The sequence below is a fragment of the Cryptomeria japonica genome, chromosome 7 (assembly GCF_030272615.1).
Source record: "Cryptomeria japonica chromosome 7, Sugi_1.0, whole genome shotgun sequence".
Classification (NCBI taxonomy): Eukaryota; Viridiplantae; Streptophyta; class Pinopsida; order Cupressales; family Cupressaceae; genus Cryptomeria; species Cryptomeria japonica.
Window position 1 is genome coordinate 504,409,164 of NC_081411.1, and position 267,449 is coordinate 504,676,612.

Here is a 267,449-nt window from a genome sequence, read left to right on the forward strand (position 1 = left end):
TGGTGTAGTGGTAGATTCAATGTGAAAAAGAAGGTTAGGAGAGACTAACATACATAGAGTACCAAAAGTGTCATCACATTTATTAAACCATTTAATCTTTTCTGCATCATCCTGAGGTTCAATTTCCAGTCCCATAGTAACATGATGATATCCATATCTTTTCAGATATATTATTATCTTAGATTTCCATTTAAAGTAATTATATGGTGTTAAAAGTGGATCTGTAGATGCATTCATGATAATAGAAAATAAGATTGTAAAGAATCAAGAAAAGTGCAAGAAAGAAGACACTAGAGACACCCCCCTTTTCCACTAGTCTCAAAAATCACCCCCCCCCCCCCCCCAAATAAAATATTACAAGGTTGGTACTTTATAATTAGTGTGTTACAAGGCTTTTTATCAAATTACAATGCTTTTAAGGCTCCAATGGCCAAAAATAGAAATTTTCAATACAAATAATTTTGAAACAAGATCTTAAAAAGTTTATCCTTATATCTGGTCAATTCATCTCAATACCTTTCCAACAACTATTCACTTTTTTTAAAACAAAGTTGTGAGGTGAAAGATATGACTTGTTGAAGAGAAAAAGAAGTAGTCAATACAATCTACAATATCTCATCAAAAAAGGTATAATTTTTCAATCAAACTTACAAGAATGGAAAGTGCTTATTTCCAACTTTCCATCAAGTATTCGTTTGCAAAAATCCGACAGCGAGGCAAAAGTTATGCAACTTTTAAGAAATGTTGTTAAATTTGTCTGCTAGAAAAATGGCTTAGGCTTTATTCAAACTTGATTTCTACAAAAAGTATTAATTTTCTACGAACGCCATCAAAAACACAGAAGTGTTTCAATGCTGGAAAGAAAACCCAGAAAAAAAATTTCTTCTAAAAATGAACGGAAGTTGGAACACTAAAGCCAAAATGAAAACAACTCCAGTAAAAAGATTTTACTCTGTTTTTTTTACTGTGTCCTCCAAACTCTAATTTTGGTAAAATAAAATCACTTTTGACTTTATTAAGCCTTCTTGACACTCGGAAAATGCTAAATAAGCCTCCAATATTAGCAAAATACTACATTCACCTAGATCTCAAGGAACACATATATATAATAAACCAGATTAATCTAGAAGTTATTTTCCTTTAAACTATTTTGATTCTCCAAGTCACACAAGAATGCAGGAGAAGAGCATACTTGGTTTTTAAGGAAAATATTAGCTATCTAATAGTCTCAAATCTCTGAAATAATTCAGAAAAACAATGAGCTATACCAGGCAACACGACTCTGATACCATGTTAGATTCTATGAGAAGCAAGAACTGAGCAAGGATCTAATGTCGATCATAGATCACATGCAAATCCCCAAGCAACAGATGATCAAAGATCAAAATAGTTGAATGAAGATAATTTTGATATGAGAAAAAAAAAAATAGAGACAAGAGAATTTTGGAGAAGACTCTCACCGAGCAATCATTGAATTAGTGAGGTGAGAGTATAATGCTTATTATATAAAAAAAATAATGGCATATACATCCAAGGGGTGCATTAACTCCTATTCCCCATAAAAATTGGGAGGTTTTACCTTCTTGTTAAATTCCAAAACATGTGGCATAACCCCCTTACATGAAGATAGGAAAGGAGTTGAGAAAGTTGGCACATAAAGCCAAAAGAGGGTGAGAAACCCAACTACCCCATAACCCACTTAGGAAATGACAAAATTGTGATTATGAGAAGTGGAACAACAAGCCAAAAGAGGGTGCATAACTCAACTACCCATGTGAGGTGTTGAGTTACACAAGTAGCTGAAGTATTTCACCATGTGTCCTTATACTAACCACTCCTAATAACCTAAGCAAGCTTAATAAAATATGTGTAGGAAAAATAAATACCCCCTAACATAAGGAAAATAAAAAACATAAAAAACCTACACTAACGTTCATAAATTATATCTCAAAGCTTTCATTTTTCATTTATATTGTGTTATGGTGATGTTTTTTTGGGAAAATGCATTTCATACGTAGATCACCTAAAATAATTTGTAGATCCTAATCCTAAAAATGACAATGAGAAACCTAATACTTGTACCACCCCTAGGGTATATAATGTGAATGAAGAAAGAAATAATACTCCTATCAATGATCTCTCTAATAGAGAGAAAGCATTGAAGAGCAACATGGTTCCATCTTCTGCTAATGCACATACCCTTGCGCAAGGGGGGAAAGGTCAAAATATTGGTGTTTCTATCTCTCTAGATCCTCCTTATTCTCCTAGAGCCTATCTTAAACATCAAAACATTTGTAGAGAAGATGATGTCATGCATTTCATTCATGATCTCTCTCCCCATATAACATTAAGCAAAGATGAGGCCTTAGATAATAATGATCTTCCTTCTCAATCTACCAAAAAGGATATGCATGATGAAATAAAGCAAAATCCATCTTTACAAGATATTCCTTCTTCATCTATTAATCCTTTCATTCCTTCTAAACATCCTTACACTACAAATTTCAAAAAAAATTATTATAATGTTCCCCCGCCTTCTCAATTAAAGGATTCTTATAGGAGTGGCTTCAACATAATATCAAAACAAGATTTTAGAGGACAAGGCCTTAGAAAATTTGAACAAGGAATTTGAGTCTCTATAAACCCTCTTACACAAATCACTACAAAAGGTCTAGGAAATGATGATAAATCTCCTATGGGTAAACTCCTTAGGATTCAAGACTTTAAAAATCATCTTGCAAGACAACAAGCCATTAGTGCTCGCAAAAGAGCTTCTTCTTCAAAAACTCCTTTTTGTTCATTTCATCAAACCCATGATCACCATATCGATGATTGTCCTGAATTTCAAAATTTAATAAAAGAACATATCGATAGTGTTAAAGGTAAAATCATGGATGACAATCCTTCTTCTTCTAATAACAACTCTTGTCCTCAGTCTCAAAAGAATGAAACTACATCTATTAATGATAAAAAAATATTAGCAACTAGAATCTTTTGGAGATTGAAGTATGATAAGAATATTGATTTTCCTTTCATTAGACCTAATTACAATTATAAGCATAAGAAAGATGATTTGCATTGTCTTTTTCATACTTGTTATTCTCATTCTCTTGGAAAGTGTAAAGAATTTAAGGAATTTGTTCAAGAACAATGCGATCATGCTCGTATATGTCTTTCAGTAGATCTTGCTCTCTTTCTAGGTGAAAAGGTAGTGCCTTAGCACTCCTCTTACCTCATGTTGCTCCTTTCCCTATGACACAAGTAGTGAACTTAATTGGGGGCTCTTTGTCATTAGAGGTTGTGCTTATTCAGCATAAAATATCTTGAGGTAGCAACATGATTTCTCCTCTATCTTTCCTCTTTCTAAGGCTTCACTATTCCTATTATCACATGGAGTTGCACTTGATCCAAGCTTGAATTTCCTGCAATCTAGTGACACATTGGACTGCTCTTAGGCTGTGGGTATCCTATTATGAGTGTAGACATCCAGATTATAGGTCGGCTCCCTATTTGATCACCTAAAACTAATGACTTCTTGACTAGAAAAGAGGTAGAAGGATATGCATAAAATAAAACTATAGATAAAAAGGTGATCCAACAATGAATGAAACTGACTTGCAAATGCTTACAAACCTCACATAATACTCAAATAATGAAGCTTTGTAATCTCACAACTCAAATATGCATGCTTGCAAAAATGATTCATATGAAAGGTTTAAACTTTTATATGTTTGCAGGAGAAAAACACTGATATTTTCACAACTTCAAACATTAAAAGTAACAACACATTCACTAACTTGCACTATAACATGTTGCATATCATCATAACACTGAGGCAATAAGATGAAAAGAAGGATTCTATAAAAATCACAAAAATTCACTCTAAGAACTCACACACAATGCTTGAACAACACAAATCTGAGAAGGAAAATGGACTTCTTTATTGGTCAATAGGAGGTATCTCCATTACAAATCTCGAAAACTCATAAGAAATGAGTTATAGGAGCTTGAGTATCTTTTGCTACACATTCTTCAAACTCTAGAACTAGAGAAAAAAGAGTGAAAAACAATCACTTATACAAAAGCTTGCAAAAATTCTAAATTTGAATTTTTTGGCTCCAAGATGGATCAGTTGTCATCAATTCTAAGCCTTTCCTCAAAATCAGGGCCTTAACTGAGAGAGAAACTCATCCAAAACCATTGACTTCTTGTCATTTCATGTTGAGTTCACCTGGACTGAGTCACTCATCTGCAGAGAGTTTATAACTCGCGCACCTTCTTATAGGGTTATCGGCGTAGCGTCAAAACACTCCCGCCAATATCCGATGGCGCACTCCCAATAGCATGTTGTATCCGATGGTACACTCCCAACACACACTCTGATGACCGATGACAACTTTTTGTGCTCTGTCACGTGGCACATCCTGATTCACCTTCGGATCCAACTAGGTGTTACCTTAACCTCTACTTCATTAGTCACTATGTCGCGAGGATTAACCTTCAAGCACCTTTTCATTGTGGTATAGCAATAGCCCTCGGATATTCTGGAACCTGTTCAATTTTTAACCAACTCTTTAACCTTCAAAATGGGCCCACTTTTAAGTCATTCATCTGCAGACCATTGCCACGTGTTACAATCTAACTTGTCCATGGCCACCACCTGGGCTCGACTTAAACACCTCAACACTTTAGACCGGACCCACTTCTTCTTGGGCTCGCCTTGGTTCTTCTTCTACCCTCTGCCATGTGGCACATCCTGATTTGCCTTTGGATACAACTGGACGGCCACCTCAACTGCCACATTGCTAGTCGCTATGTCACAAGGGATAACTATCGAGCATCTTCATCTCATAGTATAGCAATGGTTGTTGGATCTTCTCAAAATTTCTCAACCCTTATCTCACCTGGGCACTCACCTTTTCTACATGTTCTTTGTCGCCAAGTCGTGGTGAGTATTTGGTGGTCATCATTCCATCGTGACATAGTGATAGTCATCAGATCTTTCTTGATCACCATTGATCTACCTTGCTCTACTCAGTCTTTAGTCTCTCAGAGTGGCTCTCTCTTATGCCACAGTGTCACCACATGTCAGCCCCTTTTTTACCACCTAATCCACCTAGGCATGACCTCAATCTTCCAGCTAGACACCACCTCACCAGTCTCTAAGTCATGAAGATTAATAGTCAAGCACTTTCACATAGTGGTATAGCAATGGTCGTCAGATATTTTGCAACCTGCTCGCCTATTAATTTGCCCTTTTACTACAAAATTTGGCCGCTCTGAGATGTGCGCGCGTGCAGGGGGGCCACCAACACTGAACTACTCCTTGTCAAAAGCCCATAAGCTTTGACACTAAAGATATATGCGGCCTTGCATATAAATGCGATTAAATTTCCTCCGCATGACCAATGTGGGATAAATGGTCTATGCCTAGGCCTTTCCATCGGGTCATCGGGATAACATGAAAACACTCCCCTGATTACTCGATGACTTCACACACCGCTTTACACTTTCCATCAAGTTGTCAGGATAACATGAAATAGCTCCTTTCGATAGCCGATGACAACATTCCATGCTCTGCACTTCTTATCAAGTCATCAGGGTAGGTCTTGCCAATAAGGCAAAAACTCAAAAACTGCAAAGAAACACCCATCTCCCTCGGCATGTTGGGCTCAACCCTCATGGGAGCCACATTTTAACCCACATGTTGTAATTAAATGAACAAAAAGTTATTTTCCCTGTGTCTGCACATGAAGAAAACAAGTTAGACAAAAACATGTATTATTTTCATACTTAGCACTTGTTTCTCCTTCTGAGGTATATTGAGCTTGTAGCAAAAATAGGTAACAATTCCCTTTATGGATTGCATTATTCATTACTTGATGCCCTTTCTTGCATGAAATTATCCTTCATGTGAGAACATGTTTATTCCATGGACGGGACCTATTCCTTGTTTGAAATGATGCATTTATTATGAATAATCTCTCCTTAGAGAACTTTTGTGAACCTTCTTCTTGCTCTTTCTTTCTCTTTGAAAATCACCCCTTCTTTTGTGTTGTGTTATTCATAAAGTGATGTTCTTTCTTGCATAGAGTTATCCTTCATGTGAGCACATATTTGTTCCTTGGTTATGATCTATTCCTTATTTGAAATGGCACGTCTCTTCTGCATAACCTCTCTTTACAAGATGTGTAATTCTTCTTCGTGTCCTCTTGCTTGGGGGGCAAGGATGGATTTTTTCCCTCTCTCTAACATATCACTATTCCCTTTAGGGGCTGCATTTTTCATGTTTTGATAGCCTTTCTTGCAATGGTGTGTCCCTTATGAATAATCCCTCCTTAGGGGAATATGTGATCTTTCTTTCTCTCTCTCTCTTTGAAGATTATCACTTCTTTTGAGATGCATTTTACATAAACTTATGTCTTTTCTTATATTGGATATTCATTCATGTAAGTATATTGTGCATTTCCTTATGCCTAACCTCTCCTTAAAATATTGTGTAATTCTTAACATTGTCCTTGCACTAAGGGGCAATTATTGATTTCTCCTCCTCTCTCTCTCCTCTTTAAGGATCTACTTTTCCTTTGTGGAGTGGTGTTTGTTCATGATTGGGTGTCATTCCTTGTGTGAAGTTATTGGTTTCTTAAGGATTCTCTCTTATACAAGAGGTGTAAGTTTTTGGCTACAACCTCTTCTCCACTTGGAAATGTATATCTATCATAAACTTACTCCTCACATTGGCTCAAAAGTATGTCATCCTTCATCTAGAATCCCTTTCACCTAGCAATAGGAGGAACGTATGCATTCTTGTTCTCCTTCCCTTCTTTTGGTAGAAGATGTTATGTTTGTTCAATATAGCTCCTCTTAGAGGTAGATGTCTTTTAAGAAAATATCTCTTCTCCTTCAAGGATCTCCTTTACACTTGTTACAAGATATCTCTTTTTCAACTATCTTATCCTTGCTTGAAGAGTATTCCCTCTCTAGATTGGATTTATGACATTGTTTCCTAAAGGATATATCCTTGGTGTTGAAGGTAAGTTATCCTTGTCTCTAGATTCCTTAAGATATCAACATAAAACTATATTGACATCTTAAGGGGGGGCATGCACATCGCTCCCCTTGTACCATATTGTACTATGTTCTTGCATATCATTTTTGCATGTCTTAAACGAGGTGTTCATTCTCAAAACTAGAGTAAAAACTCTTAGAGCAATATGCTTCACACTCAAAACCAGACGCAACATTTGATATATGTCTTAGATGGGGTTAGAAATCATCGAAAACAACAAAGTCTTAAACAGAATGGGCTTGAAAATAAGCATGTGTCTTCACCACTTGGCATTTACACATTTGCACACACACAATCACCCCTTGGAATTTTCATTTGCATTACATGTTTTAAATAGGTTGAAGCACACTAAAAAATAGAACTCTTACATGAGGTTTTATACACTTGAAACCAAACATCACTTGCACACATGCACAAGGATGGGTGGAACTAGCTAAAAACAACTAGACTATTCTTACTCTCCTCCCACATGGATCACCTAGATAGAAACATGTAGGGGTGAGTTATCCATGTCCTTTCTCACCATTGATCACCTAGATAAAAACATCTAGGGGTGAGTTGTCCATGTCCTCTCTCTCATCATTCTTCTCATGGATCACCTGGAAAAACACATCTAGAGTGTATTCATGATCTCTCTTCTTCCTCTCATGAACTCATAGTTTTTCTATTGACAGTTAATGGATGATGCTTTCTTTTCTCTTTTATGTGATCACTTGTATTTGTGAGATGGGATTTTTCAAGAATGATATTAGTTGTTGAGAAATTTTGATATCGAGGTCTCTTCAGCTAGTTGACTTGAGGTCTTGTTTTTCATCTTTAGCTTTTGGGTCTTGTATGTCTTTTTGTGTCTTTTTCCTTTGCCTGCCCTTTTGTCTTTGTTTGCCTTTTGGTTTTTGTGTTTTTTTGTGTTCCCTTGCATATGTTTTAAGTGAGTTGAGATCCTAATATTGGGGGCTTAGTTTCACTAAATTAATGATATCTTATACTCCTTGTGATTTTTCTCAGCATTCCTCATCTTCTTCTACTTTACCAAGAGTATTTGTGCAAGCTCATACTCCTACTAAAGTGGGGGCTAAATGTAGCATCCTAAAATTGTACCCCTTGCAATTTTGATCGTATTTTTGGGCCCTCACCTTACCAGTCTCATCCCCATGCTTGATTGGGACCCATTTATGCCTCTTCTATGCAGCCAAACTCCATAATTACATCTTACAACTTGCACGACTCCCTTGCCCTGTCTCAATTTGGGGTAGAAATAGGGTGCCATGCCCTGGTCCTCCCTAATTGGACCGGCCTATTTTGGCTCCTAGGTCCTATCTCAAATATGAGCAGGAAATTACATCCCCATGTCGACTTATGTCAAAAAATTAAACAATTGACGACAAGAAAGTATATAAGGAGATATTCCCCTCTCATTTGAACATAGCATGACAAAGTGGAGAAGGCAAAGAGACTACATTCAAGCAATCAATCATTCATCATTAAGAATTCTTGGAGGCTGCATATTCTTCATCCATCCATCAGAGCATAATTACATCATTCATTTGCAAGCATTTGTGTCTTAGGTTTTAGTCATGTTCATGCCATTTCATACAACATATGTGATTGCATCTAATAAAAAAAGCATCATCATCATCTATTGCAAATCTAAAGGTATACCTTTCCATCATTTATTTCAAGCATTTGTAGTATTTCATTCAAGGTTGATTCTGAACTGGGGTTTGACTTAGGCAAACCCCTATTCCCAACCCCTTTCTTCTTCTTTATGTGTGCAGGAAGCAGGTGCCCAGCTGTACATCTAGAATTAAGCTTTATTTGCAAAGACGAAAAAACCCTTTTCGACGCGCGAAAAGTTTTGAGGACCGATAGGAGGGAGACCTACTCCGGACACATGGTTCCTACAACTTTTGGTAGATTTCACAGAGCATCTTCAAATCATCTCAAACTTCTCAAATCCAGGTGCACAATGAAATCCTGAATCTATACCTCACTATTTTCGCTTGCTTTGTCTTCAATTTCAACACTTATTCAAATTACAAAAGAGGGTCAAACACATTCTAAACACAGTCAATATAATTAGTATTGTCAGGCCTTATAAAATTTAGTATTTGATCTAGTAGATTCATCCCCCTCTTTTAAATGTAAAGTCCTCCAAGCAAAAATTGAGCTTAGTGAATTCTCCTTTCCCCGTGGTGAATTTGCTAAGCCTCCAAATTTCCACTTTATAGAAGATTTTCAATTAGATGTCTCGGTTGATAATGGAATGCTTCCTTCAAGAGACATGTACATTGAGAAAAGGGAAGCACTAGAACATCAAATGAACACCCTGGATATACTTATCAAGGATATGAGAAAGGCCCAAAGGGAATGTAATGACAAAGGGAAGGGGATCATTGAAAAGATATCAACACTTCCATGTGCATTCCTTGATGAGAATCAAAAGCCTCCTTATGAAGATCAAAAAATTCAGCTTTCTAATTGGAGAAGAGGTGAACAAAGAAGTCTTCTCAATATCTTCAATTGATAAGTTAGTAGACATTCAAGTCAATCTAGATGAGTTGGCTTCTCTTCTAAAGAAGCACAAAAAGTGTTATATGAGCCTCAAATATTTTATCACTCGAGTCAAAGTCATAACAAGCCATATCAAGGGACCTATTGAAGAACAAATGAAGATTTATCTTCAAAAGTTTGAGGAATTAATGAAGCAAGATCATAATGGAGTGTTTGGTGACACTTAGTAGTTTTCATATTTCTAAAGTAATAGGTGCATTTTTGTAGTTATATTTTGACACCTCAAGTGTCATTTTGTATTCATGTTTTTGTATCTAGAATATGCACAAGTCCTAAGTCAAGTAAGACTCTTTTTTTACTTAGTCATAGTTCTCCTAGATTATATCATTTCACCTCACCTATATATATGAGGTTTCTCAATGTAATTTTGATTTTTAATCTTATGCAATGAAACTTCACCGAAGTGAAGAGCAAAGTGAAACTTTGAGTTCATATTATTATTTTGCAAATTTGATCAAATAAGAAGGAAGCTTTGGCATTTGGACTTTGTGTTGAATACATTGTGGTTTATGGTGAGAGTGTTCTTATGTCATTCTTGTTATAAAGTCTTATTTAGATCAAGTAAAAGTATTGTGGAAAGATATTATTAAAGAGTAGAACAAGTTTTATTTTGTAAACTTTGTATTACATTTTGGCACTTGTTAAATAGAATTAGCAATTAGTACAAGAGGTAGTGATTTGAAGGCTTTGAGCTTAATTTTGTTATTTTGAGAAAATATTATCAAAATTGTAATTATATATAAACACAAATACTTTGTGCTTCACTTTGTTATGTTGGTAAAATATCATAGGTTACAAAAAATATTTTTAGAAGGTAGGTAAGATTATAGTGATTGTAAGACTTTGTGCTTGAACACTATTTTCTTGTTCAAGAGAAGCAACAAAGGACTTTGCACTTTTATATAAACTTTGTTTCTCTTAATTTGTATTATTCATTAGTGTGCTTTAAGTTATATTGTAGTAACTTCAAAGTTGTATTAATCATTACTGCCCAAGTTTAGATTAGGAACCACAGTTTGTAATTTTTTTAAAATAAAAGATATTATTAAGCAAAAGGGGGAGTCTTCTCATATAATTAGGAGAGATTTAATCTCGCATACTGTGGATGAAACCATAATTTTGTGAACTTCCCCAGTTTCCAAAATTTTCGTTGAACACACAATTCACATCAAAATGTGATGCAGTATCATGGAGCATACACCAATTAGTTATTGGGTTCATATCTACCATGTTCACAGTTTGAGAAAAAATTGGATGGGCATGAGGCACTCCCCCATTATTTGGTCCAGTATTCCAAGGCCAGTTGTATGGATTCTAATTATAACTATGGTTCTAACCTTGGTTTTGATAGCCTCTCTAGTTGTTATAAGACTGGGATTGACCTTGTTAGCGGGAGGATTCACTTTCAATTGTCCTAAATTAGAAGTAACCTAGGAGATCATCATTTTCAGAGAATCTACTTCTGCTAAAAGGAGAGCAACTTGATCAGCTGAGGATGCACTAGGTATTTGGTTTGCCACTATTGCATTGGCTACACCTTATTGTTGGTCCATCCCATGAGTTAGATTATTCATGTGCAACTGTGAGCTAATGAGATTTGTGTTGTACTACGGTAGGGTTTGGGCATGGGGGTGTTCATTCATGGTCTATGGTGGTCCATGCAAAGGGACTGGGTTCATTGTAGAGGCTCCCAACATTGCATGAGGACTAAGACCCAGAAGTTCATTGTAAAGCCCATAAGTCATGCCTAGGGGAAGGTTATATCCTATCCCCCCAAGTGTTTTGTTCAGGTCCTGATTCATCTTGAGAGAGAGTGCATAGACTTTGGCTAGAGTATCTCTATTTTGTTACTCAACAATCTTATCAATAAACATGTCAATCCAAGGGTCAATAGCTCAAAAATATACTTCAATGGCTACTACTTGTGTAATCTAGTAGGGATCATGCAGCCTCTTCTATACTCTCTGAAACTTAGTATTGAAAGTGTTCAATGGTTTGTTGGGTAGTTTTCTCAAAGAAGAAAATGAATGATAGAGGGTAGCAAGGTCAACATAAACCCTAAACTGGGAGATGAAGGCTTCCTCTAGAATATCCTAGCTAGTGACGGAATTGCCCGACAATGTTAGATAGCAATTATATTTGTTCCCCCCTCAGGAATATGGGAATAGATAACACTACATATTCATATTGAATGTTATTGTAGACCACAACATCCTTGAACACTTCAATATGCTCTTTAGCAGTATTAGGTCCACCAAACTCAAACTTACTACAAAACTTGTCTGGTTTCCTTGGAAGATCATGAATCCCTCAAGGTATGTTTCCTAAAGGGGTGTGAATCTAATTGAAAAACAACATAGGAGGTGGTGGTGGCAAGATTTGGTTCATAAATTGTGTTGCAACAGGTTGGGGATTTGGTGTGATTTGAGCTTCTTGCCCAGTAGGAGTTTGTTGCAATGGAGAGTAGGTTGACGGATCTCCATTATCATTGTTCTTCTTCCTCCTAGTGGTAGGTCCTAACTCTATGAACTCTTCTTAATGAGATCTTCTAAAAATTCTTTGGAACCTTTCTAGAGAAAAAGAAGATATATGCTCCAACTTGCTCAGGCCCTCCTAGCGCTAGTTCCTATTGATGGGCCTTTTGACACACCTAACAAAAGCCAAGAAAAATTAAGCTTCTCCTGAAAAAGGTAAGGGAGGTGAGACTCCCTACCTTCCATGATCTCTATTGTTGGGTCACAATGATACAAGGGTAACTCAGTGTTCACATGACTTGCCTCTAGCAAGGGGTTTGTTGGTCGTAAGCTGGAGCTCTCAATATTAACTTCTACTCAAATAAATAAAGTAAAAATACAATCGTTGCAAGAAAAGGTAATTGAAATAAAAAAGAAAACTATGTACTATGAAACAAATTATTCATGTAACTTGACATTATCAATAACATTTCAAGATAGAAATAAGTGCAACTTCCCATTATCATGCAAGATTTTCAATTTACATGTAAATAGAGCTAGATTCTTAAAGATAAACTTTTCACAATATTATTCAATCCTCATACACCATTAATATGCACAATATGGTTCATTAAATAATGATGCCTCAAACAATTAGATGCTATCCAAATGAGAGAAGATATCAAATCACAAGAAGAGTACTGATTTCAGAGAACATAGCTCATGAAACATGTGATCCATGAATATATTGCATTAATTTAGAAAAGAAGCACCAGCAATCACTGATATTATAGATGCTCAACCATCTACAAAGAACGTAAAACATAAAAGTTACATATAAAAAGAATTACTAAAGGAAGACAAAATTAACATGCAATTCACTGTGCTTCGGCCTAAGTTAAAAAAAACTTAAAGAGGTCGAGCTGATAGCTACACTCATCCTTTGGTGTAGTTTCCTCCTTCTGAGGTGTCATGGGGCTTTACATGTCAAAACCCTCTTCTTAAACGTGTTGTTCAAAGTTGCAATTTACTAAGGTAATGTTGCATTGCAACTTCTCCTTTTCTACTTCAAGATAGCTAGAGTGTACATGCAATTCTTTATTTTACACACATTCTTCCTTTTGAAGCTTTATTAGTTCTCCAGATAACATTCAATTAAGGACTAAGGTGGATCTGGAATGTACTGAATTTGGAACTTGGAGACTTTAATTCTTTCTCTTAACTCTTACATCTTGTCTACCAAGTTATCTACCACTTGAGTTGCTTGATAAGACTATAAGATGAGATACATGTATCTTTCCATTAATGTGGTCTAGAACTAAATTTATGGAGAGAACTTTTCTACCACATATATATACAATTATTTTAGCACTGACTCTTGATTGAGAAAACCATCATGTGTAGTTGTAATCACACACTCCCCTAACATCGTGACAACATATTTCTCAAATATTTCAATAGTTCCAAGAAAGAGGGATGCCCTTTTAACACTTCAACTCTATATTGATCAATAATGTCCTTTTTAAACTCCAACCTGTAGATGTAATCTTGTAGAGTATTTAGATCTTTGACTACCAATAGGTCTTCTTATTTTATTACATCTTCTCCCAAGTCCTTGACTTTCTTTAACACCTTGACTTGTTTTACAAACTTGTGGGGCTGGGCTTCCCATTGAGTTAAGAGGAAAATCATACCCTTTTTAAGAAAACAAGCATCCTTGTATATGTCCATGGTCTCTTGTAAGAAAAAATTTACCTTCCTTAATTGATCACTTGCACATGTATCCAGAGCTATCAACTTTTCCTTTATAGTATGTAGGAACTTGGCTTCTTGCTAAGAGAATGTTGTTGAGGAGGGTTGTGAGTCTGTTGTCCTAGAGTTGAGTGGGAGTGACAAGTCCATGAGCACCTTCTTATATTATTCCAACTGAGCCTTGATTTCTTGCTTAGACTTGTGTTATTTTTCTATCCTTGTCTTTATACTGGTAGTGGCAATATATAATGTTTCAATCTCTCCCCATTTGGTTTGTTTGCCTAAATTTACTTGAGAAACTTGATAGCCAGTTTGAGTTGGCTCTTCACCTTTCTTGCTTGGCATTGGGGTGGCTATGCTTGACAAGACTTTGCCTAATTCACTCCTTCTAAAATGATGCAGGCTTTTTTCCCTTTTGCTTTTCCTTGGAGTCTCAACCATAGCATCATGTAGGGTCACTTTGGACAACACAATATTTCTCTTCCTTTCAAAATTATAACTTAGCCATTGAGGCACATTGGAGTCTTGTTTTCCACCTTGGGGAGTAATTTGATCACTCATTGCATAACTTTGTGTTACTTGCTCTTGCTCCTGCTCTTCTTCTTTTTCTTGTTCTTCTACTTCCTCATGGTGTTGTTAGTGGTTGCTCCCTAGGTTTAATGTTTTGCATTGGAAGTTTTTGCTAATTCTCTTCTTCTAATTGTTGTTCTTTTACAAGATCCTCAAGTTTCTCTCCCACCCCATGCTCAAATGTTTACTTTTCTCTTTTCTCCTTCTCTTCCCTTTCACCTTCCTTAGCTTGTTTGAGAAGCTCTTTTTGGTCTTGTGGAGTGAGTTCCAAGCGACTATTCTGATCATCTATCTCTATATGTTCCTCTTGTTGCTCAAGTTCTTTATGTTGGGTTATATCAATGATTTGATCCTTTCCTTGTGTAAGTACTAGTGATTGAGGAGGTTGCCCATCATGGGAGATGACCGATACTTGAGACAATACAAATTATCTAAAGTCATGACTCAAATGAGCTTGTTTCTAACTAGAAACTTTTTTATTTTTATGAGATATTACTTGAAGAAGTTGAATAAATACAACTTTTGAGATCCCAAGAGCACCTACAAGCAAAATACTTGTCACAAGAGAAGATTGGAGACAGAAACACAATAATGGCTTTGAAGAAAAAGATTATCATTCAGAGAGGGAATAGAATAGAAAATTATAATACAATCCTTGTGAAAGGAGAATAAGAAACCCTAAAGATGTGCAACCCTAAAGAAACCCTGAAGGGATAATGTGTATTTAATAATTTGAATAATTATTAAATACCTACAATATTATTAAATGCCTAAGTTTAGCTTAAGCATAGAGTATAATAGACTAATAATTAAATAAATAATTATTAGCTAATACAAGATAACTCTAACACCCCCCCCTTAAGATGAACTTAGGGAGTAGCTAAAAAACTAAATGCAGGAAAGCAAAATGCAACTACATGAAGAAGGCAAATATGGGTACCGGCAACAAGGCCTGATGAGGTACCCAATCACAACCAAATCTCTATGAACCGGAGAAATAGAGAAAACCACATGGGAAATAACTCTACTCCAAAAAGAGATGGGAAAAGCATGCCAAAAAAAAACATGAAGGAAGGAAGGCCTCAATGAGACCCCCCAAGGACAACTTCCTTCACCCCAAGCATAGAGCGCAACTGAAGGTAGCGCAGAGATGCAAAAGGTTTAGTGACGATATCAGCAACCTGCTCCTCTATAGGAATGTACTCAAAGATGCGAAAGCCATCCTAAATCAACTGTCTGATGAAGTGCATGTGAATCTCAATGTGTTTAGTCCTCGGGTGCTCCACTAGGTTGCGGGAAATGTGAATGGCATGTTGATTGTCACACCAAAGAATAGTGGGGCTATCATGAGGGAACCCAAACTCATTCATCAACTGTCAAAGCCATAAAACCTTCTGACTAGCTAACACCATTTCTCAGTACTCAGCCTTTGTAGATGATAATGCAATAGCATACTACTTCTTGCAAGACCATGTGATAGGACCAGAACCAAGGCAAAAAACAAAGCTAGAAGTAGACTTCTGATCATGAGCATCACCAGCCCAATTTGAGTCAGTGAAGCCAACAATGTGAGGGGATCCTGAAGTATAGTGAATGCCAAAGTGTGTAGTGCCTCGAATGTACCTCAAAATACGTTTGGCTGCTTGCCAATGACTCTCATGAGGATCATGGGAGAACCGAGAGACAAGACCAACTGCAAAAGAAAGATCTGGGTGCGTATGTGTCAGGTACAACAAACTGCCAACCAACTGCTTATATAAGGTAGGATCCACAGAAGGTGTAGAACAAGAGGCAGACAAAACAACCCCTAACTGAAATGGTATGGGTGCAGGCTTGCAAGTAAGCATGTCAAATCTGTGAATCATATCAAGAGCATACTTCTACTGAAGTATGGAAATCCCATTGAAAGACTAAATAACCTATAGGCCCAAAATAGTGCAGAAGGCCAAGATTTGTCATCTCAAAATACTCCATCAAGGCTCTCTGAATATCCTGAATCAAGGAGGATGAGCTACCGCTAATGATAATATCATCAACATAGAGCACAAGGATAACTATATCATCCCCCTAACGCTGAATATAAACTGTATGACATGCCTACCCAAAAGTCTTCTAATGTTGGCTCAAGCCCCTAATATGAATTAGGCATCAGACCCTTGAGCTTTCCAAAGGGATCAAAGCATTCACGGGCATAGTCAAACTCCTTAATGTTCATGGACTATTGTTTTGGTAGTTTGTAAATTATGGCACTTGTAATATTCTAGAGTGGAGGGAAACCCACTCCTATTTTGTGCTTTATTGTCATTAAGGCCTGCACTTGTATAATTTTTCTAGAAAATTCAAGGACCACAACCTTATAACTGTAGTAGCAAGGAAGGAAAAAAGGATTTCCTGTGAACCCACTTAGCCTAATGTATGTTGATCTTGGGTTCTGGATGAACTAGGTTCCCCAAGTTTCTATCAATGTCATGGCTTCTTGAGATAGTTAGTATCCAACATCACCAGTAAAACTACATATGACAGCTTAGTTAAAAGCATCCTTCACCCTTTTTAAGTGATCATCAACTGCACTGAATGATAATTGAGTGTAGTATTCCCATACACTATTGTACTCAGGACCTTCTCCAAATTTGTCTTGTGTATTTAAGCTTGGATAGATTCCACTCTTGGCTAGCATCCAAACCACATATGATGTCATAAAAAACTTTTCAGTTTTTAAAACACTGTAAGTTTGATCATGAATATTGTCTGAAATAATTTGATCCCAATCAAAACAGTGCCTTCCTTTAAGGATAGTGAACATGTAGCGATACATCCATAGACGATAATGTTTAGATTCTTCTTTCCCCAAAAGCCCTATTTAGCGTAATGATCAAATCACAAGGAGCATCTTTGAATTCAGTTGTATGGATGTTTTTTGTGGCCTTCAAACCTATTTTTCGAGGCTCCCTAAGCCAAGTGGTTAGATAATATTTATTGTCATCCACATTTCTATTAAATTCTCTTACAACTTCTTCTTTTGTGGTTTGCAAAACTTCCTCAAACTGAGGAATCATAAATGTTAAAGCCAACATCTTTGGAGACAAGTCAACTACAACATTTCTCTTGGTATCCCTGCATTTTCTTGCAATCCTTTTCATATTGTTGTGCAATGGCTAAAATCAACTCAGGTGTCTACATAGCCTAAGGGAGTACAGTGCTTTGAACCAAACCTGGCCTTCATATTCTTCCCTAGGAACTGTTACTGATTATTACCCTATAATTCTCTTTTGATTACTTCCAACTTAATATGGCCTATTTCAATGCCTATAATCTATTAGATTTGATTCTCAAACTTTGATGTAGTTATTTGGCCCTAATATTAGTACTTAATTGTGACCAGGATCTTTTCAAGCTTGGCCTCAAATTTTGTCTTCCTCCTCGAGATCCCTAGGACATCTAACGCTTCCATAAGATCTCTTGTATCTACAAAAGAAATTTACTTGATTATCATTTCTCAATAAATATATTTTACCCTTTCTTAAGTTTTCAATGAAACACTGGACTCTAAAAACCCAAGGTTCCAAGGTTCCAGGATCGAAATGGCTTATAAATGGAACACTCTTGGGGTTCTAGGGTTTTAGGTTGGGAAAGCATGAAATTCTAATAAAGTTGGGACTCTGAGATCTTGAGGCTTGAAGAATGCAAAAGGGGTCATATGTCAAAATCCAGAATCTCAAGATTCTGAGATTTCAAGCTCAAGAGTTCAATAGTAAGGCATTTATTTTGGGATTTTGGGGTTTTGAGATTTTGAAGTAATGAAAAGGGATAATTACTAGAACTCTGAGATTTTGACGTTCTGAACTTGGAAGCTCAATCTAAAAAGTGAAGCTTAGGATTCCGAAGATTCGAGGTCCAAAGGAAAATAAAAACTTACACTTTGGAACTCAAGGATTTCGAGGTTTCGAAGCCAAGCAAAGACAAACTTATTGAAAACATTCTAATGCCCCAGGGTTCCAAGGTGAACTTGAAGAGGACCTCGAGATTTTGAAACTCTAAAATTATGCAACTACAAAGGGAGAATCTAACATAGAGTATGGATAGTTAACTAGGGCAACATAAAATTGAGCTGAAATCCCTAGAATTCATTGAAGGATCACTGACATCGATCGAAAAGCAATCGAGAGACAAAAAAATATTGATTTTTGGAAGGAAATCCAATTTATTACTACAAAACCTAAAACCCTAACCTAACAAGCATGCAAAATAGAACAACCAAAATAAAAAATGATAAATAAATAAAAGACACAAAACAAGTGAAACGGAGCGAGGGAGGAAAAAAAGACATACCTCAACATGAGATGCAAAGAACACAATGAGAAATCAACACTAGGAACTCCATGGTATCAAGCTCACTAATCGATCACCAAGAGAAAAAGAGTTCAACAGAAAAATATCAAGAGTGAAAAATGAGGAAAATGAAGCACCCTAGGAGTATTTATACCCCCCATAAAGTCACAGGAATCAACGCACTAAATGACAAAACTTGAGATTTCACAATCCTGGAGTCCCAAGTTTGTAACAACTTAAAGGTCACCACGAACTTGAGGACTTGAGATTCTGGGGTTTCAAAAAGAGCAAACAAAACAAGGAAAACTCGAGATCCTAGGACTTCAAGATTTCGAGGTTCTGAACAAACAAAGAACAACAAACTCGAGAACCCAGAATTTTTGGGTTTTGAGGACTAAAATAAAAGAAACAAAGAAACCAAGGCCTCAGGATTCTAGGATCCTACGGTTCTAAGGTTTCAAAACTTGAAGGTAATTGAACAATTGGAAACCCAGAGGTCCAAAATTCTAAAAACAAAAGGAAAAACAATAAAGAAAACCCGAGAATTTGGGATCCAAAAAACACGAGAAAGAACAATGAAACAAAACAAAAAGAAACCCTTTAAACCAAGGTTTTGGGGTCAGAAGGAGAAAAACCTCTTGGATATGAAAACTAACAAATAAAGTGAAACAAGAATGAAAGGAAAAGGGAAACAAAAGGGGACCTAAATTTTACCAAGTGAAAATGTAGGGGTTGTTGGAATCAAGGGAACACTGAGAGGGGGAGGGAATTAGTGTTCAGCAAATTCAACTTTAATGACCAAATCTTACAACCATTTTATGCAAATGAAGAAAAGTAAGTGCAGAAACACAAAGCCAAAATCAGTAACACCATAACACCAAGATTTTTACATGGAAACCCAGTTAAGGGAAAAACCACAGTGAGGTTGAGACCCACAATATTATAATACAATGATTAGGAGTATAATAATATTACAAGGGGAATGCACATGCATTCAGACACGCTGCTTAGAGCTCACTACTTAATTACAAAGAGATGTTTACAACCCCTGAGGACTCACTGTCGTACAAAAGATTACAAATGATAACTCATTGAATGAACTGATGGATAGCATCTACAAATGCTAAAATGTAGTTCAGGTTATGCACAAATAGTCCTCTACCACTGTTCTAATACACTTATTTGTTCTGCTCTGCTCTATCACATACCAAAGCACAAATCTCTCAATTGCGCACATCAAACTGTGCACAATTTCTCATACACACTTCCTACCTCTCCATCAACATGCCAAATGATCATATCAATTGGAATAATATATATGCACCATCAAATTAGATCAATTCCATGTCGGCCTAAATATCGCATAACATGCAACATGAAATGTGTTACCTAAGTCGACTTAATCTGAACCAAAAACAACTAATCAGACCAAAATAAGATGTCCACATGCTTCCCATATGTTTTCTCATCAACCTTGAACACAAAAACAACCATCAAAATTACTCTGCATGATCTGCATAATGAATCTTCACACGCTACTGAACCAAAACACTGTTCTACCAAAAAAACCATCTACCGAATCTTCCAACCAACACCAAAATTAACATCAGAGGCCACAAACCTGGAATAAGGTAAACTGCATATCAACAATACGTCTCCCAGATCTGCAAAGCAAAATAATTCATTGACTACCAAACTGTACACTCTGTCAGATACACTGTTCTTCTTACCAGACCTCACTGGACCTCAATCAATCTTTTAGAATGAATGAATCATGAACTGTGAATTGGATATCTGACTCAAGTTTCCATCAATGACAACATTTTATCATCGATGCAGTGTCTCATGCCAACAATCTCCCCACTTTGGCATTGATGGCAACACTTAGTGAAAAATGACTAAGTGTCGAACCAAAACCAAAATCAAAGTGTCAGACCCAAAAGAATCAAAGAATCAAGAATCTCCCCCTAAGATCAACATTTTTCATTCATCTATTCTCCCCCTTTGATATCAATGACAAAGGTAGAGTTCCAAAAAATAAAAAATACTATTTACACATATGCACAAACAACCCTTATACATTCACAAAAATTTGAAGATATCAGCATAAGAATTCTTTAATGAGTCCAAGTGGTTGTCCTAGCCTTTCTATAGATTCCCTAATATGGTTATGAAACCACTAAGCAAATAAGCTTGTGCCTCTATTGTCTTTATATCATTCGGATCACCACTAGCTAGAGCATCTTGAGCATCTTTGAAGGCAATCTGCATAATGTCTAGCTTAGGAGTAATAAGACTCCTAACTTCACTAACTCTCCCAATTATTTTATCTCGATCATGGTTCAAGTTCTAATTTTCTCAAGTAGAGATATTACTTGATTCTCATGACCACTCAATGATGTTGTCAAGGAATCAACTAACTGAGATATGCATTCAAGCTCATTCTCAAATTGTTTGTCTATAGAATAAACAAAACTCTTTAATTTTTCAGATGGGGTATCTGAAGTATCCTTTTGAAATGAGGGTATCAACTTTTCAAAAACATTGGTTGCCATGTTTAGCAACATACTATCCTCAATATGGAACTTTAAAATATCTTCACTAGCTTTGGCATGTGTAAACGATGCAAGTTGAAGCTTTTGATTGGGGACAAAAAGATGATATTGATTAGACCTTGAATGAATTTTGGATCATTAATGACTATTTTTCCTTTTACTTTCTCTGCAGTGTATGTTGCTTATGTCTTGACTTCAACCTTGACCTCCACTTTTTCTTTTTTTGCATTCTTCTCAGGAATCAGAGAGTCAACTGCAATAGTCAAAGGATTCTCAACCTTGTCCTTTCCTTCCTCTATTTTCCCTGTGTCCTCTTCTCCAACTTCTTCTTGCACACTGACCTCTACATGCTCACTTGTCCGGACTTCTGGAATAGAAGTGTCATCCACTATCTGCTTGACTTTCAGAATGACTTGTGATGTTATTTCATGTTCTTTCGGATGAAGTTCTTCTTGCCCTTGTGACTTATTTACCTCATACCGATTATTTAACAAAACTTTTCTCAAAATATTTTCAAGCTCCTTGACAACTTCATCTATCTTCCCTGACACGATTTTGTTTACCCTGTATTTACTCTTGAATTTGTTCTTTGTTAGTTTAAGCAATCTGTCTATCTCCTCTATAGTAATGCATAAACATAAGTTGACCAACACATATTCCTTCATTCTCTCATCTTCCTTACTAGTTGTTTGTCTTCTAGCATCCAAAATATCATACAAGCTCTTGGGTATGACTGACATTAGTTAAATCAATGCTTTACTATACACATTAAGGTATTCTACAGTAGCCTCTTCTAGTGTTCTCTTAAAGTATTCATCAAAATTGTCATACCACTCAGATAGTGTGATAGGGAGGTAGTGCAAGTGGGTTGCCCAATAGGCTTGTATGTTACTAGGTGATAGGTCCTTGCTGGTTTCAAAGTGGAATCACCAAAAATCAAAGTGAAAGAGGTTTAATAACAACCAAGCAACTCTCCTTGATCCACCTCCCTAAGTCCAACTCTTCTTGGTTGCTCAAGGGCTTCAAATCCATTGTTTTTGTCTCCCTCCCTAGTGCTACAAAACCAACTTATGCAGTCTACCACACCAAATATGTTAAATGTATGCAAGGACAACTTGTCTCAACTGGACTTGATGGGTTTTAGGCTTTACATTCCCCATTTGTGTACCCGATTTGTCAAAAACCCAATTTTAGGCCTAAATCGGGCTACTAGGAATTAGCCCTCCTTTTGGGGTTTTGTGCTCACCTTGCTCTAGCGATGGACTTCCAAACAAAAAAAAGTTTATTTTCGGACACCCTTTGGGGAGTTCTTGAATATTTTCCAAGTTTAGAGGTCCCTAAGGCCTTCTCCGTGACTATCCCAAAAATGGGCATAAAAAGAGGGTTTTGGTAGGGTTTGTTGGCAAAATCAAATTTTAAGCTTCAGACCCTCCATATGATGCAAGAACACTTAGTTCTACCATGCTACTGACTAACTAGGCCACAATCAAGAATATTTAAATCTCAAAGGATGGAGAATAAGATTTTTACAAAAATGCATATAAGGAAAGTGCAACATTTGATAACTTTTCATTCTTGCCTTCTACAAACACAACTTTTGCATGAATACCAATTACAATTTGAAGCATGTGAACATGACCATAATTAGTGACAAGAAGGAATCATATTAGCCTTGCACAAAAGGCATTAGGAAATTACAAAACAATAAGTAGTTCACTGTCAAGTTAATTATGACTGCATTTTGCCCTCTCACTGCCTCTTCAGTTTGGACCTGCACTTCACACTGTTAGAACTCCTTTCCAAGGTTTGTTTTGTTCTTTCTTAACAATTATCTACCTTTTGATGCTTTGTGTCCTTCATACCTGCCATTTTGAAGAGGGAGATTACATATAAAACCTCAAAACAAATGTAAAAATCAGTCCTAGATGACTGTGACAACCTGCTAGGCGTTTACCATTTTTCCTAAAGAGATCATTGATTGATCTTGGCATTCACAATACCCATGGGTACGGTTTACACCACTCCTTGTTCTTGTTTTCAAACAAACAAAGATTATACAAGGTTTACACACACCAATAAATGGTGGAGAGCAAACAAAAGAAGGAAGAACTACTACCAAACAGTGACTCACTATTTTGGTTTACAATTCATAAAACTGAAACATGTAACCCTCCTTATCATGGCTTAGAAAGCCTCTTTGCTTGCACATATCACTTGGACATCAAGGCAGGTCTGTCCACCAAATGAATGCAATTGCTATGGAAGAGAAAAGCATCAAACTTCTACAAGACCCTAGCCAAATGGCACACTTGCCTAGGGCTCCATGGCCACAAAACTCCTTGCACCTGCACTCTTGAAACCAAAACATGTATTTACATCATTTACAAATTGACCAACTGGTTCTTGAGAAGCCATGAACATTTTAGGACTTCAAGAAGCCAAGCTGGTCAAGCATCCTTGCCAAATTCCTAGACAAGGCAGTGAAACTGTCAAATCAAACTAATTTTGCTACAAACTCAAAACTTGATGAAATTGAATGCCACTAAAGGGAGAAGTTTAAGAGAACATAGTAGAAACTAAAAAATGCAAGAATAGTACGTCCAAGTACAGCAAGTGTACAGACTGTTGTTCACATGAAGTTAGAAACTAGGGAAAAACAAGGTAAAATGAGTGCAAACTTTCAAAATGATTAATAACTCCAATTGATCAACCCTTATAATAGTTAAAACAAGAGAATAAATACCACTCCAGGTTGGTTAGCCTCTTGTACGGACAGGTACATGTCCAAGAACACTAAATTTGACATTTTGATGCCTAAATGACAACTTTTGATGCCTAGAAGGTGTAAGGTTGATCTTAAAGCCTACAAAACACCTAAGAACACTACTCACACCTACAAACCAAACACAAAACATGTCTAGACATTGTCAAAACAAAAACACATTAAAAACTCACTTTTTACAACATTTTGCTAGGCAACTCCAAAACTGGCAATTTTGAGCAAAAGAATGAAAATAGGAAACCAAAACCACACAATGAGTTCAAAACTCACCCAAACAACTTAAAACAACACAAAAACAACTTAATCAACCTTTCCAACTCAAAGCTAATAAAAATCAAACTTACTCTCAAACCTGTGTTGAAAATGAGGCCTAGGTGCTCCTGCACCATAGTGGTTTCAACTTACCATTCTTAACAACTTTATTAACAATCTTCTCTAATGTTATAAGAGGAACAACAGTAAATTTTCCTTGTTTCAAAGCTTCATCAAACTCAAATGCCTTAGATTTCTTACCAGATATTGTTCTACCAGTAGGCTTCTCCTTTGAGATCTTGGTGACTTTTGGAGTTTGGGCCTTCACTTCCTTCACAGATTCATTAGATTCAGCCTCTTCTTCATCCACAGTCATAAATAGGATTGTCTTCCTCTTCTTTTTAGCACTGGATGGCTTGATTGAAGATTTAGGTTTTCTTATAGACTTTGCAGGACCGGAGGAGGGAGTTGTGCTTCTGACTTTCCTTGGCTTAGGTTTAGGAACTTTTGATTTTGCTTCCTTCTTCATAGACTGCTCCTCAAAGAGAATATTTTATTCTCTAGCTTTTTAGACACCTTCCTTTGTTATTCCCATACTTTCTACAAAAGCCTCTACTTCTTTCCGAACCTTCTTTTGAATCACCAGTTTCTTAAATTGTTAATGAAGTCTTAAAATTTTCTCCTTGTATGTTTTGAATCTTTCCTCATTGGGGTCCACCGGTTTGCTCAACATATGTTGTGCATACAGTTCCAAAATTTGTTCTATGACCTCATAGCCCATAGGCATGATCCATACGGCCCGGGGCTCTACAACTTCCATCAAACACTAATCAGTATCTACCATGAAGCAAATGGAGTCCTAATATTTCTCTACAATAGACTTAGGTATCCTCTCCCTATCATGCATTTCCTTTTGGAAGTTCTTGAAATAAGCCCATAGATTCTTGCTTTGGACCTTCAAATTCCTCCAAAAATCCATCATAAATATGTGCAATCATCATGTATACCTTTTTAACCTACCATAATCAAGCTCATATCTTCAGACAGGGGGCTTGAAAGATTTTCATGAAAGCTTCTCCCAAAGTCGGATGCCTTAGCTAACTTGCTGGATGAGGTTCCAGCACCGGAATCAAGTGTGAACCCATTTCCTGCCTCAAAATCACTCCTTTTGACACATTTCTTCTTGTATTGCTCTGTGATTTCTTCAACCTTTACTTTTCCCTTATCATCAAATTTGTTCTTGCCTATCCGAGCATTCTTCACATTCTTGCTTCTACAAAATTTAGCAATGTGACCGGGTTTGTTGCAAGCATACCAAATAATGTTGTTTCTCTGATTAGTCCTGGAATTACTTTGATTTCCCTTTGATCTACATTTGTTATCAATATGTCCAAACCTTCCACAAGCATAGCATCTTATATTTCTCCTATTTACCATACTTCTGCATTCAGTTGACTTATGACCATATTTATTGCAATTAAAACATTGACCGAAGAATGATGAATTAATTCTGATTTGCTTTGTTTATGCATTGACTTGCCATATGACCAAATTTATTTCAAACAAAGAATTTCCATTGAATTTATAAGCACTAGGTTGTCTTACTAGAGGCCTCTTGTTCTTCTAATGATTTTCTTTCCCATATCTGAAGCTTTCTCCTTTTTCAAATCCAAGTCCTCCCATATCCCCTTTATTCTTTTGACTTTGTAGCATTTCATGCAGCTTAGTTGAGCTAGCATTGAATTTTTATTTGTACTCATTACCAATGGTAAGTTCATCTCTTACAATTATGATCTATCTTTCGAGATCTCGCTCATTATTTTTGGATTGTATCAATTCAAGCTTCAACGAGTCATTTTCATGATTTAGTTTGCAACATTCATTAGATCTATCCTTTAGTGACCGAGTCAGGATTTCCTCATTCTTCTTCTTGTCTTCAATCTCCTTTGTCAATTTCATCACAATGACTTCCATCTCATTCTTCTGAAGTGCATTAACTCTAGCAATTCCGTAACACTCTTTTGTCTTTTCTTTTAGAGCTTCTTCATCAATGCTTTTGAATTTCTTTCTCTTGAAGTTGATCAACAAGCTCCTTTCTCTTTTCCTTGGACTTATTCAGTTGATCCTTTAATGTTTGAATGAAATTTTTAGCATCCTTGAGATTTGTTTTTGTGTTGACTTGAGTTGTATCCTCAGAATGCTACCTGCAACAAGTTAGTTTCACAAAATACCAACAGAAATGCTACATGAAATCCAAACTCAACCAATGAAACTGCATGAAATATATATGAAATAAAAATACTATTATTACCTTCATGATTTATGTCTCATTGTGTCCTAACTCCACTGTTCTTGGTTGCAAATGGTGTGCTCTCAGATAATGCACCAATAGCTTCCAAGATGGCATATGAAGAATGGATTGATAACTGATAGTTAACTGTATATGGTGAAAATGGATAACAATAATAACAATATTGAAAGGCTAAATAGATTCAACCACAAAACCCTAGCCTAACAACAACAAAGATCCACCATAACATATGAAGATTACCTAAGACAATGCAAATCAAATTAAATCACAAAGATTATACCATCACATGTCCAATAGGGTTTTGATCTCCATTCTTCCTATCTCCATTGATCTTGCTTGATATATTTGCTCTCAGATTTTATATGCACAAGAGCTCAACAAAGAACGGAATGTGGTTGCAAGTAGGATCGTAGTGTAGTCAATTGCATAAAAGATGATTAGCATGAATGATTAGGATGAATGATTAGAATGCATAGAACGAATAGGATGATTGATTAGGATGAATGATTAGGGTTTGATAATGAAGGAAGCATCTCCTTATATAGAAGACACTATATGAAATGGAGGGATAAGATTGAGAGGTGTAAAAGGAGGTCGGCTATGATTAGAGGGTAGGTAAAAGAAATAATAAAATAATGAGAGGGGTAGGTAGTGTATGAATTAAGAGATGAATGACATGTGTCATAGGTAGAAAAGGTTAATGAATTAATTAAATAAATAAAGATTTATTTAATTAATAGAAGAAGTGGGATAATTAAATAAATAAGAATATTTATTTAATTTAGGAAAAGGATAATTTAAATAAATAAATGTATTTATTTAAATGAGAAATAAGGCTAGAAGAGGATAAATGAATTAATTAAATAAATAAGGATTTATTTAATTAATAGAAGAATTAGGCTTAGATAATTAAATAAATAAAATATTTATTTAATTAGACATGACAATTTTAGGTGTCTACATTAACAAATGCTATGATATGCAATACTACATGATTATACTAAAATGATTATGCTAAATGATTATGCTATTGTTCTTCAAGATTACAACTCACTAATGCATAAGTTTTACAAATGATTTGCTTGAAAGTGCACTTGGAGTCTAACTCTCTCTCAACTGAAGCTCTTAATTGTATAGACCTTGAGAGGATGAGATGATGTGGCTTAGATCAACGGTCATGATCAAATCTGCAAATTTGGATAGTTGTGAGAAAAGGTGAAGGTTGAGAGAAAGGGGGAAGGAGAAGACAAGTGTCACTCATCTCACCTTGACTGGGTTGCTGATTAATGGAATCTAGGGATGGTTCGAGAAGATTTAGGCATGAGAGGACAAGTAGACTCAAGTCCTTCCTAAGATGTAGGGGGTGTTGGAGAGAATATAGAAGATGGTTATGAAATATGTGTACGTACACAATATTCGTTGAATTAATGATCGTTAATGAAATGATAATGCAAATATAAATGATGATACACTACATGATTAATGAAATGCACTTAATCGAATGCAAATTAATGCAATTGATAAAATGAAACTAAATGATTTGAAATGATTCTAAGGATGAATGCACCTAAAATGATCAAATGCAAATTGTTTTTGTTTGTCCAAGTATACTCAATCTTTATTTATGACCGTTGATCTGTTAATGAAATGATATTCTTATAATGCAACTGACAATGAATGCTTATAACGCAGATGAATAATGAGCTAATCCAAAATCATCTAACTAAAAATTATACTACCATTCTTCATATGTTATCTTGTAACAGTGCTTGATTTCATCATTGACCTTTAAAATGTTGTAAGAAAATACAAGCAACTTGACATAAATATTCAAGATGACCTGAGTATTTCTTACATGGATTTTTATATAGCAAGTTAATACAAGCAACTTGATATAATGAGTCAAGTTGACCTAAGCATTGCTTGCAGAATAGACAAGGATTATCTCCTTTCATGCATGACTTGGAACGTCCTCCTTGATCTTTTGTTGATCATATCCTGAGACAAGTACATACTGTAGTAAGAGATAAACCACAGACAACAATCAAAGAAAACTAACCATTCCCCATCATAGCTTCTCTAGTCATGGACATCCTTGAGCCGCATAGAGTACATGATTAGCAATAAAATTGAGATATAAACATTGAATCTTGTATGTCATTCACATGTTCTTATGGTCATTAACTGATATAATCATCTTGATGAATTATCTTTGATAATCCTTTATTACTTGCAGATCGATTCTATGGTTTCTGAGTTTCATGATTCAGTTGTTGATGAAATGCCTTGATTTTTGTTGCTTTGTTGCTCATTATCTGTGTCAAAACCCTACGTGTTTTGGTTTTTATAATTTTTTTGAATGTTTTGGATTTTTAAAGATTCAGAATATCACCTTAGCAAAAGGAATTAGGATTTTGCCCGCGGCGGAACAAAAATTTATTATGGATGTATGGATTGATCAAGATCCAAACCATGGAGGGATACAAATGCAGATTGATTGATTCTGATAAAATCTAAGACAATGACTACGACAAGTATGTCAAAGACTGATAATTGCTGGTAAGCTGCATATTTCTTACTAAATGGTTCAGAGCAATGGATGCAAATGATAGAATGGATAAGCTAAGATAGATGGAAGCGATAGATGTGATACGATGGAATGGATAGTGTAGACACCTAAAATTGTCATGTCTAATTAAATAAATATTTTATTTATTTAATTATCTAAGCCTAATTCTTCTATTAATTAAATAAATCTTTATTTATTTAATTAATTCATTTATCCTCTTCTAGCCTTATTTCTCATTTAAATAAATACATTTATTTATTTAAATTATCCCTTTCCTAAATTAAATAAATATTTTATTTATTTAATTGTCCTACTTCTTCTATTAATTAAATAAATCTTTATTTATTTAAGTAATTCATTATCTTTTTCTACACATGACACATGTCATTCATCTCTTATTTCCTACACTACCTACCCCTTTCATTATTTGGTATTTCTTATACCTACCCTCTAATCCTAGCCGACCTCTCTTTTTACACCTCTCAATCTTAACCCTCCATTTCATATTGTGTCTTCTATTTAAGGAGATGCTTTCTTCATTGTCAAACCCTAATCACTCATGCTAATGATCTTTCATGCAACTTGCTACACTTGCAACCACATTCCGTTCTTTATTGAGCTCTTGTGCATACAAAAATCTGAGAGCAAGCATATTAAACAAGATCAATGGAGATAGGAAGAATGGAGATCAAAACCCTATTGGACATGTGATGGTATAATCTTTGTGATTTTGAGTTATTTTGCATTGTCTTAGGTTATCTTCATATGTTATGGTGGATCTTTGTTCATTGTTAGGCTAGGGTTTGGTGGTTGAATCCATTTTAGTCTTTCAATATTGTTATTATTGTTATCCATTTTCACCATATACATTTTGGCACGCCCGGTGGGACTCTTGTCCCTTTGCATTTAACATTTTGTTGCAGATTTTGCATTTTTGAAGTTGCAGATCGGACGATTTCGGCGACATTTTAGGTTTTTTTCGCGTCTGCGAGTGTTCGGATCGCATTTTTGTGTTTCAGAAGCATCTGTGATATCGTTAATCGCGCCTGTGTTTTTGCCAGATTTTTATTTTTGCAGGTTTCTGGAATCGCGTCTGAGAATTTTAATCGCGTCTGTGACTGATATTATCGCGTCTGCGTCCGGAAGTCGCGTCTGTGACCTTTGATCGCGTCTGTGAACTACAGAACCGCATCTGTGTAGTTCAGACGCGTCTGTGTCTGGTATAAACGCGTCTGTGCTTTCTGTTTTGCAAATTTTTCAAGTTTCTTTGATTCGGGTTTTCGGATTTTGTACTTAGGGTTTCAGATCTGGTTTATTTTCGGCTAACCTTTGCAGATCTAGCTAACCTGGTTTGTGCAGCTTGCTTTGGAGGCAAATACGTTTTTGTTGAAGGCCCCTTTTCACAAAGTCTTTTTGGGTTTTCTAAAATTTACCTAACTTGTGTGCTTGCAGGAAGGGGTTATCATTTGAAACAACCCAAACTACTAACAATTTTGTTGTAGGGCCTTAGCTAGGGTTTTGTAATTTTTATTGTGTGCCTTGTTTTCATAGCTTAGCAAACACTTCAATTGGTGCACTAAAATTGAATCATTGTCTTTTGTGTCTTGAGCAATAGGCTCTTTTTTTGTTTACTCTTTAGAGGGCCTGTCTTCCCGTGTGGTCATTAGGACTACTAGTGAGAAGAGAACGACCCAAGTGGTAGCGAGGAAAACCCACCTCATCCAAACCACTATAATCAAATGTATTCATGGTGAAAACTATGAATAACGTGTGCTGATTAGTTCATACCGACACTATGTCTCCCCATAAACCCGTTTGATCAAATTTATTTGATCATTTGTAGGGCGTAACCCCTACCGGCTGGGAGCCTTCTGTATTTACAGAGCTGAAAGTGCCGCATGTATGGCCACACGAGCGGATGCCCTTACTAGCACCATTTTGTTTTAGAGGCCCAAATCCTTCTAGTTGTTGGGGCAGGAGGTCGGACCTCTGGTAGCGGCCCACACACATACGGTTCTTAGTAGAGATACAAAGTTCACCATGGGGAGTTTTCATGGGGACTGATGCTTGGCTGACCCGAGAAGTGAGTGCCGAGGGTGGAGCCAGTGAGGTCAAGCATCTAAGTATCCGCTCTGAATAGCATAGCCTCGGGGGTAAAACCCCATGTGGGATCAACAACTATTGTCTTGGCCAGCCATAAGAATTGTGCTTGACTTATGATAAACATTCAAACACTCAAAAACAAAACAGCAAAACATTGTGTCTTTTGTGTCTTCAAGTGTATGCAAAAAATTTTTACATCAAACAACACACTTTTTGGAGTCTAAACAGTCTGCAAACATTGGGTCATCAACACTGTGTCCTCTTGTCACGAAAAACAGTCGAAAAATCAGATTTGGTCACAGCAAAACAAATTCACAGATAGGAAAGATTGCACTAAGGTTACAGAAACGCGTCTGTGTCTGTTCAAACCGCATCTGTGTCGGATAAACACGTCTGTGAAGGGCAGAATAGCGTCTGTGTTTTTATCAGCGTCTGTGTCGAACAGAGACACATCTGTGTCTGGGAATCGCGTCTGTGAAGTATACAGGCGCGTCTGTGTCCACAATTGCAAAAACTATTACAGTCCCGGCAAACATCAACAGGAAAATCTCAAAGCCACGTCTGCGTTAAACAGAGTAGCGTCTGTGTCTTAAAACCGCGTCTGTGAAGTATACAGAGGCGTTTGTGTCAGGATTTGAAAATTTTAACAGTCAAGCAAACAAAGAAAATCAGTTTCGGCATACTTGAGCTTCCTAGGTTGTCTCTTCAGGTTTCATCTAGCATTCAGCCTGTTCTAGGGTCTTACACAGTCCATCATTGCTTCATACTTCATTTTACATTCATACTTGTCTAAACTTGAGTCAAAAGGTCACTTGCTTGTCCTCATCATACGTGGTCAACACACTACATACTACTACACTTTGCTAAGTGGTCCCTCATCAAGGTTTCTTACCTTTGGGTCTCATTTGGTCTTACTTAGAGTCAAGGTCAGCTTACCTCATCAAGAGAAACTATCCTCTCTTTGGAAGTCACACCTACTCTACTACTTACATACTTGGTCTTACACTTTGGACATTGCAAGTAAACTTCAGATTCATTTACATTCCATACAACTCTTGGTCTTCCATACTCTTTCCATTTTTCATCTAAGTCTCTCACATCTGGGTCTAATACCTAGTTCATGGTTGAAACCCGTCTTCAAAAATCTAGGAGAAAAGCTAAAGAAGCTCAAAAATCCGTAAACATGAGTTCTTATGAGTATGACAATGATGTATTCTACAATCCTGAGCACACTACATTACCAGACATGAATGTTTATAGACACAATCCAAATGTGGAAAGCGCAAACGCTATAAACAACAATACCACACACAATGACAATGTGGACAATTCTTCAATACTATCAGCAGACATACAAGAATCTATAATGGATCCTCAATTCAATAGATTGGTTGAAGAGATAATGAGGAGAGACCGTCAATACTTTCTAAACATGATGGCACAAAGTGGAGCCAAAATACCGCATGATTTTGACTTATCTCAACTTATGGAAAGTAGACCCTCACAACAAACTCAATCCAACATGGATCAAAGGAGACCAAATAGTGGAGGAAATAGAGGACCGAATATGATGCCTGAGTCACCATCAGTTTTGCTTCAAAAACCAGAGATCCCACATACACAAGCTCAAACATATGATACTTACATTCAAAGACCATCATGGAGGCCTTATGCTCAAACACATGCTCAAGATATGAGTCAATTAAGACAAGTGGATACTCAAGGACATCCTCAAAATTTTGACACAAGGAGACCTCATGTCAAAATTGGGGGCAACACAATGGAAAATGAAAGGCCTATTGAATATGGTTTATATACGCAAAACAGATATGGGGTCCCCCAACAAGAAATTATGCCAAGTGCTCCATATATGTCGCAACAATATAGACCTCCATATGGACATGTCTACGATCAGTATCATCCATATATGCAACAAGTTCCTCCTCAAATGGGTGTTTCAAACATGGGACATGCTACAAGAAATCCATCTCCTCCCAAAAATAATTTGGAGCACCAAATTAGAGATCTACAAAAGAAAGTGGAAGACATGGGCACATCAAAACCCACATATACTATGAGAGATATATGCCCTTATCCCTTTGATAAGAGCATTCCAATGCCTCCGTTTCCTCCGCACTTTGCAATGCCGAAATTTGACAAATATAGAGGGAGAGGAGACCCCAAGGCACATATAAGACAATTCTTCACAGCTTGCATTGAGGTAGCCGCAGAAGAAACATACTTAATGAGGTTGTTCCCACAAAGCTTAGGAGATCAAGCTATGGAATGGTTTTCTCAATTACCTCCCGGTATTAAGTCATGGGGTGACTTAGCAGAGGCATTCATTCAGCATTTCTCCTACAACATAGAAACAGATGTCTCAGTTACTACCTTGTGCAATACTAAACAAAAGGAAGGAGAATCTTTTGCGTCATTTTTACAAAGATGGAGAAACTTAGCTAGCAGATGCTCTTGTGAAATTCCGCAAAAACAAATGGTGGAGATGTTCACACAAAACGTTAATAAAGCTATTGGCTATGATCTCAGAAAAGCTTGTTTGTCTACATTCAAGGATGTCATTGAAAAGGGCCTAGCAACAGAAAAGGTCTTAATTGAACAAGGAGTTATCAAACTATTCAAAGAAAACAAAGAGGACTTTAAGGGAAAGGACAAACCAAAGTTTTGGAACAAGAACAAGAACACAGTTAATGATGGTGTTGTTGATGCCAACACAGTGAGACCAAAGTTCGTCTTTTCTGGATCAAGTTCTATCAACAATCAAGTGAACAATCAAACGGCTGCTAAACCACGAAGGAAATATACTCCATTGGGAGAACCACTTGAATCAGTATTCAAAAATCTTGTAGCAAACAAAGTGATCACGGTCCCAGATTTTCCTCCATATGAACCAAAGGTAAAACCAAATTGGTGGAATGATGATGAATTTTGCGAATTTCATAAGAGCAAGGGTCATAAGACAAGTAATTGCCATCGATTGAAAAACACTGTACAAGATCTCATTGATAGAGGCGATATTGAGATTGAGGGACATTCATCTAACCAAGAGCATGAGGTGTTTAAGGAACCATTCCCAAAACATGACAAGGGAAAAGGCAAAGTCACAAATGATCAAGCCAATTACACTAGAGCATCTTACAATTATGATTCCACTATTAATCACATCTCAATGGACAATCATATTTCTACCATTACTATCAAAAACAAAAATCCTGAGAATCCTTCTCAAAGACCCAAAATTGTCCTAAAAGGTGTGGGATCTTCGTCCGCATCTACCTCTGAATGTCATGTTACAACCCGTCGAGGTAAGATCACATTGCCAGGTGCCTCTACCAAGAATACCAATCTTCCATCAACTAAGCCTGAGTACGACCTTGTAGAGCAATTAGGGAAAACACCCGCACTCATCTCTATTCTTGAGCTTTTACGTATATCTCCTGCACATAAAGCTATCCTTGATAAAACCTTGAGAGATACTGCTGTCCCTACTGATCTGAACGTGGACCAGTTTCAAGCCATGGTGGGATACCTATCCGTTCCACACTCCCTCACATTCACAGAAGCCGATGACGCCTCCATAAGTCAGCCTCACAATGCACCTCTACACATTGAAGCCTTCATACATAAACACCGAATAAAACGAGTCCTGATAGATGGAGGAGCAGGTCTTAATATTTGTACATTGAGCACCATCAGACAATTGGGATATTCTGACAAAGCTGTGAATTCTACAAACCAAATCACTATTAAGGCTTATGATGATGAAGAGCGTTCGTCCAAGGGCACGATCATCTTACCACTAAGAATAGGGCCAGTCACAAAGGACGTGGTTTGTCAAGTCCTGGATTTAGACCTCACGTATAACATATTGCTAGGATGTCCATGGATTCATGAAATGAGGGCAGTCCCATCAACATACCACCAATGCATTAAGTTTCCTCATAATGGAGTCGAGGTAACGGTCAATGGTGATCCAAATCCATTCATATATTGCAATAACTTGAGATCACATACTGAGACTATCATTCCCAGCAATCGTGAGGCTACTCCTTCTTCAGCATATATTGATCCTGAGTCATTAAAGCCCTCGACATCCAAACAAGGTGAACTTTGAGCCAAGTTTCAAGACAAAGGCATGGGAGAATACACTCTGAATCAAACAATGTTCTTACGACAAGTCATGAACTCCCCCAAGGAATATGGGAGGCCACATCCTAATAAGCAAATCTCCATCATGCTACTCAAATGGGATCCTACCGTCTTTCAAAAATGGGGTGAACTAGAGGAAGAAAATTTATATAAAATGCTATATAAGGATGCTGAAGAGGATACACATGATCAAATTATAATACCCTGTGAAGACTATGGCAAAGGTTTCAAAATTCTGCAAAGATTCAGGTATGATGGAAAAAGTCCTCTCGGACTACGCAAAGAAGGTGTCATGGAGCCTTTACAACCTAAGCTAACTACAAGAAGGGAACGCTCCAAGGGGCTTGGTTTTCTAAATCCCAAGATTCAAAATAAAAGAACAAAACAGATATGGCGAGTCAAAGTGGCTGAAGTTCAACAAGAAGATGACTATTCTACAGATTCCAACGAATGGGAATGGGGTTCAGACAAATCCTCCAGCGACTATGAGCTCAACGAGACATTTAGAGAGCCAGAGGAACCTACAGAGGAGGAGGAGTTTTACAAGAAATTCAGAGTTGGCCAAGAACCGACCCACGAGGATCCCACACAGTCGTCGTTTCAAGGCCCTAGGTCAAGATCACATAGGATGAGAACACCTGTCCCTGAGGGTGCTACTAGTAATGATAATTTGGACTCACTCACGATCGAAACTGATGAGGAGAGTGCCATTGACAACCTCGATGACTATCTGGACATACCTGAATATAACCACATCTTCACTATTAGCCTTGCGGACTCTAAAAACACTAAAGACCTTCCCCTCGTTCACCCCCAACTCATTGACTAGGATCAGGATGGACCAGCACAGCTTGATACATTTCAAAATGACGAAGCTATTGTCGATTATCTTGGCATTCGCGATGATCTTCCTCTTGGAGACCATAAAGCAGGATACGCCATAGAGCTTAATAACATGGCATACTTTGGTGAGGGTGTCGGGCCTTCTAGTCGCAAAAATGTGAAAATAAAAACAAAACAAGGGTCTTATGGTGAAAACCACACTGTGGCGCTATCTGACTCCAAAAAAGTAAAAAGAAAGGACGTATCTGAGGGTGAAAACCTCTCTAAGGCGCCCGAAGATGGAAGGCTCGACATTCTCCCAGCATCATACGAGGAAAAATCATCCATGTTGGTAGAGGAGACTATAAAGACAAACATTGGTACAGCAGAGGTTCCACACAACATATTTTTGGCTCAATCATTGACAGAGGCCGAGAGAGCAAAATTCATAAGCTTCTTTAAGGGACGACAAGTCAACTTCGCATGGTCTTATGCTGATATGCCTGGACTAGACCCCAACTTAGTAATGCATCATTTAACAGTCAAACCGGGGGCAAAACCAGTGAAGCAGAAATTAAGGAAAATGCATCCACAGGTGGCATTGCTAGTCAAGGCAGAGCTGGAGAAATTATTGGATGTCAGATTCATATGCCCAATTGATTATCCTGAATGGATTTCCAATTTAGTACCTATCAGCAAACCAGATTGCAGCATCCGAATATGTACAGACTTCAAGGATATCAACAAGGCTTGTCCGAAGGACGATTTCCCATTACCAAACATTGATTTAATTGTTGATCTCACAGCAGGCCATGAGATGTTATCTTTAATGGACGGATTCTCTGGATATAATCAGATCAAGATTGCACCTGAAGATCAACATAAAACATCATTCACTTGTCCATGGGGAACCTTCTGTTGGAATGTCATGCCCTTTGGGCTGAAAAATGCAGGTGCCACGTATCAACGAGCTATGACTACTATCTTCCATGATCTCATGCATGTAACGGTGGAAGATTATGTGGACGACCTTTTGGTTAAATCAATAGATAGGAATACACACTTGGACATACTTTCAGTTGCTTTTGATCGGTTGGAAAAATACAAGGTAAGATTAAACCCAAAGAAATGTGTCTTTGGAGTAACCTCCGAGAAGCTCCTAGGATTCATTGTGTCTAAAAGAGGAATAGAAGCTGATCTAGCAAAGGTCAAGGCTATCTTGGACATGCCGCCACCCAAGAATATCAGTCAACTTCGGTCTTTACAAGGGAGACTCCAGTCCATACAAAGATTCATAGCACAACTTGCAGATAAGTGTAGCCCTTTCCAGCACCTGCTACACAAAAACATCAAGTTCAAATGGGATGAGAACTGTCAACAGGCTTTTCAAGCACTCAAAGACTATCTTTTGAACCCGCCAGTTTTGATGCCACCAATTCCAGATCAACCATTGCTACTTTACATATCAGCTACTCCGACAGCACTGGGGGCACTCCTAGCACAGCAAATACCTGACGGCAAGGAAAAAGCAGTCTACTATATCAGTCGCACATTGGTGGGATATGAGCTAAACTACACACCAATCGAGCGTGCATGTCTCGCTGTGGTCTTCGCTTCACAAAAATTATGACATTATATGCTCACTCACAAGACTAAGTTGATTGCCAGAATCGATCCACTAAAGTATCTTCTCAACAAAGCTACACTTACTGGGGGGCTGGCCAAGTGGGTAATGATTTTGAGTGAATTCGACATTGAATATGTGGACAGAAAAGCAATCAAAGGACAAGCCATTGCAGACCAATTGGCAGATGCTCCCATGATAGATGATGCTCCTCTACAGTCAGAATTTCCAGATGAGTCCATTCTAACAATATCACCTGCAAAGCCATGGCAATTATATTTTGACGGCTCATACACACAGCATGGGGCAGGAGCGGGTATACTCTTTATAACTCCCCAAGGTGATTCTATACCAAAGTCATACCACTTATCATTTCCTTGCACCAACAATATAGCGGAATATGAGGCATTAACAACGGGGCTAAGAATTGCAGTTCAGTGGAAGATCCAGGAACTTCGTGTTTTTGGCGATTCTCAACTTGTCATCCGTCAAGCAACTGATGATTATCAAACAAAAGATGAAAAGCTAATGCCTTACAAACAACTGGTAGATGATCTGAAACAGCACTTTGCAAAAATAGAGTTTGAGCAGATACCAAGAGAACAGAATCGCGCTGCTGATGCCATGGCTACAATTGCTTCGCTCATTGATCTACCGCAAAATGAGACTCGCTATGAGTTCCTGGTTGACAACCTGCTGATTCCGTCATATGAGATCACTCCTACGGAAATGATATGTGTTGTTGGTCCTGAATCCCAGTTATATCGTTCCATATTCACATACCTTCGCGACAATATCTTACCTCCCGATCTATCGAACAACCAACGCCGCACTTTCATTCGCCAATCCTCCCGATACGTTATCCTAGCTGATATCCTATACCGACGAGGTCTAGATGGCACCCTCCTTAGATGTTTAGAGAGTGATGAAGCTCAAATTGCGTTACGAGAAGTACACGAAGGGATATGTGGTCCGCATACTAGTGGTCCTACCTTGGCCAAGAAACTCATCAGGACTGGATACTACTGGCCTACTATGGAAAAAGATGCATATCAGTTTGTCAAGAAGTGTAAGCAGTGTCAAATTCATGGAGACCTTATACATGCACCAGCACAGGAACTACAGCGACTTGCATCTCCTTGGCCCTTTTGTCAGTGGGGACTCGATCTCATAGGCAAGATTCACCCTCCTTCTTCCAATGGACATAAATTCATTATCACAGCCACAGAGTATTTCACAAAGTGGATTGAAGCCATGCCTCTCACACAAGTTACTGGGAAACAAATCGCTACTTTCATCCTGAACTACATCATTTGCCGATACGGGATTCCTACTTCCATTATCACTGACAACGGGCGTCCTTTCAAGAACCAGGATGTTTGTGAACTCTGTGAGCGCTTCCATATCTCTCATCGTTTCTCCACACCATATTACCCCCAAGGTAATGGCCAAGCTGAGGCGTCTAACAAAACAATTCTTAAAATCCTTAAAAAGACAGTCGACGACGCTGGCCGTAACTGGCATGTCCAACTCAATCCTGCACTTTGGGCCTACCGAACAAGTGTCCGCACGCCTACAGGAGCTACACCCTACTCACTTGTCTACGGCGCTGAAGCCATCTTGCCTATTGAGGTCGAGTTACCTTCTTTACGGGTCTCCTTGAGAAACATAATCAACGATGAAGACTACAGGGTCTCTCGCTTACAAGAACTAGAACTGCTGGAGGAACGACGACACATTGCTTTTAATCATCTCAAGGCTTACCAACAACGAATGAGTCACAGTTACAATCACAAGGTCAAGCCTCACACATTTGAGGTAGGTGACTTAGTCCTCAGAGAGAACCCCAAAAATCAGCAAGATAGAGAGAAGAAGGGCAAGTTTGAACCAAATTGTCTTGGTCCTTACATCATCACAGCAGCATATGGATCTGGGGCATATCAGCTCTCAACTACAGAAGGTGAACCCTTGGAGGATCCTATCAATAGCATGCACCTTCGCAGGTTCTACACATAAGCTCTTTTGGAATATCCTAATTCAAAAATACAAAAAAAATCAAAAACATTGCAAAAATACAAAAAAAAAAATTATAAAACAAAAAAATCGTTACTTGGTGAAAACCTGGCAAACAGGCGCCTTGTGACAACAAAAAAATTGAAAAATCCAAAAACAAAAAAAAAAAGTAAAGAGAAATAATTTCGTCCAACGGTGAAAACCACTTCGGTGGCGCCCTAGGCAAGTACCATGGTGAAAACTGGGTCACCAGCACCATGCGTAGGGACTTTGCTCCTCCCTCCTTCAGGATTCTCTTTCATCATGGCTTGTTATTGATCTACCTAAGATTGGTTAGCCATCCATAACCCTCCCTTTTCACTCACGACCAATTCATCCATAATAAACTTACCCATTTCCATCATGGCTTGTTATTGATCTACCTAAGATTGGTTAGCCATCCATAACCCTCCCTTTTCACTCCCTTTCCATCCATAATAAATCAGATCCTATCTATGACTACGGCCAATTCCTACGTCTAGTGATGGGTGTGAAACTAAGAACATCACATGTTTCGAGGAGTACAGTTTCTTCCAGCTTCCTTCAGTCTATTCGCGCACAATCCGCAATAAAGCAACATTTGCATCACAGATCTGCAATAAAGTTTCATCTTCTCCGCAATAAAGTATCAGTTTCATGGATTCAGTCAGTTTCGGATGAGACACAGCAGCAACAATGGGCTTCAACCAAATCAAATCTTTCAACAGACTCAGACAACATATGGTTCAGTGCTATCTATCCTTTTTGTGAAAGTAAACATTGTGACCACAATCGAACATGACTTAAACAAGTGACAAGAGACACTAAACTTGAGGACTACAGTGGATGTTGGTGTCGAGTCTTGGTTTTCTTTTGATTTTATCTTTTTGGTGACATGTCTTTTAGCTTTTCCAGGATGTCTTTGACTAGAGATGCTATCTCCAGGATGTCTTTGACTAGAAAGGCGAGGATGGGGTATCGTCACCTATTTTGTTTGCTGTCTGTGGATTGTCTTGTTAGTAATGCTATGACTTGTCCAAGGATATGAGGACACTGTGAGTCTAGTGTGAACTGGGGCATTCCTTGTTTGTGACTGTCTTATCTCCATGCAAACGGGTACAATGACTTTCTGGGTCGAACATATGCCTTGATTGTCATAACCTATTTTTGCCATAATAAAGCTCAATGATGATAACGCACAAGAAGCTCTTTCACGTTCATATCTTCTGTCTTCCATCCCCCTTTCTTGATTGACTTCCATTGTCCTTCTCGAGTCCGCATAGCCTGCTATCACATGACTGAGTATGATGACACACCAAAAACATTTGCATTTCATATAGTTACACCTACATCACCACATATAAGCATTTCATACATACATATAGATATCACAATTGCATCACATCCTGCATATAACACATGTTAGCACATTTCACATTTTCATTATGTAAATAATCATTTGCATTATCATATTCATTTTCATTACATACATTCACATTTGCATCATGCATCTCATATAAAACATAAAAGAACAAAGATATATTGCATTGCATCATATAAGCATCCATATCATAAAACATGCATCACATAAGAAGCATTTCATCACATAAGGTACACATGCATATAGCTGCCGCAAAAATGGTGACTCATCTCATATATAATCAAAAGTGTCATGATACAATGATGTCAAAAGAATCATATGGCTACAAAAGAATCACCCGCAGGTGTCTACAATACAACAATGGTACATATACTGATACAATGGGAGCCCACTATAGCTATGAGGAACTCCCTCCCTCGGAGCCGCCTCGCCTCGACGGAGTTTGAGCTATAGATGGCCCCGCTCCAGGATCCCCCTGTCTCTCTGGTGGTGGTGGAGGCCCCATGACCCCACCGCTGGATGCCTGTCTCCTGCGACTCCCTCCCGTAGCCGTCGCTGTGCGCGACGATCTATGGAAGCTCCTAGCCCGCTGATCTGCTGGCACGGCTGCATAGTATAGATCCCTCCAGTAGGTGATCTCCTCTCCGGCTCGCAAGACATATGCGTAGCCTGCCCCTGCATCCTCTGCTGCCCGCCTCCCTGCCCTCAGAGCTGTCTCGGCCTCTGTGTATCTCTGGATGGCCTGATCCCTCTCCCGCTCTGTGTCTCAGACCCTGATCCTGAGGTGGTCTTTCTCCCGCACCAAATCCTCAATCTCATCTGCCTGGCCCTGGCAGATCTCCCGCAGCCTCAACACCTCATCCTCCTCAGAGTCTCCGCTCTCCGCCTCTGCCTGTGGCTCCTCCCCTATAGGTGCCTGTCCCTCAACCTCTGCCTGCACCTGTGGCTGTACCTGTCTCTGTCCCTCTGCCTGTACCTGTCTCGGTCCCTGTCTAGGACCCTGTGCTGCTGGCACCTGTAGGGGCTGTCCACCCCGTCCTCTCACCACTGGAGCTGCTCTCTCCTGCCCTCCCTCCCTCCGAGGTGCTACCCGCCTCTCTCCCACCACTCCCCTCCGCCTCCGCCGGCCCCTACCTCCATCCCCTCCTCCATCATCATCATCTCCTCCACCCTCTCCATCCAGTGGCTCTGCCGGATCTGTCAATCTGGGAAATGGATGCTCTGCCCAATACGCAGAGTACTCTGCGTCCATCCCTGCATCGTCTACCTCTGGCCACATGTCCCATGGCATCGGCATCATCTCCGCTAGCTGCGTCACCGCCTGATCATATGATAGCAGTGGGCCAAACTGCACCTGATCTCTGACCGTACCGGCATACATGCCCGAGCCTCGTGGCATCCGCTGGATCCGCCCAAACTGCCTGCACACCCTGTCAACAAGCTACCTCTCCAGAATATAGGGCGTCCGCCCAATCAGATACCTACTCCTGAACACATAGGGTAGCTCCAGCGCGTCGTCCTCCCACTCCTCGCACCCCAGGTACGGCCTCCAGATGACCATGTCTATATCATCAATGACTCGCCTCCAATGCTCCAATCTCCCAATCCGAGGCTGGGATGTGATCATGTCATATAGGTGCACGAAACTTCGTCCCTGTCCTCTGCCTCTGAAATGAATGGGTCGTGTGATGGGAAGGTGCTCATAAGCCCACACCTGCAAGAGAGTCACGCCGCAGCCCAAACCCACTGACCCGTGGTACACAAACTGATGCAGCTCATAATACAAATGTGCCAAGACACATGGCCCCCATGCATACCTAGTGTGCTCTGCCATCAGCGTCTCCAATGCCCCTCCCCAACCCACTGCCAATCCTCGTGTGGCCCTGTCTGGACACAAATACCCACTGATGACTCCCCCAACAACTGCCGGCAATGCTAAACCTGTGGCAGTCATGGTATCCCAGGCTACATGACCTGCTCGCATCTCCAAACCAGGATCCTGAAACACCCGTCTCAATGCCTCCCTGTCACCGTCACGGTCATAGGGAATCAACTCTCCATCAATAGGGACATGTAGTATCCTGTACACATCCTCCAATGTCACTGTCATCTCACCCATCGCCAGGTGAAACGTGCACGTCTCCGAGTGCCATCTCTCGGCCAACGCAGTCAGCAACCCCATGTTTGCCCGAAACTCAGGCACATAGAGCATATGTGTGAGACCCATCTCCTCAATGGAAATCATGTCCTGGATCGACAACTCTGGTCGCAGTCTCTGAGTCGACGGGAATCTCTCTCGTGACTCTAACATCGGCAAATACTCCTGCAGTCATACAATCAATCTTGTCAGTTATCGTGGCATTCACTGTTTATCACAAAATGCTACTTGCTACCTAAATGCATCTGGTTATCTATCCTAGTGACACTCACTGTTCATCACAAAGTGTTGCTATCTACCCTAAGTAGTGCTCCCTGTTCATCACAAAGTACTACGTGTGTGACATTCCCTGTTCATCACAAAGTGTCACTCACATTCGCACTCCCTGTTCATCACAAAGTGCTGCCTATCCCGGTGCTCCCTGTTCATCACAAAGTGCCTTGATCTATTCTAGTCTTCCTAGAGGACCTGCTTGAGTGTATCCTCTTAGCAGCTTATCCAATCGACAGCGTATGTTCATCACAGAACTGCCGATTTGACCTAAAAGACTAAAACCATGCATTTAAACACACAAACGCACTTTTACAACACAAACGCGCTTTTAACTCCTAAACGCGCTTATAGACTTCATAAACGCGCTTCTGAAACACAGACGCGTTTTCTGAACACAAACGTGCCTATGCCAGACACAAACGCGACCAGGGAACACAGACGTCCCTACATTCCATAAACGCTTTTATAAAGCACAGACGCTGCTACATTTCACAAACGCGTCCGCATTCAACACAAACGCGGTTCCAGGCACAGACGCGCCTGGACCCGACACAGACGCGCCTGTTGGACACAGACGCGCCTGGCGCTGACACAGACGCGGTTGCGCGTTTTTGCACTTTTAAACTATCTTATTCCTAGCGCATTTATTGCTCCTAAACATGCATTTATGACAAAACTCGAAATGCATGAAAGTACGAGGAGGTTTTCGGGTACTTACCGGCTCTCCTGCATCGGCTGGTCGCTGGAATCGGCGGACACGGTCGAATCTATGAATGAATGCCATCGCTGCTGACTGCTGCTACTCTTTTCTCGCTCTGCACTGTGATCTTCTAAGGGTGTGGATGACAATGAGGATGTCTTTTGCCCGTGGTCTATCTTATAGCCTACCCTAGCCCTGGCCTTCATTTCCCGAGTCAGTCTTTCTCATCCCGTGACTTTGTCACTTTATCCTGCCATTCCATTCTAGCCTTTCTTTCTTATCGAGAGATTGTCTGCACTCTTTCCAGACTTTTTCATCCAATCTCTCGAGGGGGCATATAATTCCCATACTGGGGCAACTTTATATCAGTTCATCTTATCTTCTTTGAAACAACGCGACAAGCCGCATTGTCTCAAAGAGGGGCAAAATGCAGACACCTAAAATTGTCATGTCTAATTAAATAAATATTTTATTTATTTAATTATCTAAGCCTAATTCTTCTATTAATTAAATAAATCTTTATTTATTTAATTAATTCATTTATCCTCTTCTAGCCTTATTTCTCATTTAAATAAATACATTTATTTATTTAAATTATCCCTTTCCTAAATTAAATAAATATTTTATTTATTTAATTGTCCTACTTCTTCTATTAATTAAATAAATCTTTATTTATTTAATTAATTCATTATCTTTTTCTACACATGACACATGTCATTCATCTCTTATTTCCTACACTACCTACCCCTTTCATTATTTTGGTATTTCTTATACCTACCCTTTAATCCTAGCCGACCTCTCTTTTTACACCTCTCAATCTTAACCCTCCATTTCATATTGTGTCTTCTATTTAAGGAGATGCTTTCTTCATTGTCAAACCCTAATCACTCATGCTAATGATATTTCATGCAACTTGCTACACTTGCAACCACATTCCGTTCTTTATTGAGCTCTTGTGCATACAAAAATCTGAGAGCAAGCATATTAAACAAGATCAATGGAGATAGGAAGAATGGAGATCAAAACCCTATTGGACATGTGATGGTATAATCTTTGTGATTTTGAGTTATTTTGCATTGTCTTAGGTTATCTTCATATGTTATGGTGGATCTTTGTTCATTGTTAGGCTAGGGTTTGGTGGTTGAATCCATTTTAGTCTTTCAATATTGTTATTATTGTTATCCATTTTCACCATATACAGATAGGTGTGCAAAGCGATCCCATAGATGGAAGAACTTGCTTTGTAAATAGCGCATGTTTACCAGGTTTCCACCATCTAAATTTATTGCATTTTTTTCATATTTTGATTTTTAGGGATTTTTTTGCTTTTTGGATGTTTACTGATTTTTTTTTCAGGACTTTATATGGTTTTTATTGATTTTTTCAGGACTTTATATCTCAAGCATAGAATTTTTTAAGATGGATAGAATTGATAGGTTCATCAAACCAATCACCTTCAGGGGTAGATAACTTGTATGCTCCTGATCCATATGCAGCTAGTATGACAAAAGGTCCTAGCCAATTTGGTTCAAATTTTCCCTTCTTGTCTTGGTCTTGCTGATTTCTTGGATTCTCCCTTAGAACTATATCGCCAATCTGAAAAATGTGCGGCTTGACCCTGTGGTTATAACTTCTTGCCATTCTTTGTTGATATACTTTTAAATGATCTATTGTATTTTGGCGACATTCCTGAATCAGTTCAAGTTCCTGGAGTCAAGAGACTCATTGTTCTTCTTCTAGTATAAGACCTTGCAAGGATACTCGTAGAGAAGGTATCTCTACTTCTATAGGTAATATGGCTTCTAATCCATAGACCAAACAATATGGAGTTGCCCCTTTTGGAGTGTGGATGCTACTTTGGTATGCCCAAAGAGCAGGATTTAGCTGAATGTGTCAGTCTTTTCCAACTTCATTGATTGTTTTCTTCAAGATTTTCAAGATAGTTTTATTTGATGCCTCAGTTTGACCATTTCCCTATGGATAATATGGAGTAGAAAACCTATGTTGGATATGAAATTGTTCACATAGCTCCTTCACATCTTGATTTTTGAAAGGTCTTCCATTATCAGTGATAATGGTCATAGGAACGTCATAGTGACAGATTATATAATTCAAAATAAATGATGATATTTGTTTTCCTGTCACTGTTGTTAAAGGCACTACTTCAATCCATTTAGTAAAATATTCAGTAGCAATCAGAATAAACTTATGTCCATCAGAAAATGAGGGATTTATCTTTCCTACGAAATCAAGGCCCCATTGAGAAAATGACCATGATCATGTCATAGGATATAACTCTTGTGCTACTGCATGAATGAGATTCCTATGGATCTGACATTGTTTGTATTTTCTAGCATATGTGAATGAATCTCTCTCCATAGTAGGTCAATAGTAACCCATTCGAAGAAGTTTCTTAGCCAATGTTAAACCACTTGAGTGTGTGCCACAAATACCTGCATGAACGTCGTTAAGAACTTTCTTAGATTCTTCTTGTTTAAGACATCTCAACAAAGTACCATCTAGACCATGCCTATATAGGATATCAGCAATAATAGTATAGTGAGAGGATTGACGGATAAAATTCCTTCTCTAATTGTGAGATAAGTCAAGAGGAAGGATATTTTCTTTTAAATATTGATAAGTTTGACCGTATGAGGATTGAATGGTTCCTGATATATGGCAAATTCGATAGGTATGCTAGGATTGAATGGTAGGGGTTAAGATATCTTCCACGATAAATTTGTAACGTTGTTGATTCTCCTTATTTTGCAAGAGAGATGCTATTGTAGCCATTGCATCTGTTGCTTTATTCTCATTTCTTGGAATCTAAGTGAATGATATTTCTTTAAAGTGTTCTTTAAACTCCTCTACCAGTTGTTTGTATGGCATGAGTTTATCATCCTTAGTTTGATATTCATCATTTATTTGATTGATGATAAGTTGTGAATCACCATAGACATGTAGTTCTTTGACATTCCATTCAATGGCCATTTTAAGCCCAATAGCCAATGCTTCACACTCTGTAGTATTATTGGTGCATGGAAACCGTAGTCTATATGATTTCGGAATTGTGTGTCCTTGAGGTGTGATGAAAAAATTCCTGCGCTTGATCCATATTGTGTATAAGAACCATCAAAGTACAATTTCCAAAAGTTTGTACTTACTGTCAAGATATCTGCATCAGGAAATTCGATGAGCAAAGGCATGTCATTTTGTAAAGGTGCATTAGCCAATTGATCAGTGATGACTTGTCCCTTGATAGCTTTTCGATCAACATATTCTATATCAAATTCACTCAGTATCATAACCCATTTGGCTAGTCTCCCTGTCAAGGTTGACTTTCTCAACAATTTTTTGAGGGGATCTATCTTTGCTATTAGTTTTACAGAATGAATCAACATATAATGTCATGGCTTCTGAGTTGAAAATACAACTGCTAGACATGTCTTTTCTGTTGAGGAATAATTTAATTCATAACCAACAAGCGTTCTACTGATATAATATACTTCTCTTTCTTTTCCTTATTCATCATGTTGAGCTAGGAGAGCTCCTAATGATACATTTGTTGCTGAAATATAGAGCAGCAATGGTTTCCCTTTGGTTGGTGATACCAGTACTGGAGGACTCATAAGATACTCTTTTATGTGCAAAAAAGCTTCTTCACATTTTAGATCCCATTTAAATGGAATATTTTTATGTAGAAGATGGGTGAATGGAAGACATCTATCTGGTAACTGGGAAACAAATCTCCTGATTGATTGCAATCTTCCTTGTAAAGATCACAATTGACTTATGTTCCTAGGTGACTCCATCTCCATGATAGCTTTGACCTTTTCAGGATCTACTTCAATTCCATGAGTTGATATAATGTACCCAAGGAGTTTTCTAGAGGTTACCCCAAATGCACATTTCTTTGGATTTAATCTCAATTGATATCTTTCCAGCCTGTCAAAAATATTGCTTAAGACGTTCAAATGTTCTTGTCTTGTATGAGATTTTGCAAGTATGTCATCGACATAATCTTCCATGAATGTATGCATCATATCATGGAAAATTATCGTCATAGCCTTTTGATAAGTTGCTCCTACATTCTTAATCCCAAATGGCATAACATTCCAGCAATATGTTCCCCATGCATAGGTGAAAGCTAACTTTTCTTGATCTTCAGGTGCGATTCTTATTTGGTTATATCCTGAGAAGCCATCCATTAATGAAAACATCTCATGCCCTGCTAACAAGTCCACTATTATATCAATGTTTGGTAGTGGGAAATCATCTTTTGGACATGATTTATTCAAATCTCTGAAATCTGTACAAACTCTTATTCTTTTATTTGGTTTTGACACTAGTACAATACTTGAAACCCATTCTGGATAAGCAACAGGTTTTATAAAACCCACTTCTGATAGTTTCTTCAGCTTGGTTTTTACAAGAAGAGCAATGTGTGGATGCATCTTTCTTAGCTTCTACTTAACTGGTTTTTCTTTTAAATTCACATTAAGATGATGCATGATAAGATCTAGATGAAGTCTTGGCATATCTACATAGGACCAAGCAAAATATATTTGTCTTTGCTTAAAGAATTCCATATATTCTTTCCTCTCTTCTTCTGATAATGAGGCAGCATAATGAAGTATTTTAGGATCCTTTGATGTACCAATGTTTACTGCTTCTGTTGGTTCTATCAGGATAGCAGATCTCTCTTGAAAATATGCAAGAAGAATGTCAAACTTTCCATCTTCTGGCACCTCAAAGAGGTTCTCACCATCAGATATGTCCTTTATTTTCTCTTTTGATTGATCTAGTGTTGCCATGAAATGGTTTTCAACAATAGGTCTCTTTCCTTGTTTTATTTTGCTTTTGCGACTGGAGAGTTTGGCATTCTCTTGACTACGAGAAACATTACTTGATTATGCAATGGAAGATATCTTAGGTGTGATGAGTTCAACAACATTAAGGTACACATCTAAGTCATGATCATTGGAAAAGATATTCAGTTCAATGTTGTCTAAATTATCCCAATCAATTAGTTCAAGATGAAGAAGGGGTAAATCATAATCACTGTCATCATTAGGTGTTTCAACATTCATGACATAATGATCATAATTTGGCATAGAATAGGTATTGTCATAGATTAAATTTTTTTGATAATTGTCTTTCCCAAGCGTCTCCCAATTAGTTCTAACAAAATCAATATTAGTATTTTGTAGTTCACACTCAAGTGGTTCTTCAACTGACGTGTGTCCCTTAAATGAATGGATTATATCAACACACACATCTTTAATACTGCAAATCCTTTCTTGATTGACCTCATTTGCATTTTGGAGTTGACATACTTGTGTACATGATAAAGAGAATTCTTTTGCTAGATTTGTCTCCTTTCAAAATCAACTTCTTCTGGACTAATAGTCAATCCAACTTGACTATCTCTTAATTCTTCTATGGTTCTGCCACATCTAGATACATCTTGTTCCTCTTTTGATGAAAAACTTATATTTTCAGATGTTTGATCTATCCATGTTTGTACTTCTTGTGGCATTACTTCTTTGTCTTTGTCATTCCCTTTCATTTTTGCATACGCCTCTTTTCTCTGAATTCTGAGTTTTTCTTGCCTTCTTTCTAACTCCATCTTTTGTTTTGTAATAGACAAGTCTTCTTTCATGATAGCTACTTGGTCTTCATTGTGTTCCTTACTTGATGTAGTAGATAAGACATTTGGACCCCATTCATACTCATTTGAATCTGTCTCTGAATCATGATCTAGGACTACTCCACTATACCATACAAGAATGTTGTATGGTGCAAAAAGTGCTCTAATTTCTGCCATCTCTATTTTCACTGCTTCTGGAATATCTTGTTCAAATTTTGCATTTGTTTGTATGTTTAGATCTTGTTGACAAATTTATTTTTTACCTTTGATGGTAATCTCCTCTTCTTTCTTTTCATGTTCTTCTTGCTTCTTTTGTTTATTGATTACTATTTTTATCGCTTGATGTAGCTTTTCTTGCCATTGTTCTTCTTTAGAGACTTATTTCTTTCTCCACTTTTGTTGTCGATGATTATGTTGCTTTTGATTGGATTTTAGATATCCAAGCTTGGATTTATCTTCTTTGGATTGCGAGTGTGGACAAATAGGTTCTGAAATACCTTGATGTTGCTTACCAATTGGTCCTTTCCCTTCATATCCCATTTTTTTGTATGATTTCATAACATTTGCCATATTGTTTCATGGGAATATTGACTTTTGCCGCTATTGCTATAGTTTTATCTTCATCCTTGTACAACCAACCAAGAATGTCTTTGTCTTCATTTTCTTCTTCAAGAGTTCCAGCACTAACAAATGTTCCTTTAAACATATGTTTTGATCTTTCTGACGTCTTTGATTGAATATTTGTAGGCTTTCCATATGACTTAGGGGAAAGTGGAAAATTATGCAAAGAATATTTTCCCATTCCTTCATCATTTAATTTGAGCTTTTCCTCAAAGGTTTCCCATAACTTTGCTTGAATTTCTTTGGTAGGATATATCGATTCTCTATTATGTGGAACTCTTGTATCTTGTGTTGGCTTCAAATTATTGCAATATTGATTAGAATCTGCAACTACAGTGATCTCTTGTCCTTCATGAGGAAATTTTACACATTGGTGATATGTAGAAGGAACTGCTTGCATCTTGTGAATCCATGGTCTTCCTAGAAGAATGTTGTAAGAGAGGTTCAAATCTAAAACCTAACACAATGTATTCATTTCCACAGGCCCTATTTTGATTGGTAGCACAACAGTTCCTTTAGAAGAATGTTCTACTTCGTCATAAGACTTGATGGTTATTTTGTTTTTTGGGTCTACTACATTTTCTGAATATCCCAAAGCTTTTATCAAACTTAAAGCACAAATGTTTAAGCCAACTCCTCCATCTATGAGTACACGTTTGACATGAGTTTTATTGATGGTGACTTCAACATGTAAGGCAGCATTGTGAGGATGTTGCAATGATGTGTCATCATTTGATAAGCAATGAGGAGATATAAGGTGTCCTACCATGTTTTGGAACTGATCTATATCCAAATCTTTTGAAATTGTTGTTTCCACTAAGGCTTTCTCCAAAATTTCCTTATGCATAGGTGAAACTTTCAAAAGTTCCAGAATTGATGTTTGAGCTAGTATTCTTTGTAATTGCTCTACTAAATTTTATTGTTGTGAAGTGGATGTTGGGTCTTTTGCTATACCTAGAAAGGTAACCTTCGCTTTGCTTCTCATAATAACATTGATTGGCTCTAAAGATGGATTATCTTTAACAATGATAACATTTACCACATCATCATAGGTATAAGTGTAATTCACTTTGGTTTTTCCTTTGTCATCTTTTAATTGGGATGGTTCACCTTTGTCATAATTTGGAAGTGGAGTTTTGAAAGCTAGGTGTGATTCATTTGTCTTATGGCTATCCACTGTGATGGTTTTATTATCGATTAGATCTTGGATAAGGTATTTCAATCTCTGACAATCATTTGTTTGGTGTCCTTTATTTCGATGGTAATTGCAAAAATGATTGTCATTCCACCAATTTGGCTTGACTGGTGGTTCATAACTTCTTGCTTCTGGTAAAACAATCAATTCGTTGGCAAGCAGAGTTTTTAGAGCTGATTCCAAAGGTTCTCTAATGTTTGTGAATTTCCTCTGAGGATTAGAGAAGAAGGACTTGGCTTTATTGCTTTCTGGATTGTTATTGCTTGGGATTTGACTTGATAGATTAAAAATTGGTTGTTGTTGTTTTGTAGCACTATTATCATCATTTCCTTCATTGCTGACATTCCTATTCTTTGACCAAAACTTGGGTTTGTCATTGTTGTTTTTGTTGTTGTTGTAGGAATTATTGTAAAGTTTTAGCTCTCCTTTCTTTACCATCGCGTTCTCTATTTTCAGACCATTCTCGTTCATTTTGGCAAAAGAGGGAGGGCATTGCATTCTTAGTTGATAACTCATTTCACTGATAAGATTATCAATGAGTATGTCCATTTTTTCTTGATCAGGTACATCTCGGGGATACCTATTAAACATGCGTTTTCATCATTGTAAAAAGATCATAAAAGATTCACCATTCTTTTGTTTAACATTGCAGGGATCCAGCGTTGTTATCTCATTCCTTATATTGTAGGAGTATTGTGAAATAAATATATTCACAAGTTCTTCAAAAGATTTGATTCTGGATTGTAATCTTGAAAACCACTCCATTGATTGTCCATTTAAACTCCTAGGAAAAAGATGCATAAGGTAAGTTTCATCGTGAGAAAATTCCATGCTCATAGTACAAAACTCCCTAATGTGATCCTGAGGATCGGATTTTCCATCGTATTTGTCATATTTAGGAATCTCACAATGTTGCGGAAATGGTATCATATTCAAATTCTTATCGAATGGATATGGGCATATATCTTCTAATGAATACTTCTTGGAGCTTGTTCCATTTTGCATGTCTTGTATTTGTTATTTTAGAGGTTGCATTTGTTGAGTAAGGTTTAACAATGGATTATCCACATAGTTTCTCCTTCTTTCTTCATGAGTTCTTTTATCACTATGCTCTTTTCTTGAGTCATCCCTTTCTTTCCTTGTTTCTTCATGACTTTCTTTGTTCAAATCTTCGTTATTTAGATCATCTGTGTTTTGGATGTTACTTGCCTCCACATCTTGTTTCAAGCTTTCAATGTTAAAGTCTTGTGGTAGTTTAGCTCTAGATTTTGCCAACATCAAGAGATATTTCTCTTTTTGCTTTGCCAACAATTTTTCCATTAGCCTATTAAATTTGAAATCTTTCTCGAGGTCTCTAATGGTGCTATTGACTGCTTCTTCATCAACAATAGTAAACCCAAAAGTTTGGAATATAGGATTATCTTCTTCCTCCATTTGTTGTTGTTTTCTAAGTTGTTTGTATTGATCTCTAGTCCAAACTGGCATGTGATTATTTTAAAATTGTTGAAATTTCCAAAGGACAAACTCAATAGGTGATTATTGGTTTAAGAAGATATGCTTTGTTGATTTTACCGCTATTGTTTGTTCGTTGTGATAACGCCTCTCTTTGTTGAAAAGCACGTCTTTGCAAAATTTCTCCATCAAACTCTGTACCACAACCATGTAAGTAGTGACAAAAATGGTGTACGAATGTCCTATGTTTTAATAAGTTCTTGTGATTGATATACAAGAATCTTATTCTTTTCTGAGTAGCTTTATAACTGGGTTTTCCTTTCTTAAGGTGATACTTAAAAGTCATATAAGCATTTGACAATTTACAAGTTTGTTTGTTTGATTCCAATGTTGGTGTGATTCTGATTTTGATATAACATAGGTTCAAAATAGGAAAGATGTATCCAAGATTATGAACCTATTATAGATTGATCAAGCTTTGTGATAGAGGATTTGATTATCCTGATGAGAGACTTGACAATGATGTTGATTTTTTTTTTTTTGCACTTCAGATGTTTGAATCAATAGCTTGTTGAATGTTTATGTTTATAGAAACCTCTTGGGAATAACCTGTTGGATTAGTGACCCGGTTGTTGGGCTAGTTTGAAAATACGTGATGGTTTAGAGACAAATCTACTTCAAGAATTATTTCGATACTGATGTTTTGACACTGTAGTTTTGATCTGGTGTTTCAAATGTTAGAAAGCTTTTGTATTACCCTTTTGATCAATTTTTTTTCAGCAATTTGTTGGATTTTTTGCTCACTCGTAGATGATAATTTTCTTCAATTTTTGATGATTTGGAACATGTAACAGACATAGAAGACACAATGTTTAATAAACAAAATGCACAAGCAAGTACAAATCTTATGGCAGGCTGAAACAATAGTTGTTGAATCTCACATGGGGTTTCCTCCGGGGCTATGCTATTCAAAGTGGATATTTAGATACTTGACCCCACTGGCTCCACCCTCAGTACTCACTTCTTTGGGGCAGCCAAGCACCAGTTTCCATGAAAACTCCCCATGGAAAACTTCATATCTCTACTAAAAACCGTATGTATGTGAGCTGCTTAAAAGGTCCGACCTCCTACACCAACAACTAGAAGGATTTTGGCAACTAGTACAAGTGGTTTTTAGTAAAGGCTTATGGTCATGTGGCCATACATACAGAACTTTCAACTCTGTAAATACAGAAGGTTCCCAGCCTATAGAGGTTACGTTCCATAGAGTTTATGGGGAAACATAGTGTCGGTATGAACTTATCAGCACATGTTGTTTGGGACTTTCGTCACAAACACGATTTATTTAGAGTGGATTGGAAGGACTTGGCATTAGTCTGTTTCCACTTTAGGTCATTCCCCTCTCACTGGCCCCCTCAAGGTAGCTTGGGAATGCAGGCCCTCTAAAGGATTTAATTGCTTGAAAGTAAAGAAAGCATAAAAGAGTGGGTTTGGCTTTTTGGTCACCCAATTAAGGGGAAAGCATATACCTACCACTTTCGAGACATGGAATATAAGTGTTCTTTTTAACTTTCCATAGCAATGTGATCTATCCTCTATTTGGAGATGTTGCTCCAACAAGCATGGTGTTTATTTTAGCCTTTTTAAAATTCTATGTGCAACTATTTTAGAGAAGTTACTAAAAATGCAAGTTGCATGCTGTCAATTTATCCTCTTAGTTAGACTAAATGAGCAAGACATGATATATTACTTCCCAAAATAAGGCTTTTAATTAACTAGGTGAGAAAATGCATGAAATTTGCATCAAACACCATCCTGTACATGCATGTTAGTAGTTCAAAAAAATTTAATTTCTTGGACATTCGTGCCTGCAAGAAAATTTTGTTAGTTGCAAGCAAAAGCGTTATTCTAACATATGCGCTATCTTTCCCCTCAAAAGCGCTAATCTTCAGAGCAAAAGCGCTAACCTGTACTACAAAAGCGTTGCTTTGTGGACAAAAAAGCGTGATTTCTTTAATAAATGCGCTAACCTAGAGGACAAAAGCATTAACATGTAATGCAAATGCGCAGATTTTCAGAAAAAAAAATCGCTAACCTGCATGACATATGCGTTAACCTAAGATGAAAATGCGCTAACCTAAGATGGAAATGCGCTAACCTGTAGAACAAAAGCGCTGTCAGAATTCACACATGCATGAATCTGCATTACAAATGTGTTAATTTCACCTTTTGCGAGATTTTTAAAGGTATATGCGAGCTCCATGAGCCCCACGATGGGCGCCAAAATGTGTCGACTTGAATTTCATCCTCAGAATGCTACCTGCAACAAGTTAGTTTCACAAAATACCAATGGAAATGCTACATGAAATCCAAACTCAACCAATGAAACTACATGAAATACATAAGAAATAAAAATACTATTATTACCTTCATGGTTTATGTCTCATTGTGTCCTAACTCCACTGTTCCTGGTTGCAGATGGTGTGCTCTCAAACAATGCACTAATAGCTTGCAAGATGGCATATGAAGACTAGACTAATAACTGATAGTTAACAAATGTTATGATATGCAATACTACATGATTATACTAAAATGATTATGCTAAATGATTATGCTATTTGGCTTAAAGATTAAAACTCACAGATGCATAAGTTTTACAAATGATTTGCTTGAAAATGCACTTGAAGTCTAACTCTCTCTCAACTGAAGCTCTTGATTTTATAGACCTTGAGAGGATGAGATGATGTGGCTTAGATCAACGGTCATGATTAGATCTGCAGATTTGGATGGTTGTGAGAAAAGGTGAAGGTTGAGAGAAAGGGGGAAGGAGAAGACAAGTGTCACTCATCTCACCTTGACTAGGTTGCTGACTGAGGGAATCTAGGGATGGTTGGAGAAGATTTAGGCATGAGAGGACAAGTGGACTCAAGTCCTTCCTAAGATGTAGGGGGTGTTGGAGAGAATGTAGAAGATGGTTATGAAATATATGAACGTACACAATATTCATTGAATTTGGAGGTTGAAGATAAATGAATTAATATTTAAGAAATATTAATTTCCTTAGTCACATGATGGATGAGTTGGCAAAGGGAAGATGAAGTGGAGATGGAAGGTGAGTTGGATAAGAAAGATTAAATAATTTAGGAAATCATTTAATATTTGAGACTATAGGATAGGAGAATAACCATTAAATATTAGATATTTAATTGATTGAGGGAGATAATTAAATATTAGATATTTAATTAACTTGGTTAGAGGAATAATTAAATATTAGATATTTAATTATTTTAGAGGAATAGAATAGATGAATTAATTAATAAATTATTAATTAATAGAAAGACCCGAAATGAATTAAATAAATTAATCTTTTCAAATTAACTATTTAATAGAAGAATAATTATTAAATAAATATAAAATATTTATTTAATTTCTCATAGCCATTTTTATGTGTATACAGTTTTCAATTCCCGAACTTTGGCTTTGGATTGATCAAGATCATCAAGTGCAACAACTAGTTGTTGTCTAAGACTACTGGAATCCATTAAGACACCTTCTCGGATCTCCCTCAAGTTGTTAAGCTCCTTTCGAGGAACAAGGATCTGATACCAATTGTTGGAATCAAGGGAACACTGAGTAGGGGGGGGCGGGAATCAGTGTTCAGCAAATTTAACTTTAATGACCAAATCTTACAACCACTTTATGCAATTGAAGAAAAGTAAGTGCAGAAACACAAAGTCAAAATTAGCAACACCATAACACCAGGATATTTATGTGGAAACCCGATTAAGGGAAAACCACGTTGGGGTTGAGACCCACAATATTATAATACTATGATCAGGAGTATAATAGCATTATAAGAGGAATGTGCATGCATTTAGGCACGCTACCTAGAGTTCACTCCTTAATTACAAAGAGAGGGCTGATGAATACTAAGAGGGGGGGTGAATTAATATACCAAAAAAAACTACTTTCAAACACTTAAATAGTCTAGAGATAAACCGGTAAAATAGTTTAACAGACAAACCGATTAACACACATGCAAACCAAAATGCAAATAAGACATTCACCCATAAAAGCAATACCACCATAACACAAGATATTTGACGTGGAAACCTAAATGGGAAAAACCATGGTGAGATGAAACTCACAAGTCACTATCTACAAAATAGGAACCAGACCGGTTAAGGTCAGACTGGTTAAGGTCTTACAATGTTCTTCACCAGAACAGATCATGTTAGGAATCTCAATCTCTGTTAGGAGATAAGTCCGATCAAGGACTACCTTGCTAGAGGATTTTAGATTCGCAGAGGTGAATCACCTTGTTAGAGGCTTTTACAAAGGCTACTCTGAGCCTACCCGGTTAAGGGCTTTAGACTTGTCAAAGATGTGAGTAATCAACAAGTATATGATCTAGCAGATAGCACAGATTGCTTGGTTAGATCCAGTATAACTCATAGCTAATGCATTCCAGCATTACTTCAGTCTTCAGTAACTCATTCTTTTACACCTCACAAACTTGATCTTCTTAGATAAGATCACTCTCACAAAAACTCATCTACCACCTTAAACCCTAGCAATAACATAAAACCTTATAACAACATCAACAACCTAAAACCCTAGACATGATGTCCTTATAAAGGAATCTGATTTCATGTCAGTCCAATAGGATTACAATACAATTTCCTAGGTTCAATGAACTTGGACATACTCGCTAACACGACACAAAAAGCACCGCCAGAGTGTCGACACCATCAAATAATCAGTGGATGGTAACTCATCACAAAGTGTTGGTTGGTAACTCATCATAGAGTATTACCGTTTCATACAAAATACCGGTTGTCGGTTTGACAAAAATGAAGACTGGGAAGTATGTGTTATGCCGCTTTGATCCTTCGTGCCGCTTGAGATCCACGAACCACTTGGGGTCGACATGCCGCTTCAAACCGGTAAACACATTCTACAAAATACCAATAGTCTAAAGACTATAATACAACATATCGGTTGAGCTTAAGCTCATACATATAAAGGGTATCTCAATGTGTTCATCAATGACAATCACAACATGAACAACAAAAATGCCAACAAGGGCTACAACCCTTGGAGGACTCATTGTTCTACAAAATATTACAAATTGTAACTGATTGAATGAATTGATGGATGGCATCTAAAAATGCCAAAATGCAATTTCAGTTAAGCACAAATAGTCCTTTGCCACTATTCTAACACATTGCTCTATTGTGCTCTACTCTGTCACATATCGGAGCACAAATCTCTCAACTGTGCACGTGAAACTGTGCATAATTGCTCATGCATGCTTCCTACCTCTCCATCAACATGCCAAATGATCATACCAATTCAACTAATATATCTGCACCATCAAATTAGATCAATTCCATGTCGACCTAAATACCGCATAACACACAACATGAAACGTGTTACCCAAGTCAACTTAATTTGAACCAAAAACAACTAAGTGGACCAAAACAAGATGTCCACATGCTTCCCATATGTCATCTCATCGACCTCGAACATACAAACAACCATCAAAATTACTCTGCATGATCCGCACAATGAATCTTCATACACTACTGCACCAAAACACTATTCTACCAGAAAAACCATCTACCAGATCTTCCAACCAACAACAAACTTAGCAACGGAGGCCACAAACCTAGAATAAGATAAATTGCATATCCATAATACATCTCCCAGATCCACAAATCAAAATAATCGACCAAAATAATCCGCTAACCACTAAAATGTACACTCTGTCAGCTACAATATTCTTCTTATCAAAGCTCACTGGACCTCAATCAATCTTCGGAATGAATGAATCATGAACTCCGAATTGGATATTTGAATCAAGTTGCCATCAATGACAACATCATCTCATCAATGCAATATCTCATGCCAACAAGGGTGAGTATGCAAGGCATGACAATACTATTGATAGTAATCTCTATTTTAAAGTTGTGAAAAATTATATCTTGATTGTAGTTGTTCATGTGGATGATATAATCTTTGGAGGAAATGATCTTATGTGCAAAAATTTATCTGATGAGATGCAAAAAGAATTTTAAATGTCTATGATTGGGTAAATGAATTTCTTTCTTGGTTTACAAGTTAGTCAAAAGGGTGATGGTATATTTATTTCACAATCTAAGTATGTTAAAGAAATATTGAAGAAATTTGGAATGGAAAATGCTAAACTTGTATGTACTCCTATGGATACTAGTTGTTACTTGAGCAAAGATGTTGAATCTCTGAAGACTGATGACAGAAAATATAAATCAATAACCAAAGGATTATTAAACCTGACTACTACTAGACTGGATATCATGCATGTTGTTTGTCTTCTGGATAGATTCCAGCAAGATCCCAGAGAAACACATGTTGCTGCTATGAAAAGAATTTTTAGATACTTAAAAGGAACATAAGACTATGGTTTATGGTATCCAAGAAGATCTAACTTCACTCTTATTGCTTAATAAACACAAATTGAGTTGGTTGTGTGGATGAAAGGAAAAGTACAGGTGGGGGTGCAGTTTTCTTTTGACCTCAATTGGTTGTTTGGTCAAGTAAAAAGCACGATTTAGTATCTTTATCTATTGCTAAAGTTGAATATGTTGTCATTGCAACTTATTGTACATGATTATTATGGATGAAACAAACTCTGAAGGGCATTGGAGTATTGTTTGATGAACTAATTTCTATCTTATGCGCAATACCAATAAAATAAATATTTATAATAATCTGGTATCACTTCTTGAGGGAGAAAGTTTTGGAGAACGAGGTAAAGCTTGATTATGTACTTACAAAAGAACATATTGTTGATATCTTCACTAAAGCACTCGCTAAGAATACTTTTGAATATCTCTAAGAGGAATTGGGGGTTATTTCCCCTCCTTTTTTTGAAATAAATGCATATAGAGGTGCATTAGTCCAATGAACTTGATGAATATTATTATTCTGCACTAATAATTGGGGCTTCCTCTTAGGGGGAGCTTAGTGCAGTTGTGAGTTTTTTTTTAGGAATTGAACAAAATGAGCTAATAGTTTTTATGTTTGTGCCTTTGTCCTTGATGGCAAAGGGGGGGATAATGAGAATTTGGGGAGAGAATGAGAAGATTGAAAAAATGGGAAAGCAAATGTGAGTAACAAAGTAATTGAAAAAAGGGGAAGAATAGTGTATTGAAAAGCATTGAAATTTTCATATGAAAGTTGTTGATATTGTTGATGTCATTGATGTGTTGTCATCAATTACAAAAGAGGAGATTGTTGCAAGTTTGGTCAGAATGAGTTGTTGATGTGCTTTCATTGATGTCAACACAAATTGGTATAGTTGATATTGAGTTTCTTATGCAATTGTGCTAAGAGATTTCCTCTACATATCTTTTATATTGTACATCTATTCATGTGATCTTGATATGTTGTTAAGAAGTATTTAGAGATGTTATATTTAGGATTTGGTGCTCCGGGTTGCAGTGCTAAGGAAGTTGCATTCACTAGTGTGTGACAGTGTTTTCCATGTGAAATTCATGCTTCACATTTCTTCACGTTATGTTTTCAAGTGTTGTAGTTTTGGAGATAAAGTGATAATGTCCTTAGCTTCATTCTATTCATTTCACATGTTTTCTTGGGCTTCAGAAGCATGGTTTCAAAGTTTGATGGTGTTTACTTTAGGTTTGATTGACCTTAGGTGTCTACACTTCACATTATTACTCTGATGGCTATGGATAATTGTATAGTGGGTTTGATGCTTATTTTGATCTTAGTTAAGATGCATTGTGGTCCACTATACATTCTTTTCCATCACAAGAATGTTTAGTGTTGACCTAATTTGAATTGTGTTTGGTTAAGATGCTTAGCCAGCCTTGGGAGTTTTTACATATGTGAGGATGATATAAATAAAGGATAATTTGTTGAGGATGATATGGATGGATGATGTGTATGTGTGTTGTGAAATAAAGTTAAATACGATGAAGGTGTGTGAAAGAGGATCTATCTCCCTGATCATTTGTTGAGTGTTGTTTGAGTTGGTGAAAAGTGTTGAGTAGTGTGGACTTTCATGTGTTATCTATCAAAAGAAATAAGCCGAAGGTACCTACAAATCTTATGATTGTAGAGGTACATCAGTGGTGCATTCTTTCTCTTTTATTCTTCTTCATCTAGGCAATGAGCCCTTCTTGAGTGAGCCTTTCTTTTTTTCCTTTGGACAGTGAGCCTTTCTTTATAAAAATCACCTTAACTGATGTCATCCTAACAAGTATTTATATATTGAGAATAACGTTCTCCGTGTTTTTTCCCCTAACAGGGTTTTCCACGTAAAATTTGGTGTTTCCTTGTGAATGGTGTGTTTTTCTTTTCATGTTCTTTCATTCTCATATCTTTCTGTGAATTAAGTAGTAAAGTTAAGTTATTGTGGACCTTATTTTAGGAGAAGAGTTTGAGATATTTTTTTACAATTGATTCACCACCCTCTCAGTTGTCTTGTGCGTAAGAATATTCCAAAGTTTTTAGTACAATTATGATAATTGTTGTGATTATTGTTGTCAATCAGATTATCTGATTATTGCTTGGTATGCATGGTCTAAAAATGAGTGTTCATGTGTTGTTATGATGTCTAGTGAGGATATTGAGTGAGTATGTGATGTTTCTAGAAGGTGGTAGTATTGGAAGATTGAAATGTGCAAGAAAGATTATTTAAATTATGTATGGGAGAATGCTCCACATTTCTCTTCTTTTGAAGATGACTAATTGTGGTTCTAAATTAAATAATTATGTTTTATAAATGTTACACTATTATGTTTTTAGGTCCTCAAAAATTTAGGTGTTAAAGTTGGTTGTTGCAATTTGTTGATAATAAGGTTAACTATCAGGACTGGTTCAGAGAATGCTTTGCATTTCTCTGTAGTGTTGAATCAATTGTTGTGACTTCGAGGACATGTTCATATTGCTTGTGCAGTGTTCCAATTCAGAATTCAAGTCTTGGTTTTCTCAACAAGTGAATTTATGACGTTCCATTGTTCGATATTGTCTGTTGTGTTGGTCTCTAGCTGACTTAGTTGGTTTATGTTATTTGGATTATACTCTTTTGGTTTGGATATGCATTCGAAGTTGAGTAGAGGTGTTGTTATAATTATTATCATGGCATGTGAAGATCCACATAAAGTTATTTGTATTGGACAACGTTTTGGGGTGGATTGGTAAGTGTGCTTTATTGTTTATCTACACGTTACATTTGATGTCAACTTTGGAGAATGTGTTGGTGTGTGCAGTTCATTGGAATTGACTTAGTAAAGCATGTTGTGATGTATTTGGGTTCCATTTATCTCATGGAGTAGATCACATTTAGCATAGTTGCTCATGGTGGCTGACTTTGTGTAATTTATGTTTATTTTGCCTGTGGTTGACATAGTTGATTGTTTCAATGAATAAGTTGATATAAATAGATGTGAAAATATCTTAATTATGGTGTGGATTGATTGGGGATGATGCAAACATATATGCGTAGAAGAAAAAGTGTGAATATCAGTTTGTGGTGTGTTTATTATTAGGAGATCATATTCAATTCAATTCATTTTTCTATATGCCTATTGGAAGATAGTGATTCCTTTTGGCAACTTGTGCATATTTGTATCTTGCCTGTAAATCACGCATCTTAGTAATGCAAGTCCATTGTATACTTCCATAGGGTTGTGCACCTTATCCTACACGTCCAAACCAAGAGTAGTGAGCTTCCTTAGCCTTGTGCTTAAAACATTGTAATCAATTATTCACATTGTGTGTGTAATTCTCACCGTGGTTTTTCCCACATTGGGTTTTCCATGTAAAATTCATGTGTTCATTTGTTTGATGTTTGATGTTCTATCTTTCATTGGTGTTTATTTGGTTAATGATGATTGATAAGTGTTTGTAATTGAAGAAATTTGAGGATTTGGTCAAGATTGATTCACCACCCTCTCAATATTGTGGTGTGTTCAACAGTTTCTTCATGAATATTGCTTCTATTATTTAGTATATGGAATATACTATGTATTGTATTTGATGACTGGATTTTTCTTTGTCATCTCATAATGACTATCCTCAAGATTTGAATAATACTCCCATTTGATGTTGTAGATTTCCTTTTATGGACCCTATGACTCATGTAAACCTTCACAAAGTTACAAATATATCAATGATTTCCCAAGGACTATTATTATGACTTTACCATTGAGTCAGGTGTTTAGAACCTTACGTTACCATCAAACCTACTTCTTTAGGTCTTATGAAGTCTTATTGAGCTAAATGCCAATAACATGTGATTGACCTTTACGATTGTCTCATTGAATGCTTATAGCACTGTTATTTATTCTTATAGTCATCAACATAGCTTACATATCTTGTGATTATTATTTGATCTTGAAGAACTGACTTCTTTATCTTATTCACATTGAGCCTTGGAACATTCAACTATGAATTACCTATAAATATCTTCATAAGGCCTTTTCGCTTCCTTTGTTTATGTAGGCTTGACCTTGCTTGTTTGCTCTCAAATATGCTCATGTAAATCTCCTTATAATTATATCTCATTCCTTGAAGCTATTGCCCTTCTCATTCCTTGAAGCTATTGCCCTTCTCATTCCTTGAAGCTATTTCCCTTCTCTAGAATAATTAATTTAGCACTATCTCCTATGCCCACCTTTCCAATCCTCCCATAGACTATGTATTCCCCTTTTTGACACAACTACCACTAAATCTTCTACATTATCACTCTTCCTTCTATCACTAATAAGCCTACCTTTCAATTGTTGTAGCTATATTTTCCTATGTGATACACTTCTTCACTATCTTTTCTCTTGTGCATGCAACTTAATCTTTCATTTATGTTTCTCCCTTCAAGTGTTATAAAAGACCATTTTCTAGCTTGACTCCTTATAAATATTATCATCACTACCATGGTGTTTATATCTACTCTCTTTGTAGAGATAAACTTAAATAATCCTATTACTATCTATCAATACACAAGGCACAAACTCTTCAAAACCCAAGATAATAGACATATATCTTCATTTTGAACACACATAGTTTAACAAAACTTTTATGTATATATTTCTTCAACTAATTTAATGGTTTGACAACTCTAAAAATTGTTCCATATTAATGATTATGAATGACTCCTCGTGATAATAAGAGGGGGTTTTTAGTACAAAAAGAGCTACAAACCTTAAATTTGATGGACTACACGTGCACGTGAGGAACATAGATTGAGACATCACATCCTTTAGACTCCTTCAATCCTTATGATGAACCCATAGCTAATCAACTACCTCATCAAATCCCTTTGTAAAAACCTGAGCACCATTATAGCTCAAAACAACTGCAAAAATGAAGCTTAAGGAAATGTAGGGTTTCCTTAATGGATAAAGAGCTAACCCAAGTTGTCTATTACTTAACCAAAATAGATCTCACATTAGCAACCAGGATAACAAAGCTTGTCTAAACAAAATAATTTTCCTCCAAAAGCTCCATGCCCCTTTGTCAAACTCAAGACTAAGTAAACTTAGAGCTTTTCTCCTATACCCATGAGTTCCATAATGAATAGATGAAATGTGGATAATGGTTAATGAGGCTAAGGTAAAATTTTATTTTAAAACTTGACCATGATTATATGATGTGCAAGGAAAAAATCTAAAGAACACAAGGTATTAACCTATGATTAAAACCTCAAGCACATTAATCAAATATATTACAATGATGCAACTTACCAATGTTGCTCATAAAAATGAGCAACATTCTTGGTGACCTTTTCTTGAATTTCTCCTCTTGAAACTTAGAGGACCAGCTACCTTAATGAAATCTATTGGGCTATAGAGTTAAAAAGTTCAGAAGCAACTCAAAACTAGATGAAAACATTTTTTTATACCTCAAAAGATAACTAAACACCTAAACTAACTAGCCAACTAACGTGCCTTATCACTTGGAGACAAAAACAAGACTCAAATTTTTACAACACAACTTATTGGAATGGAAAACTAAACTAACATAGACTAACCAACAATAAAAAATTCTCAAATGAAACCATTGACCTATTTTGTGATGTAGTTGCCCCTTTTTTATCAATGTGCAATGATTCATATGGATTTGAACAACTAGAGAAAGATGAATCATGGATAGAAAACCAATAAACAAGTCCTATAAATCTTGATGAACGTATACAAGTTCACTTACCTCCTCATAAAGAGCATATACACTATTATTTTGACATCGACAAGTGAGTTAGCTTTAATACTTTTTGGTATAAATTTCATTCTTAGGTGCAAGCATGAGAGGTAATTGTTTTCAAGTTTAAACCTTTGCTACATGTTTGATAAGAAATCCTCTTGAAACAATAAATTTAGAGCCTCTCACTAGTCTCTTAACTATGAATTGCTTCTTCAACTTCACTTTTCTAGTTAGAATGGGTTATCTTATGTGATTCAAGTACAAAAATGACTACCTTTTTCCATTTGGTTATGTTGTTCATATTTTTTATTTCGAAAGTAATGTCATCGTCATCAAGTTTTGAGCAAAAAATCTCTATGATATTGGAAAACATGTCTTCGTTATGTTCCTCACTAGTGGTGTCATACATTTAACATGTCTATTTCAAATTCATGAACCTTTGCTTGGAGATTTGAATTAATATCAAAACCCATACCTTGGAAAAGATAGTATTGTTTTTAATCTTGTCCAACTTGATGAATAACTTCATGTATATCAACATTTTCACCTCTCGAGATAAGGATCTCCTCATTTTCTTCTTAATGTACTAGCACCTCGTCCAAGTGGCTTTTATATTCCTATTATTTAAAACTTGCTAATGGTGTTAGTACGAGCATGCTTTCTTCATCCATATCAACAAAACTAGGGAGCTCATTAAATGAATCGATTAGAATCTCATTCTTATCATCTATTTATTATTCATATTCACTCTATTTAAAAAAAAAAGAAAAAAGAAGCTCATCCAAAAAATTGCTAGCATCTCATGTTCAATACTTATTTCATGCTCATTACCTTACTCCCCCAATTAGTTTTGCTCACAATTAATTTGCAACAAGTCTGATAATTTAGTTTTCTCATCACGTGCAAGTGAAAATCAAACAAACGACTCTTCATTTACCTCACAAACCTCCTTAGTTTTCTTACTAGACTAGCTTTCTTAGTAAATAATAAGTCCACCCAAATACAGATTAATATTAAGAGGACAATGGGGATAACTCGGTACATTATTTTTGGAAGTTTGAGGAGTTTCCTAAGGTAGGAAATGGTTTGAGGAGGCTATTCTTTAGGAGTGGTGGGCTGATTTTGTTTAAGTGAAGTTTCTTGCAAAGGGTGAAAACTCCTTAAACTTGGAATGTCAAATTTAATGGGCTTATTTGAGGATTCAAAAGTCTCACCTAGAAACTTGTACTTGTGAAGCTCTTCTTCAACAAAAATGGATTTGGAAAGGAAGGAGCTAATTGGGATTCTAGCTTTTGTACTTGGACAAGAAAAAGTCGCATCCACTCCTCTTTTGTAGCCACTCCCTTGCACTATCCTCTTTTTATTGCCTCCTTTGTGTCTCCAAATCCTACTCATGAAGATAGGCCTGGTAAGCCAACTCTTCCTACCATAAATCAAACTCTTTCTATCACTTGATGTCATCTAGCTACTCTATGAATTTTAACAATATTTTCTTTATGTAACTAATCTCCAACTCATTAGCATTTTTGGGCTGATTGGAAAAGTGAAAATATTGGTTTGACATAAAAGGGGCTTCTTGAGGCCTATTGAAAAAAAGGATAGGATACCATAAAGATTGAGTAGGGGTGGGAGGGTGGTAAATATTTTGGACATAATGACTATTTTTAGGGATGAAGGTGTTTGGATAAAACTCAACTACATGCTCAGTATGATATGAATGGTAAGAGGGTATCAGAGCAACATTTTCATGATATGAGGGTGATAGGATGTATATATATGAAATTAAGACATATTTATTCATTCATATAAGTTTAAAATTTATATAAATTTCTTCTAAAGCAACAATAATCAGGTCTAATTTTTGCAAAAATCAATACATACCGACCCCTTGTTCGTTGGATACTAGCATATTATCTTCCAGAGTCACCAAGTGTGTTCTTTTCATGCTTCCAAAGGTAGAAATTACTAATATACACACCAAATATTAGCAATATATGGAAGAGTTGTGGATTGAAACAATCAACACTATCCCACTAGGTGTGCCAAAAAATGTTATCATAAAAGCTTCCACCCTTTACAGAGTTGTTAAAAACCTTGTGACACATTGGACAGTCTCATAGAGTGTGGACTTTGATGCTTGAGACCAACCTCTATAGAGGGTTTTTTTCCTTGGAGATCACTTAAAACTATGTTACTTACTGGGAAAAGGGAAGAGGAAAAACATAAGATTAAATATATACTCCTATGGTGATGCACCAAAAGAGTTTCAAGACTTATACTTGTTGTTTGACACACAATGGTTTTAATAATTTAGTTGTTTGGTCACACAACTCAAATTTTTTTACATGTTTATGAATCAATAATTCAGAAGAATTTTGAATTGTAGTTTTGATGGAAAATAAGCTTTCCACAAATAGAAGTTGATTACATTCATTACACAACTCATAACTTGCGATGATCATGCATTTTTTGCTTAAAGGTGCTAAAATGAGAACTAATTAGAGGATTTGAACAAAATATCAAAATATATATCAATCATAAAATTGCAGACAAGATTACAACCTCTGAGATAGTAAAATAATTAAACTTTATAGAGAAAAGATACTTAAAAAAATCGTACAAATCTAAAAATTGGTATCTTTACATAATTAGACTAAAAGGACCTTGTTTCATGTTACAATGCATGCATGAATGGGAAGAACTAGCTTAAAATTGGAACTAAGTGTTGTGTTTTATAGAGTTCACAATCATGTCAACATGGGAGAGAAACTAAGGCTCACTAAAAGCAAAATTTAAATTCTTAGTAGCTCAGTCAACCCACTTTGTACCTAGCTAGCGTGTTCATTGATGAGTCTTCAATTAACTTGACTTGGTGAAGCTTTTTTCACTTGATGAAATTCTGCTTTGGTTGCTATATGTTTGGATTATGCTTCTAACCACCTTAATTATTGGATAGACTTCAAACTTTGTAAAAACTACCCCAAACTACCCTCTATCTTCTCTTCATCTCCTATATTATTGTTCCACTTTGTCAAACAACCTTACTATCTTTCTAAAGAAGTAGAGAAATTGACCTTTTTCATGTTTTGTTGAGTAGATATTGCCTTGGGTCGGATGAAATAATAAATGGCCATTAAAAACCTTCCTAATTGTCCCAAACTGATTGATAAATGCTCAAAACTACTCCTTAAACATGTTCCTATCTACAAGTGATCTTTATGAAAATGAAAAAACTATCTAAGAGTCATAATTACTCATTTTTACTTGGTGAGATTAATATTTTATCTTTAGCTGCCCAAATTCACTATTTGATTCATACACATTGCCTTATATCATGCCCTATTGTTATGCTTCATGAATATACCCTCTTTGATCATCTTCTTATCTAGCTCATGACCTTCATTTCTTGTATTTTGAATTAGAAGTCAAATCTGCTATTTAATTTCATTGTGTATGCATTTTTTAGAAAACTATCTTGTAGTAGACCTTTGAATTGTCTCTTCATGGTAACTAGTTGTCCTTAATTTTGAGAAGACTATCTTGTAGTAGACCTTTGAATACTTGTAATAGAAGAGTGCAACTTGGCAATACTATCAATAGTCATAATACTATCATGTTGGCGTCCAAAAGTATATTTCTATTTTTTAAATCACCATGAAAAATTTGCAAAGGACAATCATGATGTAAACCTTTTATGCCATGGGCTACCTCTATAATAGTACTCAAGGAATCACTCAAACTTAATTTAAAAGGTTCTTATCATCTCTATCAAAGTACAAATTTTTTAACTCCCTATGAAAGTAAGTGAGCCACATGTTGACTTCAACCTTATTATGAGTTTGTTGACTTTCTCTAGGCTTGAAACCCTAACAAAGTTTTGAGGCAAATTATTCATTATTACTCTTAAAGGCTTGTCATTTTGCTAGGATTTTCATGGCTTTAGTTACCTTGTTGTCCATGGTGATTTGCATCTTCTTTTCGATGAGTATCATGCCAATGAGGGCTCCTTTTTTGTGGATGTCCCATACTTTCTCCCTTCTATGAATCTTGACTATCTACTAATCTCATGTACTTTTAGGCAAACTTCATTAGTGACTATCACATTCTTTCTCACTGATGTTCATTGTCTAAGAATCTTCCAACTACTCTTTTGATGTTCACTAGAGTGGATATTATACATTTTCAAATGATATTTTTTTTCTTTATATCTTCTATTTTTTTTACTTCACATGATCGTCTTTTAGACTAGCAATTCTCTATTATTTCAACTGTTGAAATGTGGTGACTGATCAGCAAAGTACTGTACACTCAGCACGTATTAATTTAATCCTATCAACATAATTAATTAACTTAATTGTGTTATCCTTATTCTTCTCAGTGTTAATTAAATCTAATTTAATTAATCCTGTCACTATTGTCCAATAATTAATTTATCAAATAAATTAATTATTCCCCTATTCTTCTAAAGTCCCCTCCAATAATTATTTCCTCTAAACCCACTCAGTTAATTAATTCTAATTAATTAACCTACCATGTGATTCCTACAAATCACTTTTCCTAATCTCATTAGCCTAATTAATCCTTCTAGAATCTCTCATAATCATGCTTATCATTATCCCTCAATTTTTAATTCCCACTCATGTCACATCAACATTGAGTCTCTCAAAGAAATTCAAATTTCTTTGAATCCCTCAATGCATCCTTATTTTGGAATTTTTAATTCCTCATATTTGAAATTCAGATTTCTCCCCCCTTTTTCCAAGGAATTTTATATTCCTGTTTATTTTCCCAAGGCACCCTTGATCCATGCCTTCTATCTAAAATCAATCTCAACCCTTCATGATCAAATCAATCTTGGCCCTCCACTGGCCTTCTCCAATCTATAAATTGGAGCCTATTCTCCTCACATATCATCCACTTCTCATGCATTGTCATGCTGCCTATTTCTTCTCTCATCGTCTCATAATCCTTTATCAAATCCATGCATCCTTAATCTTTCAATCCAAATCCAATCCAATAATCCACTTACCTTGTTGAGCATTTGGAGAGCATTCCACATCCGTCAAGAAGGAGCCCATCCAATCAAGTTGAAGAGAGGCGCTATTCAACTTCACGGAAGGCTCAATCCGAGGGAGAGGTAAAATAGCAAAGGTAAAAAATGATATTTTGATGTTTTATGGTTTTCTTGTTTATTTCGTTGTCATTTTGATCATTTGACCTCTCATTTCATTTTCCCCTCTTCAATATTTATTGATGGATCCTTCTCACCTTTTTATTCAAGTGTTTTGTAAAAAAAAAATCATCACTTAATATGATTAACTCTTAACACTAGGAGTCAACATCTTTTGGACTATAGAACATCATAGTTATAAACACTATTTTAAGCTCCTCTCTTATCACTTATTCACAAGGAAAATGACATAGTGACATCTCTATCTCCTCATCCTCTCTAACTATCATTTATATGTGTGTTCAAAGGCTACAATATCATTCACTTTACATCATCACATGTCCATATACCTAAAGAGCTTTTGGAACTATCCTATATGTCTTTATAAGTCTCAATCATAAGGTACCAAAATCATTTCCCTTCTAATCAATTATACTTAATCTTTTGGTCTTCTTCCTTGGCATTTCTTTGATTTAGGAGTATCCCATTTTCTCTCTTATATTCATATCTCATGATTGTACATCTTCATTATATACCTTCCTCAACATTTTCACTATGGAGCCTTCTTTTCTAAGATCTACTATCATATGGTTCTAGGAAAGGCATATGAAAATCAAGACTATGCTTAAATTGAACTTCTAAATGATATCTTTGTAGGGTTTCTTCATGAAAATTACATCTACTCTTGAGTATATGGACTAGATTGTGTATTGTCTTTGATGACTAGCTTTTACTATTTCGTCTCATAATGAGCATCCTCAAGCTTTGGAGAACACTTTTATTTGATGTTGTAGATTTCCTTTTTTGGACCCTATGACTCATGTAAACATTCAAAATATCACTAATATCTTAGTGCTTTCCCAAATCCATTCATTATTATGTCTTTACCATTAAATGAAGTTTTTATAACCTTCCTCCACTATACCTTGCCATCAAACCTAATACTTCAAGACTTATGAAGTCTTATTAAGCTAAATGCTACTAACATATCATTTACATCTATTGTTGCCCCATTTAATTTTTATAGAAATTTCATTTCTTCCAACAATCATCATCATTGTAGACACCTAAAAATGGTCAACGCTTGCGGAGTCATACTTTAACATTGGCGCATTGCCTTATTTTAGGTTTTTGCATCGCATTAACATTTCTTCTATGTTGCGTACTTGGTCTTTATCATTTGCAAGCATCGAGTCCTTCTTCTGCATTCCTCATTTTTATCTCTTTTGAATTAGGGTTTTGTCCTCTTATCAATCTTGTCATTTTGTGATTGATTTGTCATCGATCCTTGTCCTTGTCAATCTCGTCAATTTTGCGATCGATTTGTCATCGATCCTTGTCCTCTTCAATCATGTCAATTGGCACATATCAAATTGGTCTCTTTATCAACATTGGTCAATTTCTCAACCAATTTCAATTTTTTATCAATCAAATCATTTATCAAGTCAGAATCATGATTAAATCGAATCTACATCAAATCAATCTTACATCAAGACCTAATTGTCGTTCTTGCATTTCTAATTTATCTTCTAGGGTTTCATGATTTTACTCATTTAACCCTGTTTGACATTTCTCCTTCTAGGATTAATAAATTATTTATTTATCCTAAGTCTTCGAGTCACAATTAAATATTTATTTAATTGGCTAACTAATTATTCCTCTTTTTGTGAATTAATTAATAAATGACAAATTATTAATTAATTTACCTAATTTCTTCTCATTCCTAATTTCCTAATTTTTCATCAATTTCTAATTCCTAATTTCCTAATTTCTATTTCATCTATTTTTCAATTCTCTCCTATTTTCCTCCTAATTTCATGGGAATGACATTTCAATTTGTCATAATTTGTCATAATTGACAATCAATCAATTTTGACATAGAAAGTTGTCATAATTTTGTCATGAATTATCAATCAATCAATTTTGCATAGAAAGTGCAAATTTATCATAATTTCTCATATTGATTTGCAATTTCCATTTGAATCTTTTCATGCTAATCTCATCATCTCTCCAATTTGTCTATAAATTGGATGATTTTCTTCAATCCTAGACTAATCACTTTGTCGAATCAATCACGCTTCGAGTATTCTTGAGCAATCATCTTGTCTACTTGCTTTCATATCACGATCATGCACTAGTAGGTGAGATCCACAACAAAGCTATTTGAAGGAGAAAGAAGGACAATGGAGCCACATGAAGGAGATATTCAGATCTGCATTTGGTTTGCTTAGTTTTTAATCTTGAATATCTTGTTTTCATTTCTCTATTGGATGTAATTAGGATTGATCATTGCATTTGAGCTTTTGTGATTGAGCTATGACTAATATTGAATTTCTTGTGATGATTTCCGATTTCCTAGCTACAATCATATCTTCCATATCTTATGATTTTCATTTGAGCTTGGAGAACTAACATCTTTATCTTATACACATTGAGACTTCAAACATTCAACTATGAAACACCTTTTAAAATTGTCATATAGCCTTTTCATGTCCTTTATATTTATAAGCTTGATCATGCTTGTTCACTCTTAAATATGTTGATGGGTATCTCCTTATAATAATGAAATTCATAGAGTGTCCTTTGGAGTTTGATAAGAGATCACAAAACTAACTACTACAAGTCATGGATTGTTCCTTTAAGATATTGTACTTCTCTAGAATACTAATTTTAGCATGATCTCCTATACCCACTTTTTTTATCCTGCCATAGATCATGTATTCCCCTTTTGACACAACTACCAGTAAATATCCTCCATTTTCACTCTACCTTCTATCATTGAGAAACCTACCTTTCAACCATTGCCATTGTATTGAACTATGTGTTGTACTTCTTCACTTTCTTTTCTCTTGCACATGCAACTTACTCTTTCATTTATTCAAGTGTTATCAAATGTCATTGTGTAGCTTGACTCTTTAGTAATCTTATCATGACTACCATGGTTTTTATCTCTACTATCATTGTAGAGATAATCTTAAAGAGCCATGTCATTGTCTACCAACATACAAGGCGCAAACCCTTCAGAACCATGGCTATTAGACTTCTATCTTCATTTTAAATACACAGACTTCAACAAAACTTTTGTGCATACATTACTTTAACTAATGCAAGGGTTTGACGTCTCTACAAATATTCCATATTAATGATTATGAATAACTCATGATAATGAGAGCGGTTTTAGCAGAAATAAAAATCTATAGACCTTACATTTGGTGGAATCCATGTGTATGATAGGTACATGGACTAAGACAACACATCCTTAAAACTCCTTCAATCCTTCCTATGAACTCATAGCTACTCAACTACCTTATCAAATTCCTCTATAAAAATAAGGCCCCCATTATCGCTAAAAAAACTACAAAAATGCAGCTTAAGGAAATGTAGGGTTTCCTTCATGTGAAAAATCAACCCTTTATGGACAAAGAGCTAACCTAAGTTAGCTATTCCTTAATCAAAACTAACCTTAAGTGATTAATCATGGTAACAAATATTGTTTCAACAAAATACTCTCCAAAAGCTCAACATTCCCCTTTGCCAAACTTAAAAACTAAGCAAATACAAATTTACTCCTATACCCACAAGTGCCATAATGAATGGATGCAATGTGGATAATGGTTTATGAGACTAAGGTGAAATTTTCTTTTGAAGCTTGACCATGATCATATGATGCCTAAGGAAAAAAAAATGAGTAACAATATCTTAAGTGTCATTCTTGACATTTTACAATTTGGTCTCTATTTTTTATCAACGACCATTTTATGTCAACTTTTTATCATTATTAACCTTGTCAATCATATATAAGCTACTATATTTCCTTATTTGAAAGAAGAATCTATATGATAAGGAAAATTTGCCAAAATTTGTGTCTGCGAGTCTACAAATTTGAAGGATAATCAAGAACATCAAGTCTTCATTAATTATCAGTCATCATGATAGAATCTTCAAGGGATGTTGGAGGATGGTAGGGAATTACTAACTGATGATTACCTTGTACGTCTCCTCAAGGGTTTGGTATGATCTCATTTCATTCATCTATTTTTGTGTTTTAGCTTGAGATCTATTCTTTATGGTGTATTCATTATCATCTATGTGATTCAAGAGTCCTTGAGTTGGTTTGTACACCATATTGTGATTGGCTCATCTATGGTTCACTCTATTACACTTGAGTATGGTTTTTGTTTATATTTATGCACTTCATTGCTTGTCACAATATTAGGTACACATAAGGTTCAAAATGAAAAATTTTATCTCGAATCCAACTTGGCTATTTGTGGAGGTGGAAACACAAAATTGAGAGTTTGACTAAGGAAAGCCCCTATATTGATACAACCATTTTTTTCTCCCTTTGTGCTTGTCTAGATTTAGATACAAGATTTTGCATGACATTAGCAGTTATAGGAGGACTGAGACAACTGAGATAGAGACTAACATAGAATTTTTGGGAGAAAAGGCTTGGTCTATGGTTCCTAGTGCCATAGCCTTGTATGTTTGATCCACAATTTGTAGGAATAGTAGTTTTGAGTGTTATGATATTAGATTTGGGCAATTTTTGATAGTTGGACACTTTTTGGGGTAAGGTAGCTAGCTCACTTGATTGGCACCTTCAGGTTCCATTTCTTGTCATGAGTGCACTTCTGTATCCTAGTTTCATTTTTGTACTTGTCTATAGCTTTATGAATGTCTATCAAGCTATTTTATCAGTTTATGTTATTATTTATACATGCTTTAAGACCTAACATATAAGTCAATCAATCAATAAATCTTCTATACAACAAAGGGATAGAACCCAAGTTGCTTGACTCTCTTTAGTTAGAGTTATTCAAGCATAAAACCTTTGGCTTTTTATATTCCAATGTTTTATGGAAGAGAGTTTGATTCTTGTTAAGTTACTAGCTATATTTGTCGATCTCTTTTCCATATTAGATAGTGAACAAAATTAAATACATGACTATGTTCATGTATTCAACCAAATCCATTTGATGGGCATTCTCATTTTTTTTCTTCATAATTTTGTATAATCCAATTTTCTTGGGATTTAATTATGTAGGAAAATTGGGGATAACTTTTCTTGTGCAAATTAACCATGATCATCTCTCCTTGAAATATCTTTCTTCTTCAATTAAAAACAAAATTCTTATACCGCTTATTCATGGACTACAATTTGAGCCTAACTTGTCAATGTACCTCTCACATATTTTCTACAAAAGTAATAGCATCTTGGATTAAATGTGATTTTACTAGAAGATAGCTAAGTCTATAGTTCCTTTAGGATTTGTGTTATGAACAATCTTAAATGTAAACTTACCTATAAACCAATATATGTTGGAATTATAAGCAAACTCAACTTGGGATAGTACCATATTCCATTATCTATGATTGTCCCCAACTAAACATCTTAATATGTTTCCAAGACTCCTATGCATCACCTTGATTTGACCATTGATTTGTGGGTGATATGTTAAACTAAATTTCTACCCATTGTTCAACTTTTTTCATAGGACTCACCAAAAGTGGCTTACGAATTTGGTGTCCCTATCAGTAGTTATATTTTTTCTTATACCATGTAAACTCAAAATTTTCATAAAGAAAAAATGTGCCACTTGACTTGGATCATTTATCTTCTTATAAGGTATAAAAATGGCCCATTTCAAAAAATCGATCCATCACCACAAACACCAAATCATGATTTTTTTGGGTCTATGGAGAACCCATGATAAAATCCATTGAAATATCAATCCATTATTCCCTTGGTAAGGTAAGGGAATTGTTATCACCGAGGTTTGTACACCTAGCGAAGCCTAGACTGAACTAACCTATGACACATGGGACTAGTTTCAAGTTGTGGGTATCTTGTGAAAGTAGACCTCCAGAGAGGGTTGGTTCCCTTTGAAATTTCCTAAAAATACTTATTTTTTATGAGGAAAAGGGTAAAAGGATTCTTTGAAAATGAAAACCTACACTAACTTGTGGTGATGCACCAAGATATTTTTTTTATTTTGAAATGACTTATTACAACTTAATCAACTAAGAAAACAACTATGTTCGCAACCTATTTATGCTTATGTGGACCATAAACATTTCATATAAAGGTAACTTGTTCTAGTTTGCATAGAGATGACATGAACTCATGCAATATTGTTTGTTGGATTGAAGTTTTGACACAACATACAATCTGATCAACACACAAACTACTTGCCAAATAACATGATATAAATGAAATGAAACTAAAGAAAATAAACTTTCACAATCAATTTCACAAATCCATATAAATATCATGAATTTGACAAAATAATAAGTAGGAACAACAACTTTCTCATTAATATTAAAGAATCATCTGGTTACAATGCTTGAAACTATTGAAGAAAAATCAAAAGAATTGAGTTACAAGACTGATCTCGCAGTTGTGCATATAGAGAAAAGCAAGAACTAACTTTGAAATTGAATTGAAGTTGCCTTTTATTGAAGTTGCTCCTACAATTTTAATTTTAATTTTTGGCTCCTTTTAGTCTTTGTGATTGAGCTGACTTGTAGGGTGTGCTGGTTGTTCCTTATCCTAAAAATCAGGTATCAACTGTTGTTGATTTTGAAATCATGGTCTTGCTAGGCAAGCAGACCTGAAAAGCCTATAAAATGGGGCTAGAACTGTAGTGTATAAATTGTTTGTGCTTCCAAAACTTCTCTTGGTTGATGAATCACCCTTGGGGCCTTCAAAACAAAGATTGAACTGCTGATCCTATTTCAAAATCCCCCTAAAAATATGGGATTTTCATCTTGGATGACCCTTTTGACTTAAATTTGAAATTTGAACTTGAACTTGCAATAATGAAATCAAGTCTTTTTAAGTTACTTGATTGTTTTACACTTGTCATAGACTTAAGGGTCTTGTCATCAATAGAGCTACTACTCTTTGACAATTTACTGCACTAATCTCATGAATTCATGTATGCACCCTTTGAATGTTCTTTATTCTATGCCTATGACTTCTTTTCTATTGATCAAAGATTTGTTCCTTGTTTGATTTTGGCAATGAACATAAATATTGTTCATTATTTAGCTATCCTTTCTCTTTGGGTCTCTTTGCAACACCAATCATGAATGGTCTTGGGACTGCCATTATTGTTTTTCTATTGAAGCTCAAGGTTTCTCATGACATATATTATATTTCTTTACTAGCACCCTTTGTGCCTAGAATCTCTTTATTTAGTATAATAGTCCCTTTCTTGATTGTATTTTAGTCTTCTACTGGTTGTCTTGGCATTGAGAAGGCTCCTCTGTCCTTATGACTGTCATAGTAGGGTCTCTTCATCTTCATGAATCATAGGTCATCACTGTTTACTGACAATATCATCCTAAGATTGTTTGTATTGTAAATACAAACCCTTGGCATCATTCCTTATAGCTCTAAGTTGTGACAGTGATTGTTCTTTGATCATTACATCCAGTGTTTTGAGAACTATAACTATCAAGCGAAAAATGAAGAAATTGTTGCTACATGCTTTCTTGAAGATTGTTGTTTTGACTATCTTCCTATTTTTCATGAATGTCATTCTGAGGACTCTAATCTTTTGATTGTTATCTTTGATAGTTTGCTAAAGTCTGATCTTCATTGATGGACTTTGACTGTGACTAAATCTGGGGTTTTGAAGCTTTGAAGCTTATCTTCTAAGCTTTCTTACCACTTCTCTTCAATCACTTTTATCAACAATCTTTGATCTCATTGTTCTAAAATCTACCATTGGGATTTCTTTAAGAATCTTCTCTATTCCATGAACGCTATCCACCGTCTTAGGATTGATCTCATAGGAATAGAGATAAGGTTGCCTTCAATGCCCTAGGTGACTTTTGTAGCTCTATTTTGTTGATTATTTAACCTTGCAAGCTTTAGGAATGACCTGTGATACCGTGAAGGTCTAATAGAGGGGCATCTATTATAGCTTTTGAGATTACCTTTTACATATTGACCCCTCTTGGCATTCATAAGATTACTCTTCACTGACTATCAATGTTGTGCCTTCATGGGTTGTGGCTTTTATGTAATACTACACTTTTCTTGCTTGAGATTGGTGCTCATTAACCTTTCTTTTACTGCTATCTTAACATATTGCAGCTCTAAATAGTCACATGATTGTTTTCCATGGTGGCCCTTCACTTGTGTTGATCATGTGACTATATTTCCCTTGATGGTAATGAGGTTATTACTGCTCATTGTCCTTGGCACTGCTCCAACTTTTACTTGAATATACTATCACAAAACCCTTGGGAGACTGTCATATGATCTCTTGGTCTGTAACACTACCCTTTGATTGTCTCTAGCATGAATAGATTGTGCTCTGACCCTACATTTTGTGTTATGATGCCTCATGTACTATTGTTGGACTGTGACAATATTTTCCTATATGAGTTGTGACTGTTCATGGCTGCCATGTCCATGATTCCTTTACTCGTGACTGCAAACTTTTTTAGAACAAAGCCTTCTATCGAAAAAAAATCAACAAAGAATGATGGCAAGGATGGAGCCTCTTAAATGGGTTGTTATAGTCTAACTAAAATCTAAAAAGAATGAGAATATACATTCGCATATAGAATACAAAGAATGCATTGAAATAAATCAACAAAGAATGATGGCAAGGATGGAGCCTCTTAAATGGGTTGTTATAGTCTAACTAAAATCTTTAAAAAATGAGAATATGCATTCGCATATAGAATACAAAGAATGCATTGAAATATTATAAGTCTTATAGGTTTCACTAAGCTTCAAAACCCTACCTTATACTAGAATCTTGGCTTGAAATATAAGGGGACTACTCCTTTCTTCTTATCAAACTTCTACTGAAACCATTCATTCTTTGGGAGATATGAATAACCATATTCATGGAATTAAGGTAGTCAACTCTATGTAATCCGCTTTCCAACTGAGACCTAACTCAAGGATCTTCTTTTACCATGACCTATTTCTAAGTTTGAGGTTCTCTCCAAAACATTTTGTGAACAAAATAAAAGATTTTCATCTGTTCTTTTAGGCCACGTGAATTTACAAAATATGAAGCATTCTAAAAATAAAAAAATAAATCAGTCCAACTCACTTTTAAATATTTTCAAATAATATGGGACCTTCTTTTAATATATCCATGACAAACTAGCACTTTAAAAAGCATCTCATTACTTCAAGACCTATTTTGAGATTTTTCACAACATTCTTGTAAAAGTGAAGACTTTGGATAAATTTTAATGCTTTCTTTCAACTTGACTCACAAAACACCCTAAATATGTGACCCAAAAAAGAAGTTTAAAATTATATGTACAAATCTAATATGTGCAATTGACACAAAGGTGCAAATTAGACAACAAGAATATGTAGACCCATATTTTGATGTCCTCATTTTTCTATCTAGCACACTTTGCAAGTAGAAAAAACTTGTCTATATCTCTCCTTATGTTAGGAATAAATAAGTTGTCACTCACTAATCCATATATCTTATCCATTCCAAAGCTTCCACCCAACCCACTTGAGTGCATCTCTCTCACAATATTTTCTCTTTTTGATCCAATTATAACACAAAGTTGAAATCCTTTAAATACAAAATCAAATAATAAGAAGCCTTCAAGTGGATACATACATATATGGTCTTGACTACTTAGAATTGCATATATGCTACTAGAATATGGATCATTTTCATATTCAACCTTCATTTCTTCAAATACAACTAACCCATGACTTATTACAACCAATAAATGATGCCTTCTACTTAAGGCATTAGCCACTCCTTTTTTTTTCCACTCTTGTTGCACAACAAATGTGTAAAACTGCAAGAATCAAGCCCATTTGACATGTTTGTGAGATAGTTTACCCTATGAATTTATGTATTTAAGACTTGAGTGTTGATCAACAAAATGAACTCTTTTTGTAGAAGATAGTGCCTCTGATATTTCAATGTTTGTACCATAGAATATAATTATTTATCATATGTAACTTCTTTTCATCTTCATTTAATTTCTCATTGAAAAAACCATAGGTTTTCCATCTTGTCTTAACACTCCCCTTATAGCTACTCTTGAAGCATCACACTCAACTCTAAAAATTATTAAAGTCAAGAAAAAAAAAATAGGTTCTTTAGTAACCTTCCTCTTGAGTTATTTAAAGTTCATATTAGTTATCTTTATCGAATTAAAGAACCTTTTATTTTATGAAATCAATCAATGGTGCACTTATTTCACTAAATGAATCTCTTACAAAAATTCAGCAACCCATGAAATTTCTTCATCTTAATAATTCTTTGAGGAGTAGCCTTCTTTAGAGTAGACTTTTTTTTTGGATAGATGTTCAATCTATTTATTGAAATAACACTACAAAAAATACCAACTTATTATTGTGAATTCACTCTTTTTAGGGTTAATAAACAATCTCTCTACTTTGAGTATGTCAAGAACCTCTCTCAAATGTTCTATATAATCCATATTTTTAATAAGAATTAAGATCTCATCAAGATGAAATATGACAAATATTCCAATATAAAATTTAATTACATGGTCCATTATTCACATGAAGCAACTAGGGCAATGGACAATTTGAAGGGCATCACCACCACTCAAATAATCCATCCTTGGGTTTGAAGGCAATCTTTCACTCATTACCTCATAAATCTAAATTTGATTGTATCCCCATCTAAGTTCAATCTCAGATTGTACCTTCACAATTGACAATCAATCTAATAGATCTTTCATTATAGGTAGTAGATATTGGTACTTAATAATGATTTTTTATATGGTTGTAGATTCCATGCATAATCTTCATTTTCCTCATTTCTTAGGGAAGAGTAGAGTGAGTGTGGCACATGGACTCATTACCTCTCTTATAACTTCCTTTTTATAATAATTTAATAATTTTCCTCCTCATTTCCTTATTTTCTAGATGAGTCATCTCATAAGCAACCTAATTTGGGGGGTTGACACCTAGAATTAGATCATTTTGATGAGTAATGTTTCTAGGAGGAGGTAAACTAGTTGGCATATTAGTTGGCATCAACTCAAAAAAAAATTGCAATAATGTATTCACCTCTAATGGTATTTTGTATTGAGATAATTTATCCTCTTCCAAAGGGTAGAAAAGATAACAAACCTCTTCCTTAGATGCTCTAAAATAAATTCTAACCCACAGTAAATAAATACAATTATCATTTTAGTCCTTCCTTATCCTTTAAAAGGTTTCAAGATATGATTTTTACCCTCATGTTATACCTTAGAGGTTCTTTCTCTACCATAGTGAGTCACATTTCTATTGTAAGGCAATGCCTCCCATATAACAAGTGAAAATCATCCATTGACGCTATATTATATAACAACTTGTCTTTATACAAACCAGTTTTAAAGTGAACCAGACAAAATTGGTTCACAAGCATACTATGGTCTTTTTTCAACCAAAAAATTTTATAATATTCGATTTTAGAATACAACAAGCCATATTTTTTGTACTTACCAAGTTATTAATAGACTTGTTACCTACTGTAGCATCGTAAATTGTAACCTTGTACAATTAACACCTCATATTTGTGCTCCTGCTTTAGTGTGTCTTATCTTCATTCCCCCTAGGCTTGATTTTGTAGGCAACAACGTAGCAAACTGAGGGGGGGGGGGGAGTGAGTCAATTTGCACACAAAATTACTGCAAATTAAACCATAAATCAGATCTGATAATTAACAGTTTAAAGCATGAAACAACACCACATCAATAACACACATAACGCCAATATTTTTGACATGGAAAACCCGTTTAAGGGAAAAACCACGATGGGAACCTACCCACAATGAGATAATACCCTGCTAGGAGTAAGTGAAATGTTACAATGGGGAATGCACGTGCATTCAAGCACACTGCCTAGAGTTCACTGCTCAAATACAAGAAGGGATACAACCTTGAGGAAGGTTCACTGCCTTACAAGATTCAGACAACAATTCAAATTACATGAACTGATGAAACAACATCTCCCAATGCCTGATTACAATTCTGGTTAAGCACGCATACTCAAATTCTGCTCTTCACACTTATGCACACTCTTTCGCACTTCTTCATTTTTCTCCTTTGTCACTGAAAGATCAAAAAAAAATTCACACACGCAGATACATCTCTCAAATGAATATTACATGTATTTATACAATTCATCAACCTACATTTCAAGGTCGGCTAAACCCTCAACAGAAATTACAAAATAATAACCTCACCCACTACAACAATACATGCAGACCAAAACAATGTCGGCTAAGACATGGTCTGGACCCAAATCACCACCACAATCGTGAAACACCTCCAAGAATTATGCCTCGATCATTCTCAACACGCTACAATCACTATAAATGTCGCATAACATGAAGAACACCATCAGATCATGAAAATGATCAATACCACACACAACGATCAATGCAAACCAACAACACGAATATAACATGATCTAGAAACATTCACAAGCAACGTGAATTGCACCACAACTATAACAACAACTCGGATTACTAGAATCATCATAATCTCTCTATCGAAGCTCAAGAACACCAACATAATTGACTTTCAACCTGAAAGATTCACTTGGAGATTTCTAAATCACACACCAGTTGAATTGAGGACATACATCAATGTCCATAATACATCCCACACATCCACAACTAAAGATATAGCAATTCAGATCAATGCGGAACACAAACTAGAATACTGAATAACACAAACAACTAAATAACAACCATAATACCGGATCACACAACTCGATCAAAACATCATGTGGATCACTAAAACTTTTGTTAAATCAACTAGAGATAAGCATCTCAAAACCCATTAAACTGCAACACACTAACTAAACCAACTCATTTAATTTGACTGCAACACTAGAATAGATAGAAGAATATCTTGATATCAATGACAAAACACCATTCCAGCAAACTTCTCAACAATATCCAATATATTTTGCCCCTTTTTTGATGACATCTGATTGCACAACTGAGTGGACCCCATCTTGGGGTTATTCCTCCTTATTTGTTGGGTTGTTTGTCCTATTTTTGGAGCACAAGGGTGTTGGGGCTCCCTTGTTTGGGTTAGGGCGCCCCCATTACCCTGGTCCTCCTTAAACAAGACCCATTTCAAATATGGGCGAGCATTTCCCCTCCCTAATGGATTTTGGTCCCCTTGACTCTACATGATCATTAGAGGTCAACCTAATTGGTAATTTACCTAGGGAACACTATATAAGGGCATCCTATCAATTCATTTTGACATCCACACTCTATGACACTCATACCCCACCATTTGTTCATCTATCAAGCATTAATAATCACGAATTATCAAGCACTTAAGGCAGTATTTCATCCCACCATATTCTTGAAGCAGCATGGAGAAAAGTCACATCAATCTTCATGCAATTATGTATGCTTCATTAGGTCATTCATGTGTTTGTCATGTTATTGTATTCAACATTTGGGTTCACATCTAAAGAGAATTGCATCATCAATCTTCTACCAACCATTGTAGATCTGAGGTATATCTTCCAACATTTGCTTCATTATTTATATTTCCTATTCAATTACAAGGGTAATTCCTAAATTGGGGTTTGACCCAAGGCAAACCCCTATCCACAACCCTTTTATCTCTTTTTATATGTAGGAAATTCATTCAGGTGTTGCAATTGAATATTTCAACATAATAGACAATGAAAAATAGGTTCATTTTAATGAGTGTAAAAAGTAGAGGACTAGGTAGCTCCCACCATCCTAATCTTGATAATTTATCTTGATCTTCTAATAGTGAACTTTGTGCATCTTCTTGATTTGAGAAATATCCTGCTTGTCTGGCTAAAAGCTACAAGACCAAGGCACCCTACCCTCCTGGTCCCAACAATTTGGCTTGAATTTTCAGCTACAGCTTCTATTCCACTTTCTCTTCTTATATATTTATCTATGGCTCTATATGAAGTCTATAACACTCTACTATTACTAATTTGGTTTAACTCTATTGTTTTTCCCTAGAACCTGTACAACTTCAAATCCAATTTCAACTCAACTCAAGGAGGAACACCAATCTAATGTGGATTCAATCTCTTAGACAGTTGGATCAATTAGATTCATCTTTTCTCCCTAATGTTGGTGTGGATCTCAGTGGCCTTATCAATCCTCTAGGTGGTAAAGCCCTAATATTTCACCACTAAACATTTTGGTGAACCTAACATGCCTTACACTTACTTTAAATTTTCATATTTAGATCTCATTTGTATGCATTGCATTGATTGATATTTGCAATCATTTTTGAAATATATAGCTTATGCACTAATAAATACATTCATTTGATAGCTAGTTCACTAAACATTTTGGTGAATCCGACGCTTCTTACATTTTACATATTTCTCATTTGGTGTTTTTAGATCCAATTATTTCATTGCATACATTGATAGAACATTTCTTTGGTTATTGCATATCATAAGTATATTTGCTAAATGGAGTTTTTATATTGTTTTGTTAGTTTAATTTCAAATTTAATTCAATATCTCCAAAATGTTCCCTTTTGTGCATATGATGATAGCTCATGTTTTTTTCTCATCCATAGCAATGATTTACCCTCTCCCCAGGATCCTCTTACCCTTGAAGAACTTTAGTGGAAAAAGAGATTATTAAAACTTCTTTTAAAACTCCCTCTCCTAAGAATGAAGTTTTGATGAATTATGTTGATCTTCCTCCTAAGATGTCCTCTCTCATAAGAATTGATGAGTCCTAGTTTTCATCTTTTATTGTAGACATTTTATGGTGTTTAAGACTTTCATATATTTACTCTTAGGGTTATATGTTATGCTTTAATGTCCCTTTTTGAGCCTATATGTCGAATATATTGCCCTTACTCCAAGACCTTTGTTGTGATGATACAATAAGATTTATGAATGAAATATAGAAATAATTTTATCTTAAAATAATGATAAATGTGTTGCATTGTATAATCATGAATGTGCTAGATGTCTTTGTACTAACCTTGGTGATGCAGTCGCATGTAAGGAATCCTACATTGAATCAGGACTTAAATACCATCAACAACGTGGCAACATTCTGAATAGGACTGGACAATGTGGTAGCATTCTGAATAGGATTGGACAACGAGGCAGGAAAAGGTCAAAAATTGTTACAACTTGGGTACCAACTATTCGAGTTATTGAAGATTCTTCAAGACCAATCACGAAATATTAATGTCTCTTATTAATAATCATGATTGACGTTACATCAAATTTAGGAAAAGATGCAAAGTATTCAAGTTCATAATAGAGTCATGTTCTTTTCAGCTTTATTAGACTATGTTTCAAATAAAATCCTCCTCCTATATACTAGGAGTGGAGCGGTTGTTTTGGTAAACTGTTAGGAGGGCAATTCTTATATAATCCTCCTCAGGTTTCTCAAATAAAGTTAGTTGTCCAAGGGATTGAGCTTAGTTGGTTAAAGCATTGAGTTCTCAATGTGGAGACCCAAGTTCAACTCCCATGAGGGACACCTTTGTGTAGAATTCTAAGTTGTGACTCTTGGTCTTCCATTGGTTGTTTAAAGTGGATTTCTAAGTTGTGGCCCTTGGTCTTTCAATTGATTGTTGTTTCTAGTTTGGTGCTCGAAAGGAGCTAGTATGTAATAAGTTTGTAACGTGGATGCACGAATGAGCAAAAAAATGAACTTTGTGATTCTATGATACTTTACAAAAAAAAATAAAGTTAGTTAGTTATTATTATGGTAAGTGTTGTTGTACTATTAAGACAATTCTGATAATAAAGAAGCAGATTTTCCATTTTGAGCAATATATGGTGTTATTATGATTGTGAGAGCTTTGAAATTAACCTTTGTTGTAGCTTGTAGTCCAAGAGACTCACTCAAGGGGGGCCACTTATTGAGGATTTTGTATATTTTCTATATGCACTTTTATTTATTAGAGTTATTTTAATTTTATTTTGGTAAACTACTCATTGTCTGCTCATGTAGCCATCGAACTGTAATTTTGTGATTGTTCCTGCAACCACAAAAAAAACATAGCAGTTGTTTTTATGAAGTTAGGAGCCTTCATTTTGATAGTAAAAGTTGGTAGAATTTCCCCATGTTACAATATAGAGGAGTTATTTCTTTATGTAAATTTATACAACATTTCATTTATCTAAGCTTAGAATATGATTGTCTTCTATACCTCTTAGTCTATATATTGTGTTGTCCCATTTCAAGTTGTACACCCTCAAGTTAATAAATTAAATGAACCGAATTGATGGTGTCAATGGCTACTTAGTTAGGAAATCATATCTTTGTGTTTGGGTATAGTGCCTACTTAATCACCCATTGTTTTGGACCAACAAGAATATCCTAGAGGAAGAGGATGATATCATAAACACCTTCCTTAATGTCACTTTGCCTTCGATACATGGTATTCCTCCTAAAGATGAATCATCAATGAGTTCTTGTACCCCTCCTAAATTACTTTTTATTCTTGAAGAAAGAGTCAATACTCCTATCAATGATCTCTTCTAATGGACAAAAATCATTGAAGAGAAACATGACACAATCCTCTTCTCATAAAGGTACTTTAGTGTAAGTGGGGTAAGTTAAGCATGTTTGTATATCAATCTCTCTAGATCCTTCTTATTCTCCTAGGTCTTATCTTGATCATCAACATATTAATAAGCAATATGATGTTATGTACTTTATTCATGACCTATCTCTTAACATAACATTGAGCAAAGATGAGCCCTTAGATGATGAAAATCCTCCTTCCCAATTTCCCAAAGGGTACATAAACAATTATGATAAAAAGGATCATTTCTCTACAAAGGATATCCCTTCTACATCTAATTATCCTTTTGACCCTTCAACTTGTCCTTACATAACAAATTTTGAATAAATTCATAATGAAATCCCTTCTCCTTCACAATTGAGAACATCCTATGAAGTTGGATATGATATAATTTTAAAACAAGTCTATAAAGGACAAGATCTTGGAAAACATGAACAAGGAATTACGATCCCTGTAGACCCTCCCACATAATTTAATAAATCCATGTTTAGCTGAGAAATTGTCATCCTAACAAACCCATGTTCATCTAATCAGGGCTCAAAACTCTGTGAAATGTCCACAACAACATGTTTAATATATGAAATTCTCTTCTACATGTCTATAGTGGCCTTCAACTAAGATAGATAGACTCTAAAAGTCTCAATAGCATGTTCAATGCTGGCAACCAAAGAAGATATCTTTTATTTCAAATGAAAATGAGATTTAGTACATTTAGCTTGTAAAGGTTGCAACCTTTTAGACAAAAATTTCTTCTCAACTGAGTTAGAGAAACTTGTTTCAAAGTCTTTATCACATGCTTTTATCTTTTCAAAGACACTTCTCATCTGATCTTCATCATTCCAAGTTTTAACTTTGACTCCTGAAAGTTTCATGAAGAAACTTTAGCATATCATCAACTAAACCTCTTGAAACATAGCTCTTCTTCCTATCTTCCAACAATAAGGAATTTCCAAGCAATACTATTTTTGGGGGGGATAACAAATTGACGTCCAACTTACCTTATGACATAGGAACTTGCAACAATTCAAATGAAATATCAGAAACAACAATAGAAGGAACAACTAGAGTCTTTTCAAACTCAACTCTTTTTATATCTCCTTCGAGCTTAACTTCATCATCTGCCTTAACATTGTCCCCTTCAAATGCACTCCCATAGGATTGTAACAATGAATCTAAGGAATTACCATCTTGTAGATCTTACTAATTCTCAAATACATTTTCAGGTTCTTGCTCAGTTTCCTTTAATTTTGCCTTTTCAGTCTCGGTATTAGACACATCAACCAAACCGAAACTAGTTTTGGATCAATTTTATGCACATCTACTTTGGATACTAAAGCAACATGACTTCCACTTGATTCACCTAAATCTATTTGCATAGAAACTTGTTCCAAAGATGACAACGAGATAACAACCCACACTACAACGTCTTATGCAATGTCCTCTGTTTGTTTCCTTATCCTTTTTATATCATCAGGATCACCAACTATTGTGAGGTTGACTCTCTCCTTGGTTCAAAAATGAGCGTTCAGAGCTTCCTGAACTTTCAAATGAGCTCCCTACTCAAAGGTTTACAAACTTTGTCCACAACAAAAATCCTAAAGTTTGACTCTTTGTTCATTGCATCCTATCTCTTATCAACTATGATCTCATAAAGTTTATCTGGTATATCTTCTTTGATCCCATTTAGGGGTTTATCAAACAAAATCATGTATCTAATTACAATAATTTGCATAATATCCTTATTTATATATTCAGACTCATCATAATTTTCAAGAATATAATTCAAGGATTTGCTATCAACAATGGCATGAAGCAAAATTTCTAAATTCAAAACTTCTACCTTAGGACTTTCTTCTTTAGCAATAAATTTCCCTTTCTCTTCATTGGAGGATGAATCCTTCTTCTCCTTTTTGATTGGAGGTTTCTTCATAGGTGCTTCTTTAGGATTTGGCTTTCTAAAGCTCATAATAAACACTTCTTTTTCAACTTCTTCATAACTACTCTCATCATGTTCTTCTTCTTTCCTCTAGGCTCTCATCTTTCTCTTGGGCTTCCTCTTCTTTTCAATAGAAACAACTTCACTCTACACACTTCTAGATACTTCTGACACACTCAGTTTTATCAAAGAAGGTAGTGGCACATACTTAGATGTCCAGGATGCATATTTTACGTACACTCTATTAGTCCCATCTTGGTGAATATTTCAAACATTCTCTTGTGCAAAGTCTTTGCAAACTTCTCCCTTCTTTCACTTTCTTCAATTTCCTCTACTATCCCAAAACATTCCTCATCTGGATCAATAGCCAAATTCTTTACCTGCTCAATCTATGCAACTGCATCCACATCACACACCTCATAAGGTAATTTTTAAATCCACCCAACACGTGTTTCCACCATAAATATGTAATACTTATGATTGCTAATGACGAAAGTGAATGTATCTTTGTAGAAGTTCACTAGGTATGATGAAAACCTATACCTTTTCTACATTGAAGATTGAAATTATTTGAACAACCAAAGAAATCCCTTTGATATTTCTTGGTATCCATCCTGTAACTTATGAAATAATTGCCTATTTGCAGTCCAATAGGAGATGACTTCTCCCAAACAACATTATCCTTACTAGGAAGTTGATTCAAAAGTATAAATGCTAAACAAATTATCGAAGACCCAAATTTGAACAGATATTTGCTCTTCTTCTTTTTTCTTTTTTTTTTCATATTCTCCATCAATTCAGTCAAAATAAGTTCACATAGATCAAAAGACTCATTACATACCATAATCCTGAAGGTTGTATAGATAACAATCGTTGGGGTTGTATTTTCATAGTTCTAGAAATAAATTTGGTAAGCTATATTTCATTGCAAGCTTCACCCCAACATCATTGATACTTTCTAAAGTCATTGCTTTACCGTCACACTTGGATCATGTCAAGGTAATAACTATGTCATTCTTAACAGATCGCTTTGTCAAAATTTCTCCCCTTTAACAAAGATCAATTAGGGTTTGAAGGGCATCTTTTGTGATTCGATAGGGTTTATTAAGATACATAGTATCTCCATGAATTCGACTTAAAATTATTCTAATCCATTCAACTTCATCAAAAAAATTAAGGAAAAATATCCAAATGTCCAAACCTGAATCTCTAAGATTTTTAAATTCTTTTTTAGGATTGCATTGTCTTTCTCAGTCACTTAATCCCAAAGATAATTGAATTTCAAATGGCTTGCCTCTTCCATCTTAGCATGAATATAAGCATGCATGTCTTCAAATTATAAACAAAGAGAAGGCACCCTTGAAAATGCTCCTTTATCAGTCAACATTGCGACGAAAGGATACGACTTTAATACAAGTTGAGGTTTCAAGGCGGGATCAACAACAACTGGAATTGACATACCACAAATTAAGGCTTCTTCGCACAACACACTGACCTCCTTTACACTGTAAATATTCAATCTTTCATCTTCGCAAGTGATTGAAATAATTAAAAGACTTCCCAATATATTTTCTTTCAAGCGGATTGACATTAATGACAAGCGTACTTTCCAAAACAACTTTCCCTTTTACCGGCTATTCCGGTAATATCCACAATCATTCTTAAAGCACCAAAAAACTATCTCCTAACCTACTACATCAACTTTGAGGGAGTAAATTTTTTTTCTCTTTCAGCTCTCCCCCTTAATACAACATGCAAATTTTATTTCCAGGAGAAACAACACCATCAACTCGTGTTGGTACATTCTTTGCATTTTTCTAAGTTAATTCATCAAATTTCTTTACCCACATCTTCTTCATCTTTTCTTTCTCAAGATTAATATCCAGTTTCTTTGTTGATCTAGAAGACATATTAGATCTGCTCATACAATCTCTTGCCAAATGTCTTACTTTGCTGCAACTATAGCAAACCAGACTCCTTTGCTGATAATTCCCATGTCTTTCGGTATTTCTAGACCAGTTAGATGATTTGCACTCAAAAGCTTTATGCCCATATCTATTGTAGGAATAACACACTCCATGAAATGATTATCCAACATTTACATCCCTGTATCCATTCCAAGTTATCCTGGTTCTACACACATTTTCTTTATGCCCAATCTTGTTGCATGAATAACATCTTATTACATTTGTCTGATTCCTTACTTGAATTCTACACTCATTAGCTCTATGTCCATATTTATTTCAAGTAAAACAATTACCCTTAAAAGTGTACTTGTTAGAAACTAGATGAGACTTTCAAACATTCTGAACCAAAGGATCATTGATCTTCTCTTTTCCTTTAAATCATTCTTCTTCTTCATATCCCAAGCCTTCTTTGTCTTTGTTTTGATTATAAGCACTAAGTACAAAATCAAGAACTTCACTTCCACCTTTCAGCTTTAAGCCTTTCTCAATCTGTTCCTTTGCTTCCTTCAATTCCTTTCTCAAATTATGCACTTCTTTCTCAAGCTTGGTACAGTCCTCTGTTTTGTTGTTCAATTTTGTGTCAAGATCATCCATCCGCTTTCTTTCCCCATCCAACAATATTTTTAGGTGAGAAACCTTATCCTTAGCCTTATTCAATTTAAATCTCCTTTCATCTAGATCTGCAAGAGCGAATATTAGTTCTCCTTCCATGTCAACCACACCTTCACTTTCATAGTCATTATGTTCCATGGCATCCATATCATTTAGTTCTTCTTCAAACATAGTGTTCAAGACTCTAGATCTACCTCAAGCGGTTAATCTTACTCAAGAGGAACCAAGCTCCAAAAACCAATTGTTGAACACACACCAAATGTTCAGAGGGGGGTGAATCAACATAAACAAAAATTTCAGATAGAAAATATACAAAACCACATTACTTCAAATATGCAAATAAAAGAGTTTTAATCATAAATCAACCACAAAAGAACACCAAAGATTTTTATACGTGGAAAACCCGAACTGGGAAAAAACATAGTGGGAATTAACCTACAAGATAATCCACTATATATGAAATGATTACAAAAGGGAGCTAATTGCTCTAGATTTGCGTACCAAGGCTAACTGCTCATGGGGCAAGATACAAAAAGGAACTTGCAAACTTGAAGCTAATTGCACTTAGGGCAAGATACAAAATTGCAATATTAGAAAAGGAACTGTATATATAGAAGCATCTCATAATGTTGATTATAGTCACTGTAGACGTATAAAAATGACCATATTCCTAAATGAATATTTTATGTTCATTTCTCTATTTAATTAAATCAAATTTAATTAAATCACCCACATTCCTCTATTTAAATTAAGTAAATTACTTAATTTATTTAAATTAAATTCACTAGGCCTCTTTTGCCATTTAATGAATAAATCATTTTATTCAATTAAATCCCTTCTATCCACTTTTAATTAAATTCAAATTTAATTAAATAGTCTACCCTAAATTAAATAAATCTAATTTATTTGATTTCCCCAAGTTGCAACCAAAATTGAATTAAATTCATTTTATTCAATTAAATCCTATTATCCCTTTATCCACTTGCAAAATCCTACACCTCCCACTTGCCTCCTAAACCCTATTCCTAACCCCCCCTTCTAGACTCTTCTAAACACTTCTAATTAGCCTAACCCATTTCCTAAACTTTGTCACATCCCTAAACAAAGGGAAGTCACTTCTCAAACCCTCAAAGTCTTTGAAAACCCTTAAAGGCTTCAACCACTTAACTTTGAAAGTCTCCCAAACCATTAAATGGTTAGCTCAACCCTCTAGCATGATTAAAGAATTTCCCTAAACTCAACCTCCATGTAACCCAAGGGTCTCATCAAGCATTTATTGCTTTGACCATGGTTATCCTTAATCTTTTGCACAAGAGTTTATCCTTTGGGTAAAAACTTTATCCAATGGGTAATCCTAACTTAACCATAACCCTTACCCCCTAGGATAACCATGAAGTCTTCTCAAGCATTTAATGTTTCCTACCTCTCTTCTCAACCCAGTCTTATGTTGACATTTGTCACCATTTCATTGGTACAAATTGCAAACATGGATTCCCAACTTTCAAACTCAACCCTTGATTAACTCTTTCAATCCTGACCATCCATTGCCCTATTTTTGCTATAAATAGAGCTCTCATTCCTCCATTTTTCATATCCAAGTCTTTAGCATCATACCTATACTCAAATCCATACAAGCTTTAATATCTCATTTATGCTCATCATTTAGCCTCTCTTTTCAATGGGAATTAATCTAAATATGCATGTTTAGAGTATTTTCCTTATCATTTAGCTTAATCATAGACTAATATAGCATGCTAGGATAATTTTGTTACTAATCTTGTCATCTTATAACTAGTTTATTGCATTTATAAGATCATGTATAACTTAGGATGCATTTCATCTTAAAATCAACCAAAGCATCCCTCATTCTTGCATTTGTCATCCCTAAACCATTTTGCTCAGTGATCTGAGAGCAAAAACATTGGTTTGAGGGACCTTGTAAGATAGAGAACCATGGAACCATCCTTGGGAAGTTGAGTCATCCTTCATGACTCCATAACTTGCACCAAGAAATCATATGGGTGTGTGAGCAAGGCTCCCTAAAACTCCATTTTTCACATTTCAAGTTCTATTGACCCGCTTTTCCCGTATACATTTCTGGCACCCACCATGGGGCCTGGCCCCATATATCAAATCAATGTTTGAATTTAACCACTTTTGCAGGTACGCAAGAAACAGGAATCAGTGCGTGGGAAACATTCTATAGCACTTCTGGTTAATAGTATAGCACATCAAGTTTACTGTTTAGCGCGTGCAATCTATCATATAGCACGTGAAGCCTTTAAATTAGTGCATCATCCCACTAATATTTTTCTTGTAGGTCTTGGTGCGGGAGAAAAATAGCACGGCGCATCCAAAAACCAGTTTAGCACTTTTGGAAAACAGCTTAGCGCATCGGGTCTATTTGATAGCGCACATCGCCCATTCTATAGCGCGTATAGTTTGTTCTGTAGCGCATCACCGACAGAAAATAAAATAAAATAAAATTGTAACCGAACTTAAAAGTTAGACTTGTAGAAGTCCACCAGATCCAAAATCTTTCTAACTATTTTGAGTTGATGTTTTGCAGGATTTCTAACATCTTATTGCAGGGATGAGCTTAGTTATTTTTAGAGTTATACATAGTTTAGATTTTTACTAACTTAGTTAAGTTAGTTAAAAAAAAAATTTAAAAATTTAACTTTTGTTAAATAAAATCGAACTCACCTTATTTGGGCTGTAAAACAAACCACAACAACAATTTTTCTTGCTTTTCTAGGAGAGAAAATTCTCAATTTGGATTATAAAAAGAACAAAACAATCTTTCTTTTTGCAAAGATAGCTTTAAAAAGAACTTCACCATCCTTTGGTGCATAAAAGGATTCACTTCATTTTTGCAAAGTAAAAGAATCACACTTGTCTTGTTTTGTTCAAAATAAAGAGGGAAGTTCTTCCCCTTTTCCAATTTTCTTTTGTTGAACACATCGAAGTTTTGCTTTGTTGACCAAGTTCTTTTGCTAGATTAGATAATCATTGCTTTGAGGAAATAAAAGGAACACCATGCTTGTTGGAGCAACATCTCCAAGTAGAAGTTAGCAAATCATTAACTTGAAAGGTAAAAAGAACTTTGTTTGCCTTGTCTCGAAAGTGGAAGGTATATGCTATCCCCTTAACTAGGTGACCAAAAAGCCAAACCACTCTTACGCTTTCAGTATTTCAAGCAATAAATCCTTTAGCAGGCCTGCTTTTCCGAGGAGTTGAAATCAACTCTTAAAGCCATTTATGGCCAGTGTGAAGGGAATGACCTAAGTGGGAAACGACTTTGACGCCATGTGTTCCAACCCACTATAATCAAAAGTGGAAAGTGACGAAAGTCCTTTTCAACGGTTGCGTGCAGCGATTAGCCTTCCCCCAGTATCCTTGAGATACGTAAAGCTTTTGTTCTAAAGGTTGGGAAGCCTCCTGAGGGAGTTTATCACTGACGACCGAATAGGAAGCCTGATTATGAACCATAGAAATAGAAACCTTGAGCCAAGTCAGTAACTAGACATTTGTAATATCATAGTGCAAGGGTGGGGAAGAATCTGCCCCCAAGATCGCTCACCATATATCTCCCAAGATAACTACTCAATTGTGAAGCAATTCACTTTGAGTTAATTTCTGGCAAAAGACAAAAAACCGAACGCCCCCTAGGGGGTGACACAGCTATTTGAGCTAACGGAGTATCAAGACTAGTGGGCTATGATATTACTTATGACCTTTGAATAAAGAGTCTTCTTGAAGTGTATTATTTGTATCCAAACCTGTTAAAACATTGGGGATTTGAACACATCCTCGCAGAACATACACTTTTTGTTAGATTAAGCAAAATGGTTGTCTCTTTGGTGTTATGTTTGCATTTATTACTTTAGAAAATCATCCATCAAAACTGAAAAAACTCATAACAAAAATAAAAAAATTGCAAAAAAACCAACCAAAGGAAAATATCAGGACAGTCTAGCGCGTGAGAGCAACCTCTTAGCGTGTGTGGTACATTTTTTAGCGCATCAGAACATCAAGTTAGCGCATCCAGTTGAAACAATAACGCTCTACCAAAATTTCAAAACAACATTAAACAGTTAGCGCATCCGAAAAATAGCCTAGCGCATTGAAACATCAGCTTAGCGCGTAGGAGTCAAACAATAGCACGTAAGGTTTAACAGTTAGTACATAGCAGGCCCATATTAGTGCATAACTTTTTGAGCAAAACAAAAAACTAGATAAGCAATCTAAAACAGTTAGCGCGTAGTCGGGGGCAGCTTAGCATGTGTGGTCTTTCCCTTAGCGCGTTAAAAACTTTCTGTAGCACATCCCATCTCTGTTTTAGCGCGTGACCAAACCCAAAAAAACAGGGGGCAAAATAGTGAAGAATTTTGAAAACTTAGAAGACATTTTTGGAAACCTCTTTTCATTAGCATCGTTTTTCATCAAATCAGAGTATCGAAAATAGAGCTTTAAAAACTATTTCTTGAACAAAATTTGTGTCTAACAAAAGTTGTAAAAATCCAAAACTGGTTGCATAATAAAACATATCTATCCTATCAAAATCAAGAAACATCATCACAAGTGACAAATAGGTCCTTTATCATCTCGCAGATTTTATCTCAAAAACACTTTGTTTAAAACCTTAGGTTGTCAAATCAAGTTTCCATGTTGGGAGACTTTATCCATATCATTTGACACGCTTTGTCATAAGGGGGCATCTAAACCTTCACTTTGATAAAGTAAAACTTGAGTTTTCAAAGCAAGATCAACTGAATCCAAAACAATTCAAAGGAAACCATTGATCATTTATGCATGACTAATCCCCATATTCTGAGAAGAAAGAATATTTATCGTAACACCACGTTTCCAAATTTGTCAAAAGAAATAAATTTTTATATATCAATCGTCAACTCTTCAAATCTCATCGAACATTCTTTCATCATGTCAAACTGTATATCCAAAGCAAATCCAACAAATTTGACAAAGAGCCTTTGAAGACTAGGGCATATTGTCAAAAATTCGCATTCAGTCAAATCATAAACCGTGGAGGAAAGATCAATCCCGCATTCTTTCCCGACGAGTGCATCACTTACAACACACCCCGATTTGAACCACCAACCCCGGAGCAACATATCGAAGAGGATTTTGTCCCCTTTGTCACAAAAAGCTTCTACTAAAATGTTTGTTACTCGCTCTCAACAAAACAAACAGAGCGAGGCACAAGCAGAATCCAGTATGAATCAGAGGTTATCAAATCCTTTTGAAGGTCCACATCTAGAGGATACTGAAATTTTTGAAGAACTTCTTCAGGAATGCCAAGAAAGTGCTTCATTTCAAAAACTTGTGGAAAGGCTCATGGAAAATGACAAGGAAAAATACTTGCTCATGCTCACAAGCAAAGGGGTCAAACTTCCTGAAGACTTTGACACAGACATGTTTAGAACGAGATCTCAACATTACGAATATCAAGAACGACAACGAGAAGGGGAAGCACGCGACCCAGAACAAGATATTCCTAAACAAAACATACCAGAACAACATACACCAGGGCAAAACATCCCTGAGCAACACATCCCCGAGCAAAACTTACCGTTCCATACACCATTTCAACCCAGGATTAATGCAAGGGAAGAACTCTTCCCTCGGCAAAACAATACACCTTTGGTTGCCCTTACTCAGTAAATGCAAATGTTACAAAGACAAATGCAAGAAATGCAACAAGGGACGACAGTACGGTACTCATTAAATGAAATTTGTCCTTATCACTTTGACAGAAGATTGCACATGATCCCTTTTCCTCCAAACTCATATGTTCCTAAATTTGACAAGTACGATGGAAAAAGCAATCCCCGTGATCATGTCAGAGAATTTTGCACCATGAGTCTTGAATTTGCTCATGATGACACCTATCTGATGAGGTTGTTCCCAAGAAGCTTGGGAGGACAAACAATGGAATGGTTATTCAAAATCACACCTCCTATCAGATCATTTGATGAATTGGTCAATAAATTCATAGTACAATATTCCTATAACATTCAACATGCTATAACCATGCTAGACGTCTGCAACACCAAACAGAAAAACAATGAAACATTCATGGTATTCCTTCAACGTTGGCGATGTATGGTTTCACGATATCCTCGAGATATTCCTGAAAAGGAGAAAATGGAAATTTTCATCGACAACTTGAATGGTGAGATGAGTTAAAGGCTCAAACTCCAATGCATACCGTCTTTCGCTAAATTGATTGAAAACAACATCCAAGTAGAAGAAGCATGTGTCAAAAAGGGAATGCTCAAATTCTTCAAAGAAGGAACAAGTTCATCAAACTACAGTAACCAAAACAACAACAACTTAGACAAATCTAGATTCTGGACTCGAAACAAAAATGAAGGTGACAATGAATCACATGATCCAAAATCTAAACAACCAGTGCTCGCATTATCAAAAAATCCTCAAGCTACAAAGAATCCTAAAGGTGCTAACCCATACACTAACACATACGCACCGAATACCAATCAAGGTCAACCCAACACAAACAACACCAAAGATACTCAAAACAAAACCACAAATTGATGACCTAATAACAATTCACGAGATGACACCAACAATTTCAAAAAACATGTCTTCAGACCACTGGGACAATCATTGGAGTTAGCATTCAGAGAACTCCTGGAAAACAAGATTATCTCTTTGCCCACAATCAACAACTATGAACCCCAAATCAAACCACCATGGTGGAACGAGTCACACTTTTGTGATTTTCATCGCAACAAAGGTCATCGAACGAACGATTGCATGAGATTGAAAAACATTTTTCAAGACATGATTGATCGAGGTGATTTAATGGTGGATGGTCTCAAAACAAATGGTGACCATGGGGCTTTTAAAAATCCTCTTCCAAACTACAACAAAGATGGAGCTTTAACCTCGAATGATACACATGGAGCTCGTATCAATCACATCTACAATAACACCATCAATCACATATCACCTGAAGACAATCATGTAAATGTCATCACAATCCGAGACCAGCATAATCATGAATCTGTCAATGTAACAACCAGAGCTCAGAAATATGTCTTGAAGGGCCACACAACAACAACGAATACTACACCAAAAATCCAATATGATTTAGTCAGCCAACCTCGCAAAACTCTTGCTCAAATATCTATACTAGAATTGCTGAAACTATCGCCAAAACACAAAGACATATTGGAACAAGCACTGTTGGAAACCAATGTACCTCAAGGTCTGGATGTTGACAAATTCAAAGCCATGGTCGCTCATATGACAGGGCCTCATAATCTCACCTTCTCAGAGCATGATAATACTTCCTTAAGTCATCCACATAACACTCCCCTCCATATTGAAGTCATCGTCTATAAACACCGGGTAAAACGAGTATTAATAGATGGAGGAGCTGGACTTAATATATGTACCTTAAAACTTATCCATGCATTAGGCTTCTTAGAAGAGTCTATTGATCCACACAAGAAAATTACTATAAAGGCATATGATGATGAGGAAAGATCCTCTAAAGGAACTGTATTGTTACCAATACAGGTTGGTCCCATACAAAAAGATACTCTATGTCAGGTCTTAGACATTGACCTTACATACAATATCTTATTAGGTCGACCCTAGATACATGAAATGCAAGCAGTGCCTTCTACATATCACCAGTGTGTCAAATTTCCTTATAACAGACAAGAGGTCTCTATATCTGCTGATCACAGTCCATTTCAACATTGTAATGCAATGGGGGCAGCCTAGGACATTTTGGTTCCCCATAATAGGGAAAAACAAAAATTCTCCACATCAGATCTACAACAGGCAAAGTTTGAATCATTACCTGGGGATTTCAAATAGAAAATGCAAATCAAAGAACAAGGCATGGGGGAATACTCTTTGGAACCCATGTGTTTGGCTAATTTGCCAACATCACGCAGATCTCATGGATTACCTACAACATCAACACATCAGGTAACTCAGCCCATCACCAAATTTGACGGTACCTTCATCCAACTCAGCACTCTAGCACATGAATCAGAAGAAAAGGACATCCTTAGCTAGTTATACAAAGATGAGGAAGAAGATAACCGAGCAGCTACTCTGGACATAGTTCTACCAACACACTTGTATGGAAAGGGCTACTTAATCATGCAACAAATGGGATATAATGGTAAAGGACCTATTGGAAAAAGCAAAGAAGGAGTCACTGAACCAATAAACCTTCCTTCACAGCTCAGTAGAGACAAAACATGATTGGGCTGTAAACTCACTTTCCTCTTGAGAAAGATACCACGCATAAATCCAAAACCTCAATGGAAAGCAAAGAAGAAGTACAAAGAATAATCCTGGCAGGAAGCACTATTTGAGTTAGCAGCAACAATCCGCAAGGACCGTAAACGTAAAGAACAGAAGCAACATCAGGAGAAACTTCTCAATCACAAGAAGGTCATATCTGCAGCAGTAGCTCATATTCAAACACCAATATCTAAAAAGGTAGAACTACCTCCTAATATTATTATTCCTCCCCAAGAAGGAACAGTATATGAGCAAATACAAAAGGTGGAAACAGGATCCGATACAGAATCAGCGAAGACTATCAAACTGGTATCAATCATTGAAGATCTATTTTCACCATACAACATACCTGTTTACAGCACTGAAAAGATCTGGGATAATACCTTTGAGACTGATTCCAATGAATATGAATGGGGTAGCTGCTCAAACGCTACTGGAGATACCATTGACAATACTAGCTCCATATCCCTTTCCAAAGAAGAGCATAATGCAGAAGATGGACTACCTGAATTTGGACCACAGAATATCTATGACGCTAAGGAAAGCGAGTAGAAACATTATGAACAAGTCTATACGGAGGATGATACCATCAAAGACCTCGACGGAATCCTAAACTTTTTTAGCACCCAAACCAATCACGATGAAACCTCTGTCTTGACACTTACATTAGCAGAACTTGATCCACCAAACGATTCCTTACCACTCATCTTTCCTGACCTCATCGACTGGGACGAACCCAAAATACATGATATACCAATTTTCCCAGATGATGAATCTATTATCCACTACCTATGTACCGTTAACTTGGAAATAGGCTCTACCAGTAAACAAAGTAACGATGTCTGCAAACTAGGGAGTGCCAAGTCTCTCAGTCGCAAAAATGAACCAAATAAAAGATTTATGGCTGAAAACCAGTCAATGGCAGCCATAGATCACAAAAAAGTAAAAATAAAGGATGCATCTGAGGGTGAAAACCTTTTTAAGGCACCTAAAGATGGGAGACTTAACACTCTTCTTGAACATTTTCATGAGCGATCACCCATATTGATTAAGCCCACTCAATCAATCAAAATTGGTACTACAGAAGCAATCAAAAACATACACCTGGCAGAATCTCTGACAGAGGAAGAAAGATCAGCTTTTATCACCTTTTTTAAAGAAAAGCAAATCAACTTTTCTTGGTCATATGCAAATATGCCCGGAATTGATCCACATTTGATCATGCATCACTTGTCCATCTCTCCAGGAGTTAAGCCAATCAAGCAAAAACTATGCAAGATGAATCCGCAGGTGGCACTTATGGTCAAAGATGAATTAAAGAAACTATTAGATGTCGGATTCATTCGACCCATCGACTATGCAGAATGGATTTCCAACATAGTACCAGTATCAAAACCAGATGGCAGTATCAGAATCTGCACTGATTTCAGAGATGTCAACAAAGCGTGTCCAAAGGACGACTTTCCTTTGCCCAATATCGACATAATTTTAGACCTCATAGGAGGCCATGCAATGCTCTCACTAATGGATGGTTTTTTTAGGCTATAATCAAATAAAAATAGCCCTCGAAGATCAAGATAGAACAACGTTCACCTGTCCTTAGGGAATGTACTGTTGGAATGTTATGCCTTTTGGCTTAAAGAATGCAGGGGCTACTTATCAAAGAGCAATGACAACAATCTTTCATGACATGATGCATACCTTCATGGAAGACTATGTGGATGATTTACTAGCTAAATCCTTCACCAGAGCAGAACACCTGGACATCCTAACAAAGATCTTTGATCGATTGGAGAAATTCCAAGTCAGGCTTAACCCTAAGAAGTGTGTCTTCGGGGTTACATCAGGCAAGTTACTAGGCTACGTAGTCTTAGCTAAAGGTATTTAAGTAGATCTAGCAAAGGTACAAGCTATTATGGAGATGCCATCACCAAAGAATATCAGTTAGCTCAGATCTCTACAAGGCCGACTTCAATCAATCAGGCGATTCATCACTCAACTAGCCGATAAAAGTCTACCATTCAATCACTTGCTACATAAGAATGTACCTTTCAGATGGGAATCCAAGTGTGCAGAATCTTTTTATCAAATCAAATAGTATCTAATAAACCCACCAATTCTAGTACCACCAATAGTAGGAAAGCCACTCATTCTATACATTTCAACAACAGATATATCACTGGGGGCACTATTAGTACAAGAAGATCAACAAGGAAAGGAATGAGCCATATACTACATCAGCGGGACATTGAATGGCTATGAACTCAACTATACATTCATTGAGAAGGCTTGTCTAATAGTAGTCTTCGCTTCTCAAAAGTTCTAACATTATATGCTAGCACACACAATTAAGCTAGTGGCAAAAATTGATCCTCTCAAATATCTACTCAGCAAGGCAGCTCTTATAGGCCAATTGGCTAAATGGGTCATGATTCTCAGTGAATTTGATATATGTTTACCCTCTCGGGTGAATAACTTAAAGCACACAGATAAAACACGTAATGCAGAATAATAATGCCATAGATATCAAATGCAATATATCAAGATGTTATTCCATTCATAAGTGTCGTACACAAGTTACATTCAGAAGTATATAAAGATGTCGAGCAGGTGTGAGCTCCAACCATCGCACCGCAACTACCACCCCTCGGTTGCCAACTAACCAACACAATTACAACTTAATTAACTAGTTTTATTTCCGTGTACAATATTGCCACCAACATCATCCCCCCCAAAAGAAAAGAAGTCATCTCCAGATGACTTAATACAAAATAGAAATGACATTAAACAGAACTGTTGACGCCAGTCGAGCCTGGAACCCACACACCTGCAACGTCCTCCCTTGAAAACCCTTTGCTGCTACCATCCGATGCTCAAGTGCCTCTTTGACAACACAGTTCTCCTGTGCCTAAACCAAACTTGTTTGCAAAACATGCTTTTCAGTCTCAACCTCCACCAACTGCTACTCAAATGATACTGTCTCCCTAGCCAATTTGTCCTCGATAGCCACTTGCGCTGCCCTCTCGGCATCCAACTCCTGGGTACGCTTAGCTAAGTCTCATGCTACTCCTACCTCCAACCTGGTGGTCAGCTCCTCCCGAGCCCTCTGTGCATCCACCAAGGCAACCGCACGTCCAGCCGAGACATACTCCAAGTTCCTCAAAGCGTACCATTCCTGCCTGGAGGTGGCCACAACCCGCTGGCACAAAGGCTACGAGCTGATAACTAAACTGAATAACTCTCTGGTGTCGTATGACTTCGCATTCTTGCAATGCCTTCTATAATGTCCCCGATGGTGGTTCCACCGCCGGTGGTCACACCGATGGTGTTGCCACTGCACGGTGTTGCCACCGCACGGTGGTGCTACCGTACGGTCGCTCCACCATGGCTTTCTCTTTTTTCTTTTTCTTTTTCTTTTTTCTTTTTTTTGTACGGTCGTCATACGAACCACATGATTATATATATCCCAGCCGTACGGTCAACTATCGTATGAACCTATACGACCATACATTTTTTTTTTTTCCAATTTCCTAGTTTAGTTGTCTAGGGAGTCGTCGGCTCGGGTCCCCTATCTCTGGGATCGCCCTTCATCCTTCTCGGTTTTCCTCACCCAAGAGTCTCCTGCATTGATCCCGTGCCTCTCAAGTCGCTTGCCCGGCCTCTCGAGTCCCCTTCCATCCTATCGGGTCCCCCTCCGAACTCTCCGATGTCCTTCCGGCCTCTTGGGTCCCCTGCGTGCTTCTTGTGGTAGGGTTTCAATTTGGACCCATTGGTGGCAAGTCTATTTTCGATGGCCATCCGAAGACCTGGAACCACAAATTCTACAGGGACCACAGTCTCCTTCCCATACATAAGAAGAAGAAGAAGAAGAAAGATTTTGAAGGTTGCGGCCTTCCACATAGGGTTCCAATCGTTGCCGACACAATTGATCTTCAGATTATCTATGTCACTGAGGTTTGGGGCATCTCCTTCCAATATTTTATGTATTCTGGCAGGTACACCTCCTCTGTTACTTGCTCTGGTTCCTCTACTTTGAGCCTATAGCTCTAGAACATTTCATAATCCTCCATCTGCCAATGGAAGAGCCTGTTCAATGACCACGTCTCATCCTCGGAGCACTCTCCTAGTTTGAGAATCCCTTCATCGTTGGGCTCCCTGCAGCCCCGTCCTTCGTCCCTCGAGTCACCTTTCCCTTCATCCTCTGATTCCGAAGATAATGCTAGTTCCTCGTCAACAACCTGGGTCCTTAGATCAATGGTGTACTTCTGCCCCCCTTTCTCCATAGAAAGGGTGTTCTTTTTCCAGTCATGGTTCACCTTTGTTGTAACCAGCCACCCTCTACTAAGATGGCATCGTACCCCTTCTTCTTGAGTGGGATTACCACAAAATCTAGTATGAAAGGTTGCGTGCCGATGGTGACCGGCTGGGCCATCAGGGTGTCGAGTGGCTTGATGTCATGTTGGTTTGCACCTACCAAGTTGAACGTGGGTGGCCATAGTGTTGGCTTCCCCAGCTTCTTCCACGTATCCTCTAGCATTACATTCACCCCCGAACCTCCGTCCACGATGGTGTCTTTGAGGATAGCCCTGAGAATTCCCATCTCTACTATAGCAGGATGCCGACCACTATTTAAGGCCAACAACATTGGGTCAGGCGAGGGGTTGACCAAAACTTTCGCCCATGTGGCACGCAAAGGTGCCTGCGCAGTGGTTTGTACGGAACTAAAAATTGCAGTTCTTAACTGTGGCATTGTTTCTAGAAGGTCCTTTACCCTTATAGGTACTTCCATCTGCAATACTTGCCCAATGATGTTATTTTTCGCTTCTGTACGGGATGATGTACTGGCCACCTCGTTGTCCCATCGTTCGGCCGTCATCTCACGTTCAATATTGGCCTTTGCCTCTCGTAATCTCTCCTTCTCCGTACGGGGGTCAGGATAAGTGGCTTTTTTTGTCTGGGCGTGGGTGATCGCCAGTACTTCTTTCTCACCATTCTTCTCAGCCTTCTCAATGTTGAGGAGATTAACCCCTGCCTATGGGCAATTTGCATCCTCATGGTCGCCTGGCCCACACCATCTGTAGAGGTACTGAGGGGTGGCTTCCTTCGTGCAATCACGGGCGAACTGCCCCCACTGATTATAGGCCCTACATTGGATAATTGGCCAACCCTTGGCGTCATACTGGATATGGCTTTCGTTATTGTTATTGTTGCTATTCCTTCTGCCGCCACGTTTGTTGTCCCGGTAACCTCCAGATGATGTCGTTGTGTTGGTTTGCTAGGCCGTACCCGCTAGTGCGAATGTTGTGGCCTACTCTGTGAACAACACTTGGCTCATTTGTGTACTTCGGGTTTTCATGTTGTATGGGCACTCCTTGGTGGAGTGTCCCATCACTTGGTAAATCTCGCAGAATGCCTTCTTCGGGCAAGTACCCTTTGTGTGCCCCTCCTCTTTGCACTCAGTGCACCATATGTCCCCTTCGGTCCGACTGGTGCTTCTCATTATTTTGAATTCCCTCCTCATTCGCTCCATGTCTTTCTGGAGCGCTTGCACCCATTTGGCAGCCTCGTTGTCGTTGCTGCTTTCTTGTGATGAGTCATCCTCCTCGGACAATCTATCCTTCTTCTTCTTTTTCTTCGATGTCTTGGTCTCGCTCTCGAGATCCATCGCTCTATTGTATGCATCTTCGTATGATGTAGGTGGAACGATTTTCATATTCTTTCAGAGGGAATGCTTTAGTCCCTCCACGAACCATCACTTTTTCAACCCATCTGCTGGTTGACTCTCCATTTTTCCCAATAGTTCCTTTAGTTGTCGACTATAGGCTCGAACAGTCTTGTTCTTGCTTTGCTTCGTTCCATAGATCTCAGTGACTATTTCGTTGTCATCTCTCAAGAGGCAGAACTCTATCCCAAACTCCTTCTTCAGGTCAGGCCATGTGCCAACTTTGGCCTTATCCATGTCTGAGTACTATTCTATGGCCACTCCCCTTAAAGTTGATGGGAACTGTGTTACCCATTCGTTTTGGTCAGTAACACCGTTTGCTGACCATATGGTTTCGCACGTTCGACAATGGCGGACGGGATCTTCCTTCCCGTCACCATTGAACTTCGACAGTTTCTGTTTACTCCCCGTCGATGGGGGTCGTCTTCCTGGAGGTGGCTGTGGTTGTGGCTATGTTTGTGCCCCTGCGCTACTCCCTCCGGTCCCTCCAGTGTCGGTGGTGTGTCCTGCGTGGGTGACTGGAGGTATGGTGTTTTGCCTACCGAGTGTGGCACCTATCGTATGGTTATCCTCCCCTTCATTGTCACCCACGCCCACTCCTAGCTCCCTTTGGTGATCCTCACTTTGTGGTGTAAGGGATAAGTTTCTGAACCGATCCCAGGTCTCTTCGACTAGATCTCTCCTTAACCTTGTTTCCTTCAGAAACTCTTCGTGGCTCCGCACCCTACGGTGTTCTGGCGATGCTTAGAAATTTCCATCAACTTCTGCACCCTCCGTGAAACCTCCTTGGTTCCCCTCAAGCCACCCTTCGGCAGGTCGTCCTTCAGCAAGTTGCCTCGGCCTCCATCTACGTTCTACTTGTTGCTCCAGAATCAAGGCCCTCTACGCGGCCTCCCACTTGTCCGTTTCTGCTTTTTTTATTTCTATCTTTATTTAATATATTGGGCATAAATCACTTCCATACATAGCAAGCACACACCATGTACAAATTTATTTATTTTTATTATTTTTCCTTTTGGCCACAATTTATCTCAACATTGTGTCGGGATTATTACAGGGTTCAATTTCCCCTTCGCCTCTTGCCATCACGCTCTGCGTCCCACGATGATTGTTTCGTTTGCACGTCGTCGGCCTCTGGGTTAATCTCACCGACGGGTAGGCCCATCATGTCTGTGCGCCATCTGTGTTTTTCGTTCCCGAGTACGTCTAGGCAACGACGCCAAATGTTTACCCTCTCGGGTGAATAACTTAAAGCGCACAGATAAAACACATAATGCAGAATAATAATGCCATAGATATCAGATGCAATATATCAGATGTTATTCCATTCATAAGTGTCGTACACAAGTTACATTCGGAAGTATATAAAGATGCCGAGGGGGTGCGAGCTCCAACTGTCGCATCGCAACTACCACCCCTCGGTTGCCAACTAACCAACACAATTACAACTTAATTAACTAGTTTTATTTCCATGTAAAATATTTCCGCCAACAATATCCACTACATAGAATGAAGAGCTATCAAAGGACAAGCAATTGCAGACCAACTAGCTGAAGCACTACTACCAGGAAAACAAACTATGGAGATTGAATTTTCGGACAGGGACATTCTTACTATTTCTACCAAACAATGGACCCTATACTTTGATGGATCCTACACACAACATGGTTCAGGTGTTGGCATTCTATTCATCACTCCTGAAGGGCATATTATACCAATATCATATCGGCTTATGTTCCCATGCACAAATAATGTGGCTGAATATGAGGCATTGGTTATAGGCATCAAAATGGCCATAGAATGGAAAATCACGAAGTTAAAGGTCTACAGAGACTCACAACTAGTCGTCAATCAAATCAACAACAACTATCAGACAAAAGATGACAAGCTACTACCCTACAAACAAATGGTGGATGATTTCAAACAATATTTTGTACACATCACCTTTGAGTAAGTACCAAGGTTAAACAACAAAGCAGCCGATGCAATGGCTACTATCGCTTCATTACTACAAATTTCAGAGCAACAGAGTCGTTATGAGTTCCTGGTAGAGCAACTGTTCTCCCCAGCCTATGACCACTCTGAATCCCATGTTATCTATGCCTTGACTGGTTCGGATTCTCCTTTATATGGACCAATATATGATTATCTAAAGAACAATATCCTCCCCATTAACCAATCCCGTAACCAAAAACGTAATTTTATCCGACAAGCCGCCCATTATACTCTTACTACTGATACTTTCTACCATTGAGGTCTAGATGGTACTCTTCTTCGTTGCCTTGATCGTAATGAATCTAACTCCACTTTACATGAGCTTCACGAAGGTATTTGTGGTACGCATTCAAGTGGTACAACTCTTGCTAAAAATCTTCTCAGAATGGGATATTACTGGCCGACAATGGAAAAAGATTCTTATCATTTTGCCAAAAAGTGTCCTAAATGTCAGATCCATGGCAATCTGATACATGCACTAGCACAGGAACTGCAGCCATTTACAACATCTTGGCCCTTTTGTCAGTGGGGACTAGACTTGGTCGGCAAAATTCATACTTCATCTTCAAATGGACACGAGTTCATTATAACCGCAACAAAATACTTTATCAAGTGGATAGAAGCAATCCCCTTGACCACAGTGACTGGAAAAAAAATTGCCTCTTTTATCCTAAACTATCTGATCTGCAGATATGGTATTCCAAGCTCCATCATTACCGATAATGGACGACCGTTCAAAAACCAAGATGTCCGAGAACTATGTGAACAATTCAAAATACAACATCGGTTCTCTACACCATACTACCCCCAGGGGAATGGTCAGGTAGAAGCATCCAACAAGACAATACTGAAAATCCTAAAGAAAATAGTAAATGATGCAGGCAAAGATTGGCATATCCAACTCAATCCAACACTTTGGGCATACAGAAATAGCATCCATACACCTATATGAGCGACACCATTCTCATTGGTATATGGATCATAAGCTATTTTACCCCTAGAGGTAGAAATTCCATCTCTCAGAGTCTCTCTAAAAGGCTTAATCCCAGATGAAGAGTATCGAGTCAACAGATTGCACGAACTGGAACTATTAGATGAGAGACATCAACATGCTTATACTCATCTCAAAGCATATTAGCAACGCATGTGCCGAAGCTACAATCACAAGGTCATTCCCAAAAAATTTAAAATTGGTGACCTAGTCTTCAAAGAAAATCCGAGAAATCAGCAAGATCGAGAAAAGAAAGGGAAATTTGAACCTAACTGGTTAGGTCCCTATGTCATCATATCAGTCTATGGATCAGGTGCTTATCAGCTAACAACTTCAGAAGGAGATGTGCTCGATGAACCAACTAACAACATTCATCTGAAGAAATACTACACTTGAGTAGTCTAATGCACGGAAAAAGTCAAAAACAATAAAAAAATTTAAAAAAATCAAGAAAAAGCAAATAAAAAGGTACAATAAAAGCAACTGGTGAAAACTTGGTAATAGGCGCTATTGTGAAAGGGCAGCTCCTCTATCTATCTCCATATCCATATCTCCGCAGTCCAACACTATCGGCCATCGCCCAACACTATATCACAAATATCCATTAAGGACATACTTAACGTAGTCACTATCCTGATTTATCCATATATCATTTCCCTGCATTTCAACATGGCTTGGTAATCACTGTACATATCCACATCGAGAGACACACTTAGCTAGGGGCAATAATCGTCAAAACTTGCAACATGTTCAAACCATCCAGACTATTTGCAAAACTCAGAACACCACATCCAGCAACCAAAAACTTACTCAATCACAGAGCAAAACATTGAATTGCTAAAACAAGAATCACAAAAACAATACGATGGATGATTTTTTGAAGTACCAAATGTTACATTTTGCATGAAGTCTTGACTATTTTTGCATTTGAACTTTTTAGATTATTGGATTCTCTACATTTTCTCAACAATGCTTCCAAGCTAGAGATCATCGGGAAACTCCAATATTTTCTTAATCTTCTGTCTAGGAGGCGATCACTTGTACTGTGTAAATACTTGTCTCAAGACGTGATTCACAGCATATCACTGAAGACATGATTCCACTTTACGCATACACATGGTTTAATCTTGTCTGTTTATACGCAAACCGCACTCTGGTCGTCCTGGTTCAATTATACCTTGACGCTTATGCTATCTTGCAAAATCAAACATCATGTAAATTTTTCTCAGGTTATCATGGTTCAATTATACCATTATGCTTGTATAAATTTTCAATATATCCGAAGATCAATCCATGCTCAATGATGATACTTATATCGAAAGCAAATAACATATGGTTATTTCGGGATGACAAATGCAGAATGAGGATGCTCCAAAAACAAGTAGTTGCATATCATTTTACAAGTAGTTGCATATCATTTTACAAGTATTTGCATTTCATTTTACAATTAGTTGCATATCAAATCATACATCTCATTTTCAAGATACATCTTACAGCATATCAAATCATACATCTCATTTTCAAGATACATCTCACATCTCATAAACATCATACATTTACATCATTACATTTCACTTCACATACATCTATCTAAGCATTGCATCATCATAAAATACACAAAAGCATATAGAAAGCATCATCCATAACACATTGCATAATAAAAAACAATGGTGTCGTATATATATATCAAAACTGATCAAAATGTACAATATATGTCATGTCTGTGCCCTATACAATAAAAACAATGATCCAAAATACAATAGAGACATTGTCTCTCAAGTATGACTATTTCCTGAGGGGGATGGTCTCGCCGCTGATGTCCCAGCCCCTCGATCTCCAGGAGGATCCTGTCTTGAAGGCCTCGTCATGCCTCAGCTCTCGGACCACGACCAATCTCTCGAGATCAACTCGATCTCGACTGCATGAAGCTCTGCACTCTGCGCTCCCTAGGCACCGCATCCTCATAGTGGCGTCGATAGTACTCCACCTCCTTGACTCTCAAGGACAACTCTCTCATGATATCTCTCAAAGGGCCACCTGTTGTCGCTCTCTGCAAGCTCCCTACTAGCTCCTCCGCTCGACCTCGCCGCTCTATCTTAGTATCATGCTCTAGGGTCAGTTGGGTAATCTAACGCTGTTGCGTCAATAGCTGTGCCTATAGCTGCTGTACTGTCAACTGTAGGGTCCTAATCTGGGCGTCCTCCACATGCGTCGGGATTTGGACCCGTAGGGGCACCTATGAGGGGGTACCCCCTGTCCCTCTAATTGTCCTCGGTGTTGGTGGAGGTAACTCATCAGTCCTCCTCCTCTGCGCTGGCCGTCTCCACTCATCAGTCTCTCCCACCGCTGCTATCATCTCTCCCACTCTCCCCTCCTCCTCTGCTCCAATCGCCAAACCTCCTCTCCCTCTATCCATCATAGCTCGTCGAACTGCTCTCTCCACCCGCACTCCCCTATCACCCCCATCTCTACCTCTGTCTCCTCTCCTCCCCCAATATCCTCTCCCTCGTCGTCCTCCTCCACCTCCATCATCTCCCTCATCACCATCTCCCCCTACCTCATCCTTGTCATCATCGAAAGCATGCCGCATCTCCTCAGGATCTGATATCATAGCCACGACGAGCTGTGAACAAACCAGCAAACTCATGTGTCATCCTAGCATCTAATATCTCAAGAGCGTAGTCCCATATCTAGCCCGCTAAGCTGGCAAACTCCTCTACAACCGCTCTACTATCAATAGTCAGACCCCAATCCGGTATATCCCGCCTCTGACACGCATACAAACAGGTCCCCTGTGGTATCCCCTGTTGCCGACCATACTACTGCAAAACTCTGGCAACCTGAAATCTCTCGATCACAAAGGGCGTCTGCCCTATCAAAAACTAGCTCATAAAAACATATGGCATCTCCAGCCCATCCTCGGCCCATACCTCACAATCTGTATACAGTCGCTAGATGACCGTATTGATGTCATCCAATACCCTCCTCCAGTGCTCAAGTTTGCCCAGCTTCCGCTGGACAACTAACCCCTTGTATCCATATGCATATGCCCGCCCAACAGGCCTATCTCTATCCACCAATGGCCTAGCTGCTGGAATGTGCTCCCAACACCATACCTGTAGAAGTGTCATGCCAGCTGACAAACTGTCATAACCCAGGTATACCACATCATGTAAGTCCTTGTAGAAATGGGCTAGCATAGCCGATCCCCTTGTGAACCTGCGGCCCTATGTCACCATCTCCTCTAGCACCAATCCCCAACCTATAGAAAATCCCTTTGACCTACGATCAGGACATAGGAATCCACCTATAAAACCTGCTAGTACTGATGGAAGAGGCGCATAGTCTAAATCCAAGAACTCCTGCCAAGGGATCTCATATCCACAAACTGTCTCATCATGAAATATGCGATGCAGTGCCTCTGTCCCACCCTCCTCTGTCTGCTCATAAGGCAACAATGCACCTGCTACGGGAATCCGCAATATCCTATAACAGTCCTCAGGAGTCATCGTCATCTCACCTGTGGCAAAGTGGAAGGTGTTCGTATCACTATGCCATCTCTCTGCGAGCACTGTAAGTAAACCCCGGTTCACAGTAAATCGAGGCATATCTAATAAAGATGATAGGCCACATCTCTCAATAATATCTAAATCAGCCTGTGCCAACCGTGGTATTAATGCCCATGGTCTAGGGAAACACTCGCATGACTGAACCACTCCCAATCGCTCCTATCAAAAAGCAAAACAAGTCCAATATCAGTTTCATCATCAAAACGAAGATATCAAAATCAAAATCACATCAAAAACTTGAAACACTTTGCAAATCTAATCAAGTTCCACATCATATCATTCCATATCAACTTGTAACACAACTCAAGTTTTCAAAAGCCATATCAAACTTGTAATACAACTCAAGTCTCCACATCACATAAACTTGTAAAACAATTCAAGTTTCCCACCCATATCAACTTGTAAAACAACTCAAGTTTCCAACCCATATCAACTTGTAACACAACTCAAGTTCCACAATCATATCAGCTTGTAACACAATTCAAGCTCCACATATTTTAACTTGAAACAATGCAAATCAAATCAAGTTTAGATCACAAACACATTAATATCTACATAAATAACTTGAAAATTCGCAAATCAAACCAAGTTATATCAGTACTCATATTGGACAAACTATCAAAAACATGACAGCCGACACAACAAATGGCAAAAATCCACCTCTCCAGGCAAAACTGACCTTATCCTATGTAATTTTCTGCATTCACAAATCATCCTATCTTGTAAAACCTACTGCATGCGCTAATTCAATTTGGCTACGCGCTAAACCATATTCATGCGCTACCTGTTTTCTCCACGCGCTATCCTATCTACCCTATGTGCTAGACTAACTCTATGCGCTACCCTTTTTTCTCCATGCACCAACTAATCTACCCTAAGCGCTAAACCCAATCCATGCGCTAACCTATCCCGCATCTGCGCTACCTATTTAACCTTATGCGCTAGGTCTAACCTGCATGCTACTTACCCCTGCCCATGTGACCCCCTGTGCACCCTATGCACTAGGTTTACCCGATGCGCTACCCTTTTAACCCTAAGCGCTACCCTGTGTCCCTCATGCGCTAATCTAAGACCATGCGCTAACCTAGAAACTCCATGCGCTACCGTAAACATTTTCGGACACTATCCTAAATTAAAACCCTATGCGCTACGGGCTTTTTCGTATGTGCTAGCGTACAACCTCTATGCGCCAAAACGTGAAAACCGCATTTCAAAATTCAAAAACTGACCAAAAACGACCAAATTAAAAATAAAAAAGGGGTCAAAAAGGTTGACTTACCAGTGGTCCATATGCGACAGGCCTCCAATACCTCCGTACGTGCTCGAATCGATGCGTAGAATATGGAATAGGCATTTTGTCTTCTCTCCAAAAAGTCTCTTTCTCCAAAGTCAACAAGCACAAATGAGACAAAACAATGCACTTTTCCCCCTTTATAGGGTAAAATAAAATTAGGGTTAGGGGAATAAGCATGTAATTCACTCGTGGTCTTCCTCGTACCCTCGCACACGTCAATTATCATGAGATGAATCAATTTAAACATTCCACCTAGCCAAAATTTTGCAAAGCAACACACAATTATCAAATTAAATCAAATTTTCCAAAATTTTGATTCATCTCTCGAGGGGGCATTATCACCATTGATTATCAAATCTGGGGCATCACACATCAAATCTAGGGCACGACATGAAAATCCATAAAAACAACATTGATCATAAAATCGCAACGACACATCATTTTCTTTGAAATAACATGTGCACACACGTCACTTCAAAGAGGGACAAAATGTAGACGTATAAAAATGACCATATTCCTAAATGAATATTTTATGTTCATTTCTCTATTTAATTAAATCCAATTTAATTAAATCACCCACATTCCTCTATTTAAATTAAGTAAATTACTCAATTTATTTAAATTAAATTCACTACGCCTCTTTTGCCATTTAATGGATAAATCATTTTATTCAATTAAATCCCTTCTATCCACTTTTAATTAAATTCAAATTTAATTAAATAGTCTACCCTAAATTAAATAAATCCAATTTATTTGATTTCCCCAAATTGCAACCAAAATTGAATTAAATTCATTTTATTCAATTAAATCCTATTATCCCTTTATCCACTTGCAAAATCCTACACCTCCCACTTGCCTCCTAAACCCTATTCCTAACCCCCCCTTCTAGACTCTTCTAAACACTTCTAATTAGCCTAACCCATTTCCTAAACTTTGTCACATCCCTAAACAAAGGGAAGTCACTTCTCAAACCCTCAAAGTCTTTGAAAACCCTTAAAGGCTTCAACCACTTAACTTTGAAAGTCTCCCAAACCATTAAATGGTTAACTCAACCCTCTAGCATGATTAAAGAATTTCCCTAAACTCAACCTCCATGTAACCCAAGGGTCTCATCAAGCATTTATTGCTTTGACCATGGTTATCCTTAATCTTTTGCACAAGAGTTTATCCTTTGGGTAAAACCTTTATCCAATGGGTAATCCTAACTTAACCATAACCCTTACCCCCTAGGACAACCATGAGGTCTTCTCAAGAATTTAATGCTTCCTACCTCTCTTCTCAACCCAGTCTTATGTTGACATTTGTCACCATTTCATTGGTGCAAATTGCAAACACGGATTCCCAACTTTCAAACTCAACCCTTGATTAACTCTTTCAATCCTGACCATCCATTGCCCTATTTTTGCTATAAATAGAGCTCTCATTCCTCCATTTTTCATATCCAAGTCTTTAGCATCATACCTATACTCAAATCCATACAAGCTTTAATATCTCATTTATGCTCATCATTTAGCCTCTCTTTTCAATAGGAATTAATCTAAATATGCATGTTTAGAGTATTTTCCTTATCATTTAGCTTAATCATAGACTAATATAGCATGCTAGGATAGTCTTGTTACTAATATTGTCATCTTATAGCTAGTTTATTGCATTTATAGGATCATGTATAACTTAGGATGCATTTCATCTTAAAATCAACCAAAGCATCCCTCGTTCTTGCATTTGTCATTCCTAAACCATTTTGCTTAGTGATCTGAGACCAAAAACATTGGTTTGAGGGACCTTGTAAGATAGAGAACCATGGAACCATCCTTGGGAAGTTGAGTCATCCTTCATAACTCCATAACTTGCACTAAGAAGTCCTATGGGTGTGCGAGCAAGGCTCCCTAGAACTCCATTTTTCACATTTCAAGTTCTATCGACCCACTTTTCCCGCATACAGTCACTGTTAAAGCACAAAAACTCTGATCTTACTAAAATACCTAGATCTACAAAAACCTCCAGATTATTGCTTCTTCGTCCACTGTAAACTCTGCACTTCAATTTCTTTTCATAGACTTACCATACCCTTGTTCATAATCGCTTTATCATATTTCTATCACACACACACACACACACACACACACACACACACACACACACACACACACACACACACACACACACACACACACACACACACACACACACACACACACACACACACACACACACACACACATGTATTCCTTTCAACAAATCATTATATATATCGAACCGAAACAAAAACATCACACCATGTCGGCCATAGGAAGATTATATCAACTATACATGCTCCTAACCCAAAAATGAACAACTGGTCCCAAAAAATATGAAATGTGTTTAGCTTAATCCAATCCAAAAAAGGGCTCTGGACCAAAAGTAGAAAACAAGACCGATGACCGATACATGAAAAAGCCTTTCGGTAAATGCTAATGATGTAAACAAAACATACAGTACTTCTGGAACATCACACAAGCATTTTGTACACAACTTTTGGACCCATACCACCGCTTCACCCAAAATACTACATTTGATAAACTTTCAGATTTCAGACTACTTCCAAAACAAAAGGGGTTGGCATCAACGACAAGATAAAGGCATATGTGCAACAAAAGTTGCCCGATGTATAGTTGAAGATTGGATCACATCATCTTAGGTGTGAGATCGAGAGATAGACTATACTTAAGGGAGATTGGGAAGAGAAAACTTGCATATTGGCAACCTTCTAAGCTATTTGAGGAAGCAAAGATTAACAAGACAACTAGCTTCTTGGTCAAGATCCATAGTAGGAGATTCAACATCAAAAAGATTTCTAGGGATGTGCTTCTAGACCCCTTAAACTGCTTAGTCTTCCAAGTGCCAAAAAAAATCTTTTATTTCATTCCATATGAACGAACAAATTTTTAATGTCCACGAGGCTAAAAATAGCCCATGGGACAACTAGCATTGCCATATTTGTCTTCTACATATAAATCATTTTTCTATTCAAGAAGATGACGAACATCCCCAACTTCTCAACAATCCCCTTGTTGAATAAAGAATACCAATAAACAACTGACATGATATTGACATGCTTGTCCTTAATGTCCTCGAAGGCATCACATTCCATAATAATGCATTTTTTCTAATTCCATTGCCCTAGTATTGAAAAAAATATACCCCCTTTCTTCCCATGCTTCTTTAGGTCATTTCAATTGCCTTATTTCACATTGGAGCTGATGGGAGTTAATTCTTAGCTGAGCAATCAAAATTTTGGTTCTCCATGGAATACTAGCCACAATGTACACTTTTTGCTGATGGTTATATGTGGAGTTGAATTCCTCAGGATTTGATTTCTTCTTTCTTCCTTACACTTTACCTTATATTTGCTTGTGAGATTTATCCATAACAAAAACCTTTATCCCGTTTTTATTTGTGGAGCATGCATTTAGGTAAATATTCCATTATCTTATCCATTTGATGTTTTTTTTCATCCAAGTCTTCTCTCTTTCGCTCTAAGTGTCATTGAAAACAACCTAAGGTCATCTTCATGTTTCCATTTATTCAATTCTTATTAAATACCTTATGAGATGCACCATAATGATTCCTTTAATATGATTAACTTAGCATAATTTCATAAGGAACTCAACCTTTTATTTTTGGACTTACTTGTGGTCAAGAGCTTTTGAGTTTTCTCACTTTGTTTCCACTTTAACTTTGAGGTGCTCATAACCCATAATTCACACCTATAGAGCACCATTAGAAGAGCTAATTTAAGCTAGAAAAGAATTTGAGTACTTTTACAATCCCATAACTTTGCCTCTCTACGTCTAGTTTGAAGAGCATAAAGAGCTTTCCAACCTCACAAAGTTCTCTTCTTTCTACAATCCTCCCAACTAAGCTTGTTGTTAAAGTCAATCCCAAGGTATTTGTACTCAGTGTCTACTTTGAGAGAGTTACCTTCAAAGTAAAATTTCTGTTCATTTTGCTTTCTATTTTAGAAAAAATCACAATTTTTGTCTTATGGTATTAACTTGCATCCCCATTGCTCTACAAATATACTCAAGGGTATCTAAGTGCTCTTGTAATTTGTGAACCAAATTAGCATTCAAAATAAGATCATGACATATAAAAGAAACCTAATTACGGTCCATTTGTTAAGATACCTAAAGAATACTCAAAATATGGAAAAACACCGTTGGCCTAAGATGATTTTGGAGGAAAGACTAGATAGAAGGAAGAACACATGGGTGAAATGAAATGACAGGTGGATGAAGAAATGAGACGTGAATATACATGAGTGCGCATGTACTAATGAAAAAATAAAAAAGTTTGTGAGGGGAAAATTCAAAAAACCACATATGGTCAAAACAAAATGGACATAATTTTTTTTATTATATCAAATAATTCAATCTCACAACTGATATGAGGAAAAATGCTACATAGGAGCAAATATTAGATGGAAAGCAAAAATGCTAATAGCTCAATTGAGAACTAGCTCTCATCACCTGAAGTGTGAAACATGTAGCTGGATGATACCTAAAGAAGAGAGAGAAAAAATAATAGCCTATTTTGCAACACGGAAGTTGTAAATATAAAGTGACATTTTGTTATGAAGTGCTCGACGTAAAATGACATTTAAATCAGTTATAAAGACATTTTAAAAACAAATAATTCAAACACTTTATTCGAAAAAACAAAGCTAGACAAAACGACAAACCTATTGTTCAAAATCCCCTATTTAAAATCCTTCCATTCATTCATTCAACAAATATCTCCACCTTGCAAATTTAGGCATTCTTCATAAAGGACGCATAGCTTAAGCTCTCCTTTTCTCTTGGTGGAAGCTGTGACCCGTATTAACTCGATAACCTCCGCGTGGCGGGCGGGCGTGGGTGCCCCGTGGTATTATGCAGGCGAACTGTGGGATAGTCTGATTAACAGATTTGCGTCGGACGTGGCATCTTCAAAGCCCAGGGTTCAAATTATGGTTCCTACAGGTATAGCCCACAAATCCAGGGGCAGTTGGGGTGGCGGCGGGGGTGGCGCTGTGTGTAGGACAAGGAAATGAGCGGAGGAGTGGGGATTCTCCCCTGACGATAGCACGGCACCACACACTACGCACACCATTTTGGCTCTGGATTTAGGTATTTGATTCTTTTACCCGCTTTGTAATCCCAATGAGCATTCTTTGCAAATGTTTCACTTTTACCTCGCTACCTCTCTGAGAATGCGAATAGATCGAGGTTTCAATCTGAGATTGTGGTCACCTAGCTCTAGCACTTAGGTAACAGTTTTAAAATCCTCTTCGTATGTGCAGATTTAATTCGTTTAATATGACGCTGCTGAAATTGACGTTTTCAATTTACTAGTCATATTCCAAAGGGGGCAAGTCAAGCTCAAGTCGCGTTTTGAACTTCGTTAACTTCTTACGCGCATAGTTTTAGTTTCTTGCATCCTTCCATTTGACTTAAATTTTGATTCCTATTCCAACCTTATGCATCTACTATTCTCAGCATGATCATCCTATCCTATGTCTATTATGTTAGGATCATTATCGGCAATGAAGTCGCAGAGGATTTAGTTTTGACGTATATCCTGACTAAAATCTAATTTATTGACTGCTCTCTTAAATATTAGCAGCAATATCTCTCTCTAGATGGGGAGGATGTTAACACATCAACCTAGATACTTGCACATGAAAGCCCGCGTCACGAGTGGCAGGGCTTTTTTGGTTTGGGTACTGCCTTAGTTATCTCTTTTCCGATATTGTTACCTATCTTGAACTGTTCACACTACACACCCCCAAAGCACACGCAAAATTAGAGTGGGAATATTTGTGTGGAGTAAAATCTCTCATGCACACATCTACATATATCTGATGCGCAACAATATCCTAAACTCTCTTACGTGTTATTGTGGAATGAAATCCTAAAACACAAGTATTTGATGTGAAAGGAAACCTTAACGCAAACAATTTGAATGCAGAATGGCACTGCAAATATATCTTGTCAAATATTTCAGAACTCACATTAGTTTTTTATCTACTTGGAGTCAACCGAAAAACATACCTTAAACATAAGTAAGAAAACCCATAAAATACCATTCTCTAAGGGTAGAGGTACTAGGTAAAATCTGTTGATAAATTGAAATTCTATAGTATTTATCTTAAATTATACAAAGCTAGAATTAAAACTCAAACGAGAGTTCATTGTACGATCAATTGCCTATGCATTCTCCAACAAGGTAGACTGGTCAATCCTTCTAATTCCGGCCATAACAGCAACGATAGGTCAAGGCATTAGTTCTTAGTTCCTTTTTTATAATTCCATAGGTGCTTTTACATTACAGCTGCTTGCTGGTTACCTGCAAATCCTCTTTTAATATTGCCTAGTGGAATGTACAGGTAGCAGCACGCGTTTCCAATTCCCATCAACATCATTACGAAAGGTTCATTATAGTTTGCAATAACAATCCAAACAGTTATTACTGAAGACAGAAATCTCATTTATGGGTCATAGAGTGCTTTGGTTTTGTAAAACACTTTGGCTTTAGAATAGTGTAAAATTTAGAGAGAAGTCTTTGATGTATGAAATCTGGTGCGAGGCGTGGATGAAGTTCACCCAATTGACGAGGCACTTATTTAGATCATATGATTACGATTCTAGTATCTGACAAGAGCATCCTTATTAGCATATCTAATCTTGGGCACGCACAAAAAACATTGCAATATTGTATTCATGAAGAGATAGGAATCAAGAAAGCTAATGTCATCTACAATTTCAGAAAGAACAGAATTGGTCTCACATTTGGCATTTATTTTAAAATTTCAGTTTAAAGAGAATCAAAATTGAATGGTAGTCTCTAGCAATCTTACAAGTTAGGAGAGGAAAGTATTTGTTAAGCAATACAATGCTAATTATTGCGAGTTCAACTTATACTCGAGGTGATTTTTCCAGCATATATTTCCATTCGTTGCGTCAAAATTATTGCATAAGCCATAGAGAAGTTGTTTAACCAGACACTTAAAAGATATACTGTGGGAAGGTGTTCAATCCAAAGAGCAATCTGGGGGACAATACACTGAATACAGGACTCAGCATATTATGCCAGAAGCAAACCATAAACAGAAGGGACATTTTTACTCTTACATTGGAAAAAGATGAAGAATTGAATCCGAATTTTATAATTTGAAGTTCTATACGTTTAATATCAGAGAAAAGATGTATGGTTCAAATACAAACACACATCATTATATAAAAAGTACAGAAGATGAGAGAAAGTCATGGAAAATGAAACAGTTTGCCTTTAAGGTGTGGTGCTTGTGGGATCTAGCATTAGCACCATTGGGTGCCAGCATGGTTGCTAGAACTGGAGTTGCTTTGCTGACTAAGATATTTTATCCGATGTTGATAATGACCATAGAATTTGAATCACTTCTTGGATTCAAGGGGTGAAGTTGTGAAAACGAAGTGTTGTGTGTGTTGTAAGGTGTTTAAAGGCTTATGCTGTTTTCTTGGTTCCTTCTCTTTGGTGATTCTAGGCTAACATTAAAAACACTAGGTGATTGTACATAGGGTAAAAAATAAGTTGATTGAATATTCTTTGGAATAATGCTATTAACATAAATTTCTAGTGTTATTATAGTTTTAGGAAGAATATGGTTTGAAAATGCATTACAAATTAAGATTTTAGCCATATCCTTCCTCATATGTGACAAGGATGAATGTGAGCATCTTATTTTGATTGTCAATCACCATTAATATGTGGTCATTTTGTTTAATGATTTTGGGCTGATAAGTCACAAAATTAGAATGCACCAATAAATTGGGTTTGGGACAAATAGTGACCACAAGGAGTTTTGTGCCACATAGTAAGGTTTTAAGGGGCTCAGGACACCTTGAAGTAGCTGTAGGGGGGTTCTTGGAGGTAGGGGTCAAATTTATGGAAATGCAAGTTGGACCGTTTGACTTAAGTCCAACCCCATGAGTTGTCATTAGGGAACCTATGGTAGGTGTCAAACATATGGCAATGTGTGTACTTCCTATAATCAATTTCAGACCTTTTCTGACCCTCGTGTTCTTTTGAGATCTTCCATAAAGTTTATTTGATGCATTTTATTCTAGTAGGTTATAGTTTAGTGACAATGTAAAGCGATCATTGTTGGTCAAGTTAAAACCCTCTTGGGCTTGCTGACCATGTTAAAGTTGTGTCAATATGAGCCTCTCTTGGATGAGGTTGTGTGCATGTCCCATGCAAATTTGGTATTGTGCAAGTCAAATTGTTATCTAAGATGGATTGTATACACCTTATGCATTTAGAGAGAGAGGTGAATGAGTGATACAAGTTTCAATTTATTGAGCAAAAAACTTATTATACAGTATGGCCTTTTTCATATTTAGTATAATTTTACCAATAAACATGTTATCATTCAATCATAAAAGTTTTGTTGGTTCTTGATCTATACTTTACTATGAAATTGTGCTTTGTGAATTACAAGCCACTAGTATACATTTCTTCTCTGTTTTAGAATTATTGTTAAGCTTTGAAAGCAATGTGATTAAGATAGTTTCAACTTAGAAAAAACATTCATATATTGAAACACACTAGAAACCACGTTTTACCTTGGAAAACCTCCACTAATGGAGGAAAATTAAACTTGGTAGGTGCCAATAACATGTATACTGGTTTTTTTTTGCTTTGAAAACAACTACAAAAAGGGGTGTTCATAGTTGATGAGTTTATTTTTACTCTTGGTCTAGTTCTTTAGAATTGTTTTCCTTGTGCCTCAATCTTGTCAAAACATTTCTCCAAACTTCTACGAGTCTCTAATGGACATTTGACCCTCCTTTTCAATCTGTGGTGTGGTCCTCCCATGTATAAGAAGCCTCCTAGATAAAAAATGAAGTGTCAAAAGCTATAATTGTTCGTGTCCTCAACTATTTCTTGTGTCACAACAAGTTCATTGCTTCGTCAATAATTCATTCACTGTGGTATTTGATGTTTTGGTTGCTTTTGCCAAGTGGCGATTTCATCTATCAGAATATGATAGGTACTTCCACATTTCCAAATTTGGAAAAAAAAACATCATTTATTGTTCTGTAGTTCATCTAGACCCTTTTTTGGATCACACATCCTTCATAGAGAGCCTTTGGTCCCACAAAATCCAATTGAGAAATTTAGTGAGGAAACATTTCCTCACTTTCTTCTCAGGGTACCATCAAACTTTATTGATCATCTATCCTTTGAGTCCCACTTGCCAAGCCTCTTGGTCTCCCCTCTTAGTCTCCTCATTGTTTTGGCTGTAGCACCATATCCTCGGGAAGTATCACTTGCTTGTCATAGACCATGTTTTCTAACAAGGGTAGTGCTAAATCCTCTTCTTCTTCATCCAGCATGGATGGTTCATATCGTTGGAGATATTCACAGTTGATCACTGAGTGGAGTTTCATGGAGGTAGGTTCAACTTGAATGCATACTCTCCAATCACCTCTAAGGTGGTGAAAGAGCCGTACCTTTGAGGTTTTGTCTCCTTGGCTTGTCTTTGTATCCGCACTCTTTTCCTAGGAACAGCTATACATTGTCTCCCACCTTGAGACTAAGCTACACACAATGCTGATCATGTCTCTCTTTGTATTTCAATTGAGTCATCTCTAGTTTTGTGTTCTCACCTTGAGTTGGATTTAAAGAATCCTCGCAATGTATTTTGTTGTTTTTGCCACCCTTTAAATCCAATCCTTCTTGTATATTCTGCTGTTAAAGTGCAATGTTAAGGGGACCAATAGGCACATAACCCAAACATCCTTCAAAAGGTGACTATCCTACAAAGGAATGGATTGCTTTGTTGTATGAGTGCTATATGTGAGGCAAAGATTCGTCTCAAGCCTTTGGAAATGTGCTGTTGTAGACTCTTGTGAGCTGTACTAGGGTCTTGTTTATCACCTCTGCTTTTCTGTCCATTTGGGGATAGAATGTGGTACTCTTTTGGAACTTGGTGTCCATTTTTTTGGACAAAGTGGATCTAAATTTACCAACAAACTGTGTATCTCTATATAAAACAATTAATAATGCATCCACACATTAGCAAAAAATAAGTCTCTTTTTAGCAATTGTTTTCTTACATAGGGTTAGAGTACACATCTTGCTGAACCTATCAACAACAACAAAGAGATTGTCATTTCTGTGCTTGCTTATTGGCAAACCACCCACGAAGTCCATGGAAATGCTTTCTCGTGATCTAGTAGGCACTAGAAGAGGATTGTACTATCCTTCCTTTCACATCTTGGATTTGCAAGCACAGCACAACTTGCATCATTTATTAAATTTCACTACTTCTACTTGCATTCTAGGCCAATACACATACCTTTAAAAATGGTCGTTGTTTTTCCAACACTGAAATGACCTGCCACTTTGTAGTTTTGTGCCTCACTCATGAGTAGAAGTTAATGTGCCTTTGGCAGACACAATTTGCCCAACCTATGAAGCAGCCTTACTCAAGGTAGAAGTTTTTTATCATTCTTGGCAACTTCTTGTACTTGGAGGTTGTACTTTATCTCAAATCTAAGTCTTGCTTGTATTTTTTTTTCCATAGACTTATTCTGTGAAAGGCTCTAACTGCAAATTGTAGCAAGAGCTGAAATAAGCTTTGAAAATGGTGGCCTAGATAACATATCTGCCACTGCATTTGTACTTTCCTTTTTATAATTGATCACTAAAATGGAACTGTTGTAGAAACCTCTTCCACTTATAGTGTCAAGCATGAAGCAACTTCTTTGGAGCTGCAAACATTGCAAATGTTTATGGTTCATGTCCGTTATAGTTTATCTCCCAAATAGTTAGCGTCTCCATTTCTTAACAGCCCGAACTCGTGCATAGAGCTCCTTTTCATGCACTAGATATCACCTTACCACATAAGTGAAGACCTTTGAATGATAGCAAATGGGTTTGCCACCTTGCAACAAAATGTCACCCATAGCACACTCACTGGCATCTGTCTCAACCTCAAAGGGCGAGTGCAACTGCAAATTAGGCAAGTCTAATACTGGACATTACAAATCTTGTTCTTCAAATTATCAAAAGCATCATCATGTATCACACCCCCAATGAGAATTCTTACCCACTGCTACAATTGAGTGTAGATGAGCATCTATAGAAGAGAAAGCTTGAATGAACTTACACATATATTGAGTGGCATATACAAAGCTCTTTGTCACTGTGGCACTCCTTGGCATGGGACAATTCTTGATAGCCTCTACTTTGTGGGATCCACTCTCATCTCACCTTCTCTAAACACATGACCTGAATATGTTAAAGATTCATTGGTAAACTCATGCTTATTCAAATTACACAAGAGTTGTTTTTCCTTCAAGACTTTGAAAGACTGATATAAGTGAACTAAATGTTCTTTCCATGTTGCTCTACAATTAAGAATTTCTTTTAAAGACACTATGACATGTATCTATGAACTCTCTTACATATTACATAAACCAATAGGAAGAACTAACCTTTTGTAGAGCTCTTGCTTGGTTTTGAAATTGTTTCTCCATGTATTCTCCTCCTCCATTCTTACTTGATGGTAGCGTGATTTTAGATCCAATTTGATTAAATATTTCACATGTTGTAATTGGCCTAGCAAGTCAACTATTAGAGAATAGCGGTTTTGCATGGTGGTTTTATTGAAGACTTAGTGATCAACGTAGATCCTCTAGGAGCCATTCTTCTTTCTTATCATCACAACAAGCAAACTATATGGTGAAGTACTTGGATGTATCGCACCTCATTTGAAGAACTTGTGGAGCTGTTTTTCTAATCTTGTTACTCTCAATTAGTGATTGTGTATACGATCCTATGTTGGGTAGGGGAGATTTATGAAGCAAGCGAATCTCAAGTTCTATCTCTCTTTAGGAGCTAGCTACTTAGGGTAATGATAAACTTCCTCAAGTATGCCTACAAGTCATCTATATCCTTGGTCTTCTTGCTGGTATGAGACATAGAAGAAATCCCATATTCAGGCTCCAAAAGCAATAAACAAAACTGAATGATCTCTTGAATTAACTTGAGTGCTTGATTTGAACTTACCATGGCAGTCCCTACTTTGCTTTGGTTTCCCTTGACAATGTATTTGACTCCATCATTGACCCATCTGTTCTTGTTAACCCTTCTCATAAATATGGCATCTGTTTCGTGCAAGTATGGATTCCCAAACATAATATCAAATGCATCAAGTGAAATCACACCTGCCTCACTTCATCTACATATTCAGCGTCGATAGCAAACTGAAGCCTACACCTCTTATTTATTTGAATCTCAACACCCTTCTTGGCCCAACCCAAAGGGTAAGGTAGAGGATGATTGTAAATCTTAGAACAAGCTTTCTAACTATTTCAGCTGAAATTGAATTTAATTGGGAGCTGGGATTTACAAGTGCTCTTACCTTGTTTTCTTCTCATGAAGTTTAGACTTTAGAGTGAATAGTTGGTTCATTGCCTTAAGTTCTACTTCTCGTTCACTCATTACGATCCTTCTAGCTATACATCCTAATTTCTCATCAATGTCCAAGCTGTTCCTATTTCCAACTCTTCATGAATGATATGGAATTTTTGGAGTCCTCCTTGGGCTTATTTTTTGGGTGAAAGTTGGGATACAACCTCTGTGATGTCCCCAAACAAGACTCTGTCAAATTACAAAGGATGATTACAAGTTTGCTTAGTATGGGAACTTAGACAAGTTTGCAGATTGCCAAAGCCGATTACTTTTATTGTAAGCAGTGAATTTGTTTGACAAAGTAGAGATTACATAAGACAGCAATCTGTTGACTAAATCAAATCCTCATAAAGCTATTCAAGGCAGATGCTTTGTTAAGAATAGGCAAGGCATGAATTAGAGAAACCATAAGCAGCGTATGAAGTTAGGTTTGGAGACAAAACTGAATTTAAGAGTAAAACATAACAAAGAATTGTTAACAATGACTTGATGCTAGTTGAATTATTAATCCAAAGACAGTGACCATTCTAAGTGCTGACTGAATTATCCTAAGGAAATATTTAAGGAGGTTTTGGATGACGGAGTAAAGGACACACGATTAGTTTCATTGCTGGAGAAAAATATCAAGAAGAGTTCGAGGACAGGCTAAATGCTATGATTATTTTGTGGAGGCAACAGCAGAAACATAGAAAGGATAAGCATGGATACATCTCGAGCTGTCTACCCAAATGGTGGTTTACTCTGCAGCAATCTTATTTAAATAAACAATACTGTTGACTCCACAAGAACCATTGATAAGGCAACAATTACCCAGAAGGTTTGACGTCAAAGATGATTAAAGACAGTTGAGAAGGCAGCGATTACCCAGTATTGAATAAAGAAGGCAGCGATTAGTCATTGATATAGCAATTCATGTATACACAGCAATCAAAGTCAAAGCCAAGGAACGGTAGCCAGACTGTGTATGACAGCAATCGGATCTGTTAAGGTAATAGGAAAAATAAAGAAATAAATTGTGCAACGAGTGGCTCGTGGGCTATGGATTCTTTGATTAAATTTTGTTGCATTGACAAGCAAACAAGTGACTAATAATTACATTAATAAAGGTTGCGATTACATTAATCAAAGTGGTAAGGAATCAAAGGGTGCGGTCTCAATTAGTTACAATGTGTATAAAGTGTGCAAACAAATAACAATCATTCAGAAAGAGGTGCAAGTTAATAATGAAATGACGTGACACATTCAATTTAATTGTGTTAAGGGGGATGGTGTTATTAAGCCCGATCTAATAAACTGAAGGCAAAAGTCTATTTCATGAAAGGATGCGATTAGAAGACTACCCTAAAAGGTGCGATTTGAAATAAGGTGACTAATAATTACATTAATAAAGGTTGCGATTACATTAATCAAAGTGGTAAGGAATCAAAGGGTGCGGTCTCAATTAGTTACAATGTGTATAAAGTGTGCAAACAAATAACAATCATTCAGAAAGAGGTGCAAGTTAATAATGAAATGACGTGACACATTCAATTTAATTGTGTTAAGGGGGATGGTGTTATTAAGCCCGATCTAATAAACTGAAGGCAAAAGTCTATTTCATGAAAGGATGCGATTAGAAGACTACCCTAAAAGGTGCGATTTGAAATAAGGTTAGTTTATGTTGGAATAAAAAATATGTGGAAAGAGAGGTTAATGAATAGTCAAGGCACATCTCCTTCACCCTTTGTAAAGTTTTTTCTCTTGGAAATATAATGGGTACTGCCCCCTTGGCAGAACTTGCTTCAAAAAAAAAAACAAAAAAATGAATAGTCAAGGCAGCGATTTGTTTAGAGACTAGTAAATAAAGTTTGATTTGTTTTAAGGGGTGATTCTTTGGAAAGAACTTACACCTCTTATGAGAGGGTATGAGAAAGATATAAATAAAGTATGAAAATCATTTGTGAAAGAGGGCGGTGTGTGTGGGATATGTGTGAATAAAGAAAAGACAGATCAAGCACAGTAGAAGGAGAGTTACATGAAGATCATTTTAGATTTGAGAAGATAGGAAGGAGATTATGAGGAAATTCAGAAAAGAGTTTATAAGGAGATTGAAGAATTTATGAGACTTGTGAGAAGTTTGTAATCTGATTTGTGACAGATTTAGGGATGAAATAAAGAGCTCCATTATAGCAAATTTAAGGAGAAAGTTTTGTTGCAGACCTACACATGTTTTGTAGAGCAACTTGAAGAGGAAAATTGATAGCATTGATTGTGAAGATAAGTTCTATCTTCCGAACTTTTCTTAGAATTTTGAAATTAAATATTATAATGAAATATCTTCAGGATTGTTAAAATTATATTTATAAATGTATTACAATTCTCACCATAAGTTGGAATTGTTGTCTCAAGTCTAAATTAAGGTAAATCCCAAAGGGGGACATTACAACCTCCAATGCTTGTTTTTGTATGGCCATCAATATTGCAATGGGACAACCATTTTTGGGTTCCTTGTATTGGTGAACAGCAGCATTGGGATTTTCACCTCTCCATTTCGTGAAGGGTTTGCACTTTGCAGTTCTTTTCCTTTGGCTGGTCTTTATTTTGTTGTTCCTTTTTAGAAGACTCTTCTTCACACTTCTTTTCCACCTCTACGTAATATGCCCATACAACAAGCCTCACCTAAATCAGCTGGCTTAGTGGTGATGGCTCTCCTCCTAAAATTTAAATGCAACCCACCAAGGTATTTGGTGAGGATATCTTTCTCTTCTAAGTCCATGCAAAGAAACAGTAGAGCCACTTAATCTTTTGATTGGTTTCATGGACAATTGGATAGAAATTCTTCCATAGCAATTCATTGAAAATGTACCAACTATAGACTGTTGGTTTCTTTCTCTTTTCATATGAAGTAACATAGCTTTCCCATCATACAAGAGCATGGCTAGTCATTTTCATGCAAGCAAAAGAAATCTTGTGAGCTTCACTAACATTATAGAACTTCACTAACATAATGGACACTGAAATACATCTCCATTTATTTCATTCAAGTGTCTAAAGTTTCAGCATAACTCGACCTTAAAAGTTTTGATGTCTACCTTGTTTTCAACTTTAACTGGAGTTCTCAATTTCATCTTGACTTCTATTTCTTCCCAATTGTCTTGTGGTCACCTTTCACTTCTTCTCCATCATCCCTAATACTAATTTTCTTGGCTAGAGTCTGCACTCAAGCATTGCTTGATAATTGTTGTTGAGTCATTTGAGCCTTTTGTCTGGCTATATGTTCCTGTTATTGAGTAATCCACTGCTGGTGCTTCATCATGTGTTCCATGTGATTCTCCAAGGCTGGAACTCTTGCATTCATATCATTCTCTGTAGTATTCAATGTTTTCACTACTTTTGCTAGGCAGCAATTGTCTGTCATAAAATGAGTGCATGACATTTCCAAATCTAGAAGGAAAAAACATCATTTATTGTTTTTTTAGTTCACCTAGATCCTTTTCAAATCATTTCTTATGTTACTACCAATCAAATTGGAAAGCACTTGATGTAGAGTTTTAGTTAACCACATCATGGATTAGTAGTGGATAGTTAAGCCATTGTATAACATCCTCTATCAAATTAATGGAAAGCCAATACACCTTACACAAATACCAATATTGTTTGTTGGAGGTACTTCCTATTTTTAAGTACCTTTACTTTTGTCTTTAAAGTTGTTTTATGAAGTAAATCACAAATACTATTAACACTTGACTATCGCATCTATTGCAGAAGTGCAAATGGATGTGTTGTCTTGGGAAGAAATGCCTAATATGTATAGTTTTGTGTCTTTTGTACTATAGACAATGGCTAGGATGCTTGGGGTCTTTAGTATGCTTGAGAACATACTTGATGCATCTAGTATATCTCGTCAAGTCCTACATGCCTACCTAACACAATATTTCCTGCAAAAAAATCCAATTAGAAAAAGTCTCATCAAAAAAATGAAGGGATCTCCCAAAAATTTTGAAATCTTATTTAAATTTTCTACTTCCTAATACTTTTGATGCAGTAGTCTTTTTCATTAAAATCTTTATTGGTTTCCCTAGGTATTCTTCTTGAGTTAAATTTTAATGTTTTTTCCATAGTCGGCTAACTTGGATTTGACAGACCCTAAATTAAAAATCCTAGTGAAAACCTAAGAAAAACTTCACAAAAAGATGGTGTTTTCAGTTTATAATCACATTTTTCAGCATTTTAGGACATGTTTCCAAAGTTTATAGGCATTTTTGGGCACATGTTTTAGTATACCTTACAGTCGCATTTTTAGTCAACAATCATGTTTTAAGCCAAATTTTTTCATTTTTTAGACATTTTTAGTACACCCTTTCAGTATATTTGCATTTTTAGTCTACAGTCACATTTTAGGGCACACTTTTAGTATACACACATTTTTAGGGCATGTGATGGGGACAAAAAAAATACTAGTTTTAATAGTGTTCTTTCAGTACTTTTGGGCATTTTAAAACTTTTTTCCTGCATTATGGTGAGCTATCAGCTAACTCAGCAAAAACTCAGCCATTAAAAAAGACACAAGTACTTGGCCACTTGCTGAGTACTCAACAAGTTTGCAAACTATGGTGTTTTCAACTATGGAAAGGTTAGAACTATTAATAGTTTGACGGCTCTTGTGTACATTCTATATGACCATTAACCCCCACCAGTCATGTTAGTTTATCTCAAATATTAAAAAGTAACCTTGGTTTGGACCATTTGAATTTGATATCTTGGACATCTATGGTCAGCATAAATTCTTGTTTCTTGCTCAAGGAATGCCAAATTTTGTTTAAGTTCTTGACTATCAAAACTATGGAACGATTGTGGCTGCCAACAAGCTTCATGATGTACACAAGTTCTTGATATTCTAGAGCTTATTTCAAAATTGGTTAGGGATTTTTAAATCGTTGAACTTCAAAGAAATCTTTGGCCCCTTTGTACATCTACATGTTTATTCCAACTAGATATCTTTGATCAGGTTCCTTGTACCTTGTCAGACCTTGATGGCCAACATGTACATCCAAGTGTTAAAAATATCGAGATTTATTTATCCTTGTATTCCTAGGGTATCTGTATAAATATTGCAAGTTCTTGACATCCCCATAAAGCAATGCCAAATTTTGTTAAGGCAAGTATAATGTGGGTCCCTATGTTTCTTCCATGCTCTTGCACATCCATAAACACCACACATCCGTGCTTCTTGGATTCTCTTCATCTAATTGTCACATTTAATGCACCATCCACATAATTCCCTATAAATATTAACTAATTGTGTTACTGTTTAGTTTTAAATCTCCCTTCATCCTTGTTAAAGCCTCTTTGCTTGCAAGTTCATCCTCTTCCTAAATTTCGGATAAATGCCAAAATCATTGCAATTTTTCCATATAATTCTAAAATTCCTTTCTGTTTCTTTTCTTTGTGTTACTTCTCAGTCTCTTTGCTATTCTGTCCCTCATGAGTTGTAAAGGTTTTGGTATCAATCTCAAAAGGTCTTTGATGGAGGTAGAAGAAATCAAGAATGCTATCTTTGGGCATGTTGTTTCTTGAGGATTTGTATGGCTTTCTAAATCATCAAGAGCTTAGCAAATCCTATTCAAATTTGTGTAATACAACTTTAGTTGAAGCAGCTGCTCTTCCTCATCTATCTAGAGCTCTCAATTGGTGTTTCTCTTCACAGTCCACTACATCCCTACCACACAATGTTCTTTTGTTCTTTGGAGAGGTCTTTGTGCACTCGGATACTGATTCCTTGTTAATATTGCTTTGATTTCTCCAGTAGATGCTTATAGAGTTAATTATTCAATGCACAAAAGTTTTGGGATGAAAATTGTGAAGCCTTGATGAATCACATCATGGCTTCAGAGAAATCTTGAAGTATGAAAAGAATCCCAAAACCTTTGCTAAGGGCATATTTCTATTAATTTGTTGGAGGCATGATTATTTTGGTAAGTAGAGTTGCTTGGAGCAGAGGAGCTAGCACTGCCCATTCTTGGATGTACACTTAAATTGCAATCATCTGTGACTCAATTCACTGTCAAATTCTGCATGTACATGAAACTAGTCGATTCTATATGACTTCAGACCTTGTACATGCATTCGCAAAGGAACAAATATTTTCAAGTTTAGAAAAGGAGGGAGCTTGTCTGCAGGGTAATCATTATATGGTTTCTATTGCCAGTTATAGGGTTAAAAAAGAAAGAAGCACTTTAGGCATGTTGTAGACACCTTTAACTTCAATTTAATTGGGGAATTGGATAGGGAACGTAATGGTCATTTGTCTGAGGCTGCTAGAATAGGAAGAAGTGAATGGTCTGATTGGTTTCTCCAATTTGCCACCTCCATTTACTCGTGTCAGTGGTTTTAGTGGAAGGCCATATATGCTTTCAAGATATGTAACTGATTATGTAATTTTAACATATGTGAGGCAGCTAACTGAGGTGCATTGCTATCAAAATAGCTTTTATTTTTCAAAGATACTTCCTTTGCAAACAATTAGTTTTGTGATTTATGAAGTCTAACATAGGGATGAAAGGGGAAAGACAGTCCCTTAGACAATTCCCATTGTTGGAGGATTAATTGGCTGTCGATAATGATTTTATTACAGAATGAGCAGGATGACTGTAGATGGAATTGCAGTGTGTACAAAGCACTAACGGTTTCTCCAAGACTTCTTGAAGATGATGAACCTGTGGAATCTATTACCTGCTTAATCAGCAAATATATTCTCAACCTCTCTCAGAGATTGATTACTTAAATGGAGAGGAGACCTCAATTGAGGGAAAATAAAAATTGTGTTGCTTTGTACTGGAAGCCGGAAGGTGTATAAAGAAGAAAACAAAAGGATACAGAAAAATGGCTATGGGTTCCTCTGGCTCCAGTGAACATGCTTGGTTGAAGAACTCATCTCTGAAAGGAGATTTGCGAAAGGAAATGTTTTTAAATCAATACCTGTTGTTAATTTTTTGGGGGTGACAGGTGATGTTGATGGAGATCCTAACAAGAGAAAGGCTTCAAATTCACTCAGCAATGCTGATTCAGGAAAAAACATTAAGAATCACCCCTTCAAAATATCCAAAAAAAATGAAGGAAATCCTCCTGACAAGGATGTTCAAATATCAACCGAAAGTACTTTTGACATCATGTATTTTAATTTAAAATTTTAAAGGTGATATGCAACAATATATGTCACACACTAGTTTGAATGATATCAAAAAGAAATCTTCGTAGGCACAACGTTCTTCACATAATGTAGTTTCTGACATGACAAATACCCTTGTTTAACCATATTATTTTTTTCTACAATATCCAAAGTCACATGTCTTAACTCTCTCGTATCAACACACCAGACATTGCCGTTTTCATCAAAAGTTCAAGCAACCTCCTTTACAGATGTCTCTATTTATGATACCAAATTAAATTATGCTCTTATAAGAGGGCCCACCTCAGTTAATGGACAGCAGTGGGTTGAACAGATTTGAAAGAAAAGGAAGGCACTTGTTGTAAAGGTGACATTTTCTAATATTGATGCTATCCTACCCTTGTGAAGAAGCAACTAACAAAAGACATTTAAACTTAAATCCCAAAATTTCTTCATGGTGGATGATTTGGGTCAGACACATTTTTAGAACATTACCACTATGGTTTTAAAAAATAAATAAGATATGAATGTGATCAATTATATTGTTCAAGATATGGTAACCCTATATCAAACAGGGTGCATGTTATGTGCAAGCTTATTATGCTGAAGCTGATTGAAAAGATAGCATTTGTAAGGCCTATTTGAAAGATCAAGCCAATTACTGAGGCAAGTACATTGAAGATGTTGTGAGCACTAGTACGATTTCCATCTAATCTCTTATACATTTTAATGAATGCAAACACCTTTCCGCAGGTTGGAGAAGTTTATTAGTATGGTTGTGTGGTTAAGGAGTTGGTTGAAGGTATTGTATCCGGGAGCTGAGTGTTATTGAAGAATCTATAAATATTTTCATAAACTTGAACCAAGCTACCAAAAGATGTAGATGGTTTTGAAAAACTCTATTAAATGAAGCTGAGCTATGGTGATAAATGTGCCCAGATAAGGTTAAAATGTCCAAAATTGCTCCTAAAGAGCTTTTGTCAGGTAATATTTATGCTCTGCAAATGATGATAATTTTTGATGAATGCATTTTGAAGATTGAGCTTCAAGTTGAAGAGTTAGATAAGGCAAGCGGTGAACTCACTAAAGACATTGATGCATGAGTTGTAGTAGTGTATTCATACTCATAGATGATTTAACAGGATTTACTGTTCCTTCTTTGCTGAAGATTTGAGCTAATGTGCAATAAATGCTAAATTTAGAGTTTCAGAAACATGTCAAAAAAAATTGTCTAATGTTCTCGACCTCATTTTTTTTTTATCTTGAAACTCTTAGAGATTTAGCATTTACATTTGACCGCTGAATCTTTTGAGAAAAGAAAGCAAGCTAGGCCACTTGAACTCAGACATTTCAAAGAGCTGTTCGGATGGGAAACCAGAACTTAGGATCAGATATTTCATAGAGCTGTACAACTGGGAGATGTGAAACAATGCTATTTCTACCCAAATGTTTGTTAAGGCAATGGAGAAATTCAGAAATTAGGAGCTCATGGAGATTACAATTTTAATGGAGCCTACTGGATTTAGATGCAAGGATGCTGGTGGGTCCCAACTTGATAAAGTTTGAGGAGAGAAGATGTCTAGTAAGTGCTTAAGTGGATGTGGTTCTGCAATTGAAAAACATTTTATTTAAATATTTGTAATATTTTATTAGGGCTACTTACAGCAATTTTTAACATCATCATGACTCTCAAATATTAGATATAGATCCTCAGGTGAAAACAATAGGATTTTTAACCCTTTTGAAGAAAATACAAATTACATGAACTTTTTGTCTCAAATATAAGCTATCTTTGTTCTCTTGTTAGTATTTTTCTAGTTTTGAACCAATTTGGATGTCAGATATCTTTTCAATTTTATGTTTTGCATGATTGATCAATTTTTTACGTTTAGTTTGAAAGACACAGAATTTCTTTCTTTTATTTAAATTTTAAGTAGAATATTTCAAATTGTCAATTTCCCCTTGTAATTTATGTAATTTGTGAATGTTGTAAACTTTTTCCTTTTTGCTGTATATATTGAATGAAGAGAAACCTCCCATAGATGGAAGGGGATAGATTTGTTTTTACATGTCCCAAAAACACCTGCCAACCTTGACAAATTTATTTGCTAAAAAAGGAAAGCTTTAAACACTCTGTTTTAGTCTAAATATGAGCCGTGATGTTCATTTAGTCTTATGCTGTAGTGAACCTGAACCTGAAAATGTTAGCTGCATACAAGACACAAATATGGACCACAACATATAACTGAAATATAAAACTGCAAATATTTTTTTATTTATGAGAGTACTTGTAAAAAGAATAGAAACAAAATCTGTTATAGTATCACCAAGACATAGAACAACCCAACTTCTTCAGTGAAACACCTTCATGCGGGGAAGCCACCAACTCTTCCCTTACAATTCTAGCCGAAAATTTCTCCATTCCAAAAGATCGTTCAGAAATAATTATACAACTTCTTATTTTGGGGAGGGTAGGAATAGAAGAGGAAGTTTGCTGGTTGTAATCTTCGCTGACTGAGCAATCACCTTCAATCTATGACTGACTGATTAGTCATCCTTAATCTGTATATTTAATGCTGTGCAACAAATCCTAACTATATGTCTAACTAGGTGCTAACTGTCCTTTATTTTAGGAACTCCTAACTATGTGCTAACTGTCCCTTTATTTTAAGTATTCAACCTGTTTATTCACCTGTATGCACAGATCCTAACCGAACTTCTAATTCAGTAGAAACTGTCCTTGAATTCAGGGAAACGAAGCTGATTAACTGTTGATTGGCTTTGACTGACTGTTGGTTCATTGCAAGTCCATCTCTTTGAATTTGATTGGTCCCTAATCATATACTGTAATATGTGTGCTTCAAAATATTAGGCCTTTTCCATGAGGTTTCCTCAGTGAGCATATCCTTCCACAGCATTAAGTGTTCAATAACATCTTTGTTCTGCATACACTTATCTTGCATGGCAAGGATCTGGTCAGGAATTAATATTATTTTGCCTTCATCATTGAATTTGGGTAAGGTTGGAGAACTTGTAGTCTCTGTCCAATCACCTTCTTCAGCTTGGAGACATGGAATGTATTATGAATTTTGGCTGATGGTTTCAACTGGAGTTTGTAGGCTATCTTACTGACTTTAGAAAGAATTTGTGAAGGGTTCATAGTATTTGGGTGACAATTTTTGAAAAGCTTTTGTCTTGATAGAAGTCTGTTTGTATGGTTGAGGTTTGAGGAAGACTTGATCTCCCACCTTGAATTCTCTCTCAGAATGGTACCAATTGGCTTGAATCTTCATTCAATCTTGCGCTGTTTATAAATTTTCCTGGGTAGCCTGTAAACTCTGCTGGCTCTCTAAAGATGAAATTTCATACTGCTGGTGCCTTGGTTTGTTGTAGGTCTCAATTAATCAAGGAAGGTGGGACATAACTGTAGAGTGCCTTGAATGGAGTTGTGCCTATGGATATTTGTTTGGTGGTGTTTTATGAATTTTCTACTATGTGCAGCCATCTGAGCCAGGAACTTTGCAATTCAACTACATATTTACAAAGATAACCCTTAATAGTCTTATTGACAATCTTTGTCTGATCATCAGTTTGAGGTTGGTATTTGCTGCTAAAGGATAAGGTGGTACTGGTGAGCTCAAATAATTTCCTCCAAAATCGCTAGTTAACTTTGAGTCACTATCACTAACAATAACTATTGGTAATCCTTGCAGTTTGTAAATGTTCTACATGAAAATAACTGCTAATTGACATGCCTTGTAAGTAGAATCAATGGCAATGAATTGAGAGTATTTGGTTAGCAAACATAAGTACAACCCTTTCTTTTGACTTTTGGTAAACCAGTAATGAAATCCATACTGACGGACTCCCATTTTTCACTTGTAATAGTATGGGACCGAAACAGTCCAGGGTTATGTACAGTTGCATCTTTTTTCTGTTGGCACTGTTCAATGATGACATGAACTGTCATACAACACATTATAAATGTATGTCATTTTGACACTTGCATAGGTTTTGTGTAATCCCATCCGTCCTGCTGATGGTGTAGAGTAGTTTTCAGCCATGACTTTAGATTTGAATTTTGAGGTGGAGCTAAGGACTACTCTATCATCATAGAAGATCAGTCCATTTCAGAAGGAATACTGGCTGTCCTTGTTGTATGCTGCCAGTGGATTAAATAATGCAGTCAATTCATCATCCACCACATACTCTGCTTCAACAATGCCAATAAGGTAAGACAATGAAGATAGCATTAAGGCCTTGAATTTGGGAAATGGCATCAGCTAGAACATTCTTTTGGCCTTTGGGAAATGGCATCAGCTTCACTCCAGGCAAATCACTCTTTGTCAAATCTGTAAAAGCAGCAGCTGAGTGTGTAAACCCCTTGGTGATCCTCCTATAATAGTTTCACAGTCCAAGAAAACTTTGTAGGTTTGTTAGATTATTTGGTTCTAGCCAGTCCTGTATGGCTTGGATCTTTGTATTATCAAGCTTGACTCCCTCTTTGTTGATGATATCCCCAAGATATGGTAATTCATGAGCTGTCAAGGTGCATTTGCTCTCTTGTACTTGAGACACTGTAAGTGCTAAATGTATTCTTGTAGACTTCTGCTGTAAACCAAATTGTCATTGAAAAAACCACAATTCTATGTAAGGTTGGAATACCACATTCTTTGAGGGTCGGAAAGTGCAGGGTTTTTCATCAAGCTAAATGGCACGGCCAAGAAATGATTATGATGTGTCTAAAAGGTGGCCTTACATGTACCTTATGCTCGCATGTGAATTTGATGGTATCCTGACCTTAAATCAATTTAGAGAAGATAACTGCACCACACAGCTCATCAATGTCAACTTGGGGAATTGAGAATCGATTCTTAATTGTGTACTTATTAAGAGCATGATAGCTGAGCAACATGAGGATTGGTCCATCTTTCTCGCAGACTAACACCACGGGAGCAGCAAATGCGCTTGTACTCGGCCTGATATGTCCCATTTGTAAAAGCTCTCGAACCACTTTTTCAATTTCATCCTTGAATACTTTTTGGGTGTTGGAAGAGGTGGGTCATGATTGACTGGGTGCCCTGCTCCATATCTATGATGTGCTCATGATGCACATTTGGTGGTAGAAGTTTTGGAAACTATCCAGAAAAACCTGAAAACTGCTACAATAAGTCATGTACATGTTGTGTGCACTTAGATTTTTCTGATTTGTTGGATTGGTGTAGCCCCTCAAGGGAACTGCATTGGCCCACATAACCAGGGGTTTTCCTTTTTGGCTCTTTCTTCATTTTATGTGCCAAAATCAACTTACTTTATGGAGGCTCGAACCTGTGAAATTTGTGTTGTTTTTAATCCTACATAAACTTCACGGATAGCTCCTGGAAATTCATGTTAATTGTTGTCATGAAGGATTGTGCCCAATTGCTCAAGCTCTGATGCTAAGCAATCCCGTGCAACATGGAAACACCTTCGAGCCTGTGGGTTGCTCATAACGAAGGTGAATCTCCAGATTATGGGCTGGTTCTCTTTAGATACCTCCTATAACTATTGAAACTTGCTAACTATTGAAACTTGCTTGGGAGAAGGGTAGAAAGATTGCTTGAAATGAAACTCTATGCCACTAGGAGGTGATGCACCTAAAATTGATAATATTTTGCCATCTTAAACTCACAATCAGATTCAATGGAAGAAGTTTCCTTTGTTCACAACTCAAATTCACTCATGAAAATGCAAAAGTTTTATAAGAAGGTCTTGTTTTCAGTGCTTGCGTAAAGGAAAACTGAGTTTTCACAATTTCAAGCCACCTTAACCAGCTTAACACAACTCATAACCCACATTAACATAAAATTCCCTGCTTTGACATGTGCATAAATGAGACACATTTAGAGGTTTTGAAGAGAAAAACACAGTAAACATGCCAAATCATTCATACACAATATTAAAAAGCAGAAATATTTGAGAAAGAATGCTGTTTCTTTATTATATTTTAAAGGAATTGCTGATACAATCTGAAAAAATGCTCTGAAAACTGAAAATTTCTGAGTTACAATGCTAATTTGCCTTGCTGGATGTTGCAAGCAAAAAGAAAGAACTAGAAGAGAAATGAAGTAGATAGAAGAATATATAGAAAAGGCTTCTTTCCTGACTGAAAGACAAAGAAGAGACTGAGATGAACTCCAACTTGGGACTGCTTGATGAACTTTGAACTGGTACTCTTCATCCTCGAAAACTCCTCCATCTTGCATGATGAAACTCTCTTGGGTCGAACTTGAAGAAAAGGCATGCAAAAAGGGAGTTAGAAGTGAAGAACTGCCTCCAACTGAAAGTGAACTGCTCCAAAAGTTGTCTTGACTAGTACCTAACCCATGAGGAGTCCTTAACTGGTGCATAACCGCTGTATTTGCTCAAAATTCCACCTCTTTAAGGCCTTAACCGGTAGCATGAGTTCCAAGTCCACCTCTTGCTTCTCAAACTGATATTTGAACTGTTTGGAACTAGGGCTTATTTCTCTTTAAAGATCTGCAGCAATGCCTTTGAATGCTCGTGACCTTTTGAATTGTTTCTTCTTTATCTGCAAATACTCTGTGTTGTCAAGAGATGACTGTGTTCTTTGTGACTGCTCTGCAAAACCCTTTGGTGACTGTACATTTTGTGGTGACTGTCCCATTCCCTTCACTGTTTTGATGTATATTGAAGCTTATTGTGCCCTAGCTGTCATTCTTGTTTGATGACAACCAATGTGAATGACTGCCATAAATACCTATCCTCTGTCTTTTGATTGAAACAAATATCATGAAAGATTTTGATTGTGGCAGTGCTGGAGGTATTTAGCAATCTTTTGGCCTATTTTATGGACTTTGATGACTGTTCTCTTGCTTATTTGATAGTGAATACCTCTGTCTTTCACTGTTTGTTTTTGATAGCTATGACTGCTATATTGTTGAACATCTCTGATCAAGAAATCTTCAAATGTCTTGCCATTGTTCTTTTCACTACTACGACTGTGAAATAAGGGCTGTCCTAAGACTCATATTGTCCTTCCTCTGCTCTGTCTCTTGATAATGAACTGAACACTGCAACCTTTGCCTTTTAGCTTCTCACTGATCATGGTGTCCTTCATCTAAGATGATGATATGACTGTCTTTTAGTTTCAGCAGCTTTGAAAATAGGTAAGCTTATGTCCTTGACTCACAAACTTGTATAGACAACCCAAATGGCATTGGAACAGTTTGCAACAGCATTGCTCTGAACAAAGATAAACAATCTCTCATACTGGACTGTCATCCTTTGACCTCTGTATACTGTTTGCTCTCTTGTTCAAAAAAAAAATTTCTTGAAGCACTTAGTGACTGTCTTCTCCTATTTGTTGCTCATGAATGCTTTATACCATACAGTTTTTTCAATTATCATCTTGGCTGCTGCTCTGATCTGATATCATTCTGGCCAAAATATCTATGGACTGCTCATTATAGATGCTGCTCACTTGTGGCTACAAACATCAAGAATGGAGCTGCTTTTATTACTTTTCATGGACTGTGGATGATCCCTTCATTGAAAGCTCTATGGTTGCTGCTCTTTCATTCACCATTCTTAACCTTTCTTAAGCCCTTGAGGATCTTTATGAGGCTTTCATTGTCATATATTCATTTTGACTGTTATTTATGAGAGTTGATGACTTTGACCTCCTTGAATGTGACCATGCCCTGTATTTCTCTGTCTTTGGTTTTCAAGAGGTGTTCTTCACTGTAGCTTATGAGAGTGAACAAACACTTTTGATCTTCCATTGTTTCTTTTATTGCTACTCTAAACACTGTCCCTTGTGTGAATCCTTTTGGACCTGAATCCAATTCTATCTGTGCAACTTTGATCACTGTCCTCTTGCAACTCAAAACTATTCTTGATTGTCCTAAATGACTGTAGCATGACCTTGAAGGTTTTTCTTGATTGGGTTTTGTTGACGTGGCTAAAATCCACGGAACTACGACTTCATCCGGCAAACGCAAAATATAATGCTAAGTATCCTATCCTCTCTTGAGATAAGGAAATCCCTAATGCTGTTTTAAATTGATCAATGGGGGATGACCTCAAGGTTTTGGTTGTCAGGTCTTGACTGTAGGATAGCTCAGTAGTTGTTTTTTTTGCTGGAAACACAAAGGGGACTTACGATTAGACGGAATTGGTTTCGCATAGGTTCTCTAAAATCTTACAGTCTTATTTCATTTGATTTGCTTTTAACATGATGCTACTTCAGCTTGACTTGCAGGGTTTTTTTTAAAAAAAAGGGAAAAAAGGGGGATAAGGATCGGGAGTAATAAGAACAGCTAGCTAACTTAACTATGACAACATATTCAAACATATAGACGGAAATCTTAAAATAACCAGAAATTACTTTGCCAGCTAACTAGCACAACTAGGTAAAAACCAGTGCAATCATCTAGGAACTTTGAATTTTCAAGCTGCTGAATACAATGCCGGACTTCGACACCCATTCATTCAAATTTAACAACCGAACTTAGCATAAAATTGGGCTCAGGCTAACCATGCAGAGGGAATAATAATCAATTATTTCCTAATGGTATGAACCAAAATTTCCTTCAAATACATGCATAAACAAACTATTTGAAAATTAAATACAGTTGCAAAAATTTAAAAGAGGTGGAGAAGAGGACCATGCACTCACAGTAAAAAAAAGACACAACTTTAACATCCATTAAAATCTGTATATATTTTGCCAGAGTTTTTGCAACAATCTTTAACTTTTTGCCTGAAATAAAGGAGAAACTAACTCCTTTATATAGAGTTCTCAAAATGGATGGATGGCCAAGATTAAACTTAGACAAGTGGGCCAGATTAATCCCCTAAACAAAGCTGCCCATACCCATAAATGGGAAGCAAAATATCAACACCAACCATAAAGTAAATAATAACTACCAAACATAAAGCTGCTCCAAAAAGTGCATTTGCACGGAGCTCGAACTTTACAATAACTTTGGCAGCTGGGAAAGAAACTTTATGTTTGAAAATGTGCACTTAAATTTGAAAAGAAACATATGTTTTTAGGAAAGCACTTTTTCCTTCCCCTTGATGGACTTTTTCTACACAAATTCGTCTTCTTCATGCAGGTAACCTTCCCAAATGTCCCGGTGTGCTGCACGTTTCTCCCGAACGTACTCTTGGAATTTTATATAGATGGGAAACAATTCCTCATTAGGGGGAAAAGGAGGATTGCACATTTTGAACTTTGTTCCTTCAAGATTAGAGTCGACTATCCTTAGTCGCCCGCGCCAATCCGATTGCTGATCCTCGAAGCACAATATGTTTGAATGCAGCTTGCTGATGCACTCTATGTCCTCCACAGAGTATGAAGTTTTATCGGGCCTCAACCTGGCATCCCATCGTGACAATACATCCTCATCCTTCATGGCATCCGTCCAGCCAATGACCAATGCCTTATGAACATCTTCACCACCATTTTCAATATGGGATAGGTCCATCTCACATTCCTCCTGAATCCTCTTAACAGTACCCGCCATGTCCATCTTCATGCAAACAATCCAATACCACTCCTTGAAAGTATCGATATTATGGGGATTTAGGATAGACTGGATTGCTGGAATCCGAGTGTGAGTCCAGAAAAGGGCCCTCATGATTGGTTGAGCTAAGGCAACCACCTCTTGGATTTTGGCGTACTCCTTTTGCACCTCCAACATTTTGATCCGTGCTGCTTGTATTCCGATTGCTACTTTGAATACATCACTAATAATCTACTTTCCTTTCCTTTTAATGCTCTGGACCCATTGCCTAACGACCATGGCAGTGGCACGCACTCCTTCAAATTCAGTTGTAGTCTTTTGTGCCAGTGCCAATGGGGGAACATGGGATTTGGAGGCATGCTGCAGCGGTTTCAACAGGTGATCAATGTACCCTTTGGCTTGCTTAGCATGAGCTCGGTACATATCTCTCTCAGCGGTCATTTTGTCGAGCTGTCTGAGCATATTCTGCACGACATCTTTGAATTCTTCCCTCTCCTGCTCTTTGGTGGCCCGCCCTATTGGGATGGTCACAACATTGGAATCAACCAATGCAATCTGATCTGCTGGTTTGTCTACAGGTGGGGTGGCAATATGAATCATGCGGTTCCTTTGCTCATCTTTAGTGATCCTGGAGTAAGTCTTTGGCTTTTTCTTGCCTTTGGATTTTATTTCTCCTATTCGAGAGAAGATATCCTCCAGGTTAATTGGTGGCTTGACAACTGCTTTCCGCTATGCACGAGCAATTAGCCAGTCTTGAGGGATGGTCTGTCCAGATGTAATTGCTAGATTCCCACTCTGTTCTTTGGAGGCTTCAGCCGACTCACTGCCTACCTGTAATTGATCGGTCATAGAAGGAACGGATGCAGTATCCAATCCCTTACTCATGGCTGAGTTCTCTCCTACCTCGCCGAACAATTGTCGGGTATCCTCTTGTAATGGTTGCTCTTCAGTTTTGTTGGGTTCTTGAGTCTCATCCCCTTTCTGTTCTCCCTCAACAGTGGTGTCATCCTTGTTGGCGCTATTCAGTTGCAACTCACGCCTACTTTCTTGCGTGAGCTCATGCTTATTAGTCCCCTGTTCAGGTGCAATCTCTCCCTCTTCAACTTGATTTCTAGGTTCATCCAAGCCAACGACCCTTACCTCTGCTTCTTGCTCATTTTGTGTTTGAGGATTATTTGCCTCGAATGCCGCAAGATCACATTGTGAAGGTGGAGTGGGTATGTAGTCAAGTTCAACCACGTCATCCTCTGAACTGGGGTCCCTGGATGACGAAGTAACCTCTAGCCTCCTGATGGGGATTTTTTCTCTCCTTGTTCTTTTTGATGTTCGAGTCCCTCTATTGGCCCTTGCTTTCTTTCTCTTCTTTTCAGGTTTCTCAACCTCTTCCTTTGGCGCGCTTGAGGTTCCTTCATCCTCCGAAGACTGGGAATCAAGACTACCCATTAGATTGTATCTGAATTGGGTCCCTTCATGGGCCAGTCTCTCAATTTGTTGGGATAACCAGCTATCGGTGTACCTTCTTGGAGCTTCCATAACTACCTCGAAATCTGTGATTGGGTCCTGAGTCCAATCAATGCCTGGCAAGAGGTTCTTGACTGCTTCAAATTCTCGGACTTGCAAGCAATTTCCATAGTCTGTCACCTGATTTGGGACCTGGCAGTACTCATAAAGCTGCATTTGCTGAACACTCAGCCTAGAATATTCACGCCGACGAACTTCAAAGTCATCAAAATAGTTGCTCCAATAGTCCTCTATCGACGCCTTGGCCTTGTAGTGCTTGCCATAGGCTCTTTTTGCCAAATTATCATGATCAAAGCATTTCCTAGGGAAATTTTCCTATAAGCCATAGGATGCCAATTCAGCAAATGACTCTTCAGCTTGCACCGAATTTTTGAAGTGCGCATCAAGAGTACCCAAAATCATGGGGAAGGTGAACCCGGATTGCTTCTTATCTCTGAGTAGATTGCTTGCTGGGTGTGCCTGTCTTGCTACCTCCATGAAGACTATTTTATTTGATGGATAGCGCGGAAGCCGAAATGCTATTCCCTCAAAGTCTGCTATTCTAATGTAAGTGAACCTGGGAAACTGGATGAATCACGCACCGTACCTCCAGATCAGAGTGATAGCTTGCTTTGAGAGCCTTATATGGAATCCTCCTTGCATTAATCTAACCAGGCGCATTGTAAAGGCATCATTAACACGCTCATACTGACCAATTGCGTATGCAATGCTATTCTTTTCTCTTTGGGCAATGTCATAATAATGCAGCTGAGGGTAGCATTCGTACACCTTCACTTGATTCGGCCCATTCTCAATCTCACTTTTCTTAATTAACCCCGTGTTGTGATGTATTCACACATCGCCCCATTGCAAATGGGGACCCCTACTTTTTTGCTTTCTGGGGTTTGTTTCTAGGTCTTTTAGGGTTTGTCTATTAGCCTTTGCATGCTGAGTGTTGCCAGAGGGATCACTAAGAGAGCAGGCTCTGTTCTAGCTAAAGGTGACTCAGTGGATGCTCCGGGTTAGGGTCATCTTTGAAAGTCTTCCTGAGGACAAACTTTTGCTCTTGTTGCTAATTGTGTGTTGTTTGAGTTTGAGGAGGTCAATGAAGCTTGGTGAGTGAATATCATCTTTGAAGGTCTGAGTTAAGTCAAATTGGTGAGTGATGAAGTCTGGAATGTCATCCTGATCCTCAGATGTCTTGAAATTTGGCTAAGTCTGGAATGTCATCTTGATCCTGAAATTTGACTAAGTCTGGCAAATTGAAGAATCCACCAAAAACTAGATTTTGCATTATAACTCCTGGAGGTCCGAATACCACTCTCAAACATCCTGACAATATATATGGAATATAACTTCTCTTATACTTAAATGTTATATTCCATATATGAATCCTGACGGAGACTCCAAAATGTCAAATTTCGCTCCTGACCCTTCCAAAGGGTCCAGAGCGAATTCCTCTATAGGACGTTCTACTTTGATCCAAACTTAGAACTAACTCATTCCCAGGCATTATTGAAGGCAAAACACTTGTTTGGATGAAGAAATGTGAGAAATGAAGTCAAGATTTGAGCCAAAATGTTAATTTCGCTCCTGACCCTTCCAAAGTCTATTTTGCTCTTTAACTTGACCAAGTTTGGAACTTCTAAGGCATGGTTTGGAGGACTTGAACGCATATTTGCCTTGGAGAGGAGGTTTGAGGCGATGAAATGATGGAAATCAACCTGGAAGGAGAATTTCGCTCCTGACCCTTCCAAAGGGTCCAGAGTGAAATCCTCAATTTGACCTTCTTTTTTGCCTTAAGCCCTAGGTTGACCTTGTCTTGAGCTAGTTTGATCGTGGATTGCCTTGATTATGGTGAAAGGAGCTTGAAATTGATCAAGTTTGAGGGAGAATTGGATGAATGAAGTGGAAAATCAACCAAGAATGAGGATTTCGCTCCTGTCCCTTCCAAAGGGTCCAGAGCAAAAATCCCCATAGCTCTCATTTTCTTCCTTGTTTTGGCCAAGTTTTTTGATTTCTAAGGCATGTTGGAAGGTGGATTGGTATGTTCTTGCCTTGGGAAGTGATTGAAAGCATTAAAAGGTGAAGATTTTGCCTAGAATATGAATTTCGCTCCTGACCCTCCCAAAGGGTCCAGAGTGAAATTCTTCATAAACCTCATTTACTTCCTTGCTTAGGCTACAAACCTTGTTCCTTGGGCGAAGAGTGATGTATTTTTGCCTTGCAAAGAAGATTGGAGCTGAAAAGATGAAGAGTCAAGCCTAGAATGTGGATTTCACTCCTGACCCTTCCAAAGGGTCCAGAGCGAAATTCCACAAAACCACTCTTTTCTCCCAGTTTTGTTCCAAGTCAAGTGTGAGTTAGGGTGAGATAGGATTGGATATGTCCTTAGGGATGTGTTTGAGTTGCTAGTGATCAATAAATTTGAAGGAATTGAGCAAAAACTAGGATTTCGCTCCTGACCCTTCCAAAGGGTCTAGAGCGAAATTCCTAAGATCACCTATTTCCCTTGCAAATCAAGTCAAACTTTTGGTTTTTATGGCTTAGGGAAGAATGGAGCAACGTTTCCTTGACCTTTGAGGTGAGTTGAAGTGAGAGACGTGATAGAATTTGTCCTAAAATGCAAATTTCGCTCCTGACCCTTCTGAAGGGTCCTTTGCGAAATTCCAAGAAGACACCCATTTCTTCCTTGTTTGGACCAAGATCTTAGGCCCTTGGGCATATTTGGAAGTAAATCAACATGTTTTTTGCCTTAGGAAGTGAATGAGGGCGAAGGGAATGAAGAATCAAGCCTAAATCTTGAATTTCGCTCCTGACCCTTCCAAAGGGTCCAAAGCGAAATTCTTGCAAACACCTATTTTTCCCTTGGAGAAGGTGAAATCCTTGGTTTTTATGGAGTGGATGGAAGTGAGATGATGTGTCCCTGCCTTTTGAGGTGGATTGGGGTTGAAAAAATGAAGAAATGTGCTCAAAACTAGAATTTCGCTCCTGACCCTTCCAAAGGGTCCAAAGCGAAATTCCCAAAATCCCTCTTTTCCTTCCATTTTTGTGTCAAGCTAAGTGTGGATCAAGGTAGATTGAGCTTGGAAGGACCTCTAGTTTGAATTGATTGTGGCCACTAATGATCAAGATTTTGAGCTTAAACTAGGATTTCGCTCTTGACCCTTCCAAAGGGTCCAGGGCGAAAGCCTAAATAGGTCCTGTCCCTAGCCAGGATTCTTAGCGAAATTCTCCTTTCTAGCCATTTTGAGGGTCAAGCAAGTTTTGTCATGTTGAGAGAGGGATCCAAGAATGAAAGTCCAGGTATGAAAAGTGAAAAGAGTAGACTTAGGTGAAGGAAAACAAGCAAGTCAAGAATTTCGCTCTTGACCCTTCCAAAGGGTCCATAGGCGAAATTCTCAATTTCACCTAATTTGCTCATGATGAAGGTCAAGAGATGGATTCCCAGGCCTTGGTGGAGAGAAGACTAGTGTATGCTTGCCTTGGAAGACATTTTGGAGTGGAGAAGTGATAAAACTTGAGCCTAAACAAGAATTTCGCTCCTGACCCTTCCAGAGGGTCCAGAGCGAAATTCCTAAGTGGTCTAATATTTTGCCTAGGTCCTTGAACAAAACCTATTCCTTGGCAATTTTGGAGGTGAATGACTTGATCTTGGTGAAGTAATGTTGAAAATGAGGTCTGATTGAGCAACTTTGTCAAAATTCGCTCCTGACCCTTCCAAAGGGTCCAGAGTGAAATTTTTATAGGGCCTGTCCCTGGATTGGATATTGAACGGAATTCCATTTTGATGTCTTCTCATTAATGATTTAAGGTGGAAAATGCTATGTTGAAATGAATATGTCATATGTGCTTAATCATCCTTTGGTTTATTTTGCAGATGGGAGGAGACCAAGCCAGGACGAGGACAACCTATTCCAGTCCATCCTCATCAACGACATTCCAAAGGCACAAAGATGGACTCAAGGTGTTTTGAAACGTTGGAAAACTACTGGTGTTCAAGAAGTTGCCAAAACCTTCACTTCGCCACGCTAAGGGACCACATGATGACAAAGAAAGGCTTTGCCAGCACTTCAAGGCGAGATATGCTACTGGAGAAGGAAGACTTGACAATAAGGAAGCCTCATCAAGCAAAGGAAGTACATCATTCATCACGTCAGAGACAAAAAAGAATCAACCAAGACGCAGACGCCAGACAAGGTGGCATCCCTGTCATTGCTCCTCCAGTCGGATTGGTCCACTTCAGCATGTCCAGATTCAATGTACCTGACTCATCAGAGGCGGCACAAACTTCGGTGTACCTACCCCTGCTTCCTATTGGTCCTCACTCCTGGAATGTAATTTTCTCATTGGCTAAGGAAGTTTGTTATAACAAACCCTAATTAGGGTTTCTATCCTTTAATCCTAGCCATTGATTCTAAGTCAATCAGAGACATCAATTTGTAAAGGGCTCTCTATATAAAGCCCTGGCTCCTCATTTGTAAGGGTTAATAGTGAATAGTTAGAGAATAGTTAATAGTTAGAGAATAGTTAATAGTCAAAGAATAGGGAATAGTTAGAGAGAATAGTCAATAATTCGTAGCATTTTAGAGTAGAGTAGAAAGAGAAGGCAAAGATTGTTGCCAAGATATTGTTGCAAAAGACTTGTAAACTTCATTGAAGAAATGGTGAATTCTATGGGTTGATCCAACAATTTGCATGGTCTCTATACTTCTCAAATTTGATTTCATGTTATTAGGTGAATGGAAGAAATTTGTATGATCAATGGTGAAATTTGTATATCCATACTATTAGCGGTTTGTTGATTGCAGACTTGCCTTGCATAGTCAACTGGAATCATTCAACTTAAGCTTAACTTCAATTATCGCTTCTTCATTGATATGCATTAACCTGACGGTGCCCATGCTTGTAGCGGTGATCTAAACATCATAAAGCTTTCCTCAGAAGATCGCACTAATCTTGTGGAGATGATCCTAGGATGTCAAAGCAAGACTTAGTTAGAATTTCATCAAAGGTCGTTCATTACTCTTACGTTCTTAGTGTTAGAAATAGATCCCATTCCAACCCTTATTTTTCTTTTTTTTCAAAATCAAGGGCCAGTGAAATTCCACGTTCTAGTAATATCTGAAGCAAATCAGACGTTCAGGTCATCGAAAGTAAGTCCCCTTGTGATTCCAGCAAAATCACATCGTACCGCAAAGAGCTTATCCACACGTAGAGAACCTACATATCAGAACCTTGGAGTTACTCCGACGAGATCTTCAGCAGTCGGGAAACTTTGTTCAAGAGAGGATAAGGTACCTTTAGGTATTTTATTCTATGTTTGGTCGTGTACAAAAGACACATCAACACCCCGTCAGTGACTGGTGTCGGGCAAACATGGAGACCAAGTAGGAAGTCATGGCAAAGTACTTTTTTTCTTCAAGCTCAACCAGCCGTGTGTGGATATTGTCGCTGATGATCTGAGCCCAGTCGAACTTAGACTTCCCAATGAAGACCTGCTCAGTGAAGTAGAACATCCATTCCTCAAAAAGATTAGATTTGAGGAAGTCCCATGACCCGGCTGAGTAAGGTAACCATATCACCATACTCGTTGTGAAAATCGCTTTTGGGGGTCTTTTTATTGATTCTTATGCTTGGGGGCCTTCTTTCTTTGTACCATTATTCGTTTATCAATGTTTTGCACTTAGCAGGATTCATGTCATAAGCGACCTGCGCCTCATCGATTGTTGTATCAATGGGATTACCTGGAAATGGGATATCAAATGCTTCCCCAAGGGCTTCAGGCGTGAAGTTAGCTAGTACCATCCCTTCTAGCACCACTAATCTGGTTTCCGGCTATTAATGTTTAGCAGCCTCAACCACTAATTCATAATTCTGCACGACCGGAGGGAAACCAGCTGCCTGAGGAATACCACTCTCTATCATCCGTCTAGGCCTGCCATAGGCGTTTGGAGAGTACACCTTGTTCTTGAAATCCTGGATATCTATATGGCCCAAGTCTGCGTCTCCTATGTTCTCCCATACACTCTGGACCTTCGACTCCCTAACTCCTCCCCCTTGGTACTGGTACTTCATCTTTTCGACCTTGCAGGGAATGTCAGCTTTGGAAATCCGGGGCGTTCCAGTTACGCCAGGTGCCTTTGAGGACTCAGCCGCCGATTTAGGCATCTATCCTGCGCAACTGAACACGGATTACGAGATGAGATAAAGAAACAAAAACGGGTTAGCCAAAATAGAGGACGACGTTAGCATTTAAAATTGACGAGCAACGGGGAAATTGGAATTTGAACATATTGCTAAAAGCATGACATTTCAATAAATAAAGCCTGATCATCCGGAAACTAGATGCTATTCGAAGCTGAAAGTCAGGTTGATTTTGTTGAACTATTGCTGCTTGGAATGGGTAGAATGTTACTTCCGATCAATAATGGCAGAAAGTTGCAAACGTTCTGGCTTGCGACTCAGTGCTTGAATGTTTTGATAACTGCTGATCTTTTCGAAAATGTACTTGGAAAAGAATGTTTTGTGTTTTAGTTTAGACTTGAATTTTCCAAAATTTCTCTAAGTCGGAAATTCTAGTCTAAAGGCAGATTTCCCTAGTTGGTTGTTGTTACATGTTATGCTGATGTTTTCTTAAATCATAACCCACTAAGTTTTCACTCTTTCACCTACATTCCAACGCTAGTCTAACTATCATGACCATTTTGCACAATTTTAATGACTTAAAGGAGAAACTCGAACTTACCTGGTGAAAAAGCCTCGCCCAATGCAAAATGTTTTCGGCCAAATGCTGATGTTTGTTCAATTTTGGGAATTTTGGACGCTTTGGTGAATAAAGGGTTAACCCCGTGATCTCTTCAAACCTCGGCCTGGAAAAGGTGTTTGCAGATTTGATCCCCTCCCTTCTGCAATCTGAACACCCTCTATCTTGCAAAAACTCGGGCCTAAAGAAGGTTTTCAGGAGAACTCGCGTGACTATGGAGATTTCGGCCAAGAATGACTCTCTGCAAATTCCGTAGTTAAAACGCCCCCTCTCTTGTGCGATTTCTTCAAACTTCGAACTGAAAGGCTATTTTTGCAAAGCCTTTATAGTTTAAACACCTCTCTTTCTTTAGCGTTTTCGGCCTTTGATGGGTTTTTGCAAACTTCGAACACGCCTTTCTCTCGAACTTGCATTTCATGTTTTTGCCCCTTTCTTGGGTTTTCGGCCGAAAAGGCCTTTTGCAAATTTGAGTGATTTGCCTTTCTCTTAACATGCACGATATCGTTTTCGGCCTTTGAGGCCTTTTTGCAAATGCTTAAAGTTAATCGCCTTCTCCACGCGATTTCGTGTTTTTGGCACAAAGGGGGTTTTCGCAAACTTGAACTTAAACGCCTTTCTCTTTTATTTTGCGTTTTTGGCTAGGAATGCCCTTTTGCAAGCTTTAGTATTAATGAAAACGCCCTTTTTACTTGTGTCACGTTTTCAGCGTGAAAGGCCTTTTTGCAAAGATTTTTTTAAGTTAATGAAAACGCCTCTTTTCACTTGTGACGCGATTTTGTTTTTCGGTCTTTGAGGCCTTTTTGCAAGGTTGAGTTAAAACGCCCTCTCTCTTCATATGGGATTTCGGCCTTTGAGGCCCTTTTGCAAATGCTTAAAGTTTATTTCGTTTATAAAAACGCCCTTTTCCGCCTCACTTGCGTTTTCGGCCTAGAAAGGTTTTTTCGCAATTTTATGAAAATGCCTTGAACGCGATTTTTGGCACAAAAGAGTATTTTTGCAATTCTATGAAAACGCCCTGAACGCGATTTATAACATTTTGGCCAAAAGGGCCTATTTTGCAAGTTATAAAAAAAACCACCTTAAACGAGACTTATAACATTTCGGCCAAAAGGGCCTATTTTGCAAGTTATAAATGATTGACATTTTTGTCCTCTTAGCCGATTTTGCAAACTGGGGAATTTAGGCGATTTTCAAATTTACATCTCTTTTCGCAATTCGGCCAACTTAGCTGAAATAGTCTCCTTTGTGAGAATTTTGAACATTAAAATATGAGACTTTCTGACATTTTCTCCTTCTTTGCATTCACCCTTCGCCTTGCAATTTAAATAAAAAAACTCCGTATCTCTTCATACAGTTCATGATTCATCTTTCTCTTCATGAACGGGATCATGCTTGATATTTGACACGAACTCCTCAGGACTTAAGGAAGTGGGTGGGCTCACTCTCCTGTAGGATCATCTCCTCACATTTCTAGCTGCTGCATCTCCCTTGCGAATAAAATAAAAAATTCCCCACACCGGGGGCAAGACGAAAACCTAATAAAGGGGGACCCTGTCGGCGACGGGGAGTGTGTGCAAAGCACAATAGGTTTCCTCACTTTTTTGTGTTCTTTACAGCTGCTATCATTTGAACTTGGTGATAATACAGACCTTTTACAGTTATCTTTTCCCATGATTTTGGTCTTTCTCTTTACACCATGACCTATGTCAATCTTATGACAGTTGTATAGGCTGTGATCTTGTTGCTAGTACAAACACTATTCAGTTCTTACTGAGATTGTCATAGGCTTTTCTCTCATGCTTTATGTGACTGCACTAAAGTCTTTGTTTTGACCCTACGAGTTTATCTCCCTCTGAGTTTGGCTTTGAAGGCTGTCTTTGTTTTGCATTCCTCTATTGACTGTGTTTGTGACAAAGTTTTCCCCCTGAAGCATATTACCTTATTTGCTCTTTATGGTCTACGTGTTTTCTTATGTCAACAGTAAGGGGACTGTCCTATTGCATGTCTTAGCACTCTAATGAAGAAGAAACATATTATCATTATATCATTGTCAAAATAACCTCACATGATCTCTGTCATGGATCATTGCTGCACTAGGAATGTTGGTTATCATGTGAAGATTGCTGCTAGTAGTGAATGTAGGGTTGTGAATCTTACTTATGACTGTCTATCATGATGACTATTGACAATGCATTACATTCATCTTATGCTCACGCACTGTGTAGGCTTATCTGACTTTGTCTCAGATCTGCAGTATCATCTTTTTTGAGAATGGCTATCTTTTAGTTTGTATAGACTGTGATCTTGAAGTTTTGCCATTGATCTCTTGTGCTTATGACTGCACAAATCTCTTTGTTGTCATTCTTAATCACCGCATCCTCTGCCAAAACAAAACTGCTCTTCATTGTTCATGAAATATTTTGTCCCTTCATCCTGAATCAGTATTTAAATTTTTATGAGACATGAAACCATATAAAACATAGAGAGAGCAAACATAAAGATGCAAACACCGGATTTCACGTGGAAAATCCTTTTAGGTAAAAAACCATGGCACGCAATAGCTTTCATTAACAAAATGGGCACCAACCCAAATGCAAAAGTGAGCACCAACTCACCGAAAGCACCTACTCCCCTTGAAAGCACCAACTTCAATTAGCTGAAGCACCTACTCTAGTTTTTTTCATACTCAAAAATTATTGAAACTTTTGAAAGATCTTCACATTTTACATTAAAAAAAAAAACTCTATCACACATATGCAGCTCCATCAAGTATCTCTCAAACATTAGCTCCTCATTCTGAAAATAATGCCAGACTTCTTACAAACTATGCTCGATACTTCTCTGTATTGCACTCAACACGATCATATCCTATGCACCTTTTTCTTCACTTGATTGTGTTAGTTTTATGATCAGAATTCAGTTAAGCAGAGATAAAGCAATAATGAACAATAAGACACAGTCAATACCCTGGGAAAACCCTCCTTGAGGGAGAAAAAACCCAGCAATGATTATATCTCTTATATATATTGAACAAGGCAGAAAATCTGCTATACAACTTGGCCAATCACAAGGCCAATTTACTGAATGAGTGAAGGCACCTCTCCTAGGTGCGAATACACAAAATATATAATATCTCCTTGAAACAAATTGATCCGAAGCAGAAATGATAATATGCTGAAGATACCGAACTCCTCCCTCAAGCGCTAGTTCTTCTTCCACTTGCCCGATCCCAAATGAAGAAGGATCGCATGATTATAAATATAAATCGAGGTGCCTTTTCAAGAGAAGACGATTTCAAGAGAGACGTCTTTTCAAGCACAAAATGGAAAGACTTTTCATTAAGTCGGTGAACATGAAATAGTTAATTCTTAAATAAATGGATGCGACTCACACTTGTGACGACCTCATACAAAACATTTAATTATTTGCATTTGATAGGAGAAAGAATCTCTCGCCGCTACAGTAATATTCAACACTCCCTCTTAGCTAGGGAGATATCTTTCCAGATAGCCATGTCATGGAGTCTCTCAACATGACACTCACAATGGCTACACCCATTTGTGGAAGAAAGTTCATCACGAAGTCACTCAACGTGATATCGTCATGAACACACTCAACATGAGGTCCACCATGGCTACTCCCATGTGTGGAAAGGAATATGTGCACAAGTGCCCCTTCACGGAGTCACTCAACGTGATGTCGTCATGGACTCACTCAACATGACGTCCACCATGGCTACTCCCATGTGTGTAAAAACACAAGTACAAAGGATTCATCATGGAGTCTCTCAACGTGATGTTGTCATGGAGTCTCTCAACATGACATCCACCATGGCCACCCCCAGAGGGTGGAAAGAACCACATTTCCGTCTCAGAGATGGATAAGGGCTTTCACCTCAAGTTTCTCCGTCTCAGAGAAAAAATGCATTAACAAGGGCTTTCACCTTAAATTTCTCCGTCTTAGAGAAAAATGCATTGACAAGGACTTTCACCTCAAATTTCTCCGTCTCAGAGAAAAATGCATTAACAAATGATAATGCGACTCCCTTTGAAGCTCCAAGTTCTTGCATCAACCTCCCGACCTCCTCGTCCAAGGTTGCCTCTGTTGGTTTGTCAGACTCCCTCTGAATGTTAATTCCTCCTCTTTGAAGAAACTGATTGCAATCTGTATAGGCTCTTCCTCTTTGAGAGATGTCTCAACTCAGTCCCATGAATTCCTTAAGCATCTCTCATCATCCTTTTGCTCCTTGATCCGTTCAAAACTAAAGTTGTACCCTTGATACAACACCTCCAGTACCTTGTAAACTGACAGCTATAACTGTGATCAGGTCTGCTATATACTTCTGAGCATGAAATAGCTTTGTAAAAGGATGACACCCCCAATGCACCCTCTAGCCTTACCTAGGACCACCATAAGGAGATGCACTTTTCAGGTCTGAAATGAAATGCAATGTTAGTTGCAGGTCTGCTGTCATAAATTGTAAGACCTGACAGCCATGGAAGGACCCTCATATGTCTAGACCATTCCATGAAAACACTGTCCAGTAATAACCATCATCAACTATTAGCCTATCACTTTAATTTAACCTCATAAAAAAAAACAAGAAGGAATCAATTTCCAGAGCTGATTGATTCTCGGGAGGTACAACACTGCATGCTCCCATACATTCCTGGCATGATTTATAAATTTGTGTTTCATCTCCACCTCGGCATAGCGAAGCCACATGGTGGGATTCCTGTAATCCACCTTGAGGACCCTTTCCCACACAAACCTTGCCCGTGTGAAATCTTTTTGGCTTTCCTCCCATTGTGCATACTTCACCCAAACATTCGTGTTCCATCAAACTTTGCAAATTAAGTCCTCAAATTCTTTTCTCTTGTGGAGACGGTAATTTGCTAATTCACTATCATCTCCACCTCGGCATAGCGAAGCCACAGGGTGGGATTCTTGTAATCCACCTCGAGGGCCCTTTCCCACACAGACCTTGCCTGTGCGAAATCTTTTTGGCTTTCCTCCCATTGTACATACTTCACCCAAAAATTTGTGTTCCATCAGACTCTGCGAATTAAGTCCTCAAATTCTTTTCTCTTGTGGAGACTGTAATCTGCTAATTCACTATCATCTGTAATTTTGCTTTGGGGCGGATTTCTACCTCTTGGTGCTCCCTTGCCTCTCTTAAGATTTGCTCGGCGGTGATCTATATCGGCGCGGGGGTTTTGTTTTTCACTCGAGTGGGCCAAGGCAGTTGACCTCTGTTTCCTCTTCCATTAGAAACCCTAGCGAAAGGTCTGCTTCTTTCGATGCCATGGCCGAAACAGAGTTAGAATTCTAAAATTTCCTACTCTCATTGCGTTTCTCTCTTTACACAAATCTTGCTTCAGGAGATAAGCGCCCTCCTTGGGCAATGTCCCTTACAACAATTTCAATTTCTTTTCTTTCAACACCCCAAGTCAAGAACCAATGAACATAATGTTAAAGTGTTGGATTTTCGTACTTTGTTTTCAATCTTTATGCTTAGTTCCATAACCAATCTGGATGTTCACACTGACAATGAATGCTGATATAAAATAGAAGAAGCTTCCGTTGGAAGTTGCAGGGCACAACCAATAATAAATTCCCTTGCACAGAAAGAGGTTTGCATCAGAAAGTCGCACTAGTCCAGAACTGTGGCAAACAATTGATTCATTTTTGTGCTATTCACAGGTGAGTTATTCCAGTAAACATCGAACAAACCCATGATATGCAGAAGAATTTAAGACGCACCCTTCAAAAACTTTCACAGGCCAGGCTTGGAATTTTCCAAGAACTTGTGCCAATCAGTTATCAAGGATTTCCCATGTCCGGCTCCACCTAGAAAACCATGCCAACAACAAACCATTCACAGCCGAGTCACTCAGCCACAAGGATCACAATGAAAAAATAAGTTCAAATGATTTCAAACCCCTCATCACAGTGTATGACACGCTCCTCTAGAATGCTTAAACAAATTTGGTGGGATTTGTACCCGCTATGATACCATGTTAGTTTTATGATCAGAATTCAATTAAGCAGAGATAAAGGAATAATGAACAATAAGACACGGTCAATACCCTAGGAAAACCCTCCTTCTTGAGGGAGAAAAAACCCAGCAATAATTATACCTCTTATATATATTGAACAAGGCCGAAAATCTGCTATACAACTTGGCCAATCACAAGGCCAATTTACTGAATGAGTGAAGGCACCTCTCCTAGGTGCGAATACACAAAAGATATAATATCTCCTTGAAGTAAATTAATCTGAAGCAAAAATGATAATATGCTGAAGATACCGAACTCCTCTCTCGAGCGCTAGTTCTTCTTCCAATTGTCCGATCCCAAATGAGGAAGGTTCGCATGATTATAAATATAAATCGAGGTGCCTTTTCAAGAGAAGACGATCTCAAGAGAGACGTCTTTTCAAGCACGAAATGGAAAGACTTTTCATTAAATCGGCGAACATGAAACAATTAATTTTTATATAAATGGAGGCGACTCACACTTGTGTCGGCCTCATACAAAACATTTAATTATTTTCTTTTGATAGGAGAAGGAATCTCCCGCTGCTACAGTAATCATCAACAGATTGTATACTACTTATATTCACAGTTCGCATGATGCATGTATATCATACAGCATGAGCATATCCAACTCAAAAAATAATGCAAAAAAAGAAACCACGAAGATTGTAGTGACAAAACACTCACAACCCACAACACTAATGAAAGAAAATCTTGATGACATGTTTCTTTTAGCTAATAAAGATTGGTATTTTATAAAGCGCTCAAAAAGAATCACTACTTTTTGAAGCACAAACCATAATCCGCTCAACACAAAAATATGTAACCAAAAGGAAACAATGCTGTTGCACCTAATATAGAGAATAAATTAATGAAACCACAACCGTTAGGCTTTGATTTTTGAGACCATTCAGTAAACAAGAATATATGGACTGAAGGCATATTATATTTGGTTGCCATATCTCAAAGACAATTGCTGCCCATAAATAAGGTAATTGTGCCAATTTTAACCAACTTGCCTTGAAGAATCCACCTTCAACCGTTGACATGGCAAATGATCTGACGTGGCAAGAGAAATTGATAGCAAGAAAGTGACTTGGACAAGCAGCCAGCTCAAGCTGACAACCACATAGCTTGAGATGTCTTGGTTTTCATCTCATTCTCCTCTTGTAGCAGCAACTTTAAGTTCTGATTTTTCTTTCTAAGTCTCTTCATTTCACTTAGTGCACTTATAAGCTCTTCTTCAAAATCAATTTCTCCTTCTTCTAAATCAAAATGATCTTCATCTTCTTGATTTTCAGCATGCACCTCTTCTATGACCATGGACAATATTTCTTTACTTAAAGACTCTTCATCACTAACATCGGATGAACAACTTTCTTCTTTTGAATAGAGACTCTTTTTGAATTTCAGAGACTTGTTCTCTTTTCCCTTATACTTATTGTTGAATTTGGGCTTCTTTTCATAGTTGCTGTCCTCACTTTTTGCATATGGACATTTAGTTGCAAAATGTTCTACCATACCACAGCTAAAGCATTTGAAAGACAACTTGCCTTTATATTTACTAGAACCTTTCTTCAACTTCCTCATAAAATGTGTTTCTTTAGAATCAGATTCTTCATCATAACTTTCACTAGATACATACTCTTTGTTTTTTCCTTTCTTCGAAGCTTTGAAGGTTGCCTCCCTTTTGGATGAAAACTTAGAGTTTGTTCTCATCTCATAGGCTGTTAGAATACTATGAAGCTTAATAATAGTCAACTTATCAAATTTTGTCATCTCTTCAATCGTTGAAACCTTTGCATCAGCTCATAAAGGAAGAGACCTTAAAGTTTTCTAAACTACAGTGGACTCTCCAACTTTTTCTCCTAAACCCTTAATAGAGTTGACAACTTTATCTACTCATAGAAAGTAAGCAGCAACATTTTCTTCTTCTTGCATCTTGAGACTTTAAAAAATTCTTCTATGAGTCTGAAGTTTTGCTTTCTTAACCTTGTCATCTCCTTCATATGTTTTCTGAAGTTTCTCCCAAATGTTATGAGCTGTATCACGATGCATGACTTTCACAAATTTTGTCTCTGACAGACCACATAAGATTGCATTCATGGCTTTTGCATTGTTTTCAAAAGCTTTCTAGGAATTGTATAGCTAGACACTACACTTTGCCAAACATCAAAGCCAAGAGACATTAGATAAGTACGCATTCAAACACTCCAGAATGCATAGTTGGAGCTCTCTATATTGCACTTAGCACAATTATATCCTATGCACCTTTTTCCTCACTTGATTGCATACTACTTATATTCACGGTTCACATGATGCATGTATATCATACAACGTGAGCATACCCAACTTAAGAAATAATGCCAAAAAGAGAAACCAGGAAGACTGATGTGATAGAAGTCTCATAGCCCACAACGCTAATGAAAGGAAATCCCAATGACATGTTTCTTTTATCTAATAAAGTTTTGTGTTTTATAAAATGCTTAGAAAGAATCACGACTCCTTTTTGAAACACAACCCATAATTAGCTCAACACAAAAAAGATGTTATCAAAGGAAATGGAGCCACCACACATAATATAGAGAATAAATTAATGAAACCACAACCGCTAGGCTTTGATTTCTGACAACATTCAAAAAACGAGAATAAATGGAATGAAGGCATATTAAATCTAGCCGCCGTATGCCAAAGACAATTCCTGCCCATAAATAAGGTAATCATGACTATTTTAACCGACTTGCCTTGAAGAATCCACCTTCAACCGATGACATGGCAAATGATGTGACTTGGCAAGAGAAACTGACAACAAGGTGACTTGGACAAGCAGCTAGCTCAAGCTGACAACCACATAGCTCAAACACACAACTAGGTAGCTCAACCAAACAACCAAGTAGCTCAACCAAATAATTGTTAGACAACCTTGATCATCAACCTTTGACATCAATGACAACATACTTAACAAAAATTACGCTTTTAATTCATGCAACCATGCTTCTGGAAGAATTTGTAGTGTAACACAAAAATTTGGAACTTCAGTCTTTGGTGTGTAGTGTTGTGGACCTATCTTCGTGTAGTCTTGTCAACTTATATCATTTCTCATTGCCCTTGTAGGGATTAAATTCATACTCTGCATGAAAGTATGCATTCATTGGCAATATAGACCCCTCCAAAGTCGTCTGATGTGATACTCGTTGAAATTCCAATCTTCCCATTGAGTGTTCTCACATGGCTAAGTTGCTAATACACACACACACATGTGCACAGACACATGCATACGCACAAACACAGACACAAACACAGACACAAACACACACACACACACACACACACATAGACAGACACACACATTCAAACATAAAAATTATAGAATATAACTATAACTATATAACTATAAGAAGATTTATACTCATAAATCCATAATTGCCAATAAATAAATTTTTCAAATACCTCAATATCGTATTCATAATTATTAAAATATTGTAATGTTTTTCTAATTGTCATCTTAGTTAGTTTAGGTAGTTTCTAATTCTGGCTTTTGTTTACATTTGTTTCGTTTATAAGCATCGTAATCTAATTGCCTCTATATGTAAACTCCGTTTTCATTATTGAATATACAATTACCATAACATGGTATCAGAGCGTGTCGATGGGATTTTATAAAGTTTGGCAAATATAAAAAAAAAAAATTGTGGCCTCTTGCCTAGAATTTTTTCTAAAACAATTTTTTAGGGTTTTCGTGTGTTTGCTAGTTGAAAGAATTGTAGAAGGTTTTTTTTTTTCGCAAGTTCACATCAGAGGAAAATCATGAGTTTTTTTGTAGGTTTATTGTTTTGCCAAATTGTGGGAATACATTGCAGACTCGTGGAGTGTTTTCTTCTACATCGTGGATTGTTTTCTTTTGAAATCACGTGTTAGAATTGCGTGGGTTTTTTAACAAGTGCATGACCTGTTTTAAGTACTATGACGTGATTTTTTTGGGGTTTCTTGCTGCTTACATGGTTCGTTTTTTTTCCACAACGGGACTCCTGTAAAAATTGCATGGGTTTAATCTAAGGATTGCATGCCTTTTTTCTCATCTTTTTTGAGGTGGTTTTTTGAAAGAAGTAGGTCTCTTTTTTTGAAAAATGCGGTTTCTTGTCTTGCAAAATTGTGGATGTGTTTTTTTGTGGGTTTTGTTATGAAGTCAAGGGTATTTTTTGCGGGTTTTGGAGCAATTTTTCTTCTGCATTTTTTGTGGAAGATATGGGTGACATTTTTCTTTGCAGAAGGATCTCTGTCATCAGCATGCCTAGGGTTTTTTCGCGGGATTTGGAGCAATTTTTCTTCTGCATTTTTTATCCAAGATATCGGCAACGTTTTTCTTTGCAGAAGGATCTCTGTCATCCGCATGCCTAGGGTTTTCTGCAGATTTTTTGCACGATTTTTGGTTAGAATTGTCGGTCCTGTTTCAAAGCTCGTGATTTGGATGGGTTCTCTTATCGTTGGGTTTTATAATTTTTTCCTTAAAAAAATATTTTGCGTATTATAATTTTTTCCTTAGAAAATTAATTTGGGTTTTATCATTTTTTTTTCCTTAAAAAAAATATTCTGGGTTTTATATTTTTTTCCTTAAAAAAATATTTTGGGTCTTATAATTTTTTTCATTAAAAAGTTATTTTGGGTTTTGTAATTTTGTCCTTGAAAAATTATTTTGGTTTTTATAATCTTTTTTCCTTAAAAAATTATTTGAGGTTTTATAATTGTTTCCTAAAAAATTGTTGGGTTTTATATTTTTTTCCTAAAAAATTATTGTTTGGGTTTGGCAAATTTTTCCACAAAAATCGTGGCTTCTTGCAGCTGTTTTGGAACACACCTAGGGTTGCTAGGGCAAATGGTTTGCACAAGGTTTTGCCAAATTTTCCTCAAAATCATGGTTTCGGTTTGAGCAATGGATCTTCATGTGTCTTGATAAAGGGAGGGACAATTTTGCTACCCAACATCAGGATTGTGGTTATCTTGGTTGTCTCTAGAAGTTTTGTAGATTCAGGGAGGGTCTTTGTAGCAGGCTCATGTCGCAAAGCGTTCTGAATAGAAGGGGGCAGCCTTCTTTGCATGTGACCAAAAGACCTATAGATTCTATCATGTCTTTTGTTGGGAAGTTAGTTCGATGACCATTAAAAGAGGGTATTAAAATATTGTAATATTTCTCTAATGGTCATCTTAGTTAGTTTAGGTAGTTTCTAATTCTGGTTTCTGTTTGCGTGTGTTTCGTTTAGAAACATCATAATGTAATTGCCTATATATGTAAACTCCATTTTCATTATTGAATATACAATTACCATTACAATAATTTGCAAAAATGATAATATTCGCGTCTCAAAATGTAATTACACAATGAAAATTCAAATTACAATACATATTTAATATCCATATTCATCTTCATCAGAAGCATCAAGGTCAACATTCTGGTTAAACTTCATTTGAACTACAATCCATTAGATTGCCACTCCCACTAGCTACGTTTGTGTCATGCGCAAGAGCTGCCTCATGTCTCATCTATAATGACTTGGGCAAAATGTGCAACTGTAGCATCTAAATCAGCACAATGAAGGGCTAGATCTCAATTCCTTGTCATACCCTCATTGTATTTAGGTTTCTTATGTGACGATAGATGAAGGTTGGAGTATATGTAGACCAAATACTCTTCTTTTTTTGCACCCAAATGATTGTGCTTGACCAAGTGGATGAAGGAGTATGTACTCCAATTCCGCTCAGTTGAAGAAGTTGCAACCTATTGAGTTTGTGCACAACATTTAGTATTTAATTTTATAATTCAAGAATCAAAACTTAAAACATAAATTATAAAATAAAAATATTTCAATATAATAGCATAAAATGAAAAACAATAAAAATAAAAATAAAAAGATACTTGAGAGAATTTTACTTGCAAGAGGCTGCAAGAAAATGGAGCCTTGACCATGTACATACCATCACTCATCAACACTAATCCTATATTTGAAGAGCAGTAGTATCATGATTTTTTGTAGATATGAATTGGCCAAACTTGCTCAAGACAATATTTCAAACTTCATCTGAATATATCTTTTTAAATGCAGCCTTATAGCTAGTAGCAATCTCCAGAGGGTGCCACCCTCCTTAGTAATGCAAGCACCTCTTTGCTATAATACTTTGGGGACAAAGCAAATGCTAAGAGATGTAAGGGGGTGGTTATCTTGTTCCAACGATCAACAATAATTTGTTGAACAAGTTTGAAAATGTTTCCGTTGGGTCATGTTCCTTGGCCTCTATTATTGTTTATGTTTTTCCACTATGGAGTCAATGCCATCATAAATTTCACCCAAACATGGGTGATTAGTATCAACATACCTAATCATGCCCATAATGAGCTTGGTGAACCTCAAAACATATTCCACAAGATCCCACCATTCATCATCAAGGATCCATGCTCTTACTTTTTGGGCTCTTTCTGTGTCTGACTGCCTCCATATACTCCACAAGGTGTTGATAGCCATAGCACTCAAGGCATCTCGCACCTTCACAAGTTGTCTTAAGATGATTGTGTGAGATGCAAATTGTGTTTTGGCAACCTAACATGGCATAAAAAATACATGTCATATATCAACTATAAAAAATGAAATATAAAAAATTAAAAAAACAAAATATATTACCTTCAACAACTCCAACTTGGAGGTCCTGAATATGGCTTGTGACATGTGATGATTAGTCACAAACATTTGAATCACCTCGGCCTCCATGTAAACTCGTTTGACATAGTCAATTTGCGTGTCAATCTTTTGGAATATTAAATTGAGTGAGTGGATTGCACATGGTGTCCAAAAAATGTGATTATATGTAGCCTCCACCATAGACACAACCATCCTACAATTTTTAGCATTGTCCATTATGACCTGGACAACATTTTTAGGCCCCAGTATCTCAACGGATTCTATGAGGATATTGGCAATGAAACTTGCATCTTTTACTTGCCCCTCAAAATCCAGTACCTTCAAAACCATCAGCCCTTTAGGGGACACTGCTATAACATTGATCAATGGCCTAGTTTTGCAATCGTTCCATCCATCAAAAATGATGGACACACCTATTTCCAAGAATGTATCTTTGATCACTCTCAATGATGTCTCTACTAAATCTTTCTCCTTGGCCAATAAGGTGGTGGCTCACACCTTTTCATATCTGGGACTAACATAATTAGGAGGTGTATTGCAAAGGGTATTCACCATTTGTGGTGACATTGGCATGAAGGGATGTGGGCTAGCCGGTTGTGTCAAACCAATAGGAGTTTTCCATGATCTTTTCTGGGCAAGAGGATGACCAATCTTTGATTTGTTGCTCTTCATGTCATCTTCCTCTTGTTCTTTAATATAATCCATAATTAGCTCTAGTGGCAGCCCTTTGCCATTTGCCCCCGACAAGCTTTTATTCTGTGTCCAAGGATGGCACATAAGTGACCTTTCACTTGATAATATGAGCTTGTATACTCTATGTTGCAATGATTACACCGCCAAAGAAACCTCCCATCACTATACATTTGCTTAATAATTGTTGTATGATGCTAAAGTGGCAAAGCTGCATCAATTTTAAAAGGGCTCTCTTCCATTCGGCCCCAGGTAACTGAACTAGAACTTCCACTTCCAGCCATTATGTATGAATGATGAACCTAAAATGGAAAACATTATCGGAAAAAATTTGGCATTATAACCCCTTATTGTACATAAGAAGTTTAGAAAAAAATTCAAAACTACTTTAAAAAAAAAACTTGGAATTTTTTTGAAAAAATTATTAAAAACTTGAAGAAAATGAAGATTTACTCACCTTTTATGGCTAAATCTTCCTTCTCCAATGATTCTTAAGCCTTTGGTGTGTGTCTTACTCCTCCATAGTCTTCACCTTTGCAGAAAAATGTAGCAACCTTCAAATCCAACTTGATGAAAAAATGGTGAGAATGCAAATTTTGTGTGAAGAAATGAGGTGAAATGACCAAAATAAGCAAAAGTAGTGGAAAATTAGGGTTGGGGAGGCTTTTTTGAAGTTTTAAAATGTTTTTTTCTTTTTTATTGTGGGGCCCATCTTTGGACGCCCACGGTGCTTGCTTTGCTTAGGGTTCTGCTTGGGCACTCGAGCTGAACCTAGGGTTGAACCCAGTTCCAGACCGAACCCAAACTTATTTTTAGGCCTATATGCATGATTCTGGTAACTTAGCCATGTGGTGGAGGAGATGCATCATGGGCTGGCTTTTGCAGATTTTGGTAAGGGGATGGATGAGATATGGGATAAAACCTATGACGTGATTCAGCTCCATGAGAAATGTGATTGCGTACTGTAAGCAACTCTTGAATTGCTTGCTACATCTCCCTTACACTCTCCACCATTGGTTCAATGCCTTACACTTTCAGCAAATAGTTGTTTTGCCATTGCTTGCTCCTGATCTTCTGCATTGTGTGATCGGGTGAATTCGTGTTAGCGAGATTGGTGCTCTAGTATCATTGTTGTGAGCCTGAACCTGAAAATTTTAACTACAACCAATACACAAATATGGTCCATAATATAGAACTGAAATATAAATATGCAAATGTTTTCTCCTTATGTGGGTACTTGTTAAAACATCAGAAATGAAATCTGTTCTAGTATTACCAATATTTAGAACAGACCACGCTCTTCAGTGAGCTGCCTTCTCTAGAGAAGTGACCAACTCCTCCCTTACAGTTCCAGGGGAAAACATCTTCATTCCAGAAAACCCTTTAGAAATTATTATACAGCTTTTTATAATGGGGAAGTGTAGGGGATAAAAGAGGAAGCCCACTGACAGTAATCTTCCCTGTCCAAGCAATCACTCTCAACCTATGGCCGACTGTTCAACATCCTCATTCTATTTAGTTAGCACTGTGAAACATATCTGAAGATTCTGAATTATACTTCTAATTAGGTGCTAACTGTCATTTATTTAAGGATCTCCTAACTATGTGCTAATTGTTCCTTTATTGTAGGAATCCAATCTTTTTAGTTCAGTATGTGCACAGATCCTAATGTAGCTTATAATTCATTGCAAACTCTCCTTGATTATAGGGAAATGAAGCTTATTTTCTGTTGAATGACTGCTCGTTCATTACATATTCTTACTTTTATGCTGGTTGAATTGATGTCAATATAATTTATATTATACAGTCTGCTTCATTTTAATGTCATTTATATATTCCACTAGTTTATAATTCATGTTCATTTGTTTCATCTATATGATTAAAAGTACTAACATTTATTATTTGTTTCTGCTCAGTTGCCCAATAGAATACTTGGTTTCATGGATGCTAATAAATATTTTCATCTGTTCATTCCTTTTATCATTTAGAGTTGTGAGGAAGACCGATGTTATTTTGTTCTATGTGTCAACTTCAATTTTGCAAAGAATCAATTTTTTAGAAGCTAAATATTATATCCTATATCCATACACTGTGACAGCTGTGATTAGCCACACATTCATCTTCTAGCTTTGTAAACCCACCAAAAACATGGCCCATTTATGCTGTTGATGTTTGAAATCTCCATCGATAGATAGGTATCAATTACGATTTTGAAGTCATCTCCTTAAAATCATGCTTTCAAGACATTATGACATTACTTGCAACCTATGATCCACCAAGTTTCTGGGACAGGGGGTGGGGGCATGTTTCTGGGACAGATTTGTTTGAGGCTATTTGAGGAGATGGCAAGGGACAACAAAGGGTATGGCTATATCAAAAACATGGGAAATTTTGAAATATCCTTATGATGACATTGATAAGACATTCATCATATACATTATAGAATCCTTAATATACAACATTAGAGTTGAATTAGGAGTTCACATGAGAGTTGAACAAGTCAATAAATGTCAAAACTCAAAATTTAATTGCTTCTGTGATTTATTGTCAATTTGCATATGATATAAAATTAAAAGATGAAACAATGCCCAAAAGCTACGAGTTTGAATTACAAAATGACAAAGTCACACACAAACATAGTGATAGAAAATATGAGGCTGCCCCTAATTGACATCTACCAACACTACATCAAAATCAGAGTTTGATTTTAAGCCACTACCACTACGAGGGACTACCACATTCAATGGAACTCCAACGTATTCCTCTTGTGTTTCTTCCTTATCAATTTGGGCGGCGTCTTTTGGGTCAACATCCCACCATAAAGGTTGAGTCTGTCAATTCTCTAAAGTTTGACAATCGTGAAGTTGTAAAGCACTATGCACGATAACCAACTTCTTTGTTCATCTAGAGGGAAGCCTATTTCTCTTGCTTGGATGAAGTTGTATGTGGACCGATTCCCGTTTGCAACTAAGGAATTGACAACTTGTGAAAGAAGGCAAATAACGAGCATCCTCAATTGTGTTGTATTCTTGCAGTGCCATGTTCACCATCCAAGAAGATCAGTTTGGGCTAATGTAACTCTATCTATCTTGCCTCTAGTTCATTAAATGTTAGACCATGAAAACTAGTAAAAGCATGCCATTTTATTAAGTACAGTAGACTTCTCACTTGAATACTTCTTTCAAAGGAGCTTCATTAACCCTTCTTTAATCTCTTTGTCATCACAAGGAGGCAAGTTCTTAAGCTTTGGTGGATGCTATTTGGGATTTAGAGCAAAGGCTACCATATGAAGTGGTGTGTTCATAATGTTTCATCATTGCATCATAATGGGTTTTATATGTTGCTCATTTTATTCCTAATTAGGATACTTGTTAGAAATTGCTTGCTTCATTTGGACTAGGAGAGTCCATATTAGGATACCTAATGACATTTACGACAAGTGGGATGAAGGAGCAAACATATCTACAAACAAAAATTTTCAAGAAAGACAAGGTAGATAATTGGAATTAGAAATTTAATAATAAAGTTAACAAATTAATTTATTAATAAAATAAACAATTTATTAAATATCAACAATTTCTTATTTAACAATGGACCACCAATCATCATCAAGGATCTTTTGTTTGATATTGTTTCTTTCAACAATGTTTACAATAGGCCATTTAGTCCACGTAGAATTAACCACCATCAATTATAGAGCCTCCTACATCTTAGGTGTCCTCTCTAACAAAATGGAATAATTGACATACCTAGTCTCCATAGGTTTGAGGAATTATTTCTTTGAAAAGGTTTTGAAGAGAGCAAATGAGGTGTGATGGTTGCATATGAACATCTGAATAGCTTTACCTCTTGCCGCCACTTGTTGCACCCAATCTATATTTTCTGTCTTTCAATGAATTGTTCAATTCATAAACACATAGGGTCCAAAAGATGTACTTGAAAGAACCCTTCATCATCATGCAAGCTAATTTGCACACGTGCCAAATCAGTGACCACTTGTACTAGATGGTTGATTGGGTCAACTATATGAGAGATGGTTACATTATAATGATCGATCTGTTTAAGAATTATCAATGATCAGCAAAATCATTAAGGAAAACAAGATTCTGATTTGTTAAGTAACCGATCAAAGTATAACCAAAAGGTGCGATTTAGGATAAATTAAGAATACGTGTCTATTCAAACATCGTTTCCCATCATATATTAAGACCATCGAATTCACCCGAGACGGGGAGAATTAGGCCAGGAGAAGGTCGGGCTATATGACAATTGATTTAGGTTAAGATCATATTCATGATAAGAAGATCATAAATTGGTCTTCAATGGGAAGATTTCTGAGTATAGGAAAGTCAATATTTATTAAAGGAGGAGACAGTGAAGAGTTTTATGAAGACATATAGGGAGCGTTAGACTTTGGAAAGAGGCTATTATAGTTATTACAATAAAGCAAGATAAGTTCTATATTTCACATTATTCTTAAGATTTTGAGTTAAATATTATAATAAAATATATTCAGTTTTGATAAGATTATACTTATTAATATACTACAGTATAATTTAAAATTAAAATTATTGTTCAGGACTAAAAATAAGGAAAATATCAAACAGGGACATTACAGTGGTATCGGAGCTTTGATCCTGCCATCCTGCAGGGTAAACATGAATTAATGAATCCATGTCTTAAAATTACACAACTATGAAGTGTATAAGTAATCCATGATGAAAATATTGAGCAAACTACTATGATAGTAATATAAGGAAGTACAAGGAGGGAGAACAGTGATGAGGTCCTCCTCTAGGTAGCCCACCTCATGGTAGTTTACAAGTGGTCCCATGAGGCCAAGGGGGTGTAAGACGGAGTCACCGCTCTTGGACTTCGAGGGGAAGGACATTCAGGACACCCTATTGTATCTTTCCAATTTCTATCATAATTGATTATTAACAAGGAGATTAAGATGGAAGTGATGAAGAGGAACTTTGATAGGATACCTCACTATGTTGATTTTAAAATCTCAGATTAACAGTAAGAACAAAAATCAGAATTGTATCTTTGATAATGTTAATTTCCAGCTTATATTAACCTGTAGGTTAAATGATTAATAATGAACATTTAAACAAACATAGTAGAAGTTGAATGCATGAAACAACATAGACACATAACACAAGTTACCCTGGGAAACCTCCCTCTTGGAGGAAAATCCCAGCATGAAGTGATCCTCAGATCTGATTATAAATTAGATGTAACATTCTGAGTACAACACTTATCTCTTAGGGCTGATGAAGATGATCAAATAACAATCTGTTTTATGCTCCTATGATGACTAGGTCTGCACACAAGATAGTCTTAGATTTGCACTTTTGTCCGCACCAGATCTGCACTTTTGGTGCACTTTACTGCCCTTCATCCTTGCATCTGCACTGCACTCTCTGTGCATTGATTTGCATTGCACCAGCCCGCATCAAGGTGTGCATCAAGTGCACATCCATCTGCACTTCTTCACACCTGGGCTGCTCCAAGTGCATACACAGTTCGCACCTTTGGAAGATGAGATTTGTGCTCCAAGTGCACACACAATTCACACCTTAGAACGATAATTTCGCACCTTTTCTGGATAACTTTGCACCTACTAGCTGAGATAATTCACACATATGACTGAAGAAGTTCGCATAGAGCAGAGAGGTATTTCACCTTGATGAATATTGTAAATGACTTGCAATTGTTGCTTGTATATATATGCAAGATGTGAGACCCATCTTTTGGGTCGGCTCAATAACTTTTGGCGCCAAACAATATTTTAGTTTACACGCCACATATGGGTCCTATCTTTGGCGCCTAAGTTACATGCTAAATGATATGACTTTGGGTCCATACGTTTGACTAGGTGTGGCCTTTAGTTTTGGACATAATACAATAAGGATAGGGTCCAACCCTATAAAGATTCACATAATATTGGAATAGGGCCCAACCCTATTTATAATGAATTCTAATGTTGCCTTTGGCAATTAGAATTCACCTTTTATTTTGCTTCCTAGTTACAAAAAAATCAACACTCCCTCTTAACTAGGGAGAAAAATAATCTTACAACCAAGTTACGTGGTTAGTGCCCAACCCTAAGTAATACATTCAATGTTCAATTTGTAATCCGAACTTAGCTATCAACTTCAATACTCCTTAGAGAGGATCACAATAAGTAGCTTGTAATAACATCACATAATAATAGCCCATAGTATCCATCTTGCATTCCCTGTAGAGGATGAATCCAAACTTTAACATGCACGCCTGCAAGTCTTGAATTCATATATAAGTATATTCATGCACATCGTGGACTCTTTCCATGATATCCATCATTCATTGCCTGCTAAGGATGAAGGAGAACTTTCAATTTTAATCCTCTCTCAGAGAAGATTGCAACACCATCTTTATTTCCATTTTGCAGATAAGTATCCTCCTTAATCTTCTCCCAGAGAAGAATGCAATATCTTTACCTCAATCTTCTCCCAGAGAAGAATGTAACATCATGATCTTCCATCTTGCACACAAGCATAGAATGGATCCATAATAAACATAATCTTCCATCTTGCACACAAGCAAAGAATGGAATAAACATAATCTCCATCTTGCACACAAGCAAAGAATAAAATAAACATAATCCTCCATCTTGCACACAAGCAAGAAATGGAATAGACATAATCAAAATATTGTAGTCTTTCATCTTGCACACATGCATACAATGGAACTACATAATATAATCTTCCAGCTCGCACACGAGGATAGACTCGATCCACCTTACATTGCCCGCAGAGGGTGGAGAGGATCTTTTCTACCATCTTACATTGCCCGCAGAGGATGGTTAACAATTACTCTTCTCCCTGAGAAGATTACAATACCATCTTACATTGCCCGCAGAGGATGGTTAACAATTACTCTTCTCCCTGAGAAGATTACAATACCACCTTACATTGCCCGCAGAGGGTGGTTTGATACAACACAATGTATCACTGAGGTTGAGACTCCCTCTCAACCAAGGCGGTGTTCTCCACAACTCCAAGTCTATCTCAAGCTTCAAGAGACTTGGTGAGAACATTTGTAACACAAGATTGTCTTGCCATAAAACACTGAATTGTTAGATATTTATATACAATTTTGATAATAAATCAAAACAACTTTAACAAGAATCTTGAGAAGCCACACTGCTTCTCTTGAGGCAACACTTGCAATAGTGAATTAGCTTCAACAATACTCAATGCAACTGAGGACTGTTCACTGTAGGCCCAATGGATCATAGAGTATCCAAGTTGAAGGAAATGCTTGAACTGTCTTCCTTATTTGTAGCATTTCTTGTTCAATTAGAACCTGAGATAATCTTCTAAGGTGATTACAGCTTCAACTCACAATCATCTGTGCTTTGAAAAGTATTTCGAGGTATGCTGAGCAACAATCATGCTTAGCCTTGTTCATGAAGCACTCTCCAATCAACTGCCTGTCTTCAGATGAATCTGCAAAATCAGATTTAGCTACAAACATCCTCAACTTCTTCAAGTTAGTTTCCATATAAGTTTACAATCTATCATTCTAAGTCTCAAGATATCAAGAGTATAATTGACTTAGAATAATTTTGTTGGATCCTTGACATAATTCCAACTTATATCCAATGTTTAGACTGTTGACATCAGTTAGAGTACACTCATCCATGTATGAAATCAGAATTATCATTTCAAATACTTTAGAGAAAAATGTTAGAACTTTACAAAACCCTAGGCTTGTCAAATGATTGCCAATTCTTTCATACCAAGTAATCATTATAGGACTCCCTCTTAATCCTTAACATTTGACAATCAAATATAAGAATCAATAAAGAAAGCATTCATCCTATAAATTTGAAGATTCTAAATTTTCATTTCCCTTATTTTCACTTTCTGTGAAAGGTCCCTATGACTTACCTTTAGTCATCTTTTCAGTAAGGAGATGAGCTGAAGGTTTGTATAGGATTTCATACCTATTTCAAGCTCCCTCTAAAACTTGAATCAAATATTAACTTGAAGAGAACAATCAAAATTAAAATCAAATATAATTAATCATAAAAGAAAGCTTATCTCTTTCATTGGCTGGTAATCCTCCAACATCCTTAAGCTATTCAAGCCCAAGACTCTCTGAAGGCTGAGAGGCCAACCTTACCCTTCACCTTTGACCCTGAGAGTTAAATGAGAGGCTGATGTACAAACTAGTCAACATCTGAATAGCCATGCCTGAAAGGAACCTTATACTGATCAGAAGAACAAATGTCAGTTTTAGGCAAGCGATGTACATGACCAAGTTATTTGAACAACTGAAATTGATAAACCTTAGTGACTCAATCACAATATATAGTTGACCACATACATATGATTGATAAATATCAAATGGAACGGAATCTTCATACTTAGCTGAACAAGATCCTAATTATTCAGCTTTGATGGAAGTAGAATAAACTAACAAGTGAAATGCTTACCTCAACCTGTAGTAACCTCAATGCTAATCACAGGAGGAAGCCACTGTCTTATTGAATCATTCATCTTTCACTCTTCCTACATATGCTATTTACTGCAGCACATACTAACCTCTACCATGTAGGACAGAGCATCAAAGCATCATCATAACCAATTAACAATGATATGTTGTTCTTATAAGTGTATAAACGCATTGATATATCACTGTCTAGAGAAGCCCTATGAAGACATAGATCCAATCATCCAACAATAAGAGACATACCTTGCCAGGGTGATGGAATGATCACAGCCAATTGGAAGAGGTCCTTTTTGTGCCATCAAGTAACACAAAACAACAACAATGGGACAAGGGAAGATTGGCATTTCATGCCTAACAACACCACCTAGGTCCAATAATAGAGTGTTGCATGTCTAGTAGCAAAATAAATCTAGCATTCAATAAAAAAACTTCAATTATCATTAATATTGGATCAGATCACATCAAGGGTTAAGAATCATGAAATATATATCAATCTAGGGTTTAGACCAAAATACTTGACACAAAGAAATTTAAATAATTACAAAACCTAGAAAATATGCAAACCCTCGATAATACTCTTGATGTGATAGAAAATAAGTTAGAACATCCTTAGCTTTTAGATAAGACCCCAACTAGGGTTATAATAGCAAGGTACACCGATGCAAATGCTCAAGAGAAGTGAACCCTTCTTGAGAGCAGGGGAATGAAGACACTTATTTGATTGAATCCTTCATACCTTTGATGTGGACCCGTCAATGCCCTTATTCTTCAATCTGATTCCCAAACATTTAGTAAGTCATTCCCCTCAAAGGGTACAAACTTTCCAGGAGGCAAAATTGAGTGCCCCATCAAGTCTATCCTCTATCTTCAACCCTGTCATTATCTTAATCTGAAAAACGAACAACAACCAAAAGTAAAAGCTTACTGAAATCTGAATGTTAGTATAACCTTAGCTCTGATACCATGTTGATTTTAAAATCTCAGATTAACAGTAAGAACAAAAATCAGAATTGTATCTTTGATAATGTTAATTTCCAGCTTATATTAACCTGTAGGTTAAATGATTAATAGTGAACATTTAAACAAACATAGTAGAAGTTGAATGCATGAAACAACATAGAGACATAACACAAGTTACCCTGGGAAACCTCCCTCTTGGAGGAAAAACCCAGCATGAAGTGATCCTCAGATCTGATTATAAATTAGATGTAACATTCTGAGTACAACACTTATCTCATAGGGCTGATGAAGATGATCAAACAACAATCTGTTTTATGCTCCTATGATGGCTAGGTCCGCACACAAGATAGTCTTAGATTTGCACTTTTATCCGCACCAGATCTGCACTTTAGTCGCACCTTAAGTCTGCACCAAGTTGCGCACCAAGTGCGCACCGATCTGCCCTTCATCCTTGCATCCGCACTTGCTTGCACTGCACTCTTTGTGCACTGATTTGCATTGCACCAGCCCGCACCAAGGTGTGCATCAAGTTCACATCCATCTGCACTTCTTCACACTTGGGCTGCTCCAAGTGCATACACAGTTCGCACCTTTGGAAGATGAGATTTGTGCTCCGAGTGCACACACAGTTCACACCCTTAGAAGGATAATCTCGCACCTTTTTTGGATAACTTTGCACCTACTAGCTGAGATAATTCGCACATATAACTGAAGAAGTTCGCATAGAGCAGAGAGGTATTTCACCTTGATGAATAGTGTAAATGACTTGCAATTGCTGCTTGTATATATATGCAAGATGTGAGATCCATCTTTTGGGTCAGCTCAATAACTTTTGGCGCCAAACAATATTTTAGTCTACATGCCACATATGGGTCCTCCTATCTTTGGCGCCTAAGTTACATGCTAAATGATATGACTTTGGGTCCATACGTTTGACTAGGTGTGGCCTTTAGTTTTGGACATAATACAATAAGGATAGGGTCCAACCCTATAAAGATTCACATAATATTGGAATAGGGCCCAACCCTATTTATAATGAATTCTAATGTTGCCTTTGGCAATTAGAATTCACCTTTTATTTTGCTTCCTAGTTACAAAAAAATCAACAACTAGGTGGCCACCTCATGGTATGACCGGTGGTCCCATGAGGCCAAGGGGGCTCTGGCTTTCACTCCACCCTTGGGCCTAGGGTAGAGGGTCTCTTGGACACCTCATCATTCCTCTTACTCCCATTTTCTTATGATTGAGCTCCTATAGGGAGTTGAACCAGAACCCTAGTTAAGTTAATTTATGCTTAATTAGCTTACTTAAGAGATTTACATTATTAGTTTCAATGGTTTCCTAGCATATTGCAGGATTTCAAACAAGGTTTGACAACAGGTGTATTTGTTTGTATACTCCGTGCTTGCCTATATTCATACATATTTTTTAAGTTAGTGTGTATACTCCGTGCTTGCCTATATTGATACATATTTTTTAAGTTAGTGTGTATACTCCGTGTATTCATGTGTATACCTTGTGTTTTCATGTGTATGCTCTGTGTTTGATTCATATAAGATGCATATATGTATATTTTTTAATGTATTGTTTAAATCTGATTGCAGATCCCATAATCAAGATTATATTGCTTGAGGACAAGCAAATTCAAGGAGGGGAGACTGTGATGTCCCCGTCTAAACATGATAGAATTTAATGATAAATAATAATACAAATTGAAATATAAAATATATAGATATAATCAAATAAAATGAACTAAATAAAATCTTAATAATAATAATGAACAAGATTTAATATAAATTATATATTTATTAAATATTAATATTAATTTCATAGTTATCAAATAATAATATAAATTTTACAATAATATTTCTGTTTTTAATCTTTGAATTGATATTTACATTTGGAGCCTTTGCCAAGTCCTTGTGGGTCCCACTCCTCCCTTCTCAATGGCTGGTGGCTGAAGATAATAAAAAGATCCAAGAAAACAGAATTTTTTTTTTTTATCAATTCACCAGTTTGAGTGCTGCTGCTAATTTTAAGTGTCCAGCATATCACTTGGTAATCTTTTTGGCAGACCAGATCTAACACATGTCAGAATGTTCTCCCTTGCAACAGTATAAACTCCTTCCAGACTCTTCTAAAAGTGAAATACGAACCACCCATTGAGGCACATCACCTTTTGTCTCCATTCACAGGCATATCATTTCCTGTGCTGCCAATATAATAATCTTCAGAAATATAGTGGGTAACGTGGCTCATGGCAATATTATTAAGGCATAGCATAGAGTTGACTAAAGCAGTGATAAGTATATGCTTGAAAGCAATTAACTTATGAAGTGATATGCAGCGATTATATCTTATGGAGATAATATTGTCAATCACTAGATGTCAGCGGTAATGTCTTGAGAGCAATGCCTAGTGGCTACTCCACTTGGCAGCATGATTTGGTAAGGATCTTTAACAGCAACATCATTAAAGAAAATTGATTATATTGATTGATATGTTCACACGCAATATCAAGAGTCAATGTCTATTAAAGAAGAATGTTAATAAAACAACCCGATTATGAGCAGCAATCAGATTAAGAAATGTATTTAATAAACTTACGTCTATTGAGAACAAAGATAAAACAAGTCAAATTTACTTATTATCAAGATGGTTGATTGGGTCAACTATATGAGAGATGGTTACATTATAATGATCGATCTGTTTAAGAATTATCAATGATCAGCAAAATCATTAAGGAAAACAAGATTCTGATTTGTTAAGTAACCAATCAAAGTATAACCAAAAGGTGCGATTTAGGATAAATGAAGAATACATGTCTATTCAAACATCGTTTCCCATCATATATTAAGATCATTGAATTCACCCAAGATGGGGGGGATTAGGCCGGGAGAAGATCGGGCTATATGACAATTGATTTAGGTTAAGATCATATTCATGATAAGAAGATCATAAATTGGTCTTCAATGGGAAGATTTCTGAGTATAGGAAAGTCAATATTTATTAAAGAAGGAGACAGTGAAGAGTTTTATAAAGACATATAGGGAGCGTTAGGCTTTGGAAAGAGGCTATTATAGTTATTACAATAAAGCAAGATAAGTTCTATATTTCACATTATTCTTAAGGTTTTGAGTTAAAGATTATAATAAAATATATTCAGTTTCGATAAGATTATACTTATTAATATATTATAGATATAATTTAAAATTAAAATTATTGTTTCAGGACTAAAAATAAGGAAAATATTATCGGCAATTCGTAAATGTGTAAAAAACTCGAAGAAATACTTAGCAGCAGATCAATACTAGCATCAGATGAAGAAGGCAACTTATTCTGGTGTGCAGCAAAGTCAGGGGAGTACAGTGTTAAGTTGGGCTGTGAAGTCCAAAGGCATAAAGCTTTCAATCCGAACTGGCCTAGTAAGTTGTGCTGGAACAGGTGGGTGTTACCCAAGGCAGGGGCATTCCTATGGATAGCACTGAACGGGAGGATACTCACTGGTGACAGGCTGAAAACCATAGGTATACAAGGGCCAAGCTAGTGCGTGTTATGCAACATTGGGGAAGAAACAATGGGTCATTTACTCTTCAATTGTAGGTTTGCTCGCAGGTGTTGGGACTGGTTCCTTGGAATGGTTAGTCTATATACAGCTAGAAGTATGACTCTAAAAGAATTCCTTGTTGCATGGCCACGATCCAGTCAGTCAAAATGGGGTGTCTTATGGTTGATTGGCTCAACAATGATTGTTTGGTCTATCTGGAAAGAGAGAAATAAGTGGATATTCAAAGAATCGGCCAAGCCAGTGGAATTAGTCACAGACAATCTTAAGGCAGGCATAGAAGAAGTCATTTGTGGTAAGTCACGAAATGTCAGAAAATTCAAATTCAATGATTGGGACATGGATATGGATAGGAATTGGTCCTTCAAAAATGCTTTATTTCATTATCCCAAGAGAAGAATCAATAGGAAGGAAGTTAGATGGGAGAAGCCTCATAACAATTGGGTAAAACTCAACTTTGATGGGGCCTGCTGAGGCAATCTGGGATAGGTTGGCTTTGGAGCAATCATTCGAAATGAGGATGGGAATATGGTGTTTGGTACGTATGGAAATATTGGCTGCACTACAAACAATGAAGCAGAAATAAGAGCCCTTGAGGCCGGGCTTTTACTCTGCAAAGAGAATGGTTTAACCAATGTACAGATTGAAGGTGATTCTCAGATAATTATAAACGGGGTGACTACTGGTAGATTAATTAATTGGAAACTAGCTAAATGGCTGCCTCGCATTTGGTCCTTACTTCAAGCAATTAAGCCATATGAAATATCACATATACACAGGGAGGGAAATCGAGTAGCAGACCTGTTAGCTAATCTAGGAGTCAATTCACATACTGCAGAAGTGTCAGTAGATCCCAAGGCATTGAGTTCAGAGATTACGGACTTGTGCAGAAAAGACTTATTGATAAGAAAAAGCGACGGAGTGGGATGATGGCCCTTGCACTAGGCTTGCGGAGGTAGGATAGATGGTAGAAGTCTTGTGCACCTCAAACAAGCTGATTCATCGAAAGATGTAGTGATGATAGTTCGAGTTACAGAGGATAGGCAGAAGTGACGAAATGGCAGATTCTAGCAGACTGCGGGATCTAGGTTGATTAGGCAGGAGGAATCTTCTAGAACTTTGTAGGCCTTTTATTGGTCTTCTGCAAAGTCGGAATGCATGAAGAGTAAGGAGCTCTGAGGGATTTCACATATCGCATAGTGCAAGAGCTGGATTGCGACCAATCCATGGCCTACTTTGGCAAGATTGGATGCATGAACTGTGAAGAGACACTGGATGCACAACTTTGCAGCTTGTTTGTCACAGAGGAATATGTTTATGATGCTATAAAAGGGCTTGTAGGGATCACACTTAACTTTGATCGCCACTGCTGTGATGCCACGGTTTATGAAGCCGTTCTTATGCCCTTGGTCGACATCATTGAGTGCAGGGAAAGAGCGGTGGAGATCCTGAGTGGCTTTGTCAAGCCAGTCAACAGTAACAACATCGCAGACTCCATCTTAAGTCTGCTGGAGAACGAATGGATTAGCATTCTCAAGACTTACTTCCAGCTGAGTTACTTTCTGCCATCAGACTCTGAAGAGGAAGAAGAGGAGAGTGAAAATGATGGGAGCAATAAATCAGATGACAGTGAAAAAAGCCGGGCAGAGCGTAGACGCATTGAAAGGGAAGAGTTAAAGGAGATGATGAGAACATTTGGGGAAAACACGTGGGAAGTGTTTAGGTGCGCTGTGCAGAATGGGAACATGGCCCCTTTTCGCAAAGTAACTAACTCAGAAACATGGTGGTTCGCGGCTGGAGCTACTGCCAATGTAATCAGCATCGGGGAATTTGCTGGGGTTATCATGCAGACCCTCAATGGGGATCACTAATATGCATAACCAAGTATGCCACTGTCAGTATCTGTTGTTCAATAGGGTGGGTAGGTAATAGTAATCACTGCAGATAGCAGTTTTTGTATATGGACCTGCTTGTAGGCAGTGAAGATGCCTGTAATATTTTCTTTTTAAGCAATACAAGGGCGCTATCCCCATACTGATAGCTCTTATTATTAAAAAAAAAAATAAGGAAAATATCAAACAGGGACATTACAACACTCTTAGGCTTTGCTTCTGTCTCTAGATGCAATCTGTGAACCTCCACCTTCTCATCCTTATTTATATCTGGACACATTTTTATGCCATGTCTTGTAAGGCCCAAGAGATGAGAATATACTCTTTGTACTGCCCTAAAAAATCTGTTTTGCAAATGTGATACAACCACACTGTCCCATCTCCCAAATTTTTCTTTCTATCTCTATCTAGAGCTGTCGTAAATTGAAGATCTTTTTTGGAATTAGCCCTTTGCATAAGGTTTAAAAATGGTGGAAGGGCACTCATATGGATTTTGTGGTTGTTCCCTTTCATCCACAAGACTCCCACACCTTGATGAACCCCCAACTAAGCTTGAAACTCTCACATATTGATCTTCCATCTCATGTTCACTACTCTCACTACTGCTGCTCATGTTGTTTTGTGAAACAATAATGCAAGTGCAAATTGAAAATAGAAAAAAAACATCATACGTTTCCCTAAAAATTTTGAAAAGAACAGAAGAAAATATGAAAGAACTTCTTACCTCTTCCACTTCTCTTGCTACCTCACTTTGCAATGCTCACTAATGCTGATTTATCCAGTTGCACCTTCAAACCCTCCACAAAATGATTTTTTTTTGCAGCAACTTGGCTGCAATTTTTTTTGGCATGTAAAAATGAGTTAGAATGAGATAGGGATGCTTTTTTTTTGTTGATTTAGGGCTAAGTGTGGCGTGGGGCCCCACAAAAAATAGGAATAAAGCAATCATTTTTTAATTTAGGACCTTTTTGAAAAAAAATCAAGTGCATAGTTGTGTGGATGCCAGCCATCCCCTTGCTGTTTGGCTAGGGCAAAAACAAATGGAGATGGCTAGGGACTGTCCTTGTGTCCTTGGAGTGACTGAAAAATCCCCAAGGGTGCGTTTCTGTGGAACATAGATTGCAACTAACAGCTCTTGATGAAGATAGAATTGTGTTCATTTTTTGATTTCTATTAGGCAACATATATATCCATTGTGTGATTAAATCAGTCATATTGTCATATCACTTGCACTGATATACATAACAAAGCCCTTTACATGGATCAAGTAGGGTCAATTTTGATCTCATTTCCCACTCTCCATTGCATTCTTATTGCAAATCAGAACATTTTTTAGGAGCAGTTCACAGATATTTGGAGCTTTAGTAAGACTAAAAAGTATCATCCAAATTTTCAAGGCTTCATCTTTCGTAATGAAGTTTATCTCTCCATATCTTCTTTTGCAATCCCCACTAAAGAACATTTTACTTGTCTTGGAAAATGTAATTACAGCATTAATGACTATAACACTTATTGCATTTTCTTGCGAATCAAGAGGTTACTAAATTAGTGTTTAGAAGAAATAGCACAAACCTTTTCGTTTTGTTGTTTTGAACCTCTGGGTATTCAATTGTTTGTACCTACAAACATTAAATAATTTCTCTACTATTTTTAGACATTGCAATGAATAGAAAATATCTTGCTTTTCTTACCATTAGAGGGAGCACCAAGTCAATGGGAGCACCAAGTCAATCTGTTGAGATTGTTTGAATTACTATAGAAACAATCCCATGGCAAAGTTTAATGCTATGGATTTTCTAATGTTGAGCTGATAATCTAAAATTAATTGGAATTGCAGGTATGGAGAATGGAGGCAATTTGGCAGTCTACTTGTTCTGAGAAGTACAAGATAATTGGATATGAATATGACACTTGATATTCTCTTGGTCATATTATCATATTATGGAGCATGCGTTTGGATCAAGATACTCTGATTCTGTTCAAATGCCAGTAAAGGAGGATGAAGGTTTTACTAGAAAGTTGACCAATGATGGGGGCCTCAGTAAATTTCTTGTAACCAGTCAACAAGAAAATCACATTCCGACTTCTCAGGTTGAATATTGCTATTCATCAGATGCTGGAGGTGTCATTAGTTGGCCAACAAATGACTTACCAGAAGCAATTTCATTGTTAAAGTCGCACACAGCTGACAATGTTAATGTTGCAGCCAATCTGCAGACATCTGTTGGTAAGAATTTACAGACAGCAGAAGCAAAAGCCAAGGTAAAGGAACTCTGTTATACAGATACATGTTTTCCTCACCCCTTCGTGTCTGAACCAGAATTCAGTGCTGGAATTACACCTTTGGCAAGCTTAAGTTCTGGGGATTTGCTTGAGGTATGCACTTCGGAGAAATATATAAAACCATCTATTAGTCATTTAAATAGGCAAAATGAGGGTTTAAATGCTAGGAAAAATAAGGAATCAAAAATATACTATGATGAACCATCTATTGATCGTGTTAACCAAAGTCATGTCAGATTTCGACAAAATAGTTTAGGACCCTGGAATCATCTATATCATCTGGCAGCTTCTGCAGGAAGCTTTAGAGTGCACAATGAGAACTCTATGGAAAAAGCAGGTCATAGTTCTCAACTATCATCCTTTCGAGGTTGTAATTTCAATCTCCAAGAGGATGTAGAAAATGAGCAGAATGATCTTGACCAATGTGCCAGAATGAGACAAGACAGCTCTGGAACACCAAATCAGCTGAAACTAAAAGTTGGGCTTCCACAAAACTCATCTAACAGCAAACATTTGCCACAGAACTCTCATGCAAATGCTCATGTTTCAAGTTGCAACAACAGCTACAGTGGGCCATCATTGGCAAGCAAATCAGTGACACAAATATCAGAAGGAATTCGAACAAAAATTCTATCTTCTTCTTGCTCTTATCAATTTTTGGTTAAAGACTCTCTAAATGACAATAGAAGTGCAGCAGCTAGACAGGTTACAGTTCATTCTGATATCTCAATGTCTGAGGCGAGAAACTGGAAGTCAGAAAGAGAATTGTATGGGCGTCATGGAGAAGGGAACTGTCAACTGTCTGGCACTTCAAGCGCACATACCTCAAAATTAAGTCTGCATGGTACCATGGAAATGAACAATGGAAGCACACAGAATGGCCTTATCTTGAGGCAATGGCTCAACCAGACATCACGGAAAGTCAATAGACTTGAGAATCTGCATTTTTTCAAACAAATAATAGAACTAGTAGTACATGCACACTCACAGGGAATGGTTTTACGGAATATCCGCCCTTCATGTTTTATGATTTCCTCATTAAACCGAATTATATATCTTGAGTCTCCATGTCAATCAAGATTTGAATTTTTCAAAAATCAAGAGTACAGTTCATATAGTCCTGTAATTCACTCACCAGAGCTCCATCAAAATAGAAAACGGTCTAGGCAGAGCTTGACAACAGATTTTGTTGATGGGCAGGGCCATGGTGGCACATTTCAGATACCAAACCAGAAGCTGAATAAATCTGGCACAGACAGTCAACAGAGTGGGCATCCTCATGTTGGAGCTGATACTAGTTTTCGAAATCAAGGATCAGGATCCTTTGTTAAATCTAACTCTTTTGATATGTTTATTGGTAATGCCTATGAATCTTTCTCTTTAGATCATACAACAGGAGGTATTGTGGATGGAAATTTGCTTTCAACAAATGTTCAGAGTCCCAGACACAAGCTCAGTGAAGGCCAGCAGCAGCTCATAGAACAAACTGGGAGGCAATACCAAAGTAGGTTAGGAGCATTTGACAGCAAAGACTTTTTGCTGCTGGAGAAGAACTGGTATACCACTACTGAAGAGCTTAATGGTGGAACACAGACATTTTCGTCTGATATCTATGCTTTAGGGGTTCTATTATTTGAGGTATGTGTAATTGGCAATTTTAACTTGAGCTTTTTCTTGCATTTTGTTATGTTTTTAAAATTGATTACTTATCATACATCTTACTCATGTATTGTGCTTTAGGGGACTAGTATAGTTGTTTTTGATATACTTCTATGATTCATGTTAGCTTTTAAAAATTTTTAAACCTATTTGGCAGTTAAATTTCTTTTTGTTTTGGCTACATTTCTGTTGTGTTTTATTTTAAGAAATTCTATTTTTTTTTTTCTTAATACTGATTCTTTTAATTTAATCAATTTTCTGTTTCATGATGTGATTTGCTTCACTGCATAGGGTACATTGAACATATGAGACACTATTGTATCTTTCTGTTAGATACCCTATGAGCAAAGTACATGTTTTCTGGATGGGGTATTTTTTTTCGTCCATTGAGCTACAAGAAACATTTGATAATATGGGCAGTGCCTTTCCTTTCAGTTTCACAGAAGCTTTTCCTACACGGTCTATGCAACTTTGCCCTCTTACTCTTTCCTGTATGTTCAGTTTGTATGCTTACAGTTTAACCTTTAAATGAAGTCTTATGCCCATTATATAGAAATCCGATAACTAATCTAACATGTTCATCTTATGTCAGTGATTCTAATTAATTTCTGTGTTTAGTATATTCAATTTTGTTCTCTTTCTTCTACCATTATCTTCAGCTTGTATGCTCAAACCTTAAATCAGGTCTAATACCTAATATATAAAGCTCTGACGAACATTTTAATATGTACTCCTATTTCAGAAGCTACTAAATTTTTGAACTTCTGTGTATGGATTATAGATTTTTACATTCTTTCATTATTTGGTTGCCCTCCTATATGTTGCCTTGACAATATATTGAAAAAGAGAGGACCAGGATAACCCTTTAAAATCTTTTATAAAAGCTTTGTCATTAGTGTAAACTGAATTTGTTATGTTTTGTTAGCATGTATGTGGCTGACTATTTTGTTAATTACTTTTTGGCTTGTGGGTAGTTGCTAGGAAATAGTTGTAACTTGTAAGTGATTACCAACAGTTGTGGTCTAACTGGCAACCGTTGAGCACTTTAAATACAATTTTTGTAGTCAAGGAAGGCAGTCTGATTTGTGCACAGTACTCTCTGTTCAACATGATTGCTCAAACACAAATTAAGCAATTACTGTTATTTGTTTCCTATCAATTGGTATTTGCTGTTATGTTATATTTATATAATGCAATTGATAATTTAATAATTTAGCAGTAAACAAGCACTGCTTCTGATGCCTGAAAGAGGAAGCACAAAGAAACATAGTATATACTATATATAGATCTTTGCTCTTGGACCTTCCTGAAGCTTGTTTGAAATGTAGAACTAGTGATATAGTGAGATATGACAAACTAAGAAAGCCATCGGTCAGATTTGACAAACTAAGAAAGCCATTGGCCCGGATGCCAACTGTATAAAAAATTATGCAAGCAAGGTTGATTAGCTGAATGCAACCATTTATCAGAAACTGCTGTTTTAACTGGGAAAAAATGATTAATCTCATGTTTATTAAACCAAAAAATGATTAAAACAGAGATTTGGGATGCTACACTCTTGGTTGTGCCTTACAGCAGTATAGTGTGCCCCAAAATGCAATGAGTAAAAGCAAAGAGTGACCATGGGATTTCACTGTGTCTCCTTTCCTCTTGTGCCTAGTTTTATAGTAGTTCATTACGGTTAGTTACACATTCTGTTTGATGCCTGTAATGCGAGTTGCAGTTTCTCATTGCTTTCTATTAACAATTCAACACCTATTTTGTCTGTACAAAGAGATTTTACTGGTTGGACTCTCATATGAGAATGTCTTTTATTCTATATGAGATACTGTGCAGAGCATGAGATTATTTATATAGGGGTCTGCCTATTAACTTTCTGGTTCTTGGAACATCTCAAGGGGCACTTTCCTCAGGACCTTGCCAAGATAGCAGAACTAAGAACCTATTTGTAGGAGTTAGTGATTTGCATTGACTGTTAAAACCTGAATTCCTTCTGTTAATAATAAATCTAGTCTATTGTAGAACCTCTTACACATGTTTTAAAGTAATGAATTGCTTATATTAACTTATTTTAATTGAGAAATTTGTGTGGACAAAGCAGATTGTGCCATTTCTTAAAATGGTAAAGATAGGGTTGAAAGTCTTACTAGCAAAGAAGTTGAAGAAAATTGACATTTTCATTTTAGTATGAAGAAGATTAAGTCAGTTGATTATGAATGCAATTAGTTAGAATGTTAGGGGCTTGAAGATCCTTATATAACTTCATTCTTCCCATGAAATGGAATTTCTCTTTTGTCTCTATGAGAGCATAACTAAGTTTTCATGAAATTATCTTTTGAGGATTGCTTTGTAAACATATCTGGTTTTGGCGTTTGGCAGCTGTTTTGTGCATTTACTTCATGGGAGGAACAATTGAGAACTATGACAGAGCTCCGCCATCGCATTCTTCCTCCTCGTTTTTTATCAGAATATCCAAGGGAAGCTGGCTTTTGTCTTTGGTTGCTACACCCTGATCCTGCTTCAAGACCGAAGGCTAAGTATGATATTTGTTTTGTTATTTTAGGAAGGAAAACTAACACTCATATGCATTCAAGAAACTTGTCTCTAGGAATAGTGATAAAATTTGAAAATGATAAAAAATCCTTCTGAGAATGATGTGCACTTCTGCTTTATCAACATATGATCGAAAACAAAAATTCATTTGCACCTATAAGTTAAAGGAAGAGAATATGTGGTGTGTGTGATGTGTACTTCTGTTTTAGCAGCATATGATGGAAAACAAAAATTTATAATTTTATATGCACCCATAAGCTTAAGGAAGAAAATATGTCTTTTGTATGGTGTGCACTTCTGTTTTCACATTGTATTGCAAACAGCACCATATTGCGTTGTTGCATGTTGAAAGTGGCAGCACATTGCATTCACTATTGTCAAGCACTCAAAGTTGGTTATGTAGCATTTATTAGTGCTTTCAACTTTCAAGGTGTGATGAGGGGCCAAGATGAGTGCTTGCAATAAAAAGTTGTGTTGTAACTATGGAGTGTGGTTAAGATTCATGCTGGCTTTGATCATAAGGAACAATTCTCTTTCACAAAGAAGAGTTTATTAACCAATTTTCTGTTTGAATTGTAAAAGATGCACAAATGGTAGTAGAAAAAGCAAATATATTAACTCTAGTTTCTTTTCAGTCCAAGAATTGAGTCTTCTTGAATGAACCCGTGTTAGAATATTTTTAGCTTTAGTCTTGCTATACTACAAGGTTTATACACAGCATTTAATGTTGGTGCCAATCAACATTTCATGAAGGCATGCTTACAATAATGGTGAGAAGTAGGTGAATTATTTTGCTTCATATTCTGCTTGTCAGCACTTGACGACTGACAAAGCTTTTCATGACATGTCTTGATATGGATGATCATTCCTCTTTAGTTATTAAACTATTGTAAGAATAGTATCCAGTACTCCATTTTACATGGACATCTTTGTTTGCTTTTGATTCTTAAATAGAATTGAGAAAAGTTCCAAATCAACATTGCACTTTTATGCAATTTCTCTTTGTTCTGCCCTTCATCTTCTTATGGCATATAATACTCTCATTGATGTGATTTGACATGGATGGTAGCTATCACTTCATCTTCTTTGTCACTCCTGTCATTCCCTTTTAAGTATCAAATGCATGTAATTATTGATTATCCAGTACTCAATATTTAACATAAAGAGCTTTGTTTTTTCCTAGTTATTGCTTAGAATTCAATGATAGCATTAGTCTTCTGTACTTTTAGTTTGATTAACCTACTTTGATAATTCAGGTACATTAAGAATGGTATTTTCTTTCTTTATTATGAATGGGCTTACATGGAGAAAATTTCTTAGGGAAGACTTATCATCATATGATAGAACATTTAGGAAGTTGTTTTCTTGAAGGCAATATACTAAAATAATTAGAATCCTAGACCTATAATTTCAGTAGGAGTGCATGTTAAAGAGTTCTTTTATCATCATTGTTAGATAAAAGTGAATATTTATTAATGTGGCATATTATACTCTTTGTTTAGCTATGAGTTTCCTGATATTTGCTTTGGGGAAAATTTATTTAACCATATACTTATAACATGTGATGTTGGTCATAAGGGAGGGAACTTGGTTGGAATTTAAAATTTAGGATAATTCTAGAGTTGTTAGTGTTAAAAGGAAACTTTAAACGAAAAGGGAAGAATAATCCTGCACGAGTTTTCTGTTTGGAAGTGATCCCAATGCTCTTTTCTGTTTGCTAATATCATTGTTGTGCTTGACAGAGAGATAATTCAGTCTGAATTCCTCAACGAGGCTCAGGATGCATTAACTGAGAGACAAGCTGCTGTCAGAGTTGATGAAGAAGATGCAGAGTCAGAATTGCTGTTGGATTTTCTATTGTCTTTGCAAAAGCAGAAGGAGGAAAAGGCCCGTAAACTAGCTCAAGCTGTTACCTGTCTTACATCAGATATAGAGGAGGTCAATAAAAGACGCTCCTTGGCATGTAGTGTTCCTGTTGCTAAAATACAGAGTGACTCAGCTATCTCTTGTAAGAATGACATAATTGGAGAGATGATAAACAAGTCACATAACTGTTTTTATGAAGATGAGGAAAAATTGAATTCTGATAACAAATTGATGTATCAACAGTCATTTAGAGGTGGAACAGAAGATGAGGGTCCATATTTAGAGGCAAATCCTAGTAGGTCACATGCAATGAATTCTAAAGGTGCAAAGTTGATAAAGAATTTGAAGCATTTAGAGCAAGTTTATTTTTCGGTGCGAGGTAAAATTGAGCCTGCTGAGTTAGACTCTACTAATTCTTGTTTGCATGGGCAAAGTATTCCAAATAAAAGCTCTAGTATCAATACTCTGAGTAGAGATGCTACCATACTAAAAGGTGGTGAATATGATTGTGTGGATCGTCTTGGATGTTTCTTTGATACTGTATGTAAGTATGCTCGTTATAGTCGATTTGAAGTGCGGGCAACTTTACGACATGGAGACCTGCTTAATACAGCAAATGTGGTGTGTTCTGTGGGCTTTGATCGTGATCAGGAGTTCTTTGCAACTGCTGGGGTGTCAAAGAAGATCAAAATCTTTGGCTGTGATGCAGTTTTGAATGAAAATGTAGATATCCATTATCCTGCTGTTGAGATGACAAGCAAATCGAAGCTTAGTAGTGTCTGCTGGAATAGTTACATAAAAAGCCATATCTCATCAACTGATTATGATGGTGTGGTGCAGGTTTGTGTTTCAGAACCCCCTTCAAATCCCATGCTGAGTCTACTAGGTGGGTTGGACCAATAATTTAAGTCTAAATGTTGCATTCTAATTTGCAGAAAATGTTTTGTACATCCTAGTATGTTCTGGCTAATATAGTCAGCGGATCTTAAGTAATATTTTTTGTGTTTGTCTGTAGCATTATAGCTGAGTGGTTGGTGTGGAAGTTCCAAAAATGTGTAGATTGATTTTTGTGACAAATAATGCTGTCACCAACCCATGCCATTAACCCAACTATGATCAAATTTATTATTAACTACATAGTTGAAAAACTCAGTCTTGGCAATAACTGGGCAGGCCCAAAATTTTTAAAAACTCAGGACTTGGCAAAAACTTGTGGAAAAACTCGGCAAATTTATTAACATTGAAAATAAATAATATCTTAAAATATTCTTCAAAAACACACATATACACTGAATTTGTAGAACATATTACTGATTTCCATCATATATAAATCAAAGTTTGAGTTTAATACTTATCATAGACCAAAAATCAAGTGCAACCTTTAAAGGATCCTAATTTTGATTTATGCATTCAAATTTTATGTTATTTTCAATTTTTTGTAATGGAAGCGGTCAATATTCACAATGCTTAAGACTTTCCACCAAATCCTTTAAATTCAAGTCATTGCTCACAATATACTTCAAAATAAAAATCAACTTATCACTTTCAAAATACTTCAATAATAAAAGAAGTCAAGTCATCACCCTTCAAAGATTAAAATTGGTACATTTGAATTACAATTTGGAAAAAAAGGAAATTTTTTAATTTTTTAAAAATAAATTATATTGAATTCTAATAAAATAATGAGTTATAAATAATATGGAGAATTAAATATTAATTAGAATAAAATAAGTATTAGCATATAAAATATCTTTATAAAAATGACAATGATAATATGCATAGACAAGTTGTTAGCATAAAACAAATATATCTCTATAAGGATGACAAAGACAATATGTGCACATCTGTCTGCAATTATTATGCAATCTTTGTCATGATATTAACAATATGCATATCTTTCTCATTTATAATAGACTAATTGATTTGAAATTGATTGATTTACATTTTATTTTACTCCATTTAGTAGACGAGCTCTTTGTTTATCTTTAACTTTATTTGTAATTAAAAAACAATGAGAGAAATGCCAAAGAGGTTTACATAAAATCAGATTTTAAATAAGAAGTAAATAATTTTTTTTATATATGATAATCATGTAGTTTTGAACAGCTAAAGAATGGAAAGCATAATTTTGTAGGAATGTACAAAACACCCTAACACAAGTTGTGTTCTGTTGCCTTGTCCTCCATCACTCCTTCATGTTGCATTAAAAATCATAAAAAACCCTTAAAAATGTTTGGACTCTTTAAATTAATACGTTGGGACAATTTTCTGGCGAGGTGGGGGCATAAAATCACATAAATTTGCGCATTTTTGCGGGAAAATGTGCCACGAGTATGCCAAAAACTCATTCCTGAGTATTTCTGTGAGTTACTCAGTACGCCATTTGCTTTGTGAATACTCGCAGAGTGCTTCATCTATGATTAGCTACATGAGATTGTTGTTAAAATTAAAAATACTTTACTTTTTCATGGAAGAAAGCTTTGTTGCCTGCTGATTTGGGTGTAGCAGCATTTAAGTACTTGGCAGTTATGTGCCATCAGAGCAGCTTTTGTCAAATGTAAATCTATAACTGGAATTTCCAACTATTTAATGTTTTGATCTAGTTCTATACTATACACAATTTTAAGATGACTTATAAATGTAAGCTTCTTAGTCTCAGTTCAACCTGCTCCATTTATTCTAAATTTGTATTGCCATTGAGAGTTCCAATAACGGCCTTCAATATTAGGTGAATTCCTCTATGAATTTTTTCTTCGGTTTATAAATTGTGTATATCAACTGTAAATATGGACATTATGTTTTTTTGCATGAACCCAATAAAAGGGGTGCAGGGTCGGACAAAACTCCACCCAATACCTTGGAGAGATCTTATAACTTAAGCCCCATAATTAATTAGGGTAAGATGAGTGTTGGCCGGAAAACATTGTACAGATATAGATTCGAAGAAGCTGCCATATCTTACTAGAAAGAAGACTCCAAAATATTAGCTTCGGAGTGTAGAATGTAGTCTAGGGATGTTACCTAAGGGCCACGTTCCCTATTGTGAATAAAGTATATAGTGAGATCTATTAAAAACTAATAGGAGATAGTAAGGTGAGTGTAACGATGAATCAGATGAGGTATACTTATAAGGAATGCAATGCATGGTTGAATATAATGAATACAAAATATTTCTGAATTCTGATCTGTTATGTCGTGTATGGTATAATTATTTTGATTCACAACTAATCTAAGGTCCATATAGATTTCCTTGTTACCTCAATAGGACTGAGTACGTGGTAGAAGACAACATAAAAAATCCTTAGGGTACAGAATTCCGATTGCATCCCTCAGATTTCTTGGTAACATTGGTTCCATTGCGGGACCTTCATTGTTGCATAAGGAGGGAGATCATTCCAAAGAAGAAATTAGTGTTGAAAATTTGAGAAGTGGAAATTTTTGAGATTTAAGATAGAAAATGAGGGTTTAATGGAAGAATTAATTAAAGGTAAAATAATAATTTAGACCTAGAAGAAGGGATGAAACTGTTTAGAGGGGATAATTATAAATATTTAATTGAAAACAGTATTCTAGAAAAAGAACTTGACAAAGTTAAAAAAGAAAAATAGTTTACAAAAGATCAAATATCAAATTTGAAAGAACAAAAGGATAAGTTAGATCAATTGCTTACAACATGTCAAAAAGAAAATCAATTGCTAGGTATAAGCCTACACTACGTAATGCCTCATGTGATACAAATGATTTGTGTTATTCATTTGATGAATCATCTAGTAAATGTGATATAACTCAAGCTTCTTTTGAAAAGTGTAAGGTTAGAGATGATGATGATTTTGAATCTACAAGTATTGATAGTTGGGATGATAATTTTAAAGGATGTTCTCCAAAGAATGTCTGTTTTAGAGAATGGGAAGAATAGGATTTATAAGAGCAGTTTTTAAAGTGGGTACTAAATCAAGTGTGAGGGAAAATAACCTAAAAATGTAAAAGAAGATAATGTTACAAGTAAAACAAGTCCTAACAAATCTAGTCAAGAAATGCAATGTTCTTATTCTCACAGGAAAGGACATAGGAAATAAATGTGTTGGGATCTTCATCCTTGTAGCATTTGTGACTAAAGGATCCTTCTAAAAAAATGTGTTGGAATAAAAAGTGGAAGAAACAATGTATACAAATGAATTGTGGATGGATTGATGGATCTTATTGGAAAATGATAACATATATGTTTAAGAGGTTGTACAGGCATACATATTCATATGTAAAAAATGATAGCAATAAAGAAAATTGAGTAGAGACAGAGCACACAAGGGTGGGTGCTGCTAAGCATGCCAAGGGGGTTGCTCTTGAAAGGAAGTAAAAAATAAGGGAAAAGACTACAATGGAAACATGCCACAAAAACATAAAAAGGTTTCTATTAAGGAATAACCATGGAAAGAAGGGTAATCATGAAGCGCACAAGGTGTTTCACTAAGTTGTCTTGAGGACAAGACAATGTTTTAGGCGTGGGGAGAATGTTGGTAGGATATAGAGGGTTGTGAGGCACCGCATATGTCATTTGGGTCATTTATAGACCCATATATCCATTATATACTCCCTAAATAACCTTTAAACACCTCTAATATGATTAAATAAGCTATAAAATAGTAAAATATTATAGAATAAAAGGCAAATTCGTGGGAGTAAGATATTTGAGTTATTATGAAAGGGTGTGATGGAAAGGCATTATGTAAGGCATAAAGAGGCTATATAAAAAGTGAAAAGTGAGAGGTAATAATGTGGAAACATGTGTGGAATGATATAAACTAAATATATGTGAGAATAAGGAAGTGTGAAATATATATGTGATATATGTACATATGGATGAAGTATGATGAATGAATTATAAGACATGTGTAAGACATATATATATATATATATAATTTAATTTATTATAAATTGGTTTCTACTTATTGCAATGTACCAAGGTTGACTACACAACAAAATATTAAACCTTCACTTTGGTCAAAGTTTTTCTGTGAACATTGGTTTCATTGCTGGCACCCTGGTTAGGTTCTGTTGAGGTTTACGAGGAAATTTTCAAACTCTAAATGTTACACAAGATCAAGAACTTAAAAGGTTGGACAGCCCTAATAGAGAAGAGAGAAGACAAAGACAGGTTATGGAAAGAGAGGAGAGACACCGCAGAAGAATGGAGATGACAACAAAATCAAGGTTAGAGTGTGCCATTGGGGGTGTTGCTGAGTGTGTCGATGTGGGTGCTACTAGAAAGAGAGGAAAATGAAGTAGAAAGGAGGAGGAGAAGACCTTGGAGAAAATGAGCCTATTATTGAAAGGAACTGGAAGGCTATCAAGCAGATTTGAAACAATCATAATTAATCAAGAACTTAAAAGCTTGCCAATAGAGGAAAGTTGTAGCATAGAGACTCCTACTTTGTTGTAACCTTCTAAGAACCTTAAGTATAAGCCAGATATAGTTCACACAACAATTGAGTTAGATGACACGTATAAAGAGTTCCTAAAAACTCCAGATAAGGTCCTACCTTTGAATGATGATTAATTAGAGAGTATGGTTAATATGAGTATAAGTAAATAAAGGGAAGAAGAAGAGGAGAAGGAAGTTAATTCAAACCTGGGTGAAGAAATTAGGCCATTAACTAATCAAATGTTGTTTACAAACTAAAAGATAAAGAGATATTATGAGTCATGGCCCTTGGACTAGGACACATCCTTGTTAAGGTCTAAAAGTAGAAGAGTGGTTGCAGAAACATTACCAAAGCAAAGAGAAGACAAGAAGGAAGAGAAGCAAGATTTAAAAGAAGAGAGAAAAGATCAGGATACCCCTTGGAATGAAATATTAGGAGAAGAATTTTTTGATATAAAACTTGAGAGAGATAAAGGCAGAGAGACCAAGCCTAAGATTAGCCTAAAGGAGACGAAGCATAATACACCTAAACCGGAAAAGAAATTGGAACAAAAGCTCAGGACGACACAAAACATCAAAATGAGACAAAAATCAAACATAATGGAGACAACAGTTAAGATTCTCGTTTTTGGAATAGATGCCACAAAAGCTTTGGAACATGTATTCCTTTTGGAAGCAGTATGGGAAAGATTGGGAAAAGATGTAGATAAGGACAAATTACTGGATTTTGTTAGATCATTGAGAAAAGAGGAACTTGAATGGTATATGAAAAATCACCCTCAGCATGCAGCTACCTGGGATGAAGTGAGGAAGAATTTCTAGCTAATTTTGCAACTTCGGAAATCCCAACTGAAAGTGTAAGCTAGATGAGAAACCTAGGACAAGGAGAAACTGAATTTGTAAAGAGTTATGATAAAAGCTTCAAAGAGATTTGTAGAAAACTGGAAGAACCCCTAATGCGGAAACAAAAGATAGAATGGTTCTTTTCCGGATTACATAAAGACATTAGAGTAGGATTGGTTGATAGAGTCTTTGATAAATACATTGATTTAATAGCCATGGCATGCTGGATCGAAGCTCAACCATGGAGAAGATTGGAGAAAGATATAAGTGCAAAAGCACTTGAAGATCTACAATTGAAAGTGCAGAAACTAGTGCTACAATAGGAGATTAGGGCCAATGTGCCTAGAAAGACTAAGGAGATTTGGTGCACATATTGCAATAGAAAAGGGCACATCCGGAATGAATGCCCTAAGGACCGAGCAGAGAAACAGTAGCTACAATCAAATTGGTGAAACCTAATTCTATGTATTGCACAATCTGCAAAGAATGGGATATTCATTTGACAGAAGACTGTCCGGATAACAAACCTCCCATCCGGAATGGAGAACACCAAGGAAATCAATGCTGCCAGAGTCATAATTGTAGTACAAAATGTGAAGAATGATGCTGGACACCGTATGCCATCTCACCAGGACAACAGGAATGCATGTGCAATGCACAATAATCAACAAGAAGGATATCAAGAAGATAATAGGCAATCAAATTATAGAGGAGGTAGAGGAAGAGGCAGCAATAACAAGAGAAGAAATGATGTCAACTGTTTTAATTGTGGGAAAGTGGGACATTATGCCTAAAAATGTTGGGCAAGAAAGAAACAAAAATGTGAATTTTGTGGCCAAAATACTAATGATCTTTTCAAGTCTGAGAATGCAAGAATATTTTATTAGAATGTTAGTCAACCATCTCAGAGTGTTGAGCTACAAAGAGAAGCAAGGGTAAACTAGAGGGTACCACAACAAGGAATAAGAGGTTGTCATCAAATGGATGTGTGGTCCTTGGATACTTCAACTAAAGAACATTTCGGAGAAAAGCTAGTGATTGAAAATAAGACGAAAAATAAATTTGGAAGAAAGAAGAAATCAAATGTAGTAACTAGACAAGGAACTTACTGATAAAAACAAAAAGAAACAGTTGGTAGAAGAAGGATATGAGGAAGAATATAGCCTGAAGGAACAAAAAGAAGAACTGAAATACTTTCGGCCTAACATAAACCAGCATGAGAAAGTTGTTGAGCAAGCAAAGAAAACAATCATACAGCAACACAAAGAAGTGGGATGTTTCACAAAGAAGGAAGTCAAAAATGTTGGAAGACCTAGCATCCCTTGTAAGACAAAAGGATTAAGTGGTTAAATTGAAACAATGGGGAAAAAATGGAACAAACAGAAGCAAGTTAACCAACTGTTAGAAGACTGGAACAAGAACGGACCTTTGTTGATAATTGTCCATTTGAATGATCAAAAAGTCAAATATGTTATGTTTGACCTTGGTGCAAATTTTAATATCATTCCATCAACTACTTGGGAGAAATTGGGGAAGCCTAGACTGGCTAAGACAGTGATGTACATAAGTCTTGCAGATGGTTCTAGAATGGAGACTCTAAGAACATGGAAGAATGTAGAAGTAAATGTAAAATGAATAAAATTATAAAACAATGTGTTAATTTTGAGGTGGTTGAAATGAAGGAACCATTTAATACTTTCAGGGCATTACTTGGATTGAGAGGGTTCATAAATTCTAATTGTGTTATAGATTCCAGAATTGAAGAAATTTCTTTTGCAAATGACAAACACATAGTGCACATACCACTTAGCATTGAAGACAAATCTTATGTTGAGTCGATACAAAGTAACCTGACCCAACCCCTATGCACAGTATCAAAGACTCCTCGCCCTACACCGGTTAGAGCAATACAATATTACCAAAGCGTAGATAGGCATTAAGGAGTCAATGGTCTATATATTTGGTAGTCCTTTAGAGCAATACAATATTATCTATGTAAGAACAAGGACATTCACATGGGAAGATTTAACTTTTTGTTTTTTTCTTAAATCTCATTGTTATTATAGGGGTATTGGCAAAGTGGTGCAACAATTGACCAACTATTCTCAAGCTTATTAAACCGAGATAGACAATGCATGCAAGTGATCTGAAATCCCTACTTTTCTATCTCCATATATTGGGTTTCTTGCATTTCTTATTGATTTTCTTGTAAATATTCAAAATAATAGAAACACATTTCATAATTATTTTATGTTGTGCCTTTTTTGTATCATGAATGTTTTGCAAATAGAATATTTTTTCTTTTCTTTTGTTTGTTGTTTGTAACTATGGTAATACATGGCTTTGTCATTCATTGCTTCATAGTTCGTTGATTTCCAATCTAGAAAGTTATGGGTGTGTAATATCTCATTAAAAGGCAAAGAAGTGTAAATGAGAAATCTTCAAATTTGAAAGAATCTAGGACATAGTAGTCAGGTATTTTTTCTCTCTAAAATCTGTTCAGCTACATTGTATATTGAGGGGCTAGCAAGAAGCACCCATTAACCAAGAACCCTTATAGAAGTCTCTACTTTTTTTTAACTTAAAACACCTTAAAACTAGTTATTTGGAGCCATCTTTTGTGCTTCTGAATTTCTATTGATTTGGTAGTCCTTAGGAGCAAAACAAGCCACCTGTGTAGGAAACCACCATACAGATGCCTTTCGTACAACAGGCTCTTTAATCTTTTATGCTAGTGTATATTCTCTTTGCTATATATAAAAATTGGAAGTCAAGGACTAAGATTCCTGCATATTTTGAGTTAGCTTCTGTCTATCTATTGGACTTTGGATTTTGTTTTTATTTATCTGGTTCCAAATCTGAAAAGAAAAGAAGTTTGAGGACATACTGTTTGAGGATGAAAGAAGGAAAGAGATAGATAGGAAGTACTTATAGTGAAGATAATGGAAACTGCTAAACTTGATTTAAGAGGAAGAAGTCCAAGACTTGATTTCAAACAATAAAATAAACAATGATTTCTAAGGCACTTCATGGTTATATTGCGAGACTTGTGAAAGGAGTGGAGACGAGATATTCAGTGTGGCATGTAAAGGGAGACTTCCAACTAAAATTAAAAAAAAATATTTTTTTATTCTGTGGGGAATCATTGATATAAATAAAAGGTCATATAGTTGATATCCATGCTTCCTTCAAAGTAACACTAGTTAGATATGTCTGCAAATTTTTTCTGCCTGTTACAAAAACTGTTATATAGAGAAAGTTGGATTTGAATCATATTTGTTCAATGAACATCAATTAACATATCATTCTATTCCATATTTTGATATTGAAGAACTGGAAATTAATTGATTCCAAACTAGTGTCTACAAATTTTTACTGCCTGTTACAAAAACTGTTATACAGAGAAAGTTGGATTTGAATCATACTTGTTCAATGAACATGAATTAACATATCATTCTATTCCATATTTTAATATTGAAGGACTGGAAATTAATTGATTCCAAAAACCTCTTTTAAAAATGTTGGCAGTTTATGATTGTTTAGCTCCTTTAATTACATAAATTCATTTTCATTGCACTGAATGCTTTATTCACACAAATGGCAATTCAAAATGAAATGTCTGTTCTGAAATAAAACAAATAAATGTGGACACTGCCTGTTAGAAAAACTGTTATATACAGAAAGTTGGATTTGAATCTTATTTGTTCAATAAATGTTAATCAACACATGGTACCATTCCATATTTAATATTAAAGAGCTGGAAATCAATGGATTCCAAAAACTTTTTTCAAACATTGGCAGTATGTGATTGTTTAGCTCCTTTAATTTCTTCAATTTATTTTCATTGTATTGAATGCCTTCTTCACATAAATGGCAATTTAAAATGAAATGTCTGTGCTGAAATAAAACAAATAGTTGCGGACACAGATATTGTTTCTCTTTGTTCTCAACATTGAGATACAGTTGTCATTCTCAGTAATCTATTTATTGTATTATTTATAAACTAGTAATGTTTTGATATGTTGAAAGGGTACCACATTTTCTGTCTATTCCATCAAGAAAATAAGTGAACTTAACAATAGTTTGGATGAGACAATATATGTTATGATGGTGTGAGCATGTAAAATATTTGAAAGGATATATTATTCAGGAAAATAATGCTCGTGCTAAGGACATTATCTAGTACCTAATTATGCTCTACATTGCCAATTTATTGCAGCTCTGGGATGCCAGTATTGGTCAATCAATTGCACAGTATAAGGAACATCAGAAGCGTGCATGGTCTGTAGATTTTTCTCATGCAGACCCAACAAAGCTAGCAAGTGGAAGTGACGACTGTTCTGTGAAACTTTGGAGCATTAATCAGGCAGGGTTTGCTTCCATTTGTGGAAATTTTACATATTTGAAAGTGCCATTTCAATGTCCTGGTTTGTAGTTGTTTTGGTTTTCTTCTGCAGATTCCTTTACGGTATGCAAAGTTTTTATTTACAGTTTTGTAGTTGTTTGCAGGAAACCAGTATTGCTACAATCAAGACAGTTGCAAATGTCTGTTGTGTTCAATTTCCACCTGATTCTGGCAATATGATTACATTTGGCTCTGCTGATTACAAGGTCTATTGCTATGATTTGCGCAATACTAAAGTTCCATGGTGCACTTTAACAAGCCATGGAAAGGCAGTTAGTTATGTAAAGTTTATAGATTCCAGCACAATTGTTTCTGCATCTACAGATAATACCCTTAAATTGTGGGATCTTTCAAAAGCCAAGTCTAGTGGAGGATCCAACAGTGCTTGCACTCTGACATTTACTGGCCATACCAATGAAAAGGTGTGTTCTACAGAAATAAATTTGATTAACTTTTGCCCCATTTGTTACTCAAAAAGCATGTTAACATTCTGTTGACTTGAAAGCTATTTAGATGAATTTTATCTTGCAACCCTTTTTAATGAATGCAATCTGAGTATGGGAATTATATCTTTAAATACTGAAGTTGAAGTTTACCTGTTACTGTTCCTTTTCAGAATTTTGTAGGCCTTTCTGTCGCTGATGGATACATTGCATGTGGTTCAGAGACAAATTCGGTAAGCTGAAACTCTGTATTGTATACTGTAAATTAGTATTTATACATGTGAGGGAAAGAGCAAGGAGAGATGGAGGGAAAATAAATATGTTGCTAACATTCATGACGCAATAACATGCCGTACCTGAAGCATATGAATTCTTTGTTATTTAGTATTTATTAGCAAGTATTATGGGAGAGAATAGGTGTCATCCCAAAGCTCTTCTATTTATTTGCTTTTTTGCCTTGCAAAGTTTGTTGTATTAGGAGCACATTTTTTCTTCAAGTTTTGCATTACTTCGCATATTACTAACTTATCCCATTCCCTGAGGTGATATTAAAAATTCAATTTTCTTTGGAAATGCACTTATTTTTTCACTTCTTTCAGGTTTCAGGCCAGGCACTTTCCTCAAGATTCTTGCTAGATACTTTCATTAGGATTCACAATCTTTCGTCCCATTTGTAGTGTCCCAAGTTTTATATCAACACATTAGCAAAAAATGAATGGACCAACATATTTTTCGTGTTATAATTGCAACATACATGTCATGCCCCCATCCTGAAAGAAGAATGAAAAGGGAATCAATACTCAGAAAATTGTCTTATTAATAAGACTTCATGGTTTTCTGTAGAAAATAGACTTCATAAAGCAGCAACAGGAAGACAATGATCCGGAAGGCCAGAGATAGAGCGATCCATATACAAAGATAAATATGCAGCAAATGGTTCAATACGCACTTTAATACGGTCTATTAATCCATGATTAGAGGTGATATCGACAGCAGTTAATTACCATGATTAGAGGCGATAACAACAGCATCCAGCTAATTAGTCAAAAGGCAATACATTGTACTAAAGGTTGCCACCCTTGCAAGGAAGATGACCGTTTGGGAGAGACATAACCTTCCGTACACAATAAGGAGATATATATGCAACACATCATCCATTCAAGGAGGCATAGAAGAAGAAGATAACAAAATCAGATACAAGTACAACAATCAAAGGCAGATCGATATTTGTAAGAAAGGGATCCGTTCATAAATCAGCCTAAGGAGTCATCCAAAGACCAACAAATCAATAGCATCGAAGAGAAGGAAAGCAGACCAGAATACATTTGGAGCAGACATAAATATATCATTACAGCAGATATAAACATAGCACTACAAAGAACTTTCATGTACACTTGAACTTTCTTGCCAAACTATGCTCTTCATGTTTACTTGTTACTTTAAGTCACCATTGAGGAAGGTGCTCTTCATGTCCATTTGAACTTTCTAGCCAAACTATGCTGCCATGGCCAGAACTAGAACTATGGTGCTCATCTTTTCTATAGGACCAAAGGTCTCCTCATAATCAATACCTTTCCTTTGTAACAATCCTTTAGCACCAGTCGTTCTTTGTACTTGTCAAGTGAACCATCAACTTTGTACTTGACTTTGTACACCCATTTGCAGCCAATGGGTTTCTTCCTCGGTGGAAGATTTGAAAGAACCTAAGTCTTATTTTTCATAAGACTTTGATGTTCGGTTTCTATGGCCTTTTCTCATTCCAGTTTATCTTTGGTATCTATAAAATCTTGTGGCCCATAAACACCCTGAAAGTTAGCCATAAGATCCAAGTGTGTTCTACTTGTTCTTTCCTTTGGATGATTTGCCCTCAATCATTTCGTCATCCCGAACATCACCAACAAGTTTTTCCCATGACTTAGGTCTCTTTGCAGAAACCCCTTCATCCAAATTTGTGTGGCCATCATGACTTGGGTTGCCTGGTACTATATCATCTGGATGTTGAACTAGGTTCTCATGAAGAAACTCTTCTGGTACAGGTACTAGTACTTGCTTGGGAGATTCCACATGTTCAATATCATCAGAGCTTCCCCCTTTAGGTGTAGCTAATGGAAGTTGGACACCTAAGTCTTTAACCTTTAGAGGCTGATTTTTTGTACTCTTGATGGCAGAAGAGAGCTGAAAAGGCCCAACTTCTTCATCAATCACCACATCTCTACTGAATGTCAAGCGATAAGTGTCCACATCAATCGACCTGTAGGCTTTATGATTGTCATTGTACCTTATGAGCATTAACTTCTGACTCTTGGATTCTAGTTTGGTTCTCTTGGCATCTACAATCCATATGTACATAGTAGAATCGAAAACCTTAAGATGGCTCACTCTTGGTTTCTTTCAAAATTACTGCCTGTGTCGGAGACCAGTTGAGAATGTGCACTAAATTGTAAAATTCCTTAGCGCAAAACTTCTTGGGAACACTGGTTCTCTAACATACATCGAGCCATCTCCATATAGTAGGGTTCCTCCTCTCAACTACTCCATTTCGGTAAGGAGTATAGGGCATTGTGAATTGGCATTTGATACCTTGTTTAGCACAAAAGTCCATGAATTCGTTTGAACAAAATCCACCCTCATTATCAGACCTAAGAGTTATGATTGCACTTCCTAACACTTTTTCTACCAATGACTTGAACTTCTAAAATTCTTTAAACATTTCTGATTTTTCTTTTAGGAAAAACACCCCGATTTTCCTATTAAAATCATCTACAAACAAGAGAAAATTCTTGGCATGGTGATTGATGTTGTATCCATTGGTCCACATACATTTGCATGAACTGGCTAAGGACCTTTTGTGCTCTCCAAGGCCATCCTTCTGAAAAGGAGTTCTATGCAGCTTCCTTGTTTGACAAGCTCCACAAACATCCTATATCTGTTGTTGGATCTTAGCCTCTAAGAGAGATAAGAAAGGTTGAAATGTCCATTATGTTGATGCCAAAGAGTATTGATAGCAAATGAACTCTTTGCATCTAGTGAATGCTCCTGAACCTCCCTAGTGTCAACAAGCCGATGCAAACCATGATTCTCTATGCCAAGTGTGATAGTTTTCTTGGAATCCTTGTCAACGATATGACACTTGTGTGTGCTAAATGATGTGCAACTTGGGACAGTGGCACATAATATGACCCACTAAAAGAAAATTGAGCTCCATTCTTGGAACATAGTAGACATTGAAGAAAATAAGAGATTTCCCTCAGTTATGTAAACATTACCTTTGTTGATAATTGTGTACTCACCACCACCCACCACAGATCATTGAATCTGAGTAAGCTGTATACTCTATGAACCAATCCTTCTTGTGTGTAAAATGTCTAGATGCTTTAGAATCAATATACAACACAAAAGACATGAAGTGATCGGTTGGTTGCTTGCTATAATAGTGTAGAAGGTTGATTCTTGCTCATAATATTCAATGACATGAGCCTTTTGTGGAAACCCTTCTTGGTTGGATTTTCAATTTGCCAACCTCTTTCTGTAGTGCTTCTTCATGTGACTATGTTTACCACAATAATGATATGTGATAGTCTTTATAATCTTCGAAGTATCTTCTTTCTAGACTTGACCTTTCTTTTGAGGCCTCTTGCCTTTGCCCTTGTCCTTGGTTGTAAAGGCTTGTTTCACACTTAGTAAAATCATTGTTGCCACCAAATTGCTTCTTTTGCTTGTCCTACTACAAGAGTTTGTTGCACAAATCCTTGAATTTTAGGTCAACATCGGTAGACATGATGCTAGGTGTTTTTATGAATTGCTCATATGATTGTGGTAAGGTTTTCAGTGTTATAACCACCATGCCTTCTTCCATCATGTAACCAATAACAACTAATCGATCGCAAATGTCTTTGATCTTTATCAAATGATCTTGCAAAGGCATCTTGTCGTCCATCATGATCAAGAACAACATATTTTTAAGAAAGAAGGCCTTGCCTTTGGCTAACGTCTTGTGCAGATCTCGTAGGTGTTTTGACATTTCCATAGAAGATTTTCCTAAAGATATTTTTGGAATCATTTTATTTGTGATTGATAATTTAATGAGTTAATGGCTTCTCGATTACACTCATTGAACTTGTTTTGGTCTTTACTTGTAACTTGTGGCCGGGTGTCAGTTTCGAGGATAATTTGATCAAGGCACTGATATTTGAAGATAGCGATCTTCCTCTATTTCTAGGTGTTCTAATTTTTGCTAATGAACCTTTGGCTGACTTACAACATGATGTTGGTCAATGAAGCCATCCCTCTTGCAATATGAAATCACAAAAAACGAAGAAACTTGTTGCTGATAGACTTGTAGGTCAAACCCCAGTTAACACCACAACCATTAAAAACTCCAATTAGGCAACAAAACCATGATTTTATTTAAAAAATGGGCAAAAACCTGCAAAACAATTCTAATTTTTTTTGTAAATTGCAGATAAAACCCTAGACATCCAACTAAAAAAAATCTTGTTGTGTTTGGTATTGGTTGTTGCATGAATCATCAAAACATTGAAAAAATGCAACCAAAACTTCGCAATCTTGTCGACTGCCCAAAAAATACAGTTATGAATTTTTTAAAGAAAAAAATGCCACAATTTTTGTAAAAAACTAGTCATGAATCTTCGAGAAAAGAAAAACTTGCGACTTCACAAAATGATGCTATTTGGTAGACAATCTGGTTGCATTTGTTAGAAATAAAATGCCATTATTTCAACGGATAAGTCAACGCGATTTCACAAAAAATCTTTGCAGGAATTTCAAATAGCTAAATTTGCAATTTTCCAAACCACAAATTGACGATTTATTAAAAAAATCATTCTAAACTAATAGAAAACCCATGTGTATTCTGATGATTTTTTTTGCCAATTTTTGCAAAAAATAATCCTAAATGAATTTATTGAAAAAATTCACTAAAAACTCTTGTACAAATTTGTGCATCTCTCTTTGGCATGTTCCTCTATGTGTCTTGCGTGTAATTCATCAGTATGACAGTTTGTGGAATTGACACACTCACCAATCTGGAGAAAATTTTCAAAACTCGAGCTTTGATACCATATTACGTAAAGTAATGACATAGAGAATGATTACCAGGATATTCAATATTAACAAAGGAGCGAGAGTCTCCTTAAATAAGAGTTAACAAACGATTTATTTGATAAGATCAACAACTAAGAAAATTAGATGACAACTAAAGAAATAAAGAATATTCCTAAAGTCTATCCTAACGATATAATTGACCATTATAACTAAATATTACAATATTATTTTAATATCCTTGTCAGCGATAGAGTGCACACTTTCATCCTTGACACCATGAAGGAAAGGAATGGGAAGTACTAAAGATCACCCCTCTTCCATCCAAGCTTACATGCAACATCCTAAAGACCAAATACACAACATTCAGACACATTTTGACTTGCAATGAGTGGCTCGTCACAAGGGAGATTTGATAACATGCCTAGGACTCATGAGAGACCAACCAAGCACACTTAGGAACACAGGCACTTCAAACCAAGTTGATGGGAAGGACAAGTAGGCCATAAGCTAGAGATTTCCTTGAGAAAACTTTTTTGGAAAATACTTGCAATTGTCCACTATTTCGGGATCACGAAAATGATAATTTGATGTTGTAATTAAGTAAGGAGAGGAATACTCCTTATATAGAAAATTACAAGTCGATCTTTCCATAATGGAAATGTTTGAGAATAGAAACATGAAAGACAAAAAGGAAACTTCCTAAAACTAACTAAAGATGAAAGACAAGTGAAAGTTTCTAAAAGCTAACTAAATGACTAAAATGACCATTATATCAATATTACAATATTATTTTAATACCCTCCCTTAATGGTCATCATACTAACTACCCTACAGAAGATGTGACATAACCTACAGGTCATTTTACCACGAATGCATAGAAGGCTGCCTCCTTCTCCTTAGAACGCTTTGTGACTCGAGCCTACTGTTGAGACCCTCCCTAGTTTTGCAGAACTTTTCAAAATGACCAAGTTTACCATAGTCCTTCCAACATGATGTTGCATAACAAAGCTATGCCTCCCGCCATCTGGAGACATGGAAACCAAGATCAGCGTCTCAAAAGGCTTAATAGTTTTGAAAGAACATGATTTTGTCCAAAAAACTGTCAATTTTTTTTTCAGAACACCATTTGCGCAAAAAACCCTTGGTGCGACCCAAAAACAAGCTGCAAGAAACCATGATTTTGTGGAAAAAATCATCAAACCCTTGATGCGACATGAAATCACACGATTTTTTGTGAAAAAATTGGCAATTACCTTTGTTTTGTAAAAAACAGTAAAACCCCATCACCACAATTTTTAGGAAGCTCCCTAATTTTTATGGAAAAAATCATGCAAAACCTTTCCATGATTTTTTGTGGAGAAAAAAAATCAGAAAACCCCAAAAATAGCAATGCTCTTCATGATTTCTTGTGGAAAAAAATCAGAAAACTCTTTGGTAGAGGAAGAACCTACGAACATAAAGACAACCAAAAAACCCTTCATTGCGTGCTAAACACACCCACGTTTTTACTCACAAAAACTCTTAAAGAAATGCCTTCAAAAATCTTCAATAAAACCCTCAATTTGCTTTTTAGAAAAAAATTGATCAAAAACCCTTCTAAAAATTTCTCACAAAAAATTCAGGAAAAAACCACAGTTTAATTTAACAATATCGTCAAAACTTCTTCAAAAACTTTTTAGGTAACAACTAAAAAATCGTATAAATGTGGAAATAAATTTCAGGTAAATACCCATGATTTTTTTTTTCAAGAAAATTTGTTAAAAAACTTAATCCGCTTTGATACCATGAAATGATAATTTGATGTTGTAAATAATTAAGGAGAAGAATACTCCTTATATAGAAAATTACAAGATGATCATTCCATAACGGAAACGATCGAGAATAGAAACACGAAAGACCAAAAGGAAATTTCCTAAAACTAACCAAAGATCAAAGACAACGGAAGTCTATAAACTAACTAAATGACTAAGATGATCATTATATCAATATTACAACATTATTTTAATAAACACCATTTTTGAGCAGAATTACCCCATTTACTTGTGAAAACCGTCCTTGGCTATCTTGGAATTTGTGATAACCCCTACGGTATCACGAGATATAAAATCACTTGTGCAGATTAATTAAATAAGGTTATTGTAAATAAATAATTAAAATAATAATCTAAGTAATCTATGAAAGAATAAGGAAATATATTTAACTGTTTTAATAAAGGAAACATTATTTAAATGATTAATATCTATTTAAATGGAAAGATATTTAAATATATTTTTGACATGTAATATTTAATATATTTCAATGAAATGTTATATTTAATATATTTAAAAGGAAATAATATTAAATATTTAATATAGTTAAATGAAATGTATTTAATATTTAATATATTTAAAAAGGGAAACAATATATTTAATATATTGTAAAGGCATGGCTTAAACAATTAAAATAAGCCTGGTTACTCCTGCACGAAGTAGTGCGTGGGTAACCACAGCCTAGGCTGCGATTACCCCCGCACCCCTTCATGCGGAAGGGGCCTGTGGAGGGGCACAACCCCTCACGGGCTATATAAGAGAAGCAGCGGCAAAGAAGAAAGAAAGAAGGAGAGGGGAGCGAGGTGGAGAGAAGCTTCTGCTGCAGACGAAAGGTAAGAATGCTCGTATTAATGCTCATTATTATTAATTAATATGTAATGTTCATTATTAATTAATTAGTATTCAGTATTATTAATTAATAGGTAATGTTCATTAACATTAGTTAATGGGTAATGTGGAATGCTTGTAAATATGTGATGTTAATTATTGTCCAAGTGAATATATATATATATTAATTGATGTATAATATTCAGTGGTCATTAAATATAGGTAAAGGATATAATCATGTTAATTATTGTATTCAAAAGTTTACACATTAGGAAGGATTGTGTAATACAAAGGTATTTAATGAAACTTAATGCATACGTTAAAAATGGTAAAGTACATTGATATATATATGTTAAAGAATACATTAGGAATCCATGTTAACACAAAGGGATAGGTTATGAACTGAAACTGATATGCATATGTATGGCTTGGTTGACTAAAACTCAACCAAGAAGAGAAGGATCTGGTCGATCCTCTTTGAGGACTTGGATGATGGAGGCATCACCCAAGACAAGGAATAGACAAGGGTCTTCCTTGGCTGGCTTGGGTATAAGAGGTTACACCCAAGACAAGACTCGACGGATCTGGTTGATCCCCTCTGAGGACTTGGGTGATGGAGGCATCACCCAAGGCAAGGAATAGACAAGGGTCTTCCTTGGATGGCTTGGGTGTAAGAGGTTACACCCAAGACAAGATTCGAACTCATCTTCGATTTCTTGGAGGGATTGGGACCAAGGGGTTCCAAGAGGGCGAGCCTCACGGCCGCCTAAGGACATACTTTCGTATGGCATTGTATCCTTTTTATTAGATGAAAATTATGATTATGTTAATTAAGCAATAAAGTTAGATTGCAATTTAGAGTACTTATATATATATATATATATATATATATATATATATATATATATATATATATATATATATATATATATATATATATATATATATATATATATATATATATATATATATATATATATATATATGTTTGTTGTGTTCTAACAATCTGTTTTGCAGGTTAATGATCTCTAACTAGTAGGGACATTACAGTGGTATCAGAGCATAATCCTGCCATCTTGTGGGAAAGATTCTTAGTTTATGATCACATATCAGAGGAAGAAAGGAGCAAAAGCAATGGCTGATCAATTAGCCAAACAGTTCCAGACTTTCATGGAGCAAACCAATGAGAAATTCGAAAGAATGAGCTAGTTAATCCTCCAAAGTACCAACAACAACAATAGAGATATGTCAAACCCTAGAAGAGAGACACACTCTAATCACGTTGACAACGAACGATTGCCTCAGAGCTCCAGGCAAACAATTCCCGAATTTCTCCCTAGAGAAGAACATGTGAGGGAGGAGGAGGAACCAGCCACACTCGGGGTGGAAGAAATCGCCCAAATTTATGCTAGATTGGAACCAGAAGTTCAGAGGGTGGTGTCCTTCAGGGACTTCTGTGAGTCCAAGACTAATGAGAGTAGGAGGAGGAAACCTATGGGTAACGACCTCAAGTCTAAAGTCAACAAAATGTCCCTACCTTGTTTTGATGGGGCAGGGAAGGATGTCGCCCAAGCTTGGGTACAAAAATTAGACATCTACCTTTCATACAGCCCAATGACCGAAGGAGATGCTATAAAATTTGCCATACTACATTTAACCGGAAATGCCCATAATTGGTGGCATAACGGTCTCATTACCCTAGTACACAAAAACGTCTCCACCTACAATGAGTTTACCCAAAGGCTCATCAGCCGATTCGACTAGAAAGACTCAGAATGGTACTTCCAAGAGCTAACACACCTTAAGCAAGGAGGAACCATTGAAGATTATATAGATCAATTCCAAAACTTGTCAGTAATGGTCCCCGACCTATCCCAGAAAAGACTTACCTACATGTTCTTAGAAGGTCTGAAGGACCCCATTAAGAACTTTGTTAAACCCCTGGAACCACAAAACTTAGGGGAAGCCATTAAGAAAACTAGGATGGTCGAATTTAATGCCCCCAAGAATACCCCCACCAAAACTCCACACAAGAATGAGGGACACCAAAGGGACGGCCGGGAAAAGCCTTGCCACTTGTGCAAAAAACCTTGGAGCTTTAGTCACCAGTGCAAGGAAAGAGACGAGCTCATGGAGAAAGGGTTATGCATCAAATGCAAGGCCCGATGGGTGAGAGGCCATGAATGTAAAAGAGGACAGTTGAATAACACAGAAGAAATACAGGATGAGGAAAGACCTTATAAAAGAACCAGATTTGAAAACAATGCACCGAGTACCTTGGCAGTCATCACTCAAGGAAGTGAGAATAGATGTTTCAAACTCAAAGGGACTATCAAGGGGCAGAAAGTAATTGCATTAGTGGACACCAAGGCTTCACATGACTTCATTAGCAAACATCTAGCAGCAAAGAGACGATTAAAAACCCAAGAATTTGGAGGATTTGAAGTGATCATGGGCAACGAAATCTTAGACAGGTGCACTAAAATTTTACCCCAATTGGAAGTCACCTTGGGAGGACATACCATTACAAGGAACTTCTTTGTGGTAAACCTAGAGAATGATATCATTTTGGGAATGCCATGGATAAATTCATTGGGACGATTTACCATGGATAGCCCAAATCGGGAGATATGCTTCCAACATGAAGGAAGAGAGATAACATCGAAGGGAATTCCCGACGGCTCTTCAAATATAGTATCATGCAACAAAATGGAGAAAATCCTTAGACACGATCAAGGAGAGTGGGTCGCCCAATGTATGATCTTGGATAAATCTCCAACTGAAGACCAAGTCATTCAAGGGGATATACAACCTATCCTTAGAAGACACAAAAAGGTCTTCGAGGACACTCCCTTGGGTTTACCCCCAAAAAGGGGATTTGAGCATTCCATTGAATTAGAGGAAGGAGCAAAACCTGTCATTACCACTCCTTACCGCCACCCCCACAAGTTCAAAGAGGAGATTGAAAAAACCATAAAAGAATTATTAGAAATGGGGCACATCCAACCAAACAACAGCCCTTTTGCTTCATCAGTAGTATTGGTTAAGAAGAAAGACGGAACTTACCGGGCCTTGAATAAAAAGACTATAAAAAACAAATACCCTATCCCAAGAATTGATGAACTAATGGATGAACTTCATGGAGCAAAATACTTCTCCAAAATCGATCTAAGGTCAGGATATCATCAAATTAGGATGAGGGAAGAGGATATTCCCAAAATAGCATTCAGATGTCACTATGGACATTTCGAGTTTTTGGTCATGCCATTTGGTCTCACTAACGCCCCGGCCACCTTTCAGTCATGTATGAATCATACATTCAGGCAACAGTTGAAGAAATTTCTTCTAATATTCTTTGATGATATACTCATTTACAGCAAGACATGGGAAGAACATCTCCTGCACATCGAAGAGGTATTAAACATTTTGGAGTCTAAATCATTATATGCTAAAGCTTCCAAGTGTGAATTTGGGATGAGAGAAATCATTTACCTAGGACACAAAATTAGTGAAGCAGGAGTAAGTGTGGATGAAGAGAAGATCAAAGCCATCAAGGAATGGATCACCCCTAGAACCTTAACCCAATTAAGGGGATTTGTGGGACTATGCAGCTACTATAGACGCTTGTAAAAGGGTTCTCCAAAATTGCAGCACCCCTTACCGATCTAACTAAGAAAGGGGCTTTCGCATGGAATGACCAGGCCCAATAGGCCTTTGAACAACTTAAAATAACCATGAGCACTTGTCTAGTATTAGCCATCCCTGACTTCTCTATACCGTTCGAACTACAATGTGATGCATCAGGGGAGGGAATTGGGGCCGTACTCATGCAAAAGAAACACCCCATAGCTTTTGAGAGCCGTAAACTTACCGTAGCAGAAAGACACTATTCTATCTATGACAAAGAAATGCTAGCCATAATGCACGCCTTGGCCAAATTTCGCCAATACATTGTTTGTGGGAGGTTTGGTGTGAAAACTGATCATAACAGTCTACGCTTCTTGAGCCAAAAGGACCTTAATGATAGGCAACAAAAATGGGTGAGCAAAATACAAGCCTACAACTTTGATATAGAATATGTAAAAGGGGTGAACAATGGGGCAGCAGATGCACTATCCCGAAGGGCTCATCTTAATATCATCACCAGTATCTCAAAAAACTGGAAGGAAGAAATCCTTAACGAATATGACCAAGATCCACAAACAAAGGAAATCTTGGTGGGAAATCTTCCAAACGAAGATTTTAAAGTTAAAGGAAATCTCATCTTGTATAAAGGAAGGATATATTTGGGCCCTCAGACCAGATTCAAAGGCAAAATTCTCAAAGAAGTTCATGATAACCCCTTAGCAGGACACCCGGGGTACTACAAAACTTATAAACACATTAGGGAACGATATGCATGGAAAGACCAAAAAAGAGATATCCAAAAATATGTACAAGAATGCTTAACATGTCAGTGCAATAAAGCTGAACTTACCCACCCTGCTGGGTTGCTTCAGCCACTACCTATTCCTAATCAAAAGCGGGAGAGTATTTCTATGGATTTCATAACTGGGTTGCCAAGGACACAAGGGAAGGATAGCATTTTTGTGGTGGTAGACAGACTCACGAAGTATGCCCATTTCCTTGCAGTCTCCACTGAATACAAAGCCTACCAAATAGCAAATCTATTCTTCAGGGAAATTTTCAGACTCCATGGACTCCCTCTAAATATTGTTAGTGACAGAGATAGCAAGTTTATTAGCCAATTTTGGAAGGAACTCTTCAGAATGGTAGGAACAGACTTGACCCCTAGTACCAGTTACCATCCTCACACCGATGCGCAAACTGAAATAGTAAACAAATGGATAGAGGGCTACCTAAGGAATTATGTTACAGGGCAACAAATTGCTTGGGTTAAGTGGCTATACTTAGGAGAACATTGCTACAACACGACACACCACATGTCAATAGGGATGAGTCCTTTCCAAGCCTTGTACGGCTATGAGGTCATAGGTTTTGGGGAATTAATAACACAAGAGAGCAGAGTACCAAAAGCACAAGATTTTGTGCAACAGAGTAGGGACATCATGAAGACCTTGAAGGAGAATTTATAGCAAGCTCAAAACCAACAAAAGATCTATGACGACAAGAAGCGTATAGAACATTCATTTGAGGTCGGAGATCTGGTGTTTCTAAGATTGCAACCCTATAAGTAATCATCCCTCAAAAAGAATGGGACGGAAAAATTGAAACCCTGATTCTGTGGACCCTACAAGATAATTCGGAGGATTGGAGAAGTAGCTTATGAGATTGAACTTCCCAAGAGCAGTAAAATACATAATGTGTTCCATGTTTCCCGACTTAAGAAGGTTCTAGGACAACACTTGGTTCCTTGCAGCGAACTACCCCCTCTAGATGATGAAGGGAAACTCACATTGTACCCAGAGATCATTTTGGATACACGGAAAAGAGAACTCAGGAACCGGACCATTACCGAACACCTGATAAAATGGAGGAATCTCCCAGATGAGGATGCTACTTGGGAGAGGGAGGAAGATCTAAAGATGCTTGAGGACAAGCAAAATTGAGACGGAGGGACTATGATAACCCCTACGGAATCACGAGATATAAAATCACTTGTGCAGATTAATTAAATAAGGTTATTGTAAATAAATAATTAAAATAATAATCTAAGTAATCTATGAACGAATAAAGGAAATATATTTAATTGTTTTAATAAAGGAAACATTATTTAAATAATTAATATCTATTTAAATGGAAAGATATTTAAATATATTTTTGACATGTAATATTTAATATATTTCAATGAAATGTTATATTTAATATATTTAAAAGGAAATTATATTAAATATTTAATATAGTTAAATGAAATGTATTTAATATTTAATATATTTAAAAAAGGGAAACAATATATTTAATATATTGTAAAGGCATGGCTTAAACCAAAGAAGCTTTAATCATTTGGGGAATTAATCGGCAAAACAAAAGTATAAGGTTTTTTGAAAAAATCGGGAATTAATCGAGAAAAATCAGCAAAAAATCGGATATAGTATAAAAAATAAATATATTTTTAAAATTAAATATAGTATAAATTAAATATATATTAATTATATATTAAAAATGATATAATATACATTATAAATTTAAAATAAATATTATTATATTTACATTTATTAATGGTCTATGGTCTATAAAGATACGAATTTATAATTTATAATTTTTAAATTATTTATATTTCTAATTTACAATTTTATTAAATTATATAATTATTCTATATAGTTTAATAAATGACACACTAATGTAATATATAATAATTTTAATTTACAAATTATTTTATATATATTAAAAATTAAATAATATACATTATAAATTAAAAATAAATATTATTATATTTGCATTTATTAATGGTCTATAAAGATGCGAAGTTTTAATAAATAATTTTTAAATTATTTATATTTCTAATTTACAATTTTATTAAATTATATAATTATTATATATAGTTTAATAAATTACACACTAATATAATATATAATAACTTTAATTTATAAATTATTTTATATATATTAATTATATATTAAAAATTAAATAATATACATTATAAATTAAAAATAAATATTATTATATTTACATTTATTAATGGTCTATAAAGATGCGAAGTTTTAATTTATAATTTTTAAATTATTTATATTTCTAATTTACAATTTTATTAAATTATATAATTATTCTATATAGTTTAATAAATTACACACTAATATAATATATAATAATTTTAATTTATAAATTATTTTATATATATTAATTATATATTAAAAATTAAATAATATATATTATAAATTAAAAATAAATATTATTATATTCACATTTATTAATGGTCTATAAAGACGAATTTTTAATTTTTAATTTTTAAATTATTTATATTTCTAATTTACAATTTTATTAAATTATGTAATTATTCTATATATTTTAATAAATGACACTAATATAATGTATAATAATTTTAATTTATAAATTATTTTTCAATTATATATTAAACATATAGTAAACAATAATATAAATGAATGTAAGGATTGTCGCTTATATTTTTTTTTATAAATACCTATATAAAGTTTATAATCCCCCAAATTAGATGTCATAGTTTTTAATTTAGAGTTCAGATTTTAATTTAAAGTTCTCAATAATATAAAGTTACCAAAAATAAGGAAACGGCGGAAAGCTTATTCTCGTATTTCTCAAGCTTTATCAGTTGCAGAAACGTTATTTCCGATTTTTTTTTTTTAATTCCCAGGTGAAACAACGAGACAAGGTGAGGCTCTTATTCAAAATGCAAACAAAAATATTTAAGGTTTCAATTTTCAGCGATACAGAAAGTCATTAAGGTTTTGCAGAGGTCAAAACGTCTGGCAAAAAATTAAGGACAAAAATTTCAAACCCTAATTGATTCCATGCAAACTATACCCAGAAATGGTCTATTTTCACAGGTGATTTTTAGGGTTTGTCATTTTTTTAGCCGAGCAGATATTTCGCAATTTTTAAACACGATTTAAATACGATTTTGCAGAGTTCTACCTGCAATTAATCGGCTAAAGTCGTTGACTGATAGTCAACAATTTTTTGGCCCGACTTTGGGGTAAAAATCGGCATTTCTAACGATTCGCGATTATTCACGATTAATTGCGACTCAATGCCGACTTTTGCTTCTTTGGCTTAAACAATTAAAATAAGCCTGGTTACTCCCGCACGAAGTGGTGCGTGGGTAACTGCAGCCTAGGCTGCGATTACCCCCGCACCCCTTCATGCAGAAGGGGCCCGTGGAGGGGCACAACCCCTCACGGGCTATATAAGAGAAGCAGCGATAGAGAAGAAAGAAAGGAGGAGAGGGGAGCGAGGTGGAGAGAAGCTTCCGCTGCAAACAAAAGGTAAGAATGCTCGTATTAATGTTCATTATTATTAATTAATATGTAATGTTCATTATTAATTAATTAGTATTCAGTATTATTAATTAATAGGTAATGTTCATTAACATTAGTTAATGGGTAATGTGGAATGCTTGTAAATATGTGATGTTAATTATTGTCCAAGTGAATATATATATATTAATTGATGTATAATATTCAGTGGTCATTAAATATAGGTAAAGGATATAATCATGTTAATTATTGTATTCACAAGTTTACACATTAGGAAGGATTGTGTAATACAAAGGTATTTAATGAAACTTAATGCATATGTTAAAAATGGTAAAGTACATTGATATATATATATGTTAAAGAATACATTAGGAATCCATGTTAACACAAAGGGATAGGTTATGAACTGAAATTGATATGCATATGTATGGCTTGGTTGACTAAAACTCAACCAAGAAGAGAAGGATCTGGTCGATCCCCTTTGAGGACATGGATGATGGAGGCATCACCCAAGACAAGGAATAGACAAGGGTCTTCCTTGGCTGGCTTGGGTATAAGAGGTTACACCCAAGACAGGACTCGACGGATCTGGTCGATCCCCTCTGAGGACTTGGGTGATGGAGGCATCACTCAAGGCAAAGAATAGACAAGGGTCTTCCTTGGATGGCTTGGGTGTAAGAGGTTACACCCAAGACAGGATTCGAACTCATCTTCGATTTCCTGGAGGGCTTGGGACCAAGGGGTTCCAAGAAGGCGAGCCTCACGACCGCCTAAGGACATACTTTCGTATGGCATTGTATCCGTTTTATTAGATGAAAATTATGATTATGTTAATTAAGCAATAAAGTTAGATTGCAATTTAGAGTACTTATATATATATATATGTTTGTTGTGTTTTAACAATCTGTTTTGCAGGTTAATGATCTCTAACTAGTAGGACATTACAGAATTGCCCTTTCATCAACATAATCAACCTTGGTAAAACGAGGAATTCTGAACAATGCACACAATCTATGTTGAATAGCGGTCCCTCAGGAGATATTAAATTCAACACTAATGATGGCATAGGGATCCCCAACAAGGCTAACAATGAAAATCACACTTAAAACTAATATTTAATTCACAAGACTAAACAAGAGTATTGCCAAGCAAGCCTAAAACAAATTAACACTAAACAACCCATAAATTTCTTAGTTAAGTGTTGTAAACAAATGGTTTGAAAATTTAAATTACAATTAATCACCATATGCAATGATTAAAGCTCACAAAAGCTGAATATTCAATTTCATCCAAAATGCTACTATTCACAAGCAAATAACCAATACTGAAAATGTGACAATGGAAACCTACAATCAAGTCAAAATCTGAGCTACAAGAGCTAAGTGCACACATATATTATCGTTGATTCACAAGGCATCATAATCAAGCATAATTAGGGTTACTGGGAGAGACATCTTTGGATCTTTGGGGCACATCTTTGGCGTCGGAGACGTCTTCGGAGATTGTTGGGGTGCTCAATACTCTAACTTTGGAGTCTCCCAATGACTCCTAGTCTCTCATGCACTTTTTTCACGTCTCCCATACTAAACTAGGTCAAAATGTGTGTTAAAGACAAAAAATCAGCAAAAAATGTGGCTTAGGAAAAATAAGTCTCATACGCAATCTTCCAAACCTGGAAAATATCATTTGAACGAACGTGGGGCAGAAAAGAGAACGAAGTCTCCCAGACTCCCACGCCAAGAGAATACATATGCCATTAATGATATTTTGGATTGGAAAATGGAAATAATAAAAAATAATCTGCTAGTCATTTTGAACATTAGCCATAGTAATTAAGAGAGCAAAAATTGATAGTCCAAAGGACAAATAAATAATAACATAAGGTAGAGCACTATGAAGGAAATATCAGACACAAATCCAATGGGTAGATTGTATAGTTGCGTAAATAATCGATTAGTACAATTATTTATAGTTGCATCTCATAAGAAGGGTAAGGATTTTTCATTTTTCTCAATTCACAAGCTTAGAGATAATTACATAAAATATGAAAAAAGTGACTGGGGTTCATAAGCAAAAGATATAGAAGCATTAGTCAAGTTTATGTACTAGTTGAGCTAAATGATTGAAGGATAGAGGTATGATTCTAAAGGCCGTAAGAATCTATCATTAGCATCTCCAATTCACTCAAATCTCCAAAAGTAAATCAAGTTTTAACAGTCTAAAAGCATCTTTCATTAGCAAACTCCATTATGACTTCCAAACTCAAAAAATAATTTTGCTAGGGGATAGTTGTTCTACAACTAATGAGAAAACTTAAAGATACTTTCATTTTTGTACGCATAGAAGTTAGAACTGATAAAATTCTAGATTTAGCTAAAAGCCTTGTAAAAATAAATTATAATATGCAAGAATTATCTTTAATTTGCAAACAATTAGTGCAAAAATTATAATATGCTAGCATGAGTATTGAGAATGGGGTTAGCGGAACTGTTGCTAATATATTTTAAATTTTTATTTTTTCATGTAGAATGTTTTGTCGAGGAAGACAAGCCTTGTACACCTTGTGGAAGTATGTTCTGCTAATATATTTAAATTTTTATTTTTTCATGTAGAATGTCTTGTCGAGGAAGACAAGCCTTGTACACCTTGTGGAAGTATGTTGATCATGTTCTATGGGAAAAAGGTACAGGTGGAACAGCCACGATCAAATGTAAGCTTTATCCAATGGAATTGCAAGGTACTTAACACGAGGGTGAAGGCTCATTTCCTTCACATACTTGGAAAAGGTGTTGGCTTTTCCAAATGAATCAGAGCAATATGAGGCTTTGAGGGATCAAGAAAGGGCTGATGGGAAGGTCTATAATATGAGCACCTCTCATGTTTCAACAACGGAGGCAACTACTGCAACTCCTAATTAGAATAGAGAGATAGAGGCAAATGTGTCTTCTAGAGATATAGCAACAAAATAGTCTCACAAGAGACCACATACTAGCAGCTCAAACCCCATTGGAAGGCTATTTGATTTGCAAGGTCAAGAAGCAATTGATGCAGCATTTGCACTCTTCTTTTATGCAAATGGAATGCCATCCAATGCTGCTTGCTCACCTTTCTATGGAGAGATGGTCCAAGCTATCAATAATGGACCATCTGGGTATAAACCACTTGGGTCTGAAAAGCTTGGCACAAAACTAATTGATAGAGAAATTTTTTTATTCAAGCAACAAACTGCACCAATGAAAAGAGTGTGGGCTACAAAAAGATGTAATATTGTGATGGATGGGTGGATAGATGTTAGAAATCGTCCACTATTTAATGTCATGGTAACATGCAACAAAGGGCCTTATTTTTTGAAGGCAATAGATTTTACAAGGAAAGAAAAAAATGCAGATTTTCTTCATAACCAGCTATGTGACAACATTGAGTAGGTGGGAGCATCACATGTAGTCCAAGTTGTTACGATGTTGGCCTTGTTTGTAAAGCAACAGGTATGATGGTGCAAAAATTAGTACAAGCATATATTTTGGACACCATATTGTGTGCTTCCATTGAATAATGCACTCAAAGATATTAGCAAGTTCTAGTGGATTTCATATCTCATAGAAAAGGGTAGGAAAGTATAAATGTTTATATGTAACCTTCACCACACACAAGCCGTTTATCGAAAATTTGCCAAGGTGGAACTTCTCAAACCTATTGATACACGGTTTGCTTCTTACTTTATTTTTTTTGACCGCCTATGTGAAGTCAAAGTAGCTTTGTGTTCCATAGTTGTTAGTGATGCATGGGGAACTTGGAGATAATCTACATTAGATACTGCAGTTGAGGTGAGAGGTTTGGTTCTTGATGACCGTTTTTGGGCTGATGTGAGATTTGTTGTGCACTTTATTAGGCCCATATGTGAGGTGATTAAATTTGTAGACTCATACAAGCCATGTTTGCGAAAAGTTTATGAAGAATTAGATTGCATGTGTGAAAGAGTCAAGAAAATAATAGATGCAAAATATCTTTCTCTATATCCTTTGATAGAAGAAAAGTTACGTGGAAGATGGAACACACTTAATACACCCCTTCATTGTGCTGCCTATGCCTTAAATCCTAAATGGTATAATACACAAGAGACGAATAGGAGGGCTCCACATGAGGATAGAGAGGTAATGAAGGGATTTTGGGCTGCAATAAAAAATATTAATGATTGAGGTGAGGATGCCTCAATTATAAGGAGTCAATGAAATAAGTTTCCATGTGGCTAAGGCTATTTTGCTTTAGTTGAAGCTTTATATGGTATGCGAGCAAAGAAGGACCCTTAGAGTGGTGGTGGAACCATGGAGGTGAATTCCCTAAATTGCAATCACTTGCAATCAGATTGCTCTCACAAGTAGCTAGCTCTTCATCTTGTGAGGGAAATTGGAGTCCTTACGGTTTTATTCATTCACTGAAGAGGATTTGATCAGGGTCAAAGAAAGCAGAGAACTTCGTCTTCTCTCTCGTATTGATCTTGGATACATGGAGGCTCCTTCAGCAAAATGGAACCAAATTGCACTTGATGGAGAAGTTGCAGCCATGGTGGATGAAGCGGTTGACCCAAATGGCCTTAATGAATTGCCCCCAATTCTAATACCATTTGAGGAACCCGAGTTAGAGAGTGGCGAGTATTCAAAGAGCATCCTAGTTGAGGGCTTTGATATTATGGATGATCAAAACATAGAAGAGTAGACGTTAGATTTCTAATTTTTTGTTTTTTTGTTTGTGTATCAGCATCAAACTATCAACATTTTTGGATTTCAATATGTAATGATAATCTAATATGAAATATGTAGTGTGAGTTTTGAACTTTGACTCTTTGGCACAATGACATTTGACATTTGTGTATTTAAATTGTAAGTTTTAAGTTAGGAAATTATTAAATTATATTTTAAAAAAATGGCATATCCAAGTACCCCCGTCTCTTGGTAATCTTGAGCATAATATATTCATTAAGTCACATTTCAATTATGAATGAAATCTAGGTTTGAACACATCTAGTTAGGACTTGCATTACAAGAGGTTTGCAACATAAACATGATTGTAAAGTCAATACGCTATCCATTTAACATATTTACAAGATGATATAAACCAGTTCAAATTTATGCTTAGTGTTTTTAGTGAGATATTTGCATCCCTAAACATGGATGGGTTATAAATTTATAATCAATTATAAAATTGTGCGGTTACAACTTAATTCAAAATTACAATTATCGCAATATACATCGAGTTACAATTCATCAAATTACAACAAAAGAAAGTGAAATGAGGTCCAAGCTTGATCTTTAAAATGTGTTGCCATGATCTAGGCATGCAAACCAAGAGTGATCAACACCACCCAACCATGTGGGCCTTGAGGTGCTCTCCTCTAGATTAGGAGATTGATGAAATGGTTATCACAGACTGACACAACACACAAGATTGACCTCAAACACACTTAACAAGCAATGCGGTTTCTCATCATGTAATTGGAGATAATCAATCCAGCTGATCTAGAGAAAGGTAGCAAAGAGTTGAAGTGCTTTTCCCCTTGGTTCTCCAAGGCCAAGATAGAAAGTTAAGTAGGTCAAGTATGTCTTGTAGTGAGCTGTAAGATCCTGTTGACGTGTATTTTGTACACAGCCTAACACAGAATAAAATACCTAAGGGTATCTTATCCTCTCTTGAGAAAAAGTCTCTAACTGCTGAAGATTCGCATAAAGGATCAGTTAGGATGACTCCAAGGTTCCTTTTAGTAGGGTCTCTACATGTGGATAAGCTCGCCGTGGTGTGATGTGATTTGCTGGGATCACAAGCTCTGACTAACTTGGAATTGAAAAATGGAAAAAAGGATAAGGGCGAAGAGAAGATCTAATCCTAATACTAAGAATGTAGGAGTAATGATTTAATTTTTTGATGAAACTCTAACTAGATCTTGCTTTGACATCAATGGAACATCTACACAAGGCTAGTGCGATCTTCTAGGGAAGCTTTATGATGTTCAAATCATCACCACAGGCATAGACACCATCAAGTTGATGCATATCAATGAAGAAGTGACAAATTGAAATTGAGCTTAGGCTGAATGATTCCAGTTGACTACGCAAGGCAAGTCTGCAATCAACAAACTGCTAGTAGTATGGATGTACGAATTCCACCATTAATCAATCGCATTTCCTCCATTCATCTAATCATCTACCATCTAGGATTGAAGACTCAACAAGAAACCATGCAAATTGCAAGAAACGACACACTTCACCATTACTTCAATGAAAATGGAGTTTGTTTACAATCAATGGCAACAATTTCTTGCCTTGTCCTCCTATTCTACTCTAATTGCTATTCTATTTCTATCTTCTAACTATTCCAACTATCTCCTAACTCTCTAGCTATTGCTAATTAGCCTTTACAAAATGAAAATGCCTGGGCTTATATAGTGCCCACAATACAATTTGATGGCTTAGATCAATTCAAGATCAATGGCCAAGATTTTACAATGAAAACCCTAATTAGGGTTTGTTACAACCATTACATAACATTTAATGCTTGACCAATGATAAAATTGTATTGCTTGGACACATGTCCCTTCTAGAAAAATCGACCAATGGATGGCTGGGGTAGGTACATCGGAGTTTGTGCCACCTTCCATGAGTTAAATACATTGAATCTGGACATGCTGAGGTGGACCACACTGACTGGAGGAGTGATGACTGGGATGCCACCTCATCTGACACTTGTAGCTTGCTAGATATTCAATTTGATGTCGTTGAGAGGCTATCTTTAATTAATTCATCTGGAATTATTTGCTTCTTCAACGAGCCCTTGTTCTAACTCCTTGTGTCCTTGATGTGCAGGAAGATGATGTACCTCGCCTTGGAACGCTGGATTGAAAAAGGTCGCCCTTGTCCTTACTTGATCGTCCTGGCGAAGACCGTCCTGGCGAAGACCGTCCTGGATCCGGCTTGATTTTCCTTGAAGAGACCTCCATTTGATGCCTCTCTTGAGAGCCCAACTCTAAAATGCAAAACAAGGAATTTGCCTAGGCAAAATTAAAACTTGAAGCCTTTGACTTGATCTTGAAGGATAATGAACGTCCTCTTTATTAATTCGCCACCCTTGGGGATATCTTTGATGTGTTCTTCAATGTCCTTGGCAAGTTCGCCTAACTTGAGACTAAGCTCGCACTCCTTTGATGATGTCTGCGCCCTCCTCTTGAATGACAATTTCGCACCTCCTTTGTATTCTCTAAATCGCATGCTAATGAAGGATGTTAAATGATGATTTGAAATGAATAAACCACCTTCCCTTTATAGGCGCTTACCTTCATATTGATCTTAGGCCGACTTTGGTAAATAAGACAAATTTAAAATAAACTTAAAAGGCCGACCCTTGTAAAATGAAACAAATTTTAAATCAAGCGCCCCATTTGATTTTTTTATTAATTAATAATTAATTATTAAATGCCTTTATTATTTAAATTAATAAATTTCGATTTTTATAAAGGCAAAAATAATTAATAAATATCAAGCGCAAATTTTAAATGCCATTTTTAATTAAATTTGCAGTCCATCAATTTTAGCATTTAAAATAAATTTAAAGAAATGTGTTCGAGCGCCAAATTTTTGAAAATGAAATAATACGTACCTCATCGCCCTGGTCCCTGACTGAGGGACAGGAGCGATCCATCAATTTGGTCTTGATCCTTGCATTTTTGACGTCCAAAATCTTGATCCTTACGTTCAAATCGGCATTTTAGCTGGGTCCTTCAAGTTTGATTGACTCCAAATTTATCTTCAACGGTCTCGTAATGTCCTCTTTCATTCATCCATGCCTTGAAATTCATTGTAACTTGGCGAGAAATTTGTCTAAGACAAAAATCGCTCTGGTCCCTGCCTGAGGGACAGGAGCGAACTTGGGCATTTGGGTCCCTTGTTGACGTTTGATAATCTTCAATTTGTCTTCAATGGGTTCAATTCATCTCCTTTCTTACCTTCAAACATAAAACTTGCTTGATCTTTGCCCAGATCGTACCTTATGAAGAATTTCGCTCTGGTCCTTCAGTGAGGGACAGGAGCGAATTTGACCCTCTAGGCAAAAACTTCATCATTTCGTTGTTTTTGATCAAGTCTGGATGCTCTATCATGCTCATTTCGTCCTTCACCATGCCTTTGATGTCTCGATTCGTCCAAACAAGGTCAGGAATGGCTCAACTAAGCATTTTCGCTCTGGTCCCTTGGTGAGGGACACGAGCGATTCGCCTTGGTCCCTTGGAGAGGGACAGGAGCGCTTTTCGCTCTGGACCCTTGGAGAAGGACACGAGCGAAATTTGACTTTTCGCACTCTCTATCAGGATAATTTTTATGGAATATAACATTTAAGTATAAGTCTTATACTTTAAGTTATATTCCATATATACTTTCAGGATGTTTGAGAGTGGTTTCAGACCTCCAGGAGTTATATTGCAAAATCTAGTTTTTTGAGGTTTTTTCAGTTTCCAGACTTAGTCAAATTCAGGATCAGGGCATTCCAGACTTAGCCAAATTTCAGGATCAGGACATCACTCAAGCCGGACTTGCTATCCTATGTGATCCCCTGGGCGACGTTCAAAATGCAAAGGCTAGCTAACAAAACCCTAAAAAACCAAGAAAACAAACCCTAAAAAGCAAAAAAAACATGGGTCCCCATTTGCAATGGGGCGATGTGTGAAAACGTCACAACAGATCCCTAATCTATTTTTCAAGATAATATGCATTCCTTTCCATAGGTATTTAGTCAAACAGTTTGTATGCAGTTCTTGAAAGGAAAGATTTTGTCTAATTCAGAATTTTTGCTTTCACTGTATGTTGTTGAAGGGTTTGTATGAAGTATGGAGTTAGTGCTTAAAAGCAACAATACTTTAATAAAAGGACAAACTACACTCAATATCATACAGTAGAGTTATCTGGAATGAATTACATCTCTGACCTTTATTGTAGAGATTTGCTAGTTCTTACAGTCTGGAATTATCCTGTATACAGAAGCAGCAGCAACTGATCATTCTTGCCACTCAAAAATGGGTTCTGGAACAATCGGTAGCTTTCTGGAAGTGAATGCAATGATCAACAATAGGTATATGATAGTGACAAGTTCAATTTCAGTTCCCACACCTCAGCTGTACCAAGCCGCCCTCCTCAAGTTGAAGATTACAATATGAAGTAATAAACAAGATCCTTAAAACCTCCTAATAAATCCCATTAATGCTCAACGACCTAGGAGAATGAGTCATGCCCCAAGGAAAAATGCCTTTGATGATATGCAAATGCTCTAGTCAAATAGCTGCTCCCTTCCATCTCAAGTAGAATGATTGCGCTTATAGAAGAGACCCATGTTGATGAAAAGGCTCACACACATCAATAGGAGAACCCATGCAAGGAAAACTGGAGCTCACGTAAAGAAAAGAGGGGGCACATTTGGCAATACATCAGTGTAATAGGAAAGCTACCATTAGAACACCTGAGCACCTATAATATTCAACCATTCTCCATAAATCATCATTCAGCATGAACAAGAACCAGCCCAAGTTGGCACTTTGTGGCTATCAATTTCTGAGATATGAACTGACAATTTTTGAGGTGCAAACTCTACATGGGATTGCCATGCACTGCCTGACAGGAATGAATCTAACTCCCATGTAAGCCAAATGCCTTCCAGATGTCACGCGATCAGTCTCAGAACATGATTATATTCACCCATCTGGTAATTATAGATGTCCTCGAAGGTTTCTGAACCAATACATTCTACTCAAGTCATGACACCTGTGCAATATGCTTAACTGCGGAAGCTTACAAAGTTGTCTCCAGAAAATCATGTTTATTTAGTTTGGCACTGAGTACTACACATTGCAATACCATTATTAATTTGACTTCCAAATCCTTTTTTTCTTTTCTATGTGTTGTTCTGACTGAAACAACCAACTCCTGTAATGCTATAGTCCTGTCTGCATCGAATAATATAAACTGCAATCTCCATATAAAATAGATCACAGGAATTCGAACACAACAACCAGCATTATTACTGAATGTTGTTATGGCAGAAAACCCCTATATTTTGATATTCTAAACAAGCACCAGGAAATCATATGAATAACAACATACCATCCATATTCTGCAATACTGAAATTGGTCTTCTATGAAGACCTCACTAATTTCTGTATAACGATCATTAATCCAACTGGGAAATCTGATTCATTTCTCCAAGATCACCTAGGACAAATCTCGTACTGTCTAATGTGGTGATTCCCAGGTTCCAGTCCCGAGAATAGGAATTTGACAAACTCTCAAATCAACACTGAAGAGAAATTAATAAATTATTAATCATTCCATGCCCTTCACCAATCCCGAAGACATTAATATAATATTAATTTTTGGTTCCTTCAGTTCTGGCATAGTTATAATTAGTGACTATTAATGTTTTGTCTAAAGTTACTAATATTAATTATTTAATATTACCTTTAATTTAGCTTTTAGGTAATAGTAATAACTAATTAATTTTAATTCCCTTTTTTGATATAGTTTATCTTTTGGAATTAAATAATATTTAATTTCTCAATTCTATCAAAAATGGGACATTACATAACCTCCCAATTAATGTATGCTTTTCATTATGTGGAACTTGTTAAGTAGTTGTGTTTGTGCTGAGTACTTTTTTAGTGCTTGCATGATCACTATCCCTTATTATGTAAAATCAAAATGCTTATTCAGAATTTACTTTCATTATTCATGATAGAGTTAAGGTGAATTAATCCAATCATAAACCTCATATTGGTATCTTCAATTCCTAAACAATCTAGGAGTCCATTACCGCTGATAATTCGAATTTATAAACACACACCCAATTACCACTGATACAATTTTACTACCCCACACTTAGTTGTTACTCTATAAAATAAAACATACAAGAAGATTCAAATCTCAAAATTGCACTTTTCATGTTTTCAAAAAGCCCAAGCAATAACCAGGGTTGCCATGCGTGAACCTTAAAATTTTTCTTCAAAATTAAAACTCAATTATTCACAACTTCAGAATTGTCCTTTTTATCTAAATCTACCCACCTTCACAATTATGCATTCACAACAACATAAAATGAAACCTATGAGACTAGCAATTGCAAAACACAATGAATTCTACTTCTTAAGTACAATCAAACATACACACACACAAAGCCATTTGTATCACCAAATTAAATGGGAGAATGGCCATAGAAATATCTTAATAGCAATCCCAATTTTTCTCATATGCATTAATAATGACCATACAAATATCTTAATAACAATCCCAATTTCGCCTCATATACATTAGTAAAAACATACTAATCTCTCCCTAGATCTGTAACAAAATCATAAGGAATACCTTTATATACACAATGAATTTCTTTTAGAGAGTTATAGATCTTTCCCACACCAAGAAGCAATCAACAAGCAATCAAATCTTCCTCCAAGCAAGCTTTCACCCAAAATACTAAGTACAAAACCTATTGTTTTAATACCAAACCTTTCTTTTCTTTCTAATTTTCCACAAATTAAAAGAAATAAAGGATAGAAGAGACGATAGATTGAAATGGACTCCCTTTTTGCTTATAAGATAAAACATAAAATGAAAACCATTTTTAATTTTTCACACTAAACTCACTATTATTTAGTATCTTTCTAAAAGAGACGTTTTCAGTTTCAGAATGCAATATTTCTAAACTCACTTTATCATGTCCAATATAATCAGTTTTGCTTTTATATAAACTAAAAACATTCCTAAGGTATATACATGTTATATACCAAAGAAACAAGACTCGGACTTGGCGAGGCCGACTCGACTTGGGACTCGAACTCGGCAAAAAAAACTCGGCTCAGACTCAGCTGTACTCAACAAAGTGAAAAACTCAAGAAATCTAGAGATTTTTAAAGGTTTAAACTTGTTTCACGCACCCTTTATTAAATACACCTTGAAGACACAATAACATCATCAAATAGAAGCTAGCTTGATTACATACACAAGTATACATCAATCACATAAGCATAAACACAAATTGTAGCTAAGGAAATAACAAACATAGATATATAAATATTGTCAAATGTATACAATATTACAAAACTCATGGAATAAAAAATCCGTGTCATCATATGATCAAATGTTCCATACAAATATCAAAAGTAAAAACAACTACAAGCCTATGGCTCAGAGGAGCCTGCATCCCCCCTAAGAAGGCATCTAAGGTAGGTCTTGGATGATTCGGCAGCCATAGCCTCTCCCCGTGACACCATGCCACTCTCACCAACATTAGGTATATGAATATCTGTGTCACTGTCTGCCTCTGGCTCTGCTGTCTTTGCTTGTGCTCTCTGCTCCTCCTCTGCCATGGCTATAGCCTCAGCCTCTATATCTGCCTGGTCGACCCAATCAATGTCGTCGTCACTAAAGATAGGTTCTGTCTCAGTGGTCCACTCGGCTTTAGGATCAACCTCCTCTAGAATGATAGGGGAGATGTCATTTTGTGCACTCCTTTTCTGTTTGAGGCGGAGTTTGTAGTGAACAAAGACAAGATCGTTCAACTTCTCCACAAATAATCTACTGTGCCTCTTGGAGTGTATGTGGTCACCGTCAAACATACTCCAATTGCGCTCACAACCAGATGCGCTGCATGGTTGGCTCAAAATGCGAATGGCCAACTTCTGAATATTTGGTGTTTTTGGGCCAAAAAAGTTCCATTAATTATTTGAATTTGAAATGAGAAAAATAAAAAAAATCAGTCTCACTCTCGACTCTCATTTAACAATATATAATAAAATTAAAATTATGCCTTAGAATGTATTTTTACCTGGCATCATAGTTGTCCTACTTTCTTTGCAGATGGGACGAGAGAAGTTCTCCCCTTGAGCATTAGAAAACAAATGTATCTCTTGCATAAGTTCAGTAGTAGTACAACTAGCAGGTGCTATCCGCTCTATGACTGAGTACAACCCACTAAGAACCTCCTCATTTGCCTTGAAAGTAGGGCTGAAATGGAATGCCATATTAAGATAATATGCTGTTGCATGGATGGGCCTGTGAAGCTGGTTATGCCATCTCTTATTAGTGGTATCCCAAATGGGACGATACCTACTCTAATCTCCTCCATACACGGATTTGATGGCCTCCTTGGTCCTATCCATGCCTTGATATATGTAGCCCATTGCAGGCTTTTCCCCATCCACAACTCGCAGGAGAACTACTAAGGGCTTAACAAACTACAAAATTACAAATATTGTGTAATTTATAAAAATGAGAAAATAAGAGAAAATGATGAATACATTATAAAATAGAAACTTAAATTGTAGAATTTATAAAAAATTTACCTTCACAATCTCAGCACAAGGGGTCCAAAAGCCTCCCTCATCAAAAATGCAATTTGCCATATCTATCTTTGCAGTGGTAGCAGCATAGGATGAGGAAGCCCACTCCTCACCAACAATCATACGACTCAAAGCCGCCTTACACCGAAGCATGGACTATAATGTAATGAAGTTAGTGGCAAATCTAGTGATTCCAAGACGAGCTAACTCCCTCTGCCCCGTGTATTGCCTCATAAGAGCTAACACCCATGAATGATTATATACAAATTTGCAAACATTTCTTGCCCTTTCTACATGTCTCTTAATCCATGGGAGTTTCCCAATATCCTCCAACATGAGGTCAATGCAATGGACGACACATGGAGTCCAAACTATAGATGGGTGCCTCTCCATCAAAAGTCTACCTGTAGCAACATAATTTGCTGCATTATCGATGACTGCCTGCACCACGTTCTCCTCACCCACGTCATGTATCACCTCCTCTATTTTCTCACATAGGAATGTGGCGTTTTTGCAGTGTGGAGAGGCATCAATGGACTTGATGAAAACAATGCCCCCTGAAATTAAAAATAAAGCAAGATCAATGATCATTCAATAAATCATTAAATAAAAATTCAAAAAAAATTAATGACTAAATGAAATTAAAGTTAATCAATCACTTGCGGAAGAAACAAGAATACTGAGAGTTCTACTTCTCCTATCTGTCCAACCATCAGTCATGATGGTGCGACCTGTCCTACTCCATATCTGGCGTTGATCCTCAAATTCACCCTTCACATCACGCACTAAATCTGACAAAATTTGTCTCCTTAAATCAGATTCAGAAGGGGCTTTGAACCCTGCCCTGCATATGGTAACGACATCAACCGTTTCCTGCCAATAAGGAGACCTGTCACAAATAAATTAAATGAGTTAATTATGTACTATGTACAACAAAAAATCAAACTATAAATATTAAAACAATCAAACAAAAAATATTCACCTGACTGCAAAGAATGGAACAGTGCGGTAGACCCAAAACCTGTCGACTGCCAATTTAGCGGCCTCATGGACCTCCTTGTTCCAACCCATGCTCTCAAGCGACGGTTGGGAGCCAAGAGTAGTGCGAGGCTCAAAGTAGGAATCCACCTAGATTTACGAATTCTAGGACCAATGCTAACACTCCCACTACCATTAGCAGTGCCAAGACTATCAGCACTAGCAGAAGCAGAGCCAGAAGCACTAGCATTGGGACGATATGGAGGCATGGAAGAAGGCCCTCCAACACAACCAATGGCTGCCAAATCCTCCTTTTGCTTCTTTGCCATTTCCTTCTTTCCTTCAAGTGCTTCAACTGCCACATAGCACTCATGTGTAGCCTCAACAGTTGCTAATGTGCATGGTTCGGCATCATGGCCACGTACGCCGGCAAGATGGTATTTTAATCTATATATGCCTCCATGGAATATTGTTTTGCAATATTTACACTTTGTCTATCCCCTTTTTTGCTCGGGAAAATCTTCATGATATTTCCAAGCGGGGTCCTTTCTAACTGGGGGTCTAGAAGTAGACATTGTATGATTGTAATGTGAAAATTGAGGCAAATAAAAAAGTCAAGGTTGCTGCAATAAGACATTATTATAAAAAAAAATGTACATTTTTTTCAAAAAACTAATGTAGGTACTAAGGTAGGGTTTGTAAATTTTTTTAAAAAGAAAAGTATGGTTTGATCAAAATTTCAAACCTTGCTTTTTTTTTTAAAGAAATTTACAAACCCTACCTACATTAGATTTTGGAAGAAAATGTAAAACTTCTAAATGAAATGAATAGAAAATGAAATTTTTGTTTACAAGAAACAAAAAAAAAACTCAAAAAATCCATCTTACCTCTTACAACAAGCTTGAAATGAGATGCAAACTCTTCCTTTCCAACTCTTGATGCACCAAATGAAAGTATAATGCACAGCCCCAATGTGATTTATGGATGAAATCTTGAGCTTCCTCCTTGCTGGTTTTCCTTCAATGAACCCTTGTTTCTCTTCACAACTCACCTTTCTCTTCCTATTTTGCCAAATGAATGAAATGAAGTTCACTTTTAGGTTCAAAGCATAATATAAACAAAAAAAAATCAATTCAAAACATATTAGAAGTTGTGTTTTTTTTAACTTAAAATTACATACCGCTGAACGAGTTTGGGAGTAGGGATTCGCCATACTCGGTCAAAATCTCCGAGTCGGAGTTTGGGTGATTTTGGGCCCCAGACTCGGCCGAGTCCGAGTTAGAGTCCAAGTCCCCTGGACTCTTGGAGGCTGACTCAACTCGGAAATCGCCCAAACTGGGCGATTTCTGGTAATTCCCATTATACTCAAATTTGTTTTGTATTGTTTCAAGTTTATCAACTAAAGACCTCATCTACTTACCCTTAATATGTTTCAAGATCTTGTTTACATTGCATTGTCTTGTTGCTTCATTTTTGCCCTTGTTGGATCATAGATTTGAGCACTTGGAGAAATGAATGTGCTTCAATGAAGAAATGTAAGGTTTCTGAATTGGATTTGGGAACAAAGGCCTACCTATATAGAAGAATAGTGACTCACCAAAGCAGAGAAGTTAATGTATTTAGGCAACACCTAAAATTTGAGGAATGTACCAATGCAAAGGTGTGTGAACTAGTCTTGAAAGTGCGGAAAACATATTACAGGTACATGTCGTACAACAAAACATAGAATTTTTGAAAATTCAAAATCTATTGTGTAAGTGCACCTTAAATGATTGGGACATGCCTCTACAAAATATTAGCAAAGATGCATGCAAGATAGGTAAGACATGCTAGCTAAAAGGAGGAAAAATGTTTAACAATGTTCGAGCATGCACTATAGTAAAGAATGAATATTTTCAAAATTTTGTTACAGCATTAGCATGCACTAAAGAGGAGTGGTGTGCTTCGAGAAAGATCAACATAAGCTTTTAACCTGATTAGATAGTGACACACACCAATATAAGTGAATTAGATTTTAGTTTGTGGGAGGTTGAATTCGCTGCATAGATGGGAGATCAGAAGTCACCAGTACAGGGAAGACTGTTCATTTTATCTTATACATTAATTAGGTGTGTACTGAAGTAGAAGTGCATACTTATACACAATGCTTTAATCTTTGGATTTTTTTTAATTTAGTTCATAGGTGTGTGCCTGAGCAAAGGGTTGAAAGTTTTGTTTGTACAAAAGATGCATGAGGTTGAAAATGGGGTGCTTGACATTATACCCATGCCTGTTCAAAAGCAAAGGCAGGGATTTCATTCATCTCATAACAGACTTTAAAAAAAAATCACAAAGAAAAATACCTTTGATCAGATATGCTGGCTAAAACATGTATACCTATTTGCAAAGACCTCCTTAAATGCATGCTTTTAAAGGAGAAAGTCATGCCTGTTAAGAGTGGTAACAATAGTTGTAGAACAAAAAAAAGGAACTCTTCCTGTTTGGCCAACACAGCTAATCTAGGTGCCTGCTTTGAAGGAATATGCCTTAAGAATAGTCTTTGAACAGCTATTTTTTATAGAAGATATCATTCAAATTTTAGAAAAAAAGGAAACTATTTAAGGACAAAGTCAGCACCACTTATCAATAGCAGAAATAGACTTTCAATTATTATTTAAAGTGTTTTGTTTTGTCATTTTTTTTGAACAGCATGGTTTTTGGAGCAAGGTTTTGGCAGCAGAAACATCATTCAAGAACAATATTTTTGCAGAATCCGATAGCAAAACAGCAGCATTCCATTCAGCAACAGCATGTACAATAGGTACAGAAGGATTATAATGGCAGAATTATGTTTTTGCACACTTTTATCACTATGAAAAGCAGCTGTAGGAGGTCATTTCTGAAGAAAAATCATCATAACATGCCAAAAAAGCATTTGTACTTCAAATTCTTCCAAATTCCCTCTTGAAATTTGCAGAATTCAAGCGAAACAAGGAAAACATTATCTTAATCAGCAGCATAAAGTGTCCAAGAGTTGAATTGATAATTCCACATTCACAAGGTGCAATATTCAGTTCCTACTTTGGATGCGCCCTTGGCCCTCGTCCATGAATATTCTCAAGTATGGGAAACTGACTTATGCCATGTTTGCCTAGAGGGATTTAACTTCGAAGAGAATATCAAAGAAGGAAGCAAAGTTGCAAAGAAATTGATGGATTGTGGTCTTGTTCAACTGGGATTGTTTCCAATTGCTGCACAATGCTGAGAATTTGTTCTAGCTCCTGTGAAGTATATGATCTTGAGAAGATAAATATGGTCTGTTGATGGTTGTGTTTTGTGCAGTCTCAAGTTAGATGACATAAAGCTAACCTTCTCCGTACCCCTGTATGAGGAATTACTTGAAGTGGATTTAGAGGAGTGCGAAAGGGCTTGAGAGGTTCATTTGATGACATGTCAAAAGCAAGTTGCACATGCTGGCAAAAGGAAAAGAAATCAGTTTTGCCCAAGAATGTTGGATGAGGAGAGTGTAGAGACATGTTTGAGATCATCATCACCCTTCAACTTAATCATAGGCCAAGAAGAAGCTTGCAGTTTCAAGTCATGGATGTTTTATCTCATAAGCACTATATGTCATGACAATGAACATTTTGAACAGACTTCTTTGATTAATGATTGCTTGCCTAAGCAGTTGATGAAATTTCAATAGGCTTGTGAGTTTCTGATGATAATCATACCTAGTATACTGTATATTTGATGACTCATCATGGCATGTTCACAAGATTGAACATTATTGGGTCACATCAACGCACTTGCATGTATAGGCATTTCCCACAGTTGGAGTATTTTGAGTCTCTGAAGTATTATATAAGAGTGGACAAGACTTTCCTTATGGACTTGGTGTGATGTAGAATCAAAGACATGCAATTTTTTTAGAAAGCGAGAGTTGTCATATCTGACTGGGTGGATTGGTATATTCAATTCCCATAAATTACCTACATTCATGTGTTTGGATTCATGTCCTACTCTTACATGATATCAAGGTACCCAAGTGACAATCATTTCATGTAGATTCTTTGCAAAATCTTCAAAATACACTCTCTTGAGAGGAAGGCATGAGCCTAGAATTGATTTCTTGATTCAATAGGGAATCTACAAGTGTAAAATGACAATGGATTTTAAGTTCAACATTGAGGAAATGGCCATATTTAACTTCAATTTCCTCCGAAAATGCACTAGCGACACAAAGGGCATCATGCAATCAAGGTAGGGGAACAAGTATATGCATATTCCACAGATTGAATACTTGGGCCAATTGTGCAAATGAGTTTGAGGTTCTTAGAAGGGATTTCAACGACTTGACAGTCCTTTAGTTTGCTGATTTTCTACTAGAGGATGTGGAGGGCATTTTAGATGATGAAGATGATGTCTTATCAGCATAGTTTTTAAAGAATAAGATAGAGCAACAATCCTTTCCCTTGGTTGATTGGTCAAAAAAAGAGATTTTCAATTCAGGATACGGCTAATATTGTTCTCGAGCGTAATAGGTTACTCATGAGCTAAAATATGACGAGAAAAATGCTGGCTCCAAAGGAAAGACACTAGTTGCAAAGCCACCACCCAAAACAACATTTCCTCCTTCGAAACTAGTGATAAAAATAAAAAGGAATGGAAATGATGTAAAGGGAAAGAAGAAGAAACTTGAAAGTTTTTGAAGAAAATTCAAAAGAAGAGGATTGTAATGGCCATGTGGATTCAACTCTATTCCAAGCGGAGCTTTACTTGAATTTGCAATCCAAAATAAAATCCTATATTAAGATCAATTAAAAATTAAAATGTGGCTGGTTAGAGAATTTTCTCCCAAGGATGTTGTATTCACACCAAGACAATCAGAGCCTAGGATGTTGTCTCCAATGCAAGATATTTCTGCACCCCAAGGTCTTCTAGAAATTGGTGAAGTAGAGGTTCAAGAGGAACTTACTACATGGGTACAAGAGGTTGTGGTGGGAAAGAGGAAAGTGCCTACATATCAAATTGATTTTTGACACTCTTGATAAAGTGGTTGGAGAACCAGTTGCAAAGAAACCCCAATGCCAAGTTAGGATGACGAAGATTCCAGAGGAAAATTCTATTGTTGAAATGGCTATTCCTCTTGAAGATAAGTCCATGCAAGTTGCAGAGCCTGCCAATTTTCAGATTGTTCAGAGCTATTTGGGGCTAGGTTCTTTGTATAGTGATATCAACATGCTGGAATTCATCATGGATAACATAAAGGAAAGAGTGATCAAAGACAAAGAATACAAGATAGCCTTAAAGGTTGAGGCTAAGCAACTTAGAGAACACATTTCTCATATTTTACAATTCACTTTGGAGCCTATTGTTTTCATACTCTAGATTCTAGACTTCCCCAAAGAGCAAATACAACTAAATTAGCTAGTTGTATATGGGAAGAATTTGGAAAAGTGGCTTGAAGACATTTGTGATTGAGTTATCAAAATGTTGGAAAAGTTATACCAATTTAAAACAAATGTGAAGGTGGTCATCCAAGGGATTAGAGACATTGAAAAATACATGATTGAGACATTTGCATCATATGAGAAGATCGTTGAAAAAATTAAACAGGCAGAGGTGCAAAAAATGATTGAAGGACAAGGTATTACACGGAAAGAGCAATAGTCATTACTCATGAGAATTTTAGATGAAGCTTCTTTTACTTTTATTGAACAGAATTTGTTTATTGATTTGTGTCACAAATTCCATGTGAATATAGTGATGGTGAAGGAGTCATCTGCAACTTAGATGAAATTCAAGGAGTTGTATGTTTTGAAATTCTCCATGTATTTCAGTTGCTTTTTTATTTGCTCCTTGTTTTCTTTTCTGTTTGGTGTTTTGCATTCTACAAGGTTTTTTTGTTCTCTAAAATTTTTCTTTTAAGGGTTACATCAAAAGTTTATCTTTATACATGTTCTTTGTGCTTTGTGTGAATCTTGATTGTTAACTTGAAGTCATTTTCAAGGGATAAATCCCTGCTTCAGAAAAGAATAATTATAATTTTCCCTTGTTTTAATTCTTTGATGCTTGTTATTTGTCTTTACTAAACATTTTATATTATCTGCATTCTATATTAAAATTCCACCTTGCTTATATTTCACACATTTTCAAATTTTTGGACATCCAAAAAGATGAAACAAAATTTACAGCATATTCAAATACCATACTTTTGCTTGGCTATAATGTTTTTTGATAAGGCGAAGGTCACCTTCGTTGAAGTGTTCTAAGGTTTATTTCTGGATTTAGTGCCTAACTGTAACTTTATTGTAAAATCTTTCTGTGGGATCTTTCTCTTGTACCTTTATATTCTCCTTGAATTTATCTTGAGTCCTAATATTCTAGGAAGTTGTTGGACCTCCTCTCATCATTCATCACCAAGAATCAAAGTTTCAGCTTCTTGGCTTTTAATTTGGTAGATTGCTTCTAGAGTCCAAACAACCCAAACATAATTCATTACCACGCTACTCAAGGCTGAATTGACTTGCATGAGTCACCTCAATATGATTGTGTGAAGCAAATCTTGTCTCAATAACCTGTACAATTGAAAAACAAAATTTATACTTGGAAGTTTCAAAATAAGGATTAGTTATTAAATTAAAAAAAAAAATTGAAAAAGTTTTAAAATTTAAAATAAATTTAGAGGACATACTTTAGCTCTATTCACACTAGCCTCTAGATATATCATGTTATTAATGATCTTTTTGGTCTCCTTTATATATTTGCTTAATCCACTCACTCTTGCCTAACTTGACGAGCATCAACTTGAGTGAATATCTACACAAGGCATCCAAAAAATGTGGTTGTATCCACTATGACCAACTGTCCCACTTCAAATTTTTAGCATTTTCTGTGATGACATGGACAATATCCTGCAAAACCATGGAATCAATCGCCTTGACAAGGATGTTGCCAATGAACTCTATGTTTTTGACTCTTAAAAAGTAACAGCCCAAAAGCTCCTATGCGAGACATTGCAATAATATCTATCAATGGTATGATTTTGCTATATTTCAATCCATCATAAATGATGGAAATCCATTTTTCTTTCCATGAATCTTGTAATAGGTTGTAAGTCCTTGCCTACATTTCCCTTCTCTATTGCCAATAGTGTGGTCCTAATTATTACATAAACTTTCGGGGCTTCCTTAATGGGCCTCATCATCTTTGAAATTGGTGATCTCTCAAATTGAAAGGAGATCTCATTAACATAAATGTGTTATTTCATGAACTCTCTTTGTTTTCTCACGTTTTTTTTCTTTGACTTTTTGAAATGGGCACATAAGAATGGTATGAATCTTGTGATATGTAAAAACAAGTTAATTCTAATTAACTTGTTTTTACATATCAACCTCAAATTAAATTTTTTCCTGGGTCAAATTTCTTGTGGCTCAAGATTTTTATATTCTTTATGTGCACCACTATTAGATAGCCAACAAAAGATGCTTTTTCTCTCCTGCTTTTCTGTTTATATTCCTGCCACTGTTCATGCACTTCTTTATGTACTTTGTAGACATTTGTGCTTCTGCAACTTAGCTTTATTTGTACTAGCTTCAGTGATTGGCCTACTTGGATCATTCCTCACCTGTACACATGCATGCACACACACTTGCACACCCTTATATATATACACACACACACACACACACATATGGACCTCTACACACACGTACACAATTATTTACAAATTATTAATATATATATACACACACACACACACACATATGAACCTCTACACACACGTACACAATTATTTACAAATTATTAAAATATTCATTAATCACACTTTGCTAATGGTTCAAATGTCATAGAAGAGGCCGGTATCATGACTGTTGAAAAAGGGTACTAAACATGGACAAGGGTACATGTGTAAAACACACACACACTCTCTACATGTACACAAAATAGATCAGAATCATAATTATTTTGTAAGTTTCAGAATGTTTCCATGTTAATACATAACCCCAGGATGTGGCAGCATTGAGAAACTTTAGTAATAGCCAAAACTGAAACATGTTAATTCTTGAGTCTAATGGTGAGATCTTTAAAATTAAGTGTGATTTTTCTATTTGGAATCCAATGTCACCATACTGCAATTGTTATCTCACTCTATCCAGATGAAAATAATGGGTGAAAAATATTGAAGCAGACGGCAAGGTAGTATTTATGGCAGGAGCATTATGGTTCCTACTTGTGGAGATTTGCTCTAGTTGCATCCTTTTGCTATATCATTCTTGTGGTTCTAGTTCCCTTAGAAAACAGTCTACGACTGCTTTGTGATTCCATTAGCCTTTCCACTATGCAGACTTTTATAATACAATGATTATGGGATGCATGCTGTGATTTAGGGTAAAGTTCTTATTCTGCCTTGAGGTTCGATTGTTATTTTTTCTCTTGCCATGTGCAATTCTGTTGTCTATGAGCTGTAGTGTGTAAATGTGTGGTATTTACATTATCTAACCTTTTTAAGGTCCACGCAAATCTTAGTTGATGTTTTATAGTAATCTTTTTGTTTTATATTTCAGAAATTTAGTGAAATGCATTTGAATGTAACTATACTCTTCTGTACTCTAACCATTAAAACCTTATTGAAGCATACGAGTTTGTTGTAGTTTCTGGGTACCATCAATATATCATTTTCTTCCCGTACATGTTACACATTAATTTTGATTCTAATATTTATCCTCGTGTATCTATGTTTCAGTTTGTTTTTAATTTATCAGGATTGGAACTGATAATTTGTTTCTATTGATGGCAGATTTTCTCATACTACAAGTCTTTGCCAATGCCGATGGTATCACATAAGTTTGGATGTGTAGACCCTATATCCGGCCAAGAGACAGAAGATGATAGTGGCCTATTTGTTTCAAGTGTGTGTTGGAGAGGAAAATCACAAATGCTAGTTGCTGCAAATTCAACTGGAAATATAAAGTTGTTGGAGATGGTGTAAGATCAAAAAATCATGCTTACCGTTTGAAACATGAGGACGGTGCCAAAATTATTTCTTTGCATTTCCTCAGGAAGTTGTGCTTGAGCATTTGGGCACTCATGGGCAGGAAAAGAAAGTATCTTGTCAAGATCTGGAAATTTTAAGGTATGCTAAACGTGGCACATTGACTAATGTGAGATCCAGTGAAGAGGTTCCCTGGCTTAGATGGAACTAATTTATGGTGGGGAGGGGGTTGGTTAGTGGTGGTGGGGGTGTTTGCATGCAAGTTTGTGAGCAAATCTTCGGGAGAGTAGTCTGAATCAGGAAAAGTTCTTCATACACTATCAATATGGGCTAACATTGCGGCTGACTGTAAAAATTGAGAAAGACCTTTCAGAATAATTTTTGTAATAGAAGAAATCAACTTGTGTAATAGTGACAAACAAGAGAAATTGCTTGAATCCCTGTACACTACTTGATGCTCCTTACATGCTTTCAGTTCAAATAGTAAAAACTTTAACTGGAAACCAGAAAACCCAGACAGTTAAGTCGATTGAAGGGTGAAGTTGCTGTCAAAAGAGGATATACAAAACTACCATACCATCATTAACATTGATGGGTTATATTGTTACTGATTCATCACTTGCATATAATTGTACAGATTATTGTTATTTCCATTGTCCAGCGTCAAATGCTATGAAACAATTACAGAAATTTAGTTAGTTCAAAGCGCATTAAATTCATTCGATTGAAAGCCCAAGGATGGAAATATGAGAGGAATAGACGTAATGAAGCCTCAAGGACTGGTTAAAAAGAAGAAATCAAGCATGGAAAAACCATGTGTATTTTTGTGTTTCATCTGCGTATTGGATAGAAGTCTATGGACAGTATTTATTTTTGTTTTTGCAACCACTCAAAACTCAAGTATGGAAAGTTCTTTAATCGACTGGGCTTCCTCATTTACTTGTTCTGAGCAATTTCTTTTTTTTTGGCAGGTTGAAATTTACACCTTAGCAGAGTGCATGGCTGCTTCCTAAAAACATTTGTGTGTGTTAAAAAATACTTCAAACGTTATAGACACTATGATTATCTATAAGCATCGTCTCTTTTTGTTCTTATACAGTGAGCATTTAGCCTCCCTGGCATTGGTGACAATAAATTTCTTCTTATGGCATAAAGGACGAGAAGAGAAAAATATCCACATCAATCTCTTTGTTAAGTTCTAGATGGAATTGTGGAGAGCAGCATTTTGAAATAAACTAGGTATAGGTATTATAGTAGGAAAATAGAAGATGATTAAGAGAAACACAAATAATCATAATTTGTTTGCAAAGATCATTGTTACTCAAAACATCAGAAATGCTATATTCTGCCAATCACTAGGAATTTGTCCGAGAAAAAGCATATCTGGAGGGTTCTACAAACATTGAATAGGGAAATTTTACAACTTTTTTCTCTAGTAAATCTTGCATCTAAACCCAAGTTAGCTGTAAATGGGTTTCAGGTTTGTGTGCAATTTTATATATACTGGTAAAGCTCCGAATGACTTTTAGGTTTACATGTAATTGTGAAATTACCATGCCCATGCCATTTCCCATCTAGTTTCATTGCCACCTTTATTTGGATGTCCTAATGCACGAACATGGCAACAGTTGTTACTCTCTTGTTCTAAGTTTGGTTCATGGCGCAATCTGTATCCATCTTTGTTCCATCTCCAGTGCAGTTATTCCCATGTATTTGCTATCTATTTTATCCTTATTTCATCACCGTTAGCTTTATTTCTTTACATTTGCCCCTTACTTGAAGATCACCAGCTGATTCCTGCAGGTAATTTTCCTGTGGGTTACGATTGATCCAAGCCAATCTTGAGGGGCATGAAGTGACATTTAAAATTCAAATTTCAGCTAGATAGTAGAGTAAGGAACAACTAGGAATCAAGAATTAAGTATACAAAGAACAATTATAGCACACTTCGATTTTTAAAAGAACAAAAGAATTAGAGGGTGAAGGCGAGCAACTTTTTCAAGTGCACATTTGTCAAATCATTCTTGTTAGACATAGATCAATCCCACATGAAAGATCAACATTGCAGCAACTACCAACATTGCAGCAACTAGGATTGAACTCATGGGATGGATTGGGCCATAAGGTTTTCTAAGACTTACTATTTATATTAAACATGATGGTTAAATTTTGGACAATAGTGAATTTGTTCAACATGGTATTAACTACTTTTATGTATAATTGATCTTAAAAGTAAGCATCCACTCAATTATGATATATGCTTCATTTTAATTATTAGCCAAGCTCTTTAATCTAGGTTAATAGTTGCTTATCTGGTTATAATCATTTAATTGGCCTAGATAATTTATTTAATACAGTTATTTTACCTTTGTATTTATTGGCGAACCCTTCTATTTGTACACTGCTCCCATGTTTAGGATTGGGGTTTACCTTCTAAATTATGATTTATCCTATATTCAAGTTTGATTAATGTTGACTTCTTATTCCCATTTATGCTTCATCACCTTGCTTTTACCTACAGCATTTGAGATACATTTCTTCACTTTGCATTCATGTGCCCTAACCACCCTTGATTGCATTCATGTGCCCTAACCACCCTTGATTTGGCTTATGAGGTTTCATTTTCAGGTTTGATTTTGATTATACCATTCTATTTCATATTTCAGAGGGTTTGGATCTACCTTCGTTGCATATGCTTAACATATTTTGATTAGGGTTTCATCCAACATAGTAATGCTACTATTTAATTCCCCAACCAATCCTTGGATAATCTATCATCATGGCTTCTCATAGGGCATTTTGCATAGTTGATATACATGCATACATTTTTTTTATGTTGACATGTTCCTATCTTTTGTGCCACATGATCCTTCATTTTCACTCTAATATGAGGTGGTGTTTTCTATGGCGGTTTTATTCCATCATGTACTTGCTTTACCCCTTCCTTTTTCTGGCTACACTTTCTTTATTTTTAGGCATATTCACTTCATCTATCCATGAGTTTATACTTCTCCTATTTGTTTTGTGGCTGGTTATAATGATAAGCATATACTTAGCGACGACTCACCTTATATTAGATACTCCTAGGGTAATGTGCATTACGGGGATAGCATTTTCATCATCAATCCACGACATTGTTAGACCTTTTCATGATACCTCTCTTATACGTTATGATAGCTCTGTCCATAAATTAATATGCCTTCACTGACTTTCTTTTACACATGATGATTTCCTTTCATGATGTTAGCCCTACGGATGTTCATCATAGTCTTTTCACATGGTTGGTGGCACTTTACATGATGGTTGTATACACCTTGATGCTAATTCATTAGCTTCCCATGTACACAGATACTATTAATACTTAATTGTCTTCTCATTGTAGCTCTTAGTTAGAAATTATATCATGATTATTATAATACTACATATGCTTCTTTACATGTTAAATCTTTTTTGGTTGCTAACTATGAATATTTAGGTGATGATTCTTATTGATAAGCGAGTTTAGAATTTATAAGTAATTTATATTATAAAGCTATGATTCAGCTTGCTTACTCTACGATTCATTTATGCATCTAACACATGACATGAGAATGGTATGAACAATGTGATATCTTTGCCTACTATGAACATGGCTTATGCATGTATTGAACCTATTTCTCATGCTATGCTATCCTCTCCTATAGATAACCTACCTTTCAAACTAAGGATATTTCACAAGATTACATTGTAGTTGGACATACTTTATAAAAGGATGACTAGAGGTCAAGATGTTTACATTTTACAACTTTTACAACTTGTATTATATCTGTTGTATGTAATATTCCTTCTAAATTTGCACTTATTATGAAGACCTCAAAATAATTTGATATCATTTAATGGACAAGGGTTACAAAATTCTGTACTTCCGAATCTATTTGATGCTAAAAAATTCACCAAAATTTTGAAGATCAATATTAACTTCTCAAATCTTCTTGGGAAATGAAATATGATATTTGTTTGCAAAAAATAATGTAGCAACACTATAGTGACATTTTAGCAAATTGAAATATATCAAGACTCGCCACAAATCAACACAATTGTGATTCTTGGGTGAAATCGCCTAAGATTGGAATCTAAGGTTTTCATCCTTGGTCCCAATTGTAAGATTCTAGAAGGTTTTCATCCTTATCCCAAATGTAAAATTTTAGAAGGTTTTCATCTTTTCAAACAAATCAAGAGTTTTCATCCCTCGATGCCCTACATTGAACAAACTACTCAAATCTAAGAATTGGATGCAAAGAATTACTTGAATGATGATGAAATGATAAAAAACACTACTTGAATGATGATGAAATGATAAAAAACACTCCTTTTGTAGCTGTTTTTCTTGAGGGTTCTATTTATTTATTATTATTAATATTTTATTTTCCCTCCAACTATTTAAGTACTTTTTATATTTATGTTCTAAAAACACTATTTAAATTTTATTAAAATAGTATTATTTAAGTTGCCCAAAAATAAAAGTGATCAAGTTTGACTTAAATTAATATTAAATTGATTTCCCTTGTACAATCTTTAAGCTTTTAGAAAATGGAGAAATGCTAGAAGTCTTCTCCATGATGCTAATTTGGAAAATGGGAAATCACAATCTACCTTCCTTGAAATTGCGTGCCTACAAGCAATTGCAAACTTAGATGCCCAAGTATCAATGTGTCAATCTAATGAATTGTGTTGTAATGTTCATAAAGTTTAGATCTTGTAATTGTCCAATGCAACAACTTTTGTCAAAAAAAATCATGTGCACTTGGATGTCCAAAAACCATTATGCCAACATTAATAAATCATTCTACAACATTTAAATCCTGCTTTTTTCAAGTGGAATAACGAGCCAACAAGTAGAAAATCTACCAAATCCATTATCCAAAATGATTGTATGCAACCTTTGCAACTTAGGAAACACTTCAACCAACAAGTGTACATAATCTACAACACAAAACTCTAAAAATTTAGTGATAGTGCTAGACACGGAACTCAACTCAATTTCAAGATGATTCTTTTTGATTTGATGATGCATGAAAATATCCATAAACTCTCATAAGACCAAAGGATACCACATGTGCTCACCCCATGTTTTTATTGCACCATTTGGCTTCTATGTCATGAAAAATTCAAAACACTTATTAAGGATTCAAAATCAAAACCTTGAGTTCTAATGGACCCTTCAATGATGTGGCAAGTTATACCTTCCAAGATATGGTGTTGTAACGTCTCTTTTTACTTGACCTAGAAATATAATTAAATAATAAAAATTATATTTTAATCAATAAGATAATTAATTCTTAATTTTTTAGTGACAATTTTTATATCAATATGAAATTATAAATGGGCCATTATATTTTTCCCAGAGAAATTTTTAATTTTTTTTTTAAAAGAAGAGAATATGGAAAGAGAGAGAGTTGAAAAGGAGAATTCAAAGAGCTTTTCAAAAGGATATAAAAAAGCGGTGAAAGATTCCTTTGAGTTTATTCTCTTCTTTTGTGATAGAGTTTGGATCAATCCAGTTCAATCTCTTGAGGATGCGAATCCTATTAGGAAGATCAGTTTCAATAACCATCCTAGCTGATAATTGGCGGAGTCACCCAGATTTCACATTGGAGTTAAGTATTGGTTCAAAAATTGGTGAAGCCTCCCTCGAAGAACAGTATCGAAATTATTTCATTTAATTCAAAATAAAAGTTGGCAAATTGCAGAATTAAAGAGGTTTATTGATACTCGTGTACAAAATCCTTCGAATATTCAATTCAAAACTGAAGCTTCATTTTTTATTGAAACTGAAAGCCTTAAAAGACTGGTGCTTTGGCGCAATCAAAGCCTGTTCATGGTGATTTGGTGTGAGATCTAACTCGTCGATTTGTTGTTCTGATACCAAATACTGTTTTGAAGATAACTTGGCGTGGGATTTCTTCACAATTGGTGGCACGCCATCCTTAGCTGCTTGGTTGTTGTTGATGGTATATCCTTGGAACTGGGGTGGGTGGGAGGACAAAAGGAAGAATTTCATGTTAGTGTGGAGGTCTTTGGGTATTGGCCTTGGTCGCTTTATATCTGTTGTCATCATGAAGCCTTTTTTTCATGAATGTGCAGGTTTGCTGGGCAAAGAGGCTGATTCCTATCACACTAGAGACCAAAGTATGTAGCCTATTCCATGTTGTATAAGACACCCATGTGTGGGACTATTGTCTCCTCGAGCAGAGTCTCTACTGAAGTGAGGCATGGAGAACTTTGAGTTTGAATCCTCCTTTCTTCTGTTGAAGTCCGTCTAAGACATGGATTAGCTTCTTCCTTTCTATTGGTGTGGATTTTGTTCAATACAATTCTCATGGTCCTTGCTGAGAGTTCACCTTACCATGAATGTGTCAGAGGTATCCTTCATTGGCGTGAGGGAAATTGTTGAAGGCGTGATATCCTCCATAGGTGTGGGAGAATATTTCTGAATGTGAATTACTACTAATATTTGGTAGTAGAAAGACACGGTCTTGTTTAAGAGATTGAGATGAGTAGTATTGCTTGCTGAAGGGACTCTACCTTCCTTTGGAATGGGGAATTATTGTTAAAATTCTCTGCATATGTGAAGGTCAGTGAATATTATTTCATGGTGGTGTTGAATAGAAGTAGCACATATCAAACCAATTCACTCTGGTGATTGCCGAAGGTTAGTCCTCCTATTTGATCAAGTTTTAAACCATGATCGCCATCATAAAGAAATGATATTTTAAAATAATGGTATGGTTGTTTGATTCTTGCATATATTAGTTAATAAATAACACTTAAATGTATGACAAGTTTTACTTCCTACAAAGAAATATTATAGTATCCAACCAGTATGAAATTGGCATCATCTAGTAAAAATTCATAATCTGAACCAAATCATGAAAGTACCACATAACATAATGAACTCGTATTAAATCAATAACTTCAAAAATTAATATTGAAAATTTGAAAAAAAAATCTAAAAATTCAAAATACTTAGAATTGAATTTTCAAAACAATCTACAAATTCAGAATACTAAAAATTAGAAATCACAACCTAAAAATCAAACAAATTTCAACACAATAGTTATTTCTACATAAAAATGGGATGAGGTTTTTTTGTTCCCAAACTGATCTTTGTTGCACAATAGTAATCTCCTAAATATGATTAATCTAAAAATTAGGAGGGTATTCTCTTCAAAACATTAAGATTTTAAAGGGTTTTCCTCTTCGAAACTTTTAAATTTTGAAAATGTTTTCATCCTAGAGAAAGAACTCACTTACATTTGGAGGTAGAGGCAAGATACTTTCCTCCAAATTCAATAGCTTTCTTTAATAGACTGCCATTATGAGATAAAGTCATTTTGCTATTTTCAATGTGCTTAGCCAATTTCTCTCCATAGTCCTTCCCATGGCTCTTCTCAGTAGATATTTGAGCAACATCTTCAAGCGATTTGATTTGATCAGATGCATCTGCAACTAACTGACCAAGTTTGCTGATAGGAGTAGGAAGATGTGCGACAGAGGTTTCCAGTAGTAATCTAGACAAAATTTCTACAACATTCTGGATTGTCTCTGCCTCAATTCTTTGCTCTTTCAACCTCTTCTTGTGTGCACAAGATTGCATAACATTAGCAATCTTCATCATTTCAGATGCACTCAAGGTATTCATGTCAATAGGTCTTGAAATACTTAAAGAGTCTTCATCATCATCATCAAGTAGTTCTAGCTTTGCCGATTCAGGGGGTGTACTCTTAATGATGGCTCTTTCTGTGTTCTTCTCTATTGTATCTTCTGTTTGTTGAGTAATAACTTCCTCAGTGGACTCCTTTTGAGTATTCTCAATGACCGGTGGAGATTGCGGTTTCTCTAGTTGTTCAGTTGCTAGTTCACTGACCTCTTTTAGTTGATTACCTGGTTGATCACCTGATGTAACCTGTACTTCTGTGATTGTAGGAGGATCCATATCTGGTGCAGTAATGTCTCCAGATAGGTCTATTGTGTCCTGAATATATTTATCAATAAGAATAATGGAATCATCCTTCTTCTTGGTTGGATAGACAACGTCAGCTTGAACAATTTCCTCTTCATCCATTTCCAGTCGAGGAACATCTTTTGTGGTAGCATCCTTACTGCTTGAGTGGATGACATCTTCCCTCTTTTTGATTATACAGGTTAGTTGATGTGTCTCAGACTCAACAACTGACCTTTTTCCATTTAGAAGCTTCAGTCTTCTTACTTTAAAATCAAAATATGCTTTGTATTCCTCAGTTAAAGCACTAATTCCATTTGATGATAGATTGGGAAAATACTGTACATATACTTCATCAAAAATCTTCTTTTCGAATTGAATGGCTTCTTCCCATTTATCTAACAAAGTATTATACAAAGAGACTGAAATATCTTTCTCCAATTCATGTGGAAATCTACTGTAATGACCCAAGTAGGTTAGTACCTGTTGAAGTACTTGCTTCTGCTCATCTTCAGTAAAAGAATCGTAATGTTCTTTGACATTGTCAAACCTGTTTTTTCCCAATGACTTCATTGTTCTTTCAAATGTTGTATCATGTTTGTAGGTGGCAATGTCTAATGGTGTAGTTGCCTTTGGCACTACCTTTACCTTCTTAGGTGTTCTGTCGGTTGCCTTTTCCTTTTTAGGTTCTTCTTCAGAATCTATACCCTCAGACTCTGGTTGCAAAATCAGTTTCCTGTTCCTCTTCTTTGGTACACTCTCCTTCTTCTCAAAAATTTTAGGTGCTGGTTCCTTCTTGGTTAGGACACTCCGAGTCACCCTTGTAGTCTTCCTCATAGGAGATTTTTCATTACATTTCTTTTGCTTTTGCTACAGGTGCAATACCTATTTCAGTTGGTGCAGCTTGGACTGCTAAGATGTCCAATTTTGCCTTCTTTTTGTCTTTGGGCGATGCTAATAGAGTATTAGCATAGCCAACTAGTAAGTCATGATTGACCTCGTAGCTCATATCTTCCATCTCTTCCTCCCTTGGTTCAATTTCTTGCATCAAGCAAAAGTCAGTGGTAACCGTGAAGATTATGTCTTTTTCAAATTATTTTACCACATCTTCAGGTAACCTCATTCTCAAGCTCATCTTCTTCTGGAATTCATTAAAGTACCTGTTTGTGGCGGCTGAAAAGGTATTCTTCACAGCCTTAATGTTGTTTTTGATCTGTGCATTGACTGGTTGTTCTTTGGACCATTCAATGTCACCTATAATAGGTAGAAATATCTGAAAGTAGAAAAATAACCCAGCTAACAGCTGACCAAATTTGAACTTCTGAGTATTGTCCTTCTGAATGGATTTCAAATTTTGAAATAGCTGGAGTCTGATAGCTTCACAAATATCATAGTCTGCATTATCAATTATCATACTATGTGCTATATGAATTGCTGTGGATGGAACATTGTTAAGTCTACTGGAGTAGAACACTCAGTAGCCTATCACCATTGCTGCAAGTTTCACCGCAGGGTCCCTAATATTGTTGATAGAAAAAGAACGCCTGTCGGATGTAGAACCGGTTAAATTGAAGACAGTATCTTTTGAAATTCTCCTCAACTCAGGAACTTTACCGGTTGAGCAATAACGCGTTACAGCCCTAATAGCCTCCTTGGCTATTGTGTGAGTCCTCTCTAGATACATATTTTCACCGTGGACTCGACTCAAAATTATTCTTATGTGTTCATCCTCAAAGTCTTCAAGAAAGTAGGTGGCATTATGAAACCCTTTTTCAAAAACCCTAGCATATTTAGCTTCAATCTTTCCATCCTTATTACAGAGTGATTTCAGCTGAGTTTAGATGTGAAGAGTTCCCAAATCTTCAATTTTGCAATCTATATAGCTGGACAAATCACCTTTGACCATAACACCACTCGGGACTTGCGATAATGCATTATAAGACATAACTTCATCTGCCTTTAGAGCTTCCTCAGGCTCAGCAATGATCATCAACCTCCCTACGGACTTAGAAGTAGATGCCATTCTAGATAAACAAGTTTCGAGGTGGTATACAAAGAAATACCTAGAATCTTGCACGTCGCTCCGTTTCCCGGTTGGACTGATCAAATGCACTCCCATTCGCTTCTCTGCAGCTTCCGATTCAACTTGATTTCTCTTAATCACAAAGCAATTTGCTAATTCGCACCAAGACAATCTTGCTCTGTTATGCAATCGCTTCAATTTCTTTTTCCAAAACAGTTAGGGTAAAAAAATGATAAGGTAAAACTTGTCTTTATCCCCTTTTTTTTACCAACCGCAATAAATGCTCATACTTTTAGGTTACAAACCCTAATTTCATCGCTTAAGTGAAATGCCGGTTAATAACATGTGAACAAAAATCACCAAAATTCAAATTTCAAAAAAACAATTCCCGCTTATTTTACAAAAAGGGTTTCGGAAATGTTTTACCATTACACCCCCCTTAGCCGTATTAGATAGGCTTAAGTCATCGGTGCTGGATTCTATTCACTAGGTGAAGGAATGATTTCCTCTATAGGCAATTCTTCGCTTTTCTTCTTCCAAGTCCAGTTCATATCTTTTCTTGTTTCCTCAACATCAATTTCTTGTTTGCCTTTCTGATCTTTGAAAGAGTTGACCAGTTTATTGTTCCTTGATTTGCAAAACTTTGCTAGGTGCCCCGGTTTGTTGCAGTGGTAATAGACCATACCAGATGATCTCCAGGGTCCTGCATTTCCTCTTCCTGTTCTTTTTCTGCAGTTTATAGCCACATGGCCAAGGTAATTACAAAAGGTACAAACAACATTTGTTCCCTTTTCCATTTCAAATGGACTAAACCGGTTGCCATATGATCTTTGCCAGTTCCTGTTTATCCGGTTATCAAAATTCCTTGTTCGGTCACCATATGGTCTAGGATGCATGTGTGGTATAGGATTGTTTGATCCATATCTGCACTCAATATGTTTATGCCCATACATTCCACAAGTGTAGCAATGTCCTTCAAACTTTCTAGACATATACCTAGCATTAATATTGTAACTTGCATTCTTGTTAGGTTTGTTCCTACAAACATTTGCAGTATGACTAGGCTTATGGAAAACAAAGTAGACAGGTTTGAAAGCCTTCTTACCAGTAGTCTATTCACTTTAGAAGTAGTTTTGTTCTTTGGATTGTTGCTCTTTGTGCCAGAGGATTCACCTTTTTCAGTTGTATGAAAACCAAGTCTAGAGATATCACCCTTCATTCTCTGTGATTGAATTTGTTCTTCTAGCATGACATAACTTTTAACGAACTTCTCTAATTTCTCATTGGCTTCAATAAGCTTTTTGACAAGATCTTCATTATGCTTAGACAAGTTCTCTTGCAGAGACAATGCCAACTCAAGATCTAGCTTTAGGTTTTCCTTTTCTTCTGTTTCAGCTATTAAGTCCTCATGCATAGTATCTTTTTCCCATTTGATGTTTATGATTTCCTGATCTCTTACCTTAATAAGATCTTCAACAACTCTTCTAGCTTCCAGTTCTTGACTCATGCAAATAGTGAGACCTTCTAGCTCTCTTCTTAAATTCAGTTTCTCACCTTGCAACTTTTCAACTTCTTTTGATAAAGCATCAATATTAGCTTCGTCTGAAGAACTTTTGTCAGATATTTCAAATAGTTTTTCATATAGCTATCTCCTCTTGGCTTGAGAAGCTTTCAGTTTGCCCCTAAGGGATTCAACTTCATTTCTACTAGCTTTTAGCTCTCTAGCCATCTCGATGTAGTTTTTGTCCCCCATGGTAGTTTCAAGATTCCCTTCTAAGCGGTTAGGCTTCAAAGAAGTTAGGCTCTGATACCAATTGATGGACTTGAAAAGCACTGAGAGGGGGGTGGGGAGGGGGGTGAATCAGTGACACCAAAACACACACTACTTTAAACACTAATCGATAGATGAACTTAACCAAGCAGTTAAACAAAATAAATGTTATCCAAAATGAAATAACAACATCTACATAAAGTAGAACATCCACCATAACACAAGTGTTTATACGTGGAAAACCCAAATAGGTAAAAACCATGGTGAGATGGAACTCACAAGTTAACTATCTGCAGTAATAGAAAACTGACCGGTTAAGGTCTTACAAAGAGCTCTGCTAGGAGCGAATCTTGTTAGAGATCCCAAGCTTTATTAGAAGCTTATACCCTGTTAAGAGTACTAACCTGTTAAGAGTAACCTTGTTGAAGGATTTTAGAATCCAAACTAATGGATCACCTTGTTAGAGGATTTGTACAATGAAGCTTGTTAGAGCTTACCTGGTTAGGGGATTTAGTTCTGTTGTAATGATTAGAAAACAACAAGAAATATTTGATATGCTCCGAGTAGCACAAACTTGCTTGATCAGATCATTCTAAGTACATTCAACACTACTCTTCCATCTAAACACTTATCGCTCTTCAGCAAAAGTATTCACATAGATCACCTCTACTATATCTGTTCTCTCTTTTTCATCTCTTTTTGAATGCTTCACTAAAATGTCTTTAAATAGGCATTCAAACCTTATGTCGGCCATAGGAACACAATTTCCTAGGTGCAATGTATTTAGACATTTAAACATAACTCATCACAAAAATGACCGCCAAACAAACGGTGCTAGTAACACATCACAAAATTAGATACCGGTTAGAGCAGTCAATACTAGTTGGCATAAAACTAGTGAATCGTTGTCCAGGAATCTTCCATTTGATCTTCACCTTCAACTTTATCTTCACTTTGATGCCGACTTAGTGTTACCACAGGTTATCTCTTAGGCACATACCGGTTGACACATAGTACCGGTTAGAGATAGACCTTGAACATACTGGTTGGTAGTAAAAACCAACTGAAGTTATACCGATAGTCAATGTAATCATATATGTGTGTGAGAGTGTTTCATCAATGACAATAAGTGATGAACACATTACAATTATCATCAAGCCAACAATAATGACATACACATGTCCTACAAACAAAATTAATTTTATTAATTTCTTAAATTTTACCAATTTTTAAATTATATAAAAAAAGAAATTAATTAAACATGTTCATCAAAATAATTAAATTACCTTTTTGTACAAGGTTTGAAACATGATCATAATCATTTGATGCAAATAATTGATCATTATCTTCAATTGTTGTGTCAATCTGATCGTGTGTTTGAGTAGGTGTCAACGATCTTTGATTCCACGCCTCAAGCCATTTAGTATTCTCACATACATCAGAGTCACCTAAAATACAAAACTAACAAAAACATGCAAGATCCCTTGTTCATATAGTCCATGTGCTTGCATTTGAGCTCTTAAGTGAATGCCATTTTTTTGATCCATTAATTTTCTCACAATCAAGTCTAGGCACAATGTTCTATTCTTCAACTAACCAAAAGAATTGCTAAATTGTAGAGTTCACACTTGATCTAGTAGATAAAGGTGTATTGCACCAATCCACAATTGCATGTGCATCTTTAAATTTTACATTATCCTCAAATTTGATTTCTCTCTAGCAAGAATTATTTTAACACAGGCATCGACTCCATCATGTTCTCCTTTACCAGGTCTAGCTTCAAAAAAACTCCATATATGTTGGATATTGTATTCCTTGTGAGCCCTACTTAATCAATAAAACATTTGAGCATTCTTGAATTGTCTTGTACAATTATCTGACCATATAAGATATTATGTCATATGGATTCCTCTTTCTCTTTTAAACCTCTTTCTCTTAAATTGGTTTAAAATATGTTGAAACAATATTGAACAAACTCTGATGAGTGCATCCAATTATCACTCACATAGAAATAGTACTCCCTTAAAAAATTTCTATCATCCTGTGTACTATCATTTGCATGTCTATAAACAATATGAACAAAAATAACAACTTGAGTGGAATTGTAGTGCTCAGATTGAATTTCTTCTTGTGGCATAAGAATATAGTTTTTTGCAAATTCCACCACTAATAGCTTACTTACAACTAGAAATGAATTTCTAAATGTGCAAAATTGAGCATCAAGCCATCTAACATGTTGAGGGCGTGTCACATATTTTGGTACAATCTTACTTTGAAATTATAACATGAATGCATGTACACTAACTTTTTTTGTGATTAAATAGACACACTTTCTTGTTTTCCCATCCTTTAAGGGATACTCAATATTCTTAAATATTCTAACATCCACTAACTGTTGTCCAAAATCATTTTCACTACTCTCATGCATACATTGTACTAATAATGGAAAATTGCCACACCTAGAACATTGTCCAAAGATACATAAATTTAAATTAAATAATTTCCCATTAGATCTTTAACAAAATAAACTTTCTACAAATTCCTTGATTGTTTTAGGTGGCATATTAATACCATTTTCTTGGATAAGCACGTTACTATGCAAAACACAATGTATATATTGGAAAACATCATAATAATAATGAAACTGCACATGCATTTTACAATTTTCAAGAAGAGATTCGTCGCTTATTAATTTTCACATACCATTTCTAAAATGATCTTTGAATTATGGTAAAAATTCTAGGTAACACAACATCATCCAAAAAATTTCTATAAAATTCAGTTTGAGTTGTGTCTAATAGGTGTTTTGGATGAGGACCATAAATTGTTGACCCTCTCAACTTCAAAACTTCTCTAGCATTAGACGATACCCTTGTATTATCATGCCAAAACTTTTCAACCAAAGATTTCACTTCAATATTCAATTTCATATTTGAACTTGGAAGTCGACCACTAAAACTCCAACTTTGGTTGATTGGATCATTTTCAATACTTTCTCTTCTCTTTGCTACTCTTACCAATATTTTGGGATGTATATTTAAAATTCTAGTAATGTTGCTTAACATCCTTTTATTCAATGTTATTTTATTCACTATAACAGTTGTTATGGCTCATCGTGCTGCATTCTTATATTTAGTCGACTCTTTTTTCCAATAGATTCAATGACACTTGCAACAGTAGACATAGCATGCTTAATTGATTCATCTTTTTTTGTTGGTTTCACAAAGATGCCTAATTTTTTCATCACTTTCTCATTTTCCACATTCTCATCAATTGCATCATCAATTGACATTGAATTGATAATTTTTTTCGATAAAAAAAATCGTTGTATATTGTATTGGCATAAGTTCTTATCCATCTCCAAGAAATCTTACCAGGAAGATTATCCAAAATATTTTTTTCAATTTTTTTCGTGATCTTCAACAATAGTAGGAGTTTCATTTTCAACATTCAAAGGAATTTCATCTTCACCAACATAAAGGATTTCATTTTCAACATTTCTAAGTTGTTCCATTTTGTCACACACAATACTAATCTCAGCATTTCCATATCTAGCTTCTAATAAATCATCACCATGAATATCATCTATAATCACATTATCCATGTCTTTCAAAGAAGGATTTGAAGATGTACCTGGATAATTTGAAGATGTACCTGGATTTGAGGATGTAGTAGGATTAGTCTCCATATTGCATTATCTTCCACATCAGCATCGTCCATAATTTCATCATCTATGTCCATCTTATCCCCCAAGGGATCATCTTGAATGTTTGTATCTTCCACTGTCATGAATCCAAAAGCATCAAGATTATTCATTTCTCAAATCCTCATTCTTCAATCTCTTTGACGTTTTGCCTTCTCTTTGTGCTTGAATTTACTCTACGGTCATGTCCCTCCTTTGTTTCTTCTTTTGACGTTGTTTAGATCCCACAACTAAAAAAATATGGCTTTAAAAGTATGCAATGATTGACACCTTCAAAAAATGGATATAAAATTGCAAGAAAAGAGCATCCACAAGACAACTAGATCATAAAATAATGCATAAAAAGTCGTACATGAGGACATGTCATATTAGTGAAACTAAAATTTCTATATATACAAAATTATTTTTTGAAATTGAAAAAACATTAAAAAAGGGATGTGATCCTGTTTATAAAACGAAATCCCGATTAGTTTTAAAACGAGACCTCGTTTATAAAAAAATCAAACTTAGGCCTGGTTTCCCCTTCGGATTTTGATTTCAGAAATGGTTTGGAGTGCCGATCGTTTGCCCTGGACTTGGTTTGATCTGCAACTTGAAGGCCAAATCAATCTCCATGCAAAATAATGACTTTGGACATATATTTGAACATCAAATTTCCATAACTTTGTTAAACAATGAAAACCCATTACAAAAGAGACTGTCTAGATTCCAAATTTATAATTTGTTTTAAAATTGGATTAATTTTTTTAATATTAAAATAATTTCTAATGAAAGGGATCCACAAACTTGAAATAAGAGGGTTTTTTAGTTTTTTAATAACTTTTTTCTTTTTAAGTTTTTTGAAAAATAAATTATATGACATCAAAATAACTTTTTTAATAACTTTTTTCTTTTTAAGTTTTTTGAAAAATAAATTATATGACATCAAAATAGAGACAATTATAAACAGTTTCAAAAAAAAATAAAATAGTTTTTTAATAACTTTTTTCTTTTTAAGTTTTTTGAAAAATAAATTATATGACATCAAAATAGAGACAATTATAAACAGTTTCAAAAAAAAAAAAAAATGTTAAGTTTAGGTCAAATTATGCTTTTCGTACATGAGGGTTTTTCAAAACAACAATCATGCCCAATAAAAAATTAACAACAAAAAAATGCAGAAAAAAATAACAAAAAAATATCCTCATCAAAAGTGAACGAGTTAAAAATATTTTTCCAAAAGGATTCAGAAAAATACTTTCATTTAGGTCAAATTATTCTTGTCTTACACGGGCATGGTATGGTCTAAAAAAAGTGACTTTTAAACTATAGGTTTTAGTAATGCCTATTCAAAATTAATTTCTATCATCTGGGTATTAGAATAAATTACATTTTTGGAAACTAGACTTTAAACACTACATTTTCTATTATTGAATTCTTTAAAGATTCATTCTTTAAGTACATGAAATTTCTAGGTCAAACAAGACTAATTCTGAAAAATGGGGAAAACACTTTGACTTTTTGGCTAAAAAGTGAACTCAACTTCTTGCAGTCACCCTAGTACCTCCACTTCTTCTAACTGATGCATAGATGATGCACTGGTCTAGGGGGAGCACTTCATGACATCTTTTTCCTAGAATGATGAGATCTAACTCATAGGGAGAGTAGGTAGTGGGTTGAAATTGATACGAGGGAGCATGTTTGTTGTTGCAGATCCCGATGAAGACTCTTTACCCTTTTCCCTTAGTGTCAAAGGGGAGAGAAATTGGACCACATAATAAGTGTTCTTATTAATTCCAAAGGGGGAGATTGTTGTAAATATGGAGTAGTGTGTTATCATTGATGTCAACCAATGAATGTTCATGTTTGTAGTTGGATGTCACTAATGAAGAGTTGATTTGAAGAGTTATTAATGAATAGTTGAGTTGCAGTGTGTTGTTACTAATCAATATTAGTCATGTTGAGTTGTATCCTTGCTTTTGAAGTTCATGGTTGGATGTCAAAAGTGCTTCATTTGACATGTTGTTTTAGTACGTGTTCCTGATGGAAAAATGTTAATAGTTGGATGTCAAATGTGTTGATTTGAATTTCATGGTTATATGTTAAATGAGTGATGTTATGAAATTCATAGTTGGATGTCAATTGTTCTCTAATTGATAGATTGTTGCAATAAAACAACTCAAGTATGTTATGCCAATTTTGGTATCTCTGGCTCAAGAGATTGGACCACATTTCTCTATATTTGAAGATATGATTTAGTAGTTTGGAATAAGCCATAGAAGGATGTGAAGTCTGTATGTTTCTCATTTAGGTCACAAAATTCAATATAGTTATTTTAAGGCTTGTAGGATAAAGACAATTTTGTTGCTTATTAGGATAGGTTAGAGGAATGCTCCACTTCTCTACATTTCAAAATTTAGTTTTGTAGTTTGGGGTTCTTGATCATAGTATAGATACATTTCTTATCCTCAAGTATTAGGTGCTAAAGTGTATTGCAAGCATGGATAAAAATGTTCTACCCCAAGACTATGTTTTCATGTTCGATTATGCTGCTATGTTTCATTTATGTTTTCTTGAACTAGCTCTATTGATCATGATAATGTGAAAGAATATTACATGGATTTTTTTTAACCTCATATAATACCTATATGTTCTCCACACATTGGTTTGTGGTCTTTCCAATACTACTTGTGGTCTTTCCAATACTACTTGTGGTCTTTCCAATACTACTTGTGGTCTAAAGTGACCATATGAAAGGATAAGTGGGTTTTTGACCAACTTTGAATAATTGCACCAAGGCTTTTAGGTTTGCATCGACATGGATATGCACGTTAAAAATATTTAGGTCTTGTTTATCTTGTGGTTTGGGCCATAGTTGCTTCCCCTCCACCGCAAAAGTCATTGGGCCGACCTCTTGGCTGTTGTACATTTTATGTCTACATGTTTCACTTTGGAAGAAGTACAGAGATATCTTTTGGGCCCAGTTGAACCTTACTATAAACCACAACATGTTATCTATCTCGGCTTATGTGTTTTGTGGTCGACTGGTGTGATGCTACATGATTCATCTATATTCTATTTTGAAGCTAATCTAATAAGTATTTTGAATGCTTACCGAGGATATAAATGAATGATGAAATATTTAAATTGATGTGGTGATAATATGTTGTGTCGAAGTGTGTAGAGAAATTCCTGATGCATACTGGAGGCAATGCACCGAAGGTAGCTACATTTGAATAGACCTAGATGTGTGCATGAAACAATAAAATGAAAGTAGCTAATGTGGTCATACTGAGATATTGAGGTGGAATCCAATGAATTATTCATGATAATATGAGGTTGAAGCCTCTCGTTGTAAGTGTTGTAATCATCAAGGACTAATGAACTTCCTTTGGTTGTATTTGTTTTCATGCTTGAAATCATTAAAATTAAGGTAATTAGGAAATAAGGATGATCACAAATCCTTAACTAATCTAGCTAAAATCAAACACAAGGCAATAGAATAAACGCAACAAATAGAAGAAATATGCTAATTAAAACAACCTATTCCACATTTGTGCTTTCATTGTTCTTCTCCAAATTGTTGGCGTAGGTGGCTCTCAGGTATTGCACTGGTATTTCTTGCATAATATGGTAATTGTTTTGAAGAGTGTGATATAGCTTGAAATGAGAAATTGATGTTATTTATATAGATTTTGAAGAGAGATGGGGAGGGATTTTGAACTCAAATCCTGATTGGGAGTGAATTGATTTTCATGCTTGAAATCATTAAAATTAAGGTAATTAGGAAATAAGGATGATCACAAATCCTTAACTAATCTAGCTAAAATCAAACACAAGGCAATAGAATAAACGCAACAAATAGAAGAAATATGCTAATTAAAACAACCTATTCCACATTTGTGCTTTCATTGTTCTTCTCCAAATTGTTGGCGTAGGTGGCTCTCAGGTATTGCACTGGTATTTCTTGCATAATATGGTAATTGTTTTGAAGAGTGTGATATAGCTTGAAATGAGAAATTGATGTTATTTATATAGATTTTGAAGAGAGATGGGGAGGGATTTTGAACTCAAATCCTGATTGGGAGTGAATTGATTTAGATTGATTAGTTTACAAAGTTGATTGATTTGTTAACTCAATTGATTGAGTAGTCAATTAAATAGATTGGATAGTGAACTGAATAGATTAGTCAGTTGACTGAATAGATTGAGGAGATGACTGATTTGATTGATTAGTCAGGAAAGGTGATTTGGAGTGAAAAGAGGAGATTGGAGAGTTAACCGAGTTAACTAATTAGTTGATTGATTTGATCAATCAGTTATGATTTTCGACATGTGTTGTAGGAGATTGATTTGAAATTCAATTTCATTTTCAATTTGAATTGAATTTGGGTTTTTGTGTGCTGAAATGCACATGAAATTATTTGAAATGTGATGAAATGCAGATTTGGTGAAATGTTAAATTTGAGAAATTAGAATTAGATGAAAGTAATTGAAATCCACATTTGGGGAATTGTAAATTTCGGAGAAATGAAATTAGATGAAATTATCTGACATTCAAATTTGGGGAATTGGAGGAATAAACTAGTTAATTAAATAATTCAAATGAAATTATTTAAACATTAGAAATGTGATTAATTGAATAATAAAGATTATTTAACTAAGGGAAATAATCAAAATTGATTAAATAAATAATATTTAATTAATATTTGAGATAGGGTTAATTGATTATTAATTAAAGAATAGAAATTCAAAAATTTAGAAATGTTGAATGTGATGATTTAGTCAGTTTAGAAGAATAATTAGCTCAATTAGGACGAATAATTAGTGTGCGATTAATGAGACATTTTTAGGTGTCTACATTTGCCCCTCTTTGACACAATGATGAGACGACATTATTTCAAAGAAAATGAAAAAAATTCTGCCTGTATGCCTTGATGATGGAGGTAGAATGCCCCCTCGAGAGATTGTTTGTGCATTGAAGGCATGAATGATCTCTCGAAAGAAGAAGAATGTTGGATGAAAGATGAAGAATAATTAACTTATGACATGAATGTCTTTGATTAGATAGAAGAAATGGTTAGAATGATTTGAATATTGACTGAATGATAAGAATGATAGGATTGATGGGATTGATCTAATTGATTTGATTGATAGGATTGGTCTGATAAAGATAAAATCTAGTTTTAGGAAGGGCACATCCTATATAAGACAAAGATGATCAAAGCGTATGGTTTTAGGAAGGATACATCCTATATAAGACAAATGATAGATGATCATGTCTGGTTTCAAGGACTAATCCTGTATAAGACAAATGATAGATCAAAATTGGATGAATAATTGATTTATAGATAGAATAGTTGATATGAGGAAATGATAGAATTATAAATGAAAAGATTGGAATTAAGTGATGAGAGAGATCATGTTAGATGAAAGAATTATTGGAAAGAATTGAAAAGGCTGATCCAAGAAAAGATGCTTGATGAGAGAATGATTTGAAGAGACAATCAACATGATGAGATTGATGATAGAATCATGAACTTTTGTGCCTTTATTTTTTGGTGCAACATTTTCATCATTGAGCCTTATTATGTAACAATGAAGCATTGTACATCAGGGTATAAGGAACCAAGATGTAAAGATAGCTCATTGCAAGAAACAAACACGTAGCAGACAAGGAATGAACCCTCCATTCTGGGAATTATGCTAGGGGTCGAGGTATGTGTGGCATTCACAAGCTGAATGCTCCTATCATAGACACTCACTGGGACTATTGCCCCAAAACTTCATTGGTTCACACAACAAACAAAGAAAAAAAGATCATGCCCATCACTACTCCTCTAGTCTCTTGTGGACATCCTTGAGTAGTATAGTCACATGATTGATTGCCAATTGATAAAAAGATAAAGACCGACTAAGACAAAATCCAATAGCCTTGCTGATTTGTGCCTTCATTTAATTGCTTGATGATGTCTGGTTTCAGCAAGTTGCAGACCCCATTTAAGGTTGACCTGTTTGGTTTCGAGTGTATCCTCTTCTATTTAAGACAAGATAATGATCACTTTGATATGGATAGTTGTCGATTGATAAGGCAGTTTGATTAGCTTGGTTGCAAATTTTGATTAGATAGTTTTATCCTTTGCGATCTTCGTGGGAAGTGTTTATTGGATATCTTATAGGGTATTTGTTTCTCATGAGACATTTTATTGAAATTTTTTGTTTGCTTTTCAATTTTTAGTTCTTTTTAAAGAGCTTTTTCAATTTGTAGGGTTTTGTGGATCAATATTTGAATGTTTTTGGTTGATTTTTTAGATTTTTATGTTTTTTAATGTTTTTTGATTGTTTTTGGTATTTGTTCAGGATCTTATATGATTTTTTCAGGACTATTTGATTTTTAGGATTTTTTCATTTTCTGATTTTTTTTGGATTTTTTCAAGACTTTTTCTGATTTTTAGGATTTTTTCATTTTCTGATTTTTAAAGGATTTTTTCAGGACATTTTCTGATTTTTAGGATTTTTTAGGACATTATCTAATTTTTTAGGATTTTTTTAGGACTTTATATGATTTTTGGAATTTGTTCAGGACTTTTTCTGTTTTTTAGAATTTTTTCCGGACTTTATATGATTTTTAGGATTTTCTTAGTTATACCCCCAATATGTAGATTTGTATGACATGATGATTTAGGTGATGCACATGGAGATAGTGAATTTTCGATATGAGTTATGCTAATGCAAGATGCATGATGAGGATGCAGTCCCTATTTGAACAAGGGTGATTGTGTGCGTCTTTCATTCTAAAACGCAATCATTGGATTAAAGTTGTGAAACGTATCAAAGATAGGAGTTCAATCCATTCTCAGAATATTTTAGACCATCCAACCTAACACACTATGCAACCAAGATTTATGAATGGAGGCGTGGAAAAATTCTCCATCAATTCTTGAGACTTTGATCTTCTTTTTGCCCATGTGTGTGTATTTGAGTTTATTCCCACTCTTATAATTATTATAGACCCTTGGAATCCTATGTGGGTAGCTACATGAGTTATTCTGACTTCAAAAGCAACTTGGATAGGGCCTCACTATCAACAAGCTTTTAGGGCTCCAACGAGGCTATACACCGTAATCTCTCGAATATTGCTCCATTTCCAACAAGAGTCCATAGCCCTGATGGAGTTATTCACATGTTCCCTTAGTCAAGCTTTATGACACATTTTTGCATGATATTTTAGTTATAGATCTTAGCTCATTTTTCCTTGAAGTGGATATTGGCATATCACTTTTTTCTTTTATTTTCTTGCCTTGACTTGTAAGTAATGAAACCTACTTGGGTACGACAATTACAACGACACTGAAGCAAAATATTGGATTTTTCACTAGCCACATGACCAACTAGGTATATGTAATGACTTAGAGCATGCGATTAATGTGTGAGATATAGCAATTGATAGATTTTGGGTAACAAGCCTATGAGGCCCTACCTCGAGCCATCATAGCATTTCAGTTATTTTCATGTTGGACCTACTATTGATACTACATTTTGATGCAATATGGACATAGATTTTATATGATCCAGTGTTTGGATAACATTGATATGAGTATGTCATTACTTTGATTTGCAATACTTTGTTTTGATGCTAGAAAATTATGGATGCATGCTCTATAAACGATTTAATTCCATGATGATTATGATGATCCCGTTTAGAAGATTATTTTATGTGGATGTTATTAGATAAGTGGAAACTTGATTATTATAAATGAAATTGTATGCAATGTCTGAATTGTATTCTTTCCATATGATGATATTATATGTGATTTTTGGAATTACTAATGTGCAAAGTGAGATGTGCAGGAAAATTATTCCATGTGACCATGGAAACTATTCGGGAATCAAGCCTAGACCTATGTGCGTTTGTGAAGCCAAGGTTTGTCGATTTGGAGAGACAACACCTCGTTTGTAAATGTGTTTTAATTTGTAAATGTTATACTTGGATGTGTGTTTAATTTATAAATTTCAAAAAAGGGACATTTGCCATGTGTATTTTAGTGACGTGTAATTCTTTTTGTGGTGTCACTTGACACATGTGTTGTAAGATGAGTTGGCAATGACATGTCCCTTTGGAGGAAATTTGTTTTACCAATGTACATTTTTCAATTATCCTAGCATGGTCCCAAGAAAGTCTTGGATAGGGAGCCATTAGAAAGGTCAACTCAGGGTTGACCTGTAGGTAAACTTTGGGTGAGTTTCTAGGGGGTTAAACTAACTCCTAGGATCAAGTTAGGGGCATTTTTAGTGGGCCATATGATGTACCTATTGATGAAGGCCAAATTTATCCATGTGTCCACTCCCTAGAGACTGTTTAGTCACCCCAAAAATTGAGTTCCCAAGTTGGCCGAATTTCAACTTTAGAGGAGCCTTCCTAGGTTAGACAATCCCCCCCTCATGAGTGACATTGCTCTTCCCCATTCCTTTTACCTTTTTTAGGTGCCTTGGCTAGAGAGTTTGTAAGGTTTTGAGAAGACCAACCAATGAACATCCTTCACCCTTCCCAAGTGGGTTGGAAAGAGTGAGGAGTGTCTTCTTAGGGAATAGTTTGTGAGGGAGAAGTTTGATCACCCACTCTCCATTTGGAGACTTAGATTCTTGAGTAGTTTTTTTTGTAAGTTTTTGGAAGATTTTTGGCTAAGTCTTGAGGGGAAAAGATAGTGGATTTGGGCAGCTCTTCTACAAGATTCATCACCCTTTTGGCAGATTTAAGGTTGGTTGTTTTTCTAGCTCATGTATGTTGTTGTATTTTTGAAAATATTGCTTGTTATAGTTGTTTTCATTGTTGATATCTTAATGTGTTAGGAAGATTGTTGAGTTCTTCCCTATGTGATTCTTTCTTTTGTTATTATGATTCTTTTTGAGTTTTGTTTTGGGAGTTTTCAAGGCCAAACTCACCCTTGGGAGGGTAGAGTGGCCTTGGGGTGAAGGGTTGTTTGACAACCTATGAGTGTAAAGGCTCTCTTTGGAAGAGAGTGATTTACAAGGGGTTATGGGGCCCTTGCTGTATAGTATTTTGTTTATGCAATGGGGGCATAAGGGGAGTTTGGTGGCTTGTATGCCTTGGGGGACATAAGGAATTGTTGGGACAAGTTTGGAACTTGTGGATGTATTTATTTTGTATCCTTGCAATGGAATTATGTTCTCCTACTTGCATAATTCTCCTCTAGGTATATAGTCCACCTTCACCCCACTTGAAAAGTCACATAAGTGACATTGTTTATCCTTGGGCTAGGAGTGTTAATGTTGTTATGAGTTTTCTTGCATGTATGTGTTTTGAATGTGTGTATCTCATCTAGCCTTGGTTCTCCTAGCTCGGGGGTGGCTTCTTGTAAGCCTAGGTTGGGAGGTGAGCCTCCATGGTCACAACCTACAACTTTTAATTGCAGGTTTGCTTGGGAAGAAATTGGAGGGGAAGCTGAAATGGTCCTATTGTTTATTGTATTTTAGTTGCAGAAAAGAAACACGAATTTCTTATTATATTTAGTTGCAGAAAAGAAAATGTAACTATTAGAATAGTTTTTACCATGTGATAAAGATGTATTTTAAATTCGAAGTATTTATATTTATGCAAAAGAAGAATACATTTGTTGATTATTTTTGTATTGATATAGTTGCTTGAAAAAGATTAAGAAAGATATTATATTATGTTTCTAATTGTTATTGAAAAAGGGAATGCAAAGTTAAATGTCAATAGAAAAGTCATTTTTAAACAGAAATGAAATATTTGTTTACATCTATAGTTCAAACTCAAAGGAAGCTAGATATTTTAGAGTCTATATTATTATTGCACATCTTGTTGTTTATGGATTAAATGATTGTTAGAAAAAATTAGTTGCAACTGTAAATGAATAAAATTCTATCATATTTTACATTATGTAAAAGCATGTTAGTGAAAAGAAAAGAAATCTAGATACATAGTTATTTAAATCAAAATGTTAACTATATGTTATTGAAAAAAAACAAAACAAATTTACTCTATTATGTTATTTAACATACCCTGCTAAAATGCTTTTGGAAGAAACAAATTTAAAATAGGAAATATATATATGTATTTACTCATTATAATAAATAAATATATATATATATATATATATATATATATATATATATATATATATATATATATATATATATATATATATATATATATATATATATATATATATATATATATATATATATATATATATATATATATATATATATATATATTTCATGCATTTAATATTCTGTTCAGAAACTTAGATCATTTTAAATCTGTACAAATAGATAATAGGAAACAACTAACATTCTGATATAAAGAATCGAATTATTCTAAAGCTGAGCAGAATCATTCCTGTGCATGAGTATATATATAAAACTATATATACATACATTTATAGTTTATAATATATATATATATATATATATATATATATTCGAGTTAAACTCAAAAATGCTCATTTCCTCTAGTCTATGCTCACACACACACACACACACAGATATATATATATATATATATATATTAAAAAGAAAAACTGTTAAAAAAAATTAATTTCAAAACCCCTGATTTTGTTTAAGGGGTCGAGGGCAGTCTCAGTGCCATTGGCATTGTGGGTGCGAACCCACAGTGCGGTCTCAGCCGCATTGTGGGCTGCGACCCATAGGGGCGGCTCGGGCGCCACTGTGGGCCATTACCCACAGGCGATCGCGACCGCACTATGGGCCGTGAATCATAGTGGCGGCCTCGACTGCTACTATGGGTTGTGACCCACAGGCACGACCTCGGCCATCTTGTGGGGCGACACCCACAGGTGCCCTCCCCTTCCAAACCGTCGCGATGCCCTCTTTAAACCTCGAGCGCCATGAACCATCGGCCCCCTGCAACACACCTTTGGCCTCTCCTTTGCTCGGCCGCCATGGCTGCCACCTGCACACACACAAACTCACCGCCCCCTCCCCCCCCCAAAAAAAATAAAAAATAAAAAAGAAGAGAGAAGAATATAATAGACAGGAAACCCTAACCCAATTTTGGGTTAGGGTTAGAAATTGGAAATTGTTAGAAATGAAATCTAGGTTAAGCTATAGAATAAAACAACCCTAGTTAGGGTTTGTAATAAAATATTAATAAAATGAAATGAGGGGGAAATTCTTTTTAAAATTTGAAAAAGAATTACCCCTCCATTTATCTATAATCTATATGTAGGATTAATTAACCCCTAATATTGACTAGGGTAAAATTGGTTCTTAATATAGACTTTAGTAGGGAAATGTGTGTAAGTATACACCTATATATATGTGTGTGTGTGTGAAAAATCTTTTGGAAATTTTTTATTAATGAAATTTATTAAAAGTATTAATGTAAACTTTTAACCTATGAGGTCATTGTTGGTCAATTATATAATAGTTGGGATTTAAATATCTAAAGGGATTTAAATTCGACTTTAATATAAAATGATATTTTTACTTGGCAAATATTATAATTGATGTGGTTAACTTTATTAGTTAAATTTAAAAGCGTATTCGAGTATGTTCAATTAATTAATTTTAATATGAGATAACAATATTTCATTTAGTCTTGAGTATTTTAAATATGATTGAGATAGTTAATATCTCTTGATCCTTTTGGGAGAATTTTAATTAGGAAAAAATAATTAATTAAGTAAAATTAATTAATTAGGTTGCAACGACCCCTTTTAAGGAATAGTTAGTCTACTCTAATTATTGACGCATTAATGACAGAGTTGAATTAAATCAACTTAGGAAACCATTCTATTTAATCTTGAGTTAACCCTTAGTTAAGACAAAACTTATTTATTCCTTTTTAAATGTAGATTATTTAATGTATTTATGTTGTTTTAAAAAAAAATTGTTCTATTTTTTGCCCGAAAGTTTGGGCATGACAAATCCTTAATAGTGAAACTTCTACACAACCATGGATAAATCTTAACCACAAGGTGGCATTGAAGATAAATGACTAAAGACCTCCTAAAGACTTCATGAAAAAGTATCTAGGAAATGAGATCACCTTCTCTCCTTTCAATGTAGACAAGTGAATGATTTAGACAATCCCTTGTTTTATTGATGCAACTATATGTACAAGAAAAGATTATATGCTATGAAGATTGTGAAAGCGACGTAATTAGGAAATTAACTATATGAGATGCAATGCGTTAAGGAAAATGATATGCAAGTGCGGAAAGTAAATGCTAAATTAACTCAACCCTTAGATTTAATACCTTTTTAGGTGCATGTTGTTCATGGGATCTAGGAGTGGTTCTCCCATGTGTTGGTGGTACCAAAATTGGTGTGGACAAAAGATATTATTTCAGTGTTTGAAATGCCTCTTGGCATTGTTCTATCCATTTGAATATGACACCTTCCTTCAAAACATGTTTAAATGTTTGACACTTGTCTGTCAATTGTGCAATGAAGCATCTTATGGATTGTAGTCTCCCTTGTAGACTTTTCAGTTGCTTGAGTGTAGTGAGTGGCAGCATGTCTAGTATAGCTTTGACCTTTTCTGTTTCTATTTCTATGTCACGGTTTGATACAATGAACCCCAAGAGTTTACTAGATGTTACTCCAAACACACACTTTTTGGGATTGAGGCAAACATTGTACTACTCGAGTCTGTCAAATATTTTAACTAATACATCTAGATGATCACCTCTTGTTGTGGATTTAGCCAATAAATAATCCACATAGTCTTCAATGATTTTGTGTATCATGTCATTAAATAGGGTGGTCATTTCCCTCTGATAAGTAGCATCGACATTTTTAAGGCTGAATGGCATCGCAATCCAGCAATAGGTTCCCCACAGACAAGTGAATTTTTTTTATGTTGATCTTCTGGTGCAATCTTGATCTGATTATAACCAGAAAAACCATCCATGAGTGATAGCAATTCATTTCTAGCTGTCAAGTCCACTATCATGTCTATGTTAGGAAGTGGAAAATCATCCTTTGGGTAGGCCTTGTTGAGATCTCTGAAGTCAGTGCAGATTTTGATACCTCCAGCATGCTTGGTTATTGGGACTAGATTAGAGATCCATTATGTATAGTTTGTGGGTCTGATGAAACCCACATCTAATAATTTTTGCAATTTAATTTTGACCAATAGTGTTATGTGAGGATGCATCTTCCTGAGTTTTTTCTTGTATGGTTTTAAGACTAATTTGGGGTCTAACCCTGGCATGCCAGAATAAGACCATGAAGAGTTGATTGGCCTTTGTGTGAAAAAATTGAATGAATTTTTCTTTTTCCATTGGATTCAAAGATTTTGCTAGGTGTATCTTGTGTATTATCTCAGCATCTCTAATATTGATCTCTTAAGTTTCTTCAAGTAGTAATGTTGACTGCTCTTTGTCTATGGGAAGGTTGTCCATTCTCTTGTGAACCATATGTTCTGCTTCGCTTTCAACATCTGGATTGGAAGAGGAGCTTGCTTCTCCAAAGTATGCAGTTCTATCAAGATCAATGGCAAATCCATCTTTATGATCATCATAAGGAAGTCCATCCCTTACACCCAATAATACAGCTATAGCCTCATCATTTTGAAACCAATATAATTGCAGTTGTGCTTCTTGTCCCCAGTCTATTATGTGAGGATTCATGAGACAAAGATCTCTTTCTTCAATAGGAGAAGATGATGTTGAGATCATGTGGATTCTGTTGTCGAAAACATACTTGACTGATGGTGGGAAGATTGGTATGTCTTTATATTCAATGATATCATCTTCAATTGGTTGGTTGTCATAGGCTCTAAATGCTGAAAATGTTCTACAACTGTGTGTAGATAGAAACTCATAATCATGTGAATTAGTTATACTCTCTATATATGTTTCTCTATCTAATTCATATTCATCAATTTCTTCAATTGGAGAAAGCGGATAGTTAGTTGTATTGATGATGAATGGGAGATTATCCTAATTGGCAGGCTCTTCTTTTGTGATAGAAGCTTCATTGAGTGCTTGAATAAGAGATAGGGGTAATATGGAAATACCATCTCTTGTTGGTGCTATACTTGTTTCTATTGATGTACTACTTGGTGATGAAGGTGTGGAAGTATCTGATGTTGGT

General features: G+C 36.3%; 1 protein-coding gene across 7 annotated transcripts; it reads left to right on the forward strand.

Annotated features, from left to right (window-relative positions):
* Positions 1-118,507: 118,507 nt before the first annotated feature.
* On the forward strand, positions 118,508-238,818 carry LOC131060161 (protein SPA1-RELATED 2). 7 transcript variants are annotated; one of them, XR_009110292.2, is made up of 9 exons: positions 118,508-118,867; positions 181,325-183,408; positions 185,809-185,966; positions 187,725-188,688; positions 198,330-198,476; positions 198,620-198,721; positions 198,840-198,937; positions 199,132-199,191; positions 237,689-237,764. XR_009110292.2 is itself a non-coding variant. In XM_057993289.2 (8 exons), the coding sequence occupies exons 2-8, from the start codon at positions 181,429-181,431 to the stop codon at positions 237,878-237,880; spliced, it is 3,819 nt and encodes a 1,272-aa protein (XP_057849272.1). In that variant the 5' UTR covers positions 118,508-118,867; positions 181,325-181,428; the 3' UTR covers positions 237,881-238,818. The 7 variants fall into 7 exon arrangements, 4 of the variants coding, with proteins under 4 accessions (XP_057849272.1, XP_057849275.1, XP_057849274.1 ...); XM_057993289.2 differs by having other exon boundaries at positions 198,620-198,937; positions 237,689-238,818; XM_057993290.2 differs by lacking the exon at positions 118,508-118,867 and adding an exon at positions 134,642-134,932 and having other exon boundaries at positions 198,620-198,937; positions 237,689-238,818.
* The last annotated feature ends 28,631 nt before the right edge of the window (positions 238,819-267,449 follow it).

Excerpts from the sequence above, each read along its gene's own strand:
- LOC131060161 (XM_057993289.2), top strand. The coding sequence starts at position 181,429 with ATGGAGCATGCGTTTGGATCAAGATACTCTGATTCTGTTCAAATGCCA. Across the intron at positions 185,967-187,724 it reads GCTTCAAGACCGAAGGCTAA|AGAGATAATTCAGTCTGAAT; the intron begins GTATGATATTTG and ends TGTGCTTGACAG. Across the intron at positions 198,477-198,619 it reads AACTTTGGAGCATTAATCAG|GAAACCAGTATTGCTACAAT; the intron begins GCAGGGTTTGCT and ends AGTTGTTTGCAG.